Source organism: Mobula birostris, chromosome 3 (genome assembly GCF_030028105.1).
Source record: "Mobula birostris isolate sMobBir1 chromosome 3, sMobBir1.hap1, whole genome shotgun sequence".
NCBI lineage: Eukaryota > Metazoa > Chordata > Chondrichthyes > Myliobatiformes > Myliobatidae > Mobula > Mobula birostris.
Window position 1 is genome coordinate 50,965,903 of NC_092372.1, and position 288,358 is coordinate 51,254,260.

At 40.2% G+C, this 288,358-nt stretch overlaps 1 protein-coding gene across 4 annotated transcripts; it reads right to left on the minus strand.

The window, feature by feature from the left end:
* Positions 1 to 50,833: 50,833 nt before the first annotated feature.
* Positions 50,834 to 224,457, minus strand: fat1a (FAT atypical cadherin 1a). 4 transcript variants are annotated; one of them, XM_072252622.1, is made up of 29 exons: positions 224,198 to 224,457; positions 213,071 to 216,357; positions 177,187 to 177,501; positions 147,454 to 147,515; positions 120,705 to 121,034; positions 119,087 to 119,297; positions 113,897 to 114,036; positions 108,288 to 108,563; positions 106,358 to 106,568; positions 100,158 to 104,228; positions 96,347 to 96,543; positions 90,292 to 90,445; positions 89,700 to 89,933; positions 85,818 to 86,207; positions 85,446 to 85,660; positions 81,915 to 82,052; positions 81,469 to 81,612; positions 78,236 to 78,433; positions 74,553 to 75,354; positions 74,187 to 74,318; positions 73,863 to 74,020; positions 71,804 to 72,266; positions 67,642 to 67,795; positions 66,681 to 66,791; positions 65,956 to 66,584; positions 64,382 to 64,519; positions 55,317 to 55,376; positions 52,881 to 52,916; positions 50,834 to 52,362 (listed from the first exon to the last, which is right to left on the minus strand). In XM_072252622.1, the coding sequence occupies exons 1-29, from the start codon at positions 224,362 to 224,364 to the stop codon at positions 51,734 to 51,736; spliced, it is 14,052 nt and encodes a 4,683-aa protein (XP_072108723.1). In that variant the 5' UTR covers positions 224,365 to 224,457; the 3' UTR covers positions 50,834 to 51,733. The 4 variants fall into 4 exon arrangements, with proteins under 4 accessions (XP_072108723.1, XP_072108725.1, XP_072108724.1 ...); XM_072252624.1 differs by lacking the exon at positions 55,317 to 55,376; XM_072252623.1 differs by lacking the exon at positions 52,881 to 52,916.
* Positions 224,458 to 288,358: the final 63,901 nt, after the last annotated feature.

The window sequence follows — 288,358 nt, forward strand, 5'->3', positions numbered from 1 at the left end:
ACTAGCACATGGCACGGGTAGCATTCCCGAGATCACAACCCTGGAGGTCCTGCCCTTTAACTTAGCACCTAACTCCCTGAACTCACTACGCAGAACTTCATCACTTGCCCTAACCATATCATTGGTACCTACATGGACCATAACTTCTGGCTCTTCATCTTCCACTTAAGAATGCTGAGGACTTGATCTGAGATATCCCCGACCCTAGCACCCGAGAGGCAACATACCAACTGGAAATCTCGTTTCTTGCCCACAGAACCTCCTAACTAATGAATCCCCTATCACCACAGCGCGCCCTATCCCCTATTCCCTCATCCCTTCCGAGACATAGAGGCAGACTCGGTACCAGAGACCCAACCACTGTGACTTCCTTCTGTTCGGTCATCCTCCAGGACAGTATCCAAAGTGATATACCTGTTATTGAGGTGGGGTAGCCACTGGAGTAATCTGCACCGGCTCCTTAACACCTTTCCCCTTCCTGACTGTTACCCAGTTTCCTGTGTCCTGCACCCTGGGTGCAACAACTCTCTAAGTAGCCTATCTATCACCCCTCAGCCTCCTGAATGATCGGAAATTCATCCAGTTCCAGCTCCAACTCCTTAATGCAGATTGTTAGAAGCTGCAGCTGGATGCACTTCTCACAGTTGCAGTCATCAGGGACACTGGAGGTCTCCTCACCTTCCCACATCCTGCAAGAGGAGCATTTAACCATCCTGCATATCATCTCCACTGTTCTAGCTGAGCAAATGTGAAGAGAATGAAACAACTTGAGCTTTTCTTTCCTTTGCTTTCTCTCACAAAAGCACCTCTCTGCTGGTACCTCAAAGACCTAAAGCCTCATGATCACCATTCTGATCAATTCCACTCAGACGATGGCCACTGTGCTTGTCCCTGCCTTCCTTTAATTTGCTCTTGCTAATCAATCCCAAACACCGACTGGTTGCTGGTCAAAGCTCTTTTTCGCTGTACTGACTCGCTGCTGCCTTTTATCCTGGGGCAGTGGACCTGATTGAAGTCCCCGCCTCTCAAGACTTCTGATGTCCAGATTAGCCGCTGGTCAAAGCTTAGTTACTTACTTAAGCCCATCGGCCCTACTGGGGCATAAATTGCTAACAGTAGCTCCCAAAGTGCACTGGCCCAGGGTTGAGGTCTTTGGCATTTCTGTAGTACTGGGTTTTTACGAGATAGGGTTACTAGCCCCATGCCCAACCCACCTCCTTTCACAATTGGGCCTGGGACCATCCATGATGGAGTTACGTTTCATGTGCAACTCCTGAAATTGTGTAGTTAACGTGAAAAGGTGCACGTTGGACCCATAAACCATGCCTTGTAGGTGCACAGTGGCATACAGTGGGTGCATGAAAATCACACCCCACTGCTACTGGACGAAAACTCTGTGTTCCTGGTCAGGTATCCATTTTGACCAAATGGAGTTGCAAGAGCCTGTCCTATTAGTTTGCCTCAGTGCTTTTGAAGAGGAAGCCAATTTTTCTGTAGAATTGCAAAATATTTTCTTGGAATTGACAGAGACTTTGAAGAGCATAACAATAACTTACAAAAATGAAAGAAAACAAAAGAATAAAGCATTGGTTAACTGATAATATACAAATTGAACAATTTAAAGAAAATGATCAGGAAACTTATTTGTGTTAAAATATTGTCAGATCACACAGAGGACTAAGCACATAATGTCAATACCAATTCTGTGTAATACCAAAGGGAATTGCAGAAGTCCTAGCAGAAACATTTCAGAATCAGAATCAGAACCAGGTTTAATATCACCAGCATATGTCACGAAGTTTGTTAGCTTTGCGGCAGCAGTACAATGCAATATATGATAAATGTAAGAAAACTAATTACAGTAATTATATATGTATATTAAATAGTTAAGGTAAGAGAAGTAGAGCAAAAATAGAAATAAATAAAGTATTGAGGTAGTGTTCAAGGATTCAATGTTCACTGAGAAATCAGATGGCATAGGAGGAGAGGCTGTTTCTGAATTGTTGAGCACGTGCCTTCAATTTCCTGTACCTCCCTCCCAATGGCAACAGTAATAAGAGGGCATGTCCTGGAATGTGGGCATCCTTAATGATGGATGCCACCTCCCTGAGGCATCGCTTCTTGAAGAAGTCTTGGATACTACAGAGGCTAGCACCAGTGAGAGAGCAGACTAATTTTACAGCTTTCTGCAACTTACTTTGATCCTATGTAATAGCTGCAACCACACCTGCCCCCGACCCATACCAAACGGTAATGCAGCCAGTCATAATGCTCTCCACAGTACATCTGTAGAAGGTTTTCCTCATATCTCCTCAAACTCCTAATGATATATATCCGCTGTCTTGCCTTCTTTATAGCTGTGTCAATACGTTGTGACCAAGTGAGGTCCTCAGAGATATTGACACCTAGAAACTTGAAATTGCTTGTTGTCTCCACTTACAATCCCTCTTTGAGGATTGGTTTGTGATCCCTTGTCTTACTCTTTCAGAAATCCATAATCAGCTCTTGGTCTAACTAGTGTTGAGTGCAAGGTTGTTGCTACAAGACCACTCAACTAGCTACTATATCTCAGTCCTGTACACCCTCTCATCACCATCTGAGATGCTGCCAACAATGGTTGTATCATCAGCATGCTTATAGATGGCATTTGAGCCATGTGTAGCCACACATTCATAAGTATAGATTGAGTAGAGCAGTGGTCCCCAACCACCGGGCCACAAAGCATGTGCTACCGGGCCACGAGGAAACGATATGATTTGGCGATATGAAAAATCTTTCCTCATTTTGGCACCTTTCCTCATTCCCTGTCACGCCCACTGTTGAACTTGAACGTACGCGAGGTCATTACCCGCGCGTCATCCATGTCAGCACGGGAAGGAGATCAACTCCTCGAGCTTGCAAATGACGGCGGGCTGAAAAGTATGTTTGATATAACATCTCTGCCGGCATTCTGGATCAAAGTCAAGGCTGAATATCCTGAGATAGCCACGAAAGCACTGAAAACGTTGCTTCCATTTCCAACATCATACGCTGCGATGCGGAGTTTTCTGCAATGAATGCAACGAAAACTAAATTGCGGAATAGACTGGACATAAGGAACCCCCTTTGAGTATCACTGTCTCCCATCACCCCTCGATAGGACCATGTTGTTGCAGGAAAACAAGCCCAGGGCTCCCACTGATTCAGCGATATTGGTGTGTTGCAATGATTTTATATGTTCATATGGGGAAAATATGTGCTGTGTGTTTAATATCCAAACGTTACTTAAAATGTTATGATGCTACTGACTTATAAGTGACTTATATAACCATATAACAATTACAGCACAGAAACAGGCCATCTCGGCCCTTCTAGTCCGTGCCGAACGCTACTCTCACCTAATCCCTTTCCTGTCCATACACCTGTCCAATTTTTCTTTAAATGATAATATCGAACCCGATTCTGCCACTTCTACTGGAAGTTCGTTCAACACTTACTTCAAGCTCCCCTGTCCTCCCCTGATAATTGACTTATTGCTATATTCATGTGAGGAAAATATGCGTTGTGTGTTTAATATTAAATTCGTTAGATAAACCCTTTTAGAAACGAAATTGTGTATTAGCCACTTATCACCTATGTTCCGGTCATGACTAACACCCCCCCCCCCCAACAGAATTGCCAAAAACGATTTGTAGAAAAAAATTGGCACGTACACATGCGCAGGTCACGCATGCGCACTGGTGCCCGCGCAAGGCTTCATGGTCATTGTAGTCTTTCCCTGGGTAAACACATACTCTTGTCCGTTGGCAACCTCACCTCCCACCCCCCCACCCCAGGTTGGCCGGTCCGCAAGAATATTGTAAATATTAAACCGGTCCGCAGTGCAAAAAAGGTTGGGGACCCCTGGAGTAGAGCATTGGGCTAAGCACACATCTCTGTGGTGCACTGGTGTTGATTGTCAGCAGGGTGGAGATATTATTTTCAATCCTCACAGGATGTGGTCTTCTGATTAGGAAGTCGAGAATTCAGTTGCAAAGGGAGGTACAGAGGCCCAGGTCCTGTAGCTTTTTGATCAGAACTGCGGGAATGATGGTGCTAAAGGCTGAGCTATAGTCAATAAACAGCATCCTGACATGGGTGTTTGCATTGTCCAGGTAATCCAAAGCTATGTCGAGAGCCATTGAGATTGCATCTGCTGTAGACCAATTGTGGCAATAGGCAAATCGCAGTGGGTCCAGGTCCCTATTGACATAGGTGTTGATTCTCGCAAAGACCAACCTCTCATCGCAGATGTGAGTGCTACTAGACAATAGTCGTTACGGCAGCTCACCCTGCTCTTCTTGGGCACTGTTATAATTGTTGCCCTTTTGAAACAGGTTGGAACTTTTGACCATAGCATTGAGAGATATTTACATCATCCTTAGCAACAGGTGAGATACTGGAGGCTTGGAGGGTAACCAATGTTGTTCTGCTGTTTAACAAAAGGTTATAAAATAAACCAGGAAATTGTAGGCCGACGAGCCTGACTTCAGTTGTGGGAAAGTTATTGGAAAGAAGTCTAAGAGACTAGATATAGGAGTATTTGGATTGACATGGACTGAATAGGGATAGTGCATGGTAGGTCATGTCTAACCAATCTTGTAGACTTTTCTAGGAAGTTACCAGGAAAGTTGATGAAGGCAAGGCCATGGCTGTAGTGTACATGGACTTTAGCAAGGTGTTTGTCAAGGTCCTGCATGAGAGGTTGGTCAAGAAGGTTCAGTCACTTGGCATTCAACATGAGGTAGTAAATTGGATTAGACATTGGTTTTTTTGAGGTGCCAAGAGTTAGGTAGTAAATAGTTGCCTCTCTGACTGGAGGTCTGTGACTGATGGAGTGCTGCAGGGATCAGTGCTGGGTTCACTGCTGTTTGTCAACTATATCGATGATCTGGGTGATAATGGGGTTAGTTGGATCAGAAAGTTTGCAGATGACACCAAAGTGAAGGGTGTAGAGGACAGCGATGAAGACTATCAGAGCTTGTAGCGGGATCTGTACCAACTGGAAAAATGGGCTGAAAAATGGCAGATGAAGTTCAGTGCAGACAACTCAGAGGTGTTGCACATTGGGGGAAGGACCAAGCCAGGTAGGCCTTACACAGTGAATGGTAGGGCACTGAGGAATGAAGGAGAACAAAGGGGTCTGAGAATACAGGCCCATAATTCTTTGAAAGTGATGTCACAGGTAGATAGGGCCTTCTTAAATTGAAAAAATGAGTACAGGAGATGAGATGTTATGTTGAAGTTGTATAAGATGTTGGTGAAAGCTAATACGGAGAACTGTGTGCAGCTACCTACAGGAAAGATGTAAATAAGGTTGAACAAGTATAGAGAAAATTTAGGAGGATGTTGCCAGGTCTGGAGGATCTAGGTTATAAGGAACGATGGAGTGGTTTAGGACTTTATTACACAGAACATTGAAGATTGATGGGAGATTTGATAGAGGCATAAAAAAGTATGAGGGGTATAGATAACAAAAAGCAAGTAGGCTTTTTCCACTGAGGTTGGGTGGGACTACAATTAGAGGTCATAGGCTAAGGGTGAAAGGATAAAAAGAGAAAAGTTTAGGGGGTCATAAGAGTATGGAGCAGGCTGCCAGTGCAAGTGGTACATGCAGGCTCCATTTCAACGTTTAAGAAAAGTTTGGATGGGAAGATGGATGGTAGGGATGGAAGGCTATCCAGGTGCTGATGTTATCACTATTGTTGATAATAAATTAAGATTGTGAACAATAACATAACAGTTTCTGAATTTTAGAATGTTGTAGGCCTATTATCTACAATTGTACAGTGGACATACTGTAAGTCCTTTTCCTGTCCCAGAAACAGTTCAAGAAAGTTAAAGTTTGTCCTCTGGAAATCAACTCCAGTGACCTTCAGGAGACAAAAAGTGCAGGAAAAAAACGATTACAAAAATGCTGATTAAGTACATCTCACATGTCAAGGCAGGAAATGTCAAGTCAAGTCCGACTGACTGCTGGTCACATACTCGTCAAAATACCCGAACATTTTTAGACTTGCATGGTACAACTGAAGATCGTCCACCCCTACATGCTTATTGTTCCACTTCATTATAGAAATCCATGTATCAAAGTGTATGTGCATGCAGTCCACTGCCGTATTGGTTCCCTAAAGTTGTCATAGTTGTGAGAGGTACTGGGGATAAGCTCCCACTATCCATTAAAAGCTTCCACTCCTACAAAATCCTACCTTGGCGCCTCACCGTAGCGTAGGAGTGACACTAGCCGAACATCAGCGAAGTACGGCGGAGATTCGGTCTCTGGCAGGTCTAACCTAGCCGTGAAAGTGATGTTCCATCGGTATACTGCTAGACTAGATCTAGTAGTAGGATCGTGGCTAGCTAAGCCAAGGAGGTAAGCATGCCTTTGCTACTTTGTAGGTTATGCCTCTTCAGGCAAAGGCTGCACCCAACGAGGATGCCGGCAGCAGAGTGTCTGATGGTGTCTGTGGCAGATGAACACAAAAGGGTCAATGGTACAGCCACCCCGGTGGCATGCGGAGGAAGCAGAGTGCTGGTCAACAGATGGCATCACTGGACTAGTTAGTTGTCACTGTGGGGCAGTTTCCTTATCCACGAAGTCTGTTACACTCCTGTTACCACTTAGCATCAGATTTGGAAGCCCAGAGAGACTGTATAGTGGGGGCACGACACCGTCTGTCTTATTACTGTGCAAGGCGTGGATACAGAGAACATCGAAACCGATGGACAGCCGAAGAAGAAGAGAAGAAATGCTTCCAATGGCATGTGTCTTTGACAGCTAAGTTCGGCTCCTGGCCTTCACACATGGCTTCTAAGCCCGGAGGAATCATTTCTACTGACAGGAGAAGGGGCAAACATGGGTTACTGTCTGCAGACTACTGACAGCTGTTTGTTCTTGCCAATAACAGCTTGTTATTTACATGTTTTGTAAATTGATGGTGCATAGATGTTATTGGCAAAAACAAGCAGCTCTCAGTAGTCTGCAGACAAATGTACACACACACATATGCAGTCCAGCTCGCCTTTCACCGAACAAACGGTGAAAGGCAGCACTAGTGGGAGGGACCAGCCTCCAACCCCACATGGACACTGCGCTACACCGCCTCTGGAGTCTCCTCTCTTGGACAGCCGCAAAAGGCAAGCCCACAGCTTGAGGCCTAGTCCTTGCTGCAACTGAGGTGATGCAGCTCTCTGCCATTTGTTTCACCAATAAACAAGGGAAACTAACTTGCAATGTTTTACATTATCAATGTAAACAGGATCTTGGGATCACAAGAATAATATCCAAGACAATCGTTCGCTGTTAGACTTCACACCACCTTCGCGCATTGATTCCAATGCTTTTCTATGGTGGGCAGTAATACAGTCCTCATCATTTCCAGTTCCTCCAGCTCCTCCACCAGCTGATGGGGTAGAGCTGCAAACCCCAAAGTTCTTTATATCCGGCATTGTTCGGAGATCGTAAAAAGACATTTAAAAATGACAAAAACAACTTTGCTTGGTCCCAGAGAGCTGTAACTGATGGGCTGCCATCTTACCAGAAATGATGTCAGGTACCTCGTCCAGCTGTAAGGAACAGGACTAATGATGGAGTATCTGAGCATGAGATGGGTTCAAACTCTGTCGTGCATATGACTCCAGCTTCAAATGAGGCATGAAAAAATACTTCTCCTGACCGCCGCCTTAGAGATAAGCTGCAGGCATATATGTCATACTCACTGTAGTCACTGTTCTTAGTGAGGTCATGGAAATTAACGCACTCACACTGGTATATCAAGAGGTGAAGGTTTCCTTCAGTGATATGAGCAGAGACTGTATGGGTTTTCACTGAATGGTATCTGTAAAAGGAGTCTGTCTTCAGGATTCTAATTCTCCACCCCTTTGGACTTGAGCATTCTTCTAAACCATTGGTACGCAGTTACGAAGAAGGATACAGGTCAGTTGACAAAATGTCAGGTCAGCTATCTGACTAACCTTCATTTGCCTTACCTTTTCCCTGGAGGTATGCACCATGGTATTTTCAGTGAGCAGTATCCTTACTGGCAGATGGAGCAATGTATCCCTTACCAGCAGAATATCATAGCTCATGTACCTTAATTGCTAAAGGTCTCCAGTAGATTTGATCCATTTTTTTAGTCTATAAATAATAGTGCAGCAAGTAGCAAGATTTAATTTGTTTCCCTCAACAATAATTAATTTAATCAATCTTGAATGTGAGGCCTGACATTATCAGAAGTTGCCAACAAAATTGTGTCTTCTGCAGGAGGTGATACAGGTAATGGGATTGAGCTGGATTGTGCTAGAGACGCTTGGAAAGTTAGTGGAGTGGAAATATCATTGGATCCACTGCAGAGGGGAGCACGTGTTCACAAAAGGGTGGGTGTAATGACTGACCAGTGAGGACATGGCAATTGCTATAAAAGAGGTCCCGCAGTCTTTTATATCGAAACAGATCAGGAACTTGTGGGCTGTCTCACTGCTTAATACAAAATTCTGTCCAAGGACACTGCTACTCAGGTCAAGTCTTTGGGGCTGGTGATTCAATCCGAATCTGGACAGGAAGATCTCCTGGATACAACTCCATGTGCAAGACACAAGAATGCAGAATTCTTGTGCTGCAGAAGGCTATTACAAAATATCTCACCTATACATAATACATGCGCTCTCCCAATCAGATGTTGAGGAAGGAATATACTACTGGATATTCCTGCTTTATGCCGACATAAGTAGCAATAGATGGGAAACTGAAAACTTCCCAATTAAAGCAACACACACAAGGTACTGGAGGAACTCAGCTGATCAGGCAGCATCTATGGAAGGAGGAAACAGTTGATGTTTTGGGCCGAGGCCCTTCATCAGGACTGGAAGAAAGATTAAGTCAGTGCAGGAAAGTGGGGGGAGGAGAGGAAGAAGTACAAGGTAGTACATGACAGATGAAACAGCGAGAGGGGAAGGGGTGGTTAAGAGCTGGGATATTGATTGGCAAAAGAGCTAAAGGGCTGGAGAAGGGGGAATCTGATGGAGAAGGTAGAAGGACACGGAAGAAAGGGAAGGGTTGGGAGGTGATGGGCAGGTAAGGAGATAAGGCAAGAGAGGGAAATGGGAATGGGGGAATGGTGAAGGGGGGCATTTGAGAAATTGATGTTCATGCCATCAGATAGGAGGCTACTTAGATGGAATATAATGTGTTGCTCCTCCAACCTGAGTGTGGCCTCATTGCGGTGTAAAGGAGGCATAGACTGACATGTCCAAATGGGAATGGGAAGTGGAATTAAAATGGGTGGCTATAGGGAGATCCCGCTTTTTGTGGCAGATGGAGTGTGGGTGCTCGGTGAAGCAGTCTCTCAATCTATGTTGGGTCTCACCGATATACAGGAGGTCACACTTGGAGCACTAGATACAGTATATGACCCCAATAGACTCACAGGTGAAGTGTCACCTCACATGAAAGGACTCTCGGTCCTGAATGGTAGTGAGGGAGGTGGTGTAGGGGCAGGTGTGGAACTTGTTCCACTTGGAAGGATAAGAACCAGGAGGGAGATCAATGGGGTGGGACAAGTGGACAAGGGAGTCATGTAGGACGCGATCCCTGTGGAAAGCAGAAAGGGGGGAAGGGAAAGATGTGCTTTGTGGTGGGATCCAGTTGGAGGTGGTGGATGTTATAGAGAATTATGTGCTGGACACTGACGTTAGGTGTGGACAAGATGAACTTCATTCCTGGCGGAGTGGAAGGTGGACGGGGTAAGGGCAGGCATTCGCAAAATGGAAGAGATGCAGGTAAGGGCAGTACTCATGGTGAAGGAAGGAAAGCCCCTTTCTTTGAAGAAAGAGGACATCTCAGTAGTTCTGGAATGAAAAGCTTCATCCTGAAAGCAGATGTGGTGGAGACAGTGGAACTGAGAGAAGGGATGGCATTTTTACAAGTGACAGGGTGGGAAGAGGTATCGTCCAGGTAGCTACGAGAGTCAGTGGATTGAGAGGCAGTGGATAAACTGTCTCCAGGAGATAGAGACAGAGAGATTGAGAAAGGGGAAGGAGGCATCAGAAATGGACCAGGTAAATTTGAGGGCAGGGTAAAAGTTGGAGTCAAAGTTGATGAAATCGATGAAGCGGCACCGATACAGTCATTGATGTAGCATAGGAAATGTTGGAGAGTGATACTTGTGTAGGCTTGGAGTATAGACTGTTCCACATAGCCGACAGGCAGGCAGGCACAGCTGGGACCCATGTGGGTGCCCATAGCAACTCCTTTTGTTTGAAGCAAGTGGGAGAGGCCAAAGGAGAAATTATTGAGAATGAGGTTCCACCAGATGGAGGAAAGTGATGGTGGCAATGAACAGGTTGGGTCTGTTATCCAGAAAGAAATGGAGAGCTTTAAAGCCCTCCTGATGAGGAATGGAGGTGTAGAGGGACTGAACATCCGTGGTGAAAATGAGATGATTGAGGTCAGGGAACCTGAACTCATTGAAAAGACCAGGAGCATGTGAGGTGCCACAGATGTAAGTAGGAAGGGACTGAACCAGGTGGATAAAACAGAGTCAAGGTATGCAGATAAACATTCATTGGGGCAGGAACAAGCAGAAACAATGGGTCTACTTGGACAGGCATGTTCATGGATCTTGGGTAGGAGGTAGAAATGGAAAGTGTGAGGTAAGGGAATAATGAGGTTGGTGGTAGTGGATAGGAGATCCCCAGAGTTAATAAGGTTAGTGATGGTGTGGGTGACAATGGCCTGGTGCTCGTAGTGGGGTCCTGTTCGAGGGGTAAGTAAGAAGAGGTACCTGATAGTTGTCACCTGGCCTCAGCAAGGTAGAGGTCAGTCCACCAGACTACCCCCTTATCTATGTGTTTGATAGTGAGGTTAGGATTAGTGCGGAGAGAGTGGAGAGCAGTGTGTTCAGAAGGAGTGAGGGTAGAATTGGAGAGAGGAGTGGTAAAGTCCTGAGACCACAATGTCTCATCAGCAGTTAGCAATGAAAAGATCCAGGGCAGGCAGAAGACCTGAGCAGGGTGTCCAGGAAGAGGAGGAGTGTTGAAGATGAGAGAAGGACATTAGTGCAGGGTGGAGAGTCCTTGCCGAAGAAGTAGACACAGAGACAGAGGTGATAGAGGTAAAGCTCTGTGTCATGGTGGGTGCATAAACTGTGTCATGGCGGGTGCAGGGAGACAAAGATGAGGTCTGTACTGAAGACAGAACATTCTGCCTCAGAGAGAAAAGATCAGAGGGAATTGTGAAGACACGGCACGGATGCCAGCTGGGATCAGAGAGAAGGAAGAGGGTTGTTAGTGTCTGGGGGGGGGGGGGATTTTTCAGGAAAGGTTGGGTGGGAGGAAGATGGCGTCTCCAAGGACCCAAGAGCTGATGGTGGGACCAGAGAGAGACGGGATTGCAGAGTGGTGGCGGGGGAAGGGGAGACTGGAGTTCCAGCGGCAGCATGTAAATTCCTGGCCAGGAGGTGCTGTCAGTCAAGGTGCAGGCTGGAGTCAGAGTTGGAGGTTGCACAAAAGACACTTTGAAGGTGATTGGGGTCATTAGAACCTGCATTGATGATGGTGGAGTCCAGGTTCTGAATCTGTTTGGAATAGTTGGGACCATTGAGTTCGGCAGCAGGGATTGTGGTCTGGGGACGTCCATCGCTGCTAGCGTTGGAGACGGAAGGTTCTGTAGTCTGTAGACAACAGAGATTAACTTTTCCCAATTAAATCTCATTTAGTAATCTCTCTTATTTGTGTGTTATCTTGAGCCCTATGTTGAATCCATCAGGACAGTTTTCTTTTGGTAACGTGTCGAATTGATTCCTTGTGCTCTTCACCTAACAATATAGTTGAGAGGAGCCAGGATTATCACCAAGAACTGGGTAAAGCATACAGCCAGGTTGAAGCAGAAAATGGAGACACCTCTTAGGGAGAGAGAGAACCTGCGGTACGTTGAATACCGGGTGAAACGCAAAGTCTTTGGGGTAACTGCAAGCCTGTGTCTTTGCTATTGCAATGCTCACCCTTGAGTACTCGGTGGCAGTGCCAACGCTTACTTTTTTTTGCTGGTGGGGGGAAGGGGGATTATTGCTTGCTGCCGCTTACACGCGGGATGGGGGAGCTTGGTAGGGGGACTTCCGGGTGCTAACATTTAACTGTCATTCATTCTTTGTGGCACTCCTCTGTTTTTGTGGATGGTTGTGAAGAAAAAGCACTTCAGGATGTATATACATTATACATATCTCTGACATTAAATTGCACCTTTGAACCTTTGAAAATGGGATTCTGACAACTATACTCCCTCAACATTACAGAAGGAACTGATATTCAGCTCTGAGATGCCATTGGATTTGTTGGAAATGGCACAGGTATGACCTACATCCAACTCTTGTGCAGTGGCAGTCATTTTTCTTTTCCCTTTTATCTGGAGGTTGATAGTGAATAGTACTCTCAAAGATATAATGAACAAGTGACTAGAGAAAAAGAGTAAGATATAGCTAATGCAGCTCTCAAACTGAGGTTGCCTCTGTGTGTTGTTCCACCAAGCTGTGCATAGACCCTGGGTACACAAACACCAACTAACACCATGTATCTGTCCCCATTGCTGTGAAGGATGGATGATTCTGATCATGACATTGCAGATCTAGTGTAGTCAGACTGAGATGATGAGCACAGCAGATGCTGCAATGCTGAAACAAAGAAAATGCTGGAAACACCGAACAGGGAGAACACCCTGTAGAGGGAGAACCCCCCCCAAATCAGCACTAAAATTTCAACATATTCTTTTGTTCCTTTTCTCTCTAAATGCTTTCATTCATATACTCGCTAGGTGACACCAAAACCGGTCATGTAACATGGTCTCCATCCATCTCAGACATCCCCTATGTTCTCTCCACCTCTCCCCATCATTGCAGTTTTTGAAGATCTTCGCGTGCTGTCTCTTCCTGTTGTGCATAGCAGTGATTAAGCTTATTTGTCTTTGCACGGATATTGTCTAATCTGCTCAGTGTCTCTGCCACTTACTGGTTTTTGCTTCAAATTTGCAGCATCTGTTGGTTACTTCGAGGCATGAAGAGAAGCAAAGAGAAAGTCCACTGAAAATTCACTATTTGGGATTCCATCTGTATCTAAGACACTGCGAAAGGAAAGCTTGCATTACAGGTTTCTCTTGTTGGCCGTTCTCTTCTGAAGAGTTCTAATGCGGGTAATATTAGTTTTCAGCTATTTGTCAAGTTACAGAACATCATTAACACTCCTATTAAGTACCAAGTATAAACAGAGGTTATGTTTTCTGCAATAACACTCTCTACTTTAAATGTTTCATGATGTCTCGGTTGTGAATTTCAATTATATTTATATTATTCTGAATTATTTCAACACAATTACATTTTTGCTTCAAGCCCTACATGCTAAATTATTTATAAAATTCGCTCTGCAATATGATTAGTTCCTCTTCAAAGTGGACAGCTAGAGTCGTTAATAAATTACAAACGTACATCGAATCAGAAAAAGCCTGAAGTAACATTTTTAATTGGATTTCCCCCCTTGTGTTCAAAAGTGTGTGCCCTCTTCTTGGTGCCTTCTCACCACACAGAACCTTCCAATTCAGTGTTAATCTTACCCACATATCATAGCAGTCTTAAAATTGCAAATCACAGGCTTAATTGTGGACAACATTTCTCTACTATGAGATTAAAGAGCATCAACATAATTAAGATGGTCTGGGAGATTTTTTTCTTATTGGCACTAAAACACAAATAGGATTTTAAGTTTAATACACATCCTCATTAGTTTTGAAGTGTTCATTCCAAACAGAACATTGCCATTGCATTTCATTCCGTTGCAACTGTGAGTAGTGTGAAACCCAAAAAGAAGTTGTCAATATGTTACACAATTATAATATGTGCCTGAAGTTCTTTAACTGGTTGCTTAACTGGTTCTTTAACTGATTTAACTAGAAATTTCTTACTATCTCTTCTTTCAGTTAGTCCTGACGAAGGGTCTCGGCCCGAAATGTCGACTGTACCTCTTCCTATAGATGCTGCCTGGCCTGCTGCGTTCACCAGCAATTTTTATGTGTGTTGCAGTCCCATTTGCCCATGTTTAGCCAATCTCCCTAAACTCTTCCTAACCACAGAACTGCTTAAGTGTCTTTTAAATGTTATGTACGTTCCTCAAGAACTTTCTCTGGCAACCTGAGTCATTCATTCGTCTGTGAAGAGGTAGTGCCTCAGGCAACTTTTTTAAAAACACAAATTGTAAAGATTTCCGCTTCGCTGTTAACTCTGAGGGTACATAATTTTATTTGTCTCCTGTTTTGAATACGTGTTAGAGTCACGCAGTCATTCAGCATAGGAACAGACCCTGCAGCTCCTCTTGTGCATGCAGGCTGTGTTGCCCAGCATGCTAACCCCACAGCCCTCGAGTTCTCTCCTATCCATGTATTTATCTAGATGGCTTTTAAATGTTGCTCATGTGTCCCCTTCAACCACTGTTTCTGGCAGCTTATTCCAAATGCTCTCCACCCTTTGTGTGAAGAACTGCCCTGATATTCACTTTAAGTCTTTTGCCTCTGATTTTAAACACACACCCTGTTGCTTTTAACAAACTCTCTCTGGGAAAAAAAATAGAGTATGTGCTTCCACCCTATCTATCTCCTCATGATCTTCTATACCTCTGTCAGATCACCCCTCAATCCCCTGCATTCCAGGGAATAAAGTCTTTGTCTACTGAAGCGGTCCTTGTAACTCAGGCCTTGTAATTCAGGCCCGTAGGCATAGGCAACATCCAGGTAAATCTTTCCTGCACTTATTCTAGTTTAATATCATCTTTTCTATAATGGGGTGACCAAAGCTTTACACAATACTCCATGTGCAACCTAATTAACCTCATATAACTATAACATAACTTCCCAACACCTATCACAAACAAGAGAAAATCTGCAGATGCTGGAAATCCAAGCCACACACACAAAATTCTGGAGGAACTCAGTAAGCCAGGCAGCATCTATGGAAAATAGGATAGTCGACGTTTCGGGCCGAGACCCTTCATCAGCACTGGAAAAAAAGTTGGGGTCAGAGCAAGAAGGTAGGTGGAGAAGAGGAAGAAGTAGGTGATAGGTGAAACAGGAAGAGAGGAAGGGGTGAAGTAAAGAGCTGGGACATTGACTGGTGAAAGAGATAAAGGGCTGAAGAAGGGGTATCTGATGGAGAAGGTGGAAGACCATGGGAGAAAGGGAAGGGGGAGGAGCACCAGAGGGGGGTGATGGGCTGGTAAGGAGATAAGGTGAGAGGGAGAAATGGAAATGGGAGAATGGTGAAGGGGAGCAATTATTGGACATTTGAGAAATCAATGTTCATGCCATCAGATTGGAGGCTACCTAGACGGAATTGAAATGGGTGGCTACAGGGGGATCCCACCTTTTCTGGCAGAAGGAGTCTCCCAATCTACATCGGGTCTCACCGATATACAGGAGGCCCCGCCAGGAGCACCGGGTACAGTAGATGACCCCAACAGACTCACAGGTGAAGAGTCGCCTCAGCTGGAAGGACTGTCTGGGGCCCTGAATGGTAGTGAGGGAGGAGGTGTAGGGCAGGTGTAGCACTTGTTCCACTAGCCAGGATAAGGGCAAGAAGGGAGATCAGTGGGGAGGAACGAATGGACAAGAGAGTCGCGTAGGGAGCGATCCCTAAGGAAAGCTGAAAGTTGGGTGATGGAAAGATCTGCTTGGAGGTGGGATCCCATTGGAGATAGCGGAAGTTACAGAAAATTATGTGCTGGACACAGATGCTGGTAGGGTGGTAGGTGAGGAAAAAAGGAACCCTATCCCTGGTAGGGTGGCTGAGGACCACCAGCTCCTATGGTCAGTGTTCTGATGAAGTTCAGCATGTCAAACACCTTCTCCCTTGTCTGAGATGCTTCTTTCACTGAACTATGCACCTACACTCCTCCATCCCTCTGATTCATAGCACTCGCCAGGCTCCTACCATTCACTGTATAAATCCTACCCTGGTTTGATCTTCTATGATGTAGTTCCTGTCTGGATTGAAAGTCCGTTGCCAATCCTCAGCACAATTTTCATAACCTTCTACATGATCTACAACACCCAACTACATTATCATCCATAAATGCCTTGTCCATTCACATCCAAGTAGCTTATAAACAACAAAGATCCCAGCACCAACCCCTGTGGCACCCTGCTAGACAAAAGCCTTAGTCTGAGAAATAATCATTGATCCTCAATCACTCCTTCCTCATAATGGGCCAATTATGAATCCAATCCGCAACCTCCCCCTGCATCCCATGTAATCTAACCTTCCAGACTACTCTGGCCTGAGATACCTTGTCATCTACCTTGATGAAGTCCATGCAAAGCACAAGCTTTAGTTAATATTCTAAACATTATGCAGAGGGCTCAATAAAGATAATGGAACCCAGTTAAAATACTGCTCACTTGTTTTAGAAAATAGATCGATTTTGTTAAAATGTTTCACATGTTTAAATATACATAAGAGGTACTTACTCTTCACGATGATAAAATTAATTTCTGAAGGTTAAGTGATGAGGATTTCTCTTCCACCATTCTTTTCTCTGAATGCCAGATAAGAGAGAAAACAGTTCTTTAGGGATTTCTTTGGCGCCGTGATTTTTGTTCTGAATAAACTTATTTAAGTTCACTGATAAGAGATTAGTACATTTCAGTCACTGTGTAAGTAAATTAAGTAATGAATGATTGAAAACATTTTGGGCATTTTTCGCATTTTATCACCATTTTTCCCTGCCCACAATTTTAAAGGAAGGTTGGCACACACGTGACAACTTCTTAACACAGAGAACAAAGATATTTTCTAAAGATGGATCGTGGTGTCGTCTGATGGAATTATAGAAGCCACAATATTTTTACTTATTTTATTAACAAATAATGAAATCTGTTCTCCCTTCAGCCAGTTTATCAGTACTAGTATATCATCACTGTATGTTTCTAACTGTCAGAGTGAGATGTGCTTGAATTATTTTTGGCATCCACTACTGATTTTGTGCCTTTTCAAGGTATGAAGTCTCCACAAAGATTTTAATCACCACTTCTCTCCAATGTTCCATCAAAATACAATACTGCTCAGATTTGGGAAGGAAGTGACTGTGGTCTGTGGAAAATTCAGTGGCCACCTACCAACCTGCTGTAGAAATGAAGTAGGAAGCTACTGTCTGAGTTACAGGAAACACGTTATTTGTTATGGGGGATTACTGAGGAATGCCTTATTGTTAAAGGACAACACACTCAAATAAAGTGAGGCCCTGTTTATTATTCTAACCTTCCAAAGGTTAAAGCACCTTTTGCACCATCTCCAGAAAACAACAACACATTTGAAAGTTCAGTTTTTAGAAAGATTTGGCATGCTCCTTGGGACCAGCCTGCATTCACAATGCAAACTGTGACAACCAATGTTTAGGTCAATGCCATTTCAAAAACAATGTGAATGAAACTGTCCATTTGAAATGAAAAATAAGAGAGGAGTGAATAGTTCCAGCGAGCCAGCTTGTGGGAAATTAATCTACATAACAGAGGTTGAATGTGGTTTCATTCAAATCAGAAACTGATCATTTCAGGACGTTAAGGGATATGGTGACATTACTGGAAAATGGAAGATATAGAGGATCTTAATGATTGATAGATGGCTTACTCCTGTCTACTCTCCTACCTTCTCTCTATAGTCATATAGCTGGACCACCGAGATAGATCTCACTCAGCTTCTTTTCATGGTGTTTACGAGGACACCTCTTCTTAAGATAGGATTTTAGAGGCTAAATTACTGAAATCGAATTTTGCTTAAGTACATAGGAAGTGATGGAGAGGGATGGGCATTTTCATTCAGTCTAGAAATTAGTGTCATTTTGAAAAATTTCTGTTTGTCTGGAATTACTTCTATTTAGGCAGTATGGAGAAACAAGAACAAGGTCTGTACTGTGTTCATTTCAACTTATTCACTGAAGTATATGAGTAATGGGCCATAAACCTACATCTGCAAGGCCCTCGATCAACCTGTCCCTGCTTTGCAATGAATTCAGAAATCAGAGTTGCAAAGGGACTTGGAAGCCCTAGTGCAGGATTCCCTAAAGGTTAACTTGCAGGTTGGTTCCCTGGTAAGGGGAACAAATACAATGTTACCATTAATTTTTAAAGGGCTAAAATATAAAATAAGGCATGTAATGGTGAGGTTTTATAGGGCACTGGTCAGACTGCATTTGGAGTACTGTGAGCAGTTTTTGGGGCTCACTTCTAAGAAAGGGTGTGCTGGCATTGGAGAGGGTCCAGAGAAGGTTCATGAGAACGATGCTGAGAATGAAAGGGTAAACGTAGGAGGATCGTTTGATGGCTCTGGACCTGCACTCACTAAAGATTAGAGGAATAAGAAGGGATATCATTGAAACCTACCAAATATTGAAAAGTTTATATAGAGCAAACTTGAAGAGGATGTTTTAAATAGTGTGAAAATATGGGACCACAGGGCACAGCCTCAGAATAGAAGGGTGTCTCCTTAGAACAGAGCTGAGAACAAATTTCTTTAGCCTGAGAGTGATGAATCTGGGGAATTTATTGCCACTAATGGCTGAGGAGACCAGGTTATTGGGTATATTTAAAGCAGAGGTTGATAGGTTCTTGATTAGTAAGGGAATCAAAGGTTACAGGGAGAAGGTTAGAGAATGCAGACCCTAGTTCAAAACAGAGAGAGTGCGTTGGGACAGGGCTGACTTTGAGTCCATGCATGAGGAACACACTGAAGCTCTGCATATGTATGTGTAGGAAGGAACGTGTCACATCCCAAGCTATTAATTCACCTTCTCTGTTGCATATTTCCTTTAACATGGGTAATGTAAATAGTTACGTAAATATTGAATTCTTCACATAACACTTAGCAGAAAATCAGATTGTCTTATGGGTAAGCACATCAATAAAGCAGGTGCTAACGTTGACCTCCCTAGCAAATTCATAACCAGAGTAGAGACAAATCGATGACACCAAGGGACTGACATTGTACTTTGGTATCTGGTAAATGTTGGTTTAAAATATTGCCAGGATGGTAGTGTCAGTGTTGGTGAACTGGGATGAAGAAGAAACTTTCCTTGGAGTGTGAATCAAAAGCCTAGAGGCAAATTATCTTGTTTCACTCTCACGATGTGTTGGAAACAAGGTAAGAGAAAATGCCTTCATTGACTTTGATCCCAGAAATAGTTCAGGAGCAAAGTAACACCCATCATCAGAACTGTCAAGCGACATTTCTCAATATCCCATTCACTGACGTGCTGATAAGGGAGGGTTATTTGCTCCAGACGTGATCAGAGACTTCGTCTAAATTTGGAATAAAAAGCTGAATTTGAGAGTTGAGGTGTAAGTGACTGTCCCTGACATCAGGGTGTACTTGTCTGAGTGTGGCCTCAAGGAGCTCTGCTAGATTGAAGTCAATAGGCATTAAATAGAAAAGGGTTAAATGGATAGAGTTGTACCTTGTACAAAAGAAGATAGTCGTGGATCAATCAATCAATTCCAAGGCAACACTGCAGGAGTTTTTAGGGCAAAGTTCCAGACTCAGCCATCTTCAGCTGCTTCATCTGTGTCTGGCAATAAAGATACTTGCTGACGATTGCACAGTGCTATTCTTTTCAAAACTCATTAGTAAATGAAGCAACCAATTGCTACCTGTTGTAAGACTTAGAAAACATTTAGACATGGGCTGATACATGTGTAACATGCTGTAAGGTTTCACCGCTAAGGCTAATGGAATGGTTTCTATGTAATGTTTCACTGCTAATGGAATGGTTTCTCTGTAGCAGCAGTGTGCCTGTTATGGCTAGAGGACTCTGGAATGTATGTTATCCAATGGGAGAAATGTTGTTCTTTCTTCTGTGTCTGGGAGCTGGGTTTTTCGCGATCTTTTGTCGGGGAGTGATGGAGAGAGAGGACATGAATGGAGAGAGTCGGAAAACCACCAGACGGAGTGGACTGAGGATCGAGGGTCTGAGGGCTGGCTACACTTGGAGATCAACGGGAACAAATGAACGAACAGTGAGCTCCAACGATGCGCAATTGACTTTTTTCCTTAAAATTGGGCCTTTTTCTTTTTATTTTCTTTACTAACCCTAGAGTCAAATTAAGAATTATAAAGATCAATTGTTTAATCAGATATTGTGTCCTGTTTGATATTTTGCGGTTCGGATTTGTAACAGGGCAACACATCACGCAGCATCCACATAAACGAGATTTCTCAGTTTGGTGGGGCCAGGAGTTGTTTTCCCCTAGATGAACACGTGCTGGCCGAGCCTGAGACTTACACATGGAAAAAAAAACATTCATGTTTAGTTCCAAGCAATAACTACATCCAACAAGAGAGAATTAAATCACTTACCCTTAACATCCCTAAGCTCTTTCATCACTGTTCCCTCATCATCAATATCCTAAGGGTTACTATTGGCCAGACACTCATCTGGACCAACTAATAAATTTTAATTGTTATAAGAGCAATTCAGAAGCTGAGCAGCAGGTGTTTTCCCCTTTTGATATCCCCAAGACTTTCCACTATCTGTGAGGTACAGATAGTGAATATTACGGAATATGTTCCATTGCCAGGATTGGTGCATTTCCCATGAGGTCCAGGATACCTCATACCAACCAAAGTAAAGGAGCTCCTTTGACTAGCATATAATCAACTATTCCAAACATTGTTCTCTTCAGCAACAGTTCACAATGGTCACAATAGTTACCACCTACAAAATGCACAGCAGGTTCTCAGAATCAGAATCGGGTTTATTATCACCGGCATGTGACATGAAATTTGTTAACTTAGCAGCAGCAGTTCAATGTAATACATAATATAGAAGAAAAAAATAAAATAACAACAATAATAATGAATAAATAAATCATATTCAGTATACTTTATACAGTGCACATATATTGGATAGATTAAAAATCGTGCAAAAGACAGTAATACTATACATTGAAAAAACAGAGGTAGTGTCCAAGGGTTCAATGTCCATTTAGGAATCGGATGGCAGAGGGGAAAAAGCTGTTCCTGAATCGCTGAGTATGTGTCACTCAAGCTTCTTGAAAAGTACCATCCAAACTTATGACTTCTGCTTCGGGTTGCTCTCCCAAGTTGCAAACCACCCTGAATTAGAAATATATATTCAGTGGCCACTTTATTAGATACACCTGTATGTTACTAGCTATCTGCTGTTGTAGCCTTCAACATGTTGTACATTCAGAGATGTTTTTCTGCATACCACTGTTGTACCACATGGTTACTTGAGTTACTGCTGCCTTCCGTTCAAGTGAGCCAGTCTGGCTATCCTCTCCTGACCCCTGTCATTTACAAAGCGTTTGGGCCCACAGAACTGCCACTCACTGGATGTTTTTAGTTTTTGCACCATTCAGTTAAGCTCTAGAGACTGCTGTGTGTGGAATTCCCAGGGGATCAGCAGTTTCTGAGATACTCAACCACCCCATCTGGTACCAACAATCATTCCATGGTCAAAGTCACATTTCTTCCTGATTCTGATGTTTGGTCTGGACAACAACTGAACTGCTTGACAATGTTTCCATGTTTTTGTGCATTGAATTGCAGCCACATGATTGACTGATTGAATATTTGCATTAAAAGCAGATGTACAGGTATAGCTAATAAAGTGACTGAATAAAATGACAGGTTGTTTGTTATCACTGGCTCTAAATCCTGAAACTCCCTCTCCAAAAGCACCAGGGGAGCACTTTTACCTGAAAGACTAGAACATTTCAAGAATGCAGCCAATCATCACTTTTTAATGTGAAGTATGGATGGACAAGAAATGTTGGCCTTCAAAATGGTATATAGATATCCCCCAAAAGAATTTAAAAAGCATTGAAATAACCTCAAAAAGCTTTAAGGAGTCATTATTTTGACTCAAGGTTTCCGTGCCTTCCTTTCCAGCCCTGCTGAAAGGTCTTAGTTGTTTATTTTTTCTCCATAACCACTGCCTGACCTGCTGAGTTCCTCCAGCATTTTGTGTCTATTAAACAAAATTTGATTCAATATATTTATTCTTATAATGATGCAATGCTGACATCTCGTGGCAAGTTTTTGCAGGTGAACACAGTTCTGTGTAATTCAAGGGATAACTATAGCTGCACTGTATTACAATCTAGTGCGGTTCTCAAACTCTCCCAGACGCAATCATTTGTCCTTTTGAATGCTGAACCAACCTGATAATATTTTGCCATAGACAAGGAAGCTGACGAGAGAGCCACTGAAGTAACTGAAGCAGAATTGACCATTTAGCCTATTGAATCCATGCCAGCTCTCAGAGAAGTCTACTCAGTCCTAGACCCGTTTTCTCTCTATTTATCCATTTTATTCCTTTGTAGAAGCTCTGATCATCTTTGTCTTTGCCAGATTCCCAGCCAGTGGATTCTCAATCATAGCAATACTCCATAAATAAGCTTTCCCTCACAGCCCATCATCTTAAATCTGTATTGCCAGCCATTGAACCATCAGGAGGAATAGCTTCTCTCTGTTTACCCTATCTTACCTCATAATAAGCTTGTGCTTCTCCATTGAATCTCCTCTCAAAATCTCATCAGGAAAACCTCCTACAACTCCTGTCCAGCAATGGGTTGAAGAGGGAATTAGGGTAATATCTTTGATATCTTGTGGGGTGTATAGAGCCAAACCATCTTCACGAAAGTACAGCTTTCAAGACAAATGGAATAAATAAATTTCATTGCAATAACAAACAATTGAGGATGATATTAACTTTAATTTACAGAGAAACTAATGAGCTTCCAGCAAGGTGTTAAGCTTGTAATGTCCATTCACAGTAGAAGCTGGCTTTTTGTAGGCAGCCCCTTGGGATGGAGAATGAGTTAATCAGTGTATTCAGAGGTGGCTACTAAGGGCACTGTGAAGCTAAACAGACTCTTTCACAAATGGGGCAGGAGATGTGTCTGAGATAACAAACAATCGCACTGAGGAGCTCAGTGAGTCAAGCAGCACCTGGGGAAGTGGGGTGGTCGGGAGGGGAAAAGACTGTCGACATTTTGAGTTGAAACCCTGCATCAAGATTAAGAATGAAGAGGAGTAATGGCCAGTATAAGGAGTGGAGGGGGAGAGTTGAGACAGGATTCTGAGGTGAGTGACAGACTGAGGAGGCGGTGACAGATGTCAGACCAGTTGAGTCAGGTCAGAGGAGGAGCAGGGCTGAGGCATGGTAAGCAAAAGAGAAGCCACTACTTCCTGAAAAATTACTTTTCAGAAGACCTCGAATGGAAGAACTCATCCTGAAAGCACAAAGATGGAAAAAATGGGAGAAAGGGACAGCATCATTACAAGAGACAGGGTACAAATTTGAATTGGATGCTCTCCTGCATTTGTGCTGAGCTTTCACATGCTTGACAGAATCATACTGTTGTATGGCACAGAAAAAGACCCACCATGGCACCTGTTTACCTAATCCTCTTCACTGCTGTTCGGTCTGCGGCTTTCTCTGGCTTGAAGGAAGGACCCATGATTCTGAATTCTGGTTTAATTGCTTTCCCATATTTTGAGTTGACAAAAGCCTGGGTTTTCCTGAGTCAGAAGGGACATTAGATTTGAAAAAATAGGCTTTAGGAGCATTCTTGAATTATTTCCTCTCTCTCCTTTATATTATCTTTCTGTGAGGGAGCTTGTAGTGGAATGCTTGGGAAGTCTGACGGCACACACAATGAGCAGTGGTCAGCTTAATTGTGCCAACCAGATGTGATTCAGGCCTCAGTGCTGGGAATGGGGGCCTGGGAGTGAGAGGATGCTTTTGTTGGTTCACTTATCCAGCTAATGAATTCAGAGGATTCAGTGGCTGTCGTGGCAACTTGAACAAACCAATGACACTGCTGGCAACTTCGCACTGGGAGTTATCCTTGATCAAACCAATAATAATGTTTGAAAAAGATGAAGAAATGTTTCCAATCCTTTACTAGCAACTAGTAAAACATACAATCTTGAAGCGATGAAACTTACTAAATGAAAACTAGCAATATTAAACATACTTAAGCAAACTTAAGGGATGTTAAGTGTATTTAAGCAAAGTTAAGCAGCCAACAAAAGATGGTTCCCAGTTCTAAAAATGTCCAGAACAAAGCATGAATATGTAACTAAACCCTTTGCCTTTACTACACTCCATCCACATGCCTAGCTACTAAAATAACCATGCAACACAGAATACAATGCTGATAGAAAACATGCATAGCTCTGAATTGGCTATTCTCCAGAGCATTGGGGTGTCTGCTGTATGTTCACTAAAGGACAAAGATCACTTCCACCCAGTAGACTATGAACATTGTGCCATGTTTGAGGTCTTGACTGTCTGATGGTCAAACACTGGGTTAATGCACTGAAAGTGACGATGAGTTTGTAAGGGTTTCTTCTTTCATGTTACTTGCTAAGGCTAATAATGAAATAGCTTCTCTGTAATGTATAATGAAATGGCTTCTCTGTAATGTTAACTGATGAGGTAATGTTCTCTGTAGCAGTATGTTTGGGTTCTAATTAGTGATAACGGGACTTGTATTCATTTGCTAACCAATTGGGATAGATGTTATTCTTTCTGTCTGTGTGAAAGCTGTTAGTTCGCGCGGGCTTGAGGGAGAGGGGTGAAGAGGATGAAGAGAGGAGACATGGCTTGAGGAGACGGTTGCCAGACCCGCTGGGCCTGGGCTTGGGGTGGGAGCCTAGGGGTCGGCAACAAGCGAAAGAGGATCAGCAAAAGGGAATCCGTGAGCTCCAACATTGTGCACTGGACATGTTGATGAGATTATTGGCGCCTTTCATTTGTTTTCCTTTTTGTTTGTTTCTCTATTAACTTCTTACTTAAATATAAAATCTTAATCGTTTAACCACACATTGTGGACTGAATGTTATTTCAGGGTACTGATGTTACACAGGGGACACAACACGCAGCGTCTACCCAAACAAGAGTGCTAAAGTTTGGTCAGGGAGGGGGTGCCACTCCCTGAGATCATGCCACTAGGCAAAGCGAGTCTTACGAGTTTTATTATTGATGACTAACTTACTTGAAAGGTGCCTCTTGGGATATGGAAGACCAATCATACTTTGCAGAGCCCCATTATCAGAGGGCAGTATTGTTTCAGCGGTGGAAGTGGGATAGAGGATTTAGCAGATATTAACTCATTCTCTTTGTTTCAGTGAATGTATGGATAAACATTTATAATTGCCTCTGAATGTGAAAATACACCAGCATATCTGCATTCGGCAGGTCGAATAGTTTCCCATTTGTCCGGTGTTTAGCTACACTTAAGCAGCAAGCTTGCTAGATGTGAGGTACAGCATCGAGAAGAGTGTCATGGTGGGGTTGTGATCTGGATTGACGCTGGTCCGCATTGAGATTGGCTTAGTTGTGGCCCCACTGGCTTCCACCTGGTCATGTAACAGATGTAGTGGTGTGGCAAGGTAATCTAGCAGTTAGCATAATGCTATTACTACACCAGCGACCCCGGTTCAATTCCATCTGTTAGGAGTTTGTCTGTTCTCCCCATGACTGTGTGGGCTTCCGCCGGATGCTCCAGTTTCCTCCCACATTCGAAAGACATATGGGTTAGTAGGTTAACTGGTCACACGGGGGGGGGGGGTAAACTGGGCAATATCTGTGGGCAGCCAATCTTGAGAAGGATGTTGAAACTCATCTTAGCAGGAGTCAAACTTATTTGTGAGGACCATAAACATCATATATAGCAGTCGCTGCTGCCCCTGCATTTCTCCTGGAGTAATCACATGGTGAAAATTATACCCACTGTGCCTGTCCCAATGTACATTACAAGTCAATGAGCAGCTCCATGCTGACAAGAATGAGGTAATTGGCAATGAGTTCCTCTGAAACATGGAGACCATTCTCTCCAAGCTTGAAACTGGTGACAATTATCTCTAAGTCTCCACAACATGTCTTCCTCTTCCTGATGCACAGGACAAGATTGTGGATTGTGACTGAACAACTGCTCTTCCAGTTTTTAGAATTTCTGCAGGAGTGTTCCAGAGTCTTGTTGTTTACCAGATGCCATTCGGCTTTTAGGACTTCTTGTAAGTCAGTTGGAAACAAGAGTCAGACGGGACATTAGATTAGAAGAAATAGGTTTTGAGAGCATTCTTGAATCGTTTCTTCTCTCTCTCGTGCAATGTCTCTCTGTGAGAGAATATGTAGTAGAATGCTTTGGGAGTCTGATGTCAACCACAATGAGCAGTGGTCAGCTTAGTTGTGCCTACGAGATGTGATTCAGGCCTCAGTGCTGGGAATGTGGGTCTGGGAGAGAGAGGATGCTGTTGTTGGTTCACTTATCCAGCTAATGAATCCAGAGGATTCAGTGGCTATTCTCTAGATCTTTGAGGTGCCTGCTGTATGTAGTCTGTGTCTCTAAAGTACACTGAGGACCAGGGAGGTTGGAGTTCAATTCTGGCACCATCTGTAAGGAGTTTGTTCATCCTCCCCATGAATATGTGGGTTTCTTCTGGGTGCTCCAGTCTCTGCCCGTATTGCAAAGATACATCAGTTAGCAGATTAATTAATCATTGTAAATAGGCTCGAGTTAAGTAGGTGGGTTGCTAGGTGGTGTGGTTTGTTGGGCCAGAAGAGACCGTTCCATGCTGTATCACTAAATGAAAAAAATAAGGTGATAAGACACAGGAACAGAGTTAGGCTACTCGGCCCATCGAATATGTTCTGCCATTCAATCACGGCTGAAGAAATTTCCCACTGAACCCCGTTGTCCTGCATTCTTCCTGTAACCTTTGGTGTCCTTACTAATCAAGTACCTATCAAACTCCACTTTAATATACCCAGTGACTTGACTTCCACTGCTGTGGCAATGAATTCCACAGGTTCACCGCCTTCTGGCTAAAGGAATTCCTAATCTCTGTTCTAAAGAAACAGCCTTGTACTCTGAGGCTGCATTCGCTGGTCCTAGAATCTCATCCTCTCCATCTCCACTGTATCTACGCCTTTCATCATTCAGTAGATTTCAATGAGATCCTCCTTCATTCTTTTTATCTCCAGCAAGTACAGACCCAGAGTTATCAAACATTAACCCTTTCATTGCAGTATATTTCTCATAAACCTACTCTGGACCCTCTCCAGGTGGCACAATTGGACTAGACAATTTCCTGTGGGATGGAGTCAAGGGCGTTGATGGCAAGGATGGAGTTGGGAATGAGGAGGTCATCAATATTTTCCTTCCAATCTGTGCCACCTGTCTTTCTGACCTTTCTAAGTTCACCTCTGTACTTAACTTTTGTTTAAGGCATGTTGGATCTTCCAGTTCAAGAGCACCTTGGGCTTCTGGTTAATTAGCTCTTCGACATCCTGCAGGATGGGTCCTCTAATGTTCACACTATGGATGGCCTTAACAGAGGTGAGGAATCTGAACATGTCCTCCAGATTATTTTCATCCATACCTTACCTTTAAGCTATAGGTTATTTGATGGACCTCAGCCATAAGGTACCAGAGTGCTCTCCCCCCCCCCCCCCGATGCATAGCAGAGTTTCTAATCAAAAAAACACATTAGATTGAGGTTAATTAGTTCCTAGACCTCCTGGGCAATTATTATCAAAGCAGTTTTTGTGTTTTCTGCTAGAGATGCCAGGGTTTTTATGAGGCACTATTTTCTCTGTGTGGTTTCTGTCGGCTGAACATTGTCAGATAAAGCTTCCACAGTTGTGAAGCCAGGCGGATGGAGGTAAAACAATGAATACTCTAAGTATTGGTCAGTCCAGCTGTCCCCGATATTGGTCCTAGGGTAGGCGATGCAGACATGCTTGGTTGGATTCCAGTATGTGCAATGGGGGGAGGGGAGACACTAACATGGGGCTATGTGTTTGGCTCTCTCATGGTTGCACCCGTGCATTTGACAAAGAGGAGAATTCTGCTGCAGTTGGCTTTCCCTACTCCCACCTTTCTAATTATTCCTTACTGGAAGATAGGAATTTTTATGACCCTAGTGTAGATGTCACTGAGGAGGATGAATTTTCCAACTTGGGTAATGCAGGCAGCGGCATTTTTTAAGTGTAAGAAATCTTCCTCGGCCTCAGCTGTAGGTTCCAGCATTAAAATGTATGTGCCAATGTCTATAGCCTGTTGCTGGTTCCCTGTTGGAATGGCTGGAAGATCTTAAGGTGTTCATTCCATAGGGAGGTAGACTGAGGTACCAGACTCAAACATTCCTGATAGCCCATTAAGTCAGTATTGTAATTTGCCACTCCACAGGAGGATGTATCTGCTCTGAGCCAGCCACCTCCGACCCACCATGCGTTACTGAGGGCTCCTATACAATGTCAGCAGATCTGCTGCTATTGTGATGTCCATGAGAGCCCAGATGTTTCAGATCCTGAACCTCATACAGAGGTGAACAGAGGAGTGGAAGCTATTTGGGTGTGACTTATTTTCCTTTGGAATAACTGTTGCATATTGGGCACTGCAGGGCGTTAACAGAGCAAAGCCTTGGTCCAGTGACAAAGAGGTACAACATGGTCTCTGCTGCATACACTGTAATACATGCACACGTGTGGATGCATGAGTAGATGCCTTTCCACAGGTATGCACTCACACCCTCTCTGACTCACTCATGTGCACCCACACACAACATGCACGAGCAGGCTCGGGCGGAGATGCACCTCGTTATTGCTCCACTCCCATCCTTAAATATTCTCTTCTCCTTGATCCTCTGTCACTGAATCTCTTCTCCTTTGGCATCCTTCTCAACTCCCAATTCTCCTGTCCCTTATCACTTTCTCTCTCAGTTGCAACCAACTGCCTGGCCTCAGTCCAGCCTGGCTCACAGTCTTCACCTCCACTTTCTTGTTTCTCTCCTACTCTCTGTGCCCTGCATCTTCTCTCCTTCTACCTCACCATCCCACTCCCACGTCCTCTGCGCAGTGCCCCCATCGCCACTAAAAACCAATGCACTGGCAGTGAACGGCATTTCCCCAGCAGTAGATTTAGTGGTCACAAGAGCTCAATGGCTCTTTTGCCAGAGGGGTCTGCTACTGTGCTGTAGCTCTGAATAAATAAATACATACTCTCTCTCTTTGCATTAATGAAGTGCTGTGGTTCTATTGGGTCCTGGAGCTGACACTTGCTGAAGTGTCAATCAATTGCTAATGGAAACTCCAGCTCCCCTTAGGTTATTATGAATATCATGTTTCAGAAAATGTTGAATTTTATTTCAAATTCCAGATACTTGAAATGTTTTACTGTCTGTTCAGATTGGGATGTGATCTATTATCCACTGTCATATCTTCTTTTTCTTAATGTCATTTAACTTGCTGATGCCAAGTCTCATTTCAGTCAGAGATAATATTTTTTGATTAGAATATGTTTGTTTGTCAGTGCTGTGTTGTCCTTTCCTTCTCAAATTAAAATGTCCTTATATCCTTGCCAAGCTGAAGCTGAACCTGCAACCTTTCTTCTTCCTATCTCATCACAGTTTTGCCTAGAATCAGGTAATTACCTGCCTGACAAAATCTCATTCTGAATCCATCAGTCTTCAGAGGTATGTACCATACCAAATCAGAACTCCATTATCCAATCGATTCCCTCTGTCATTATTGTTATCAAAAAACAGTGATCTCAATTATGGGATAATATCACAGACTGAAAGGGTTGGAAAGAAATAAGGAAATCAAACCACAAATTTCTTCTTTGCAAACATTGTAATTTTGTATTGCTCATTACTACGAAACCTTGCGCGGTGAGGAATATAATAGAATCTCCAGGAAAATATTCATTATTGCAAAATAAGATGATGAATGTCAATAAATTGAAAAGGATGAATACAGAACGGAAGGTGTTATATTTGAACGTGTGCGATATACAGACAAGATGAACTTGTAACACAGTTACAGATTTGCAGGTATGATGTTGTAGGCATCACTGAATCATAGCTGAAAGAAGATTATAGCTGGGAGCTTAATCTCCAAGGATACACATTGTATCTAAAGAACAGCCAGGAAAGCAGAGTGGGTGGTGTTGCTCTGCTGGTAAAAATGAAATCAAATCATTAGAGAGAGGTGACATAGGGTTGGAAGGTGTTGAATCATTGTGGGTAGAGCTAAGGAACTGCAATGGTAAAAAGCCCCTGATGGGAGTTGTATACGACCCCAAACAGTAGGAAGGATGTGGTCTTCAAATTACAATGGGAGATAGAAAATGCATGCCAAAAGGACAATGTTATAACAGTCGTGGGGGATTTCAGTATGCAATGCGATTGGGAAAATCACATTGGTGCTGAATTCCAAGGGCGGGGAGTTTCTGGATGTGATTTATAAGATGATTTAAGAGATGACTTTTTGGAGCAGCTCACTAGGGGAACAGCTATTCTGGATTGGGTGTTGTTCAATGAACCGGAATTGATAACAGAGGTTAAGGTAAAAGAACTCTTATGGGAGAGAAACCATAATACTGTATAATCAAATTCACCCCAAGTTTTGAGAGGGGGAAGCTAAAGTCAGATGTATCAGTATGACAGTGGAGTAAAGGGAATTACCTAGGCATGAGCGAGGAGTTGGCCAGAATAGATTGGAAAAGAACACCGGCAGCAATGACGGCAAAGCAGCAATGGCTGGAATTTCTGGAAGCCTCTCAGAAAGCACAGGATATATACATCCCAAAGAGGAAGAAGTACTCTGAAGGAAAGATGACACAACCACGGCTAACAAGAATCAAAGCCAACATAAAAGCCAAAGAGAGGACATTTTAAAGCAAAAATTAGGAAGCTTTTCAAGATCAACAGAAGTTAACTAAACAAGTCATTAAGAAGGTAAGGATGGAATATGAAAGTAAGTTAGCTAATAATATTAAGGAGGATACCAAAAGTTTCTTCCGGTACATAAAGTGTAAAAGAGAGATGATAGTGGATATTGGACCACTGGAAAATAATGCTGGAGAGGTAGTAATGGGGGACAAAGAAATGTCAGATAAACTGAATAAGTATTTTGCATCAGTCATCAATGTGGAAGAGACGAACAGTATGGTGGAAGTTCCAGGTGTCAGGGGTTGTGAAGTATGTGAAGTTACCATCTAGAGAGAAGGTACTTGGGAAACTGAAAGTCCTGAAGGTAGATAAGTCACCTGGACCAGATGGCTCTGAAAGAGGTGGCTGATGTGATTGTGGAGGCATTAGTAATGAACTTACAAGAATCACTAGATTCTGAAATGGTTCCGGAAGACTGGAAAATTGCAAATGTCACTCCACTCTTCAAGCAGGGAGAGAGGCAGAAGAAAGTTAATCTGACTTCAGTGGTTAGAAAAATGTTGGAGTCGATTCTCAAGGATGCAGTCTCAGGGTACTTGGAGGCACGTGATAAAATAGGCCATAGTCAGTTGTGACCCATTCTAACAGTCTTTTTTCTTATACCAAGGTACCTTCTGCCTGATGGTAGGGGACTGTGGGACAGATGAAAGGGGCCTTTGGCAATGCTGAAGGCTCTGTGAATGCAGCATTTCCGGTGTATGTCCTGGGTGGGTGGGGGGCAAGGGGAGAAGAGAGACCCAGATGATTCTTTCAACAGTTCTCGCAATTCCTTGCAGGGTCTTGCAGACAGATTCCATCAGTGAAATTCCATCCATCATTGTTCTGTCTAATATCAGACTTTTAAGATTTAATTATATTCCATAATAGCAGGAATAAACATTTCAACAATTTAACAAGCAGTAGTAGGTGATGAAATAGTTTCAAACCAGTTAAAGTTCATATTAGAGATACTACTTGCAAATACCTTCTCTGATGAAGAATGCTCTTGTTAGGGAATAAACTTGTAAATATAGGAAAAGGAATATTCTAAAGTCATTTGAGAAACAATTAAATTCTGAACTAGGATGGTGGACATAAGGTAATCTCTTTACATTGATAAACCATGAGTGATATGACCTGTTGCCTTTATGTTGCGAATTAAGTTTTGCTATCAAAAACTTTGCAAATTCTACCACTTAAAACACCAGATGGAGCTCTTGCACAGAAGATTATCTTGTTTCTTTCGTTGTAATTATCCCTCCTCCTCCTCTTACAGCTCACAGAATGCTATTTCTTGCATCCCTGTTTAACAATATTGTTCTGATTTCTTCCTATTGACTAGAAGCAATCAATTTTATCACAAAATTCAAGTGCTAAAATGCAAATTTAAGCTTAGAAGTAAATAAAATTATGCCTTAATAGAGATCTTTGGTGATGATAAGTGATATTGCATAGTTTAGTTTAGGATATTTGGAGATAGGATTGATTTGCTATTCAAAGACTAATATGAGGCAGATGGCTAAGAGTTGAAAATACTTCAAAGATGCTGCCCGGCAGTCTCAATGTCCTAGAACAGTGATACATTCTTCAATAATCCCTTACCCAATCTAAAGAAAACAAGGAACATATTAGAAATGTCGGGGGGGGGGGGGGAAGCACTCTAAAAACTTTAGGCAGGATATGGAATTGGAGACTGCTAACCTATTGTACAGTTCCTGTGAACTTCTCTTCCATTGATATCTTAAATAGATCGGCATTCCTCCATCGCCCATTTTGCACCAACAAATATCACCCCATAAACTCCCGTTTTCCTTTCCAATCTATTCTCCCCACTGACCTAATTGTTTTACATAACAAATCACTACCTGAAAGTTAATACCATAAGTTAATTTGCATTAGAATAAGTTTTTGATGCTGCTCCTCAAAGTTTTTTTAATGATTTTGAACTATTTCCCAGTCCTCTATTAATGCTATTTCTGCGAATATGAAATTCTGATGGTTGTAGGCATGTGCCCAATAAAATCTCTGGTCTCCATTTGAGCTCCCATTCACACTTCCACAGGATCACATTATAGCATTGTAACCCAGGAAACCTGAACCATTTATCTTTTCAACAGGTTAGGGATGCCAGCACTGCATTAGTCGCCCAGCGAAACTGGTTTAACACATAACCTGGGGGATAATCTTGTGAACAGCAGCAATCAATAGATGAGAACGTATCTCCACAAGTAACCTTGCACCTGTCACAAATGTAGCCAGTAAAAAAAAATCAGTATAAGATGTTCCTTACTTGTTTGCAGATCAATAAATATATTCCTTTTTAAGATGTTAATGGAAGAAAAAGTCACAGAACTGTACAATAGGTTAGGGACTCATCTTAGCCTGTAATCCTCTTCCAGTCATTGACAACCTGTTGCGTTGGAATTAGAGGCTATAAAATTGCCTCTTTGGTCATGCCTCAATTAACATTAAATTTGTAAATTGCCATCATAGTCATAGTCATACTTTATTGATCCCAGGGGAAATTGGTTTTCATTACAGTTGCACCATAAATAATTAAATAGTAATAAAACCATAAATAGTTAAATAGTAATATGTAAATTATGCCAGGAAATAAGTCCAGGACCAGCCTGTTGGCTCAGGGTGCCTGACCCTCCAAGGGAGGAGTTGTAAAGTTTGATGGCCACAGGCAGGAATGAGTCTCTGGCTGAATGTACTCCTGTGCCCAACCAGTACATTACGTAGTGGATGGGAGGCATTGACCAAGATGGCATGCAACTTGGACAGCATCCTCTTTTCAGACACCACCATCAGAGAGTTCAGTTCCATCCCCACAACATCACTGGCCTTATGAATGAGTTTGTTGATTCTGTTGGTGTCTGCTACCCTCAGCCTGCTGCCCCAGCACACAACAGCAAACATTATAGCACTGGCCACCCCAGACTCGTAGAACATCCTCAGCATTGTCCGGCAGATGTTAAAGGACGTCAGTGTCCTCAGGAAATAGAGACGGCTCTGACCCTTCTTGTAGACAGCCTCAGTGTTCCTTGACCAGTCCAGTTTATTGTCAATTCGTATCCCCAGGTATTTGTAATCCTCCACCATGTCCACACTGACCCCCTGGATGGAAACAGGGGTCACCAGTACCTTAGCTCTCCTCAGGTCTACCACCAGCTCCTTAGTCTTTTTCACATTAAGCTGCAGATAATTCTGCTCATACCATGTCACAAAGTTTCCTACCGTAGCCCTGTACTCAGCCTCATCTCCCTTGCTGACGCATCCAACTATGGCAGAGTCATCCGAAAACTTCTGAAGATGACAAGACTCTGTGCAGTAGTTGAAGTCCAAGGTGTAAATGGTGAAGAGAAAGGGAGACAAGACAGTCCCTTGTGGAGCCCCAGTGCTGCTGATCACTCTGTCGGACACACAGTGTTACAAGCACACGTACTGTGGTCTGCCAGTCAGGTAATCAAGAATCCATGACACCAGGGAAGCATCCACCTGCATCACTGTCAGCTTCTCCCCCAGCAGAGCAGGGCAGATGGTGTTGAACGCACTGGAGAAGTGAAAAAAACATGACCCTCACAGTGCTCGCTGGCTTGTCCAGGTGGGCGTAGACACGGTTCAGCTGGTAGGCGAACTGGAGGGGATCTAAGTGTGGCCTGACCATAGGCGGGAGCAGCTCCAGAACAAGTCTCTCCAGGGTCTTTATGATGTGGGAGGTCAATGCCACCGGTCTGTAGTCATTGAGGCCGCTGGGGTGCGGTGTCCTTGGCACAGGGACGAGGCAGGACGTCTTCGACAGCACAGGAACCCTCCGGAGCCTCAGGCTCAGGTTGAAGACATGGTGAAGTACTCCACATAGCTGAGGGGCACAGGCTTTGAGCACCCTGGTACCGACATCGTCCGGTCCTGCAGCCTTGCTTGGGTTGAGACGTTTCAGAATGAGAATCATCTGTGGATCAAAACACGCTGGTCTGAAAAGGATGGTAATCTCTGCAGAGATAATGGTGGAATTTGCTAACATATGCAGATCAAAAATAAATTCATCATTACTTTTCAAACTTTGCCATGATACACAGACAGGGGAGGAATAAAAAGCAATGGCTTGGGAGCAGACAAGGGCTTGCTTACTGTTACATCATCACCTGATATGTCAATCTAGGTTAATAGGTCAAGATCCAATGGGATTTCTCAACCAACGAGACCCTCTGGAGCTCAGGCTCCAATTGAGCAACACCTAGTTCACAAGCATGGTTCTGGGTGGGGGGGTTGGAAGATATCAATGCTGAAATACGCTGGTCCATAAGGATTTGTATTTTTTTATTCCTGCACATCTATCACACCACAAGACAGCCACAGGAACCCATTGTTTCAGCCGTTAAAATCAAAAACCGATTCATACTGGGGAAAATGGTTTAACTACATAACACATCATAGGCCTGATTTTATTCTCACAAGTCAATGAATATGTTGTAAAAAAAAAGATCACTCCCTACTTTGTACATAGTTTTCTTCTTTTGATTGTTCTTTCTTTCTTCTCTTTCTATAGGTGTATACCTCAGATAAATATTATGTGGAGATTTATGACAAATATGACTATATGATATATATGCACAGTACAGTATCTGAAATACATCTTATGGAAAGTTTTGTTTGATGATAAACTTCAATAAAAAATAAATTACAAAAAAATAATTAAAATAAAATCAAAAACCTGCTTTGAGAGAAAAAAACTAAAAGTTCCAGGTGGTAAGACAACTGCTCCAATTACAGTCAAGGAGCCCCAGTAATTTTTATAAATTCTCTGACTTTACTGGGTGATTACCTGCAGCAGTTAGTGAGTACTTTGTATCAGCTTGTCAGGGGCTGTATTAGCTTGAAGATAGAAAACCAGCAAATGATCATTCAATTGTCCAACCTTTTATGATAGTAATTAATTACTTGAGTCTGCATTGCTATTTGACAGCGGGTTACCGAGTTTTCATTCAGCTGGGGGGGCTAGCCTTGTCTGGCTGAACATGAAATTGATGGCTCCAGAGACAAAAGGAAATCGTAGGAGAAAATTACAAATTTGAGAACTGTGAAACCACTCTTTTGAATCCCTGATAACTGGTGGGAAGCAATTAAAGCAAACAGCTCTATCAGTAAAGGTGTTCAAAAAATGGTAGCATAGCAGTTATGTGATGTTATTATAGTTTGCGGGGGGGGGGGTGGTCGGAATTCAGAGTTCAATCCCAGCATCCTCTGGAATGTGTGGGTTTTCTCTGGGTTCTCTGGTTTCCTCTTACAGTCCAAAGACACACTGGGTAGGTTAATTGGTCAATAGAAGTTGTCCCATAATTAGGTTAGGGTAAAACCGATTTGTCAGGGGTTACTGGGTGCTGTAACTTGAAGGGCCAAAAGGGCTTTTTCCGCTTTGTATCTCTAAATAAAATAAAACTAGTGTGTCAGATGGAAGTGCACGCGTTCCAGAAGAGCATGAAGAATTCTCCTCCTCCTTCATGGATGACAGAGTGGATGTTTAGGGGGATCTTTAGACCATAAGAGATAGGAGCAGAATTAGGCCATTCAGCCCATCGAGTTTGCTCTGCCATTTCTTCATAGCTGGCTTGTTATCTCTCTCAAAACCATACTCCTTTGATGCCCTTACGAACTAAGAACCAATCAACTTCCACTTTAAATATATAACCATATAACAATTACAGCATGGAAACAGGCCATCTCGGCCCTTCTAGTTCATGCCGAACTCTTACTCTCACCTAGTCCCACCGACCAGCACTCGGTCCATAACCCTCCATTCCTTTCCTGGCCATGTATCTATCCAATTTAACTTTAAACGACAACATCAAACCTGCCTCAACCACTTCTGCTGGAAGCTCATTCCACACAGCCACCACTCTCTGAGTAAAGAAGTTCCCCCTCATATTACCCCTAAACTTTTGCCCTTCAACTCTCAACTCATGTCCTCTTGTTTGAATCTCCCCCACTCTCAATGGACAAAGCCTATCCACGTCAACTCTATCTATCCCCCTCATAATTTTAAACACCTCTATCAAGTCCCCTCTCAACCTTCTACGCTCCAAAGAATAAAGACCTAACTTGCTCAATCTTTCTCTGTAACTTAGGAGATGAAACCCAGGCAACGTTTTAGTAAACCTCCCTTGTACTCTCTCAATTTTATTGACATCTTCCCTATAATTCGGTGACCAACACTGTACACAATTATATTCAATGGCTTGGCCTTCACAGCCATCTGTGGCAATAAATTCCCCAGATTCACCACCCTCTGGATGAAAAAATCCCTCCTTATTTCTTCTCCAAAGAGATGTCCTTATATTCTGAGGCTGTTCCTTCTAGTCCTAGGCTCCCCACAATCCACTATCTAGGCGTTCAATATTCAACAGGTTTCAATGAGAGCCCTACCTCCCTTCCCTGCCTCCAGTTCTTCCAAACTCCACTCAGTGGAGCAGGATGAGGTGTGCTCACCCTTCTAAATAAATCACAAGGGGAGCTTTCTAACCTAATGCCTGAAAGAAGATAGCTCAGTGATGTCTTCACAGCCTTAATGACAAAGATTTACATCCCACCTCGGAAAGATTATACAGACTGAAGAATATGGAGTGTACAGCTTCCCTTCTATTGGGTAATAGTAAGTGTATGTCTGAGCTCTCCATTTACCCTGGATGGGACACCCAGAGAGAGAAAAAAAAACAACAAATGATTCATTGAATTGTACTTGGCTGTGTGCTACTGGAATTGAATTGTCTTGTTTTGGAGCTGGGAGCATGCCACTTTTATTTGCTAACAGGAATGGGAAGCAACAGAAATTGGAAACTGACAGTCCACACCACTTGCTTAATGTGGATTATGAGATAATTTGGTCAAGTCCGCTCCAGAGCTGATGGTTCACTCAGATCAGATCTGCACTTCTGGACACGAAGTGCAGATCTGACCTTGCACAGCTTGGACACAATCCCCTATGTGTGACACAAGAAGTGGACACTTACCTAGTCAAATTAGATTTATAGTACAAGCAGTGAAGGATGTGTTCTCCAATATGGGCTTTAGGGAGGGAATCTGCAGTTGGGTACGACTACACCACTCAATCATCGGAAGCATAGAACCTCCTCAATGGTGGGAATCTGGCAGCTTTCCAATCATATTCCGGAGTTTGGAAAAGCCACTATCTCCCATATCATTTATATTGTATCAAGCCTTTTGTCAAATTCATTCCAAAAGATGCAGCCACAAGAATGGTGATTATCCTAGTCAGTGGAGACACTATGATCAAAGCCTTCATTTTCAGGTACGTTATGTAGGACTAGATGTTAATATCCCTTATTTGTACTCCTGAGACGTGCTGCCTAGACTCTGTGGGGTGGCCAAGTGAGTGCTGGCATCTTCTGGGTTATCAAGTGGGCACCCTCGTTCCTCAGTGTTTCGCTGATAGGCCCACGACACCTCCGGAGGGTTCAGCAGTGAATCCCGGCATCCCGGGCTCACCCCCTAGATGCCTTTCACTCACTTGGGGGCCCAGATAGAATCCTCTCTCTTCATCCAGAGTCACTGACTACCCTTTTCAGCAGCTCTGGAGAGGTCTTTGACTGCTTGTCGGTGTGTCTTCCCTCGCACTCCCAACTCCCAGAGTAGCCTTGATGTTGATGTGGCTACAAATCCTCTGCTGCCTGCTTCAACCGGTCGGACCCTTGCTTTCCAGCCTCGTTTTTGAGCATCGGCTGCAAGCTCAGTATACCTCAGCTTCTTGCGCTCATAGGCCTCCTCCACCGCATCCTCCCAGGGCACTGTAAGCTCGATGATGTAAACAAGATGAAGTGAGGCCGACCATAGCACGAGGTCTGGTCTGAGGTTGGTTTCTGCAATTTCAGTTGGGAAGCAGATCCTCTGGCCTAAGTCTGCCACCATCTTCTAATCATGTACCCTGTCAGACTGCCTGGTGTCTGGTCTCGATGTATTGAGTCTGGCTTGACCCTCACCTTCCCGGACAAATGCTGTTAACGGCCAGCGGGATGAAGGGCGAGGGAGAGCATTGACGCTCATCCACCAACTTTCCAGCACTTCTGCAAGACACCATAGCACCTGGTTGTGCCACCAGGTGTATCGGCCTTGAGTAAGGCTGGTCTTGCAGCCCACCAGAATGTGCTTTAGTGTTGCTGAAGTCGGGCAGAGGGGGCATGTGGGGTCCTCTCCAAACCACTGGCTGAGATTCATGGGAGACGGCAAGACATTGTAGGCTGCCCTGATGGTGAAGCTCGCTCTGAATGTCCCCATCTCCCACAGCTCTTTCCAGGAGATCTTTCTTTTCTCCACTCCCTCCCATCTCATCCATTGCCCTCGCCTTGCCTGAGCGATGGCCTTTGCGCACCTTACCGCCTCCTCCTGCCAACGTATCTCCTGCGTCACAAGCCTGCATCTCTGAGACGGAGCAGCCTTGTTCCAGGCTGGTGTACTATCCCCAAGGCCAAGACCGCTCCTCCCTTGCTGCGCTCGGCCCACGATGTCCCAGTGCTCGAGTGTTGCCTTTGCTTGCTCGGTTGCTTCTGATGGAGTTCATTTCCTCCCAGTATCCAGGATGTGGGCAGCTTGTGCTACAGATGGATCACTCGCCCCTGTTAACATCATCTCCATCTTACTCTGGTGCACTTGTACTCCTCTGAAAGACTGGAAATGGGTAACTCTAGGGCTCCATTGCCATAGAGCCCTATGCTGCTGAGGCATCTGGGAAGACCAAGCCACTCCCTTACGTATGAGCTGATCAGTCTCTCCAGCTTTTCCACCTTCGAGATTGGAACTTCATACAGGGTTAGTGGCCACATGAGGCGTGGAAGGAGCCCAAACTGCATACACCAGAGCTTCAACTTGCCAGGGAGTGTGGTTCTGTCGATGCTCTCGAGACCACTGATGGCATCCTTCCTGATTTGATCTACCTGCTCTATGTCTTTGAGGGATGTGTTATACCACCGACCTAGGCTCTTCACAGGCTTCCTGTGACAAAGTCAGCATGGATTTGTGTAAGGAAAATCATGTCTGACGAATCTCATAGAATTTTTTGAGGATGTAACTAGTAGAGTGGATAGGGGAGAACCAGTGGATGTGGTATTTTTGGATTTTCAAAAGGCTTCTGACAAGGTCCCACACAGGAGATTAGTGTGCAAACTTAAAGCACACAGTATTGGGGGTAAGGTATTGATGTGGATAGAGAATTGGTTAGCAGACAGGAAGCAAAGAGTGGGAATAAACGGGACCTTTTCAGAATGGCAGGCAGTGACTAGCGGGGTACCGCAAGGCTCAGTGCTGGGACCCCAGTTGTTTACAATATATATCAATGACTTGGATGAGGGAATTAAATGCAGCATCTCCAAGTTTGCGGATGACACGAAGCTGGGCGGCAGTGTTAGCTGTGAGGAGGATGCTAAGAGGATGCAGGGTGACTTGGATAGGTTAGGTGAGTGGGCAAATTCATGGCAGATGCAATTTAATGTGGATAAATGTGAGGTTATCCACTTTGGTGGCAAAAACAGGAAAACAGATTATTATCTGAATGGTGGCCGATTAGGAAAAGGGGGGGTGCAACGAGACCTGGGTGTCATTATACTCCAGTTATTGAAAGTGGGCATGCAGGTACAGCAGGCGGTGAAAAAGGCGAATGGTATGCTGGCATTTATAGCAAGAGGATTCGAGTACAGGAGCAGGGAGGTACTACTGCAGTTGTACAAGGCCTTGGTGAGACCACACCTGGAGTATTGTGTGCAGTTTTGGTCCCCTAATCTGAGGAAAGACATCCTTGCCATAGAGGGAGTACAAAGAAGGTTCAGCAGATTGATTCCTGGGATGGCAGGACTTTCATATGAAGAAAGACTGGATGAACTAAGCTTATACTCATTGGAATTTAGAAGATTGAGGGGGGATCTGTTTGAAACGTATAAAATCTTAAAGGGATTGGAAAGGCTAGATGCAGGAAGATTGTTCCCGATGTTGGGGAAGTCCAGAACGGGGGTCACAGTTTGAAGATAAAGGGGAAGCCTTTTAGGACCGAGATTAGGAAAAACTTCTTCACACAGTGAGTGGTGAATCTGTGGAATTCTCTGCCACGGGAAACAGTTGAGGCCAGTTCATTGGCTATATTTAAGAGGGAGTTAGATATGGCCCTTGTGGCTACGGGGATCAGGGGGTATGGAGGGAAGGCTGGTGCAGGGTTCTGAGTTGGATGATCAGCCATGATCATACTGAATGTTGGTGCAGGCTCAAAGGGCCAAATGGCCTACTCCTGCACCTATTTTCTATGTTTCTATGTTTCCCGAAGACTGTTGGAATCATCTCATCGCCCATGTAGAATCGTTGGTCTACCAGCTTCCCCTTGACGATAGAGATGCTTCTTGGCTTGCTCAGTTTGATCTTCAGTCGAACCTGCTCCATGTTCTCTTGAGGCTTTCTCAACAGGCATACAGCTCAAGCCTTGGTCGTGGTGAATGTTGTGAGATCATCCACGTATGCTCTGATAGGCGGCAGCCTCAGGCCAGGTCTTATGCGCTGTCTTCCAACCACCCATCGAGATGCTCTAATGATCATCTCCATGGCCATGGTGAAGGCTAATGGGGAGATGGTACAACCAGCCATGATTCCCTCTTCCAGATGTTGCCACACTGTGGTGTAATCCGCTGCTCTCAAACATAGCTGCATGTCCTGGAAGTAGGCCTTAATGAGGCTTGTGAGGGCCACTGGGACCCTGAAGAAGTCAAAAGGAGTCCAGAGGAGGTTATGAGGGACTGAACTGGAGACGTTGGTGAGGTCCAGGAACACCACATGAAGATCTGTTCCCTTCTTGGCAACCTAGCTCTGATGCCAGATGGTGCAAGCGTGTTCCAGACAGCCAGAGAGGCCTGAGATCCCTGCTTTCTGGCTTGGTGTATCAGATAGTTTCTTTGCAGGTATCTTGACAGCCTATGAGTCACCACACTAAAGAAGATTTTGCCCTCGATGTTTAGGAGACTAATCTGGCAGAATTGGCCAATTTCTGGTGAACCCTTTTCCTTTGGAATCAGGATTCCTCCAGCTCTCTGCCAGGATGTTGGTATCTCCTACTTACGCCATACCACCTTCATGAGCTTCCAGAGGAACTGCAGGACATCTGGTGCGTTTTTGTAGAGCCTGTATGGCGCTCCATTGAGACCTGGGGCTGATGCAGCCCTTGCTCTATGCACAATTTTCTCCACCTCACTCCATCTAGGTGGGCTGATATCTAGTTGGTGTTCTGGTGGATGGATTGGTGGCATGTCAGGTGTGAGGGTGATCTCTTGTGTCGTCGGTTGACTGCGTATAGTTTTTCCAGGTGTTTTCCAGTTCTGCCTTTGACACTGAGAGACTTCCACTCTTCTCCCCTGTGAAGAGACCCTTCAGAAACTTAAAGGGATCTTTATAGAAGCTTGTTCTTGTCTGCTCCTTCTTCCTGTGCTTCCTTACCAGGTTCTCAGCTCTTCTCAGTGTCACGAGCCTGCTCCGGATGTCTGCTTGCAACAGGTTTACGCCTTCCTTCTCCTCCTCTGTGGCCTTCCTCTATTGTTGCTTCAGCTGCCTCCTCTCTCTGACTAGACGATCTATTTCCTTCTGCCTCCTGGACTTAGTAGGGGTTGTCGATGTAGTTCTCTTCCTCTCTAGCACTCCCAAACGTTCCGCTCCATAGCTATAGATCAATACCCCCACTCTTTCCAACTTCTTCATGGTGGTGCCTCTGAGCACCTCTAAGATGTTGGAGAGGTCAGCATTGACCTCCTCCCACATTGTCTTCTCGCAGGATTTTGGCCATTTGATCAATGACTTTTGCCCCTGGATCTTCTTTTCTGTTGCAGGTCGTAATGGGCTGGGTTCGGGTTGCTCTCCTGTGCCTTGCTCTTCCTCTGCTGGGACAGGGGTATTGATGTCCTGCAGACTTTGGGCTTTGTCCTGCTGCTGAACTTCAGTCGACTGACTCAACCTGCTTCTCAAAAAGTAGCTGTCGTTGCGAGGTCCCTGTTTCCCCTTCTTCAGGCTTCCTTTCCTGCCCTGATGCATTTTCAGGCCTGTAGTGGAAGTAACCTTTGCCCAGCCGCACATGCAACTCTGGACCGTGTCTCCTACTGCAGCTGTTGCAGCCTCAGGTATGCCGATCATCCAACGCATTGTCTGTTCCGTTCCTGTATCAATTGCGGGTTGTCTACCGATGAGTCACCTTCCACCCCCGCTTTCGCTGACTCAGGGAGTGTCTTCTCCTTATAAGTTTTCGTAGCCAAGGAACCCATGCACCTTTGTATGCTGGATCCCACTGCCGCGGGTAACTAGCCCACGGAAGCCCCAGTGGGGTCCGTTCCCTCCTGCCAGCTGTCTTTCCATGCTGTCACAAGGTCTTTCCCTAGCTGTCAGCTGCTCTGTCACAGCAGTCACTGGTTCACCAGTTGATCAGGTACGTTACCAGATGTTAATATCCCTTATTTTCACTCCCGAGACATGCTGCCTAGATTCTGTGGGGTGGCCAAGTGAGTGGTGACATTGCTGGCGTCTGTGACCAGTTCTGGACTCAGAGACCAGAATGAATTGCTGTGTAAGAGAAGCGAGGTCAGGGATCCAGCCAGTTCCTTGTTTCCTTTACCATTAATTCCACTTACCCGAAAGTGCTGGAAATGCATTGAGAAGAGCCAGGTCCTGCATCTTTTATTTCATTTGGAGAATGTATCTGCAGGAACATGATGTACAAGTCTCATGAGAGGAGGGTAAAGTATAACTAATGTTAATTAGTTTTGTTTGTACTGTAGCTGCATCAAATTAAAATTAGATTCTAGGCATGCAACTTCAAGTGTATTACATGTACGGGTTGTACTGTCACTGCTGTTGTAAAGGATGTTTCTGGCCACGTTGCCAAGGAACTTTGTACTCAGTTGGATTGTAGTCCAGTTCTTGAAGGAAAGTTTGTGAAGAGCACCTTTGACCATAAGACAGTCATTCAGAGAGTGCCCCGCATGGAATGCCTATGAGGGTTTGCATGAAGAAAGGCTGGATCCTGTCAAATGGTTTCATGGGCAAACTGCCAAAGTTAATTGGCAGTAGGGAACATAATAACTTTAAAACAAGCACCAAGACTATACCTGGCTGCTGATGAGATGGGTGCTCCTAGTCAGTTCTATCATGTACAGCTGGAGTCCCAGTGTCAATGCATATACATTGAGGAGGCTGGTGAGAATGTCATGATTAATTTCCTATTGGAACACATATTTGCTGAAGAATGGTCTAGCTACTGCAAAGACTTTGCCTGGATTAAGACCTTTCCATTACTGCTCATGGAAGGGCAGGAAACTCTGTAATTACTTCTTTGATGCTGCTCATAGAATTAATGTAAAAGGAGAAGGCATGGAATAATGTCAATCTGGAAGCAAGTGGAAGGATGTACCTTGTGAATGGTGACATTTGAAAAAATCTTTGTATTAATTGCATGGGTCATGCAAGTCCACAATAGACAACAGGGTAGGGTCACAGACGGTGGCCAGTGTATAGTTTGAAGTCTTCACACAGAAGGTTAGAAGACTGGCTGAGTAGCTGGAGGCAAAAATTGGGATAAATGGACCTTTTATGGTTGGTTACTAGTGACTAGTGGTTTTCCAGATAGGTTGGTGTTGGGGCCGCTTCTTGTCACGACATATATCAATGATTTGGATAATGGAATTATAAAAGCTTTGTGGCTAAATCTGTGAATGATAGAAAGATAGGTGGAAGGGCAGGTGGTGTGGAGAAAGGAGGGAGTCTACAAGACTTAGACAGATTAGGAGAATGGGCAAAGTGGCAGATGGAATACAATGTAGAGGGGTGTATGGTTATACACTTTGGTAGAAGGAATAAAGGCATAGACTATAATTGGAGAACAAATTCAGAAATCAGAAATGCAAAAGGACTTGGGAGTCCTCGTGCATTATTACCTAAAGGTTAACTAGCAGGTTCAATCAATGTAAAGAAAGCAAAATTGATATTAGCTTTCAATTTGAGAGGACTGGTATATAAAATCAAGGATGTCATGCTGAATCTTTAAAAGGCATTGGTCAAATTGCATTTGAGAATTATGAGCAGTTGTGGGTCCTTTACCTAAGAAAGGATGTGCTGGCTTTGGAGAGTGCTTAGAGGAGGTTCATGAAGAAGATCCAGGGTTAACGTACGAGGAGTATTTGAAGGCTCTGGATCTGTACTTGCTGCTGTTTAGGAGGAGGAGTTGAGATCTCATTGAAACCTACTGAATGAGGCTTGGTGAATGAGGCAGATTTGACATGAAATCACAGAACAATACTTAAAACACCTCATGTAAAAGGAAAAATTAGCCTTGGGTAGCTGCTAATATTGGTAAAAAATTCCTAAACAACCGTTGCTCCATAATCAATCAGGCTCATTCTCCCCCAATGTCGCAAAAACAAAGGAGCTGGTTCTCCATCAATGTCGCGAAAACAACGGAGCTGGTTGTGGATTACAGGAGGAATGGAGCCAGGCTAACCCCTATTGACATCAATGGATCTGGGGTTGAGAGGGTGAACAGCTTTAAGTTCCTCAGCACTCACATCATTGAGGACCTCACGTGGTCTGTACACACCAGCTGTGTGGTGAAAAAGGCATAACAGCGCCTCTCTCACCTCAGATGATTGCGGAAGTTTGGTATGGGCCCCCAAATCCTAAGAACTTTCTACAGGGGCACAACTGAGAGCATCCTGACTGGCTGCATCACTGTCTGGTATGGGAACTGTACCTCCCCTAATCACAGGACTCTGCAGAGAGTGGTGTGGACAGCCCAGCGCATCTGTAGTTGTGAACTTCCTGTGAACATGACATTTACAAGGACAGCCGTGTAAAAATGGCCTGTAGGATCATTAGGGACCCAAGTCACCTCAACCACAATCTATTCCAGCTGCTACCATCTGGGAAGTGATACCACAGCATAAAAGCCAGGACCAACAGGCTCCAGGACAGCTTCTTCCACCAGGCTATCAGACTGATGAACTCACGCTGATTTGAGTGTACTCTATATTACACTGTTATATTTATTATTAATTATTATCAATTACATGATTGCACATTTAGATGCAGATGTAACACAAAGATTTTTACTCCTCGGATATGTGAAGGATATATGAAATAAAGTCAATTTATCAATTCCCCAATTAACCTGCTAGTCAATTGTCATATTGCAGCTGCTTGGTATGATGGAGGACCTGGTAAGGCTCTGTAAACCTGTGCCAAACAACTGGGAGATGTGTTCAAAGACATTTTCAGTCTTTCATTGCTACTGTTGGAAATTCCCACCTGCTTCAAAAGAACAACAATCATACCAGTGCCCAAGAGCAGGGTGAGCTGCCGTAACAACCATTGTCCAGTAGCACTCACATCTACGGTGACAAAGTGGTTTAGGAGGTTGGTTTTGGCTAGTATTAACTTCTGTCTCAGCAAGGACCTGGACCACTACAATTTGCCTATTGCCACAATAGGTGTATGGCAGGTGTGACCTCATTGGCTCTTCAGTAGCCTTAGATCACCTGGACAATACAAACACCTATGTCAGGATGTTATTTATTGACAACAGCTCAGCACTTAACACAATCATTCCTATACTTTTAAAAAAGCTCCAAAACCTGGCTTCTGTATCTCCCTCTGCAACTAATCCTTGACTTCCTAACCAGAAGACAACAATCTGTGTGGATTCAAAATAACATCTCCACCTCACTCCTCAGAGATTTGCTCTACTGTCTCTACACCCATGAATGTGTTGTTAGGGACAATTCCAATGTCATCCATAAACTTGCTGATGACACACCTTTCATAGGCTGACTTTCAGGTGGTGATGAGAGGGCGTACAGGAGCGAGATATATCAACTAGTTGAGTGGCTTTGCAGTAACAACCTTGCACTCAACATCAGTAAGACCAAAGAATTTATTGTGGACTTCAGAAATGGTAAGATGAAGAAACACACATCAATCCTCAGATAGAGATCAGAAGTGAAAAGTGTGAGCAATTTCAAGTTTCTGTGTGTCAGCATCTCTGTGGATTTATCATGGGCCCAAAATATTAATGCAGGTACAATGAAAGCATGACTGTGGCTATATTTCATTAGGAGTTTGAAGAGATTTGGTATGTCATCAAAGATGCTTGCAAATTGTACAGAGGTACAGTGGCGAGTATTCTTACTTGCTGCATCATTGTCTGGTATGGTGAGGTTGGGGGACTAATGCACAGAATTGAAATAAGCTGCAGAGAGCTGTAGACTTAGTCAGCTCCATCATGTAGAGTCCAGGACATCTTCAAGAAAGAATGCTTCAAAAAGGTGGCATCCATCATTAAAGGACGCCACCACCCAGCACACAGGTCATGCCCTGTTTGCACTACTACATCAGGAAGGAGGTACAAGAGCCTGAAGGCACACTCAGCAATTCAGGAACAGCTTCTCCTCCTCTGCCAACCGATCTCTGAACGGACAATGAACACATAAACACTACCTCACTACATTTTTATTTTTGCACTACTTAATTATTAAATAAATAAATAAATAAATAAATAAATAAATAAAAAAATATATATATATACACACACACACACACACATATACTGTAATTCAGATTTTTTCATCTATTATTGTGCATTACATTGTACTGCTGTCATGACATATGCCGGTGATTCTAAACCCACATCTGACTCTAATTCTATCAACATCTCTTGTTTTCATTATCCTGACTTAAGATCCTTCATAATAAATATTTGCATTTTAAAATTAATGAATGGAAAACCATTGACTGTTGTGTAATGGAGATCAGCAGCACAACCTCCTCTTTCTTACCCCTCGAACAGCACCTACCGAGGAGCACCAGGCCATTGTCTCCTACAGCATCACCAACCTTATTAACTCTGCCACCAACCTCAGTTCTCTTACCCCACACCTCCCATTTCTACCTCCTACCCAAGATCCATAAATTGGCCTGTCCAGGTAGACCCATTGTTTCTGCTTGTTCCTGACTCACCTTACTTATATAGAACATAGAAAACCTAGAGCACAATACAGGCCCTTTGGCCCACAATGCTGTGCCGAACATGTAGTCACTTCAGAAATTACCTTGGGTTACCCATAGCCCTCGATTTTTCTAAGTTCAATGTATCTATCCAGGAGCCTCTTAAAAGACCTTATTGTATCTGCCTCCACTACCATCGCCGGCAGCCCATTCCATGTACTCACCACTCTCTGTGTAAAAAACTTACCTGACATCACCTCTGCACCTATTTCCAAGCACACCTTGACTCTGTTTTGTTCCCTGGGTTCAATTCCTTCCTAGCTACATCTGTGACACTTAACACGCTTTTAATATTTTCAATGAGATCAAGTTCCTTGACCCTGATTGTCTCACTTTCATCATGGATGTCCAGTCTCTACACATGTCCATCACCATTAGGAAGGCCTAAAAGCTCCCTGCTTCTTTCTCAACACCGGACCCAACCAGTTCCCCTCCACCAACACACTCCTCTGCCTGGCGAAACTTTCACTTTCAGCTGTTTCTCCTTCAACTCCTCCCACTTCCTTCAAACCAAAGACGTAGCCATGGGCACACACATGGGTCCCAGCTATGCCTGCCTTTTTGTCAGCTACGTAGAACAGTCCATCTTCCAAGCCGACACTGGTGTCACTCCCCAACTTTTTCCACAATACATCGATGACTGTATTGGTTCTGCTTCCTGCACCCAGGCAGAGCTCATCAACCTCATCAACTTTGCTTCCAACTTGAACCCTGCCCTCAAATTTACCTGGTCCATTTCCCACACCTCCCTTCCCTTTCTCGATCTCTCTCTGTCTATCTCTGGAGAGAGCTCATCTACTGATGTCTATTATACACCCACTGTTTCTCACAGCTACGTGGACCATACCTCTTCCCAACCTGTCACTTGTAAAAATGCCATCCTGTTCCCTCACCCACCACCCAAACAGCCTCCATGTCCAGCACATAATTCTCCATAACTCCCACCATCTCCAACAGGGTCACCCCCCCCAACTTTCTGCAGGGATTGTTCCCTATGCGACTCCCTTGAACACGTCCCTCCCCACTGAGCTCCCTCATGGTACTAACCCTTGCAAGTGGAACAGGTGTTACACCTGCCCCTGCACCTTCTCCCTCACTACCGTACAGGGCTCCAAACATTCCTTCCAGGTGAGGCAACACTTCCAATGCAAGTCTGTTGGAGTCATATACTATGTTTGGTGCTCCAGGTGTGGCCTCCTATATATTGGTGAGACCCGATGTAGATTGGGAGACTGCTTCGCCGAGCACCTACGCTCTGTCCGTCAGAAAAAGCAGGATCTCCGAGTGGCCACCCATTTTAATTCCACTTCCCATATGTCTATCCATGGCCTCCTCTACTGCCACGAATAGGCCACACTCAGGTTGGAGGAGCAACACTTAATATTCTTTCTGTTATTCTCCAAACTGATGGGATGAACATCAATTTCTTGAATGTCTGGTAATTGTCCCCGCCCTTCACTATTCCCATTTTCCTCTTAAATTATCTCCTTACCCACCCATCACCTCCTTCTTTCTTCCATGGCCTTCTGTCCTCTCAGATCAAATACCTTTATCTCTAGGCCTTTATTTCTTTCACCAATCGACTTCCCAGCTCTTCACTTCACCACTACCCCCTCTCCCGGTTTCACCAATCACCTACTAACTTGTACTTTTTCCTCCCCTCCTCCCACCTTCTTACTCTGACCAATTTTCTTTCTCCAGTTCTAATGAAGAGTCTTGGCCCAAAAATGTCAACCATTCACTCTTTTCCATAGATGCTGCCTGGATTGTTGAGTTCCTTGAGCAGCTTGAAAATGTCATGTTAGGATTTCATTACTATAACTCTTCACTTAGTCAACAAACTGATCTACAGATCTACATTACAAATTTAAAATTATTTCAGGCAACAAGAGTTCGTTTATACATTTTCAAATTTTGAACTGCATGTCAATCAAATCCTTTGACCCCCAAAGGTTCATGTTTCCTTTTTTAAAATGAAAATACAAGCAAAATGAAGAGGCATCTAACTGGAGCATTCATATTTCTATAAATAAAGGAACCACAATTACCATGCTGAACAGTTCATCATGATAAACCACATAAATATAATCTAGTTGAAATAAAATGTTTGCGCCATTCACTTGCTACTTTCTTTCATCTTTCCTTTTCAGCACAAGGGTGAGAAGAGGAAACAAGAAAATCTTCTCAGAAGACAACACAGAAGCAGGCTCTTTGCCCCGTCTAGTCCACGTTGAACTATTACTCTATCTATACCCTTACATATTTTACAACAACATTATCCAGATCGTTGATAATCAACAACTGACCCAGCAACGATCCCTGAGGCACACCACTGGATACAAGGCTCCAGCCAGAGAGGCAACCACAATGAATAAGGGAAACAATTTGGAAAATTGCCCAAATGCACGTGGTTGGACCCTTCATCTGTTGCAGTACAAAAAATAACCAGCTAAGTCTGAGTTTTTTTTCCTCGAGTCAAGCTGAGACATTAAAGAATAAAAAACATTACAAGTCACAAAATAAATTTAAATCTGTAATTGTGAAATGTAATCTGAATAATTACATTTATTTGACTTTAAATATATGCATTAGAGAAAAATAATACTTTATTTGATAGCAGTTAAGTGAATCAAGCAACCCCTTAAGAAATTATACTCCAAAAAATTTTATATTAGGTTTTCTCCTTTTGACAAATGGGTTTTCCATTTCACAGTACAAATGCAGACATGAAAAAGCTTATGGAAAATCAGATGCATTTTAAAAAATATATCTAAAGAAGTCTTTAATTTCCATTGGGGTTTACTCTGATCTACCACCAAAACTATGGTGAGCCTGGGAAAAACCCTGTGGATGCTTAAGGCTGCATTACCTGAGAATTATTACTTTGGTGATACATTCCTGATTTACTTTCTGGCAAAGTTCAATTCAATTTGAATTCATAAAGACACAGCACAAGGCAATTAATTTTCCACAATTTATTACCAATGAGAAAGTAAGTGTATGCCAATGGAAGTTTCATTTAAAAAAAACCAGGACCATTGCACCACAGAGAGCTTTAGAAAGTCATTGTCATGTTATGCAAAGTTTTGGTTCTAAAAATTCAGTAGGTCCCCTTTTACTGAAAAAAAATTCACACAATTTACAATTAAAAAATGCATTCATTCACTGTTAAGACATTTTCATGTTTCAGACCCAAACATAGCAAAATAAACCCACTCATTCTTATCAACTTGGCATTTTGGTACATTTGGTAAAAATGTTTATGATGAATGTTTAAATTGACTGGAAATAATAAAGTTAAGAGTAGAACCCCAATCACTAGTTTGTACGCAACTATCAGGGTATGCCACTGTTAAAGCAAATGATGAACACACTTGAACAGCACTAAAATTCTGGAAACAATTCCACATATCTACAAAATCCTAGTTTAGACTATTTAATCAGAACTGTACATTAAATTTACAAAGAAAAACTGCAGGACAAGAAAAATTATTTTAAAAAATTAATCTCTGTATTATTAGAACTACATAAATACAGACCAATACCACAATGAAAGGATGTTGTGAAATATATTGCCAAATATCAAAATCCTTCAATACTTTGCATGTTTGTACTGATACAAAACCACATTCTGAAATGGCACAGCCAATGAAAATGTAATTTGTTAAATTCAGTTCCAGTAGTTCAGGAGAAAGAAACCAGTGATGTGTAGAAACATGCTGCATGATCCTCTGCAGCCATGCTGGAATTAGCTGACCGACAATGCTTGCAAACCAATATGCAAAATAACATAGAATACTTGTCAATATAGAAGCTGTTGCATGGTGCAGTCCCGTTAAAGCCCAGGCACTTTAGAATTGTCAGACTTCTGTGTGTTGCTGAAAGTCCAGTGGTGGAATAGTTACATCATCAAAGTGGCCTTCATCTCCACTTTCATAGTCACTCATCATGACTTCAGATTCTTCCATCTCACAGCACGCTGAGACATCAGAGCAAGAGGCGGTGGTAGATGTGTACACAGACATAGACATGTTATCCATACTGGGTGCGTCAAAGTCATCATTATACGTTAGGGAGTAGGAAGGGTAGGTACCCCGATAGCTGCTTCCCGCGGGGACTGCATTCTGCCGTTCTGAGAGGTCCGCTGAATAGTGGTGGTGGGGTAGACACTGGTTCATGTTAAAATGCTGTCTATTTTGTGACATTGAATTCAGACTTCCAGCAACGGGCATGTCCCGCGGCGACTGTATGGAATCAAATTCATTGTATTCTGGGGGCAATGGCGGCAGTTCATCATGAACTGGGAAATCATCTGGAGGTGGCGGGAAATCACTTTCAATGTCATACCCTCCAGGATAGTAGTCTGTGTCAATGGCATTAGGGTCAGAATAAAGCGGGGCTGGGTGTTCAGTTACCTCATACTGTGGATATTCCTGGATGCCAGGTAGCTGAACATTCGGCATCCAATCAGATGTGTCCCAGTGATATGCTTTTTCAAAGGAGAAGAAAGGGAAAAAATTAGAACGTTTTATTTTGAATTGCACTATTAGCATTATTAAAAGCCAAGAACACAACAAACAACAATTTGTATGCAAGAAGAAATTATTGTTAGTGTTGCTCAAGTTCACCAAGGTGTAATAGGACATGGGTGGGGTGGGCACCAGATCTCTCATATCCTTTTACCTGCATATTTTAAAAATATGCCAATTGACAGCTGCATGTAGTCATTTAACTGTACAGAGTCTTAAACCAGCGGGTAATGTTATTCTGGTTATATTACAATGCCGTGGCTAATTTGCAAGAATAGAAACAGGTGGGGTAGGATTGAAAATACAAACCTTCTATATTGTCTACCAACCACACTTATAACCGATATTGAGCACATGAACAATGGATTAACATATCATCTTGCAACTACACAGATTACCGTGCAGTGGATGTTAAAGTGAAAGATGCACAGCTTTAGTGAGTATGAGGGGGGAGAAAAGGCATGCAGACAAAAGTCACCTCTTGGATTCTTGAGGTCATGACCCGCAAGAGTTTCTTTAGATGGCAAAGAGAAGAAAGGGAGGAAGAAAACATGAAATATTAAAGCATCAGGATATTAAAGAAATCTCTATACTAACATTCCATGTGCTTGCTTGCAACAAACAATTTAAATACCCACTTACGTACACTTTAAAGAGCAGTTAAGTGCTGTTTACCAGAATAAGTGGTTTTTAAAAGGCTCTTTATAATACGGAAGAACCGCTGTCAAACAATTTACCATTGCACTAATTAGAAAATAAATTGAGGCATTAATGATTCTGGGAGGAATTGAAAGAAGAAATATGAATAAGTTGTTTACTCCATCTTGCTTGATTAAGGTGCAGAATTGTTATTTTTGTAGCATTTTCCACGCAGTGCAACTTTCTCCTACGCTGGCTTTTAATTTTTATATAATCACCTATAAAATCGTTCAGTAAATTGTCCAATAATTGTTCATTCTGTATTTTTTTTTAGAAACTTCTGTTTTCTGCAGCAGGTGTCATGCTTATTGAAACTGGCCATTTAGTAAGCTAATTGTTATCACTGGAATGGTGTTTATCCTTAGTCTAAATATGAGATGACCATAACTTCTTTTCCTGTGTCATCATTTCTTTGTTCGTCCTTTGTTCTTGTAACACCTGAAGAAATTACCATAACTACCAAGTTTTAGGCCTCATTCTGGACTTCTGAAGAAACTCCGGATCAATAACTGGATTATTTTGAACCAGATTACCCTGAGAGTTCTCCTAACATGCCATCCAGTTTTCACTGAGCCAAGTATTTATGAAGATGAAAATTTATGAACATTTTGAATTCTTTACCTCTGACACGCAGAGATCCAGTTGCCAAGTGTACTCAGGGCTGAAATTAACGGATATTTGGACTAAGGAAACCAGAGGATCTGGACATCAGGTGCCTACATCTGCTCTCTTTTGTTATTATATACATGACATTTTCCCTATTTCAATATTCTAACCTTAAAAAGGTGACCTTTATTAGAAATAAACTTTGAAATATTTCGGTAAACAAGAATTGTAACTTCCATAAGATAATTTCAAACATGAAGATACATAAATTGGGGTCTACTTATTCATGGCACAACACTGCCTAATGGTTCAAAAAGAGGCCATACAATAACCTAACACTTAAGTACTCATTCAACAATACCTCTTTAATACTAAAGTAGTGTTTTTTTTACCTGTTGGCATATCATTTTAAAGCCAGGTACTAAAATGAGATATTTCAATTTCAGTTTGAGCCCCCAGTATTGCCACCTCCTTAATGTCAAGGCTGAAATGATCCAATCAGGGTATACATTACTAAAGTTGAATAGATAACAGTTACTGTTGATGTTTGGCTTTCTACATATTTTAAGGCCCAACTTTCTGTCATTGTCACATTCAGTAACACTATACCTGCACTTTACACTGTGAGTCTCAAGATTGATGTGGCCAGAATTAGATGTACTTTGCTAATAGATTTTGGGAAGAAGAGATGGAAACTTAGAAGAACCACAACCAGACTGAAATTCTGGTTTGAGACTTTAATTTGCATTCCCTTCCTGGTTCAGGAACGTGTCCATGACATCTTCTTTTATGAGCAAGGTAAGGTTACTTAATTCTAAAAAAGTAACATTTTATTCCTAAAGTGGAAGATTGATCATTTTGAACTATGTAATTTCCAATAAAATTTAGCTTCAAGGATTTATCTTGGATTATCTTTGAGTTTACCTTTTGTAGGTGAAGAGCAGACTGGGCCAAAGTATTTGATTCGTATTTTCAGAGCTCTCAGATAGATAACATTCGAAGGCTTGTCATAGAATCTTAACTGTCACAGAATACAGTCATTTCTAATCTATTATTTCTTATCCTACTGGTACTGCTTCTATTCACTGCTCAAACACTTTGTCTTAAGTGATTATTATATTTAATACTTTCTCAAAGAATTTTGGTACTTATTTTTACAGCCACGTCTATAAATCAGATAAGAGGAAAGAGCACAAAAGAGGAACACAAAACCAATGGTACATCATAAATGTACAAATGCATTTTCAATATGTTCCTGAATATGCATAGCAAAGAAATCAAAAAAGGATGAAAATAGTTTTACTGCCTTCAAACAACTTGGAACCATATTATTTTGTCCGTTGAAAGAAAGAAGTTCCAGTCATAATCTGGAACCAGTACAGTTTGGAGCATGAATTGAAAAATCATATTTTTTAAAATATCAATGTTCAGGACATATTTTGGAAATGTGAACAAAATTGTTTTTCAGATTAGTAATATTGATGACTACTGCTAAATGGATAAACAGCACTCTCACTGCAGGTACATGACAGTGTTATAGACTTACAACATAGAACAGTTCAAGTAACCACAATACACTGATAACTGAGCTTTGTAAAAAAAGATATACCTTCTTTTTCTACCGAGTCAACAACTGCATTGACAAGGTGTATTACAGTCACTATGGAAGCTTGGAGGAGAATAGGGAAGGAGTAGATTAAAATAAATTTACAATTAGTACATAAACTTAAGACATTCATCAATATTTATCCTAGCTCTGCTGTTAATTAAAATACATCTTTAAAACACAGTATGAAGTGTCTGCAGCAGCAGGAATATTTCGTTAGCCAACAGAATGACCTCACTGTCATCAATGTGAATTACCTGAGGAATCCATTTTAGGTGATCAGTGTTTGACAACTAGTTTTCCATCTGTAGTCACCAATGCATAACCAGTCATGTCTTGCTTAACTTATTTTAAATTTGCATATATACTGGGGATGCTTTGTGGGCTTTTCAGAAACTTCAGAGAAAACGGAGGGAAAATATTATCTCAAACTCAATGTTCCTCTATCATCTCAGTAAAAGAAGAGCTAATTCGAGGAAGTTAAATTGTCTGCTTAAGTTGGAGCTCACACTTCTTAGGGTAGGGTTTTGCATGTTTTCTCTTCAGTTGGTTTCTTTTGAGTACAGTACCTCACGCAAGCTGAAACTAAAACAAAACTGCAAACATAAATCCCATCAAAATGATTGTGGAGTGTAAGTTTTTATGCTTGAATGACAAACTGCCTCAGCTCCATCTTACATACTGGTGAATTTAAATGAGAGATATTGCACCTGTAAACAATTAATATCACATGGATTCCTACACCTTTCACTTACAAAGCCCCATGCCAGCAGATTCAGAAACACAACTGGAAATCTTGATGATTGTAAATAACTACCTTCACAATCATTTTTATTTCTTCAGTCTATACAGTATTTATCAAGATAAACCAATGAATTCAAGTAGGACAAGGAAAACAACCAAATGTACTATTCATTTTCTTTAAAACATACTTCCTACAAGATTAGCATCTAAATTTGTTGGTAAAGTTACAGAACACACCCAGAAATTCTAACAGGATCCTTCATTAAACAAAGCTATCCACACAAAGCTATTCCTATGCAAATAGGAAAGTTTGTTGTCAGTAAAGAAATATATAACATGTCTTTATACTCTGATGCCAGAAAAAAGTCCCATAATCTGTATGAGACGTTTTAATTTATTCCTGAAAGCTCCCAAAAATTTATATACATAAACATCACGAGTAACAAGAAAATATTTCCTTTAATATCCTGTGGCACAGACAACTTGGAGATCATCATGAAACATGTGCAGAGGTTATTTTGCTGCCCAATAGCTTAATTGCATTTTTTTTTGGTTAACTTTAAAGTGGGTGCCTTCTGTCCAAATTTCCAAGCTCTGGTCAGAATAGCTTGTCACATTCATTCAGATTAGCAACTCCAGAATTAGATTTTAACTTTCGCTGTGATGATTATGGAACAAAAATGGATGTGGTAGATATGGACCATCCCTACAGTATTATAATTAGTTTGAAAAAGCCTTGCACTTATGAAAAACCTTTCATGGTCTCAGAATGTGCCTTAATGCTTTGTAGTTAACCAAAATGCAGTGCAGTTGCAGTTGTAATAATGTCCATGGTTTTTGCTGGATAGGCAAGAATCAGTTGGATGCCTCATTAACCTACGTGCAATGAAAATATTGATATGTACAGGACTCCAAGTCCCCCTTTAAATGTGTATCAGAAAGACAACATAGAAAATGGTAAAGTCTGTGGTAAAGGAGGCAAATGCAATGTTGGCACTTATTTCAAGGGGAATGGAACACAAAAGGAAGGAGATAATGCTGAGCCTTTATAAGATACTAATCAGGCTGCACTTGAAGTATGCTCAACAGCTTTGGGCCCCATCTCTCAGAATGGATGTGTTGTCACTGGAAAGGATCCAGAGGAGGTTCACAGGGATGATTCTGGGAATGAAAAGGTTAATGTATGAGCAGCATTTGGCAGCTTTGGGCCTGTACTCACTGTAATTTGGAAGACTGCGTGGGGATCTCATTGAAACCTTCCGAATGTTGAAAGGACAAGATAGGGTGGATGTGGAGAGGATGTTTCCTTTGGTGAGGGTATCCAGAATTAGAGGGCACTGCCTCAAAATTGAGGGGTGACATTTTAGAACGGAGGTAAGGAGGACTTTTTTTTTTAGCCAGAGAACAGTGAATCTATGGAATGCTCTGCCACAGACTGCAGTGGAGGCCAAGTCTGTGGGTACGTTTAAGGTAGAAGTTGATCGTTTTCTGATCAGACAGGGCATCAAAGGATATGGCGAAAAGGCAGGTGCATGGGGTTGAGTGGGATCTGGGATGACAGGGCAGGCTCGATGGGCTGAATGGCCTAATTCTACACCTATGTCTTATAATCTTATAAAATATATATGCATTACTTGGCTGCAATCCCTTCTACCTCCACCCCTTCAAATCTGTCTTTCTATCTCTGACCTTCGATTTATCCCATTCATTGGTCGTCACTCATTATTATCAAAGTTGCATATTGTGGATATCTCCCTTGTCTTATTTTCTCCTCCTCTACAATTTTGTTACCTTCCCACTCACTCTGAGGCAATGTCAATTACTCGACCTTGCACACTTGAACATCCTTAGAAAATTTTCTCAACAGCCTCAAAATTCTACACTTTTGCTGTAAGAGTCCTGAGTTAAAGTAAAACTTTCTGAATCGTAAACAGAGACTATGGCATCAAATTGTCTATTAATTTTAAATACAAGGAAATCTTATTTTAGATGGCAAATGCAGTAAATGTACAAAATGGCTGCCTGTTAGAGCGCAGGGACCACTTCTGAAGTGAGAGCAGACATGGCTTTGATTCCATCTTCTCAACAGGGAAATATTAACTGCTGAAACAGGTGTGTGAAATGCAAAAAAAAATTATACATTATAGAGAATGCTAAAGTGCTGATATTAGGCAGCTGGCACAACTAATCAAGAATATTTTAAACATTCCATTACATTACGATTTTCACCATGGGGAGGCAAAGGAAAGTCGAAGTAAAACAAGAATGTAGGGTCTGGGAAAGGGAGTTCATTGGAGAGGGTAGTGGAAAGGACTGAAGATTTCTTGATATACATCAAGCCTTGGAATGCAAAACTCAATTGGATCTGGCATTTGGCACTGCACTGTCATGCTGGATGCTTACCATTAGAACTCTAGAGGAATGGAAGGGTATTGGGGATCCATAAGAGATGAGCACTTTTGGAGTAAGTGTGAAATTGTTGTAAATTTTTTCAATTAATTGGTTATCTGTTGGGACTGGCAAAGCCAGTGTTTATGGCTCATCTTTAACTGCCCTTAACAAGGTGGCAATGTGTCTCAAAGGAACTTCCCCGATGTCATTGAGTAGAGAGTTCTCGAATTTAGACCCAGAACTGGTGACATATTTCCGAGTCAGGATGGTGTACAACCTAGGAGAGGAAATTGCAGGTGCTGCCCTTGTTCACTTTGGTGTTAGAGATTGTGTGCTTGTGAGGTGATGTCAGGGTAGCTTGTATAGCTACTTTATACTTTATTGTCGCCAAACAATTGGTACTAGAACGTACAATCATCACAGCGATATTTGATTCTGCGCTTCACACTCCCTGGATTACAAATATTAAATATTAAAAATTGTTAAAATTAGTAAACATTAAAAATTTAAATTATAAATCATAAATAGATAATAGAAACATGGGAAGTAAGGTAATTCAAAAAAACCGAGAGGCAGGTCCGGATATTTGGAGGGTATGGCACAGATCCGGATCAGGATCCGTTCAGCAGTCTTATCACAGTTGGAAAGAAGCTGTTCCCAAATCTGGCCGTATGAGTCCTCAAGCTCCTGGGCCTTCTCCCGGAGGGAAGAGGGATGAAGAGTGTGTTGGCTGGGTGGGTTGTGTCCTTGATTATCTTGGCAGCACTGCTCTGACAGCGTGCAGTGTAAAGTGAGTCCACGGACGGAAGATTGGTTTGTGTGATGTGCTGCGCCGTGTTCACGATCTTAAGCGGCTTCTTTCGGTCTTGGACAGGACAACTTCCATACCAGGTTGTGATGCACCCTAGAAGAATGCTTTCTACAGTGCATCTATAAAAATTAGTGAGCGTTTTAGGGGACAGGCCAAATTTCTTTAGTTTTCTCACTAAGTAAAGGTGCTGGTGGGCCTTCTTGGCAGTGAACTCTGCTTGGTTGGACCAAGTCAGGTCATTTGTGATATTGACCCCAAGGAACTTAAAGCTTTTCACCTGTTTCACTGGCGCACCACTGATGTAAATTGGGTCGTGCGGTCCGCTACTCCTTCTGAAGTCAACAACTAATTCCTTTGTCTTGCTGATGTTGAGGGATAGGTTATTGTCTTCACATCATGCCACCAGTTCTTAATTTCCTCTCTGTACTCAAACTCATCATTACCTGAGATACGGCCTACAATTGTTGTGTCATCAGCAAACTTATATACTGAGTTTGATGGAAACTTGGCTACACGATCTTGGGTGTACAGTGAGTACAGCAGGGGGCTGAGTACACAGCCTTGTGGGGCACCGGTGCTCAGAGTGATTGTAGAGGAGAGCTTGTCCCCTATTTTTACAGCCTGGGTCCTGTTTGCGTGGAAGTTGAAGATCCAGCTGCAGATGCAGATCTGAGTGATCTTGTTTGAGAATCAGCAAAGCATTTTATAGAAGATAGAGGGTACACACTCCAGCCACTGTATAATGGTAGAATAAACTGGAATAAACACTATGAATGGGTCCCACTATAGGCGGTTTAGACCTGGATAGCATCGAGCTACCACTGTACTCATCCAGGAATACCATTATCCTCCTGACTTATACCTTGCTGATAATAGAAAGGGTTATCTGACTTGCACATGTAGCCATGGTGTTTAGTTGGCCAGTCTGGCGGATTGAAAGTGAACTCCAGAATGTTGATGGTATGGGACTCAGTTTTAGCTATGTTACTGAATGACAGGTGTCAATGGGTTAAACTTTCTAATAACAGACATCCGTTAGTCTCATGAGACCATGGATTTGCGCCTCGGAAGGTTTCCAGGGTGCAGGCCTGGGCAAGGTTGTATGGAAGACCAGCAGTTGCCCATGCTGCAAGACTCCTCCCTTCACGCCACCGATGTTGTCCAAGGGTAAGAATTAGGATCCAAGCATTAGGACCCATACAGCTTGACACCGGTGCCGTCGCAGAGCAACGTGTGGTTAAGTGCCTTGCTCAAGGACACACACGTTGCCTCAGCCAAGGCTCCAACTAGCAACCTTCCAATCACTAGACGAACACCTTAACCACTTGGCCACATGCCAACACCTTCACTTGCATAGTAATTCTGCAGTGCAAATATTACTTGCCATTTACTAGCCTAAACCAGATTGTAGTCTTGTCTTGCTGCAAGAGGCATGGGCTGCTTCATTTCTAGAGAATTTGCAAATGTATATGAACACCGTACAAGCATCATCAGTGTGTTCCCCTCAATGACCTTATATACAGCAATGTACAGAACATTGCAATCTGATTACTATTTTGCATTTAGTACATTTATTTTAATGTATATTCTGCATAAGTAATTGTAACAAAATGAGTAATTTCCACCAGTTTATACAATGTAAAAAAAAAGAGCTTAAATCCATCTTCAAAACATGCCAAGTATAAAGAGACAGTGTACTGTTAATGGCAAGACCCTTAACAATATAAGGAGAGACCATAACTCCCTGAAAGGGGATGCACATGTTAATAGGGAGATAAAAGAAGGCATTAGTATGCTTGCCTTTATTCGTCGAGAAATCATGTTATAAAGCTCTACTTAGGACAACTCTGGGGCAATGCATTCATTTCTGATCTCCCCATCATAGGAAGAGGGCTGAGGCCTTGGCGAGAGTGAGGAAGTGGTTTCCCAGAATGCTGACTGGATTACAGGGCACGTGCTATAAGGAAAGGATGGACAAGCTCGGGTTGTTTTCTTTGGGACGGCAGAGACCGCGAGATCTGATAAAGGTTTAAAAGAATACTGGAGGCAGAGATATATTAGAGAGCCAGCATCTTTTTCGTAGGGTTGAACTGTCGAAAACCAGAGCACATGTATTCAGGTTAGAGGGAAAAGATCAGGGGAGATGCCTGGGCAAGTTTCTTGTTAATAGACAGGAAATGGAGAGTGCCTGGGGTGGTGGTGGTGGAGAAAACTCTGGCAGGGGTGCTCAGGGCCTCTTAGACTGGCACAAGAACATGCAGGAAATGGAATGATTTGGACACTATGTAGGCAGAAGGGATTAGTTTAATTGTAATTTAATTACTAAATTAATTAGTTCTGCACAACATAGTTTGGTCTTGCTGTCCTATTCTATGTCCCTGGACCTTGATTCCTCTCACCCATGACTTTCATTCTATGCTACTCAAGTAGGAGGCAATGAATTGATTAAATGAGCCCGAACAGTTGCTGGTGACAGGCAATCCAACCTTAGTGGATGACACGGCTGAGCCCAGCCTGAACCAGTCCTTGTTTGCTAACCACACACGTATCAACAACTTGCGTGTTTAAGGCAGCGTAGGAAAGAACGACAGTTTGAGAGAGATTGCTGCTAGTGAGCAATCTGTAACTTAGTCCCCAAATCAAAATTCGATGACCTCATTTTCATTTTAAATAAAATTACAAGTGTTAATTAGCAGCTTAACCTCAGTTCCAGGAACCCTCAGTAAAATTAGAAATCAATCACTTCGTTAAGCACTGGGAACGATTGCTCAGAATTTTTCAGGGAACGACTGCTAAATAAAAGACAAGCATCTTGAAGCAAAGAACAATACGCTGGATGGACTCAGCAGGTCACAAACCTGTGGGGCAGAAAAGAACTGTCGATCCGAAACGTCAACAATTCCTTTCCTCTCCACAGATGCTGATTGACCCATTGAAGTCCCCTAGTAGATTCCTTGCTGCTCCAGATAACAGCATCCACAGTCTCTTCTGTCTCAAGCATTTTAATATGTTTAACTAAGAAAAATCTTGCAGAGGAGCCAGCCAGAGGAGATATACACCCTGACTTCAGACACTATGGTTGTTTCCAGGCTTTCTTCCTTTGTACTCTGCCCCAATTATCTTTCATGGTCTGTGAGACAAGCAACTGGAAAATCAATATCGGTACCATGCCTGTGAAAGTTTGAGTAGCATCAATGAGCACTGCACAAAATGGCGGGCCAATCTCAGTCCTCTTGGTCGAAAAAAAGATTGGAGGAATTTCTTCAATTATTCAACTGCACCACAATAATTACTAAACATGGGGTTTGAGCAACCTCTGGACAAATGGCAAATTACTGTAGAAGGTAGCTAAACCGAACAGAAAGTTAGACTACCTTCATGATTACATACAATCCTCTTAAAATAAAATACCACCAGTTATATTCCAAGTACGTACAATACTATGCAAAAGTCAAAACATGTGTATTGCTAGGGTGCTTAAGATTTTGCATAGTACTGTAGTAATTTTATGTATTGCAAGGAATTGCTTCCAGAAAAAAAAACAAATTTCATGACGTGTGTGTGATGATAAACCTGATTATGAAATGGGTCTCTTTTGGGGACTGAGAGTGGGAAGGGGGAAGAGAGGAAAATCATGGTTGGGAGAGGGGGGAAGGGAGAGGGGGGAAGGGAGAGGGGGGAAGGGAGAGGGAAAGGAGCCGGAAGCACCAGAGAGATAATCAATAATCAGTGCTGATAATCAATAAACCAAATGGAATCAAATAATCTTGCCTGGTGTCTCAGGACTCGGTGAGTCTGCACCCGCATTACCCATTGCCCCAGCGGTCTTTCTCTGTCACCTGTCCCATCCTACAGTGCTCCACCTTCACCATTCCCAACATTCTTTGCTCCAACCAAACTCGCTCTCTGCTCCACATTGACAAATGCAGTATTGTACAAAAGTCTTAGGCTCTCTAGCTACATACATGTGCCCGAGACCTTTCCACAGTACTGTACACTTGACAGCTAATTTACTAAAATCTGTTACACATGACTGTCAAGGACTAAATTTAATGCCTTAAACCTTGGGACTTACATGGTGGTCAAATAAAAATATTACTGCTCAACTCTGTCATTTGTATATACTGTACATGATCAAGAGAATGATCTTGAAATAAATGCTCTCCTACAGATGCATCATCCGCCTGATAGTCTGGTGTGCACCACTCTACTAATTAATGAGGCCATCACTTTGATATTCCAGCACTCTCTTAATGCAAGGGAGTATTCTACCAAATGATGCAATAGTTTCTGAAATGGCATTTAAAATATCACATGGGATATTGTAGGTTAGTCTAAATTTAATTAACAGAGCTTGCAGTAGTAACTGCTGGCTTTGTTCTAAGGATCCTTTTGGGAACTCCACTTCCCTTCATCACAGAAACATTCTTGTACTATTAACTTCTATCACAGTGACACAATTAAGTCTTAATTACTGCATGGTTGACCTGGGGTAGATTGTTAGATCTCAGTGCAGACCTCTTGATTCTAATTTAATGTTTGGACAATGTTCAATACACAGCTCATCAGCACTTTATTACATTGATTTATTTGTAAGTTTTTTTAAACTAAAACTAGCAGTCAGGAACATCCTCTCCTAACAGTTCAGCAATAGCTCATCAGCTGCATCTTTTTTTCTAATAAAGAACCAGTGTTCATTAACAATCAATACCAACTGAGAAACTACCAATCAATATGAAAGAATCCCATTTTGTTCAAGAACTTCCTCTACTTACAGCGGAAATTGAACCTGTAACTGAATACTTGTTAAATCCTGTTCTCACTTATCAGCAAACTGAAACAGATGGACACTAAAACCAAAGAAAAATGAAATTTAAAAAGTAACTCGTAGAAGATTTGAAGAATAAGTAGGAGTCATTTACTTAATATAATGATTTCTTCAGTGTGCAGTATTTGGAGTTTTAGTGGATTTAGTGTTAGGAATAATGGAATACCAATGAAATGTCAGCTATTAATCAGGGAAATATGCAATTTTCTCTTCCAATAAGCATCTAATGTCCTCTAAGAGAGACAAATTAGTATTGGACATGACAATATAGGTTTTGATGGGTGAAGTTCTTACCATTGTCATCACATGATTCAGATTGGAAAGAACTGAGAGACTGGACTTCTGAAATGCTTCCCTGGGTGTTAAAAGGATGGCAAGCACTATCCTCAAGAGGCTTTTTTGATGGACAGGTTTCGAGATCCACCACCTTTGCTGTAAGTTAACAAAATTAACATGAGTTCTTCTAATCTCTGAAAGTCCGACGGCACTTGTTAAAGGAACCATTGGTCAGCATGGATACTGTGGGCTTTATTCTGTGTTGTTCTAATTTACATTAAGTGCATTTAAAACACATGAAATCAGAAGCCCAGATTTAAAACAGTATTAACAGCATTTAAAACAGTATTAAAACAGCAAGCATAAATTAGCATCAAACTGTTTCAAGGCAGCATTTTTCATGCAAGAATCACTAATGCAGAAAGGCAGAAACAACACTGCAGTCAGGTTTTGATTTCACTAATTGAAAACCAAATGCTAAATGTCTAAAATGGGTAAGTTTAGTAGCATGGGACTTTCCCATGTACGTGCAAAATCTGCTCTTCCATTTCATTCCATTCCTTTCCACTATTTAAGGGCCAAATAGTTCTCTCAGTCAAGCAGTGTTTCATTTGCACTTCTTCCAATCTAGTGCATTGCATGTATAATGTGGCCTCCTCTATACTGGAGAAACACAGATGGAGCGACTGTTTTGTGGAACATCTTCAATCAGTCCACAGGGGCAACCCTCACTTCCAATGCCTACCACTAATTCTTGATCTTCTACCCTGACCTGTCTGCCTCCATTGCTGATGAGTATGACAACAAAAGTTTAAGATCAGTGATTTGTAATAGTAATTCAGTTTTTATCCTTTCCTCATAACCTTGACTGATCTTGTGGGCATTCCCAACAATTCTCTGTTTGATTTCAGATCTCAGCAATAGTTCTGACTGACACTTTTCTATTTTTAACTGCTAAATACTTACTGGCTTCATTAATGACAGACTAAAAAGCTGCCTGTATCTCTCATTCCAATATTACTGATTGTGAAAGAAAAGCAAGGTGCAAATCTAAGTAATGTGGATTCTTCTCAGACTCTGACTCCCAGTTTATTGTCATTTTTTTTATATTATGGATTTGTTTCTGTAAGTAGCTCTTTAGTGTACTAATTGGATCAAAAAAGACTCCTTAATACCTTAGGGCATTTTCTATAACAGTTCATAAATTACACACAGCCCTTAATTATGCATTTGCTGGACACCTGGAAATGCCCATTGATGGCAATGAAAAATCTAAACACAGCAAATTCTGTAAATTGACTTTGAAGAGAGACTAAGTTCACTCCCCACTAAAATGTTTCATCTGTTACTTGCAAAATCTCCGTTGTCAGTAAAGGCAGTTTATGTTCCTACTTTGCTGCCTGAAGCAGAACTACCTTAATCAGTATACAGGTAGTGGAAATGCAAAATTAGATGCTGTAAAGGCTAAGAGGCATGGTAGCAAGCTACTGGCTTGCTAGGAAATGGAGTGTGGCTGAGTTTAGGGCGTGACTGAGAAAAAGGGAAGCAAACAGTAGACTTACAATCTGTAGTAGCGACAATAAGATACTTACCATCATAGTCATAGTCCCAGCTGGGTTTTTGTATGGAATCACAGTCGGATGGCGAGTTGGATGGAGGAGGAGGAGGTAGGTTTGGAGCAACGCTGCAAACAGCCACAGTTTTCCGGTGTCCATGCATCGAGTCCGGATTGAAAGTACTGAACTCTGGATGCTCTGGTATAGCAGACCCTTCAAAAGAATTTCGGTCCAGGTTGTTTCTGGAGTCACTTGGAATGCTTGGAGTGTAAGAGATTGGACGAACAGGCACCTGAGGTGGAATGTCTGAATAGATTGTTTTATTCATTTTAGAATCAAAATAGTTCTTCTGCAAGAAAGAAGTGGTAGCTCCAATTCGTTTTTCACTGCTCTCGTTATGCTGCTTCTTTTTACAAATCTTCTTACGGAAGAAGACAAACAACAAAACCAGAATGAATATGGTTGCAACAAAGGCTATAATTCCAATAACTTCTTCTAAAGCAATATTCCAGGGCGTGGATACATATTTGTTAACCACAGTATCGTCACAAAATTTTCCAACAAAGCCTTGACTGCAATTACAGTTGAAGGAGCCATATGTGTTTTCACACCTGCCTTTGTTAAGACAAGGGCTATCACGGCATTCGTCAATATCAGTCAAGCATCTAGGGAAGTAAACAAAATTAAAGTGATTTTCTGGGGGGCAAAGGACTAAAAAGGTATTATGTGTATTTGAAGTTTAAGTTATGGCAAATACAAACCTTTCTCCATGATAACCTGGTTCACACTCACAAACAGGGCCATCAAGGCTATCGATACATTTGCCATTATTTTTGCAAGGATTATCTTTGCAGTATGGACCCACTTGACACCTAAAATGAATGCAGATTAAATTATTATAATAGAAATTTCAAGCATCACAGAAAAAACAGAACTGTGCCACTGTGTGCAATGTTTAGAAAGCACGAATTATTTTTTAATAATGTACAGAAAAAAAAATGCCTCTTTGAATCCTAGGCATATTGTTAAAATAGGAAATGCACAACACTTCTACCACATTCATCCAAAATTACTGGAAATCATAGACAATAAGGTATAATTTCAAAGCCTATGATTAAACAAATTGACACAATTCTTGGCAGAGCCTGCCAATTTGTAGTGCAAAGCATTAGAGACAACATGAAGCAGGCTTGCTCGTCACTGCCTTGCATCATCCTGGCTTTTGTCCAAAGCCATCAATCATGACGTTTAAATAATTACGTCCACCAACATGTGGCTATCGCTGGATCAAAGGTTATTTGCAGCAATAATTAAAACATCCGTATTTCTCAACAACAAAAAGATTTAATATCAGCTTGCTGGGAAGAGAAGAAATGTTTAAAAAAAACACTCACAAGTGTTCCATCATATTACCTGGATTCAACAAGAGAATGCAGACCCATTTCAACACAGCAATGCCAAACTGTTCCTGAACCTTACCAAAAATTCTGTTATTACTGTTTTTCCAACAAATGTAAACACATGACAAATTTAGGTACAGTCTCCAAAGATATAAATAACTTGTATTTTCAAACAAAGTACTATACCTTAAACATGTATATTCAGTAAACGTTAAGAAACAATGGCAACAGCTTCTCCATTTTTGTTTGATTGGATGTCTTTTTCAAAAAAAAAAATTCAATTAAGATTCAATCCAAGATTTAATAAGATAAGGAAACTAACCTTACTCCTGTATATTGTCCTCTACACTGGCAGATGTAACCATCGTTCACTGGAAGGCACGTTCCACCATACAGACATGGGTTAGAAGCACAAGGGCTGACACCAATCTCACAATGAGTACCCATAAACAGAGAAGTACATTTACAAAAGTAACCTGTAAAGAATGGAAGTTTCCATAAAGTGAGAATTATTAGCAACTAAGAAAAAACTAAAACTACAGTTGAAAGAAACACCAAAAGATCAGAAATCAGAATACATTTTGTATCAATCATCATCTCAAATAAAAAATAATTACCATTATTACCAGCCCTGAAGTGGCCATATATCTTTGCCAGCAAAGATAGCTACTCCAGTTAGTCCCATTTACTAGCTCTTAGATTTGCAGCCTTACAGACGAGAGCACATCAAGTGCGGACGGCAATACTTTATTTTAAATATGTAATGAGGGTCACCGTCTCAAACATGGCAAGTGTATGATCTCAATCTCCTCATCATGCCACCTCTACTTAATTACTTCTTCACTATTCCTCACTTCTGAGCTTCTCAATTATATATGACTAATTGTCTATTTGCTTCTAAGGCAACAACTATGCTCAACTGTGTCTTCATAATGATAATTCTCTGGTCAGGAAAAATCCTTGTAAATCAATTCTGGATAGCCTTCTTGTAGTGAAGTGAATAGACTTGTATACAGTTTTCTATCTGTTTATACAGTTAGAGCTTCATTCCACTTGTATTCTATAACTTCATTAATAATGGGAAATATCCTATATGCCTTCATAACAACCTCATTGACCTGTCTTGTTAAATCTGAGATCTGAGAACATACATTCCAAGATCCCAATGTTCTGCATTTCTCAGTATCCTACCATTTATTGTCAGCTCCCTACTGTGGCTCATCCTACCCAAAAATGTAAACTTACATTTTCCCACACCAATCTGCATTTGCTCTGCCAGTTGGGTCAATGTCTTTCCTATAGTATGCAACTTTCAAACTTGCTATCAAACTAACAGCTTATGTACTATCTGTGACCTTATAATGCTCAATATTTAAGTCTAATTTAGCGATACATAATACATTGAATCAGCGGCAAAGTGCCTTGCAGAACTCAAGGGCCAGCAGTTTTTACCAATGCTAACCAACACTTTTTGCTTCCAGAGGCTGAGAGCTTTTTGGATGTCTCACCACTTTCACTTGGATACCACTGCCTTTCACAGTTTGATCACATGTAGAATTTGGCCCTCAAAAATTACAAGTTCTTGGCTACATTTTTCCCTGAGCAAGTTCATTGCTGACAGTCCTCAATTTAACTGTGCTCTTTAAATGATGATTTACATCGGTATACATATTTTCCCCAATAACTTATGCTCTAGTGCAAGGTGACTGGGCAGTAACACCTTAGTCTATCCCTTTCCATAGCCATTAAATGACCTCGATGGCAGCCCCTTGGTTTTTTTGATATTCTGCTTGTAACCAGAGAAGCCAGTATTACGATGGTAGAATCTTTGCTATCCTTTACTTTATTTCAGAATCGGGTTTAATAACATTGGCAGATGCCTTGAAATTTGCTAACTTAGCGACAGCAGTACAATGCAATACAGGATAATATTGAAAAGAAATCAAAGTGTATATATATATATATATATATGTATATTAAATAGTTAAATTAAAAATAGTGCAAAAAACAGAAATAATAAAAAAGTGAGGTAGCGTTCATGGGTTCAATTTCCATTTAGGAATTGGATAGCAGAGGGGAAAAAGCTGTTGCTGAATCGTTGAGTGTGTTCCTATCAGTGGATTGTGTCATGCTCAATGAAAACCATATTAATACTAACATCACATGCCATGAGTGGAACCATCATTGATGAATGAATCACTATGATTTTGGATATTACCAAGTCAAAGTTACCCCTGCTTTACAAGCAGTGGTCAAAAGGTAAGTTACTTTATTGATTTGCCAGATGGAAAGTAAATTCAGAAGTCTCAGGTATTACTATATTAAATGCTTTCACAGTTGCAATTGAATATTAACAGTAGAAGCCTCCTTATTTTATATCTTTGGATAGAATGGTATGTCTGAGAACGTTTTCCTTCACGATGTTAAAATGTAAATTACCTCCGAGAAGCCTTTAATATGCCATAATAAAATCTGAAAGGAATATGATGGCTGCTTGTATTGTGATTGTTCTGAATATATTAACATAGATTGTGTGTGTAGAATGTAAATTTGGATTATTTGTAATGAAGTGGATTTGTGTCACAATTCAAGTGTTATCAGTGGTTTAAGAATCACATATAAAGAGACTCACAACTTACTGAATAAAATACATCAGTTAAAATCTTTGTACATTCTGCAATGCATGGCTTCATATTTGAACAAAATTTTAGAGTTTATGACTGCTTGTTAGAGAGGAACTGCAATAATCAGTTGCAAACACAAACATTAAACAGCATACATCTGAGGGGAAGGCAGTCCTGCAAAATGCCAAGGATTTCTCATTCTGTATGAATTAAAAATGAGTATTCCAATGGCCCACTCCCCACAATGAATACAAAAACATAATCTTCAGCAAGACCTTCTGTAGGGTAGATGCTGCAAAGTAGCATGGTTGGATCACACCAGATCCAGGGGAATCTATCCAGATGACAGTGGGAGACAGAGAATGGTGATGGTGTGTTATTTTTCAGACCAGGGCTGTGAGCGGTGGTATGCTGCAGGGATTGGTGCTGGGTCCACTGATATTTGTCATTTATTTTAATGATTTGAATGGGAATGTGGGTGGAATGGTTACTAAGTTTGTGGATGACATTAAGATTGCTGGTGGATTGGTAGTGAAGGTGACATCACAATAGGATCTTGATCAACTGGGCCACTGAGGAATGGCAGATGGAATTTAATTCAGCTAAGTGCGTTGGGTTGCGTTTTGGTGAGACAAACCAAGGCAGGATTTGCACAGGATAGGAGTCTGGGGACTTTTATAGAACAAAGATCATGGGTACATTGATTCATGAAAGTGGCAACATAGAAGGCAGGGTGAAGGTGTTTAGTATACTTGTCTTCATTGATCAGGATAGAAATTGAGGCATATCGTTAAAAGTGTACAAGATTTGGTTGCTCTGCTATAGGAAAGATGTCATTAAGCTAGAAAGAGTACAAAAGGGCTTAAAAGCGGATGCTACCAGGATTGGACGGACTGAGTTATATCGAAAGACTGTGTACACTAGAACTTTTTTCCCTGAAGCACAGGTTCAAAGTGAGAGGGGAATATTTAAAAGGGACCTTACAGGTAACTTTTCCATCCAGAGGGTAACGTGCATATTGAACAAGCTGCCAGAGGAAATGGTATAGGTGGGTACAAGAATGACATCTGTAAGTCACTTGGACAGGAAAAAGATTTAGGACAATGTGAGCCAAATGCAGGCATATGGGACTAGTTCAGTTGGACAACATGCTTGGTTTGGACAAGTTGGACCAAAGGCCCCATTTTCCATTATGCATAGCTCTATGCATCTAATCCAGGACTGCTAGGTCTCTCAAATATTGTACACCTGGATTGAAAGTAGGGGATTAGAGGCCCCATTTAAAACCAGAAACAAACTCACTCAGAGGACTATGAATGAAGTAGACTACAAGGAGATTCAAGGGTAAGACTATCATATCCTTGACAATGGGTGCAGATTAGATTAGTCATAGCAACATAAGGCTTGGGGATATATTTGCACAAGTATTTGAAAAACTTTAATTCTATAGTTTAATGGGTGAAGTACAAGAGATGATAAAGATACACTCAGGAGAAAAACTAAGCATGGAAATAGCTAATATAGCTATTTGCTCAAAATCAAAACATTTCTGCTCTGCACAACTTTTCCTCATATGAATAAATGCTTGCAGCAGATTTTATATTAGATTGGATATTCAATAGGCTGCATGACAGCTTCATATTCTTAATATCCTTAAATTATTGAACACTTCTATGAAGCTCTGGATGAACAATTCTTGCTGAGATTTTATTTGGTTCATGGTTAATTCATTAATCAAAATGCAGCAAACAGCCATTAAATGAAAATTATTTTTGATGATCCTATATTTAATATTACTAAATATTAAATTTAACTCATTGGTCACTGAAACCATTTTCAATTATTAATTCAGCCACTCACCTCCATTGGGCAGTGAAGAACATGTGCCACTGTTGAGGCATGGACTGCTTGTACATCCTTCTGCAAGCATTAATGAACAACCAGAAGATATTTCAACAGATTCCTCCATGACTGCATAGCCTCTCTGCTTACTGTTCAAAGGGAGCTCCTGCCCATTTAGCATAATTGTTTCCAGGCACCCTCTAAAGCCACTGCTGATTTGCGGGTTTCTGCCATGTTTTGTGCGCTGCTGTCGGACATGGGCACCAAAGTACAAAAAATTGTCTAAGTTTAGTGTCCTCAGGGTGCCTGGAGCAGTACCAGCTGCTGTATGGACTTTGTCAAGAACTAGTCTTGCGTAATTTCCATCAACTTCCAGTGAAACAGAATGCCATTCACCATCATTGACTTGAATGCTCTGTACAGACACAGTTCCTGGACCACTGCCACAGTCAAATTTATACTGCAATCTTCCATTGTGAATCTGCAAAACAGCATTGAGTATCAATCAATCTACTTTTACATCTGAATACTGATGCTGCTAATACCAGAATTATATTTAATTAACGATCAAGTCTGTGATCTCACCCTACAGCATGGCAGTCATCATTAGATCAGTCCAAACAACATAATGAAAACTAACCATCAGAAGTGTTTTAGACTGACTTTTATGGGTAGGAAGTATTTTATGTGGCATACTATAAATTAATTGTATAATAAAAGGATAATGTATAAGGTAAGAGCTTAGTGAATTGGGTGAAGTGTTATTATGGATTGAAGCACACAGAAGACATTGTGACAATTAATAAATGTCTTTAAAACTAGACAGGTATAGCTAACGGAGACCCCACTAGTCCTTGGGACTGAATTATTGTTGTCTATATTGACGTGGGGACTGAGTACAAAGTAATTAAGTTTGCTGATAACATGAAAATTACTGAGAGGGCATGTTGTGTTGCAGATACTTGGACTCGTAACAGGTTAGGTAGATTGAGGGTGGGCAAAAGCTTGGCAAATAGGGTTTAATGTTGGAAAGCAAGAGGAATCAAAAGGCAGACTGTTATCAAAATAGAAAAAGATTGAAATTGATTGGAGTACAAAATGATCTAGATGTTCTCATGTGTAAAATAAAATGTTATGGTTCTACGTTAATGTCATTTTACTTCCCTACACTCTCATCAACTTTCCCTCGATACTACCTCACACACATACACTATGGAGAGATTAGGAAAGCTGAACAACTGGGGTATACCCATGGGTGAAGGTTGTGGGTACTAGATCCACTGTACATATTTTAAAAGGGAAGGTAGAATATGCTTGAAAATTTGGAGATTGATTGCTTCATGGAACTGGCACAGAAGTGGAGGTAAGACATGGTAATATTGAGTGTTGGGGCAGCTTTAAGTGGACAAGTAGTCCCTCCAAACCCCTATCTTCCCATGTACCAGAATGTGGATTTTCATCACAAAATTCAATTTGTTTGTATACCAAATGCACCAAGTATTCTGATAACAGAATCTTGCAATGTCCATAACAAAAATGAAGGTTCACTTTATGAACACAAACACGAGGAAATCTGCAGATGCTGGAAATTCAAGCAACACCCACAAAAAAAGCTGGTGAATGCAGCAGGCCAAGCAGCATCTATAGGAAGAGGTACAGTCCACGTTTTCGGGCCAAGACCCAAAACGTCGACCGTACCTCTTCCTATAGATGCTGCCTGGCCTGCTGCGTTCACCAGCATTTTTTGTGTATGTTCACTTTATGAACATGAGCCATTCAGTTTTCTTTCATGGAACAGAAATTACTTAGCATCCCTAAGTTAAGAAGGCCATGTCAAGTTCTTTAGTTTTAACTGGTTTGTCAACGACTTTAGCAGGCTTTCTTATTTTTATGAGGCTGAGTTGCTAGCTCGACACTCAACCCACCATGGATGGAACGCGTGCAAGGGAGCCGGCTGGATTCGAACTCGGGAGCCTTTGCTCCGAAGTCCGGCGCTGATGCCAGTACGCCACCAACCAGCAAAATACAAGGAATAGCACTGAGCAAATTTTTGCCCACTTCTGCGAGCTGCACTTACTTCTAGAATGCTGTAGTCTGTTCCTCTAGCATACATGACAATCGCATATGGATGGTAAGTCCGTAAGCGCAGAGAAAGTTTCATTTCCTCTTTATTTTCATTTTCCAGGAGTCGATATTTCACATAGCTATTACCATTGAATGTCAGAGAGGAGTCACCTACAAATGTAAATCAAGGATGTGAAACACAGACCCAGATCTAATAGAAATAGAGACATTAATTAAATATGCAATATGAAATGAAAGCTATCAATAGCATAATAAAACTCATGAAAAATTAAATTTTAAATAAGCCTTCAACTTAGATTATAGAGAAAATCCTTACCAGAACACTGGCCCTGATTCCCATTTTTACATAAACATGTATATCGTTTCTCTTTTGCATCAGGTACACATTCAGTATCAGCAGGACAGAGATTAGCTTCACAAAGTTTATGCACAGTGGGGCATTTGCTGTCTAGAAGCAAAATAAATTAGATAAAATATAATAAACGTTTCTTGAGAGTTTAATTGATGACACTTCAACAATTAAAAATCTACAGCTTTATGTACAATTTCATGAAGTAAATTTGTATTGTATGATGTTATTTTCTTTGTATTTAAAACTTGCAAACACAAACTATAAGATCTGTATTATATTTTTGGTGGTATTACATAGCAATGACTTAGACTGAATACAAGGCATCCTCACCTTTACAAAGACAGACAGCTTTTCTATGGTGTCTTGGTGTGACAAAGCTCAGCCTCGCTGTGCTGTGTGTTGACATGGTATTACTGTCTAAAGTGATCTTCTCATCACAAAATCTAATTGGGCAATCTAGGCCAGCGCAAAGTTTGTGAAAGACTTTTAATATTTGCACACCCATCATTTCCTCCATGTCCACCACGGAGGTATTCAACTTATAGAACAGAATTTCAGGCAGATGGAAAGAATTGCCTGCTTTATTGACTGTCAGGAGCACATCCAAATTTGAAGGTGGTTCGGAAGGTTGCAGGCTAACAACATGCACATCATGCCTTCTGACGCCCAGAATATTTCTTAGTGCCCTTTGGAAGTTACGCCAATAGTCTCCTATAAACTCTTCAGGTGTAATATTTGCAAATTGTATGGCGATAGAATGGTTGACCTGGTTTTCTGTCACTTGCTTAACGTGCACAGTTACATCAGCAGCTGTTGTGAACTGACCATCAGTGACGGTGACATTAAGAATGTATTGTCCAATGTCCAAAGACTTATGTGCAATCATTTTGCCATCAGTGCTGGAAACTTCAAATGAGTTTCCCATGTCAGAAGCAAGGCTATATCTGAGAGTATCATAAATATCCTGATCTGTTGCATGAATCTTTCCAATAACACCTCCTGCATACTCATCTCCAACAGTAGCTATGTGGATTTCGAGAGGAAGGATTGCTGGAGGATAAATACTTTCTTCAATAACTTTAAGCTTTATGAACGTTGATGAGGATAACGGAGGTCGTCCATTATCAGTTACCTGGAAAAAAAACAGCAAATGTAACTGACATTACAGACTAACCTACTTCTTATACCCTTCAATTCATATTAAAGTATTTGCCTTATTGCAGATTTTCAACTGCACTCTGTACATTAGAAAATTCAGAATACAGTTTCAAATGACTTAGGCAAAGCTGTTAGTAATAATGTCCTTCACTCTTGAACTCTTGAAAGGATTCACATTTTTATCCTAATTAACCCCCTCCTATATACAAGGGTAATTCTGCATTAAATCTTAGAGAATTATCTGTAGCTTTGCACACATCAATTTCAGCAAAGCAGATCTGCTTCCATGACAACACAAAAATTCCCATTGGCTTTGTTGTTTCAAATTATTGATGGCTACACTATATTTACAGCACATTCTCGCATACAATGCTAGTAGAACATGTTCTCAGAACAGTGTACAATTTCAATACAGGTACATCATCAATCCCATTAGTTCAATGCAGAGTGAGGTGGCTGCAAAACAGTCTGACAGATCGCATTCTTTAAAATGTAAATATACTCTACAGCTCATCATATTGAAACATCTGGAGAAACTTCTATTAAAAATTTTTAAATAAAAAGTCAATCAAAATCAAATAAATCAAAGGCTCTAGCTGGCATATCCACTCGAATTTTAGTTGCACTGAAGTATGAGTTACAATTTTCACCTTCAAGGTATAATCACTAACTGGTTCACCGGAAACCCCGAACCATTTCCAGGTGGTCCTGCCCAGTCTTCATTAACTCACGGGCAATGTATGAAATCCGGAGAATGAGAAGACACTATCTCTACCAGTAAGTTGCACCATCAGTCAGCAATAAAGAGAAAGAAACAGATAGCATGCTTTACCATGAAAGCTCGTTGTGCTCTTGGCCTCATATTTCTAGTTATGACAGTCACTGTTTGATATGAAGTGTGTGCAAAATGTGCAGCACTCATTCCATTTAAATGTACATAAAATTCCCACATAGGATTTAACAATGTTCATGTAGCCTAGGAAGACCCATAGAAGTGTCCCAATTGTTTCCATCTGAAGGCCTTCATGAAATGCAGATCAGATGTATGTCAGGTATTTAGGAATGACTACTACCTTTTCACCTGCCACACATTAGACTGGCAGTTGGCATTTGAAAGTCATTCCAGTCATTTCTTCTGTTTACCCTATTTTTAAATATTAAAAAAGGCTCTAAATTTAACTGATCTGTTTGAACTTTTATACGAACAGCCCTGCAGTTAAGACGGTTGAACTACTGATGCTGAATAATTATTCCAAATTTCAAAAGACCGTAAGACAGAGGAGCAGAATTAGGCCATTCAACCCATTGAGACTGCTCTGCCAATCGATTATGGCTGATCCATTTCTCTCTGAACCCCATTCTCCTGCCTTCTCTCTGTAACCCATCATGCCCCAACTTATCAAGAATCTATCAATCTCTGCCTTAACTACCCACAGTGACCTGACCTCCACCTGTGACAACAAATTCCACAGATTCTGGCCAAGGAAATTCCACCCCATCTCCGTTCTAAATGAATGTCCCTCTATTCTGAGATTGTTCCCTCCGGTCCTAGACTCGTCCACCATAGGAAATATCCCCTCCACATCCTTTCTATTTAGGTCTTTCAACATTCTATAGGTTTCAATGAGATTCCACCCCTCCCCCCCCACCCCACACTTCTAAGTTCCAACAAGTACAAGCTGAGTGCCATCAAAAGCTTCTCAGATGATAAGCCTTTAATTTCTCGAATCATTTTTGTGAAGCTCCTTTGAAACTTCTCCAATGTCAGCGCATCATTTCTTAGATAAGAAGCCCAAAACTGCTCACAATACTCCAAGTGAGGCCTCACCAGCTCCTTATAAAGCCACCATATTAAAATCATCCTTGTTTTTATATTCTGGTCCTCTCGAAATGAATGTTAATATTGCATTTGCCTTCCTGACTGACTCAACCTGCAAGTTAACAATTCGGGGCTAGTGCAAAATAGTACAGAGTACTGAAGTTGTGCAGTTTGGCACTTGGGGATTTAATAACATTGGATTATTGTGCAACGACATACAGCATTACATTATATAATTGCCTGAAATTGATAAAAGCCAAAGTTTAAAAAAACATTTCAAATTCTTTCTTCTGAAGAGGAAACATCTGTGGTTAAGCTTCTTTTCAAACCTCAGTTCATATGGGCCGATTCTTTGATTTGGCAAAACATCATCTTTCCTAATAGTTGTGAATCTTGGGGCAATGAAGTGCTGAACATCCACAAGTGGTGGACATCGTTGAATATCTTGTTCAAATGTGTGGCTGCTTCATGAGACCTGACAGGCTTTTAATCATTGAGAAGTGGGTGAGGGTTGCAGGGCGGAACTGAAATAACGAGGCAGGAATCATTCTAGCTAGGCTCTTAGTCACAGGCTGTGGAGAAGCTTGGTCGATTGTCCTCTCGATAGCCAACAGGGAATCTAAGAAAGCAGTCTATGTGCCTTGGCATTCGAATTGCATGATCATTCCCCAAAAAGAAATCAAAGTTAAATGTTAAATTTATTATCAAAATATGTATACCATATACAACCTTGAGAATCATCTCCTTGCAGGCGGTCACAAAACAAAGAAACAAAATATAATCCACAAAAATCTTGTCTCACAACCAAGACCATCATCCAATGTGCGAAAAAACAGATCGCGTAAATAGAAAAGTTAAGGAAATACAATAAATGGAATGTTGACTAACTCCCCCCCCACCAACAAGTTTACTAGCAACTTGTATACACCCTGAAGTAAAACAATTCAAAATAAAAGTTATTCCGAGATTCAAATCAACTCCATTCTGTTCCACCCAAGATAAAATCTTATGCAATGCACAAGACTGGATATTTTACCTGCACCTGAAGTTCATATGCATCTTTGAGCTTGTGGTCAAGTTGAGATGATGATAAGAGCAGACCTTGTGGATTTATCTGAAATTCATTCCCCTCATTTCCCCTAATAATCATAAAGATGAATGGAGGGCCATTGTGTGAGGAATCCCTGTCGATCACTTGAATCTGCAGCACACTGGATCCGATCGGCTTGTTTTCCTATAAAAAAAAGGTACAATTCATACATTAGAAGGAAGTGGATTCTCTGTATCTTGTTATATCAGTCTAGGCCATCCACACAGTGAGGATATACAGTGGATTCTGGTTAATTCTAACACATCCGGACCAGCACATTTTGGCCCAATTAGGCGGCTGCCCCAATTAGCTGAAATAGTTAAAAGGTATAAAAAAGCAAACTATCATTTAACTGAGTAACACTTATTGTATTTAAATAAAATGCAGAATTAATTAGAACACTACTTAATATTTATTGATGAAGGAATTCATCTGCTCTGTTCTTATGATTTCTTCAAGAGGACTACAACCTCTTTGTGGTTTGAAGGCTATGTGGCATGATAACCTGGAGAGTTATGTTGGCTGGAGTCAAGGCTTCATACCTTGACTCTTGGGAGTGTCACCCACGCCAAGTAGGTCAAAGGGTAGAGGCCAAACTGTGAGTGGTCCACTGGTCCTCTAGGTTCAGGGGTTCAACTCAGTGTAACAACCTTGACTGGGAAAACTAAATTCTTATGGAAACAACAATGAAGAATCCTTCTACATCTGAATGCAAGTGGGCTCCCTCATCTTAGAAAAGATGCGCTGGCGTTGGAGTGGATCCAAAGAATGAAAGGGTTATCATATGACGAATGTTTGATGGCTCTGGGTCTGTACTCGAAGGAATTCAGAAGTGGGGGGGAGGGGGGAATCTCATTGAAACCTTTCGAATGTTGAAAGGCCTAGACAGAGTAGATGTGGAAAGGATGTTTCCCATGGTGGGAGAGTCTAGGACAAGATGGCACAGCCTCAGGAAGGGTGTCCATTCAAAACAGAGATGCGGAGAAATTTCTTCAGCCAAAGGGTGGTGAATTTGTGGAATTTGTTGCCACATGCAGCTGTGGAGTTCAGGTCACTGGGTGTATTTAAGACAGAGATTGATAGGTTCTTGATTGGACATGGCATCGAAGGTCACGGGGAGAAGGCCGGGAACTGGGGTTGAAGAGGAGATAGGAAAAATGATCAGCCATGATTGAATGGCACAGCAGAGTCGATGGGCCAGGTGACCTAATTTTGCTCCTATGTCTTATGGTCTAATGATTGCCAATACCTTCAAATTCTTGAAGTAGTGAAATCATTTCACTTTCACTCCCAGCCATTTCTAAGCATCTCTAAGCGTCAATGCTTGAAGCCATGTTGAGCAAAACAGCTCCGAATTGTCTTACTGCATATTTCTTGCGAACTATCAGTGGCAAAAGTCACTGTTTTTTGAGGGTAAACAGACGCAGCTGATGCTATTTAAAAACTGATCACTCAAAGCACCGTGTAGTGACTACCAGCCCTGCAAGCACATGTGACTGATGCTAGTTAGAAACTGTTCGGCAACAGACTTCTACCTCAATTAAGTAGCATAGTGTCCCAAATGAATTTCTCAATTTAGTTTTTGTTCTTTAGAGTTGTCCCAATTGAATGGCTCCCCCGATTAACCGGAATCCATTGTATTGAATTCACAATGAAAGGCTAGATTGGATAGGTGGCCTAAACTGGACCTCCAGAAGCTGGGAAGAGAAGCTATGGGACAATTTTGGTGGAGTGACAGCAGGGTGGTGTAAATGTTACAAATAGTAACTGGAAGCCTCGCCCTATTATTGACTAAAGCAAAGAGGGATATGTGGAACATGTACAATCCAACATATTGGAGGGAATAGAGAAGATTACAAGACTGCAGTAAGACAGTTATGATGTTTATGATTCAGGATAAGGACTTTCAGGCATAATGTAATTTAAAAACCAGGCTGATGGCTAGCTGGTTTTGGTGCGGGACAGATTACATGCTGATCATTCTTTGAATGAAAATGCATAAAAAGGACAGTAAACTAAAGTGCTAAACAGACCCATCTGGGATATAAAATTCACCTGTTCAGTATAAGTTTGGTTAATGATCCAAATGCTGTTACTTAATACTTTTCAAAAAAAATCAAAAGCAAAATGCTGTGTATATGGATTTTAGTATGGCATTCATTAAGGTTTCCCTTTGGAGGTTTATTCAGAAAGTCAGGATACATGGTATCTAGGACAACGTGGGTGTATGGATATAGAATTGGCTTGCCTATAGAAGGCATAGGGTGGCAGTAGATGGAGCGTATTCTGCCTGGAAGTCGGTAACCAGTGCTGTTTTGCAGGGATCTGTTCTAGGACCCCCATTCCTTGTAATTCTTATATATGACTTAGATGAGGAAATGTAAGTTTACTGATGACAAGAAGGTTGATGGAATTATGGATAATGTGGAGGGTTGTTGTATTTTGCGATGGGGCGTTGATAAGATGCAGTGCTGGGCAGAGAAGTGGCAGACAGAATTCAACACACAAAAATTCACTTTGGAAGGTTGAATTTGAAGCTAGTACACAAAGTTAATTGCAGGATCTTAACAGGGTGGAGGAACAGAGGGATCTGGGGCCCACATCCACAGAACCCTCAAAGTTGCCACACAAGTTGATGAGATTGATAAGAAGGTGTATGTTGTGTTGGCCTTCATTAGTCATGGAATTGAGCTCAAAAGCCGCAAAGTAATACTGCAGCTCAATAAAACACTGGTTAGATCACACTTGGAATATGGTCTTCAGTCTGGTCATTTCATTACAAGAAGCATGTGGAAGCTTTAGAGAGGTTCCAGAGGAGATTTACTAGGATGCTGCCTGGACTAGTGAACATGTCTCATGAACATAGGTTGAGCAAGCTAGGAATTTTTCTCTTTGGAGTAAAGGAGGATGAGAAGTGACTTTATTGATGTGTCCAAGATGTGTAGAACACCCTGTCAAGGGTGGTGGGAGAGACAGATACATTAAGAGGAATTCAAGAAATCCTTAGATAAGCATGTGGATGATGGCGAAACGGAGCGGTATGCAGGAGGGAAGGGTGAGATTGACCTTAGAGTAGGTTAAATTTTGGCACGACATTGTGGGCCAAGGGCCTGTCTGGTGCTGTAACGTTCTATGCTTGAAATGCTACTGAGACTACCATAAAATGTTGTTGTTCTTACCTGAATGATGACACTATAGTTTGCCTGTAAGAACATGGGAGCGTTATCATTGACATCAGCTACATCAATATTGACTGTGGTTGTGCTGAACCGAGAAGGAGTGCCATTGTCTGAAGCTTGGACTGTCAGGGTATAGCCAGAAATCTATGCCAGGAGAACAAAATGATTAAAAATGCACTGGATCTATGTATGATGAACATAGTCACACAGAGTAAACATTTATCTTCCCTAATCCTTTATGTACAGAAACACACACACACAGTTTATAAGATAACATTCACATTTAAACTCAAAAGAACTTTTGCTACTAATATATTTCTATTTAAATTCTAATAATAATTCTTATCAAGAAAAATGTTTACAATTTAAAGAACTTTTTTTGTATCTTAAATAATTGTGTAGGAAAAATATTGACCATGCAAGACTGAATCTTGCAATGTACTCACTTTTTCTCTATCCAAATGTTGTGCCACTTTTATTTGCCCCTTGGTATTATCGATGCTGAATGGGCTTCCTTGATTGCCATTAATTATAGAATAGCGGACTTGGTTGTTTGATGGCCCATCTGAATCGTCTGCAATAACCTACAAGAAACGATATGCCTATTAGGATCACATTAATAAAACACTACCAATATCTTTTTCTCTCATAATCTAATTTGTTATCTCTTTTACCCAAGGCTGACAAAGGGTCACAGAGCAGAAATGTTCGCCACAAATATTGCCTATACTGCCTTTTCCAGTTTTTTTCTATTTTTATTTCTAACTTTCAGAACCAATAGTTTTTTTTTGATTTTCATATTAGCTATAATCTTTCATTATAAACTAACAAGACATACCTCTTTTTGAAGGCTTCCTGTTTCTAAAGAATAATGTGATGGGAACGTTCATATATTTAACATAATTTCTAAAAAGGATAATTGTATACAGAGAAAATTATCTTATACTTTGGTTCAAATGAAACAAAATTAAAAGTTGCACCATAAGAGTCACAGAAACACTCAACTTTATATTTTCAACTTGATTAATTGGTGCAATAAAGAATGAAATAAGTCTAAATTAATTGGCATTCTGTAACTGAGTACTTGTTCATCGTTTGTTTTGAAAGAAAGTCAACAAGAGGAAAACAAGATGTTTGCAATATTGATTAAAATACAAATAGTCTACAGCATCATATAAATAAGCTAATATATTGATTTAAAATGGCAGAGGGAAATTCTACTCACAGATTTGTAATAACGTTCAACAATTTTTTACCCCTTAATTAGGAAATAACCTGATTACTCTTGAAAATTTAAAAATGAGAAAATCTCATACGATGTCTATAGGCCTGATTTCAGATCAGAAGATAGGGAAACCACAACAGTGCCTCCTTCACCTCAGACAGTTGAGGAAGTTTGGTTTGGGCCCCCAAATCCTAAACTTTCTATAGGGGCACAGTTGAGAGCATCTTGACTGGCTGCATCACTGCCTGGCATGGGAACTCAATCGCAGGAGTCTGCAGAGAGTGGTGCGGACAGCCCAGCGCATCTGCAGATGTGAACTTCCCACTATTCAGGACATTTACAAAGACAGGTGTGTGAAAAGGGCCCAAAGGATCATTGGGGACCCGAGTCACCCCAACCACAATCTATTCCAGCTGCTACCATCCAAGAAACGGTACCGCAGCATAAAAGCCAGAACCAACAGACTCCAGGACAGCTTCATCCACCAGGCCATCAGACTGATTAATTCATGCTGATACAATTGTATTTCTATGTTATATTGACTGTGCTGTTGTACTTACTATTTATTATAAATTACTATAAATTGCACATTGCACATTTAGATGGACACGTAACATAAAGATTTTTACTCAAGTATATGAAGGATATAAGAAATAGAGTCAATTCAATTCAACCAGCTTGTAGAAAGCACCCAGCAGGACAGGCTTCCTCTATGGAGGGAAGTGAACAGTCAACATTTCTGGTTGAAATTGTTGATCAGGTCTGGAGAGAAAGAGGGGAGATAGCCAGCAAAAAGATTAGCTTGAGGAGGAGGGATAGTGTTGATCATTACGTATTGGGATGGGAGGAGCTTACTGTACCAACGCACGAGGAGGACACCTGATTAGATTAGAGGCTGCTCTGGGAATGATGACTTTGCTGAAGTCAAAGGGGCCGGGGTGGGGGGGGGGGGGGGGAGGTAATTAAGTTGACAAATGGGGTTTCCAACGCTGACCCAAAATCTGCTCAAGGAGCTCCCCTGTAATGCAAGCAGATACAGACTTCACAGGCAAGCCGGCAGTGGGGTCTGTGGCTCAGACCACTCAAATGCCGCTGAGAAGTCGCAGGAGGGAGCCAGGTTTGCATCAATGGAAACCAACGCATGTTGTAGGAAGTTCGAGCATTTCGAGTTGGAGCAAAAATTGGAAACTGTTATTCCACAATGTCCCAATATTTACAAAGAAAATGGACTACATAGCAAAACAAATAAACACATTTGTTTGAAATAGGGTGCAACTCTACTCAAAGTCTGCACTTACAGCACTTACACAAAAAAAGCATTTCTCCAGTGCTGTCTCTCATAATCAAGTGAACTATTAAAATATTTCTGGTCTTAGTATCACTGGCTATCACATGAAATAGATCATAAATAGCTGTTCAAATACAGGTAATATATTAAAATTATTTAACTACGTCATTAATACAGTTAATGATAAACATGATTAGCACTTGAAATATAATTTTCCAGCAAGATAATTGTTTCATTGTTCAAAACAAATAACCAACTTTGTTAATTAAAAATGAAAGAAATAACCAATATCCAAAAGCTCTCTATTCATCCTCAATTTCATCTTTTTCTACTCGGATCAGTTTGGCCTTTTTCCTCAATTTTCTCTGAGTAATGGACTGAGGAATAGTAAAAAAAAAATCAACTCACCTTACAGAAATATCTGAGCCTCTTAAAATCATGGGTTATACTTAGTGACATAATTGTGGTAATCATTGCACTAGGACCATGGAAATCATTGGGAAATTGGACTTAAATTTATGCAGGACCCCGTGCTGGAAATACTATGTTTCACAAAAACAGCAACCAATAATTACAGTCCCTTTATTCATTAGTATCAAAAATAGTAAAGTTAAATAATTCAAAGTGCACTGAACTTAGACAGAAATTATTTGCATTAATTAATTGAAGCTTATGTATTTTGGAATATAAATTTATCTATCAGGAACAGTTAATTAATTAAGCCTGCTCTACCCACAATTCATGATTAATTAAGTTATAATGAATTATCCTCCTCTGCCACCTGCTCCGCTGGTTGATACAAACCAATGTGAGATAGGTGATTGGAAATACTGCTACGTGTTTCTCTAACCTCAATTTATTTCCTAATCACTATCAATGCAATTTGAAAGTGCCCAGTGACAGGAAAAGCCTAATTTCCCATTGCCTGCTTCACACAGCGACTATTAGATCCAAAGTGCTTCATTGTTTAAAACAATGTCTTGCTTAAGATTTCTGAATTACTGATTGCCTCTCTGATCATGTCTCCCAATTGTTACATTTTGCAACGTATCTTCCTCAGTCTTCTCAGAAAATAAAAATTATTTCCTTTGAGTTGCTTGGTGTAAGTAACTCTGGTTACTCTCATCTGTATCCTTCCTGTTACATTAATCTTCGTATTTTCCTCAATACTTTATTACTACTGTTTATGCTGAGGAGGTAGCAGATAACAAAGAATAGTGATAAATGCAATACATATCTACAAAATTCCAGCTAACCAGAATTTCAAATACTTGAAATAAATAATGCAGCAGAGGTAGTTTGCAAAGTTAATTAGCAGAGGTTATATGGAATCAATGGTAATATGTAGTTTAGTTTGTGCTAAAATAAAAACCATCCAAGTTTGAGTTCTTGTTCTTTTTAAGCTATTAAAGTATTCTCTATGTTTAAATGAAGAAGAATTATCTGGTAAGTGTTTGAACTTACTGTAACAACCAGCTGTCCCAGAGGAGCATCTTCACTTATCACTGCCATGTATACGTCGTGACTAAATTTAGGAGTGTTGTCATTGATGTCCGTCACATTAATATTCACTGTTGCCACATCATTAAGTGAAGGTGTTCCACCATCCGTGACTTCAACTGTCAAATAATATTCATGAGACGTCTCAAAGTCCAGACTTGAGAGCACAAAAATAGCACCTAATGGAAATCAAATGGCAAATTAATAGAAAGAGGGAAAAAACACCATAACAACCTTACAGAAATTAACTTTGAAAACGCTGTGTAACTTACAATGTATTATTGCTAAGCAAATTATTCTCAATGTTCCACAATAATCATATAGGCCAAAATATACCTGTGCTTGGATCAATGCTGAATTTCCCATGTTCGTTGCCACTAATGATGGAATAGGTAATGTCTGCATTGGTCTCAGCATCTCTACTGGCTGCAAATACCTGAAGCACCTCAGTTCCCAAAGGAGTATTCTCAGGAAGTGTTGCTAGGTACTCCCTATGCTCAAATACAGGTGGGTTGTCATTGATGTCCAGCACAGAAACCAGCACAGTACATATGGATGACAGCTTTTTCAGAGCTCCCTGATCAGTGGCCTTCACGGTAAGAATGTATGAAGCTTGGAGTTCTCGATCTAATGGTTTCTCCAGACTAATAATTCCAGACAACTCATCAATGGAGAAATGATCGTTTGCAGAATCCATAAGTGAATAAAGCACCTTACGATTCAAACCTATGTATTAAAATTTAGAAAGAAAAAGGGTTTTATCAATTTCATTACCTCAACATAAAGATCATTTAAAAAACTAAAACAGAATATTTCATACTCGTAATTGTATTGTCTCAGTGAAAATAAAGTCAATACATTTAACGAACTGAAGTGACCAACTTGCATTGGCTTAGTACTTTAAAATTTATAATGTACTACTTGACTTTTATATTGTACATTATATACACAAGGCAGTACACTATGCTTAGCTTCCTTTTACTCCTAAATGTAGAAATCCACAAAAACACATGCTGTTTTAACAAACAATCAAATTAGTGGAAGTGCAATGAAATTTGCAAAGGTTTTTTTTTAATTTACCTGTGCATTTTGAGAAAATGCCCCAACAATTTTAAGACTCGTTTTGAGTAACTAAAATTTTATTTCATTTTTAAAGAAGAGTATCTTGTTTTTCAGAATGAAAACCAAAATTGGCTCTGAACAGGCTATGCATGCAGATAGCTTAAACGTAGTTTGGGCAAATCAGAATTTGGTAAATTAGGTCTAGTGACACAAATTTTGACAAAGGTTTTTACAGAATTCATTTTTCACCTTTATTTCTGTTCTATAATCTATAACACTATATATATATATATATACACACATATATATATATAGGCATCCATTAGTCTCGTGAGACTATGGATTTGCGCCTTGGAAGGCTTCCAGGGCACAGGCCTGGGCAAGGTTGTATGGAACACCGGCAGTTGCCCATGCTGCAAGGCTCCCCTCTCCACACCACCGATGTTGTCCAAGGGAAGGGCACTAGGGCCAATACAGCTTGGCACCAGTGTCGTCGCAGAGCAACGTGTGGTTAAGTGTCCTGCTGAAGGACACAACACACTGCCTCAGCTGAGGGTCAAACTAGCAACCTTCAGATCACTAGACCAATACCTTAACCACTTGGTCATGTGCCAACACCTATAACACTTTACAGTATAGATAATGCCTCTAGCTGGTATGCAAATTTCTACACCTATGGATGGTTATGGGAAGAGTTTAACAACATTTTGTGGATACGCCAGCAAACTAGACACAATTATAAATTGCTGGGATGATATCCAGTATATTGTATGTAAGTACGTATGTATATATGAGAAAGCTAGCTATAGAATTCCAATGTTCTTTTAACTTTAGATGTGCAATATCTTAATTTTAATTTTTAAGTAGAGATGCAGCATGGGATAGGCCCTTCTGGCCCAACAAACTGCACCACCCAGCAGTCCATCTATTTAACCCTAGCCTAATCAGAGCACAATTTACAATGACAAATGAACTTAATAAGTGGCAGGAAACCGGAGCACCAAGAGGAAACCCATGCATTCCGCAAGAAGGGTGTAAAAACTCTTGCAGAAGGCGTCAGATTTGAACTCAACACTCTTGACACCACGAGCTGTAATAGTGTCATGCTACTATAGTAGTTATTTTCATTTTTCTATTTTAATAAACTAATGATACTTTTTAAAAAACTTCACTGTTAAAGCTACTCCAAAATTAAGACATTTTTATTGGTGACCCTAAAACTATATTTCATTATTAATAAATTGTAAACATACCACACTTATCTTGCTTATGCTACCAAGATGCATTATTTGACTGAAATATATTGAGGGACTCTTTGACGTATAATTCATAAACCAGTATCAAAATTTTGAACAGCTTAATTTGCACATTTAAAGAATAGCTATTGCTGGAATGATTTTACATTTACTGAAAGAACTAGGAAATTAACAATATGCATAAAATCAGTGCTGAATCTGCATGATCAGCAATTTATTGGATTTATGCAAATATTGTTGAGGCTCATGGTTCCTCCAGAATGCAGTTTGTTTCATGCACAGGATTGTATCAACATCATGTAAGATAAAAATACATCAATAATTACAATCAGCAAAACTGGCTAACAATTGTCAGCAGTTAACCCAGGCAAACTTTGCAAGTGAAACTCCCAAGGTTCTGATTCCACTACATTTGGACAGTCTTTCAGTGACAAGCTCCTGTGCTGACAAGAGCTCAGAATTAATCTGAGATATCACCAGAATTATTACCATGGGTGATCGCGTTGGATGTTCCTCTTGTGATCACAAGACTGTGTTGGACATTGATAATGTAAGATGCCACAGGCCTGTTTTCCTTGTTTGGTGGAATGACAGGTGACATGGGAGCTGCCTAGCCTCAGCTGCAGTGAGGACCAGGTCTCAAGCTGCGGCCTTGCCAGCAACTGCAGTCTGGGAGAGGAGATAGTAGAGGTGGTGCAGCGTGGCATCCGTGCCTCTCCCATCGGTGCTGCTCTCCAGTGTTTGATCGGTACAATGATAAGCTGGATCGCACTTCTGGGTACTATACACATCAATTTTTGGGACATGTCACTCAGGTTCTTGGGCTATATAATGGCTTTTTTTTTGCTCATTATTTTTAATGTGCTGTGTATGTTTTGCAACTTGGGCCCAGAGGAATGTTGCTTTGTTTGGCTGTATCCGTGTATGGTTAAATGATAATTAAACTTGATTTGATTATTCATGTTTGTATTGTACCATCATATCCATTCCAGTCACAATAATTCTTTTAAAGATACAGCTAAAATGAAGTAGAAGAATAATGTATTCCCAGGCCCTATTATTTGCTTGGAGTATTATGCACTTGACTAGGATTATGACAGTATTATTCCCTTTTCCAAGCAGAGATACAACAAAAGATCAAGTATGAATGTGCCACCTATAGTCACTTCAAGGTAACTCAAATAAATTTTAACAGTGCTCTGTTCAGATCTTCAATTCATTCTACCATTCAATGACATCGTGACCCATCAGTACTACCATGTCTTTGATCCATCTTACTAGTCCTAATACAAAGGGCAAGTTAGCAAATCTACAACCAAATTATGAATATATTTACTGATGTCTCTCTTATTTGGTTTAATTCTAAGATTGTGATTTTCTGTTCTGAAATTCTCTGCAAGTTATTTCCTGGTATCAAAGTCTTTCAATTTCTCTCACATTACTTTGAATACATCAATGATAGCTCCTTGGCCCTCAAATAGAAGTCAAATATCATCCTCATTATGATGTTTCTGACCTGATACTATCTCTGTTGTTACTACCTAAGAACAGGATTTGCTTTTCTGAGGTGTGGTGTCTAAAATTGAACGAAAAATTCAAGATCATACCTAACCAAGTGAGCCACGACAAGATCAAAGGCTTACTTCCTCTCAGTTACAAAATTTTTTAATATAAATAGTATATACCATTGGCACTCCTGCAATGTGAAAACTTGCTTAATATATGTGTTACTCACAACCAACAAAAAACACTATACTAATATAATTGATATGTACACACACACACACACACACACATTTCTAGATCGTAAATTAACCTGGTAACAATGTAAAAAATGTCTTAGTCTCTAGTAACTGTGCTGTACAATACTGGTAATTCAGTAGCACTGACTTGATCTTACCTGCATCTGGATCAGTGGCTTGAACTCTTGTCAGCAATGTTTTATTGGCCGTGTTTTCAAATACAGATACAGTGTACTGATCAGATGAAAACACTGGTGCATTATCATTCACATCCTCCAGTGTAATAACGATATCAGTCTGGCAGAAACGGCCACCTCCATCAGTAGCTTTGACCAGAAGATTATAAGCTGCTTGCTGCTCACGATCAAGTGGAGCTAATGTTTTTAATTCACCTAATATTTAAGTAGAATATAAGTTAATTACAGAAATAGCTATTGGAGGAAAAATGTTCATATTTGACATCTGGCCTCTCAACTAATTTTAGCACTCAAATAATTGTTTGGTTGAATAATCTCCCATTATTTGATGATGCCATGTGATTTATTAAAAGTATTATATATCTTTACCTAAACAGATAATATTCACACCATAAATTAACAATTAAATAGATTAATGAGATTTCCAGCAAAAATGACAATACTACTGTAAAAAAAAAGGATAGTTCATAGCATATCCTCCAGGAACGTTAAGGATGCAAACTAAACAAAAGCATCCTTTTCCTCTATATCTGAACTGCACATATTTTCTCACCAGTGACAGAATCTAATCTGAATTTCTCTGCTCCCGGTCCATGGAGCGTGTAAGTGATTTCTCCATTTGAACGGATATCTGCATCTTCAGCCAAAACCACCAGGATTAATTTGGCAGAAGGAACATCCTCTGCTATGGTCTCAGCATATAATGTCTAAAAAGAAAATAAATTCCATTTATATCTAAGTGCTTGCCTCACTTGCCAAAATACCTCATGATAACAGATATAAACAAGTACTAAATATCTTGATCTTTACAGAGCCATCATTGACAGTGAATATTTTAAGAGTCTACTAAATTAAATTTATTTTATTTTTCTTTCCTTATTTTCCACAGTCAACCTTTTTTCTGTTTCACAAAATCTTTACATTTTGAGCTAACTGCCATCGATATGACGGTGTAAAGCCATATGTTACTTAAGATCTTATTGTGGTTGTCAATATATTTAAACCAAGTTACCCAATATTTTAAAACCACGTTATTGTACATGACATTGTACATTGTACGTGAAATCAGAAAGCCTGCATTAGAATTGTGTTAACTAAGAATGAAGAGTGGGGAACAACCTGATACACTTTTAATTTAATCTTTAAGAAGATTAGCGTTATTTGCCAAATATACATCGAAACACAAAGTGAAATGTACTGATATCAAATCAGCAAGGATGCGCTGGGATGGCCACAGGTGTCTCCATGCATCTGGTGCCACCGGCTTGCCCACAATTTAATAATCCTAACCCATACATGTTCGGAATGTTGCAGGAAACCAAAGCACCTGGACGAAACTCAGGCGGTCAAGGGGAGAACATACAAACTGCTTAGTGGCAGGAATCAAATCCCCATCTTACTGCTGGCAATGTCAAGTGTTGCGCTAACTGTAAAGCTACCATGACGCTTTAAGTTAAAAGTTTATTTTAAAGTTATTGACTTTAATTAACTTGTATGAATTGATAGCGGAGGCTGATTGAGAAAACTTGACGAGTCATATTTGATCCCCGGGCAGTAAATGATACTATGTTGTGCAGCTGCTGAGAAAGTAAATTATTTCTTAGAAATTTATTTAGTGCTTAAGGCATTCCAATTCAAATCTGAGTACAATAATTTATTGTGGAATATCTAGAAGTGGATGCAGCTGTAAGATTAGCACACATGCATCCATTAATTAATATAATTTGACACATGCAAATTTTCATGAAAATTTTACACAACAAGTAGCATAAATTTCTGGTCACATATTTTAAGCATATATACTAGTGAACAGACAGATCTTTAATACAAATCAATGAAAAGGTAAAATACCGATGGAACAGAAAAATTTAAATGTGTGAATTATGTTACTTGCTGACCTTGATGAAATATTGAGTCTGACTTCAACAAGGTTAAGCTCTGTACCTCACAAAATTATTTGTTCGTAAATTGAAGCATACTAATTCTATCCTGGTATGTATGTATCATTTTTGGAACATCTGGGAACCTACCCTCCAAAACACGCAATGAATTAAAATGAAATCAGACTAGAGGATGATTATTAGACAATCCTTCAGATTATAACTGATTTATTTACTTTGAAGATCTTCAAAGATCTTCTTGATCTTCAAAGTGAGAATTGCTAATAGTGAAGAATGCAACTGCACTACATGTAAGTGACATGGCATATTTTTGTATGCAGATATATAATTGAGCAGCCTTGTGAGACTAATGAGAACGTTCTGCAAGAAACTGAAAACTATATAAATTAGGGATTTAACACAGTAAGTCTTCTTAAGAAAAAATGATAATTGACACCTATTAACATAAAATAATAAGGGCAAATAACTGAAAGCTTCCCATTGTGTTTTAGAAGTACAGTAGATTCTGACTAACTGGGCCGTTGGGGCAGTCGCTATTTGGGGCTCTTAAAGAGCAAAATCTAATTGAGAAAATAGCCAGGATTCCCCCTCATTTGCTGGGAACACTATGGTGCTTAATTAGGACAGGAGACTTGCTGAACAGCTTCAGTCGTCTGCACTTGCATGGGTTTTAGAAACGACACTAAGCTTAGAGTGAACAGTATTTAAATAGCATCAGTTGAGTGTGTTTGTGTTCAAAAAGCAGTGTTTTTTTTGTCACTGATACTTGGCACGAAATAAGCAGTAACACGATTCACAACTGTTCGCTCACTGTAGTTTCAAACATTTAGGCACAAGGATGCAAGAAATGGCTGGGAGTAAAAATGAAACAATTTCACTACTTCAACAAATGAGGAAATATGAAGAATTTGATGGTATTGAATGGTATAAGGCAGTCCATTATCTGCACTCGGTGTTAATGCTGATTTTGCTTATCTACAACCAATCTAAAGAACATGATAGAGTATACTGGCTGAACTGCTCCATTGATAACGATTAGGAACTAATATAGTTATAGTTATATATTATATGATATAGTTATAGAACTGTCTTAATATTGGTAGTACCCTAATTTGTTCTGTATTTCATTGGAGAACATAGTTTGTCACTCAGTGAAATGGTAGTTTGTCTTTTTAACAATTTCCAGAAACTCCGGCTAATTAGGGCAGCCAAGGTAACTGAAAGGAAAAAGATTCTGGGAAGGAATTCAGAGATTAAAGCCTCAGTGGAAGAATTAAAATTAATGGTATATACTTCAGATTTGAAGGGTTGCAAGGTTGCAATCGGGAAGGTTGCAGCAAACGGTAAAGTTTCCAGGGGTTGGGAGGTGCAAGACCACAGAACTGAAATAAGTTGGAAGCCTGGAGTAAATGCAAACCAGCTAAGAAACAAAGAAAATGGGGGATGCCAAGATCATGGATGTTTTAATTTGGTCAGAGGGAGTATCCAGGGGAAGAAGTGCAAGCTGGGGAACAAGAGCTCATTTGTGCTTCTGCAAAATTATAGGCTCAGAATAGTTGGAGGAAATTTCTACCAAACCAGTAATTGGACAAATAATCAGACAATACAAAAATAGGATGGACATGAAGAAAAGTGAGGCTGAGTGGATGCCGACACATATCTGGAAACCGATAAATGATTTAATTAAATTTTGTCAAGGACCAGCAAACAGGTTAGATAGCAGCAGGGCCTAAGTTAGATCCTTTGGGCAGATCAGAAGTCATTTTAATAATTAATTTACACCCTTAAGGACAAATTGATGATACAGATTAAACAGTAATAGGGCTTATTTTCTAGCATGAAGCTTTTTTTAATTCTGAGACATGCAATAATATCTCCTTGAAGCATAAGTCTGATTAATAATCAGAAAATCAGAACAATGGGATAATAATAGAACACAGCATGACTTTTTTTTTTCTCTTTCAGTCAAAGAAAATCTCAATGCATGGCAGTGTGAAGTGAATTTAAAAGAGCATGAGCTTTGCTGTAATTTTGCCCGAAGCGACTGTGAACAGCTACCTGTCTCTACCTATCAGAGACTTACACGCAAATATACAACTTGGCATTTGGGGCTCCATCATTTTCAATATGCCAAATACTGGGGCAATCCTCAATGCTGAGGCCCTGTGCAACATAATGTCATTGCACTAAAGGTTCGGAACAATTTGATCCTCATGGCTGTTCTTTGAGCTTGACTTGAAGGATCAACAAGCAGATTTCCAGCTCACTACTTGACTGAAGTTCACATGATACCTTTGGACACCTTGAGGGATCCAATGCTGCAGTATCATTGGGAAACAGTGCCAACCAGCTTAGGTCTATCCTACTTGTGTAGAATTCTGAGAAGAGACAATTGGAAATGTGCCCTGGCTATTAATCTACTGCATAAACATTAAAAACTTAACACAGAAAATATCACTCTAGTACCCCAACGAAAATGATCAGCAGAGGACACTACGTAAATTTATTGTTGAGCTTGATTTAATTATCACCGATGATCTCAGGGAGCATGGTCGTGCATCACAGCAAACAGGTGGGCAAAGTAGGTCTGAGTGTGGGGGCAGGGACTTCTCAGCTCCACGCCTCATGTTAAGAGCACACTAGAATTGCTTTGTGGGCTCGAAAAGTGCCATTATTCCTTCTCCTCTAAACTCAAAACTGGAAAACTATGCACATTTTTAGGTATCTCTTAATTGGGAAAACAACAGCAGTTAGTCAGGAGTTGGAACTCAAACTGCAGAGAAGCCAAAGAGAAGAAATCATGCAACTGTCAATATGCAACAATAAGCCAGGTTGTTGAAAATGTGCTGCGGTTTAACAAGACGATTACTAAGAAAACAAAATGGTTCTTCTTGTCAAAAAAGCTATTAACCCTCTGTGAATCCTATCCAGCATAATGCTCACAGTATTATTGTTCTCAGTTGAGTAATATCATCTGCTTGATACATCTTATGTTTGTTCCTGAATCAGAATTGAAGTTTCATCTAAGGTTTAAAATGCTGAATTTTCCTTCAGTACAATTTCCAGAAAGATTAAAATCTACGAAATAACAAAGCTAACTGTTTGCTAACTCAAAGCTAAAGATTGTAAGATTTCAAAGCATACATGTTTAAAATAAAAGTTAACTGGTACTGCAAATTCAAAATCAGGAATTTTTTCTTACTGTAAGATGCACTTCATGCGTGCATAGAACTCCCTGCCAGAGGTGGTGATAGAGGCTGATTGATAAGGGACAGATGGATGATAGAAAAATAAAGAGCTATGTCATAGGGAAGGGTTAGATTGATCTTAGAGTAGGTTAAAATGTCAGCAGAATATCGAGGCCATAGAGCCTGTACTTTATTGTACCGTATTGTGCTGCAATTTTCTACATCACTACCAATGATATAGGCAAGGAAAATATAGACAAGTGCATGACGAGAAAGGAACACATGCTCTTAAATACTCAATAAACCTTCAAGAACTAAGAATTGTTATTCTGTAAAGACTTAAATATGCTTACATCAGACACAGAAATACCATGAATATTTTGAGGAACTATTCCAAAAAGCACAGTTAATTTATTAGGTTGTAAATTAATTTTAAGTGCTTTAGAAATTGTTGAGAAAACCGACTTCCAGAACTGTTCCAATATAGAACAAGACCAAAACATATGTGTCAGTGTAGCTATCTCAGTTTTACATCTATCACAATGACTATCAACATTAGGAAAGATTTTAGAAAGTCTCTCCTTTGTCAAATGATAACGATGTACAATTTTAAATTGAATCAATGAATGGCTAGCACAAATTGAAGAAGAGTTAACCAACTTCAATATCCGCATCCAATCCTCCGTCATAAAAGTCAAATTAAGTTCCTTTTCCCAATCCTGTTTAATCTTAGACAAAGGATGCTTATCCCATTGTAATAGTAAATTATAAATTCTTCCAATAGAACCCTTAATCAAAGGATTCATACTCATCATAGTATCTAACAGGTCAGCCTCCAACATGTAAGGGAAATTACTTAAATATTTTTGTAAAAAATGTCTTACTTGAAGGTATTGCAAATGTTATTGCATTTGTTACATTGACAGCTAGGAGGGCCATTTTGTTGAAGTGGAAGGATACATCAGCTCCCACTTTGTCACAATGGTTCTCTCAAGTGATGCTATGTCTTAGTTTGGAGAAAATTAGAAGTCAGACCTTTGAACCTTTGTTTGATTTTGAGAAAAGATGGGGCTCATTTGCTCGTTATTATCATTTGAGTTAATTGATATAACTTTTCCACGATCTAATTGTAAATTCTTTTAGTATATTTTCTTTTCTTGCTGGCAGTCTGATGTTTATTTTTTAGAAGCTTTTTGTATGACGCATGGCTCCGGGTTGTACACCTAATGGGTTCTCTTTTTTTTTTCTCACTTCTCTGCTCAGTAGGTTTTTTTTTGTTATCACAAAATTTTGTTTTCAATCTTTAAGATGATAAGTTTTTTTTGAGGCATTGTAAGTGTTGTTACTTCGATGTACTCATGTTATTTTTCCTATATATACAATAAAGATTTAAAAAGAAAGAAAGTATGCTTACATCAATATTTGACTTTTTTTTTGCTGTATAATTAGAATGAGAAGGGAATTTTATGCATATTACACATTTATTCAATTGCTGACACCAATAAAGGTAAATACTTACCTTTTCACAAGTTGGACTGTTATCATTTGCATCAAGGACTTTAACTTCAACAACTGCTTTGGCTACTAAAGAACCATCAGTAGCTGTAATGTTTAACAGGTAATGATCCTTCTTCTCCCTATCCAAAGGCTTCCTGACATAAACTTTCCATTCATTCTGAATGTGCTCAATGCCAAACTGCCCCAGAGGATCACCAGCTGAAAATTAATTTGAAATTGCCATTAGAGTTTACCGATGTAGTACCTTGTTTATAAACAAAGTGCACAACACCGCCACTAATTAATCATCAGCAGCTGTTAGTAATTTGATCCGATCTGATAAAAATCAAAGGAGAAATTTTGAAGCATATTGGAAACATTTGTGCAGCAGCTGCTGTTGCATAAACTTAAGTTTCAGAAATTTCAGAGCAACTGAGCCTAATAAATGAATGCTATTCTGAGAAAGTTTCAGTCGGTGAAACCACGATGAAATGGTGGAGCAGACACAATGGGCCAGGTGGTCCAATTCTGCTCCTATATCTTATGGTCTTGCGGTCATCCAGCAAGCCCAGATGCGAAATTTCAGCAAGTTATCTGACTGTGAAGAGATTCACTGGCTGCTCTAACTTCATGGCCAAACATACCATACCACAATAAACACACCCCACAATAAGGTTGTGGTGTATGAGGAAACACTGGTAGTTAGAGTCGTACTTCACCTTCTTCTATCTAATTCAAATGCAGTAAGGCAACTGTCATCTCATTTCAGGTGCCAAAGCACAGACTGGGTCACCTGGTACACACAACCAAATGGTAAATATGGTTTTAATTTTACATATTTGCACTCAGAAAAGTCCCAGGAAGAAAAAACTTGATAAAATTTCATTGCTTCACTGCACAAAATGTACTTTAGTGCACGAGTGGTGATATTAAAGCAGAGGTCCCCAACCTTATTTGCACCGTGGACCGGTTTAATATTGACAACATTCTTGCGGACCAGCCGATGGGGGGGGGGGGGGGGGGGGGTTGTGTTCAAGTAGGGCTAAACTCACCTCAACATGTCTTTTACAGTTAGGGTTGCCAACTTTCTCTCTCCCAATTAAGGGACAAAAGTAGCAGTCAAATACAGGACTCTTGTGCTTACTCCGAGAAAGACTACCATGACCATGAAGCCTTGCGTGGGCATCTGTTTGCGCATGAGTGACGTGTGCATGTGTGTACATGCTGATTTTTTTCCTAATAATCGGTTTTGGCTTTATCTTTCCGATTCTGTTAAGTGAAACTACAATGTACATAAAATATTTCTACTTTATTTAGGCTCTGTATTTATCATATCATTCCTGCTTTTACTATATGTTAATGTTATTTTAGGTTTTATGTGTTATTTAGTATGATTTGGTAGGTTATTTTATGGGTCTGGGAATGCTCAAAAATTTTTCCCATATAAATTAATGGTAATTGCTTCTTCGCTTTATGCCATTTCGGTTTATGAACGGTTTCGTATGAACGCTCTACCTTAGCGGGGGAAATACGGGACAAGGGTGGTCCCATATGGGACAAACCAATTTAGCCCAATATACGGGATGTCCTGGCTAATACGGGACAGTCGGCAACCCTATGTTCAGGTTCAACAGTGCATGACAGGGAATGAGGAAAGGTGTAGCTGACTCATATCGTTTCATATTGCCAAATCATATCGTTTCCTCGCGACCCGGTAACACATGCTTTGCGACCCAGTGGTTGGGGCCCACTGTATTAAAGCAATAAATTCTTCATAGTATCTCCACACACTTCTAATTTAACGTAGTGCAATGGTTTTTAAAGCTGGTGGAGAGCACTTTCCCAATTTTAAATTCCAACTACAATCACTACAGAGAACACAAGCAGCTAAATTTGTCCTGTAAGTTTCACCTGAGGTCAGAACAAGGTGAAGAGTTATGTAAGATTGCTTAAACCTGGGGATGCACCATGGATAAAGATACTAAATTAGATAATTTTAATTGGCCATGTGCCTTGCAGATAAGTGTGACAGTTAATAATGTAACTGCAACCATATTACTGCCTGCACAAATGAACTTTACTTCCTATTAAAAATCCTCTGTACAAATCAATTACAATTCATCAGTAACACTATATATACACTTCATATCCGTCTCAATAATGTATTCTGTTGGAAATGTTCCAATAAGCAACATTCAATAAGTAATCAGAAAAGCTTAACAGGCTGACCATCACATGATCAATCCAAATTAGCTTAACCTTCATTGGATAAATATTAAGTTCAGTAAAATGCAAATCTAGAATGTAATTACATCAAAATGAGACCAGATCAAAAATAATTTTGTAGAACAGAATCAATAGGTAAGTTACATGATACCTTTCCAAATGAGTGATGGGGTCAATGGGCCCAAAGTTAAGTACTCCCATGACTATCTGTCTATGTATGATTCTGGCAGCAATTTATGGGAATGTTTAACATATAGTGCAGGAACAAATTACTCCATATTTTCAACACAAATGTTTATTGTTAATCTAAAAACAGAGTAAAAAATTAAGCACTAAAGAAAGGTCACTGGAAAAACAAGTGCTGAAGGGGATTGGTAAGCTTAAACAGGCAACACACATCAAAGTTGCTGGTGAACACAGCAGGCCAGGCAGCATCTCTAGGAAGAGGTACAGGCACTCATTCGCTCTGAAAAATTTCAATTTTGTTTTAAACTGGTCTAAAGTTTCAAAAAAGATTATTGTAACATTTACGTTTTGTTAAAAGATTTTTTTTAACTAACAGATATGACAGACAAGGGCTTGGAATTTTCTGTAATGACACTGCTAGGATGAACATTGAAAGTATACAGATTTGTTTGCACTGATACTACCTTAGTGAAGTAATACCATAACTAACTGGCCAAGTAATTTCAACATACCAGAATAAGCTCAGTGTCAGGCACAGAACAGAAATGGCTAAAAATAACAACTCTAAGGAATTTGATGCTATTTAGACCAGGAAGTGTTTCAAATTGAAATGCATAAATTGATCTGAGAGTGACCACACCCAACCTACCACCACTGAAGATGCGCAGCACAGAAACCACAGCATTTTAGTTTCAATGCCTCTGACGATCATAATCCCAGAGCAGTTTAGGATTTATTATTTGGATATTAATAAAATGTACATGTATACTTTGTGATTACAAAACCACAATTACAAAACACTAATTTCATACAAAATAGACTGCATTTTAAGATGAGGAGTCAACAATATGCTTCAGTCTGAGATAATTAACTTCAGCTGCCTCACACTGACCAAGCCGACTAATTTTTCAAACAGACTGTTCTGGCAACACAATTATTTCTCAATTTAAGTTATTAACTACAATTCCTGTGATTGAATGATATGCCTGAACCGACTTCTATAACAAAGACAGTGAACTAAGGAAACAATTTCTTGACTGATTTTAAGTAGGGAAAAGAAACATGGGCAGTACTTCAGCTGTTACTGAGGATCACTACACACTGCTGAATTCCAGAAAATTATAGAATGCCCTAAATCTCGCATCCTGGAATTTCTGCACCATAAAATTCGTCAAATCCTTACACATTAAACTAAATGAAAATGTTTCCGAGTTTTGTGTAACGGAAGCTGTCAACTTTCATGCAATTATCCTGTTCGTTTGGGAAAAGAAATTTAAATCTATGAATTTAGATTACCCTGTCTGATTATGGCAATTTTCTTCTACAAGAAAACTACAGTTAGTTAACACATATATTCTTAAAACAAGAGTTAAGACCCCATATTGGCATAATACAATCAAATACTCTAGCATAGTTCTCACCTGTGATGTAACAGGTAACTTGTCTATTCACTTCTTCAGTATCAGCATCTGTAGTACTCAGTATAGCAATCACTCCACCAGGAGGGTCATCTTCACTCAGAGTTCCTTTGTACAGCTCCGCAGTAAAGCGTGGGGGATTGTCATTTACATCAGTGACGGTGAGGTCCACTACCGTAGTGGATGACAACTGGACCTGCTCTCCCTGATCAGATGCCACCACGATGATTCTATACTTTGTCTGCTCCTCATGGTCCAACTCTTTGAGGGTTGTTATCCAACCGGTTTCACTATTAATGGTGAAAAGATCGAGCACGTGATCCAGATCCTGAGATTGAGCTAAGCTGTAAGTCACCTGGCCATTCACTCCAGAATCCAGGTCTGAAGCTTTTACTTGAATTACTGTGGTTCCATCAGGCATATTTTCCACAACAAAAGCTTCGTAAGGATTTGAATCAAAAATGGGTTTATTGTCATTCTCATCTTTCACTTGAATGCTTACATCCACAGAAGAAATAACCTCATATCCCTCAAAAGGATATTGTGCCAGGACTGTAATCTGGTACCATTTGGTTATTTCATGATCAAGAGATTTTTCAGTCTTTAGTTTCCCGGTATCACGTTCTATAGCAAATATTTCATCCATGTTACTTTCAGGAGTATTTCCCTTCACAAGACTGTAGAACAATGGCTGATCACTTTCTGCTCTGATCAAATTAATCACAGTTCCAACATTTGTTTCCTCAGAGATGGCAAATGTGTAGAAAGGTTCTGTAAATACTGGAAGGGGAACTTCTGGGAGAAGTATTCTTACATAGACAGGAACAACAGAATCTAGCTGTGGAATTCCACCATCTTTAGCTCTGACAACAAAAGTATAAAAATTATTTTCTAATCCAACTAAGCTTTCTTTGGTGCTGATGACCCCAGTAAATGAATTAACTTGAAAGTTTTCCTCAACATTGTCAGAAGCAGCTTCAATGGCGTAGACGATATCTGCATTGCTACCTTCATCAGCGTCAGAAGCTATAATTCTAATGACTGAAGATCCCTTTGGAGCATATGAACCAATGTTTATCTTATATTTTTCAGCTCGGAATTGAGGTACATTATCATTTTCATCGGTGAGTATCACATTAACATTGCAGAAAGCCACTTTGCCTCCACCATCTTTTGCCATGACACTGATAGTGATCACCTTCTCCACTGGGTTTTCACGATCCAATTTCTCTGAGGTGAAAATCTTTCCTTTTTGGTCAACAGAAAATCTATCTCTTGCAAAGTCATTAACAATTGAATAAGTTAAGTTCCCATAGATACCAGAATCTTTATCTGTTGCCTTTACTTCAATCAAAAGTGTCCCAATTTCTGAATTTTCAGCCAATTCTACTTCATAATCACTCTGAACAAAAACTGGATTATGGAAATTAGCAGTCATAATGTTTACTAGAACTTTTGCTGAGCTTCTAAAAACACCATCAGATACACTTACAGTAAGATTATAAACTGCCTCCAAATTCTGCTTGGGAAGGTTTGCAATAGTAATAATTCCCAACTTGCTATCTATGGCAAAATTCACCTGATCGTTGCCTGACATAATTGAGTATCGAAGTTTGTCCACATCAGAAGCATCTGCATCAGTGGCTTGCACATGCGTTACAAAGTGTCCCCGTGTTATGGGCTCACTTACTGACGCTTGGTACAGCAGCTCATTGAACAATGGAGGGTTATCATTCAAATCAGTGACATGCAGAGTGACAATAACATCACTACTAAGTTGGGGCTTTCCATTATCCAAAGCTCGAACAAGGAGATCATACTTTTGAATACGTTCGTAATCCAGCATCCGTGCGGTTAAAATGAGGCCACTGGAGCTATCAATGTGGAAATATTCAAAGTTTTTGGCCTCATCTTCTACTAACTGGTAGTACAGGACTTTATTTACTCCGGAATCTGAATCCGTAGCAGTGACCTGAACCACTGGTGTGCCCACCACCGATGCCTCAGACAGAGTAGCCCTGTACTTCCTCTCTGCAAACACTGGAGGATTATCGTTAACATCTTCCACCACGATATCAACAAACACCTCAGAGTATGATCCTGTCAGTGAGTCTGTTGCTCTTATGGTTAATTTGTAAGCAGGATGTGTTTCAAAGTCTAATGCGCTGATGACATTTATAACTCCAGTGTTGAAGTTGATTGTGAACTGATTGAAAGGGTCTCCATCTGCAATACTGTAAATGACACGGGGACCTTCTGGACTATTAGCCTGTACATAGGCAACGGGAGCATGCAGCTGAATATTCTCAGGTATCTCGATACTGTAGAATGGTTTCTCAAATACAGGCATGGCTTTGTTTATAACCGTGATGGGCACTTCAACTTCTGCAGAAAGTGATACCTCCCCTCCATCTTTCACAACAACAACAATAGCATACTCCATATTTGACAGGTTGGGCTCAAAATTCTTCTTGAGGGATATTTCCCCTGATGGCCCTATCTGAAAATGCTCATGGTGTTCTTTAAGATAATAAGAAACTTCTCCATTTTTACCGCTATCCTTGTCTACAGCAGTGACCTGGCGAATAACATGGCCCACTTCAGCATCCACTTGGACAATGGCATAATAAGGCAGGTTGACAAAGATGGGAGCATTGTCATTAATGTCTTCAACAGTAACCTTCACAACCACATGAGCCACTCTTGATGGATTTTTTTCTTCACTAACTTCAACCACTACATCAAACACTTCTTGCTCTTCACGATCAAATGGGATTCCTGTAGTTGCAAGAACACCCGACGTGCGACTTATTTTAAACTTTCTATCAGGATTAAGGATATGGTAAAATAATGGCTCATTCATTTCATTACCCACTGTAGTAATAATGGCTATAGTTTTAACCTCTGTGGAATTTTCCTTTACAACAGCAGAATATGAACTTTGGGTGAATTTTAGATTGCTTTCTTTGCTTTCTTTTATATTTATTCGCACAGAAGTTGTACTGGAAAACCTGCCATCACTTGCTCTAACTGTAAGTTCATAACGGCTCCTCAAATGAGTTGTGTTCTGCACTGAAATGAGCGCTGTCTTTGCATCTATGGAGAACTTCTCACCTATGTTACCATCGATTATGGAATAAATCAGATCGGCATTTGAATTCGAATCAGCATCCGAGGCATCTACAACAGTCACCTTCACGCCTTTGTACGTTGGCACAAGAAGAGGGACATCATACATATCCCGGGCAAAGATGGGAGGGCAATCGTTTACATCAATCACGTGAATGGTGACATTTGCAGCATGCTCTGCAAACAGTTGTGGATTTCCACTGTCATGCACTTGCACGGTGAAATTAAAAATATTCATCTGCTCATAGTCTAGTTTCTGCACTGCACGAATGGCGCCCGTGCTGGAATCAATAGCGAAGTACTTCCGGACAGATGGCTCGGCAATTTGATAAAACAGGAGAGCATTGGATCCTTCATCAGCATCTGTGGCTCGAATTACCAGTGGAGTACTTTGCTTATTCAGAACAACACTGTTGACATGGGCAGATTCACTAATGATTCCGACATACTCCGACTCAATGAAAACTGGCACGTTGTCGTTTTCATCTCGCAGTTGTATTAAAGTGGTGGTGTTGGTAGATAACCCAGCCATATTTGTAGCTTGAATTGTCAGTCGGTACAAAGCCAGTCCCTCATTGTCAAGTGCCTTCTGGGTAACAATGACTCCTGAGTTAGGGTTGATGTTAAATGCGCCACCTGTATTTCCATCTTTTATTTCATAAACTATAGATGACTGGCTGGATGCAGTTATCAGGATAACAAAACTACCAATGCTGGCTCCTTCACTTATCTCTGCATAGTACTCCTGCACTGAAAACTTGGGTGCTGCATTATCAGAAATGGTCACAATGATGCGAACAGCAGTAATAGCACTCATTGGAGCAATACCCCCATCAGTTGCTTTGACTATCAGTTCATATTGCCTCCAGGTATTGCGATCCAAGCCTTTTGCAACTGTAATAGTACCCAGCACTGGATCAATGGCAAAGCTGTTGCCAACATTTCCTGTAAAAAGAAATAACAGCTTCGTTAAACATATGGGTATAGGACCTATTGTTATCATTAATTCAATAGCATAATAATTAGAGTTGGAGTATTAACGGCATATTATTCTCCAACCCTAGTACATTTGTTGTTAGAAATTTGTCCAAATCAGTAGGGTCACGATCATCGTGCAGTAGTGTCAGGACACTAACACACACCGGCTCTGCTTCCAAAATTTATTCCACAGGTTTAATTGGAACAAACTTCACAGTAGAATGCAATGCACCATTTCTACTCTGTAGCATGGTTAGTGTTACCAGCTACAGGGTGTTTTGTTTTTTTTTACTATTACAATTCCGTTTGCAGTTTGTTGTCTTTTGCAGATTGACTGTTTGCCCATCCTGCTGGGTACGGACTTTCATGGAATCGATTGGCTTTCTTGGATTTACTGTGTATGCCCACAAGGAAATGAATTGCAGGGCTGGCTATGGTGACATATATGTACTTGATTATAAATTGACTTTGAAATGTTGATGACTCGGATATTAAGCATTCAGCAACCTGGGTCCCATGCCAGTTAATGAGAGACTTGACAATCTTTCCACTCCTTCTTTGTACCCATCTGAATTATTCTAAATCCTATGGCTGCCTGAGAGGCCTGGCAGGCAGAGTAGGAGAGAATGGTTAGTGGTGTAGATATTTCTCAAAAAGCCCCACAATTACGGTAATTGATAACTATTAAAAACTATCTCCCAAGAGACATCTTGCAAATGGTTTAAGAATTACTTATATGGTGGTAAAACCCCAGGAAGAAACTCTTAGCAACAGATATACTATCCTAACTAAAAATGGAATTTTGGAGAGGGTCTGAAACATTTACATCAAGTTTACTGGCCAGTTACAGACAAGCAGTTGGATGTACATAACTAATACACAGACAGTATAATTTCTCTAGGAATAAATCGTCACACACTGCTTGCCACAATGCACTGTTAGGCAATCTTTTAATGATTGTAAATAGACAGCTCACAATCCAATTTCAAAGGCCTATGCATCTTTAGTCACTATCTAGCTACCTTTTTTTTAGTAAACTACAGTCTCTAGCTTTACAAATAAACTTCTAACACAGCATTTGAAGGTCATCAAATGTAATTTGCAGCAGACAGGCCAAACTCTTCTCAGCTTCAAAGCTCACAACCCTATAAAGCTGACAGGCTGTCATATTCTTAAGATTATTTTTCTTCTTACTCCACTGGACAGATATCAAAGTCATTCATAATTTTTCATTCTTTGTTTTAGAATATACAGTTTGAATTATGATTTAATACTTCACGATTTGGTAGAAGTTTTCATTTACTGCAAGTACTTTTGCCTTTCCCATAAAATAAAGATCATGCAGAATTCAAACCACTCTAGGCATCTCAGGAATGTGTTTACAATATGTTGAATTCAGCATTCACCATAGTTTCCCACCCCCAGTATATTGTCTCTTGTATAAAGTACAATGCTGGGAAAATAGAAAAAAAATGCCTCTATAGGTTAATAATGTGTCAATGAGGAACACTATGAAACAATCTCATTGTTTCTGTGGGTCTTGACGTCCTTTTCCTAATGGAAACAAGTGTAAATTCCCTACACAAAGTCTAGAAGTTAAAGAGAAGTAGCCATCAAGAATCACAGCCCACTAGTAAAATCTAAACGTGAAAATTCTTGTATCCTGACATTACCATGGGAAGGAGGAAGCATGTCAGGGGGCTGGTAGCTGAAATGGAGTGGAATGCCTGGCCTACTCTGGACTGAAACTGAAATCTCAGCATACTTTGTTTCCATTCCAATCTCACATACATGTTTTTGGTCATTGGTATGCTTAAGGTTTAACCTTCTTCCAATTTAAGCATTTCTTCCCTATTGACTGTATCTTTCCTAGCAGTTCTCCATTGAATTGTAAGGATTATTCACACTCACTAATTTCTTTCATTGATCGTTTACTTTCCACTCGTTTCTATAGATTTGCAAGAGTTCCTGTTTATTCTGTTAGTTTTGCACCTGAAATACTAGCCCATCTTTGTCTTCCGCTGATGCCAAATGAAACAAACAAGTCTTGCTTTATGTAAATATCAATAAAGTGACAAATTAAGGCAAATCATTACCTGACTCAATAGTGTATGTAATTTCTGCATTTTTCCCCTTATCTTTATCCAATGCTGTAACCTGAAGTACTGCTGAGTCAACTGCAGCAGACTCAAACACACGACCAGTGTAGGAAGAGCTGGTAAACCATGGTGCGTGGTCATTAGTATCTTCAATATTAACAATAACTCGCACATAATTACGTTTGACAGGAACATCTTGATCTCGAACCTTGAAGAAACAAAAACAGAAGAATTCAATAGCAAAACAATCATTTAACCACCTCTTAGCACTTACACTTAAAATCATAATATGGTAAAAAAAATTGTGATATTAATTAACAGTCCTTTTTTCCATTGATCTTATTTTCACGTCAATTGTAAAGAAAATCAGGTGAAAAATGAGATAACAATTCTCCATTTTGTGTGTTTATCAATTTCACCACAAAGCTGAACCACTGCAGCATAGACTTTTAAGTGTCAATATATATACACAACTCGGAAAAAAGCAAACAGTAATATTATTATACAAAAGCTGGATAAATGGAAACGTATGGGACATAAACCCTGCAGTGTTTTTCTGCCAGAGAAATATGCACAAAGATGCGAGGAAGGAACTTGAATTAAGAATAGTGAGGTTATGCAAACCCTGGAAGTTGCATCCTGATTAGAGGGGAAATTTTGCTGCAAATAATTCAGGGGTCTAAATAATATTCTTAATCTATTCTCCTATTTTCAAAGGCAAAAAAGGATCAAAGAAAACTGGAATGTGAAGCCCCAGATATTAATTTTGGGGATGGGATGTGGAAGTTGGAAGAAACATGTAGAAATTGGTGCTATGACAATTGCAACTAAACATATAACACATTAAATACATTAGGAACCATTTATGAACAGGTACCAACAGGTCAATGCTTATGGATTCTGCATTAGTATTCAAAATAACACATTTCTTCTTCAGCTCAGGCAGTCCCTCAAGATTGAGGAAAACTCAGTTGTAGTGTATGTTCTGCAGTGACTGATGAGATCAGGCTCTTCTGCAGATTGGACAAGAGATGCTTGACAGATTAGATTAGATTAGATTAGAGCAGGCAGTTTCTGAGTTGTGAGCTCTATCTGCCAAGTACACAGGGCTTCTGGATATTGGGATTCCCATGAGTCAGTGGAGATGTTGCAATTCCCCCAAGGAAGCCTTGATTAGATTCTTGAATCTACATGGATTTCCTTAAATATACATGTACTAACAGTACAGTAACTGAATTGACTATGCATTGGCAACTATATTACATCCTCTCCTCACAAGCCACGGTGAATCACCAGCTGTGTGCAAAATACACCATGTGAGTGCATCAGTCAGTGTTACCATTATCAATGGAGAATACTGGGGGCAACTTAATAGTCCTCGGCAACACATTAGAACACTCACTGGCCAAATGTGTTAACTGCTACCATTACAGAAACTTTTTTTTAAAATATCTGAACATTGCTAGGAAAGTAATTAATAATGCATGGATAAGTCTATCATTAAATGTATTGATGACTACCGATGTAGCTGGTTGCTATCAGCACGATGGTCTGCTGCTCAGTGTCTGTGCATACTTCACTCACATTAGAAACGCAGGCCAATCACTGCATCTGTATGTCATAAAGTGCAGTTTTAACACATTTGGCAAGCTGTTACCGGTAACCATGGAGGTGGAACTGCAGAACCATAAATAATTGGTGAAATAAAATGAGTTCCAGACTTGGAAAAATATTCCAGTCTCTGGTACATTGATCCTTCACCCGAATGAGAACCAAGTCCGTCCTTCATTCTGATGACTGCAGTCAAACATAATTGATGAAAAGATGAAAAAGGTGCAATAGATATACTGGAAAAATGTTTACAGAGCATTGGCAGGTATAAAAACTAAAATGCAGCCAAACCACATTTAAAACACATCAAACTCACCATTATAGTAAGTACATGCTGATGCTTGGTTTCATGGTCCAGTTTTTCTGCTGTGAAGAGAACACCAGTAGCAGGGTCCAGCCTGAACTTTTTCAGACTGCTTGGATCAGTGCTGCTTTGAAGAGTATAAATCAGCTTGTTCTTCTCATCCTTATCACTGGCACTAACTTGCAGAATAACCGTTTCAGGAATTGTGTCTTCTGGAATACTAACTTCATATTCAGATTTGGAAAACTCAGGTCGATGATCATTTGTATCAATAACTCTAATGTATACCTGAAAGGATGTAGAATTTGATCACTTTAAAATTACCACATTCTTTAATATCTCAAGAAAACCTCACAATCTAATACCAGTTTCATCATTCAAAGCTTTAGCACTAATCACTGCTTGTAATGCAGACTTGGCCGGCTCCCCCACTGGACTTAGTCTGGTGAGGAGGGTGTGAGAACACCCAGCAGGACTAATACAAACAAGACCTGACAAAGGGCAGATGAGCTCCTTGTGAGCCAACGGCCATCTTCCGTGGAAGAGGTTAAAGCCTCACCACGTATCTACGAATCGTATGCTATGCACCTACTTAGAAGAGACACGATGAAAATCTTGGGCGCTGCACCGTGTGCCTGGACCCGCCCAAGGCCTCCGCCTAAGGAAGGGCTGAGCTCAAAGAAGTGGCCACGGCTGCAGGCTGACACAGCCTCGGGCTCGAGTTCTGCAGGGGTGGCGGCAGGCAGTGCCAAGGTGGCCAGCACAAAGAACAAACCGGAGAGAGACTGTACTCTGTGCTGTCGCAAGATCGAAAAGGATGGAGGTGCATAGCCGCCAACCCCGGTTTCAGGATGGCACCCACTGACTGACTGAATGCAGAAAGAGTGCAGAATAATTTTATGTTAAAAATGGATAATTGGCACTTGGGTTAGGTATTAAAGGCTGAAATGAGTACTGAAATTACTAAGTTAGAACAGTGTGTTAAAGCAACACATCTGCCTCTGAAACAAAATATTAATAATTCTCAAAACTACCAGTAAGCTGTGCTGGTAATGCAGACAGTCCTTATTCTCAATGATGTTCCTCAAAAGTTGCAGTCTTGCTCATCTTTGCAATCATTCAACTGACTCCTGCTTTCAAGAGCAGTTATGGTGTTGACTGCAATTTGCTTCTTGTCCACCCACTGAAAAGTACAATGGAAATTACATCGCTCTCAAAATTGCAAAAATCTTATTTTTGTAGACCAATTCTGAATTAATTTATTAAGTGCACATGAAGTGCTTAATTTTGCTGACTAAACTGCATATTTTCTCAATCCCTTATTGATAAGATGGCAAGATAATAAAACGGGCAGAGCTTTAATAACACTTCAGCATTAGAGATTAGTGAGATCTTTAGTACCGCAGGCTGAAGACATATTGTAGTATGATGAAGGGTATAGAATAAGCAGTGGGGGTAAAGGGTCGAAAGATTTGGATTCACTGGAGTGGATCCCTATGAACTAAAGAGCAGAGAAGTTTACCAATAGCAATGTATGGACATTTGTTTTAGTGAACACTGTAGCTAAGGAGTTGGTATAGGAGGGAGGGCATAAGACTTTTGGATCATTGGGCTCTCTTCTAGGGAAGGTGGGACCTGTACAAAAGCAATCATTTGCACCTGAACTGGAGGAGGACTAATATCCTAGCGGGAAGGTTTGTCAATGTTGATGCTGCACGGTGGAGTTTAAACTAGAGTTAGAGGACTGGGAAGCAGAGCATCAGAACAGTTCACAGAGAGGATGTGGAGACTGATGTTGGTAAGACCTCTGACAACTGATGTCCTGAGCTGCATATATTTCAATGCAAGAGGTATCGTAGGAAAGATGGATGATATTGCTGAAGATGAGGTAGTTGGTTTACCTAAAGAGGCAACGTGTACTGAGGAGAGGCAGCTGAAAGGGCAAAATTGCGGTCAACAGGATGAGGTGCAATGTAAAAGGTGGACAAGAATTGGAAAGGGGTGAATATAGGACTGAAGACATTATATTTGAATGCATGCAGTATATGGAATAAGGTAGAAGAACTTGCAGCACTGTTGCAGATTGGCACGTAAGATGTTGTAGGCATCACTGAATCATGACTGAAAGAAGATTATAGCTGGGAGCTTAATGACCAAGGACACACATTATATCAAAAGGACAGGCAGGAAGGCAGAAGATGCAGCATTGCAATGTTGGTAAAAAAATTAAATCAAATCGTTATAAAGAGGTGACATGGGGTTGGAAGGTGTTGAATCATTGTGGATAGAGCTAAGGAACTGCAAGGGTTAAAAAACCCTGATTGGAGTTGTATACAGAACCCCAAACAGTAGTAGGATGCCGTCCACATATTATAACCGGTGATAGAAAATGCTCAACAAATTGGCAATGTTACTATAGTATTTCATTACACAGGTAGATTGGGAAAATCAGGTTGGTGCTGGAATCTGAGAGGGGGAATGTCTCCAGTGCCTACGAGATGGCTTTTTAGAGCAGCTCATGGTTGAACCCACTAGGGGATCAGCTATTCTGGATTAGGTGTTGTGCAATGAACCAGAATTGATTAGAGAGCTTAAAGTGAAAGAACCCTTAGCGGCAAGTGATCACAATATGTCCAAATTCACCCTGAAGCTTGAGAAAGAGAAGCCAGATGCATCAGTATTACAGTGGAGTCAAGGGAGTTACAGAGGCATGAGAGATGAGTTGGTCAGAATTGATTGGAAAAGAACACCGACAGGGATAATGGCACAGCAGCGATGACTGGAATTTCCGGAAGCAATTCGGAAGGCACAGGATACATACATCCCAAAGAGGAAGTAGTATTCTAAAGGAAAGAAGACAGCCAGTAATATTAAAGAGTTACCAAAAGTTTCTTCAGATACATAATGTGTAAAAGAGAGGTGAGAGTGGATTTCAGACCAGTGGAAACTATGCTAGAGAGGTAGTCATGGGGGACAACGAAGTGGCAGATGAATTGAATAAGTATTTTGCATCAGTCTTCACTATGGAAGAGAATAGCAATATAGTGGAAGTTCCAGGTGTCAGGGGCCGTGAAGTGTGTGAAGTTACCATTACGAAAGAGAAGGTTCTTGGGAAACTGAAAGATCTGAAGTAGGTAAGTCACTTGGACCAGATGGTGTATTGCCCAGGGTTCTGAAAGCGGTGGCTGAAGTGATTGTGGAGGCATTAGTTAAGATTTTTCAAAAGATCTTTCTGGAAAATTGCAAATATCATTTCACTCTTCAAGAAGGGAGAGGGACAGAAGAAAGGAAACTATAGGCTAATTAATCTGACCTCAGTGGTCGAGAAGATGTGGAGTCGATTATTAAGGATGAGGTCTCAGGGTACTTTGAGGCATTTGATAGAATAGGCCGAAATCAGCATTGTTCCTTCAAGGGAAAATTGTGCCTAGCAAACCCTTTGGAATTCCTTGCAGAAATAACAAGCAAGATAGAGAAAGGAAAATCAGTTGATGTTGTGTACTTTGATTTTCAGAAGGAATTTGACAAGGTGCCACACATGAGGCTGCTTAACAAGCTACCAGACCATGGTATTACACGAACGACTCTAGCATGGATAAAGCCCAGAAGGAAACTTGGATCAGCCATGATAAAATGATGGAATAGACCCAATGGGCCAAATGGCCTAATTCTGCTCCTATTTCTTCATGGTATTATATTCATTTTTTTTTTGTGAAAGGCTTACCAAAGGAGTGAGCTTTGGAGGAAACGGCTTCAGAAAACTTGATCCTTCCCCTGAGGTGGCTTTGATCAGGGGCAAGTACTCTAGAGATTCTGTTCATTTGCCTGAGCTTTCACTTCTTTTTTATCAATCTCAACACAAAAAAGATTCTGTTATTCGCTTCTGATGCAGCTTTCTGAGCAACTTTACTGAGAAATTTGACGCATATTTGCTCAAGATGCATTTTACTCTAGTATTGATTTTTCTGATCTGTTTACACTACCACCATATTACCACATCACTGGTATCCATACAGAGCGGTAACACACAATCTCCCCATAGTCTCCTTTCAGATGCGCCCAACACCTATCAATATCCTTTCTAATCTATCTTTGATTCCCTCACCATTAAAGATCTTTAATGAAAGCAAACTATTGTTGTCATGCGAATGCTATGCACAAGTCATTTAATTTAAAGTCATTTTCATTGACATCTTCCTAACTCTTTATCATAGCCTCACCTATAGATCAATCATCACTTCTCTAATTTCCCTTAATATTCTGCTGACATTGTGCAAGGAGTTTAGGGAATATCCAGAAACATTCTAACTAGCTTCATACATAGAACAACAGATCCATTTATCACTTTTAAAAGGCCCACTTGATTTACCGATCCAACGATTCATTTACATTTTGCATCTCTTTCCCATCCTCCCAAGGACCCTGCCATATTACCAGGATGCTGCCTGGCTTTGAGAGCATGTCATTGAGGATAGGTTAAGCAAGCTAGGCCTTTTCAATGGCGGATAAGTGATGAATTGAAAAAGGTGTACAAGATGATAAACAGGCGTAGATTGAGTGGATAGCCAGAGACTTTTTTCCAGGCAGAAATGGCTAATACAAGAGTGGATGATTTTAAGGTGATTTTAAAGGGGACAGGGGGTCAGAGGTATATGAGACCGCTAATGTATTAAATGACATCATCATTCGAAGTGTACAGAGTGTTCACTGTTTTCCCATTGCTTCTTTGCTGCAGGAACCCACAGGTAGCCTTTCAATATGTTATGTTCAGTGCAAGTTTTATTGACAACTTTTCATCTGACTCATACTCATTTCACAGCTATAAAATATATATTAAACTCAAATTATTCCTATTTTCCCCATTCAAAATAATTAGTCCTAATTCAGTCAAGTAGTAAAAATCCTCCAGTGACCTTTCTGGCTTTAAAGACATAAATAAATTCTCAAAAGTATGAATTATTCTACTTAGGGAAAAATAAATAATCTTCCAATCTACAGTCTGGGAATTTCAACTTGCTTACGATTTCAATGATAGATCTTAAGAGTTTCAATTTATGGTAGAACTGAAATTGGATTCTAGTGCTGTAGACTTCTCACATCGTAACTAACAATTTCTTTCCCATGTTTGAACCTGAATACCTTATTTGTCAAGTTTTTTTTATTTTTATTATATTTTTATTAAAATGTAATGCTGCAACAGAAATTAATGAATTGAGGCTTTAAAAAAAATGTACTGCCAATATGCAGCTTGCAAAACTTCCCCAGCAAAAGACAACAAAAACCTTGTGCAACTCAGCACAAAGGGACTAAACCTACACATCTAATTTTATTATAAAAAACAATTACAGCTTTGATACAATTTCAGAACATGTTAAAGAGAAAAAAATCATACTTGGGTCATTCAAAATTACAAAATCAGCAGTCTGATGACAATAGAGAAGCTATTGATAAATTCAAAATGCATGTTGCAAATAAATAGAAAAGTACTATTAATATTACACCAAAAAGTAATCTAATGATTAAAATATTATGTAACTATAAATTTAACAACCACATGTCTCAGGAGAACCAAAGCAAATATTCTTTTAAGAATCAGAATCCTTTATCAGAAATTCAATTACCTGAGTGCTGATGGACGTTGTCCCATCTGTTGCCTCCACTGTCAAATTGTAATTTGATTTCTGTTCTGCATCAAGTGGTCTAGCAACAATGATGGTTCCACTACCTTTGTCCACGTCAAATCGGCTGTCATAGTTGCCACCTGGATTTAAACATTTGAAAAGGTAGAAATATAAACCACTGATTTTGCTCAACTTTCAAATTATACATAAATAAAAAAAACTGAACTCATTTCACTCAGCAGGCAAAAGTTGAATGTCATCAAATATAACTACTGCAAAACAAAATGAAACTCATGCAAAAGGAATTCCATTTGCCATTCCTTCCCAATCATTTTGCTAATATTAATTTTGATTCCATAAGACCATGACATAGGAGCAGAATTAGGCCATCTGGCCCATTGTGTCTGCTCTGCCATTCAATCATGGTTGATTCTTTTTTACCTCCTCCTCAACCCCAGTTCCCAGCCTTCTCCACATAAACTGTGATGCCATGTCCAATCAAGAACCTATCAATCTCTGCCTTTTGTTCAATTAAATGAAAGGGTGTATATTTTGACAAGTACCCTTTAAGTGTCAGAACTACACTTACTACAAAAACAAAACAGGCTATGCAGGAAAGTTGGCATCACACTGAAAGAGGAAAACAGAATTTTTTTTTGCAGCTGGTATGGGAGAAGGGGATCACAACTAGATTTAGGGAATGACACAGATTCTTGGAGCTGGGCAACATCCACTGTACCCCATAAATATCTCTGAATATTGGAATTGGCATTCTGATTATAACCATTAATAAATTACAGACTATTTTATTCATTCATAGACTATGAAAAGGTTGGGACATCATTATAGACTTCACCATACAAAGCATTTACATATAGATTTCATTATAAATATTGATGTTAATGGCTTCAATGTTAAATTAGGAGATCAAAACCATGATTCATGAATTCAAATTTGTACACATGAAAGCCTCTTAGCAGACATAAATATAACATTTCCTTCTCATTTTCAGGTATTCAGAACCATGAATTATGCCCAAAATTGCTACTTCTCCTTTAACCATCATGATTACAAATGAGTAATAGATTTAACAATTAGTTGAGATTTCATTCTGTCTTTGTACGTGACCACAGACCACTCAATGAACCCTCAACGTAATTGACAGACTGCCACTGTTTGGCAGACTAAATCAATTCTGAAATGCCAGAAACTAAACACACAAAAATTAAGTTCATTCTTAGCTAATTGTTTCCTGCTCATTAAAACTTTAGATAAAATATTTGCAGAACACCAGTGAAATCCATGAGAAAACATATCGTCAGGATTTTTGAAGATCACTGTTCTCAAGAGTATTTTGTTAAGTTATGCATTACAAAATCATGCAACATTCCTGAGAATCGCTATGCAACATTGAATTACATGGAATAAATTGGGACTTCTGCCATTCAGTTAGATCATAGCTTACTGGTGCTTCAGCTCTCGTGACACATCTTTGCTGCATATCCCTTAGGTAGTTAAGAGCCAGGAATCCCAATATCAAAAATTTAATTGACTAAAGATCCACTATATTTTAAGTCAGTGAGCCTTTCCATGTGAAAATGTGCTTCCCGATTTCCCTACTTAAATTCCTCAGTATTCAGGCATCTTTCAGAGAAGGTAAGTTTTATTGCATATACCTCAGTAAATACTAGGAATTTCAACATTTCAATTAGATTAGTCTAGCCAACTAAACTCAAGAGAGTTCAGCATTTTCAAATATCCATATAAAAAAACACAAATTAATTTTATTAATCACAAGCAGAGATATATCAACATACATTTCTTTAAGTTACAATGCTAAATAACATCATAGCAAGGTATTTGCACATCATCTAAATATTGCACTGGTGATTTGCATAACTAGTACTTTAACTTTTTTAAGATGACCAAGAATAAAGATTGTAGATGTGAAGAACCAACTTGGAATATTTTCAGAATAATGCACACAAAATTCTGGAGGAACTCAGTAGGTCAAGCAATATCAATGGAGGGTCAACACCTCAAGCTGAAATGTCAACTATTTAATCATATCCATGACCTGATGAGGTCTTCCAGCATTTTGTGCATTACTCTTTGGATTTCCAGTATCTGCAGAGTTCCTTGTTGTTTTGAATTATTTTCATGTCACATCTGGTGATATGTTTGATGCCTTATAGGTGGGACCTCATAAATAACGTGGTATTTTAATTACTTGCTGTCAAGTACACTAGACAATTTCTCATTGCTTCAGAACAAAAGTTAATAAAACCTTTAAACCCACAAAAAGAAATTAGTAAAACTGAACAGGGAATTTCTCTGATTTGTTGATTTATGCTGAATACTTTGTTTCTAAAATCTCCAACGTTAATAGCCCACTTTTTACAATTCCAATGACTGAATCCAGTTTTTAAACATTCTAACCATTATTTTTATAAAAGGGAATTTTGTTTGAAGCATTAGCTAATTACCTTTATACAACACATAAGAATATACTTAGAGGTCTATAAATCACTAAAAATCATTAATATTAGCAATTAGTATGGAATTACATCACAGAAAAAGCAAAATCTTGGGGAAAAAAAGGAAAGGAAATTGCCTTTTAAACTCACGGGGAGCATAGGTCATCAACTTTTTGCTGTTGATGTTTCTGTAGAAGGCAATTTCTTTCCTTATGAGGTCGAGTTGCTAGTTCAACACTCAACCCAGCACAGATGGAAAGCGTGCCAGGGGAGCCGGCTGGGTTCGAACTCGGGAGCCTTCGCTCCAAGGTCTGGCGCTGATGTCACTACGCCACCAGCTGGCTTCAAACTCTTGAACACTCACTTAATTTATTATCTTCCAATCAGAAATCAAATAGCTTAAATATCTGATTGGTCTAATGTAATTTTAGATCCTAATAGAACTTGGATTTACTTGTGGTTATTAATTATTCCCTCTTGTTATTAATGCTAAACAGCAAATGTTTATAGAACTGAATGAAATAAATATTTTCTGTCATAAAGCTGTTACTTCATCCAACATTTGCAATTTTCAAATATATGCCACATCACTATGTCACAAATGGAAAGTCATGACCAATAGTAATTTTTCAGATAAAGTTTGGTTTTAATATAGGAGTAACAGAACCATAAACCATTCACAGTTTTTAAGTTACTCACGTTGCGAATATAAAATCTTCTTTAAATTTCTGCATCCATGTTTATAATAGTTTGCCTGTGTATTTATTTCAATCATGCCCTACTACCTATTCAGGTGCTCTAGCACTATAAGTAGTAGGTTTATGGAAACTCTTTATTTAAAACATTAGAAATGGTGCATGCAAGTGTAATATACAGTGACAGATATACACAAAGAATGAACAAATCTATTGAATTAGACAGTGAATCGACTGTTTATGCAATCAATTACATCATGAATTGTGCTAAAATTGCTAACTTTCAGACAAAAGTATAAATTATCTGGACATTTTTCTTAGCTTATGAACAGTGAACAGCAAATGTAAAAGTTCCAATACTAATCTAATTAATAGATTGCATAATGTAGTACCAAAGTATAATTATGAGATGGCAGAAGATACCTTCTGCTGTACAGTTCAGCTCACAAGCCATCTGAAAGATATAAAACATTTCTCTAGTTTGATTGTCACCTTGCAGAGCCAGAAATATAGGCGAAGACAGAAAAGGCAGCAAGGATAGAAAAGAAAAGAAATGAGATTAGTTAATGAGAATCTGGATAAAGAGGTACATAGCAAGAGGAAAAATCATAAAAAGTACAATAAAAGATATTTCCATAATCCTGCGCTCCTGATGGAAAACAGCATTCGTGGAGGATATGCTTCATGACTTTTTTTTTGCCTGTGAGGATTAGTAAGGTGAAACTTCAAGGCCAAGCATCTGTGACCTAGATGCACTCTCTTTTTGAGTGCTGTTCCCCATCAGGAGTGTGGGTGAAACAATCACAACTCATTTCCCAGTCTTTAAGCAAACTGCAGTTTATACATAATAGCATGCACATGCTTGCATTCAACACTATCAGCCAAAGGAATATAAAGAACCATCATGGAATAGACTTAGATCATATTTTAAATGCAAAAATTACTGATCTAATGTAATACTAGTTATAGTTGGTCTTAGATACTGCAGTTTTCATTAATTTTAACTTAAGAAAATATACAAAGATGAATAAATTTGTTGTACTATTATAATCTCAGTTTTCAAAAAGGATTTATAATTCATATGTAAACAGTAGGTATTATGTCCATTCTGAAAATTACCTCCAATTTACAGTTTGGCATATATGATTCACTTATTATCTTTCACTCATTTATTCATGCATTTCTATACATAGAATAATACATTAATAATCAAGTGTTTTAAGTAAAAAAAACAATAAATGCACCTTCATCTTAAAAAATGTGAAGATGGTCTTTATATAACGGCATGGAGGCCAAGAAGGTATTAAGATTTCCGCAGAAAACACTAGGTCACTGTTATACTCCTCTCTGCCTTTTACTGGTAGCAAAACCAGTCAGGGGTTAGGATCCTGATTGATTTCTATCAAATACTGCGGCAATTTCCAAGTAGACATAGGACTAGGCGCAATTTTCATCATGTAACTGTAAAGGAGGGATGGATATTTGACTGTCAAATTTTAGTCATTGGGAAATGGACCACTAAAGGAAATGTCATTTTTTTCACACTTCCATGGCTTGTGGGCTCAGCTGAAATTGCACAATCTAATAACACCTTAAGACACAGGAGCATAATTAGGCCTTTCAGCCCATTGAGTCTGCTCCATCATTATATCATGGCTGATTTTTTTTGATCCCTCTTAACCCCATTCTCTTGCCTTCTCCTTGTAACCTTTGACACTCTTACTAATCAAGAATCTATCAACCCCCAATTTAAGTATACCCAATGACTTGGCCTGATATGATGCAAGTTGTGACCATCTCCTAGATTCATTATCTTGGAAGCAGGTAAGCTCTTTTGCCCTATTGGAGAGTGTACCAAATTCAAAAGTAGATGGGCCAAAAAAATAGAGAAACAATATCCAAAAACAAAATCTGCATTCAAATTAACAATTAATGTAAAGTAGGCAATTTGGGAAAAACATGTTTTTTATATGGAAAAAACTGAAATCCAATTGGGTAAAGTCCATCATATTTCTTACCAGTGATATCAAACCAGAGGGTAGTGCCAACTGGTTCAACAGCAATGACTCCGACCATATGAGTAACTGGATCACTCTCCATGACACTAAAGGAAAATGAAGGTTCTTCAAAGTTCCATGGTTCAGAAGGCGGCTCAGGTTTCACGATCCACTCGACGTGCAGCCGAGCTGTAGATGATTTCTGAGGACGTCCATTATCCACAACTTTTATCTGTCAAAAGATACAAATATTAATCAAATGTGTAATATGTACCACTTAAGAGAAGATGAGGCCTATACAGAATCCTTTGTGAATTCCCCCTCAAAGGTCCGTCAGCGCTGACTGTGCAACGCATTATGGAAGTTCAAGCTGCGCTGGAGGTTTGATGCCAGTGGATCTGACCCACTTCACCACTTGACTCAGCATGAGGCATGAAGCACAAATATACAAACTGACAGCTACCCAATTCCCATCCTGTCCCTTGACTTATCACCTGGAAGTGTTGATTGAATTGGTAAGCCTGAACACCACGTTATATATATATTCTTGTTATTTTAACTTAAAAGTATTTTACTTATTCATTTCACTGCTGCCACAAAATAATAAATTTACAGGTATATGCCAGTGATAATAAACCCGATTCTGAGGCCTAGTCACTTCTTGCAGTACGGCTGCTGCATTTAGACGAGTTGGTAGCTACAGTTCAACTGGTCCCTAAGGGCTTTTAAATGTGAGCTATAGCTAAGTTGAAAATGGAGGCATGCTGGATTAAACCCAACCCAACCTTGAGATACTCAAGCAGTACAAAGGTGAAGACAATTGAACAATTGCCTCCCTCTTCTTCCTTTTATTTGTAGCTATGTATTTCAGATAAGGATATCAAAATGAAACAAATGCAAAGAAGATATGTAAATAAAGAACATGAAGTTAGTCTCCAAGGAGAGTCACTAGCACTGGATTGATTCAGCTTCTTACTAAACATATTAAATATTAAGGATTCCATAAGGGAATGAACATTGTAAACAATGAAAATAACTAGTATTTAATCCAAATCCGCGTTGCATTTAGGAAATGACTTGAAGCAAGTCTTCCAGGTGATAACTACAAAGGCACACCCTAACACAATATTGTACACAAATAAGAATATCTTTGACCAACTGTGAAACAAGTATTGACAGCAGATGTAGTACATACAAATAAGCAACTCACAGACACCCTCTAAGATACTCCGAGAGAGTCAGAGTCAGACCCAAGGGGAAAAAGAGTCTATTTTATTGCTGGTAATCAAAACATGTTAAGTGAGGAAATAAAGAAATGGATAGGCATTACTTCTTCTTAGCATCGCCACAGTAACTGCTACCCTACCCACCAATTCTATGCTCATGACTGCACCTGGGTATCCTCGTCATGAATTCTAATATCCATTATGACATGAAGAGGATCTCAAACTCACAGCCTACTTTCCTTTTTCCCCTATACGTGAATGGTTAATGCAATATTCAGGAATCAACAACTGAACTGTTCAGTCAAGGGAAGACATTGAACACCTCTGCTTGCTTATAAATAGAAACACACGAATTTCTGAGCTTGTACATATGAAGATACATACAGCAAAAAGAAAACTGAAGATAAACTCACTGTGAGAATATCATATTCGCCCGCTGCAGAAAACTTCTTGGATGAGACAACGCCAGTTTTAGGCTCAATGAAAAACTTGCCCTGTTCATCTCCCTCTTCGATGCTGTATGATAATTCGGCATTCGGGCCTTCATCTTTGTCAGCAGCAACAACTCTAAAGATGGGTTCCCGCTTAATGGATTTCTCCCGATCTGGTTTGATTCGGTCTGGAAGCTTAACTTTATAAAACTTCTGCAAGAACTGAGGCTTATTGTCATTTTCATCCAAGACTTTCACTATGACTCTGGCAACAGTAGATTTGGGTTTGCTGTCATTGTCAGTAATTGTCACCTGTTGGAAGAGCAGAAGAAACACTATTGTTTATAACAATTATTTTATATATTCTGTGATATGCCCAAATATATGCCATTTAAAATAGTAAAAAATATGCCCACTAAAGGAAATAAAATTGGTTACTCCCAGATGAAAGACAACAGTCTTACTCTGCTTTACTAAAAACAATTTGAAACCACTGCACTGTGACAATAATAAGCATTAGTACTTTGGAAACATCTTTGACAAGAGGAAAGGAAATCCACCCATTATAGTTTACAAGGCACGCAAACCTGGATTTCATTTTTTTAATGATGCTCAAAGCAACTGCAATTACTTAAATAAGCCAACAATGGCACTAAATGAGACCCTTCAATCACTTTTCCTTTGGGTTTTCAGCAGGATCCTAAACAAGCTGATGGAATCAATAATTGACTAAGTTCTAAAATAAAATGTTACAGCAGTTTCTTTGAGCTATGCTACAGGCAACCACCCTCGCCACAAAATCTAATTGATGAAACTCTCAGGAAAAAAAGACAAGGTGGCTTGTGCAAGGAGCAATGATCCCTTCTGGTGAAGTAAGGGTGCATGTGTCCAAATGTGTTTAACGTGACCTTTGTTGGGATGGAAATCTTGCTGCTGATGTGAGATAATATATTAATAAGTGGCTCATGATATCATAATAATATAAATGAAGTAAATTTAATTCACAAATATACTCTCAAACAGCAATACTTTTTACTAACAAGCGGCTAGAGGAACTCAAATAAAGCAGGTGCTGGTGAAGGATTTGCAGATATTTTGGCTTGAAACATTGCACCATCTTTCCCAAAAACAGAATTTTGGATGTGCTTAGTACCTGTTTTCCATCCTCTTTTAATTGAGTATGTCAACCGTATTTTCCTCTGACTAAAAGTGATGGTCCATTATTAGCATTTCAAGCATGTGCAGAAAGTAACATAATGGGCCCAACTACAAATGGTTTGTCTCTCTCCCTGGCGTCAAGTGTAGAGTGTTTTGTCTAGTGCCTGTCTATTGTTCACCATGTGAAAACCCTCAATTTATCAACTCCAGCTGAGAGAGGAAAATTTTGCTCTCAGTATTTTTAGTGGAAGAAAAATGATTAAATGTCACTCCATGTTACATGATTTTTCCTTTAGTGAGATTAGCAAAAGACTGAATTTCTTGTATCAAAAGGCAGCTGCATTGGGTGTCTGCCAGAAATTTTGACCAGAAAATAAGCGTACTGAATATTATTGTAAATGGATTGACATCAGTAAACTCTGTCATATAAATGACTAATAATTAAATGGCAGTGCAAACGTTTTAAGACAAACCCTTGCACTAAAAGTTATCTCTACAAATGAAACTACAGAAATAAACAGTGATTTTCTCCATCATAAAATTTTGGTCAAATCAGCCACCATTTTGAATAGGCACAAGCTGAAAACAGAAAGAATAAAGAAAGACTACCAGCATCAACACTTGATACAAAATGATCTAACAGCAGCTGAAAACATTTTGAACAGAACCTCCCTGCTGGATCAAACATCTTCACCCAAAACGTCTACTCTTTTAAGATATAGACAGTTGAGTACACTTTATTTTCATTGAAAGCAACAATAGCTTCAGATGTTGTTTTAAATTGTGCATTTCCTTGATCAGTTTAGTTGAATATTTTAAATATGCATAGCCTGGTATTGAATCTAACTACCAACAGCTTCTGTGGTGTCCACACTGTAAAATACTCCAAAGCTCCAATTGCTCTTTCATTCCCAGACACAAAGGCATCTAAATTGCACTGAAAGGGCTTTAATTGTTCCCGTACTTTAATCCTTCTGATATCCCCACAATCTACATATTCCATTTGTTTTACCAAACAAGTGAACAACAAAAAAAAAGATGCATGAGCACATCAGAAAGCAATCACAATCAAGAAAAGTACTACCCATTACTCTTTTGTCTTTTCACTATTGTACAGCTGCATGCATGCAAAGTTGCTTGGCTTTCATCCCTATCAATTGTGCTCTAGCCAATGAATCACTGGAAATTGCTTCTTTTCCTCCTCGGCCCCAAACTACTAGATCTGGATATCCTCAGTGGATCTCCCCTTGACCTATTGCTCTTCCTCAGCTATCCGTAGCAACCCTCAGCAACATCATCTAGAAAAATAGCATCAATGTCTTTCGGTGTGATGATACATGAATCTACCACACCATTGCTTCTCTGATCACCTCCACTGCTTCTAAAGTGCCCAATCGTTTGTTAAAACACCTACTGAAAGATAAAAAGCTTTCACCAAGGGAAGACCGAAACCTCTGCCGTTGACTGCCTTTGTCACCAACTCAACCCCTTCCAGCAACGAAGCCAGATTGAACCTGCCCCACCGTTTTAATATCATCCATGACATCACACAACTTTCCCATCAATTAGATAGCCCGCTTCCACCAGAGTCTGGCTGTTCCTCATGTACTCTGCTCATCCACTACTAAAACTCACTCACACTTTCGTTACCCTAAGACTATCCTTGAAGGTCATTACTTTAACAAGGAACTAGTTCATCTGAAACACACACAAAATGCTGGAGGAACCCAACAGGTTAGGCAGCATCTATCAAAGGAATAAACAGCTGATACTTTGGGCCGAGACCCTTCATCAGGGCTCATGCCTGACCTGCTGAGTTCCTCCAGCACTTTGTGAGTGTTGCTCTGAACTTCCAGCATCAGCAGTATCTTGTGATTTTGGTTCATCTGCCCCACATTCTAGTTTTAAAGGTTGGCATCATGTTTTATATGATAAGCCTCCAATGAAGCAGCTTGGAATTCTTCACTACATTAAAGGTGCTCCAAAAATGGAATTTATTCTAAGCCACTACAGTCCATAACTGTTTACTTATTAAATAAAGGCAAATGATTATATATAGTAACACACACACAAAATCCTGGAGGAACTCAGCAGTTTAGCCAGCATCTATAGAAATGAATAAACAATTAACCGTTTGGGCCAAGAACCTTCCTCAGGTCGGGAGAGGAAGGGGGAAGATGCCAGAATAAAAAAGGTAGAGGGAGGAGGAGGATTAGCTAGAAGGTGATAGATGAGGCCAAGTAAAGTAAAGAAAGGCAAAGGGCTGAAGAAAAAGGAATCTGATAGGTGAGGAGAGTGGACCATGGGAGAAAGGGAAGGAGGGGCACCAGAAGGAGGTGATAGGCAGGTGAGGAAAAGAGGTAAGAGTCCAGAGTGGGGAAGAGAAAGGAAGGGGGAGGGAAAAAAATTACTGGAAGGAGAAATCAATTTCATGCCATGAGATTGGAAGCTAACTAAAAGGAATACGAGATGTTGCTCATCCACCCCGAGAGTGCCTTCACTGTGCCAAAAGAGGAGACCACGGACAAACATGTTGGAGCAGGAATGGGGAAAGAAATTAAAGTGGTTGGCCACTGAGAAAATACGCTTTAGCAGATATAACAGAGGTGCTTGACAAATTGGTCCCCCAATTTATGTCAGGCTACACCGGTTACAATAGATGAGATTCGCAGGTGAGATGTGTCCTCACCTGGAAGGACTGTCCGGGGCTCTGGATGGAGGTAAGAGTGTAGGTGAGTGAGCAGGTGTAGCATTACTGTCACTTGCAGAAATATGTGCCAGGAGGGAGATTGGTGGAGAAGGATAAATGGACAAGGAAATCATGGAGACAGCAATCCCTGAAAAAAGCAGAGAGTTGGAGGGAGGTATAGATGTGTTTGGTGGTAGGATCCCCTTGAAGATAGTGTGTGTGTTACTCTGGATTTCCAGCATTTTCAGTATCTCTTGCGTAAATTGTTAATCCACATTTCAATATGCTTCTTACTTTATCACTCCACCTACTAATTATAAACCACCTTTCTGCTAAATGCCACCAACAAAATCCAAAATGTAACATTTCAAATACAATTCCAGTACTCTGTAACACCATTCTGTTAGTTGTCCAGTAACGCTCCTGGTGAAAGAGCTCTATCAGTTTAAAAAGTAGCAATGCACAGTGTTGTCTATATATACTGGATTTTGCTTAATTGGGACACATCGGGACCAATACATTCTGGCCCATTTAGGCAGCTGCCCAATTAGCCAAAATTTCATGAAAATAGTTTTAAAAAGGTATTTAAAAAAGACAAAACTACTGTTTAACTGAGTACCAAATGAAATACAGTATAAATTAGAACACTACCAAAATCACTAGTGTAAAACTGTGTATTAGTTTCTAATAGTTATCAACATAAGAATTGATCCAGTATATGCTGATGCGTTCTTTTGATTGACTGAATGAACAACTCAGTGCAGACACCTCGTGCAGATAGTACACTCCTTCAATCAGTGCTTTCAACGACAGTATCCTCCAAATATTCACTTTAATTGTAACATTCAAGATGATTGCCAATGCCTTCAAATTCCTTGTCATTCCTAACTTGTAGATGTAGTGACATCATTTTATTTTTTGCTCCTGGCTGCGACCGGCATCTCAAACCTGAATGCTTGAAACTGCAGTGAGCAGAACAGTTCTGAATTGTCTTACTGTTTATTATTCGCCAATTATTTGTGACAAAAATCACTGCCTTTTGAACACAAATGTTCAAGTGAAGCTTGCTCTAAACGTGGTGTAGTGTTGAAGTCACACGATGTGCGTGTAACTGACACTAGTGAGAAAATGCAAGGCAACAATCTCACTAAGATATAGCAGCAGAATTAGACCATTCACTCCATCGAATCTGCTCCATCATTCCATCACAGCTGAACCCAGATGTTACTCAACCCATGCACCTGCCTTCTCGCTATATCCTTTGATGTCCTGACCGATCGGAAAATTATAAACTTCTGCCTTAAATATACTCATGGACTTGGCCTCCATCGCAGTCTGTGGCAGAGCATTCCACAGATTCACCACTCTCTGGCTAAAAAAATTCCTCTTTTCTTCCAATCTGAAAGGTTGTCCCTCAATTTTGAGGCTGTGCCCTCTGGTTCTGGATACCTCCACCACAGGAAACATCCTCCCCACATCGACCCTAACTAGTCCTTCCAACGTTTGGTAGGTATCAATAAGATCCCCCCACCAACCCAAATTCTTCTAATTTCCAGTGAGTACAGGCCCAAAGCTGACAAACACTCCTCATGTTAACCCCTTCATTCCTAGAATCATCCTCGTCAACCTCCTCTGAACTCTCTCCAATCCTTTCTGAGAAACGGGGCCCAAAACTGTTGACAATACTCCAGGTGCGGCCTTACTACTGTCTTATAAAGCCTCAGCATTATATCATTACTTTTATATTCTATTGCCCTTGAAATAAGTGCCAACGTTGCAATAAGCAGTATATTATCTATCCCAAATAAACAAAGGGAATCCCAGCTAATTTCTCAATTTGTTTTTGCTTTTTTGAGCTGCCGTGATTACTAATGGCCCAATTAACCAGAATCCACTGTATTAGCCTATTTCCTTGTGAAATTATGTGATCAGGTAAAAGGGATTGCAGTGGGAAAGGTAGCAAAATGCAACAAAAACATTGCTCCCAATGTGGTGTCCATATGTGAATAAGAAAGCCTCAAAATACAAAGGAAACATTTCAACTTCATGCTGAATAATAGCAGATAATTAAAATACCAGCCACAATCTGCAGCCAGGTAAGAAGAAACTGAACAAAGCAACCAGTCAGGGTAGACCAAAAAGACAAATGGGTGCATTTAAAGCAACCGTAATTTGAGCCTGGTTAGTTATCTATGAAAGCAAAGAAGATTAAGAGGATGGTGGGAACAATGACACAACCTTGTCTGACCCCTGTCTGTACTGGGATTGGGTTTGTGGCTAAAATCACAGGTTGAATACTACCACACAATTACTTTACTTTATTGTTGCCAAACAATTGATACTAAAGCGTACAATCATCACAGCGATATTTGATTCTGTGCTTCGCACTCCCTGGATTACAAATCGATAGTAAATATTAAAAATTTAAATTATAAATCATAAATACAAAATAGAAAAGGGAAAGTAGGTAGTGCAAAAAAACACTGAGATGCAGGTCTGGATATTTGGAGGGTACGGCCCAGATCCGGATCAGTATCTGTTCAGCAGTCTTATCACAGTTGGAAAGAAGCTGTTCCCAAATCTGGCCGTATGAGTCTTCAAGCTCCTGAGCCTTCTCCCCAAGGGAAGAGGGACAAAAAGTGTGTTGGCTGGGTGGATCGTGTCCTTGATTATCTTGGCAGCACTGCTCCAACAGCGTGCGGTGTCAAGTGAGTCCAAGGACGAAGATTGGTTTGTGTGATGTGCTGCGCCGTGTTCACAATCTTCTGCAGTTTCTTTCGGTCTTGGACAGGACAACTTCCATACCAGGTTGTGTTGCACCCTAGAAGAATGCTTTCTACGATGCATCTATAAAAATTAGTGAGGGTGTTAGGGGACAGGCCAAATTTCTTTAGCTTTCTCAGGAAGTAAAGGCGCTGATGGGCCTTCTTGGCATTTTACAACAAAATGGTAACCAATTTTTTAACATTTGCCAGATTGCAAAAGATTTTCTACAGTGATTCTGATGTGACTCAATGGAAGGCTTAATAAGATTGAGAAAGGTAATATACAGACACTGCTGTTACTTCCTACATTTTTCTTGAAAGTGTCACTTGATGAAGATCATCATTATACTTCCTGAGAGGTGGGTTCCACTTTGTCAGTGAGTACAGCACTTCAGCCAGTGGGAAACAATAGTTCCAAAAGATTTTGACAGTAGCTTTTCCCAGGAAAATATTTCTTCTTAAAGGTGTCCCCCGTTTTTCGAACATTTGCTTTACGAAACCTCATTGTTACGAAAGACCTACATTAGTACCCTGTTTTCGCTTTCAGAAGGTGTTTTCACTGTTATGAAAAAAAATTCAGCGCGCGATAAAAGGCAGACCGCGCCCCGAGCAGCCGCTCTCCCCTGGATTGGGAACTGCTTTGCTTTAACACGTGCCTGTGAGCAGTTGTTTGCAAGATGAGTTCTATGGTATCGGAAAAGCCTGAAAGAGCTCGTAAGGGTGTTAGACTTAGCGTAAAACTAGACATAATTAAGCGTTTTGATCGTGGTGAATGAAGTAAGGACAACGTGAGTTTGGCTTGTGGAAGCTGACGAACATGATGTTGAAGAAGTTTTGGCATCCCATCACCAAGAACTGAAAGATGAAGAGCTGATGCAATTGGAAGAAAAAAGGATAACAATCGAAACTGAATGAGTAATGATAAAGTACAACTTTAATTTTGAAAGGGTACGTCGGTTTAGGAGATACTTGCAGGATGGTTTGAGTCCTTATTAAAGAACTGTGTGATAGAAAAATGCGCGAGGCTCAGCAGTCAAGCAAGCCTTCCACATCAGCCACAGCAGACGACGAACCTCGACCTTCGACATCGAGGCGGGCAGAGATAGAAGAAGATGAGCTGTCTGCTCTAATGGAAGCAGATGATGAGATGACACCTCAGTGTCCCACCACCCCAACCCCCAGGCCACGGACAGATACCCATTCGCGGAAAATGCAGAGGTAGCCAGGAGTCATACAGCACACCTTTAAGAAAAAAGACGAAATAAACATGCTAATTAATTAGGTGCCGCCCACACATAATTGTCGGCCCAGATCAGTGCCGATGCAATCAGCAATCGCATCTGATCTGCGCCGACATTCACGTGCCAGGCAGCACCTAATTAATTAGCAAACAACAGGAATTCTGCAGATGCTGGAAATTCAAGCAACACACATCAAAGTTGCTGGTGAACGCAGCAGGCCAGGCAGCATCTGTGGGAAGAGGTGCAGTCGACGTTTCAGGCCGAGACCCTTCGTCAGGACTAACTGAAGGAAGAGTGAGTAAGGGTTTTGAAAGTTGGAGGGGGAGGGGGAGATCCAAAATGATAGGAGAAGACAGGAGGGGGAGGAATGGAGCCAAGAGCTGCTGTGATAGCGAGTCTGAGTCAAAGTGTGGTCGAAAAGTTGAAGAGCCGAAGAAATTACAGATGGGGAGCAGTGAGAGATGGTTTCACTGAACTCCCGTCGAAGAGAGGATCTAAACTTCTTCGGTGTAGGCATCACCGGAAGAGGCTTCGCAGTAGTGAATTTAAATGCAAACAACAGGAATTCTGCAGATGCTGGAAATTCAAGCAACACACATCAAAGTTGCTGGTGAACGCAGCAGGCCAGGCAGCATCTCTCCCTCCTGTCTTCTCCTATCATTTTGGATCTCCCCCTCCCCCTCCAACTTTCAAATCCCTTACTCACTCTTCCTTCAGTTAGTCCTGACGAAGGGTCTCGGCCTGAAACGTCGACTGCACCTCTTCCTACAGATGCTGCCTGGCCTGCTGCGTTCACCAGCAACTCTGATGTGTGTTACCTAATTAATTAGCATGTTTATTTCGGCTTTTCTCTTAAAGATGTGCTGTGTGCCTCCCGGCTACCGCTGGACCTCTGCGTGCTTCGCGGCAATGTATTGGGTCGGCGGCCTGGAGGGTGGGGGCCACTGTACCACCCAGCCTGCGATGACTCAGTCTAACACACCATCATCAGTGTGCTCGATGTCTTCCCAATTCCGGTAAGTGATACTACACTGTACATACATTATTTCTACTTTATATAGGCTGTGTATTTTTATGTGTTATTTGGTAGATTTGGCAGCTTCATAGTTTAAAAGTTACTGGAGAGTGTGTTTACGCCAACAACGCTTGCGTGAGATTTTCTGCCGAGAGCACTTGCATGAGATTTTTGCTATGGAGATCTGTGCAGGCAATCGTTGTGGAGAAGTACTTCTACTTTATATAGGCTGTGTATTTATCATATCATTCCTGCTTTTACTATATGTTACTGTTATTTTAGGTTTTATGTGTTACTTGGCATGATTTGGTAGGTTAATTTTGGGTCTGCGAACACTCACAAAATTTTCCCATATAAATAAATGGTAATTGCTTCTTCGCTTTACGACATTTCAGCTTACGAACCATTTCATAGGAACGCTCTACATTTGGATGGCGGGGGAAACCTGTATCAAATTCAGGTTTGATTCTTCTCTTGAAAATGGCCAGGTTTGCAGTGCCTCAGATGTCCAGACATACTTTCACCCTCACAGACAAGGGCAAAAGGTTATGGATTCATGTCAGAAATACCTCCCTGCCACGCTTTAAAACTTCAGCAGGGACTATATGTCAGGTGCCCAAGTTGTTTTTTTTTAGCTGTGAAATGGCCTTTTCAATCCCTTGTCAGGCTGGCCCAGCACTGAAATTGCAGTGGATAACATGCCGTGAGAAGACTTCAAGGATACACATATTGAAGGAAAACTTTTGGTTGAGACCTCTGAAGTGCTCCTTCCAGTGGGAGCTCACTGCCTCTCAGTCTTTTACAAGCTCTTCTCTACCATCTAGCTGCTTGGAACACATTTGGTCTTGAAGAATTACAATTTATTGCTAGTTGTAACGCCTGCACAATTTCCAGCCACAATATGTTCAAGGTTCTTTAGTGAACTGTAGGATTGAACTTAAGATATCTTTCTACCTCAGTTTTTCTTTCTCCCTTGAGATTTGATGGTGCTTTCAGTTCTGCCATCTATGATTAGTTAGCTGTTGATGTTGTCCCTTTCATTCACCCAGAAACCAAACAAACATTGAACTTTGCTAATTGTAGTAGACTTTAAGACACTGTGGACTTCACAGCATGTGTGGTTTTGTTACAAGGAAAGCCCATTTTTAACTTTTAAGCTTGTTTTATAAGAAAAAGTTTACATATTCACAATATGTATTCATTCAACAAAATATCAAATAATATTGACAATGCAAATTTAAATTATAACATGACCATCCTTGTCCAGGATGCACTCCAGCACCTGTGGCACCCACCAGTCCCAAAGTGCCAGTGGACAGTGGACATGAACTCGAACTCAGTTGTACCTTCAGAAGAGGGAAAAACTGTTGGCTCGAAAGGGGTTGTCCTTGAAACTTGCACTAAATGTTTGGAATTAGGCTTCTCTGATTGGTGTCATCGATCACAACTTTCAATTCTGACACTGACGCCACCAAGGAGAACTAGTATGTCCTCTTTCTGGGATTCGGAACAGGGATTACTCCATGCTAAAACAGAACTCCTCCACGGACTCCAGGAGTTGGGCATTCATCAAGGCAATGCTATTCTACCTGAACTGGAATGTCATGAGGCCATCCCATTTATAATGGCAAAACACACCCCTTGAAAATGGTACATACCTCCCAACTTGCCCTTTCAGAAGTAGCACCTTCATACTGTCCCTAATCTGATCTTCTCCAGCCCACTAATTTTCTACAATGAATGGCAATATGTTGAAGTGGCCAAGTTTTCAGGCAATGATAATAGACTTGGTGCCCTGTTCCCAAAGGTCAGGAGAACAGAAAACATTTCTGTACAATATCTTTTCAATATGAGGCAGTTGTGTGCTCATGACTCATCAGGCAGGGCTCAGTACAGGTTTTTTGCCTTGCAGCAATGAGATCCAAGATAATGGAGCAAAATCTGTTCTCTATAGCCAGTATATACATTTCATGATTATGTAGTTTATGTCTATACAAATTCTATGCACATGAGCACAATGTTCCCTCTCCCTCTCTCATACACAAATGTTTTGAATGACTGCGTGAGCTATACATTGCAAAGTAAGGAGACTTAAAAGCAATATTCTAATCTATCACTCCCAACTCAGGAATCTGTATATTGTGCTAATGTAATAAATAACTTTAATTAATTCTCATGGATGGAAGCCTGGCCATTCAAAGCCAAAGAAAAGGTGTTCTATGTAAGTAAATTAATTCGCCTCATCATATACAAGTTTATGTTGCCCCAAGTTCACTCCCAGAGCAATGAAATAGATAAATACAAGAATACAAAGACTGAAGGTTTTCCTTTCAGTGATATAAATATTTGTCTGAAGCACCGAGGCACAAATCAAACGTGAAACCTTTAAGAATCAGATTAATTGTACAAGTACCCAAACCACTGTAATGCACTCTACTGCTCAGAAATAATAGAATTGCTTGCTGCATGAAGTGGGTGTTTAAAAAAAATGCAGCTCCCTCGACATACACCAGACAAGAAACAAAATATTTTAATATTTACAAACAAGACCAGCTTTCCCTATTACAGCACAGTGGCAACCTCTTAAAGAAAAACAAGTAGTAAAATTTCAGCTAAAGTCTTGTCACAATATGACCCCATTACCAAAATACAATGATACGGATTTTTATTCGGTGGACAAATTTCAGGCAGGCACCTGCAAGGCTGCAACAATTGATTGTTCCACTGTGTCACTGTGACAATTCATCCAGTTTGTGGGCTAGAACTCATTTTGTAAGGCTGTTGGCAGAAAACAAATTCCTACCGCCACCCTCCCCCACACACTCCCAACTTGGCCTGAGGCAGTCCACAGCTAAAGAAAATTTAAAATGTCAGATTGAGGGAGTAGTGAGCGGCAAGAGAGATGGCATACGAATACAGGTGCAGAATCCATGTGGACATTGCCAGATTACGTGTGTGCAGCCCTGACGCTGCTCCAGATCTCTAAAAGGGATATTCCCTGGTGTTCTTCTGGTGGGAATTGCTGCTTAAAGCCAACAGTCATTCGCTAAGATATAATGGCAATACAAACCCTAAATGAGTTACTGGACTCTTATCAGTAAATTTAAAAGAACATAATGCTTTACTCCAGTGGGCTGTCTAAATGGGCTCCTGATAAGATATCTTCAGCCACAGTGTCACTAGAGATATATTAAGCCGCACATCAACAAATCTGCCAACTGAAAACAGAATAAGGATAGTTAGCCATGTCCCAAAAAAATGGCACAAGGCCATTTTGACAAAAATACGTTCATTGCCCTGACTACAAATTGTACTCTATCCAGTCTAGTTCTGCAAATTCTTCACCTATTCACTAAAAGCAATGAGACAAAATTCCAGACCATTAACCTTTCCTCTTCAAAGGCCACAACGATAACTGAGAATCGATCCCAGAAACAAAAGAGGATCCTTTGCATCCTGCAGCATGTTCGATTGATCTTTGGCTCTACTTCACCCTATCGCTGTCAATACCATTGTTGACTAAATGTTTATCCACCTTTTACCGGAGTTAACTGACAAACTATCAACTTGTTCTTTCTTCATAATCAGTTTCTTACATCCATTGCTCTACTGGGCTACCTTTTTAAGCCTCAAACTTGTTTCACATTTGTTCATTTTATCCTTTTGTGTTCAGTTCTCAGCCTGATAAATAGCCTGCATATAGAAAGATGTCATTTCTCTATTCCTATATCTACCTATAATTTCACCACTGCTCCCCCACACAATGAAATAAGTTCCCTATTGTGATAATAAATAGTCTTTTGCTAATGAAGAGAGATTATAAAACAGATTCAGATATGTATGTTTTTCCATCGAAGATTCACTTTCCACTTTAGAGAGGATGGTAACACGATGAAATAAGATGGGGCACCACAGTAGAGTAGCAATAAGAACGGTGCTATGAGCGCTCAGCATCAGGGTTCAGAGTTCAATTCTAACGTCCTCTGTAGGGAGTCTGTGTGTCCTCCACATGGAATATGTGGGGTTTTCTCCAGATGCTCTGGTTTCCTCCCACAGTTCAAAGACGTAGCAGTTGGTAGGTTAATTAGCCATTGTAAATTGTCCCATGATTCGGCTAGTGTTAAAATCAGGGGCTTGACAGATGGCGTGGCTTGAAGGGCCTATTCCGGACTGTATCTCAATAAATAAAACAAACAAATAAATCTCTTTGCTTACCTCCTGTTTCCCTATCCATCCCCTAACTACAAAGATCACTGCTAATGTATTCATTCCCACCTCCATCTTCTGTTTCCTTATTTTTTATGTGCCCATCTTTGTAAGCCCAAGTTTACAGAGAATCATAGGATATATGTGTCAAACAGGAGATTTGGTACTCATGTTCTACCTGAGCCATCTCTCCATAAGATCAGAACACACAGGAGCAGAATTAGGCCATTCAGCCCATTGAGTCTGCTCCACCACTCCATTATGGCTGACTCTGGATCCCACTCAACCCCTTCTTGCCATTCCTTTCGATGCCCTGACTGATCAGGAATCCATCAACTTCTGCCTTAAGTATACCTATGCACTTGGCCTCCACCACAGTCTGTGGCAGAGCATTTAGAGATTCACTACTCTCTGGCTAAAAAAAAATCTTCTTTACCGCTGTTGTAAAAAGTCGCCACTCAGTTTTGGGGTTGTGACAGGGAATTTCTTGAATGCCTACAAGATGGCTTTTTTGAACAGCTCGTGCTTGAGCCCACTTGGGGAAAGGCTATCTTAGATCAGGTGTTGTGTAATTCTGGATGAGGTGTAGTTCTGGATATCCCCACCATCTCTCAACTTTCCTCATCACACTCTATCAGCTTAGTGGCACAACTGTAATAACTGGGATGTGCATTTGTAATCCGGATTTCTACTGTTCCTATACAGTATCTAGATTTGCAGCTGCTCTTCCCATCAAAATGTGTGACAGGTGAATCCCATTTATCCCAAATAACACAACAGATTGTATCCAGGGAGAACACACACACACATATATATATATATATATATATATATATATATATATATCTCTTAATGGCATGAAATGCATTGCATAGTGCTTGCTTACATTGTCTAAGTAAAATGATCAAGGGAATTTCTCAACTGATAGAGATTCAGCAACTAAGCACTACCTGAAATAACAGATGGTCCACTAAGGAAAATATCTTGCAGAAAAAATGAAAGGGTGATGTCCAGGTTAATAGTGCTTGTGCAGGTTTGAGATGGCAGAAGCTATCCAATACTCTCCGAACCGAATAAACACTACCCTATGAATGACATAGATGTCATTTCTTTTACCTTCAGACCATATGAAGACAAATGGGAATAGATTAAATTGGCATCAAGGTTGGCAAAAACATCGGGGACCAAAGATCCTGCCTAAACTGTTCTATGATTTTCCAATGCATTCTCTCCAGCACAGTCACATCCTTCCTATGCAGAATGCATACTGTGCAGAACTGCATATAATACACCAGTGTTTTGTAAAGATGCAAATTAACATCACAACTCTTACATTCTAGTAGGTCCTCCATTTGTTTCTGTATCACCAATATTAAACTATTAGTCAACAATTCCCAGACTATCCTACAATGAAAAGGGAAGGTGAGCAGCCAGAAGTCGTGGTACATATTAGCACCAACGACATAGGTCTTGAAAACAGAATACAGGCAGTTAGGAAGCAAGCTGGGAAGCAGAACTGCAAGGTTGGTAATCGCGGGAATGCTGCCTGTGCCACGCGACAGTGAAGACAGAAACAGAATAAGGTGGCAGCTAAATGCGTGGCTGAAGGATTGGAGCAGGGGGCAGGGATTCAGATTTCTGGATCATTGAGACCTCCTCTGGGGCAAGTGGGACCTGTACTAAAGGGACAGGTTACACTTGAATCCAAGGGGGACCAATATTCTTGTGGGCAGATTTACTACAGCTGTTGGGAGTGGTTTAAACTAAACGGCAGGGGGACGGGAACCAGGATGATAGCAGCTTTACAAGTAGATGATGGGTGTGATGTGAATGTAAGGAAGAGTTAAATTGTATCATAGAGGCAAAATTCAAATGGGCGAAGAATGCAGGACTAAAGGTGCTGTATTTAAATGCACAGAGCATTCAGAACAAGGTGGACAAACTTGTGGTGCAATTAGAGGTATGGGTGGTATGACATTGTGAGTGTCACTGAGTTGTGGCTGAAAGAAGGCCATGGTTGGGAGGATGAGCAGTGGTGTGGCTCTGCCTGTCACATCTTTAGAAAAAGGTGACACGGGGTCAAAGAAAGTAGAATCTTTGTGGGTGGAGTTAAGACACTGCAAAGATTAAAAAAAAAATGATGGGATTCATATATTGGCCTCCAAATAGTAGCTCAGATGTGGGGTTGAAATTGCAAAGGGAGCTGGAAAAGGCATGCAAGAAGGGTAATGTCACAATTGTAATGGGGGACTTCAATATGCAAGGGAATTGGGAAAATCAGACTGGTGTTGGATCACAAGACAGGGAATTTGTTGAATGCCTACAAGATGGCGTTTTAGAACAGCTCGTGCTTGAGCCCACTCGGGGAAAGGCTATCTTAGATCGGGTGTTGTGTAATAACCCAGATCTGATTAGGGAGCTTAATGTAAAGGAACCCTTAGGAGCTAGTGATCATAATATGATTGAATTCATACTACAATTTAAGGGGGAGAAGCATAACTCACATGTATCAGTATCATAATGGAATATGGGAATTTCAGAAGTATGAGAGAGGAACTTGCCCGAGTGGATTGGAGGAGGATACTGGCGGGGTTGATGGCAGAGCAGAGATGGCTGAAGTTTCTGCAAATAGTTCACAAGGCGCAGGATAGATATGCCCCACTGAAGTTGTTCTCAAATGGCAGGGGTAGGCAACTATGGCTGACAAGGGAAGTTAAGGAAAGGCATATAAGGTAGCAGAAGTGAGTGGGAAGTTCGATGATTGGGAAAGCTTTTAAAATTCAACAAAAAGCAACTAAAAATGCTATAAGGGGAAAGATTAAATATGAGGGCAAACTAGCCAATAATATAAAGTAGGATACTAAAAGATTTTTCAGTTATATAAAGAGTAAAAAGGAGATAAGAAATGATACTGGACCACTGGAAAAAGATGCGGGTGAGGTAGTAATGGGGGACAAAGAAATGGCAGATGAACTTAATGAATACTTTGCATCCATCATTACTGTGGAAGACACCAGCAGTGTGCCAGAGGTCCATGAGTGTCGTAGGGAAGGAGTGAGTGCTATTGCCGTTACGAAGGAAAAAGTGCGAGGCAAACTCAGTGATCTTCAGGTGGATAAGTCACATGGACCAGATGGACTACATCCCAGAGTCCTGAGAGAGGTTACTGAAGGGTTAACAGATGCATTGAGCAGATCATTCAAGAATTGCTTGATTCTGGCATGGTCCCAGAGGACTGGAAGTTTACAGATGTCACTACTCTCTTTCAGAAAGGAGGAAAGCAAGTTAGCCTAAACTCAGTGGTTGGGAAAGTGTTGGAATCTATTATTAAGGACGAGGTTTCAGGGTGCTTGAAGATTAATGATAAAATAAGTCAGAGTCAGCAAGGTTTCCGTGAAGGGAAATCTTGCCTGACAAATCTGTTTGAGTTCTTTGAGGAAATAACAAGCAGGGTAGACCAAGGAGAGGCAGTGGGTATCATTTACTTGGATTTTCAGAAGAGGATTGATAAGGTGCCACATGAGGCTGCTTAACAAGATGAAATTCTATGGCATTACAAGAAAGATACTGGCATGGACAGAGGAGTGGCTGACAGGCAGGAGGCTGTGAATAAGAATAAACGGGGCCTTTACTGGTTGGCTGCCAGTGACCAGTGGTCTTCGTCAGGGACTGCTACTTTTCACATGTTATCAATGATTTACATAACAGAATTGATGGCTTTGTGGCAAAGGTTGCGGATGAGAGGAAGATAGATGGAGGGGGAGGTAGCACTGAGGAAACAGTGCAGTTGTAGCAGGGTGTAGACAAATTGGAAGAATGGCCAAAAAAGTGGCAGATGGAATACAGTGTTGGGAAATGTATGATAGTGCATTTTGGTAAAAGAAACATTATCTAAATGGGAAGAAAATCAAAACATCAGAGGTCCAGAGTGTCTTAGGAGCCCTCGTACAAGACTCCCAAAAGGATAATTTACAGGTTGTGTCTGGGGTAAAGAAGGCAAATTCAATGTTGGCATTTATTCCAAGGGGAATAGAATATAAAAGCAAAGAGATAATGCTGCGCCTTTAAAAGACACTAGTCAGGCTGCACTTGGAGTATTGTTACCAGTTTTGGGCCCCATAACTAATCTCAGAACGGATGTGTTGTCATTGGAGAGAGTCCAAAGAAGGTTCATGAGGATGATTCTGTGACTGAAAGGGTTAACATATGAGAAGCATTTGGCAGTTTTTCGCCTGTACTCAATGGAATTTAGAAAAATGCAGGGAGGATCTCACTGAAGCCTACCAAATGTTGAAAGGACTCGATAATGTAGGACTAGATAATGGAGAGGGAGTATCCAAAACTAGAGGGCACAGCCTCAAAACTGAAGGGTAACCTTTTAAAACAGAGGCAAGGAGAATTTTTTTTAGTCAGAATGCAGTGCATTTGGGGAATGCTCTGCCACAGACTGCGGTAGAGGCCAAGTCCGTGGGTATATTTAAGGCAGAAGTTGATCACTTCCTGATTGGCCAAGGCATCAAAAGATATGGCAAGACGGTAGGTATATGGGGTTGAGTGGGATCCAGGATCAGCCATGGTGGAATGTTAGAGCAGGCTCGATGCACTGAATGGCCTAATTCTGCTCCCATGTCCTATGGCAGTTTTCCTTTTTTAATGATGCATGAAAAATATTATTTTATTCTCCTTGAAAATTTAGTTTCAGTTGCTTCGTGCCAACCTAGTTTTTTTTAAAACTTTTCCACTCATCCTTTCATGCATTTTTTAAAAACAGAGCAGACAACCAACTTTAATCTTATCCCTGACTAATGACCACATAAAAGTAATGTGAAGAATGAGCTAATAATTAAGCAACAAGAAAGAAAATATGATGCCTTGTTCCTAATAATCAAAGGATTAATGAACTCAAACTGTGCCCTAGCTCGGATAACTCAAGGGAAACCAGAAATATGAACTAGTGCATTCAGCAAGGTTTAGTGCAAAATTATGCAAAACTTTCAAACAATAACCTGCTGGGGCATATTGAAAAAGGGTACAATACTTATGCAAAACTGCCGAGCATGAAGTCTGAGATAGCTCTCTTTCTCGGACATCAGATTCTGAGGCCGTGAAACAGAAGCCAGGGTGGTGTGTTGCCTCCCAGCTGCTAGGTTCCAGGATATCTCAAGAGTGGCTGCAGAAGATTCACAGGAGGAAGGCTGAGCAGCCAGAGGACATGGTGCACATTTGCACCAACGACGTAGGTATGAAGGGGGCTGAGGTCCGGCGCAGCGAGTAAGGGAAGTTAGGGGAAAGGCTGAAAGCCAGGACCTCCAAGGTAGTAATCTCTGGAATACTCCCAATGCCATGTGCTATTCAGCATAGGAATAGGATGATAGTACAGATGAATGAGTGGCTGAGGAACTGGTGAAGGGGCAGAGTTTCAGATTTCAGGATCACTGGGATCCCTTCTGGGGAAGGTTTGACCTGTACAAGGAGGACAGGTTACACCGGAATCTGAGAATGAGCAGGTTTGCTAGAGTTGTTAGGAAGGTTTTTAACTAAGTTGGCAGGGGGATGGGAATGGGAGTGATAAGGCTGCGGTTGGAGTAGTTGTATACAAGTCGATGGAGTGTGTAGTGTGACTGTGAGGAAGGACAGGCAGATGATAGGCAAGACTGCAGTCACTGGGATGAGGTGAAATGTAACGTCGGGAGAAATCAAAAAGGATGATATATACCGGACTGAATAGGTTATATTTGAATGCATGAAGGTAGATATTCTTGCAGCACAGTTAAGAGATTGGCTGGTACGATGTTGTGGGCATCACGGAGATGTGGCTGAAAGAAGACCAGAATTGACAGCTTAACATCAAAGGTTACACCATGTATCAAAAGGACAGGCAGGTAAGGCAGATGTGGTGGGATGGCTCTGTCAGTAAAAAATAAAATCAAATTCTTCAAAAGAAGTGACAGAGGATCGGAAAAGTATAAATTCCCTATGGATAGAATCAAGAAAGTGCAAGAGTAAAAAGACACTGATGAGGGTTATATACAGGCCCCCCAAACAGTAGCCAAGATGTGCTATATAAATTTCAACAGGAAGTAGAAAAGTCATAGGTAATAAGGGCAATATTAAGATAACCATGGGGGGATTCGATATGCAAGCAGGTTGGGAAAACCAAATTGATGTTGGATCCCAAGAGAGGGAATATGTACAATGCCTTTAAGATGGCCTTTCAGAGCAACCTATAGCTGAGCCAACTAGGGTAAAAGAAATTGTGGAGCGGGTGTTGTGTAATGAACCAAATTTTATTAGGGAATGATACAGGAGTCCCCCGCTTTTCGAATGTTCACTTTACGAAAACTCACTGATATGAAAGACCTACATTAGTACCCTGTTTTCACTTTCAGAAGGTGTTTTCACTGTTACAAAAAAAAAGCAGCGCGCGATAAAAGGCAGCGTGCACCCCAAGCAGCCGCTCTCCCCGGATTCGGAATGGCATTCTCGCTGGCATTGCTTAAGCACATGCCTGTGAGCAGTCATTTGCAAGATGAGTTCTAAGGTGTCGGAAAAACCTAAAAGAGCTCGTAAGGGTGTTACACTTAGCATAATACTAGACATAATTAACCGTTTTGATCGTGGTGAACCAAGTAAGGACAAAGTGAGTTTGACTTGTGGAAGCTGACGAAGATGATGTTGAAGAGGATTTGGCATCCCATGACCAAGAACTGATAGATGAAGAGCTGATGCAATTGGAAGAGGAAAGGATAGCAATCGAAACCGAATGAGTAATGATAAAGTACGACTCCAATTTTGAAAGGGTACGTTGGTTTAGGGGATATTTGCAGGATGGTTTGAGTCCTTACAAAGAACTGTGTGATACAAAAATGCGCAAGGCTCAGCAGTCAAGCAAGCCTTCCACATCAGCCACAGCAGACGATGAACCTCGACCTTCGACATCGAGGCGGGCAGTCATAGGAGAAGATGAGCTGCCTGCTGTAATGGAAACAGGCGACGAGATGACACCCCAGTGTCCCACCACCCCAACCCCCAGGCCACGGACAGATACCCATTCGCGGAGAATGCAACGGTAGCCGGGAGGCACACTGCGCATCTTTAAGAAAAAAGCTGAAATAAACATGCTAATTAATTAGGTGCCGCCGATACGTAATTGTCGGCCCAGATCAGAGTCGATGCAATCGGAAATCAGCACTGATCTGGGCCAACAATTACGTGTCGGGCACCACCTAATTAATTAGCGTGCATGTTTCGGCTTTTTTCTTAAAGATGTGCTGTGTGCCTCCCGGCTACCGCTGCACCTCTACGTGCTTCACGGCAATGTATCGGTCAGCGGCCTGGAGGGTGAGGGCCACTACACCACCCCAGCTTGTGACAACTCAGTCTAACACACCATCATCAGTGTGCTCGGCGCTGTCTTCCCGATTCCGGTAAGTGATACTGTACACACATTATTTCTACTTTATATAGGCTGTGTATTTTTACGTGTTATTTGGTATGATTTGGCAGCTTCATAGCTTAAAGGTTACTGGAGAGCGCTTGCGCCATGTTTCTGCTGACAGCGCTTGCGTGAGATTTTCGCTACGGAGAACAGTGCGATAATGATTGTGGAAAAGTATTTCTACTTTATATAGGCTGTGTATTTATCATATCATTCCTGCTTTTACTATATGTTACTATTATTTTAGGTTTTATGTGTTATTTGGCATGATTTGGTAGGTTATTTTTGGGTCTGCGAATGCTCACAAAATTTTCCCATATAAATAAATGGTAATTGCTTCTTCGCTTTACGACATTTTGGCTTACGAACCGTTTCATAGGAACGCTCTACCTTCGGATGGCGGGGGAAACCTGTATTATGATCACAGCATTTTATAACTCACCTTGCAGTTTGAAAGGAAGATGATAAAGTCAGATGTATCAGTGCTATAGTGGAGTAAAGGAAATTACAGAGTTATGAGAAGGGAGCTGTCAAAGTTGATTCAAAGGGGACACTAGCAGGGATGATGGCAGAGAAGCAATGACTGGAATTTCTGGGGACAACTGGGAACATACAGGATAGATAAATCCCAAAGATGAAAAAGCATACTAAAGGGAGGATAAGGCAACCATGGCTGACAAGGGAAGTCAAGTACAGCATAAAAACAAAAGAGAGGTCATACAATATAGCAAAAACATAGTGTGAAGATGGAGGATTTGGATGCTTTTAAAAAAAAACACAACTGAAGGCAATTAGGAGAACCATAAGGACAGAAAAGATGAATATGATGGTAAGCTGGCCAAAAATATCAAAGATGATATCTAGTGTTTAGATATATTAAGTGTAAAAGAGAGGCAAGAGTGGACATTGGACCACCAGAAAATGACAGTGAAGAGATTGTAATGGGGACAAAGAAATGGTGAAATAATTTAAACATTTTGTGTCAGTCTTCACTTTAGAAGACACTAGCAGTATGCCAGTAATTTGAGTGTCAGAGAGCAGAAGGGAGTGTAATTGCTATTACTAAGAAGGTAATTGGGAAGCTGAAAGGTCTGAAGGTAGATAAGTCATCTGGACCAGATAGAATTTCCCCAGAAGGCTGTGGAGGGCAAGTCTCTAGATGCTTTCAAGAAAGAAATGGGTAGAGCTCTTAAAGATAGCGAAATCAAAGGTTACAGGGATCAGGCAGGAACTGGATACTGATTGTGGATGATCAGCCATGATCACAGTGAATGGCCGTGCTGGTTCAAGGGGCCGAATGCCCTACTCCTGCACCTATTGTCCATTGAATACAACCCAGTGTTTTGAAAGAGGCAGGTGAAGAGACTGGAGGCATTAGTAATGATCTTTCAAGAATCATTAGATTCTGGAATGGTTCTGGAGGGGTGGAGAATTGCAAATGTCACTCCACTCAGGGAAAAAGGCAGTAGAAAGGAAATTACCCTAACTTTAGTGGTTGGGAAGATGATGGACTCCATTATTATGGATGAGGTTTTGGGGTACATGGGTGCACATGATAAAATACACCAAAGTCAGCATGGTTTCCTTAAAGGGAAATCTTTCCTGACAAATCTGTTGGAATTCTTTGAGGAAATAACAGGCAGGATGTACAAAGGAGAGTCAGTGGATGTCGTTTACTTGGATTTTCAGAAGGCTTTTAACAAGGTGCCACACGAGGCCGCTTAATAAGACGCCATGGTATTTCATGAAAGATACTGGCATGGATGGAAGATTGACTGACTGGCAGGAGGCAAAGGGTCAGAATAAAGGGGCCTATTCTGGTTGGCTGCCATTGACAAATGGTGCTCTGCAGGGGCTGGTCTTGAAACCACTTTGTTTCATATTATATGTCAACAATTTTGATAATGGAATTGATAGCTTTGTGGCCAAGTTTGTGGATGAAACAGAGATAGGTGGAGGGGCAGGTAATGTTGAGGAAGCAGGGAGTCTATAGAACTTCCACCAATTGCGAGAAGGGGCATAGAAGTGGCAGTTTGAATACAGTGTAGGGAAGTGTATGATTATGTACTTTGGTAGAAGGAATAAATGTGTTGCTGAGGTTATGTAAGACATTGGTCAGTTTTGAGACCCTTATCTAGGCTAAGAAAAAATGAGCTGACATTGGAAAGGGTCCAGGAGTTTCATGAGAATGATTCTGGGAATTAAAGGTTAAATATGAGGAGTGGTTGATGGCTCTCAGCTTGTACTCGCTGGAGTTTACAAGAATAAGAGGGGATCTCATTGAAACCTACTGAATATTGAAAGGTCTAGGCAGAATGGATGATGACAGGATGTTTCATATAGTGGGTGAATCTAGGCCCAGAGATCATGGCCTCAAAGTAGAGGGACGTCCATTTAGAACAGGGATGAGGAGGAATTTCTTTAGCCAGAGCATGGTGAATCTATGGAATTCATTGCCACGGATGGCTCTTGAGGCCAAGACATTGAGTATACTTAAAGCAGAGGTTGACAGGTTCCTGGTTAGTCAGTGCATCAAAGCCTACGGAGAGAAGGAAAGAGAATGGGGCTGAGAGGGATAATAAATTATCTATGATGGAATGGCAGAGCAGCCTCGATGGGACGAGAGGCCTAATTCTGCCCCCATAGCTTATGGTCTTATACTGGGCTTAGGTTTATTGAATGAATGGAAGGCAGCAAGCAATACCCTTCAGTGCCCCAATTAACTTAGAATAATCCAGTCTATAGCTCCCAACTTTGCAATCAGCTACCTCCATTCTCGTTTGTTAGGAACCTCCTTTCTGAGCTGCATCTAAACAAAGTTTCTCCAAATTCAGCTGGCCCACACTGGCTGTATTTTTGCAGTCTGGTTTTTTGAAAGGCTCATCAAATAGGTGGACATGGCCTAATACTTAAAAAAATAATCTGTCATGGTGCGGTAGCAGGATGCCTTGTTTCCGTCTTCATCGACCTTTATGCTTAGGTGCCAACTTTCATCTGAAAAACGCCATTGAATTTAAAATCAAGAGCCATGCAGCAAAGAAATAGGCTTCACGGCCTGCCACGTCCATGCTGACCTCTTTGCCATCTACAACAGCAGTCCCCAACCACCGGGCCGCAAAGCATGTGCTACCGGGCTACGAGGAAACAATATGATTTGGCGATAATGAGTCAGCTGCACCTTTCCTCATTTCCTGTCACGCCCACTGTTGAGCTCGAATGCACGCGAGGTCATGACCCACGCGTCATTCATGTCAGCACGGGAAGGAGATCAACTCCTCGAGCTTGCAAATGATGGCGGGCTGAAAAGTATGTCTGACATAACATCTCTGCCGGCCTTCTGGATCAAAGTCAAGGCTAAATATCCTGAGATAGCCATGAAAGCACTGAAAACGTTGCTTCCATTTACAACATATCTTTGCAATGAATGCAACGAAAACTGAAATGCGAAATAGACTGAACACAAGGAACCCCCTTCGAGTATCGCTGTCTCCCATCACCCCTTGATAGGACCATTTTGCTGCAGGAAAACAAGCCCAGGGCTCCCACTGATTCAGCGATATTGGAGTGTTGCAATGATTTTATATGTTCATACAGGGAAAAGATGTGCTGTGTGTTTAATATCCAAACGTTACTTAAAATGTTATGATGCTATTGACTTATAAGTGACTTATATAACCATATAACAATTACAGCACAGAAACAGGCCATCTCTGCCCTTCTAGTCCGTGCCGAATACTACTCTCACCTAGTCCCACCGACCTGCACAGTCCATAACTCTCCATTCCTTTCCTGTCCATATACCTATCCAATTTTTCTTTAAATGATAATATCGAACCTGCCTCTACCACTTCTACTGGAAGTTCATTCAACACTTTGCTGTTTGCTGTTGTGTGCTGGGGCAGTAGGCCGAGGGTAGCAGACACCAACAGAATCAACAAACTCATTTGTAAGGCCAGTGATGTTGTGGGGTTGGAACTGGACTCTCTGACGGTGGTGTCTGAAAAGAGGATGCTGTCCAAGTTGCATGCCATGTTGGACAATGTCTCCCATCCACTACATAATGTACTGGTTGGGCACAGGAGTACATTCAGCCAGAGACTCATTCCACCGAGATGCAACACTGTTCCAACAAACATGAAGCTTCTTTCCTCAGATGCAGGCAAGGCTTTGGAAATCTCCCACCTGGAATGCCACCAATTCCCATTCAAAGCTGATATTTATAAAGGCGACATTGCTTTAACCATATGAGGAGTTCATTATTAGAAGGTGACAAAAAAACTCACTCAATTATTCTCATTAAGTAAGTACCTCAGCATGCACAAAGCCAGTAAATTACTTGCTGCTGAAGTATATGCTTCATTGAAAGAACAAACAGATCATCTAACGCCATACATGACATTATAGGATTATAGATAATTACGAAACATTCACAGAGTGTAGTACCTGAAGGACATTAAGCATCACTTCCCACCACATTCTTTGTCATCAGAGCCACTTATGACCTCCTACCCACACCCCAGAACCTGAACCAGTGGTGGGGAGAAGACCCCACTTGCTCTCTTTGTCAAGCACCTGGATCACTAAGGCACATTTTAACAGGATGCACCACGAGCCTCAGCCAGGGGCAGTACACGTGGCGGCATAACCAAGTTCTCAGACAGCTGGCATCAATCTTCGAACACAGGCGAATCACCACAATGGCTTTCCCACAAACATCGGCAGGAAATGTCCACATCACACTATTTGCACCAATAGGTCAACCTCCAGAGCACCATATGACATCAAAAGATGTAAGCATTCTGCAAGTTGCTCGGGATTGGAAAATGGACGTGGACTTGGAAAAAAAAAGCTTGTGTTTCCCCCAGACATTGCAGCTACAACACTCCGGCCAGATATGTTCCTGTGGTCCACAACAGGCTGTTGTGGAGTGACAGTACCATGGGAAGATGGTGCCGAAGAAGCTTATGAGAGGAAAAAGACCAAGTACTCTGAACTGGCAACTGAAGCTGCCCAGAATGGCTGGAAGACCAAGATTTTCCCTGTAGAAGTGGGGTGTAGGGGATTCATTGCTACATCTACGAGCAGCCTACTGAAGAAGATGGGGGTGGGGGGTCACTCCCTCCAACAAGCAATCAAGTCCTTGTCGAATGCAGCAGAAGAAAGGAGCAATTGGATTTGGATTAAAAGGAAAGACAACAACTGGGCTGCACGATGAAGACAGGAGGGTATGGAACTGAGGGGGGTGTATCTGGGATGCCAGGTAGCACTGTTGAGTCCTCTAGAGACGTCGTGGGCTTATCAACAAAACGTCAAAGAAGGTGGGTGCCCACCTGATGACGTACCTACCCTCCTTGTCACCACTCCAAGCCCACTGCCAACATCGAGAGTGCCGATTTACCATAGGGATTGAAACATCAAGCCCTAGTAGCTCTACTACTAAGAAATGAAGTAAATTATCAAGGTTGATTGAGAATATTAGTGTTTTCTCAACATTAACAAGTGAACCCTTGTAACTGTCGAATAGAAAATGAAATTCAGTTAAATAGCAATTTTAAGACGTGCACGAAAATTATGTAAAATTTCAATTACACCTTGAATATTATTAATGACATAACCATTAATGAGGCTTTTCAGCCAACCTCACATCACATGTCATTCATAACCCATAATAATTACAATTGTCAGAAAGACTCTTTACACTAAGGCAATCATCAAAGGAGTTGGAGGCCAGAGAAAAGGCAAGATGAATAAAAATATTACACAAGTTAACTTCTGCTAAAATATTTTCCTCAGATCTCCATTTAAACTATATTTCTGACATTTGCCCCACATTGAAATTTGAGATGAAATTTCCTATGAGGGCTCTTGATAAAACTTACTTTCAATACCTCTATCTGAAACAAATATCCTGCAAAAAAACTCGAGGATTTCACACCTTTATGCCAAGAAAGGGACCTACATGCATGCTCCTTTCAGAAACATGTAACTGATCCACCATCAGCACTGTCTAATTGATGCTAAACAGAGGCAAATACTGCTGACACAGAATTCTGGATCCCATATACCATATCCAATAAAAGTGTTCAACAACATAGAGCATATCTACATTAACATTAGATTTAGCCACATCAACATCCAAAGCTAATTTGTTTTACTTTTAATAAGACCGATAATAAACATTATAATTTGAAAATCATTAATGAAATAAATTCAGCTCACCTCAAGGATGTGTTCTGCTTGTTGTTCCCGGTCTAGTTTTCGTGATGTTGTTGTAATCAGTCCTGCAAATCCAAACAGACCCATTACAGAATTTCCGCAAAGTTGTTCAGGAAATGTTATTGTAAGAATAACAAATTATTTCAGATGAATTTAATTTTAATGTTAGAACTTCCTATTAAAAATGAATTCAACAGTAGAGCTATATTGGGCAATAGAGCTATTATTAAGACATAAACATCAATATTCAGCAGGAAAAAACTCTCAATGGCAAAATGCTTCAGTAGCCTTTTATACAGCATGATGGTGTCTGTCACCCTCAGTTGTGTGCTGGGGCAGCAGGCTGAGGGTGGCAGACACCAACAGAATCAACAAACTCATTCGTAAGGCCAGTGATGTTGTGGGGATAGAACTGGACTCTCTCACAGTGGTGTCTGAAAAGAGGATGCTGTCTACGTTGCATGCCATCTTGGTCAATGTCTCCCATCCACTACATAATGTACTGGGTGGGCACAGGAGTACATTCAGCCAGAGACTCATTCCACCGAGATGCAACGCTGAGCGTCATAGGAAGTCATTCCTGCCTGTGGCCATCAAACTTTACAACTTCTCCCTTGGAAGGTCAGACATCCTGAGACAATAGGCTGTTCCTGGACTTATTTCATAATTTACTGGCATAATTTACATATTACTATTTAACTATTTATGGTTCTATTACTATTTATTATTTACGGAGCAACTGTAATGAAAACCAATTTCCCCTGGGATTAATAAAGTATGACTATGACTACTACTACTATGATGTACTCCATTTATACAACCATTCAGTTCATACAGCAGTTTGTTATAAACACCTCTAGAACATTGTCTAGTTTCATGCCAGCGTGAAATAATAAGCAATGCACTCATTGCATTTTTGGAGGTCAAGGACACCTCCCAGGAACATTATGCTGAGAGCGTTGTTGAAATTAATATTTTTAGCATTAATGAACCTACCTAATATTGAAATAGAACACAACACTGGTGAAGTTACTGCAACAGCACCAAGTGGCCTGGACTACTGATATGGAGCCACAAGGATTTAAATTTAAGTAACGAAATGAAACCTTAAATTCCATAATGGCGCCCACAAAATTGCTGCATTGTACTTGAAACCCAATATCCTAAAACCAATCGTTCTCCAAGCAAGTTTGTCATCTGTACATTATCTGGCCAATATGTGCTTTAGAGCTATAGCAATGTGGTTAACTCAAGTGCCCTCTGACCTAGTGTAATGATCTCTTCAGTTCGAACCATTTAAAATGGACACTAAATACTGCCTTTGCTTCATCCACCATATTCTGTGAATATATACTGATTAACAAAATGCAATTAAAAAATAATACTTCCAAACTGAGATGGGCTACATTTATCCAGAAGTGTTTTGAAGAGCACGTTATCACTCTTATGACCAGTTTCTTTTGTGATATATTAAATGCTAATTTTAAGCAATCTACCTGCATGTTAGTCTTCACAATTCCAACAGTTTGCATAGAACAGCAAACTGGTCATGTGAACTAACAAGTACTCTTTGTTCTTCAAGTATATATGGTCTGTACTGTACAGTAAGCTGTACAAGCAACTCTGAAATGGGAAGTGTGTAGAATGGTATAACTTTTGTGTTTTTGTTTGATCAGATCTGACTGAGAATAACTAACAAATTTGGAGCCCAAGTTCTCTTCACCAGCATCATACTTGGTGTGTCGTTATTTTACTATGAGATTATACATTCAGAAATCCATCAAGTCTATGGAGCAGCTGATTGCTGTATCACTGCATAACCTGGCTTAATAAGACTTTAATATCAATAGCAAACAAAAATTAACTTCTAAAAGTTGTTTAAAGCTATAAATACAAGACCATTAAACTACATGTCTAGCTCCATTACTGTGAATTCATGAACATTGTAATAATACTGCATGAAAGACACTGGCTCTTGTTAGCAACTATAAATCTATGGTTTCACATTCCACTGATGCAAATCAAAATACTTGTAAATCGAAGTAGATTACGAGCCTACTTTGGGGACCTTAAGCAATAAAAATTTGTTTACAGAAGAAAATTCTTGGTACAACTCCAAAACAAATTTTTAAAGTATACAGAAACATGCACCTTTTAATGATGTTTCCAAAGTTATGACTGCTCTGAAGACTACTGAAAATAATAGCAATTTCTGAAAATTAATTGAATGTTGGTTGAAATAAGCACATATGAAAAATAATTCTTCCCCACTTGTTAGGCTTCAAGGATAAAATTAATATTTGTTTTTCCTCGATTTCATCATAATGATATGCAGCAAATTTGTATTTATTTAGGCTAAGAGTTTAGAACTGTTTTATATATTTATATTGCTCCAAAATCAGCTGGGGTATTTCACATATTTCAGAAAATAAATGATTTTTAAGTTTCCCCAATAAGCAATATTTAATTAAATAAACCAGCTAAGAAAGCATAAGTGGTGAAACACAAGTATTATGCAAAGGTCTATTGTTATTATGCAAAGATCTGCAGCTGAACAGTTGAGAAAACAGTTGAAACGTCTCCACCCAAGCAAGGCTACGGGCCCAGATGGTGTCAGCACCAGGGTGCTCAAAGCCTGTGCCCCCCAGCTATGTGGAGTACTTCACCATGTCTTCAACCTGACCCTGGTCTCTAGAGGGTTCCTGTGCTGTGGAAGATGTCCTGCCTCATCCCTGTGCCGAAGACGCCGCGCCAGAGTGGCTTCAATGACTACAGACTGGCGGCATTGACCTCGAACAGCATGAAGACTCTGGAGAGACTTGTTCTGGAGCTGCTCCAGCCTATGGTTAGGCCACACTTAGACCCCCTCCAGTTCGCCTACCAGCCCCGACTAGGAGTTGAGGATGCCATCATCTACCTGCTGAACTGTGTCTACGCCCACCTGGACAAGCCAGCGAGCACTGTGAGGGTCATGTTTTTTGACTTCTCCAGTGCGTTCAACACCATCCACCCTACTCTGCTGGGGGAGAAGCTGACAGCGATGCAGGTGGATGCTTTCCTGGTGTCATGGATTATTGATTACCTGACTGGCAGTGTGGTCAGCAGCACTGGGGCTCCACAGGGGACTGTCTTGTCTCCCTTTCTCTTCACCATCTACACCTTGGACTTCAACTATCGCACAGAGTCTTGTCATCTTCAGAAGTTTTCTGATGACTCTGCCATAGTTGGATGCATCAGCAAGGGAGATGAGGCTGAGTACAGGGCTACGGTAGGAAACTTTGTCACATGGTGTGAGCAGAATTATCTGCAGCTTAATGTGAAAAAGACTAAGGAGCTGGTGGTGGACCTGAGGAGGGCTAAGGCACCGGTGACCCCTGTTTCCATCCAGGGGGTCAGTGTGGACATGGTGAAGGATTACAAATACCTGGGGATACCAATTGACAATAAACTGGACTGGTCAAAGAACACTGAGGCTGTCTACGAGAAGGGTCAGAGCCGTCTCTATTTCCTGAGGACACTGAGATCCTTTATCATCTGTCAGACGATGCTGAGGATGTTCTACGAGTCTGTGGTGGCCAGTGCTACCATGTTTGCTGTTGTGTGCTGGGGCAGCAGGCTGAGGGTAACAGACTCCAACAGAATCAACGAACTCATTTGTAAGGCCAGTGATGTTGTGGGGATGGAACTGGACTCTCTCACGGTGGTGTCTGAAAAGAGGATGCTGTCCAAGTTGCATGCCATCTTGGACAATGTCTCCCATCCACGACATAATGTACTGGTTGGGCACAGGAGTACATTCAGCCAGAGACTCATTCCACCGAGATGCAGCACAGAGCATCATAGGAAGTCATTCCTGCCTGTGGCCATCAAACTTAACAACTCCTCCTTTGGAGGGTCAGACACCCTGAGCCAATAGGCTGGTCCTGGACTTATTTCCATCTGGCATAATTTACATATTATTATTTAATTATTTATGGTTTTATATTGCTATATTTATACTCTATTCTTGGTTGGTGCAACTGTAACGAAACCCAATTTCCCTTGGGATCATTAAGGTATGTCTGTCTATCTATCTATCTATCTATGGTGTCAAGTATACAATAGACTGCAGAAAAGGTCTCCACCTCCTGAAATGCACGAGTATCAGAGGATTGGCAAGATCAGGGTACACAATGGTAGACTGCCATTCTCAAGTGTACCTATTCACAATTGGCCCTGTGGGTGACAATTCCAGAAATCAGTGAAAACTGTGGTAATCACAGAGGATGTATGCATACAGTGGAAAATTAAGTTTTACGCAGCAGATGCCGTTAACAGATTTTGGAACGTTTTAATCAAGATATGAAATTGGAAAGACAAAAAGGAAATTAATACAATATACTTTACATTTGTCAATATTAAGTTCAAACAAAACAAGAATAGCATGGTGAAAAAGCTCTAAGTGAAATTAGACGAACTACTTTCATTGCCAAGTTGATACTGGGAAATAGTTGTAAAAAAGTTGAGTTGACTGCCAGAAAACTGAAGTATTAACTTCACAAATGTAATACTGAGGAATTATACAACACTGGCAGACTAGTCTTAAAGGATTGCAGGTCAATTTCAGTCACTGCACTTCAAAAGGTATCAAAAATTATGTATAGGAAAGCAAAAAGAGTGAAGCAAAGGAATGAGCTCTAAGGGATATTGAGAGAAGATACTAATGATTGTGTGGGTGTCCAGAACTAGCCAAAAAGCCAGCCAATGTCTCTTAAACAGGTGGGGCAAGCTTGACAGAAGAAGCCAAGATTAGTATGGTGTTTCCCATTCAAATGTTCCTTGTCCCTTAATAAAATATTAATTATGTGGTTTAGATCTATTTTCTCCAATACCAGCTGGGACAACTGGGAGCACTTTCATTTCCATTATCCCTCCAAATTACAAGCAGTGTCAATACAAATCTTAAGATGCTAAATTAAGAAAAACTGAAAATTGTTAATGTAATTATACTGCTAACAGTCTGTCACTTTCTCCTTAATATTTTCCCATCTGATAATCAAAGGCATCTTGAAAGATAGCAGTGACTTCAGAACTCAAACCTCCCTTGTCTGGCTGTTACTGCTTCAGTTAGTCCATGTTAAATCAGCACTGCTAGGGAGAATATTACAAGTAACTGTCAGAAGTATTATTAGGTGATGTAAATAAGCCAAATTCAAAATATGACTTCCTGGTAAGCTATGCTACTTGTATCAGGAGGGGAAAGTTACACTGTTGGTATTTGCTTCATACTTAATGTCCTAAATTATATTCATCTGGGTCAAAGGAATAATCCAATATGTAAAATATCAAAAATATCAGATAATATTTAAAATAGAAGTTGGATTTAAATCTGGCAAGATAGGATTCCTATGGCAGAACTCTCCAAGCAACACACACAAGTTGCTGGAGGAACTCAGCAGGGCAGGCAGCATGTACGGAAAAAAGTAAACTGTCGACATTTCGGGCCAAAACCCTTCAGCAGGACTCTCGGCCGAGAAGTCGACTGTACTCTTTTCCACAGATGCTGCCTGGCCTGCTGAGTTCATCCAGCATTTTGTGTGTGATGTTTGGATTTCCAACTTCTGCAGATTTTCTTTTGCTTGTGATTGGAAAACCCTCCATATTTTGTTCATCTTATGGACCGTGGAATAGAGCCAAGACTGAGACCTTACGCTGGTTGGGATCAACCACGAATGCTTATCTATGTTTCAAGCCAGGGCAGTACAATAGGGGACAGCAGCTATTGCCCATGTAGCAGGCTCCCTTCTCCATGCAGCTCATGAATGCAGAGGAATGGCAGAGACCAATACAGCTTGGCATAAGTGATGTTGCAGTCAGTGTTGAACTCACTGTAGGACTGCCTTAAGGATTCCAACTCCATATTTTCCTTGAGACTTACTCCCAAAGCATCATCGTGACTGGGTTTAGTCACAAGGTAGCGAAGGTTTGAGATCAGAGCATTCCTTCTCCTAGATGAGCTGTCAACCACAGCTGACGAGCGCCATTTGCCCAGAGTGACTGGCTTTAAGGTGACAGTAACCCACCTTTGCCCCTTCTTCTGTCAGTAGAAACAGTTCCGCTGGGCTTAGTAGCTAAGCCACACATGAAGACCCGGAACTGGACTTGGTTGTCAAAGGTTATTTGAGATGCAAGCCACTGGGATAATTTATTAGGTAGTGGGAACTTATGATATATTTATCAGCTAATTGGAAGAATATCCATAACATCAGGTGAAATAATGGTCAGCTAAGAGGTAGAAGTCTCTGCTGTGGACAGTCCCAAGCCTAGCTCCAGAAGGAGCAGGATTTAGCATGGAACTAGCAAACCCATCCCTTAAAAAGCCCAGAGCTACAAAAACTCAAAACCTCATCCCTGGGACAGGCAGGATCCACTGTTGGCGGCCTTTGCTCAGTAGGAGCGATGGGTTTAAGTAAGAGGTAGAACCAGCAGTAGTTAATGGTTTTGTTAGTATACTGAACAAAGAGAAAAAAAGAACAAATACAAAAACAACTCTTTTAAATTCAGATTAAAGGATTTGATCAAAAAAAATCAATAGTTAAAAGAGCATGTTTGTTCATAGGATGTCTGGAGCAGTTACAGCTTAAAAAGAATACAGACCTTTTCAGGAAAGGTGATCTATAGTTTACACGTATCCAAAACAAAGTGACATACACTCAATCCCAATTTCTCGCTGAAACAAATAGAAAGAAAAAATAAAAAAGAGAGATGCTGAAAGTCTGAAATAATACAGATCACACTCAGCAAGTCAAGCAACATTAGTGGGAGAGATAAAGAGCCAATATTTCAGGTTCCTAAGAGTTTTCCTGTCCAATAGTACTGCCTGACCTGCCGAATGCTGAACGCTTCCATTATTTCCAGATTGGTCACCAGCTTATGGTTATGCAAAACTGGAAATGTTTTGCATCTATGTCAATGTAAGCAGCAACATTATAAAAGTAGGCACTGAATCCAACAAACTGCTACGTCTACAGCTGTCTGCAATTAGTATTGTAGCTAATCAATCAGCCATTTATTTTCATAAAGCTTCAATGCTATCACTGAGAGGTAGAAATAATGATGTTTTATTATGGCCATCTGTTAGACCAGGTTTACCCATCAACATAACAACATACATAACCCAGAAGCTCTGTCTAAGTAAATTACTCAATAAAGCAGCAGCAGAAAAAAAGGTTAGATTAGCAAAGCAATACTGAAGCAAAAACCAAAATCAACCATCTGGAATTGCTCTATCTCAACAATATTGGCATTTTGTACTAGCAATGAAGAGACAATTCCTTAACAATGCAATCAAATTTACACAAATGCAAATGTACTATTTACTGGCAAATATATCATCCTAACACACCTTCGCTGAAACTCAAAGTATTCTCTCTAACTAAAACCGCTGTAGTCTCCCTGGTTAAATTTGATCTTGGCTAATTAAAAATTTTCATTGCTGTCTGCCTTTAAAATGTTACTTATAGTTGCATCTTTTAAAAACATTATATCTCTTTACAAATTCCAAAATATTGTGGCTGAAGAACCTATGCAAAGGTAGCTGTACTCTAATCTACCACATTCAACCAGGAATTTCAAGTAACACATATCAAAGTTGCTGGTGAACGCAGCAGGCTAGGGAGCATCTCTAGGAAGAGGTACAGTCAGGCTGGGACCCTTCGTCAGGACTAACTGAAAGAAGAGATAGTAAGAGATTAGCTCTTCTTTCAGTTAGTCCTGATGAAGGGTCTCGGCCCTAAATGTCGACTGTACCTCTTCCTAGAGATGCTGTCTGGCCTGCTGCGTTCACCAGCAACATTGATGTCTGTTGCTTGAATTTCCAGCATCTGCAGATTTCCTCGTGTTTGAAGAATTTCAAGTGGCTGTTTCATCCAGGCTTTCTACTGAGACCCCCATAATTACAAAGGCCAGTGTACAGCTAATTTGAATCACTCCACATATTATGAAGAATGGCAAATAACACTGGCTGTGCACTCTTGACTATAGTTCTGAAGACCTACGTGCTAGAACCAGCTGAATTTCGAGCCAAGCTGTTGCAGTACATTTTCAATACTGGTATCCACCCAACAAAATGGAAAATTATCCTGTTCACAAAAATGAAGACAAATCTAATTCAACTAACAACCAACCTATTAGTCTGCTCTCAATCATCCATAGTAATGCAAACTGTCACTGTGACATTTACACAATGTTCATTTTGAATTTCACAAGAGTACTCAGCTCTAAACTTCATCATACTTTTGGTCCAAACGTGAATCAAAGAATTGAACACATGTTGAGAGGAACTGTCTGTGATATGAATATAACTTTTCACAAGTGTAGCAGCATGCATTCCTTGCAAACCTGCAGACATGGACATTCAGAGGGAAACACAAATATGGCTGCCATTTATCCTTGTAGAAGCTGGTTGCAGCTGTTGAAGGTCAATGATCCCTACAGTAACACAACTCTGTATCCTCCTCAGGCCAAACCATTTCCCACTGTTTCATCAATGGCCTTCCTTCCATAAAATAGGGTGTTATTTGCACCACACACACAACTTCCTGAAGGATTTCAAGATACTCAAACCCTCCAGCATCAGCAGAATCGTTTATGGTTCTGCTAATTGCACAATGTGAAATTTAAAAATCCTCAAGAAATGAAGCAGTACATGAAGTAATACATAAGGCAGGTTGCATTCATGACCAAGAACCGTATAATGACCATAATATCTCACCCTACATAGGTTGACATAGCAGAGGAAATGCCTTCACCTACATTTAATTGTGTTCACTCCAGACTTCTGGTGCATCAGAATAATGTAACTAGGCATTCATACAAAAAAAAATGTGCTTGGCTCTACTACACATTGCTGGTTTAATGTACCTTCTTGCTACGTGAAAATTGAAAAGCTAAACACTCATTTGCAACAATGCTGTTTGTAGAACTGAATTAAACGTTTTACAGCAAATCAATAAGCAATTATAATCATTTTAAACTCTGTGCACCCCATAAGGAAGTAAATTACTAGTTAAGGCACTATTTTATCCATCAGGAAAGAAAGAAGTCGTACCCCAATCATTTTTGACTTAATTATTTTAGTCAACCTTGATCTATTCCTTCTCCAGGATTTTATGAATGAAGTCAATCATCTTTATAACGCTTTATCCCAGACATAACATAGGTTTCATCCTCACTTTCAGTTCAAGCTAGGAAAACATTGCCAAAACAAAAAGTATTTTGTGGATTCTGCAAACCGGAGTAGTATTCTGATTTGCATAGATGGAAGTTTTTTTGTTGGAAAGGATTTAAAGTTTAATGTCTCTAGCTTAATGCTTTAGCAGATCATTAAAAATATAACTGCCCTGTGGAAGGAATCTTGTTTACTTTATGACCTCTGGAAAAAGAAAACATGCGTTTCTTTATACTATAGCATTCCATAAGCCTGTAATGTTATTATGGTGCAGCCAGTAGCCACAGCAACTAAATGCTGGCACAACTTTCAAAAGGTACCAGGCACTGGCTTTCAAGAGAGAACGTGTTTTCATGTTAAAATATTTTTCTCCTAACATCTGTTCTGCATTTACAGAAGTAACTTAGCTGCCTCTGATTTGCCACAATATTGACAGCAACAGCAGATACTAGGACAGCCAAATATGCAGATTTTTTATCATCTGTTTCCCTGAAGCACAATATTTTTCAGGGGCATTCAAACAATTCAGTTTAAAGCAGTAACAATATACTAGGGTTTAATATTTCATTTTGTAAGCAGCTAAAACAGATACACAAAATAGTCATTAAAAGGCAGAAATGAGCAACAAACAAAAATATAATTGAAACTATTATTTATTTATTATCTTGTGTGCTTAGATTGCTTTGATTAAATAATTTTGTAGGCATATGGCGAAGCCAAGGAAGTGTTAGATGAAGATAACCAAAAGTAGCATATTAATAGATTGTCCACCTTGATGTACTGAAAGGAGCAGCATGTTTCAAAAATGAACCAACCACTTACTTGACAGTCTTTAAGTACCAAAGCAGCCCCACACAGATATTTATTTCAAAATTTATCAATAAACACTACAAGCTCAGCCTAGCTTTAAATGTTAAGATGGAACCTCTCGTGTCACGTTAATTCCTGAAAGAAAATGTACAGTAAATGCTGCAGGAATGACTAACCCAGAAATAAATTAGTACGAAACCAGTAAAAGTGTTTGTGAACTAAACAGCTTTTTGATTTGAATAATATTTGCATATTCTAACATAAGACAAAACTAAAACAAGTGTACAGAAAGTGCTGTCATCGCTGCCTTACATCTTCTGTCTGTCATCTGCCCATCTGTACTCACTTCCTGTTCTCAGCTACACAAGTCAATCTGTTGGAGATGCAGAGAGAACTGGGCGCTCTACATCTCTCCGTGTCTTCAAAGTCTAGTTTATTGTCATAAGCACAGGTGCAATGAAAGACTTGCAGCAGCATCATAGGCTCACAGCATCCTATACAAAGCACTCATAAGCAAAACATAAATTAGCATAAATTATGCACAATTTTTACAAGAAAAACAATGACACACAAGGCTAACACTGTAAGGACATTTATGATACTCTTCAATAGGCACATGGATGAAAGAAAAATGGAGGGTTATGGGCGATGTAGGAGGGAAAGGCAAGACTGATTAGGTTAAAAGGTCGGCACAACATTGTGCGCTGAAGGGTCCGTTCTGTGCTGTTCTCTCCCCAAGACTCCAATTCTCCTTCCACTTTGTGTTTCTGACTCTGCCTTTAATCATCCCTTTTAACTCTACCCATTTTCCACACCCTTTCTTCTTTGTGAAGTATCTCAGAACGTTATTGTCAGTAATATTACATATTCCTGCTGCATGTTTTGTATAAGGAATGTTACTACACTTGGATATTGTAGGTCACATAAGAAGTTCAGAAAGATCCCCTACGTTGAATGTTGGACATATGAAGCATCTTCTCAGAATGGGCTCCTGTTGCCTACAGATATACTTTACAACACTGTGATGAATTAATCACTGCAATCTCCATGGGCTCCTTATGACAAGGATTGCGTCCATTAGTGGTACTGGAGGGGACCATAATATAAATACCAATTAGCATATATTATAATAATGGCACATTTCCATATTCTGGAATGTTCTGAAGAAGCTGAACTTTAACATGCAAGCTTGTACTGTCATCATCTTCACCATTATTCTCTTTTCTTCAGATCTCTTCCATGAGTGAAAGAAATTACATAAAAAATTGCTTGCGAAACAGGACTTGCAATATTTTCTAATCAATGCATTGTCCTGTATTAGTACAAGGGGGAATATAACATATACAATAAATGCCTCCTCTGCTTCTTTTACTAAAGGAATATAAATTTTCCTAAAACTCGAGGAATATATTGCTTATGTGACATTTAATTCTAGAAACTCCAAAATGTACTCACTCTGCCTGAAAAACTTAAAGGTGGTTTTTAAGTTCGGCCTAAATTATTATTGTTATCACTTGCTAGACTTTATACTCATACTGTGCTGTTACTTTATGAGTTTGTATTGTAGGCCATAGTGCCTTATTTACCAAGAGCATGTACTGGGAAATCAGGCATGGATGTCAGTGAGCCCTAATAGGATTTTCCATGCATTTACTTTAGTTCATGAAAACGCCTGCAGAGCTAGCTACTGAGACAGAAAATCCTGCAGTGCTGACTGACCTCGATGCTCACAATATCTATTCATGGCAACTAAGCTCCATGCCAGGAGTCCAATTTCATAAAATATACTGAACTGGGTAGTAACATGCTCCAGAACTGCTAGTCATCATCAAACCATATAGTCAGATGTGAATGGGTTAACCAAAAAAGAACAAATTCAGCCAAACCAAGATAAATATTACTGCAGCTGTGCAGCTACGTTTTTCTATGTAATAATAATATACTGCAGTTTATCACCTAACCAATCAACCTGATACTATTATGTTGGTCTCAACCTCAGTTTCCTTATTGCCTGCATTTCCTTCTACTACAGGAAGCCAGGGAAGTTGTTGGGGAGTTGAAACCATTTCCTGAACAATTTACTGAACAATCTGCAGATTTGAAATCATTGTTGTAAACAAAAAGAGCACAGAAGAAAGCTGAGCAGGGAATGTGAAGTGTCTGACCAACCGTTGTAGCCTATAGCCACATTAATCATGGTTCTCCAAGGAATCATCGAAAGCAATACAAGTGTTAGCAAAGTGACAATAAAACCATGGACCATATGTACAGAACTGAAAGTAAAAACTGAAGTAATTTTGATTTTTTAACATATTAACATGGGTGGGGGGGAAGGTCACTGCCTTACTGCTGCTTGTGCACAGGAAGGGGGAGCTGGGGGTGGGGGAGGCTTGGGGTACTAATGTTTAACAGTCATTCATTCTTTGGGGTGCCCCTCTGTTTTCATGGATGTTTGCAAAGAAACAGAATTTCAGTATACATTTCTCTGACATTAAGTGTACCAATTGAACCTACTGAATGATTCCACCGAGCATCATTTTTGTAAATTTTCTCATAAAATGCTCCTTCAAAATAAATTTTACATATTTTATTACCAATGCAAGATTTCCTTCTCGCATCTCCTATAATTGATTTAGATACAAGATCTGATTTGGACACATTAATCCCGATGAAGATAAGGTAGCCAAGGACGAGCCCAAGAAACAGGGATCGATGTCTTGTGAAACTCAATGGCAAGACAATGCTTTTTCCAACAAAGCTTTCTTCATTTTTTTTTGTCTGGTAGCTGAACATCCTATTGGACAGGGCTAGAGCAAAGTCTCAGACACAGCTGGTTTTTCCCTTTTGCTACCCTATTCCTTGTCACAATCATTATCCAGTACCACTTACACTCACAGTGATGAAGTGCTTTGAGAGGTTGGTGATAAAACAACAAATGCTGCCTGATCCAATTCAATTTGCCTCAGGTCAAAACAGGTCAAAGCAGATGACAGTTCCTTGGCTCTTCACTAAAACCTGGAACATCTGGACAATGAAAATGCTTACATCAGCATGTTCCTCATTGACTACAAACTACCCAGCGCCAGCACAATCAGTTATTCCCTCATCTGAGGAAGGGCCAGTTCGGAACTCCTAAACAGAGTGAGAGCACATCATCTGCAATCCAGAGGGACTTTCTACTGTAAGAGGACTGTCCTTACTTCTCACAATTACACCAAGGAGCACTATGACCTACGGCACAGGTCACAGCTCAATATCATTTAATGACAAAAAGGCTGGCAGGGAAGAAAGACGTTCTTTGTATTGAAGTCCTTAACCACTCAAACCTAAGCTGGGACTGTCATTAGTGTGACACTGTGGGGGATTGTTAATATCAAGATCACTGCCTCTTTTACATGATGTGTGACAGTTCTCTTTTTAGAAGATAAATTCCATTTTCCCACAAAGTACATCAAAGAAACTGAATACCCATGGACAAGAAATTATCTTGGCCCTTAGACTTCCAATTAGGCCCAACACCAAAGCTTGCACTCATTAATCCTTAATACTGAAACGTGGGCAAGCGAAGTAAACATAAGATCAAAAGAAGCCCCCACAGGTTCAAAAGTTCCAACATCAACTTTTATCAAACTGGATTCAAATACTGTCAGAGCAACTTGAGGATCAAGTATTTAAATCCTTTGGTAGTTTTTCATGAATCGGGACATGAGAGGGTGTTTGACCCTAATGATCTTTTCCAAAGGCATACTACATGAATAACAAAATGAACATTAAAGAAGTTGAAAATGTTTGAAGCCTGAATAAAAAAAAAACCCACTGGAAATACCCAATAAGTCAGGTGGCAGCTCAGGAAAGAGAACAAGAAGTAAGTACTGTATATTGGGTCATGGTCTCTGATAGAACTGAGAGAGAAAGAAAACAAGTAAGTTTTCAGCAGCAGAGAAAGTGGAGGAGGAATGGATTGAATGAAGAAATGCTTCTTGTAGGTTGAGACCAGATTATTTAACATTTTTGATGAAAGCTTATCATGCTTCTTTATCAGGATAATGTACAATTATTCACGAGACTGTGGGACATGCCGAGCAGGGCCGACTATTCTAATGGAAACAGCAGAAGTGAGCCAGAATGATGACTGACACATAATACAGAGAAAAGAGCAAAATGGGCTTCTAACTGTTGCAATGACATGTTTTGTCTCAGATATTCCCTTCTTTGCTACTGAAACTAATTTGCTTTGCTCATTTTCTCCAGTACTGGTAAAAAGGTCCAGGTCCTGAAACATTTATTCTTTCCCTTTCCATAGATGCTTCCTGATTTGCTGAGTGATTCTAGTGATTTTATTTTTACAACTTGAACAGTACCTTCCTATCCAGCTGATAACCAGGGCCACTGCACTAGTGCTGTACAGAACTGTAAAGTATCTTTGGAAACAGTTACCAGGCCATGTAATATTGAGGTCCCCCTTACACAGATGTTCAATGTAAAGGGGAGGGGGTCCTACTGTATCAGATGTTATTATGTTTTTCCCAATCAAAAGGGACAAGTATAGAATCTAGAAATTACATGGATGCCCTGAATTCAAAAGTGAAAGGGGACCATGGATCGGCGAAAGGATTAGAAAGGAAAATGGAGGGCTACGTAGCTGGGAAGCATTAGACTGATCTTAAGAGTAGGTTAAAGGATCAGCAGAACATGATGGGCTGAAGGGCCTGCACTGTACTGTAATGTTTTATGGCCTATGGTATTTCTCCATACCATGAAAAATGAACCAAGATTTCTGTGGTCTCTTTCCAATGGGAAAAAATATACTACATCAAGCTTGTCTTAAATATGTAGCCAGCTTTCGAAGTGGAACAAACCTGGATCAATGTTATGAGACCAGTGGCTCCACAGCACTACCCACAAACAATAAAACCAGATGCTGTCATCAATATTTACTGAACCAAAACCAGTCCAAATCAGAATTATCAAAGAAGTCTTTACCAACAAGGAAAAATTACATTAAACTTGAAGGGAGTTAATAAAACTTCAGAAGGAATTTCACTCCACAATAATCCTTTCCTTCTGGCAGGGCGATCCCCAGTGGTTTTAATATATTGGGTCCCAAATCTACCGTTTCCTCCACGCTCAGGCAGAGAATGAGGAGTGGTTATCCAACAGGCCTGATTACCACCAACAATATATGTTGTGCATTTTTATTTCCTTGCTAGCTAGAATCTTCCTCCAATACTATAAAAGAATATATGGGACAGCCCAAGCCTTTTCCTTCCCTCTCCTCCATGTTTTATAGGGATTAACCTCATAGAGGTCCATTTCCTCATCCTTGAAAATATTTCTAACATAAGGATTTTAGTGAAATATCCCACAAATAGAATCACAGCAATCCAGTACAATGATTTCCAGGTATTGCAGAAAATAATTTCCATTTCATTCAATGTCAAGAAAATCTGTCAAGATTAATTCAGGCCTGCAGTTTTTCTAACATCTCCAGTTCATAATGTAATTTCACCCATGGTTATTTAAAAATATACTAAGTTATCCATCAAGTAGTAATCACACTTAAAAGCTTGATTTCTACAAACAAATGAGAAAAAGTGAAGAAGCCTCTTTGCTACTTAGACATTCAAGAAAACATACCGTACACTTCATTTGTAATGAACGTAAAAGTGAAATATGATTGGTTATATTCTGGATGGCTTCGCCTTCTTCCAGTTTGCTCCTGTACTAATACTTCCTGTCCAAGAAAAGCAGAGAATTAGAACTGTCTTCTTGTTGTCACTAGACGTACTGTCAACGGGTACCTGACAATCTCTGCAGCACAATTTGTAGAGCATTTGTAACGAGTAGATCTGCAGGGAGCAGCTTCCAACAAGTCGCCCATCTCTGGCACCATTTTGGTCTGAGCTTCTGCACTAACTTCAGCTACAAGTCTGCAGATGATAATGGGCTACGTCTCAAGTAATGACAAGTCACAGTAAGGAAGGCAAACGAGTGCTTCATAATGTCACATCATGTCATGACAACATCCTTTCTCTCAATCTCACAAAAGGAACTGGTCATTAACTTCAGAAGGGGGGGGGGTATACCTGCTTCTGTCTACATCAATGATGTGAGGTTCAGAGCTTCAAGTCCCTAGGTGTGAACATCACCAATAGCCTACACTGATCCAACACATTGGTATCATGGCCAAAAAACCTCTCCAATGCCATACCTCCTCAGGAGAAGAAAGAAATCTGACATATCCCTGTTGATTCTTACAAATTTTTATCAATGCACCATTGAAAGCATTCTGTCTCAACGCTTGGTATGGCAACTGCATTGCATCTGACTACACAAAACTGTCGAGAGCTGTGGACACATCCTAGCACATCACAGAAACCAGCTTCCTCTCTATAAACTGTCTATACTTCTCGCTGCTTTGGTAAATCAGGCAACATAATTAAAGACCCCACCTATCCTAGACGTTACCTTTTATCTCTTTTCCTATTGGGCAAAAGATTTTAAAAAGTGTGGAAGTATGTACCAGCAGGGTCAAGAACAGCTCCCATCCCAGTTATTGTTCTTGAATAGACTTCCTATCTGACAAATTGGATTCTTGACCTCACAATCTACTTTGTTATGATTTGCACTTTACTTAACTGCACTGCAGATCGTTGGTAACTTTGACACTTCATTCTGCATTGTTATTGATTTACAGTACTTTATACTAGATCAATGCACTGTGTAATGATTTGATCTGAATAAATGGTATGCAAGACAAGCTTTACGCTGTATCTTGCTACGTGTGACAATAATAAACCAATGCCAATTTATGGATTTGAAAGTCACATGACTGATTCTAATAAACTAAGGTGATCAAGATGTTCTAATTCAAAAATAATCAAGACCCATCCAAGTTTGCATAGTAGAATGAATCCTCTCAGCTTTTCAGCAGCCTCTCCGGGTAATGTCACACGACTCTGCTGGAGAAGGATTGTAGGAGATCCTAGGTTTTATATAGCCACCTGTCAACACTCATGCCAAAATGTTTGGAACATAATACATGTGAAATTAAGCACAGTGCAAGGAAGTGGGATACCAATACTTACTACACTCACCCTAAGGAGGATAAATACCACACCCACTGTCCCTGCTTTTGACACTGAATTTGGAAAATCTAGGAATTTACTGCTTCTTTACATGTTGCTTTTACATACTGCTTCTTTACTTCTTCTGACTAGCAAAAAAAATTACTAGTCTGCAAGGGTCATGAGAAAATCCCAGAGAATGCAGCAACCCAGTTTAAACAAGTCCAGATATCATTTGCAGCCTTCTTTTCATTTACTAACAGGTCATGAAATTCATGCCAGGATGAATACTGATCCCTGTTGTTTGAAGTAGCCGCTCTGTAAACATAAAACAGCAAGCAAACATAAAAATATAGCAAATACTGATCAATCTGAGCCATAAATAATTACTGGTGAGGAGAAACGATATTGAGAGGCTGATGATACTACTGAGCGATCTCACGTACTGTAGTTAGCAGCATAGAATTATTTTACAAAACTTAGTTCCCTATTTATAATCAAAGAATAATGAAACCAGGCAGACCAAATTCTAAGTCAGACTATCTGTTAGTATTGACTGAGTTCATCACAATCCAAAAGGTTCAGTAGTGTCCAGAGTAAGGACTGAAACACTGAAAAGGACCATTCCCTGTTCAGCATCAAGAAACCTCTGCAAAAACATGCAAAGATAGCAAGAAATTATAACTTTCTCATGCTCAGCTTATCCCAAAGAGCTCTGTCAAGTACTTCACTATAAGGAGGTCCAGTCACAATTGTTACAAGGCAGTTATTTTCTATTCAGAGTTGTCCCATGAACAGTAATGTCATGAATGAAAACTTAGTTGAGAGTTAAACTCTCATGGAAAATTGTCCAGCTTTATCTGCACTGAGCTATTTGTCATCATCTGAAGGGCAGGTGCAGCAGCAGCTTAACACTTCCTCTTTCTAGCACCCCCAACCTTCTATCTGCCTTTGCAAGCCCTGCGATGGAAATCAGAGCTTCCTGACTCAATGAGGGCTAGTGTATCACTGGACAATAATGACATTATTGTATTAGATTAAAACAGTACATAACCTCCTTCCAATAGTCTCTACTTATGGAAAATCTGCTATGAGTTGTCAGTGAGGTGAGCTATTTGACATCAATGTAATTGGAAAACTCATTTCCAAAGGAAAAGGGAAGTGTTGTTGCAAGATCTGCAGGATCAGATAAAAGACAACTATTCGGCCTGGAGATTAAGAATGGTTGATAAAATATTGTGTAAACTTATATGACGGTAAACAGAATTAAACCAATGATCTTTTATTGGAGTGATAAGGTTTCATTCAATTTAGCAGAAAACGGCAGATAAATGTGGCCAGGCAGCATCTTTGGAGGCAACAGGGTCTCAAAACTATGATACATAGTTTTATTTTGCTCCAGATTACAATACCTGCAATCTCATGAATCCAATATGTGCCCAAATCATTTATAAAAAACAAAATTACTAAGTTAAAAAATTGATCCAAACAAAATTAATATATTAGATACAAGTTAAAGCAAACACTTATCATTCAACATCGATGAAAAACAAAAGGTGCAACTTAGAAAAAGAGGAACATTATGAAAGCATATTTTCTCAAAAACTTCAACAAAACAAAGCAGCAAATCCATCTTTTTTCATCACATCCCTATCAGCCAAGCTGCATAATTATTCTGATGTCCATGCTTGCACTAAGAGTTTTTAAAACGTATCACTACACAGCTGGTGAAATGACGGGCAGAGAGATCATTTCATACAACTGAAATATGAAAGGTCTTCCTGGGTGCCTCTGGGCGACCCCAGATTGCCCAGCCAAATCTATATCTGTGGAACAACAGCTGGACAAATCGAGACTTCTCCCCACTGAACCTATCATTCAATTTTAGCTCTACCCTCATTCCAACTATTTCAGTCCATCTGTCACTGAAATGTTCAGCTATGCCTTTGTTACGCTTAGCGTAACTGTTCTAATCCTCTCCCAGCAAGCTCCTGTCCTCCAACAATTAATCTATTATTAATCTGCCCTTTCCTGTGCTAAACAGTTCCAGTGGCCAATCTTCGCCATCTCACTGACCTGCAATTGCTCCTGGTCCCTCCAATACAGATCTAGAGTACTATCATTTCTTCCATCTCTACTACCCTTCGTCAAACTTAACTGCTCTTGCAAATATCCCACTCGTCAACTCTCTTCAATGGATCATCTAGCCATTGACACAACACTATTAGTCATGAACTATCACTCACTTAACAATTCCACAGAAATGGTTGATGTGTTAAGGAAAAGGTTTCATAATGAAGTAGTAGTAGTAGTAGCAGTTTTCAAAGGTTCAGTCAAATCAAACTGTACAGACAGCATCATTGTGCATCTAATGTGCATCATACAACTGGAGTCTTCTTTACTTTCAGAATGATTAACATTCTGCTACATTTCAAGATAACATACTGATTTCATTAAGTATAAAGAATAAATCACCATTCCAACCCACAAATACACAAAAACAGTATTGCATTTTTTTCATTTGTAGTTTCACCCACTTTTGCAGAAAAAGAGGAAATTGCACAACTTTCAGAAACACAGTCGAATACTTCACTGACAAACTGATAATGAATGATTGGGGACTACACCAAATCGGGGGTTGTGCACAGTGAAGTTAACTATATGAGCAGCAAATTAAGCAGAATTCATGTGAGCCAAAAGCTAAATGAGTCATGGAACAATCCAGATAAAGGGCTCCAAGTATTCTACATTAGAAAGGCCAAATCCTGTAACTTGATAAAATCTGAAAGCCAATTACTTCACTTGATCCCACGATACCCTAACACCATAGCTGAGAACTTCACCATGAACACTACAAATGGCTTGACCTCAAGCACAGTTTAAAATTATCTGGCACTGGAGAGGGGCAGAAATTTCATACACACTTTTCATTTCGTTTAAAATAAGGCTGCAGCAATTCTATGAAGTGGATACTTCCAAAAGATGAAAAAGAATGCCCAGCAACTTAATTACAGCTCTGCAGCTCTTCTTTAATCCTCAAGGATTCAAACCCTGTACATAATACTTTCTTTTATGAAACAACAGCTGCTACTCACATTACTGAAATACGAGGCTGTACTTCAGGCTAATTAAGGCCTAAAATTTTCTTTGGTTTATTCAGTCTTCTAATTGCACTACTTTTCTATCATCCTACAACCACAAAGTACAGTTTTTGGAAAAAGATGATAAATCAGAGCCATCTATAGAACAGTGAAACATTGGACCTGACTATGCTTGATCCAGCCTTGTGCTCACTAACCCCCTTGATGATCTCCATGGCAACATTAACCTTTTCACAACCCCTGGTTCAATTGATCCAAAACCCTCACTGCTAAAGCTGCCCTGTGAAGTATAATGGTCTATATGTGCCAACTAGGCCTCAGGGGGTGAACCACAAGCTCCCCACCCATGATTGCCCTGAATGCCTTTTAACTTTACCGCCAAAGGTCTTTTTCAACTGCTTTTACATGATGTTGAAAGTACATTGAAGCTGAAAGACAGATAATTAAATATAAAAACATAATCAGTATTAATTAAAACAATAATATTAATTAAAGTAAAAGAAAGCATTGAACCACTTAGCTTCTTCATTCAGATGAACAATTCAATTTAAACATATGGGGGTGGGGGTGGGGTGGAAAGAGAAGTCACTCTACCAAAACATTACTGATCCTTACCAATGGATTTAATGTCAAGACCAACAATGAGTGAAATCTAAGAGAGTGTGTGTGTGTTTCTGCTTGCTTTGGGGGGGGGGGGGGAGGGGAGGCGGAGAGGGGGAGCTGGTGGTGACCAGAAGGTTGGATCAAACACAACAGACTACTGTAGATCTGTGGAATCTGCTGACCCATGCAATACTTTTAATTGCCAGTTAAGAAGCACAATCGAGCTATTAAGTTATTAAACATTAAATATATGATCATTCACTGATGTCAGGATATGCCCAGGACATGCCCTCTTCTCATTGCTACCATCAAGGAGGAGGTACAAAAACTTGAAGACACGCACTTAACATTTTAGGAACAGCTTATTGTCTTCCCACTAACAGATTTCTGAATGGACAATGATTCCAAAGTTTTGCTTCATGGATGACTGGATGATTAAATTAAAATGCTGGTCATTATTATAAATGAATAACCTTGCAATTCTTTCCAAACGTTTTTGTGAATGCTATAGCACAAAAAGTAGAAATAATTTCTCAAAGAATTTTTATTGCATTACTACAGTTTGTTCACAACAGTAGCCTTATTTCATCTTAACCTGCTTCAGCCAACAGCACTATTAAGTTACTGACAGTGAAAAACCATTAAGTGAACTAAATATTCTTATATTCACGTTTTATTTAGTTTCAAAGCTTCTTTTGTACAACTTGTCAAAGATCTGAAGTTTAAATCTGAAGAATATTTACAGAGATTAGCAGTGAGTTCAATTCTCAAGAACGCAAACTACCCAATTAAGAAAGAATTGCTAAAAACATCTGCTTTGATGTTCCCAATATATGGTAACAGCACCTAATGGGAAATGAGACACCACATCTGATGACGGTCTTTAACATCTACATATGAAAATTCATGAACTAGAAGTTAATTTTCCAATTTAAATTCCCAGCATCTGGAACACCAAGAGGCAATCTACTGTCTCAGCAAAGGCATTGTTGTGTGCTGTTTGGCCATTTGAGTACAAACTTTCTAGGTTAAATCCTCAGTTAGTTTTGAGTTAACTGAGCTTGGCAGAAGGATGCTGCGAAGTATAAACCTGACACTAATCCTCTGTTCAGTTTAGTGATTCCAATTGGATTGAATGGGTGGATGATGGGTGACATCATTGACATCAAGTCAGAGTGACAGGCCCTAGAAAGTTCAATATTGCATTAATCATGGGGCTTTTATTGCACCTAGGGATATTTATATATCAGCAAATATCAGATCTGTTCAAGAAGAAAGAAAAAAAGACCAAAAATGAACAGAAGATTTTGTCTGGAGTGTTTTGAAATAGCTATCTGCAATTGATGCTATTGTTCCTCTAATTTCCAGGATCTTGGCTTCCCAAAAAAAACAGACATAAATTTACTGGAGGCCTCAAAGAAACCACAAAGAAAAGACTGAATTTGCAAATTTTTTTTTTAATTGAAAGGAAAGGAAAGCCAGTAATGTTTTGGAGACCACCCACATTCTGTTTTCTCCATAGATTTATAAACAGTTAAGTTCTGGTTTCAATAAGTTCTCAATAAAGTCAGACCAGTCAAGTCCACATGGCTGAGAAATTAAGGTATCTATATATAAAATAAAAACAGTGCTTAAAAAGCTGGAATGCATATGATGAGTCCTGAAGTGGTTTTATGATCTTAATTATCAATATAACCAGTGAAATTGAAAAATACCAAGTAACTTCATGCTTTTAGGCAACCAATATTTCCATAAATATTTTCAATAATCCATTTATCTAATCAAATATTTGAATATATATTTAATGAAGACAAAATGAAAGCTTGCTCTTTACATCTATAAAACATACTTATTATATACATGTTTATTTTTATTTCACAGATACAGTGCAGAATAGGTCTTTCCAACCGAATGAGCCACACCACCCAGCAACCCAAGTATTTTAACACTAGCCTAATCAAGGGACAATTTCATTGGCCAATTAGCCTACCAACTGGTACATCTTTGGACTGTGGGAGGAAACCCTAGCAGCTGGGGGAAACACACGCAGTCACGGAGAGAACGTACAAACTCCTTACAGACAGTGCCAAAATTGAACTCCACACTCCAGAGCACTCTGTGATGTAATGGTATCATGCTAACCCCTACACTACCATGGCATCCTTATAATGTGCGGCTCTGTTGAGGAGAGGGGATGGAATTATGGGTGTCTGTGTAATTAGTAGATAGTAACAGCATGCAAACGAAATTGCTTTAGAGACAGAAAGCAGGTGACGTTAACAAACATTTGTGGCTCCTGAGTGCCTATAGGAAAATTATAAAATTATAAAATGTCACTGTTTGTACTAGAATCATATTGATGAAATCAAGCTTGGGGATTTCCTCCAAGTGCTCTGAATCCTTCCTAAGAAGTGGGATTTAGAAGACGAAGTGGCCGCTGTTAAAATTGCCTTGTGTGTTAGTGAGTGGTAGAGGCTGGGAATGTGGGGTGAGCAAAATTGGATTAGTGTAGGATTACTGTAAGTTCATAAATATGATGTGCCACAGTTCTAGGCTGTGTGGCTCTATGATCTAAAAAAAAGTCATCCCTTTTCCTAACCGGGGGGGGGGGGGTTACGAGCCTATACATCAATGAGAAAGAAACTTTACGAAAAAGAATCAGAAGAATTTTCACAACAGTTCAGAAGAGGTTATGGCATTGAGATAATTGGTTAACTCAAAAAGATGAAAAAGCATTTCTTGACTAGTTAGTGCAGGTTTCTAATACTTATCCAACTTTGTTAATTTCATAAACATTAAAATGTTACTTAAAGTTCCACTGCCTATAATATCAGGCCAGCCAAAACAATAATTATAATTAATATGCTTCATTCCAAACACATGTATCTACAAACAGCAAACTTAAAATAGTTTTGATCTATTGCAGAATCTAGTTAAAATTTCAAAGTGTTAATTTCATTTTGAAATGCCAAAATCAATTTCAAACATAACACACGTCTTAGACATGCATATTGAGTAAGGTTACCAGACAAAGCAAAGCATATCAATTGTAGAGGAAAACAGAATTGGTAGAATACCTTACGGAAGCAAGCAATCTCATACTTCGAAATTAATTCAGACTTGCAGGCATCACTGGCTAGCATTTACTGCCAAAAACTGAACTGCACTTTAAAAGTCATTCTTAAACTGCGCTTCTTATAGTAAATGTTTATTTGCAGGACATGCTTGGCTAGGACCTCTATGATTTGTGATATATGTGTGGAGTGTGCGACATGGGTGGGGGGAATGTTTGGAACAGAGGTGTTTTCAAGTGCTTGCTTGCTTTGCCGTGGTAAAAATTATGGTTTGAGCAGATACTTTAGAACAGCCCTTGGAAAGTTGCTTGAGTCACAGTAAACAATGCCTCTAAAAAGTATTCACTACCTTGAACGGTTTCATGTTTTACTGATTTATAACATTGAATCACAGCGGATTTTATTTGACAGAGTTGATGACAACTTTCATTACCTTACTGCAAACTGTCGAGATACTGATCAGCTTGATAGGATTTGAATTCCTTTTTGTGAACAGGATGGTTCTACACAAGGCTGGACAGATGCCAGTGATATAAATGTATCGGAACCGTTAATCAAGCTTGCTGTGGACCACAGCTTAGTCTGCTCCAACTCACTGTGGAGTGATTTAAATAGGCTGCAGAGATGTCCTCTGTGATGCCAGGGATCTAAGAAATCTACTCTGCACTCCTATCTGAAGACAATTCCAAATGTTTGACCATTGTGTTTGTTCTCAATTGCCGAACGTCATCTCTATTAAAAAAATGTCTTCCTCTGTTCAATGGTCCACCAACACTTGTTTGGACACAGTAGGATTGTGGACCTTTGATCAGATTCATGAGTTAATAGCTCCTTTAAAGCGTAACCACAGCTTACCATTCCCACAGGATGCTACCCAGATATAGTCAGATTTACAAATCTACACCAGTTTTAAGCACATCCTGCACTACTCCAGACAGGTATCATTGCATTCATTGTTAAATCAGGGTCGGACTCTTGCTGATGTTATGGCTTGCTTGGACATGGTGTAGAGACTGCACCGCTACCGATTTTCCAAACTGATGATGATCCAATTCTTCCTGCTGGATACATGCTCCCGTTCTATCCATCAGAGCACAACGGTAGTTCTACCTTGCAAAGTTATCTTCCCTGACCACTGGGGACTGTATGTACTATTGTTATTATATGTGCTGAGTGTGACTGTATGTACTATGTTTTGTACCTTGGCTCCGGAGAAATGTTGTTTCATTTAGCTGTATGCACATAGTTGGTTGAATGACAATTAAACTTAAACTTGGACTTCAACTTGAAACTACCTGTGCAAATGACCACTTCAAGACATTTTGTAACAATCTACAATCTAAGTGCTTATTCCACACATGACATTAAAAATGAAGTAGCCGCAATACATCAGCTAAGAGAGGCTCTTAGGAAGTTAATCAGCTTTTTACTTGCTCATGTACCTCTTGATGGCATCACACTTCTACACTTCAAGGATGTCTGGCACCAATGTTGAGGCCACACCTTCTCAACTGTGTTCTAAAATCTTATCACTCAAATGCATGTATATGTATCCTGCAGGTGAGAGATAGACCCAGGAACAGTAATGCAGGAATCTAGGATACCTGCTTAAAGGTAAACTGAGGGCATAATCAATGTCAGTCAGTTCCTTGCAAGACTTCCACAACAATTCTCACATTATCAGAACATACACAGACGTTAACAAAAACGACTCTGCTAAATTGACATAACTGAGTGCATCTTAGCAAATCTGGTGATTAAGTTGAAAGTAGCTTTATACTCATTTAAATTGTAGAACTACTTCAACTAAGTGGCAATTAAGATGCAGTCACATTACTATGGACAGTTCAAGTTTAGACTCGAGTTGGCAAGAACAGTCCTTTTCTAATGGACTTCAGTGAAGCAGCTCTACGTTCATAACCTATATTTTTAAATATCATCACCACTCATGTCATCCATTTTTAAATTTTCTTATTAAATTAACTCCTAGTGTCTTAAATTACTAGTCTAACAATGTGACCATTATACCCTAATACCCCAAGAGCAGTATTGAAGAGTTGCTGGTAAGCTAGTTAGGGAGATAGTTACTCCATAACAGGACATGGTAGCAAGAATCCAGATCCCAAAACAGAAATAATCAGTTTCATATTAATAAGCAATCCAAAAAAAATCTCCCATGGAAAGGATCGTATAAACTATGTGCCGTATCTCTCCCTCTCTCATACACGAAACAAATTTACCACACAAGTGTTGATAGTTTTTGCTGAAGCTGGAAAACTGAAGAAATAGTTTTGTCTTTTATTTATATCAGCAAGGAGGTACAGGAGCATTAAGAATCACAATCAGTATTTCAGGAACAGCTGCTTCCCCTCTGCCATCTGATTCCTGAACAGTTCAAGAACCCATGACCACCAGCACACTACTTTGCTCCCTTTGTGAACTATTTCTTTTTATATATTCTTATTGTAATTTATAGTAAATATTATGTATTACACTGCACTGTTGCTGCACGTCAACTAATTTCACAACATATGTCAGTGATAACAAATCGGATTCAGATTCTATACTGAATTTATTTACATATTGCAAAATGGATTTTCTTAAGACTTTTCCTTTGACTTATTCATTCATAGGATGCTCACTTGCTGTCAAAGCTGGTGCTCGCTGTCCTTGTCTAATTGCTTCTGAACTGATGAAGTTTCAAGAGTCAGTCATGGTATTGGGTCTGGAATCAGATACGTGCCACACCAGTTGAGGCTGGTAGACTTCTCACTCTGAAGGATACAAGTAATCCAGATGGCTACAGACAATCCAGTAGGCTCTTGGTCACTTTTACCTAGATACAGTGGTGCTAGAAAATTTGTGAACGCTGTAGAAATTTCTCTATTTCTGCATAAATATGTCCTAAAATGTGATCAAATCTTCACACAAGTCCTAAAACTAAATAAAGAGAACCCCCAATTAACTAAATAACACAAAAAAAAACATTAAACTTGTTCATTTATTTATTGAGAAAAATCATCCAATATTACATGTATTTGTTGGGAAAAGTATGTGAAACTCTGGGGTAATGCCTTCTACAAAAGCTATTTGGAGTTAGGTGCTCCAATCAATAAGATGAGATTGGAGGTGTGGGTTGTAGAGGTGCCCTGCCCTATAAAAATGACACACAAAGACAGGTAAGTCACAGAGCCTGCTCTTCTCAAGAAAGATCTGTTGATGTGCACTATGCCGTGATCATAAGCATCACCTAGGATCTCGCATGGTCCTGTACGTATGTGGCTGTGTGGTGAAAAAAGTACAACAGTGCCTCTTTCACCTCAGACGGTTGAGGAAGTTTGGTATGGCCCTTCAAATGCTAAGAACTTTCTATAGGGGCACGATTGAGAGCATCCTGACTGGCTGCATCAATATCTGGTATGGGAACTGTACTTCCCTCAATCGCAGGACTCTGCAGAGAGTGGTATGGACAGCTAACACATCTGTTGATGTGAACTTCCCATTATTCAGGACATTTACAGAGACAGGTGTGTAAAAAAGGCCCAAAGGATCATTGGGGACCCGAGTCATCCCAACCACAAACTGTTCCAGCTGCTACCATCCAGGAAATGGTACCGCAGCATAAAAGCCAGGACCAACAGGCTCCGGGACATCTTCTTCCACCAGACCAATAGACTGCTTAACTCATGCTGACACAACTGTATTTCTATGTTTTTTGACTAACCTGTTGTACATACTATTTGTTATAAATTACTATCAATTGCACATTTAGACAGAGACATAACGTAAAGATTTTTACTCCTTATGTATGTGAAGGATGTAAGTAATAAAGTCAACTTAATTCAAAACAACTTTCAGAGTAACTCGGAAGAAGAATTGTAGATACATGAAGCTGGAAAAGGCTACAAAAGTATTTCTAAAGACATGAGTGTTCGTCAGTCCACAGAAAGAAAAATTGTGTACAAATGGAGGAAACTCAGTACTGTTGCTACTCTCCCTAGGAGTGGGCATATTGCAAAGATCACACCAACAGCACAACGTGCAATGCTGAAGGAGGTAAAAAAGAACCCAACCAAAGACCTGCAGAAATCCCTAGAACTTGCTAAGGTCTTTGTTTATATGTCAACCATAAGAAAAACACTGAACAAGAAAGGTGTTCATGGAAGGACAGCATGGAGGAAACCACTGCTCCCAAAAAAAACATTGCTGCACACCTCAAGTTTGCAGAAGACCACCTAAATGTTCTACGATGCTTCTGGGACAATGTTCTATGGAAAGATGAAACAAAAGTTGGAACATCTTGGCAGAAATGCACATTGCTATGTTTTGGAGAAAGGACACCAAAACCTCATCCCAACTGCAAAGCATGGTGGAAGAAGTATCATGGTTTGCAGCTGCTTTACTGCCTCAGGGCGTGGACAGCTTGCAATCGTTGAGGGAACAACAAATTCAAAATTGTACCAAGACATTTTACAGGAGAATGTCAGTGTAGTAGTCTGTCACCTGAAGCTTAATTGAAGATGGATAACGCAACAAAACAATGATCCAAAAGACAAGAGTAAATCAATAACAGAATGGCTTAAAAAGAAGAAAATTCATGATTTAGAATGGCAGAGTCAAAGTCCTGACCTTAATTCTATAGAAATGGTGAGGAAGGACCTGAAACAAGCAGTTCATGCAAGGAATCCCACCAACATGCCAGAGTTGAAGCAGGTTTTGCAAGGAGGAATGGCCTAAAATTCCTCCAAGCTGATGTGTAGGTCTGATCAACAGTTACTGGAAATGTTTGGTTGAAGTTATTGGTGTACAATGAGATCACACCAGTTATTGAAAGCAAAGGTTCACATATGATTTCCAACAAATACATGTAATTTAATATCATTTTTTTCAATAAATAATGAACAACTATACATTTTTTACGGTATTTCTTTAATTGGGTTCTCTTTATCTAGTTTTAGGACTTGTGTGAAGATCTGATCACATTTGAGGTCATATTTATGCAGAAATAGAGAAAATTCTACAGGGTTCACAAACTTTCTAGCACTACTATAAACTTGAATTGCAGACTTACTTTGATACCTGTATTTAAATTCCCCAGATGCTATGGTAAAATCTGAACATGCTCCTGAACCAGGGCCAGGGTTAATCTTCTAATTTACTAATTTAACCCGTAGTGCTACTATTCCTACACTCCTCCTTAATTTCAGATACCACACTTGAAGGACCACTAACATCCTCAGGTTTAAAAAGCAAAAGGCAGAGGGAAAGGAAAACTAAAGTTTCAACCCAAATGACTTACATTAATGCCTATGGCAAATTGGAATGAGGCTGGTTGGTCACAATATGTTCCATTTAACTGATCCAGTGGAAACTGGTAAGTACTGAATGAAGTATGTTGCCATGGAAGAGAATGATCATTTAAACTGGTGGCCTTTATGCAGTGGGAAGTATATATATGCAGTGGGAAAAATATATATATTTTTGTTTGTATCATGGAAATAATCTGCAAAGCCCTCTTTTTGATCATCTAGATGGGCGAGGAGCTCTGCAATTATGCGGAATATGAAAGGATAGCTTAATTTTGCATAATGCCATGGAATTGAAACCACAATCGAATGGAAAACGTTTTATATGTGCTGAATAAAGAGCACTAATTAACTGTATGAACCAGGAAGCTTAAACACTTCAGAAGAAGAAAAATAATTCATGAAACAGACTGTAATTTGTTATTCACAAAAAAACTTACCAGTTCTCCTTAAGTACATTGCTTCTACTGTTTCTTCACTTTCCCATCTATTTCTAACATGTTCACCAGATCTCACTTGCTATCTCAGTCATCTAGCATGACAGCTCTATCCAATATTAACACTTACCTGTCTCCTGATTAATGTTGAAAAAACCTTGCGGATTGCCACTGGTAATCTTATAGCTCAGCCTGTCACTTGATCTGGAATCTGGGTCAGCTGCTTCAATCTGTACAACGGACATATCTTTGGGAGAGTTCTCCATGACTTCAGGGTAATAAACTGGCTGAGATGTCTGTGGAGCATTATCATTAACATCCTCAATTTCAATATACACTTCGATGAAGGAGAAGAGAGGCACAACTCCAAGATCGGTGGCATACACTGTGAGCCAGTAATGCGAAGCAGTTTCGTGGTCCAGAAGATCTGCTGTCCTAATTGTACCTGCACAAGGAACAGAAAAAGTAATGATGCATTTAATGTACTGAGGAACACTAGGCTGATAACAATGCTTCTAAAGAATATAGTGAAGCTTTTATCAGTTTAATTACACAACTTTTATACACAGATTTTGCTAAAGTTTGACAATTCCTTCTATGTTAAACATTCAAAAGGTAATTTTACCATGAAATAAATATTTGTACATTCCCTGGTTTAGAATCCACATTATCAAGAAATCAGTAAAAATCTGTATTTAATAGTTGTTCAGCCTTTTTGGCCTCACATACAAGAATAATTTAAATATTTTTCACATATCTTTCCCCTGAAATAGATCCAAGTTAATTAAAGTGAGATTTTCTGAGATCAAAGGAAAATTGAAGGTCATTGCTGCTCAAATAACAAACAAGCCAAAGTGCAGCCGAGAAAGATAAGCATATTGCACCTGAAAACAAGATTGATGGATGGCAGGGAAGTATCAGGTGATAGAGGGGTGAAGATGAGAAAGTGTTGGGAAGAGGGTCACAAGGAAAGATCTGAACCCAGACAATATTCCACATTCAAAGTGTTAGGAAAGGCAAATGATAAATTTAATATGAAAGGAGATATTCTCCAAATAAATCACCCAATACACAGTTGGTTTCTCCAAATCAGAAGAGATCACAATAAGAGCACCAAATAAAACATATTAAATTAGCTTTCCAAAACAAACTGTTGTTCACGCTATAAGATACAGGACTATATGCTGAGGAGTGGACAGAAGCTCCATACAATCACAGTAGGTTGCATGAAGCAGGATTGGACTTAAGGCCGAAACATAAGAAATTCTACAGACACGGGAAATCCAAAGCAACACACACAAAAAGCTGAAGGAACTCAGCGTCTCAGGCAGCATCTATGGTAATGACCTTTTGAGTTTCCAATTGCCATCAAGTTAATTGCCTATTCCAGTCCCATTCCAACAATCTCCAAAGCAAGCTCAAGGAAGAGCCAGTGATATTAGATTAGATTATGAGGACACTCAGTCCTCATTTATTGTCATTTAGAAATGCATGCATTAAGAAATAATACAATGTTCCTCCAGAGTGGTATCACAAAAATAACAGGACAAACCAAAAACTGGATATAACTGGATTCGAACAAGCTTGTTGTGGACCACAGCTCAGTCACCTCCAATCCACTGTGGATTGATCTAAACTGGCTACAGGGATGTCTTCTGTGAGGCCAGGGATCTATGAAATCTACTGTACATTCCCTTCTGAAGACAGTTCCAAATGTTTCACTCTTGTGTTTTGCTCTCAATTGCCAGATTTCATCCCCATTGAAAAATCTCTTCCTCTGTTAATGGTCCACCAAAATCCTTGTTTGGATAAAGCAGCTTTGTGGACCTTTGGTCAGATTCATGAGTTAACAGCTCACGTAGTTTACCACTCCCACAGAATGCTACCCAGATTAAGTCATAGTTACAAATCTACACCAATTTTAAGCACATCCTGCACTACACCATTCAGGTATTGTTACATTCACCAAAGTGGAGTCCTCTGAACTCTATTATTTTCTGGTTGTATATTTCCGCTTTAATTTTCTTTCTTACTATGCAGTTCACTGCTATGCTTTAAGTCAATCTTTACCTTGTTCGCTTTGATCCAACTTGGCCAAGGATGATCCAAGGAAGAGGGCTGGGCACAGTTCTAGCAAGCCCATCCCATAAAAACCCAGTGGTACAGAAAGGCCAACAGAAGCTCTGGAGACCTCATCCCTGGGAGAGGAGGGATCTTCAAGCAGGGGCTATTCCTAGGGACATTTGAGGGACTGGCCCAGCAGCAAGGACTCTGGCAAACGGCTGTCGGTGGCCTTTGCCTCAACAGTGGAAATGGACTTGCGTAAATAAGTTGCTTTACTCTGCAACCTATCAGAGACACTTACTATGTTCTCTTCACCCTTCCCTTTGCTGCAAATTGAAGCACACTGGTTTTCTCACTTTCCTAGTTGTGAAGGGTTCTTGATCTGGTTCTTCCCCCCCCGCCCCGACACACACAGAACTGTTAATTTTTTTTCTGATCTGCAGTATCTACAGCTTTACTGCTCTAACTATGAGGATGGTATGAAAATGCATGTCACAGTTTCATTACTCACACTATTAAAAAGTTAATCTGCATCACTTTTAACAAAAAAAAATCCTGTAATGCAAAACCAAGATTTTGCATTAGGATCTCAGCAGGCAGCAAAATTAGACATTTCATTTAGCAGTTATCATGCAGCTATTTTGAATATTTTTCAGGGAAAGGCAAGAAAAATTACCTTAATACCTTAGTTATAATTCAGTGTATTGTCAGCTTATATAATTATTTAGGTGTCTTGCAATTATTGTGTTTTATCTGCAGAAGTTGATGTGTATTCTCATGCAGATTGAAACTGGCCCAAACTAATTATTTTGGGAAACATTTTTATTCAGCACCAATAGCCACAGCTACTGTTCTAATGTAAATAATCAAGAATTACATTACAACTTCAGCATTTGAATGTAGGAGGGTTTTTATTTCATTCGTGTGGTATACAGAACACTTTCAAGAAAGTATTTTGCTCTCCAGAGAGAATGAGGGTTCAGCTGTTGAGCTGCACTGGAATTAAACATCGTCCACACTAGGCAGACATCAGACCAGTCCTCTTGAGAACATTAAGAAACTAGTTAGATTTTATCATTATCTTCATGTTCATTTCAGACAGATGATCAATCATGATCTTCTTGCATGGTAGAGCAGTTTTGAAGGGCTGAATTACTTAATTACTTACAAGAATTTGCAAAAACCAGCTGTTGTTTTGGGGGGGGGCAAGTTAAACCATAAAGAACATTCTTCATATTAAAAATAATCATGGCATTAAATTGAGCCTGTGAAGTGCTCTACTTCAGTCACTATAGCTAATTTCCCTGAATATACAGTATATCCTATGGTAAGGTGGAGTTAATTGCTACAATCCAGGAATGTGATTAGCTTGGTTTGCAGTCCAAAACAGAAACAGGCAAGTCTGCAGTCTGAGCAACAAGTCCCAGAAATAGCTTGAGGCCCTGAGAGTGGATACGGCAACTTAGCTGCTGTAGCAGATATCCAATAATGCAGAATCCACAACGTGCCCATATAAATGTGGCCTTAGCTTTGAAGGAATTTAAAGAAATATTGTCCAGATTACTTATCATTTGGTTTCATAATATTTCTATGATTTAAAATGTTATGACATAACTGTCTCTTTTCCTTTACTGTACAATTTAAACATAGTTCATTGGATGTTTAAAGTAATTAATTAGAATGAAAACAGAAATAAATATTAATTTACACATATTTAAATGTAATGAAAAAGTAGATGCTAACCTATTACTATGATAGATGCTATAGCTAGGGCTGATTCACTCCTTTTTATTACCCAACATGCAATGGTGTAAATGAATCCCTCATCATCCATACTTTGATATATAACGCTCAGTACTGGCTCCAATTAATAGTAGTTCCCCAGCTCCACCTAGTTATGCATATTTCTCCCTGGCTTGACTAATCACTTCCGGTGTTATTGGTCCCTTCAAATTAATCTAATTGCCTTTGTGACCACTGGAGCCAAATGATGTTTGGAATCCACTTTCAGCAGCAACAGTAGTCTAAAATATATAAATATCATGGCCAAGATATAAGAGTACATGCTTGTGCCAAAACTACTGAACCACCCCTCTACTCTGGTTAACAGTAAAATGTAAAGGTTGACATAGAACTCCAAAACATCTTCACTTGGTTAAAAATCCTAGTTCCTAAATAATTATAAGCCAAAGGCAAACTGTCAAATAAATATAACCTGAAGCTTCACAAAGTCATTATACCAAATTGTCAGTCTCAATATGCAGACCTTGTTCCAATTTTAGGCACAACCAGGCTCAAGGATAGCTTCTACCCCACTGTTAAAAAACTATTGAATGGTTCCCTAGTATGATAAAATGGACACTTGGTCTCACAATCTACCTTGTTATAATCTTACATCACATTGTTTACCTGCATTGCATGTTTTCCATAGCTATTACATTTTACTTTGCATTCAATAATTGTTTTACCCTGCACTACCTGAATGCACTGTGTTATAATTTGATCTACATGAATAGTACGCAAGACCAACTTTTCACTATACCTCAGCCTATAGTGACATTAATAAACTAATTCCATTCCCAGGTGCTTAAATTCTATCTATGATCCAATTTTAGGGTAATAAATGGAATCTTGAAAATGCAATATTAAGCAATTTATTAGATAGTCTCTGATGTAAAATATAAATGAATGGCCATTTTTTATATATTATGTGAAAAGAACCAGAGATCAAAATTAACAGTTACATAATAACACTCACAGCACGCTGGAGGAATTCAGCCACTGATCTTTTCCACGGATGCTGCCCGACCTGCTGAGTTCCTCCAGCGTGTTGTGAGTGTTACTTTGACCCCGGCATCTGCAGATTATCTTGTGTTTACAGTTACATAATACTAGCTTATGTTGAAGGTTAATTCACTCTTTCCACAGCTCTGTGACCCCCCCCCCCAATCCCACCCACTGAACTGCTAATGTTGAGGTGTACTCAGGCAGACTAAATCACCGTTTCCATGATATGGTGGTCCTTTTGGGACAACTGGATAAGTATATTAATTTTAAAAAAGTAAACAATCTGAATTTGTACAAGTGCACTGTTCATGAAACTATATTTTTTTAGTCATCTTAATTAATTCACAGGACAAGAAAAACAATTTTGAGCTGATCAGGATACAGTAGCCTGAGTCTGTTGTATTTATTTTATTTTTAATTATCAAAGACTTCAGATATATGTCAGCGAAAAATTGTGACTTTTATGATTTAAAATAGAATGAGAAATCAAACTTCCATTGGATCAATTATGCTTGATTCAGTTATTAACAAGAATTGTCTTGACTTTTTCCAAAGCTCACTTTATCTTGTGAAAAGCCAAGCATTTTAACCTTCATGGTTACAGGTTCAATGTTCAATGAAAAAGTGCATTATAAATCAGGCAGGAGCTGTATAGGTTTTGGATGAGAGCAGCCATTTTCTGACGATGTGTTACAAGCATGTTGCTCAGTCTTCTACTTATGATATGTTTTGCTGGATAGTAATCTTTCAGATATTTCTGCTTTAATTTTAGCTGGCAAATTATAGTGTTCTTTGAACTTCATGAGCCTCTATTTTTGGAACAAAGTGGAAAATGTATGAAGTGAAAGATTCTTTTGTCGTCACGTGACACGCGCTGCACAACAAATCTGAGTAAAACTTCAATCCACTTCTCAAACATTAACAAAAGAAATTAAGTTACAACTGATACACAAAAGCTTGATTGCAGATTATGTATGGAAAATACAACTTTTCAGTTATTCTAAAACCAAATAAATTTCCATCACTATATACACGGCTTTTACAGCGAAAAAATTATGCTGTTGAAAGATACAGCTATCTTCCTCTCTGACAAGCTTTCTTTTCTGTGTAACAAAGACTAAAAATATTGTTTTGCCCTGCTGTATTCATTAAGGAGTAATCACAATCAGACTTCACAGTCCCGTATTGGTTTTACGTCAAGTCCTTCACTATCAACTCTCTATGTTCTGCATTTCAAACACTAATCAAATTTAAAGGTTCAAAATTCAAAGTAGAATTATTATCAAAGAACATATGTCACCATAAACAACCCCAAGATTCAATTTCTTGCGGGCTTACCAATCCAATAACCATAATAGAATCAATGAAAGACCACACCAATAGGGCAGACAACCAGTGTGCAAAAGATAAACTGCACATACAAAAGAAAAAGAAACCATAATTAATAATAAGCAATAAAATTTGAGAACATGAGATGAAGAGTCCTTGAAAGTGAGTCCATAGATTGTGGGAACAGTTCAATGATAGGGCAAATGAATTTATCCACTCTGGTTCAGGAGACTAATGGATGAGGGGTAATAACTACAGGTGTCCCCTGCTTTTCGAACGTTCGCTTTATGAAACCTCGCTGTTACGAAAGACCTACATTAGTTACCTGTTTTCGCTAACGGAAGGTGTTTTCACTGTTACGAAAAAAGGCAGCGCGTGAAAAAAGCAGCCAAGCTCTTCCCCCGGAATTGCATTCTAGCTGGCATTGCTTAAACACATGCCAGTGAGCATCTGTGCTTTATCTCCATTTACTTTGAGCACCCGTTAGCAAGATGAGTTCTAAGCTATCGGAAAGGCGTAAAAGAGCTTGTAAGGGTGTTACACTTAGCGTAAAACTAGACATAATTAAGTGTTTCGATTGCGATGAACGAAGTAAGGACAAAGTGAGTTTAGCTTTTGGAAGTTGATGAAGATGACATTGAAGAGGTTTTGGCATCCCATGAGCAAGAACTGATAGATGAAGAGCTGATGCAATTGGAAGAGGAAAGAATAACAACTGAAACTGAATGCAGTAGCGAACAGACCGAAAGTGAAGTCGTCCAGGAACTGAACATAAAGCAACTGTGTGAGATTTTCGCTACAATGATTGCAGAAAAATTTAATTTTGAAAGGGTATACAGGTTTAGGGCATATTTGCAGGATGGTTTGAGTACTTACAAAGAACTGTATGATAGAAAAATGTGCAAGGCTAAGCAGTCAAGCATACTGTCGTTTTTTCCCAAGCCTTCCACATCAACCACAGCAGACGACGAACCTTGATCTTCGACATTGAGGCAGGCAGACATAAAAGAAGATGACCTGCCTGCCCTGATGGAAACAGACGACGATGAGATGACACTCCAGTGTCCCATCACCCCAAGCTCCGGGCCGCAGACCGATACCAGTCCGTGAAGGACACAGCGGTAGCCGGGACGCACCCAGCACATCTTTAAGAAAAAAGCCGAAATAAACAAGCTAATTAATTAGGTGCCGCCCGGCACGTAAATGTCAGCCCAGATCAGAGGTAACGCAGATCGCCTGACAAGGTATTAATGGCCATCATATATGGTTTCATTTGTTGACTATCAATGCAATGGTGTATCAAGGAAGGCAAGTAGTCCATGCTTTTACACTGGGGCTGTAAAGAATGGGTGCATCCCTCACAGCATGCTTTCTTGGTGCTCTTGTAACTGATACTCAGACAGCCAACAGAAGAGCATGTTACTCCAAATTTGCCCTTTCTTCACATCTATAGAGCATGCTTTCATGCTCATTCCATCGGGCCTACCTGACGAAAGAGTTAGTTTTGTGAAAAAAAAGTTACTCGTGCCACTCATTTGAATCACTGCACACAAAGTTTAGAACACACACATATGCACGTTCACTGTGGCTAACCACCAGGCACTCAATGTGGATCCAAGCCAAAACTGGGAAACCTGCTCATCCGTCAGCAATGTCTCACAGCTAATAGTCAACGGCAGTCCATTGTTCCTCCTTGGTTTTCAGTACAGTGTTGACAGTTAGTGCCTAAAGCTAGAATACAGAGCTACAGAATACAGAACAAAAGAAGATTTTACTTCTCCTTTGGGAATTAAATAAATGTTAACTCCCTCCTCCAAAGAGATATGTCTGCTAACCAACAGTGGGTAAATGAAGCCAACTAAAAAGGTTTGCATTTAAATTAGCCAAATTAAAACATTAGGTGACATGGAGAGGAATGTGTTTATCTACTATAAAGGATAAATTTCAACTAATGTATTCAAATACACAGAAAATTAAAATGGGTTCAGTCTTGCACAACTGTCAGGTTTCAATAAACTACCTTAGATAAATTGAAGCAAATCATTTGATAATAATTATGTCTGCCTGCAAGAGTTACAGAAAGCCAACTACAAAGTTGCAGTTCTCAGCAGAATACAAACTTTAACTACCTACAAGTTGCAAGCTATCAGTATCAATAAGGTTTTGATATTAAAATTTCAAATTACATAATGACTTCCCCCTCCCCAAAAAATGTAGATTTTTGGCTCTAATTAACTTTAATTTCTAGCTAGAAGCACTGGTTAAGTGTTTGGGAATACAAACTGGTTTTCCATCAAACACCCCTAAATATATGTTCTTTGGTCAATTCAATCTAAAACAAATATTAGTGCCAATTTGCTTTTTTATCTTTGCATGAGAACTACATGTCGATATTGATCACTGTTTTAAACCAATAGCATCTTAAAAAATGATGTAGAAAATAGTTGAGTAGTTTACAAGAAACTCTTTGAAAAAAACTACAAAGAACACTTGTGCCGAGTGTTAGATTGGCATTGACAGTTGAGAAATTAAGTTCAAGAACTATGTCTGTCAGTAATAAAAACTAATGACCATATTTCTGTCTTCTACAACTATCATAAAGACTATCCCCTACAGGAGGCTGAAGAGACTGCTTGTATTATTTTGTCCATCAGTAACACAATTCCATTCAGAATGAAAGCTACACAATGACCTGATCTGATGAAGTTTACTCCTCTGAGGTTTCAAATCCAAAGTCCATGTTATTTCCCCTTTCAAGAAAAATAAACTTCACCTTTGTTGTAAGCACTTGCATTATCTGGCTTCTGTTGCCTGAACCAGATGTTGCACATCATGCCTCTAATTAGTCAGATTCTGTAGCAACATTTTAGGTAATAGGTTAAAGCTGTGGGAACCATGAAACACAGCAGTATCCATTTGATTTCACATCACGTTGCTAGGCAATGTTTCTTAGTTTTATGACTTTGTAACAGGTTGTTTGGTTTTGAGCAGGGGAAGTAAAGGTTTTCAATGCAAGATAAATTCAGCATACAAGTATTCTGTTGTGACAGCCTGGTCACAAGTGCCTTAAACTGTATGATACTACTTTAATTAAAGGCTGAGAAACATAGCTCCTTTAATACTTTTGATCAGCTATCCCAAACATGCTTCAGTGGTTCAGACAAACCAAAGCCACGACAGAACTGGAAAAGGACACATGGTATGATGCTTTTCTTAGACCAAATTTCCTCACTTGTATATAGCCAATTAAGTCCACTGAAAATACCAATTCCATTAATTCCAGCAAGTTTGTATCAATTACAACAAGCTATCTTGCCAATTCTATAACATTACAATATACTATTTACATTTTTGCAATTTATCTGTAATCCATGCTCTTAATTTGATTCTTTAATATTGGGATTAAAACCCCATTTCCTCTGAAGCAATGAATAAACTGGAAGTTCCATACAGGTTTAAAACAATGTTGCAGAGTGCAAAGAAGTGAGTGAATGAGGTAAGGAAGAAGTTTGGATAAGTACATGGATGGGATGGCCAAGGGGGGTGGGGGGGCTATGGTCCAGGTGGGAGTAAGCAGAATAATAGTTCAGCATGGACTAGATGGGTTGAATGAGCCATCTCTGTGCTGTAGTACTCTGTGACTATAAATCCAATAATGAAAATGAGCCAGATATATATGTGAGAAAAATATTTGAAGACATTAGTGAAATCTACTGAAGAAAATTCAAGAGGCCAATAAAGAAACCTTCACCTGTTTCCAATTGTGTGATTCCAGAACCTAAGATCTACTCAGAGATGTCCCACTTGATCAATGACAGGACTAAAATAGAACATTAGATACAACCAAGCTCAGAAGTGGAGGGGGGAAATCTCAAATTTACTTAGATCTCATCATTCAAAAGCTCAATGCCCTTCAGTGTACTCACAGTAATCTGAAAACAAACCATTTGAGATAAAGAAAATGTGACAATGGATAAGACAAAGAAAAGTTTAAAAACAAGAGAAAATCAAAGGGCAGAAATCACCTGTATCTCTTGCATCTCAGATGATTAATCTTCCTTTGCTAGCACTAATGTTAAACAGCAGGGAAATACTATACTTTTACTGTTTCCACATAGTTAAAATAGAAAAACTCAGACAGAGCAAAACCCAACATCTTAGCCCTTGTTGCTCAAGTGCACCCAATTTGGGCAGTAGTTCATTCAATAGCACAAAGTAACCCACTGTCTACATTAGCAAACTCCACATTGTGGCAAAAAAAAATTCTAACTCTAAGGCTGCAAGGCATAACTTAATACTCAAAACTGGTTTTGTAATATGTATGATCTGAAGTTCAATTTCTATGCAAGCAGAAATGAGGAAACACAAGGCAAAATATTGTTAATACTGGAAATGAGAAATTTGTTTCTTTCTCCACAAATGCCAAGTAGTTTTAATCCTTTTTCTTCATGGAAGAACGTAAAATACAGCTGAACAAATAAGAGTCTGTAATTGCAACCAAAATAGAGCCATGAAAATGAAATAAAACAAGTTAGAAAATGAGGGGCACAAAATAACATTATTAGTCAAATACTAACCTTGTTTGTTTCAATAAGGATATCAAATGATGACATTAAAAGATAACTAAATGCAAAAGGAGGCAGTTTTTTAAGCAGGTAGTGTTGTACACTCAGATTTGAATATTGTTCAAATTGGCAGGCGATTACTCTAGTAAAAACTACTAGAGTAATCAGTGCTATCCTTAGCACTGCATTTCTAGATCTTGTTGTTCCATCAACACACATCTCAAAATATTTCAGTGCTGAGCAGGCTATTCTCTGTGCTGGATACTTGCCGTTGCTTATAAATGATTCTGATTACGTTACAACTTTTAAAAAGAAGAAAAAATAGAATGCATAGAACTGTTCTTTATACTCTTGTGTTAATGCCACAAAAATACAAGAATGTTTTATTAATACAAGAATTAGATTAACTAATGCAGAAAATAAAAATGAGTAAGTGAGCACATAAACTATTGAAAATACTCAAATTCTGCTAAATGGACAGCGGCTCCTATGAAGAGTTTGTAAGCAAGCCACAGGCCCCATGGCAGGTACAGAAAACAATTGTTGGATTTAACATCATAGAAGTCCGACACATTGAATAAAAAAATAATGTAATCAAAAATAAACAACAGGATTGTTACTGAATTCCACCAATTACTTCCAGACCAGCAGTTCTTTTGAAACGCGGCCAGACTGAGCCTATTGTTGCCCATTTTGAAGTTATTATTGCAGCTCCAGCCTGCCCCTGGCCACAGCACATCTCTAGCAAAAAAATAACAAGCTGCACATTGTTTGTTCAGTCTAGCTAAATAAGTTATACTTTTTCATTCTGAATGGAATTTGTGAATTAAAATCAGTATTTACCATTTTGAATTAAATGAATGTCATAAACAAAAAACACATTTTCCACATGTCCAATTGGACTAAGAACAAGGACTCTGGTCTCCATTCAAATTCACAACAACACTGAACTTCTCTGGAAGTTTCACAATGATCAAATACCCACGGACATGACTAAATTGAGAATGGCACTTATCACTTCCAGCATCACAATGCTTAGATACAGTCTGCCCTTCTTAAACTAAAGGAAAAGAGGCAATGCAATAACTCCAGTTTAAAGGTAAGCTTCATATGCAAACTGAACAAAGAGCAAACATGCCTAAATTATTAAGAGACAAGACAAAGACTTGGGACCTCATGGAACCACATTTATCAACATGGTCAGATGCTCCACCCTGCTGTTACACTATGAACATCTGATATTCCTGAGTCTGTAAAGACTTAAGACTTCTTTGCAAATCTGGAAAGCACCTCCCTCACCTAACATACTAAAATGACCAGGCAAAGAAGGTGAGTAGTAGATAAATCACTGATGTGGAACTTCCATTTTGCTTGGTTTCTATTGTCCAATGTTATAGGTGTCTATAAAGTTCAAAGTAAAGATATTATATCAAAGTGCTATGTTACCCTGAGATTTATTTTCTTATGGGCATACTCAAAAAATCTATAAAATAATAATCATAACAAAATTAATGAAAGACCACCCAACTTGGGTGCTCAAGTAGAGTGCAGAAGGCAACAAACTGTGCAAATACAAAAAGAAAGAAATAATAATAATAATAATAAATAAGTCAACAATAATTATTGAGAATGTGAGGTAAAGAGTCCTTGAAAGTGATTCAATTGGTTTTACGACAATTAATGGTTTCAATGATGGGTCAAGTGAAAATGAGTTAAGTGAGCAAACCGTCTGGTTCAAGAGCCTGATGGTTGAAGGGTAATAACTGTTCCTGAATTTGGTAGTATGAGTTGTGATGCTCCTATACCTTCTTCCTGATGGCAGGAGAGAGAAGACAGCATGTCCTGGATAATGGGGGTCCCTGATGATGGTTACTGCTTTCCTGCAACAATGCTTTGTGTGGATGTTATGGCACCACTCAGCCAGGATTTACAATCTCCCTCCTAATTGCTGGTTCATCACCACCATAGATTCAGCCTACAGTAGTGATGTCATCAACAAACTGGGATATGGCATTGGAACTGCGCTTAGCCACAGATTCACTGGTGTAAAGCACGTAGAGCACGGGGCTAAGCACACAGCCTTGTGGTACACCTATGCTAATGGAGATTGTGGAGGAGATGCTGTTGCCAATCTGGACTGACTTGGGTCTGCAAGTGAGGAAATCGAGAATCCAATTGTATAAGGAGTTACTGATTATTTTTGATGGGATGGATGATTGTATTGGATGCTAAATATCAATACTATGGAGATATTTCCTCCCACTGTTATTTCTCTTTACCGTAAAGCTCAGCTCTTCAACCTCCCCCAACCCATACTTGTGATGGATGACACTTTTCTGCACCTATCCTTCTCCTTCCTGATGCTGCTCTCTATTAATGTCCAGAAAATGCGGAGAAACAAGGAGCCAAGCTCCTTCCTGCAGCAGTGATAATTACAGCTCTCTTCACTGTATATGGATGAGGCAAATATTACTTGCAAAAAATGCAATGATTTCAGTGGTTTTAAAATTTAATATGATGTGACTATTTCATCATACTTTCTGCAACAATCTGTAATGATAGCAAATTGAAGAGCATAGAGCTTCATACCCATTTTCCAGTTCTGCAACTATGGCAAGATGCCAAACTTACCAACAAATAAATGTTTGAAAATCACGGACACACTACCTAGTTACCAATGAGTTGGCAGCAGACAAGGTATTATAATTTGTCTCAGTTATTGATCTGGTAAATTTATTTGGTTTCAATAACCAACGTACTAATACAGATCAAGCATATTTGTGGTCTAAATACACTCCAATGAGAACACAATTAGCATCTTGGCCAATCTAACACTTCAAAACTAATTGTATGAACTGGCACTGTTGTGGAGAAGCATTATCTACTGATGGTGTTTTTCAGAGTTTCTGGTACATTAGATGATTTTGTAATCACTGAAATAGTCCGCAGAAATTTAGACACGGCCTATGACCAAATTTCTGCTGAATAACATTTCAAACCGTGAATGCATGGTTGAAAATTATCAGTTCTCCAGATGATTCCCTATTTTGTCCCCCAAAAACTATCTGATTTTGAAATTAAGACTCTAGTTCTTGTAACTTTAAGAACAATTGGATTTGTTAATAATATTCTCATCTATAAAGCTGAAATCCCCATTATAGAACTTCTGTCAATAAGTATTCAGTACCTGCCTATTCTGATGGATTTAAAAAATGCGAAGTAAAAAGGTAGTTCCTCCTTCAATATCTGGGCCACCATCCTTTGCTGTCATAATTAGTGGGAGCTTCACACTAAGTACAGCAAAGAAGTAGCTTTTACACAGCTTGCACAGCAGCTGCATAAACATTCAAAGTTCAAAAGGGGAAAAATGCTATTGATCAATCTGAATATCAAGGTCAACTTTATTCACCACATACATTCATATGTATTGGGAATGTGCTGTGGAGTGTTGGCACAACATGCAACAAAAATCAGGACTCAACAATTATAAACAATAAAGATTTACACAAAAATAAAGTTAGAGGCTAAAGCATGCTTATGGAATAAATAGTACATAAATACCAACATGTATTCACAATGTAAACAGTGTTCTAAAAAGTAGTTTAAAAGTATTAGAGTTCAGTGTTGTTACAGGAATATTAGATAAACGAAGGTGGGGAGGTAACTAGAATAGTTGATCAGATTGACGGCCTATGGGAAGGAACTTTTAAGTTTGTGTTTTAATAGCACTTTTGGAAAAGGCAGTTTGCTAGTCAGCTACTCCAACAATGGGTACAAACTGTACGGCCACAACTCTCTCAAACTTTGAAAGTACTTTCATCCTCAGACCAGCTCACTGACGCACAAACATTGTTGCCTCTTATACTTCCTATTCAAGTCAAGTTTATTGTCATTTAACTATTTACATGTACATAATGTATATAGAAACATAGAAACATAGAAAATAGGTGCAGGAGTAGGCCATTCAGCCCTTCAAACCTGCACCGCCATTTATTATGATCATGGCTGATCATCCAACTCAGAACACCGCCCCAGCCTTCCCTCCATACCCCCTGACCCCCGTAGCCACAAGGGCCATATCTAACTCCCTCTTAAATATAGCCAATGAACTGGCCTCAACTGTTTCCTGTGGCAGAGAATTCCACAGATTCACCACTCTCTGTGTGAAGAAGTTTTTCCTAATCTCGGTCCTAAAAGGCTTCCCCTCTATCCTCAAACTGTGACCCCTCGTTCTGGACAACCTCAACATCGGGAACAATCTTCCTGCATCTAGCCTGTCCAATCCCTTTAGGATCTTATACGTTTCAATCAGATCCCCCCTCAATCTTCTAAATTCCAACGAGTACAAGCCCAGTTCATCCATTCTTTCTTCATATGAAAGTCCTGCCATCCCAGGAATCAATCTGGTGAACCTTCTCTGTACTCCCTCTATGGCAAGGATGTCTTTCCTCAGATTAGGGGACCAAAACTGCACACAATACTCCAGGTGCGGTCTCACCAAGGCCTTGTACAACTGCAGTAGTACCTCCCTGCTCCTGTACTCAAATCCTCTCGCTATAACTGCCAGCATACCATTCGCCTTTTTCACCGCCTGCTGTACCTGCATGCCCACTTTCAATGACTGGTGTATAATGACACCCAGGTCACGTTGCACCTCCCCTTTTCCTAATCGGCCACCATTCAGATAATAATCTGTTTTCCTATTTTTGCCACCAAAGTGGATAACTTCACATTTATCCACATTAAATTGCATCTGCCATGAATTTGCCCACTCACCCAACCTATCCAAGTCACCCTGCATCCTCTTAGCATCCTCCTCACAGCTAACACTGCCACCCAGCTTCGTGTCATCCGCAAACTTGGAGATGCTGCATTTAATTCCCTCATCCAAGTCATTAATATATATTGTAAACAACTGGGGTCCCAGCACTGAGCCTTGCGGTACCCCACTAGTCACCCCCTGCCATTCTGAAAAGGTCCCGTTTATTCCCGCTCTTTGCTTCCTGTCTGCCAACCAACTCTCCACCCACACCAATACCTTACCCCCAATACCGTGTGCTTTAAGTTTGCACACTAATCTCCTGTGTGGGTCCTTGTCAAAAGCCTTCTGAAAATCCAAATATACCACATCCACTGGTTCTCCCCTATCCACTCTACTAGTTACATCCTCAAAAAATTCTATGAGATTCGTCAGACATGATTTTCCTTTCACAAATCCATGCTGACTTTGTCCGATCATTTCACCACTTTCCAAATGTGCTGTTATCACATCTTTGATAACTGACTCCAGCAGTTTCCCCACCACCGACGTTAGGCTAACCGGTCTATAATTCCCCGGTTTCTCTCTCCCTCCTTTTTTAAAAAGTGGAGTTACATTAGCCACCCTCCAATCCTCAGGAACTAGTCCAGAATCTAACGAGTTTTGAAAAATTATCACTAATGCATCCACTATTTCTTAGGCTACTTCCTTAAGCACCCTGGGATGCAGACCATCTGGCCCTGGGGATTTATCTGCCTTCAATCCCTTCAATTTACCTAACACCACTTCCCTACTACCATGTATTTCGCTCAGTTCCTCCATCTCACTGGACCCTCTGTCCCCTACTATTTCTGGAAGATTATTTATGTCCTCCTTAGTGAAGACAGAACCAAAGTAATTATTCAATTGGTCTGCCATGTCCTTGCTCCCCATAATCAATTCACCTGTTTCTGCCTGCAGGGGACCTACATTTGTCTTTACCAGTCTTTTCCTTTTTACATATCTATAAAAGCTTTTACAGTCAGTTTTTATGTTCCCTGCCAGTTTTCTCTCATAATCTTTTTTCCCCTTCCTAATTAAGCCCTTTGTCCTCTGCTGAACTCTGAATTTCTCCCAGTCCTCAGGTGAGCCACTTTTTCTGGCTAATTTGTATGCTTCTTCTTTGGAATTGATACTATCCCTAATTTCTCTTGTCAGCCACGGGTGCACTACTTCCTTGATTTATTCTTTTGCCAAACTGGGATGAACAATTGTTGTAGATCATCCATGCAACCTTTAAATGCTTGCCATTGCATATCCACCGTCAATCCTTTAAGTATCATTTGCCAGTCTATCTTAGCTAATTCACCTCTCATACCTTCAAAGTTACCCCTCTTTAAGTTCAGAACCTTTGTTTCTGAATTAACTATGTCACTCTCCATCTTAATGAAGAATGAAGCTCCCTATATTCTCCTTTCAGGACCTCATCCCTTTTCCTACCTATGTCATTGGTACCTATATGTACCACGACCTCTGGCTCCTCACCCTCCCACTTCAGGATATCTTGGACACAATCAGAAATATCCCGGACCCTGGCACCAGGGAGGCAAACTACCATCCGGGTCTCTGGACTGCGTCCACAGAATCGCCTATCTGACCCCCTTACTATCGAGTCCCCTATCACAACTGCCCTCCTCTTCCTTGCCCTACCCTTCTGAGCTACAGGGCCGGACTCTGTGCCGGAGGCACGGCCGCTGTCGCTTCTCCCGGGTAAGCTGTCCCCCCCAACAGTACTCAAACAGGAGTACCTGTTGTTAAGGGGCACAGCCACCGGGGTACTCCCTATTACCTGACCTTTCCCCTTCCCCCTCCTAACCGTGACCCACTTGTCTGCCTCCCGTGGCCCCGGCGTGACCACCTGCCTGCAACTCCTCTCTATCACCTCCTCACTCTCCCTGACCAGACGAAGGTCATCGAGCTGCAGCTCCAGTTCCGTAACGCTGTCCTTAAGGAGCTGCATCTCGATGCACTTGGCGCAGATGTAGACGTCCGGGAGGCTTGTAGACTCCAGGGCCTCCCACATCCGACACCGAGAACAGCAAACTGCCCTCACACTCATACTGCCCCTCTCCTCAAATAACAACAGAAAATGAATGCCAAACCTCCCTCGCCTCGCCTGTTTCCGCCTAAGCCCGTTGAGCCGAAGCACTTAAGTCTTCACTCTGCTCCCGGTTCACTCCGCAGCCCGCAAACTCCGCTGCCCGCTCTATGAGGCTCTGTTCCTTTTAAATCTGCTGCGCTGCACAGCCCGACGTCACACGCCTGCGCAGTCCCGCCTCTCAGAACGCCGTTGGAGAAAAAAAATAACGAAAATTTCAAAAATGTCTTTCTCGGCACTCCCACTCAGACTCTCAGACTCCTTCTTCGAATCAAACCCGAAGCAGGATGTCTGCCCTTTTAAATCTGCTGCGCTGCACTGCCCGAAGTCACACGCCTGCGCAGTCCCGCCTCTCAGAACGCCGTTGGAGAAAAAAAATAACGAAAATTTCAAAAATGTCTTTCTCGGCACTCCCACTCAGACTCTCAGACTCCTTCTTCGAATCATATAACCATATAACGTATATAGAAATGAGCCATTTCTTTGAACCAGGGAGTAAAGCACAGTAGTACACACAACACATGATAACTTTTGAAGGTAAAGATGAAATCAACAGATGAATCACTCAAAAGTAACAAACTAAAGTGCATTAATATTAAATATTGTAAGGTACAGAACAGATTAACCAGTGACACTTTGAATACGATGTGACCGGGAGTTCAGAAGCCTAATGACCTAGGGGAAGAAACTGTTTCTCATCCTGACCATTCTTGGTTTTATGCATCATAGGCTCCTGTCTGATTGCAGAAAACCAAGAAGGATGCTGGATGGATGGGTGGGATCCATAATAATAACAAGGCCCTACGTATACAATGCTCCTGAAAAATGTCCCCGATGGATAGTAGGGAGACCCTTATGATCCTCTCAGCTGTTCGTTCTCACTGTCCTTTGTAGGGATTTGTGGTCCGATGCTCGACTGCTCCCATACCAGATGGAGGTGCAACTTGTCAGGAAGCTCTCAATGGTGCTTCTGAAAAATGCATTTAAGATTGGAAGGAGGAGGGAAAATCTCTCACCAACCTCAAAAGCATTTTATCTTTCAAACATTCTCTAAACCAAACCAAGGAACTACTTAACTGACCACACCGTGAGACTACCGCTCAGACACAGACTGCCATAGCTAAAGGCAGCTGCATGCTGCATTCTCATTGGAAATTCCAAATGGATGTCAAATGTTGCTCTTGGCAGAATACTTAATTGTACAGGAGAGTTTTTTAAAAAACACTTCACAACTAGAGTCCTGTTGAAGCTCCAAGCAAATGCTTCCACCAAAATAAAAAGCTTTTCACAAGGAGTCCACCTCCACAAGTATTATTGATTTCAGCCCTTATTCCATTAAAGAAGTCAACTGTCTCAACTTCAGCAGAGGCACACAAGAAAGGAAAGAGTAAAACTGAACATTATGTTTAATATACTGCTTATACGCTAATATATTTTACATGTTCTTGTCAAAATTGGAATTTGCATCCAAATACTCCAGTGCTTCCTTGAACAACCTCCAATCCATCATCTGCACATTCTGAACCCTGCTTACCTTCTCATCATCCCTACCTTCCTGGCAGTTCGGCCCCACTCGGCCTCCCCTTATAATTCAGAAATCTCAATGTCTCAGCATCTGGCTCCCAGGAAATGATTCCCACTCTCCCCTGAAATGCACTGGGGCACCCCTTCCTGCGTGTCCTTTAAGCTTACAGCCTTTAATGGAAAATTTTTTGTAGTATTATAAATTTATCATAAAATTATTTATGATAATACATATTCTATCTATATATCATCTAGAAGTCCAGAAAATTTGCCATGTGTGCCATATTTTACCATACATTCAACTTAAAACGCAAATTGCTGCCTTGAAATCTCAATAATACCAGTGAGCCACCAGTGTTCCCTTCCTTAGACCACATGGACATGTGTATCATCTGCGTACACCCCAAAACTTTTCATCTTACATACAATTCCCACTCTTATCCCTATCTCCTTCTCTATTTCAGTACCTCTGCCTCCCCAGGGCCACTTCTGATTCAGATATTACTTTTCCTCACACTATTATGACCAAGGTTATTAGACCCTATTATTGGAACTGTACAAATATCACTGTACCCATCAAAAATTATTTTGCAGAGCAGTAAAATGAAACTTTAATTAAGACTCACCAGAGATATTTAAAATTCAAAACTACCAAAAATAAACAGCAAAAGTAATATTATCATGAACCCCTCAGATTCTTTCTTTTACCAAAGTTTTACTTCAAAAATGCAAAATAATGATGAAGAACAAGATCAGAAGGATCAGAAAGAGGACATTTCCTCTCAGACTCAGATAAAATATTTGACATAAATGTTGAAATTGCAACATTAACAAATTCACGAGTCACATGTGACACCACTCAAGACAAGGATAAATTGGCCTGAAATTTAAAAAAAAATTCCTAAGTGGAAACACAGGAAAGACTGCAGGCGTTGGAACTAAACAACACACAAAATAGAAAGGAAGATCTCAAGCGGGTCAGGTAGCTTCTATAGAGGGAAATGAAAAGTCAACGTTTTGGGCTAAAATCTTTCATCCAGACTGAAAAGAAAGAGGGCAGAAGCCAGAATAAAGAGGAGGGGGGTGAAGCACAAGCTGTCAGGTAAGTTATATTGATGGGGGCGGGTGGGGGGGGTTGAAATGGGCAGTGTTGTGCCTGTGCACAACTACCTATCAATTAAATAAAAGCATGCACAACGGAGGCGGCTTTAACTGGTGTATACACACGTGGGAGTGAGAGAACAATGCGCATGCGTAGACAACAGCCATGTGCAGGCAACATATCAATACATACTGCGGGGGGGGGGTGGAGGTCATTGTTCTAAAAGAAATAGATCCATACATTACAGGTAGGTGGGGGCATATGAAATGGGAATAATATAAGAAGCTAAGAGGTGATAGGTAAAAGGGGCAAGGAACTGAACAAGATGAAATTTGATAAAACCAGGATGATGAATAAAACCAGGATCTCATTTACTGGATTCCATTATGTTGACTACCTCACAGCAGTTGGTTATCAGTGTTTGATATACACTTAGACACTGCATGCTGCCGATTCATTACAACATGGTTATTCAATTCTTTATTGAAATTTTTAAAACTGACAAAATTTCATTCTAAGCAACACTTGAAACTTCTCAAGAGGGGCGGCCACCATTACAGTAAGCATTCAATCAGCCAATAAGAGTGCTTTACATTGGCTCTGAGCCACGCACAGCCAATCATGTATCAGTTTATGCTCTGCCTCCCCCGTGTGTGTAAACATTCTTACTCCCTTGCCAACTTATTCCATTTTTTTTCACCCATATCTGGAAAATGGCCTGCAACTTCCAATAAGGGTAGTACATCTAAGGTGTCTGGGAAAAGCACTAGCATGGATGTGAAACTGCAAGTGATATGGCGTGAGGATGCTAATGATGGTAATGTTGAAGAGTTACTGCATTCTAATGGTGAGAGCCTCAATAACGAACAGCTTCAAGAATTGGCAGAGCAATGCATCCTGGGTGAATCTGAGGACACGGATGGAGAAGAGGAAACACCAGCAAGTGACCACAAAATTCCTCAGCACTAGCATTACTACGATCACACAAATCATGGACTAGTTCATCGATAAGAACCCTGAATGGGAGGGAAGCAGTAAGGCAGAGGGAGGTGTTCCTGACAGGAATTCCTGCTACCGAGAGCTGCTTCACGAGAGGAAATTTAAGAAAAGGCAGTCAAATCTTGACGCCTACTTTAGAGGAGAGCTAAAGTTAAAGTCAGACCCACAGCCTGGTCCCTCCTCTAAGACGCAACCACCTCCCGCCCCCCTCCGCTGCTGCTCCACTGATAGGTTAGGCCTATTTGTGTGTTTGTTACTCCACGAATTACTGTGTATACACAAAATAAAATTTCATATATCTGGGATTTGATTTTTTTTTAAATCAGACACACATGTGCATTTACATAATGTAATACTGACCCCGCATAGTACTGACTTATATAGCACTCCACCTCCAAAAGAACGCATCCTCAGCATTAAGCGGAGTCTGAGTGTACTTCTATTTTCTAGCAACAGTCCTTAATGCAAAGCTTGTTCCACAAGGGTAAATGTTCATTGGGTTTACATTTCTTCAAAGCATTTCTGTTTAGAGGAGAGTAATCTTGCAGTCACATGTGGTAGTTCACACCCAGCTCTTCCAAATCCCCTTCAATGACTTGGCCCCCAGGCACCTCTGTAGTCATCAAATGAGACTATGACCCCATGAACCTAGTTGAGCAAAACACTATTTTTGCATTGAAAAGATGAAGTGATTGGTGGGGGGGGGGGGGGGAGGGAAATGGGAAAGGAGGAATCGCTGCTACATATTGGCTATGGGGTTACTTAGTGTACTAAAACATCCAGCATATCTTACATACTGTAACATTCAAAAAAAGTTAATTGCATATTTTTCCATATATGAAGAAAACCCAGCTCGTTTTCTTCGTTCCCAATAATTAAAACAACCCCAAAGTTCACTTTAAGTTTTCTATCCCTTACTAACAATCTGCATGCTTACAGTTAGGCACAAGTCCAACCTTAAAGAAAAAAATGCCTTTCAATTCATTCCGTAATAGTTTTCTATATCCAGCCTCAACAACAGAGGCAGAAGACTCTCTCAGCTTGATTTAGTGGGGTAAGCAAATCTTTACCTAATTGCTGCCAGAAGCCCAAATAAAAATGTAGAAGGGAAGGGATGAGCTAACTCAATTACCTCTCACCTCCTTACAGTAATAACACAGTGACATCCAATGCAAGATTCACACAAATAGCAGACAGTATCCCAAGGGCAACTAAACCTAGTGAAAACTTTTGAAATAAAAATGCAAATCACTTTAAAAGAAAAACACTGATCTTTGACTAGGATCATCCAACACCAAAATTCAGGTCTACAAATCTAAGAATTATCCCTCTTACTAGTTTCAACAGATATTGGCAGCAATTAAAACGATGCTGTCATTATGGAATACAGGTTTCCCCTGCTATCCGAAGGTAGAGCGTTCCTATGAACGGTTCGTAAGCCGGAATGTCGTAAAGTGAATAAGCAATTACCATTTATTAATATGGGAAAATTTTTGAGCCTTTCCAGACCCAAAAAATAACCTACAAAATCATGCCAAATAACACATAAAACCTAAAATAACAGTAACATACAGTAAAAGCAGGAATGATATGATAAATACACAGCCTATATAAAGTAGAAATGATGTATGTACAGTGTAGTTTCACTTACCGGAATCGGGAAGACACCAATAAACTGCAGTTTCGTCACAGTTAAACACTTGCTTATATGAATAACCACCGGCAATCGCCTCTGATCTGAGCCGACATTTACGTGCCGGGCGGCAGCTAATTAATCAGCTGGTTTATTTCGGCTTTTTTCTTAAAGATGTGCTGGGTGCGTTCTGACTACCACTGCACCACTATATTCTTCGCAGTCACATATCAGTCCGCGGCCCGGAGGGTGGGGACCACTGCTTAAACTATGAAGCTGCCCTCGCCTCAGAAAACGATCAAACCACCCATGGCTACCTTTACATTCCACTTTCGTAACACTTTCATCAGCATCGTCCGGTGTTTTCTGTTTCAGCTTATTAAAAAGACTGACTGATTTCTCCGTAAGTATAAGAAAACTTAGTGGAACACCACGCTTTGTACACCCATCAATCCACTCAAGCAACAGACTTTCCATTTTATCCATTATTGGATGCCGATTAAGAGAGACCACTTTGCTACGAGCAGAACCAACAGTAACATCGGCAGCTTTCAAAATTCTTTCTCTCTGTGTATAAATAGCGCGAATGGTGGACGCAGACAATTTCAACGTGCGGACAATGTCCTTACTTCATTCACCGCGATTGAAACGCTTAATTATGTCTAGTTTTACGTTAAGTGTAACACCCTTACGAGCTCTTTTAGGCTTTTCCGATACTCTAGAACTCATCTTGCTAACAGACGCACAAAATAAATCGAGATAAAGCACGTGTTTAAGCAATGGCAGCTAGAATGCAGTTCCGGGGGAGGAGCTTGGCTGTTCGGGAGCGCGCTGCCTTTTATCGTAACAGTGAAAACACCTTCTGTTAGCGAAAACAGGTAACTCATGTAGGCCTTTCGTAAAAGCGAGGTGTCCTAAAGCGAACGTTCGGAAAACAGGGGCCACCTGTAACTTCAAAATTCATGCAAGTTCTACTCCCAAAAAGAAAAAGGGATTTGAAATATTCACTTCTCAATCGCAAGATCTGTATTAAAATACAAAACACTCCGGTAATATTCAAATGTGTCAAATACTTTTGTCTCAACGAAGAAACGGTCTTCCAACCATGAGGTTGAAAATTCAAAATCTATTTGCTTTAGCAGATCTAAGTTGAGGTGTGAGGCCAAACTGTACATTGGTAATAATAATTAGTATTTTCTGCCTGCATTTACGTGATGCCACAATTCCCAAATAAAGCAATTAACTTAGAATAAATAATAAAAGACACCTTAACATTTTAAATAAAGTCAAAGTGTTTTACTGACCTAAACTATGACCTTCAACATTCTATTCCGAATGATGAAAGAGTCACTACAATTGATTTGTTACTCATAAAACAGCTGGTACATTCAAAGTAGACTGGGAGATGAAAAATAAACAGATGGCTTAGACTGTGAGAAGATCTGAGCATGCTCGTCTTACCATAAGGGACTAATTAGAAAGCAGAATGTCACCTCAAGAACAACTTTTCAGACATATGTTTATTTTTATCTGTGATTATGTCTTAATTACATAGTTAAGACATCTTCTTTTATTTATACAATGCTGATTACAGTCACAATAATGTGACTGAATTCTAACTGGTTCTTTGATATAAAAAAGTAAAGAGTAACTCCTGCTGGCTGGATTAGCTCCAAAGCATGCCCATTAACAATTCACTGAGAGAGAACCTACTTGGTGTGAAATTTATTGACTGAGGCACAGGCTTGCTTAAAAACAATGGGAAGATCCTCGCCTTCAGGAAATTTCTGACAACAGAAGGAATGCTGCCCATCCATCTGGATTCATGCCAAGGAGGGAGGATCTCCACTCTACATGCACGGCAGGTTCCAGGCAGCACTAGACAAGGGCCAAAAATCTGAATGATGCTTCTACAGGTGCGGAATTGCACCAGTGTGACAAGGACCTTCGTGGCAATTAAATAAAATTACCTAGCTGTCAGCAATGATCCTTCTGAAAACCTCAGCTACAGTACATACTTACAGGGCCGAAACCTTTGCCCATAAAGGGGCCGGGTCTTCCACAAAGCTGTAACTCGGTCTATCATATGGGAGCACCCAGAAGTGGTACTGCGTTGTGTGCACATCATCTCACAGGTTTGTCAGCACATTTACTTGAGGCAGAATTGCAAAGAACTCGCTCAGTAATACTCCAGAATAATTGATTTCTTACTGTCAGGACATTCTAGTGCCTCACAGTCAAAAAATGTCTTCTGAAATACAAGGTTTAGAAAGCTCCAACAAACTCATGGTTAAAGTGGCAATGGGTCAGAATGTATTTAGAACACAGAATGTAGTGGGGCAAACCAACGCTATCTTAACTAACTTCACACACCACCTCCTGTTGGTTATAAACAGCAGGCAAGTTCCAAAGCCACTTTTACACTGTTTCTCCAGAACGTTGAACAAACTGTACAGGCCTGCTCCGCAGTCTGTGGTATCACAGTTTCAAGTCGCTGATTATGTGACTTCCTTCAGGCTAGACAACAAACTAGTCACGATAAACCTGCTACCAGAAAGTAGCTAAAATTTTCAAATTTGACTCAGGAAATTTTAATAACACCACATCAAGTTATGTTTGTGGTAACATACAATACCAGTATTTATTATTCTAAAGAATTCAAAGTACTCAATTCCCCAGTGTCACTAAAGCCAGCAACTGTAATCCCTTTCTCAAGCAATAAACCTATGGACCTGCAGTCTATGCTCTGGCCACTAGGTGGCTCTGAATCAATTTGGATGCTGAAAAACCATGGACTGAAGGCAAGAAGCAGGTACATTTATTTATTAACAAAAGAAAATCTGCAGATGCTGGAAATCCAAGCAACACACCACAAAATGCTGGAGGAACTCAGCAGACCAGGAAGCATCTATGGAAAAGAGTTTTATGCTGCCTGGTCTGCTGAGATCCTCCAGCATTTTGTGTATATTTATTTATTTAGAGATAAGCACAGAAAAGCTCCTTCTGTCCCTCCCAGCCACACCACCCCAGCAACCCCTGATTCAACCCTAGCCTAATCACACAACAATTTACCACGGCCAATTAATCTACTAACCGGTCCGCCTTTGGACTATGGAAGAAAAGCAGAGCACCCAGTGAAAATCCATGCATTCCACAGACTCCTTTCAGAATTGAACTCTGAACTCTGGCATCCCAAGCCACAATGGTGTTGGGTTAGCTACTACAACACCTCGCTGCTCCATATTCACACACACATCTTTGCCCTCTTCATCCTTCCTCCTTCTCTGAAAACCAAAATATCCTTCACTGTGGGGGCAAAAGGTCAAAGACCGAAAACAACATCTCTCCACAAATGCTGGCTGACCTGTGGACTAAAGAGAGAGAGAAACAGCACAGTAACAGGCACTTCCACTCACTGAGTCTGCACCAAACATCAATCATCCATTACACCAATCCAACATTTGAATCTCTGCAACCCATCCCATCATTCTCAAACGCCATTCATCTATAGACACTTGGGATAATTTGGAGTGGCCAGCTAACCTACCAACCTGCTCGTCTTTACAATGCAGGAGGAAACTGCACCAGCCAGAGAAAATTCCTGCCATCACAGTCAATACAAAATCTACATGAATGAGGCCCTGAGGCCCCAGATCTCTAGCACTGTGAAGCAGGGGTTCTACTAGATATGCCACTGCGTTGCCTTAATTCTAACATTTTGTGTTAACTTTGTTTTCAACACATGAAACATAGTTAAAAATATTTATACTATGGACACATGACAATATTGCAGACATTCATTCACTGATTAGAAACTCAGATTACCTCGTCCAGAATCCCCCAGCCTTATTCAATCTGAAACCTGCATTTTGTCTGGACTCCCAATGTGCAACAACTCTGGATGAGAGATGGATCTTTTTAAAAATGTATTTAAATTGGGCATTCACCACTATTATAAGCCCACAGAACTATTCCCAAGTGGAAATTTTACTCTTAGTCCAGAGTACAGGTCTGTGCATATGCATACCCCTGCAGATCCAGGTGTGTAAAAGCAATGGGGAACCAGCACAGTACAGTGATTTTGAAGCAGATGATGGTGTCATACTGCATTCTAAGGGATTACAGCATATCCATTCTTCCTACAATTTTAAACACATCCACTACAAGCAAATTGCTGCTCAGAATTTCACAATCATTCACCAATATTTTATCGTCTAACAATGAGTTTAAACAATGTGACCTGCTAACTTCCCACATTAGTAAAAGAAACATCAATTGTATTCCTGGTATCAAGATGTTTCCAGGTGAAACTATGCAGAAAGATAATTAAAGTATTCAATATAAGAATTTCCCTAATCTTTAACATTTTAAGTAAGCAATTTTACTTTGAAAAAATATTTGCTAACAAATTCCTAAATGCATTTAAAGACTATGTTTGGGTTATAAAGACCTAATCTCTGGAAGCCTTAAAAATAATCTCATAAATTATTAAACTCAGAAGTCTGAAGTATGCACGTATGTTCATTGCTATTAATAGCAGAACTCTCTCCCTCTCTCCACTTCTAGTAAATGTTCTTTCTTATCAGTCTTATGGTTTTGATCCCATTCATTACAATACTGTGGACAGGTGGTTATCAAACTGAGCAATGTCTGTGCATTGTACAACTTAAGGACAAAACTGATTAATAGACATCTGTAAAAAACCTAACCTGTTTATTACCTGGGGATGGCTGTGCATTCAATGGTTCAATGTTACTGTATAGATTGCTGTACTCACTTTTATCTGAATATTGATATCCTACAGAAACGATTTATTCTTGATTCAGACATACCCCAAGGATGAAGGATGGGTTGTGAGATGACTGACAAAGCCATCCACTGATTCTTTTGCAAATGGAGCAGTCAGTGTCAAATGAGATGGGCAGGTGGCTAGTTTGTCCAATCCTTCTGCCATTTACACTGGCTTTATCTTTGTTCCCAGTACATGGATTAGAGATCCTCAATGCCATCTGATTACAATTTCTCCACCGTTTGCAGTCACAGATCAGGGATCCCCATTAATTTGCAAAATGTTACATTTAAAAAAGGGAAGTTTTAAGAGCACTCTTAAATGTTTGTTTTTCATTCACTTGTAACCTCTTCCTATGCTAGAACTCAAATAAAGTGCTTATAATTTTTCACCATTTCATTCAAACGCATGCACATTACAGTTCCTTGTCAATTTACAGAGATGGTCTGATTAACAGCTTCCACACCACATGATTTCTTCGAGAGGTCACGCTTTTACTGCAAACCCTTGGATCTGCCTCACAGTTCATATTTCACTGCAGTTATCATCTTAGATTACTTATTAAGCTTCCAGAAGACAACACTTGTTGAAAAGAATCACAGAGACAAAGGCTGCATTTTTCTACAAACAGTAACAGAAATGAGGCGTGCATTTTTAAATACCAGCTGGATACTTACAGACACTACAGCAGAAATAATGAAGAGACCGCAAATCTTCAGCGGTAGTTCAATTAGTTTTTAACAAGCATTTACTGTCATTTGTATGCGAAAAGAAATCACTCAGTATTTCTGATTAACCTACAAGGTGCATTTTAACATTCACTATCATGTAAACATGATTCATGTCACTTCAATGAACCATATTACCATAAACCTTGACAGTCCATTCAGTCCACTGTGTCTGAGCTGATTATTTGCAAGTTGATGAAGTGTGTGTGTGTGGCCTCCGTCGGCCGTGGTCGACCATGGGTACTGCGCATCTGGTAGTCACTGGTTTGTCGAGCAGCGTCGTCTGTGGCTATTGAAGCCGATCCTGGAATGGCAGGCTCTGCCACAGTTGCTGCATGTGTAGGGTGTCGTGGAATTGTTGTCCGCCGTCCGCTGTGCTCTCTGCTCCTCAAACTGACTCAGGGTCACTCTTTCGCCTTGCTCTAGGTGTTGCTGAAGAGTACCTCGCCATTTGTTGCTGGTCATCTGCTGTATCCTCCCAGCACTCTGTGTTGAGTTTTAAGGCAGAGGTTGCGCTTGCAGAGGTCCTTGAAGCGAAGCTGGGGTCTACCACCGTTCCTCTTGCTAGTTCTCCATAATGGATGTCCTTTGGCAGTCTACTATCCTTCTTACGACTGTCGTGGCCCAGCCAGCGCAGTTTGCGTTGTCTTAAAAGCGTGAATATTGTGGGAAGTCCAACGTGGGAGAGGACCTCAGAGTTTGGGACTTTGTTTCTCCAGGTGATGCCGAGGATGCAGCGAAAGCTGCGCAGGTGAAAACTATTGAGTTTCCTCTCCTGTTTGGAGCAGATGGTCCAAGTCTCTTAGAACATAGAACATAGAATAGTACAGCACATTACAGGCCCTTCGGCCCACAATGTTATGCCGACCCTCAAACCCTGCCTCCCATATAACCCCCCCCCACCTTAAATTCCTCCATATACCTGTCTAGTAGTCTCTTAAACTTCACGAGTGTATCTGCCTCCACCACTGACTCAGGCAGTGCATTCCACACACCAACCACTCTCTGAGTAAAAAACCACCTCTAATATCCCCCTTGAACTTCCCACCCCTTACCTTAAAGTCATGTCCTCTTGTATTGAGCAGTGGTGCCCTGGGGAAGAGGCGCTGGCTATCCACTCTATCTATTCCTCTTAATATCTTGTACACCTCTATCATGTCTCCTCTCATCCTCCTTCTCTCCAAAGAGTAAAGCCCTAGCTCCCTTAATCTCTGATCATAATCCATACTCTCTAACCCAGGCAGTATCCTGGTAAATCTCCCCTGTACCCTTTCCAATGCTTCCACATCCTTCCTATAGTGAGGCAACCAGAAATGGACACAGAACTTCAAGTGTGGCCTAACCAGAGTTTTATAGAGCTGCATCATTACATCGCGACTCTTAAACTCTATCCCTCGACTTATGAAAGCTAACACCCCGTAAGTTTTCTTAACTACCCTATCTACCTGTGAGGCAACTTTCAGTGATCTGTGGACATGTATCCCCAGATCCCTCTCCTCCACACCACCAAGTATCCTGCCATTTACTTTGTACTCTGCCTTGGAGTCTGTCCTTCCAAAGTGTACTACCTCACACTTCTCCAGGTTGAACTCAATCTGCCACTTCTCAGCCCACTTCTGCATCCTATCAATGTCTCTCTGCAGTCTTCGACTACACTATCTACAACACCACCAATCTTTATGTTGTCTGCAAACTTTCCAACCTACCCTTCTACCCCCTCGCTACCATACGGGGGCTGCTGATAAGGCATGCATTGTACACGGCAGTCCTGGTCTTTGTAGTGAGTTTCAGATTCTCCCAGACCTGCGAGGAGAGTTGAGCAAGGATCAATGTTGCTTTGCCGGTACGCCTATTGATTTCAGCATCGAGGGAGAGAGTGTTGCTAATGGTTGACCCCAAGTATGTGAACTCGTGGACCACTTCTAGATCGTAATTGTCGATGGTAATGACTGGTGTCTCCACTATGTTCTGGGCAAGGACACTTGTTTTCTTTAAGCTGTTGGCAAGCCCGAAGTCCTTGCATGCCTTAGAGAAGTGGTCCATGAGAGTTTGTAGTTGCTGTTTCGTGTGCGAGGTTATAGCAGTGTCATCAGCAAACAGCATGTCACGTATTAAGATCTTTTGCAGCTTTTTTCTTGCTATCAGGCATGCAGGGTTGAACAGCCACCCATCAGACCTGATGTGCATGTAGATGCCTTCTGTCAACGTCCCAAACGCGTGCTTCAATAGCAGAGAGAAGAAGGTGCTGAATAATGTTGAAGCCAACATGCATAACAGTAGCCCTCATGTCGACATGAAATGACTTGATGATGCTTTGGAGCTTCGGGGGACAGCCGATCTTGAGGAGAATCTGAAAGAGCCCATCCCTACTGACAAGGTCGAATACCTAGGTCAAGTCGATGAAAGGGACATAGAGGGGTTTCTGTTGTTCCCTGCACTTCTCCTGGTGTTGACGGAGTGAGAAAATCATGTCGATAGTTGACCTCCTTGCGCGAAAACCACATTGGGACTCAGGGTAGACCCATTCTGCCAGTTTGTAGGCATGCCAGAGTTACATGAGCAAGGACTTTGCCCACAATACTCAGGAGGGAGATACCCCCGTAGATGTTGCAGTTGCTCCTATCACCCTTGTTCTTGTATAAAGTGACAATTTTGGGGTCTTGCATATCCTGTGGTACGGCTCCTTCCTTCCAGCACTGACAGAGGACCTCGTGTAAAGGTTGGAGGAGTGAGCTCTTGCACTGTTTGATCAGATCAGGAGGAATCGCATCATTGCCAGGAGCTTTCCCCGGGGCCAAACTGTCAATTGCCTTGCTGATGTCCTCAATGGTTGGTTCAGAGTCGAGTTCATCCATGTCTGCTAGACAATCGATGGCATCAATGGCTGAGCTAACAACATTTTCCCTCGAGTAGAGCTCAGAGTAGTGTTCTACCCAGCTTTCATTTATCGGTGATTATTTCACCACTGGATGGCTTCAGGGGTGCTGTCTTGCTCTGCGATGGGCCAAGGGCCTTCTTGATACCATCATACATCGATCTGATGTTGCCTGTTACAGCTGCTGTCTGAACGTCCTCACTGAGCTGGAGCCAGTACTCATTTGTGCACTGCTTTGCAGTCTGTTCCATCTTGCTTCTAGCAGCTCAAAGTGCCTGGAGTGATTGGTCGGATAGTGAGCACTTGTACTCTATGAGAGCTGCACGCTTGGCTTTGATGACACGAGTCATGATGCTGGACTTTGCCTCAAATTAGTCACTGTTCTTTGTGGTCTTTCTTCCAAAGATAGAGAGTGCTGATTCACGGATGGCGTCGTGAAGGTGTGACCATTGTTCTGTTGCAGTATCTCCTTGTGATGAAAAGTTGATGAAAAGGTAATGCTATTTTTCTGTCCCATCTTCATTTACCTGTATTTGCCTCTGGTTTGCTTTGATTCAATGGACTACATTTTCCAGTCAGCGACAAAATGCTTTGAAGTGACAGACACATATAAATGTGAAGGATTTCCATTTTCCTGGTGGTCAACAGCAAGAACCTAGTATGCTGGAAGTGATGTCATCAAAATGGCTGGACAGCTAATCAAATGCAGGAACAGAAAGCAAACCAGAAAGAAAAAGGCAGAACTTTAAGGTAATATTAAATAAAAATGTGCATGGCTTTCAGCATACAGCTACATATAATAGAAAGTAACATAGCCAATATCAAGAAATAAATAACATTTCAGAACCACTGAATTTTTAAAAACATTTATTGGACTAAACTAGAAGTTTACACTATATTTGCCAGATTTTGCAAAAATCAGTATGCCATTCAAAATTCACTTTCTCCAAATGGAATAAAACGTATCATTTTTAGAGTGCTTCACGATGATAATCATTCTAAACTATCTGAGCATTTACAATACATCAAGTTATCCAGGTTATAATGAAGATTGAAAAACAAGGGAATCCAATGAGGGGAGAAATTGCACAAACATCTAGGCCTAACATCAAACTCTGCAGATTGTGGAATCACAAAGGTGCTGTATATTTCAAGGCATATATTACTAAATGCTCATGCTTTGACCAATCATTACAACTGCAAAACATGGGCTAATGATCTGTATCTGCGTTCCCTGCAAAATATTTGATATTCCAGCTTCTGCAAAGGTAAACGTCTCCGAACCCCCCATGCAAGTCTCAGCTTGATCATGTTCTTTCCCCTACAAAGCAGAACTCCATTTCCTACTGGCTATTCATCCAGCATATTTCACAATATCAACAATTAAACTGCCTCTTAACCTCCTAATCTTCAGTGAAAAATCACCCCGTGATCTCAATAAACTAGTTTTTCGAGCTTTGTACATCGTGACAAATATACAACTTCCAAAGTTACAGTAGCTTTCCTCCAATGGAATGTTCAAACTTACACTAATTATGACTAATCACATCATACATTTAAAATGACCACGTTCTTATACTCTATTTATAATATCTTTTATAACATCTAAATTATCATTCAATTATGTGTTCATAAAAAAATCTTTTAGCTGGGTCAGAAACCTGACAGTAGTCATCAGACCCAATGGTGCAGAAGGCCCAATTTCCCTATCCACCAAATTTCCTTTGTGGTTCTTCTTATGCTACACCCAATTTTATTTTGTATGAACACTCTATTAAGTGCCTTCTGAAAACCAATGCGCACTTCCTTAATTATGTTATTTTATCTCCAAAATGTGTCATCAAATGTTGATACAAGGTTTTTGTGACCATTTCATGACTATTCAGAAATCAGTTGCTCAGCAGCTCAAGCCACACACAACCCCAATAGCGACCTCCAAGACCACTTGTTGCTGGTGTTTTCTCTGGCCCCTACACAGCCTACCCACTGGTTAGCTGTTCACACGATACACAAGGTTTCTCCTTTCATCAGTAAGGCCTCCACACGTTCATAAGCAACATATTATCTGGTTAGTGCCATACCTAACCCATCCTTGTAGGCAAATGACAGATTTTCTATTGGTAAGTTCCTACAAAGATACAAACATCCACACAGCCGAAAAAGGCTCAGGTTATAGTTACTAACCTATACAAGCATATTAAAAGATTGAAATCAACTCTTTTCTCAGTAAGGCAATCAAAATTTTGAGTAATAAATGCTGTCTATGTTGGGTCTTACTTTGCCTGTATACTATCATTCACCCATCTATTCCACCCCACCCCCAAACCAGGAGTTACTGATAGACATCACAAACGTGAAGCCAGCCAGCTTTCCCTAGTCCAGATAAACTGAGATTAATTATATTGCGCTATATTTACCAAACATCAGCTAGGTCACTTTGCCTGTTTGATGTATGAAGAAAAATTCCAACATACGCAACATTCGCAGGAATATCATTGCCAACCCTCACCGACTGGAGTAGCCTGTATGGTTAAAATTGCATTCCTACACTCAGAAGGAGTGTACGAACTGAAGTCCATATCAGTACAGGATAGAAATCTGGCAACAACATCCACATTTACTGCAGCCCCAAGCAGCACTACCACCACCAACCTGATTTCCAGAAGAACAGTTTTCCCCTTGGGGGTAGAAAACTGTGCATTTATTGCTACAGTCATCCATTAAATATAATAAAGAGACCATTTCCTGAAGAAGCTAATTATGACAATCCACAGTATTAGTTAATAAAAAATTCAGCATGATAAATTAAGCAAACTCCTTAAAGCTTTCAAAATCAATAGAGTACCAACTGGTCGATAACTTTTAGTTCCATAAAACAGAAACTATACCTTGTACCAAACGAAATATTTAAATATTGGCCATTTAGCATTGTTGCAAATAAAGTTGTTACTTACATTGTTACTTCAAAAATGCTTAAAAGTCCTAACATTCTAACAATCTTTGGGATATAATCAATTTGAAATTTTATTCTTCTATCCAGCTATCAATCTTAAAGACTGAAATCCTTGAAAATGCAAAATTAAACCTATTGATGCTGTAGATCAGACATAAAGGCATAAAATGCAGATACACTTTGGATTGTCCGCATCTGGAAACTCTGAGCAGCTTTGATAAATCCTCTCTACCAAAAACATTGCCTTCTATTTTTTCCTAATTTAAATAACTGTACAGCACAGGAGAAGCTTCTTCACAAAGGCTTGTGAGGTTATAGAATGTATGACCAAATTTAGTGACACTAGCTCAACATTTTAATATGAGGTTAGTTAGACTGTATGAAGGAATATACAAATAGTTAAAACTACTCATTTGGATTGAAATTGCAATACTTGTTGCTTTGGCTAGTTTGTGATAATACTTTAATGCCAATTTAATTCCTTACAAATGGGGGCCAAGCCGTCAACATTCAACCATGCCAATTCCTATTGGACTTAAGCTTCTCACAATCTTCCAATTCCACTTTAAGTACTTTTCATACTTTAAAGAGTGGCTATGCACTGTCCACTACAATTTTATCAAATCCATTTTCAGATATTATTCATAACACTAATTGCAATTTTGTTTTTGTTCCCTAATCTAAAGAGAATTGTCAGTACTTTTCTAATTCGCAAATCCAACAGCAAGTTTGATGGGAACTGACAGATGGACCGATATACTGGAATCCAAACCAGGGTTCCAGTTCCGCACATCCTTTATTCCACTGCCATATTCAAACCACCATATAATTTCTTAACCATCTTGCACAGGTCTGGACTTTACTTCAATGCAGTGATGTGTGCAGTTAAATAGATTAAAGAAATATTTGCGAAGAAAAATACAGACACCAATGCCTTTTTAATTTAACAATCCTAAAATTTAAAGGAGGAATGAGATTTCTATCATGTCTATCACAACCTAGTGATATCCCAAGGCATTGTGTAACCACTGAACTAATTTTTATTGCTGTTACTGATGACCTGTCGAAAGCATTCAGGTGATTAGCATATTCTCAGAAAAAGGAATATGCTAATAACAAGGTAATTAGTTTGACAAATGTTGGTTGATAAATATTGGCCAGAACACCAGGGATACCTCTGTTGCATAGTTTGGAAATAGTACCAGAGGATTTTGTAAATAAAAGATTTCACAATTGGTATAATCACTAGAGCAGACAAAAGATGACACCCCTGGCAGTCCAAACTAAAAGCAATGAAATCACAGCGAGATTTTTGAACCCCAGTCTCTCGAAGTGACTTGAACTCTCAACCTTTTGTATCAGAAGTGCTAACAATTGAGCTATGGTTGACTGCCACCAACTGAACTGAGACTAATGCAAGCAAGCCATCTTTTTACATTTATCAACATAGTCTTGTCTAAACTATCACATCACACAAAAAAATTAAAATACTTAATAGAGAATCAATTTCATCATAGACATAATATCTATGCTTCATGTTAGAAAGTCAAAACCAAAACCTTGCTTCATATTACTCTCTCTCTCTCGCAAACCTACTTATTCTTTTCACTAAAATCTAACCATTCATGTCAAATTGAGTTCTTTCCATTTAAAACATCAGTATATTTTTCAAATTCGAGACAGTGGAAAGAAGTGAAATGGGTAAAATACTGGGATTAGACAAAAAAAAGCACAAAAATCTAATTTTTCCAAGATTTAGTATGGTCTTACCTTTTTCTTCATCAATTGTGAAGACTCCAAGTCCAGAACCATCCCTTATGGAGTATCTAACTTCTCCATCTCTGCCATTATCATTATCATTAGCTGTTACAGTCATTACTGATGTACCGATCGGAGCATCTTCACTGACAGACCCATTAGCCACAAAGAAAGGAAACACAGGAGCATATAAATTCTCATTTACATCCACCACTTCTACTTCAATGTAGCAGGTTGAAGATAAAGAAACTGGTCGTCCTTTATCCTTCGCACGAGCAGTCAAATTATAGAACTGCTTCTTCTCAAAATCTACTTTGCGCATAATGCGAAGAGCTCCACTTAATTTATCCACATCAAAATACCCTTCTCCATTGTCTATCAGACTGTAACGTACTTGACTGCTTTGTCCAACATCAGGATCATAGGCTTCCAACCACATAGCAACAGTTCCTTCCGGTAAGTCCTCTCGAATTTTAATATGATAGTTTCGCGGAATAAACTCTGGCGCATTATCATTGACATCTTCCAAAGTCACTTTTAGCAGAACCGTTGAAAATAGCTGGGGATCCTCCTTAGCTTGATCCCTAGCTTCGACCTTCAGTAAATAAACAGGTTCTTTTTCTCTGTCTAGTAATCCTATAACCTTCACAATTCCAGTTACACTGTCAATTGCAAATGCATCTGTGTCTGTCAGAATGGAATATCTGACTTCTCCATTGGCGCCCAGATCTCGATCTGTTGCTTCAAGCTGAATAATCATGCTTCCCACTTCTTTGTTTTCACTCACTACTTCAGAATACACATCATATAGAAATGCTGGCCTGTTATCATTTGCATCTAGTATGTTTACATCTAGCAGGCGCCAAGCAGACTTCTGAGGTATCCCAAGATCATACACAGTTAGATTAAGTGTGTAATGATCATTTTTTTCCCTGTCGAGAGGAGCAACTACTTTTAACCAGCCTGTTTCCATATCAATAATGAACTTGCTGTCGCTATCACCTCCAGAAATTACATAAACCAATTTCCCATTGAAGCCATTATCAAAATCTGTAGCATTTATCAACAATAGTTTTGTTCCAACTGGATTGTCCTCTTTAACCTGAATTACACTTGGAAAAGAGCTGTCAAACTGGGGTGCATGGCGATTAATTGAATGATTATCAGAAAACAAGTCCTCAGAATCTCCATGATTGTGGATCTTATTTGCCTGGAGAAGCTTTTCCGCTAAGAATTTAGCCACTCCAGTTTCCGTGCAGTGCAAATTAACTTGTTTCCAACTGGTTGCAACAGTGATGTTGATGTACATTGAAGTAGCAAAGTTCTCTCCATCTGTAGCAGTAATCTGCAGACAATGAAAAGAGCCTGTGACTCCAGGTCCATCAGTGAGAGGCCGCTTCAACACAAGGACACCAGAGTTAGGGTTCAAGTCAAATAAATCTAATTCATTCCCTGTTACTATCTGATACTTTACCAGCTGCATCTCATCTGCATCAATAGCAGACACAGTAGTGATCTGTTCACCAATATTTAGATCCCTTGGGATTGTACCTACACAATTCACTTTCTCAAACAATGGCTTATTGTCATTTACGTTGCTTAAGAAAATAGTCACAAGTGCTTCAACTTCACGACGATAAGGTGAGCCCCAGTCAGATGCGCGAACTCGCAAGTTATAGATTCTTGGCATCAATTCATAATCCAACTCTTCTGAAGTCCTGATGACACCACTGAAGTAGTCTATTTCAAAAGGTGGGGGGTTCAAGTTGGCAATACTGTATGTCACGTATCCATTCTCACCAGCATCAACATCTGTGGCACTTACAGTCAAGACGCTAGTGCCAACCGGCACATTTTCACTGACAGTAGACCTATACGATGACTGCTTGAATTCAGGAGCATTGTCATTCATATCTATCACATGCACAATTACTTTTGTTGATGCCTGTCTGTCAACAATTATAACTTCAAGTTGATAGGAGGAAGCTTCTTGTGCTTTAATAAAACCATTAGTAGTGATGAGACCAGTGTCCGGGTTAATACGAAACTTATCCACATGATATCTGAAAGCAAACTTAATCTGTGGATACACTGGATTCACTTTCACCATCACAACCGGAGAATTCAGGGGAGCAAACTCACTCAATCTGACTTCATATAGATTTTTCTCAAATCTACAGGGCACTGATTTTGACTGAGGAGGTGTTACATGGATAACTTTCACAGAGGAAAACTGAGGGGGTGTACCTTTGTCCTTCGCTTGAAGTGTGAGATTATATCCAGAAGACTGGCTTTCCCAATCAATTTGGTCAATAGCCTTAATATGGTATTCTTTACTACCAGGACTTGACCTCGTGACTCTGAACTGATGCAGAGGATCTCCTGCCACAATACTTAAGGAGGCTATTTCTCCACTGACTCCTGGGTCTTCATCTTCTACTGTTATAATTGCATATATTGGATCGTTATCCATGTCTGATGGGATAAGGGTGACAGCTGTGATGAGAGGTGCATTTTCATTTCCCTGTTCCACATGAATAGTAAGCTTTGCCAAACTGCTTGTTCCACTACTGCCATATAATTTCTTGCCACGATCAGCAGCAAGGATTTCCAAATCATACCGTCTCTTCTCAGAGTAGTCCAGCCTCCCAGTTAGGGTGACCACACCATTGGTGGGATGAATGGCAAATGCATCTGTCCAATCCTTGAAACTGTAATAAAACTCTCCATTAGTGCCGATGTCGGCATCAGTGGCTCTGACTCTGGCCACACTGGTTCTCAGAGGAGTGCTTTCTGCCAAAGACACACTGTACGATGTTGGTGAAAACAGGGGCCGCAAGTCATTTGTGTCTAAAACATGAACTTTAACCTTTGTCTGTGCTTCAGCATTCGTTTTTTTCTCAACTGCCTTAACAGTCAGTAAATAATGGTCTTTCACCTCCCGATTTAAGACTGCAGAATTCCCTCCCTTAGTCCTAATACGCAAGAAACAGAAATCCCCAAGGCTGTAGTCTTCAGCTTTAAACAAGTTTTCGTGATCACCAGAAATAATTTTATATCGAAACTCTGATGATGGATGTGTGATGTATATGCCCATTTTTGGATGAGTTTCCAAATAGGTCTTGGCAGCAGAATTCTCATAAATATAAGCATTATAAAGGTGTTGTGTGAACTGAATTGATGACGTGGCTTCATTCTTCCTATTTCCTTCACAGCTACTGAAAAGCTGAAAAAGCAGCAAAGAAGCCAGTAGTGCAGTTGATCTCATCGTGATGGTACTTGAGCAATCACCAAGCGACCTGAAAGAAAATAAAGACAGTGTTAATATTTCCAAAGCAGCGTGCTTAAACAGCACAAATAAGTTCCTACCTTGTAATAACCAAGCAATCACATCCACAAACCAAAAAATACTACAGAAAATCCATAAACATGTCCTATAAAATACGATGCAATAACTGAAGTACGTATTGGCTTAATTTTCTATTTTTTTTATCCCCTCTGCTCATAAAAAAGTAATTTTACAGTACATGACTGCTGTTAACAAAGAATGTCAACCAACATCCAATCAGATAACTGAACGCATACGATATGAACTACAACATTAGAAGTCAGGCAAACCTGGGCAATGCACACCTAACTGATGAAATAAACACTCCTTCCACAATCCCACTTATCACTTGCACTTTTAAACATGCGGAGTTTTCCTACTGAGGCTGCTTGACCCCAAGGGAAACCCCTCAATCCTGATTCAAAATTATTTAATGTCATTTCCTGTATACAAGTGTAAGGAGCATGAAATAATTATTATTTCATATCTGATGCAGCACAAAAAAGATAAAGGACATACTAATAATAAAGACATAATAAATATAAATATTTAAGACAGTTTATATACATAGATTGATCGTATGTCCATAAATTTACACTAGGCTGTACAAAAGGTGACTGACTTGAAACAATAAAGTAGACAAGATGGAGTTAGTGACTGGAGGTGTTGACCAGCCTTACTGCTTGGGGAAACTAACAGCTTTTAAGTCTGGTGGTCCTGGCATAGTTGCCACATAGCCTCCTCCCTGAAGGGAGTGGGGCAAATGGTCCATCAGCTGGGTGAGTGGAATCCTTCATATTACTGGCCCTTTTCTGTTTATATGATCAAGCAAATATAAAACCATATTAATGAATCTAAGTAGTTTTATAACTGGTTTGCACCACACTTATTTTGAGAGACAACAGGTGGTATTGGCACAACACAAAGCCATTTTTCTTCATAATTGGAAGCCTGTTTTCCATTTCTTCCGCCATATGGTCCATAACCCAAAGACATTTCAGGCATGATGGGAATTCAGTCAAAAACCAGAAATCTAGTTAGAACATAGAATATAGAAATCTACAGCACATTACAGGCCCTTCTGCCCACAATTTTGTGCCGAAGATGTAACCTACTCAAGAATCTGCCTAGAATATCCCAACCACATAGCCCTCTATTTTTCTAAGCTCCATGCACCTATCTAAGAGGCTCTTAAAAGACCATATTGTATCTGCTTCCACCACTGCCACTGGCAGTGCATTCCACACACCCACTACTCGCTGTGTGAAAAACTTACCCATGACATCCCCTCGGTACCCATTTCCAAGCACCTTAAAACTATGACCCCTCTTGTTAGCTATTTCAACCCTGGGGAAAAGCCTCTTGCTATCCACACAATCAATGCCCCTCATCATCTTATACACTTCCTTCCAATTTTCTCTCCAACTTACATGAAAGCAATATATTCTTGCTGGAATGTGTTCTGCAGACATTAGCAGGGCTCTTGAACATCATTCACAAGGAGTCATTATAGAGAAGCTTTGCAGTAACTGCTGATCGACTACTTAATCATGGGAAATCTTCCAGAATCAACAGAATTTCTGAAGAACTGAATACCCATAGAAAAGCCCTCTCACAAAGGCATGTGAAAACACTTCTATTCTCCCTTACTGAATGCTCTAGAATACTTTGGTATGGACTAAATGGGTCACTGATATAAGTTTATCAATCGTTTGTTTTAATACAAAATTCAGCAAAATATTGGTACAATTATGTCGACAAGCTCAAAAACTTTGTAATATTATTTAATTTTTAATCTTGTTTAGCTGCAACCCATACAAGAACTAAATCATATAATAAGCAGAGATCATTTAAAATGTTTTTTTCATGAAGCATAAGATATGTGGTGCAGTCTATCCTTTCCTTCTTGAGGGCTTACAACACTAGATATAATGTAAAAACAAAATCTGCCACAAAGCTGAAAACTTTCTAAACTTATAAAACATGAATTAAAAGATCACTGGTAGACATCACAACATTAAATCGCCATGACAATGGATTATCCTGCTGTACAATCTAATTGAGTTTCATTCTTAAAATATTACAGTCTGGTTTACTTAATCTTATGGCTGTGTTGCTGCCTTGAAAAAGCCACACAGTATAGTTGAAACCACAATGCATCTATTATAAGCACTAGTTTTGCCTGTGTTTGCTGTAAATTCCATTGGATAGTAATACCAATTCACTATTTTCTTGCATGTTAGCTGGCTGCCCAGAAGCTAATTTACTCCAGGAAGACTTTTTACCATATTTTAGGACTCAACAGATGGTTCCAAAATGGGTGGTTTTCATGTAAAGACAAGGAATCAATTTCTATTTTAGCACATTCTTAAAATAACTTACCCTGAATTTATTAACTGGAAAGGCTTACAATAAAATATGCATGTTACTTCTTCAAAAATAACATCAGATGCTTATTATATCACTACCAACCCTACACTTTGTCCAGCTAGGTCAACAGTCCCTTTTTCCTTACTTAGAAAGCAAAATCAAAAGGTCTCTAGTGCATAATAAAGCCTGTCAAATAATGCAAAGAGTTTCACTTTTAAGATCATAGGAAACAGTTAGTCATATGGAGTAAATTATGCAATGAGTCTCACTCCAACTGGGTTGAAATATAAAAAGAAGAAAGGGTGTCTAGGACAGTCTTTTATTGAAGCATTCAACATGAAAAATTGGAACTACTACTCAGAAGCTGTACGAACAAAAACTGCCACTGAAAGGAGCAAAATGCAATAAGGATAGAAGACTCATAGCAAATTGTAAGATTTTACATATATTCTGTCCAAATTTGAATAAAGTTCTTCAAAAGCTACATAGCTATGAAACGGTATAAATCTTGAACATAATTATTCATTATCAGCATGGGAAAGAAATAAGAAAATTGAACTATTTGAAGGTGATAACACAGAAGTTCCATCAATTCCAAGACAGCTTTAAAGGGACTAGGATAATGGACGGAGGACTAGAGGTAACCTATTACTGCATAAAGGTGGTGAAGAACACTATGTACGACAATTTTATTAATTTGGTAAATCAGGGCAACACATTAGCCATTTGAGGAGAAAGTAGATTTTTAGGTCATATACCATCTCAAATCTGTTAAGAATTTGGTGTTGGCACCACAGGATAACAAAGTTTTTTTTTATTTTGTCTAACTCATTACAAAATCAGGAGAATTGTAATCACAGCAAATGAGAATGAATATGGAAATGTAAATGAGAGTGTGGGGGGGGGGGAGATGGGGAGAAAAAATAAACCAATAAATAGTTTACGTAAGACAAAGAATGAAAAATGCCATTAATAGAAAGAAATGAGAGGCAGAAAAGCTGGAATCTGGAGACCCAATGAACAAATGGTAAAAATAAGAAGGTGAACCACAGTAGGAAGACTAAGCTGAGGAAATTAATAAAAAGTTGTTATTAAAATAAAAACTTTACCTCATACTTTCGTAGATATAGGTAACTATATTTTAAATAACTACTTATAACCACAATTACATTAATTGTTTTTTTAAGATATTCTATATAAGACTGAACATAGTCAATTTCTACTTTTAGATCAGCTGATAATACTCCCACCATCCAATCAAGTAACACTATTGATTAGCAGAATGGAATCAGGTACTTTGGTTATTAAAAATTATTAGATGAATTTATAATTATTGGTTACTTTTCAACTAAATTGCTAAATACGATAGTAATATCTGCAAAGCTATACTCTACCGTACATGTTTTCACTAATTTTTTTGACACTACAACCAAACCCTCTTCAAGTTAACCTGCAGAATCTAATGTACAATTAAGTCGTCACTTTATTAGGTACAGTGGCTCATTAATGCAAATATCTTCATCAGACAATTATGGCTGCAAGTCAATGTAAACATGGTCAAGAGGTTCAGTTGTTGTTCAGACCAAACATCAGAAAGGGAAAGAAATGTTACCTATGTGACTTTGACTGTGGAATGATTGTTGGTGCCATGCGGGGTGATTTGAGTATTTTAGAAATTGCTGATATCCTGAAATTTTCACATTTAACAGTCTATAGAGTTTATAGAAAATGGTGCAAATAACAAAAGATATCTAAACATCCACAGTTCTAAAACACCTTTTAATGAGAGAGGTGAGAGAAGACAGACTGACTCGAACTGACAGAAAAGTGACAGCAACTAAAATAACCATGTGTTACAACAGTGGTGTTCCCAACAACATCTATGAACACAAATCATGTCGAACCTCGAAGTGGATAGGCTACAGCAGCAGAAATCCAAGAGGTACCTAATAATGTGGCCACTGCGTGTACAGTACTGTGTAAAAGTCTTAGGCACTTATATATAGCTAGTTTGCCCAAGACTTTTGCACTGCACTGTAGTAATTTTATATATTGCACTGTACAGTTGCTGCAAAAAACAAATTTCATGACAAATGTGAGTGATGATAAACCTGATTCTGATATGGGTCTCTATTGTGGACTGAGAGTGGGAAGGGGGCAGGGAGAGGGAAATCATGGTTGAGAAAAGGGGAAGAGAGTGGAGGGAGCAGGAAGCTGTAATGATCAATAAACCGATTGCTTGTAATCAAATGACCCTTCCTGGTGTCTCAGGGCTGAGCATGTCTGCACTCTGCACTCACCATCCATCCCCCTCCCCTGGCACTCCTCCTGTGACACCCTTCCTGCAGCACTTGCCATTCCCAAAATCCTTTACTCCCACCAGATTTACAAATTCACTCTCCGCTCCACATTGACAAATACAGCGCTGTGCAAAAGTCATAGGCACCCCTGATAGATAGATACATATATATATCTCTCTAAGACTTCTGCACGGCCCTGTATTTATTCCATTATAGAACTAGAAACAAATATTATTGAGAATTAGTCTATGCACAATACACAATACCGATGTCTGGTAAATAGAATTCTTAAAGTGATATATATGCTTGGAATAATAAAATATATTGCCAACAGAATGTCAACAACTTAAAACTAAAGCAAGTTCTCTGAATAGATCCACATGGGTATTTTTATAGTTATAATTTTAACCAAATAATTGATAGGATACATATTATAAAGTACAGTCTAGCAGAGTTCCTCTTAGTGTGAATCAGAGAACCAAGCATATCTAATTTTCAAATGATCTAATGGAATCCTGAAAAAAAATCACCATGAACCTTAACCACCAGCTCTTCATCTAACTTTGACTTCTAAATGAAGCTTCATACCAAATTTGGCTTCATAAAATGTAAAGTTCTCAGCAAGTCTGAAGCACTAACAATTAGAAAAGGGAGCAGCAATGTTATCCATACATGTCCAAACATGCCCAGAAGTCTTCAAACTGTTATCCACCATCAATAACTTGATAACGCCAACATTTTTTAGGTCTAATTTTGACATAAAGTGACACGAACACATGTAGTCTGGCTAAAAGCAATGGGCACCAAGTTACTTGTTTCAATCATTTGTGATGGATAAAGGCAGATTCTATTACTGAGTAGCCAAAGTTTGCTGGGATTCTAGAGACACACAAGATTGCAAATGCTACAATCCAAAGCAAAGAGGAACAAGCTTATGATGCCAAGTAACTCTAGAAGTGGTTCCTCCAGTAGTTTTAGAGTTGACTATTGATTTATCAGTACCAACAGTAAACCAAACTACTCTCCACATTCAATTTCAACACTGATAAACTGACATGGGTTATTTTCTTTCTGGGAGACCTACTTGTACTATTACACAGTTACTATTACTACCCAGGTTCACCATCAACTGTACTGCCTGAAAACTTCAAAGACACTTTTTATTTGTAGAAACTAAAACTCATGATGGTTTTACCCAAACACCTTCAGTGTGTGAATTAACCGATATGATCACTCGTCATTTTTAATTCACAAAAGAATGATCATCTTGCCCTTAAAGATGACCATTTCTTAAATTAATATTTCGATGTTGTTTTAAATGTTCTTTACAATCAATGTTTTTAAATCGCAGATTTAACTATTTGGTGGTATACATTTACGGTACCTCACCAAGAACACCCCCCCCCACACCACCAGCAAATAAAACTCCTATGTAGCTCATTGCATCACCGCCTTCCACGCTATCTCTCCCCCAAACTATCACACATATACACACCTCATGAGTCAGTCTACTTGACCTGAATAGTCAAAGAACAAAACTGCTGATTCCCAAACGCCCTCGACAATAAAAGCACCTTGTCCAGAAACAAAACTGTGGCAATCCAGAGAGCTAAAATTAATTGTTAAGACATCAAATCCATAGTCCAAAAGATTATTGTGAAATACAACAAACCCTTGAAAACAAATAAAAACACGGTAAGAGTTTGCAATCGGGAATCCAATGGTCACATGCCCTGTCACCCCAAAATAAATTTGGGAGTTTAGAGAGAACACCAAAAGAAAATCACAGCTTTATCAGCAACTGGGTAAGTCATAATGGAAACTGTCCATTAGAGAGAAAAAATGATCGACTGGAGGGTTCTTAGACTCGTGTATTCCCGCTCCCAACTATATTTCCAGAGCAAATACAAAGTTAGAAACAAAGGTTCAACAAAGAGCACTATATCTCTTCTACACATAAACTATCCACTTCAGTGCTGCCTTTAGTTCTTCATTCCCTCCACGCACACTGTTCCAACAAAAGATGTTTTTTTTTCATGTCATCCAAAGTAACACCAATGAAAAAAATACAAACGGCGCAAATCCAGGCTACCATGACGAGATGCAGAGTAATGGGTTACCCGCCGTACCTGAGCAGCACCAAACTCTACGCGATGGAGCTTCTAAGGTGGCAAAGCGACCCATTACCAATCACTGAAACTAGTCCCCGCAGCAACCGTCATTTGTAATGACACGAGTTGAAATCAACTCACCGAATACCACTACCGAGAGAGCGCTTGAGCCAACCCTGGACAAGCCTTCACTATCCCGTTGAAAACGCTCCAGTTTTCTTTTGATTCGGTCATTAAACAGGAACAGGAGTCATTCCTACCACGTGTGCCTGCATGCCCTAGAGCAATGTAAAACCGCTTCCCAGAGGGATCGGGGCTAACTGGTATGCTGGTATGAATAAACTGCCAAGTTGGTTACAATACGCGTCGTTTAAATTTAAAGATACAGGTTCCGATCGGTCAGAAAGCACCAAGCTTCACCGGAATCGCTCTCGAACCTCGTTATTGACTACAATATAACATATCTGACTTCCCACATCCATAAATACATATAACATCGCTCTGCTCGGATCAGTGCTGACTGCTGCTTGGAGATTGATCAGAAGCCACATTGTAAAAGGCTCCAATTCCTTCCACCCGGTGAGATGGAACAGCATCAAAGAGCCTGAACAGCTTTATGCTGTCTTGGAAACTGCACGATCCTGTCGCGACTTTCGTAAAGTTTTGCTTTCCAGTGAGATCTCGGCGAGGAGTAGCAGCGAAAAACAAAATAGTAAATCAAATCTGCATCAAAGAATCAAAGTTTTATCGGTAAAACCCGGCGGCAAATTAGCGGCCACATTGCTGGACCTACCTGCGCATAGCCCGGCTCGAACCCCCCCCCCCAACCCACTCCCTCACCGACTCGCCTCCCACCACACCACCCCCGCCCCTCTTCCCGGAGTCCCGAGACTGTGTGGGCAGCAACGTCCGGTCCAAACTCTGCAGCAAACTTTCTAAAGGAGCTTTGCACTCGGGCAAGATATCTATACTCAGAAATGCCCCAATGTGTAAAACCAACGTAGGAAAGTCGGAGCGAAAGAGAACTCACTGTGTCTGGCGCTCCACGGTCCGGTGCCGAGCTGCCGCCCAATGTGTGCCCCTGCCACAAAGCCCCCACCCGGGCTCCGGGCCCCCGCACTCACTCCAACAACAGCCCGCAAACTTTCCCGGCGTGGTACTGTCCTCTCTCCCTCCAGCCCAACCTGCCGGAGGCATTAACTCGAGCAGGGAGCAGCTAGTGGCTTTGTCCAGGCTAAACGCTGCATGATCGAAGTAGCTCACTAACTCAGTCTCCCTCTCCCATCGCCGGTCCGGCCGCAGCAGGCGGCGAGCATGCGCTGTGCCCGGCACTACCTTCCCTTGGCATGCAGCAGCTCCGGCTACCTTCTGCTTCTCCAGACACACTCCGACCTTCCCCCACCCCCTCACTTTCTCTCCACTAACTCCTGAATTCGTTCCGCCAATACCCCTCCTTGCAGTTATTCCCCCTTTCACTAAACAGTGTGCGCCTTTTGATCAACATTAAACCAACCGCAGAACTGTTACATTTTAACTTCATGCAAACTACTTTTAATTGGATCAAGCTAAAATTCAGTATAAAGGCGTCCGACGCTCTCAAGTTTCTCAACTTTAATTTACACATTCTACTCCTAACCCGTTCCCATACATCCCTGTTCCGTCACGATACAGTACTGTAGGGCAGAGAAAGGTATACATTCCAAAAACTGTACATTTTGTTTTGTCTAGAAGTATCTTCCGATGAAACTCAGTTTCTATGAAACATCTTACAGTATTTCAAAGAGCCTAACATGATACAAAAGGCTGTGCAAACGAACAAAGGTCTAACCAGTCGTAACATATCCCTCCCCATCCAAAAGCCGCTGTAACCGCGAGAGTCCTGAGAGCTAACTACAGTATACTCTAACAAGCAAGGGATGTGCTACGCAGACGAGTTTCGCTCACTGCTGGCGTGGATTATCCAGCAATCGCAAAATTAGCAGCAACATTCAAATAGAGTAGAACTGAATTGAAATGCTATATATAATGTAGAGTGCGGATGGCTCCGTGCACGAACTTGAAATGAAAGTATAGCAACCATTTCATTTCCATAGCAAGCAGGACTATTCTAAACCTATAACTATTATTAACTGGAAAGTCAGAAAAACAAGTTAGCCTCTATTTTGAGATTTTTTTATTGAATTTACAAAATGCTTCATCTAAAGGACGGCAAATTAAAAGAGCATCGCCCCTCCCCCCACCACCAAAAGAAGCAATGAGTCGCATTCAAAAATTGCATAGCACAGCATTACTTGCTAATCGCCAAATCTTCCAAGATCCAAAAGGTAAAATTAATGTGCCCTGGGGAAAGTTCTCGCATTATCTAATCTTGCGAGCGAGACAATAGATTGATTTACACTGACTGCTGCCAGCATGCACCTCGAGGATGAAGTACAGTTGTTACCAACTTCCTGTTCAAGTAATCTGGTCATGAATTTCATACTTTGAAATGAAGGACTCCACGACTGAGCAATGAAGGGTAAAATGAAATTTGCTCAAAAGAATTATTCAAGTACAGACATTGTAGGCAAATATATATGTAAAACATAATAGTTTAGTTGCAGTGCTTTCTAATCTCGCGCACTAGTCAAACTTTATTGAAACTACTTACTATCTAAAAAGGCTTTCATACAAAGGTCGGGATGTTGAAAGCCCGGGGCCGAAATCAAATAGAACCGGGCGAAAGTCTCACCCGAACTTTGAAAAGAACTGCAGTTAGAACAATTATCATACGCAGAACAATAAAACGTATTAATCATGGCAATAGCGATTTCCATCCCGGTTCCGGGTAAAAAGGTCATATTGATCAATCATTGTTATGGAGTTTAAAGAGAATTATTGCCTGTACCAGGCAAACTGACTTGACGTGAAAAATCTAAACATTGCACGTTTTATTGGATCGCTTCTGCAAAATCACTTTTTCGGTATTTGCATCTTTCAGGTATTCAGACGACAATTCCATTGTTTCCGAAGAAAGGCAACCCCAGACTTGCAAAAGGAATACTGTGAAAATATTAAGTTAAACAACTGAGCCTTTTCTGAACCGTGCCCTAATTGTGTATTCATCGGAATGGAAACGGACGGGGTCGGCTGTTTGAACTTTGTTCGGTGCCTTCTGTGCCGTAAACGCACAGAGGCGCTCTTTTACAATATTGCCGCATAAGATTATTTAGATCGTGTGATGACGATCGTCGTTGCAGCAGAAGTCAAGGCTGCAAACTTAAGTAATACAATTTCAGTGAAAAAAATCACTAAATGTATCCTTTAAACAGACTTTTGTGGTGCTCTTTCTTCATTATTGCAGCCACAAAATTGTTTTCGAAACAACTTGATGTGTTTTGAAAATAGTGCCGTTTATTCTAACAAATCGAGTTTCCATAGCTTTCTTTTATGCTTACTTAGAGAAACTGCACATCACAGAATTAAAATTATTATATCGAGGTCAGGTGCATTGTCTCCGATATCATTTTTTTCAATGTCAGTGCCAAATTAAACGAAATTACAAGGCCTCACTTGAAATAGCATCATTCTGAAATCACCATTGCAAAGACTTACCACACCAGATGGATTCGACAGTTCCGAGCAGATAAAATTCCGGGGATTACCAGGCAAAAAGAGAACGCTATTCCTACTTTTTAATTCACTCCACCAGAGAGCGGGATCGAAGGTAATATTCTTCGGAATCATCACATTTCCAGCGATTCGAAACAAGTTTGTAATGATGTGAGTAAAGTGAAAGAGTCATGTAAAAGCGTTTCCAAACTCAGCTACCAACACAATTCCTGGTGGGATGTCTATAGATTACAGGCAATGACGTCAGTGATTCTCTCCTCCCCTCCCCTCTCCTCCTTCGCTATCTCCCGTGCCTGGGAATGCACTAAAAGTTTCCCAAGTTTAAAACAAATTCCGAAGTATTTCACAAGATAAAAATAACTATTGAATTCACTTGCTTATTCTGTATATTTTCTTGTGAGTAGAAAATACAACATTCCATATTGCGTTGTTTATTTCTAATTCCCATAGAATTATTTTTTGGTTAACCAGCCTAAAGTATAATTTGGTAGTTATTTAATTCTAATCACCTCAAAATTCAAACATGGGCATTATTATCAATATATCGGTGTAATTAATTTCCATTTTTATAAATATAATTAATAATTTCAATAATTCGACAATCCTAATTCTGAAGTGGAAATGACTGAATTGCCTTAAACATTGTCGATAATTAAAAAAGATAGATCTTTCAGAATATTTGGCACCTGATTTATGGCTGCTTTAGTGATGTTTCCATTGACAACAATGACATCGCGACTTCTTTTATGAATTGCCAAAGTCATGTAGCTTGGTTTGGAAGGTTAAAGAAAATCCTATTTTATAATTATATTTGTAAGTTCAATGTATCAATTACCCGATAAGGAATCAATTAAACAACTGCAGAATCTATTGGTTTAACGCTCGGATAATTTCACGAAGCTTTGTTACTGAATCTTTGCCGCCGAACTGAATTCGACCATAGAAAGGAATGGGCAGATGTGCCCGGCAAATTCTGATATCAGAAAGAAACATCAGCACAGGCAGTGGCCACTGGATGAATCTTTAGACCGTGGATTGTGGGGTACCATATTATGTCTTATGGTCTTATGGTTTTATACTATTTGTCGGTATATGATTCCATCATGATTATGAGCTTAACGCCATGAAATCGTACTACTTATTTAATTCTGCCCAATCTCCCGCATAACATTGACTAAACGTGGCATTCCGCCCATAGACATGAACGGAAGGGAGTGCAAAAGGAGACAAACTGTGCAAATATGAATAATAATAAATAAGTAAACAAATAATGCAAAATACAAAGTATAAAATGAATTTATTATCAAAGTACATATATGTCACCGTATACTATACTGTACAAAATTCTTAGGCACGTATATATATCTAGATGCCTAAGACCTTGCACAGTATTGTATTTATCAATGTAGAGTGGAGAAAGCGTTTGTAATTCTGGCGGTAGCGAAGAATATTGAGAATGGCAGGGGTGGAGCGCCATGGGAAGGATATGGGACAGGTGCAGACACACCCAGCCCTGAGAGAACAGGCAAGGATATTTGATTCCAAACAATTAGTTTATTGTTCATTACAGAATGTCTTTCTGGTGCTTTCTGCTCCCTCCCCTCTCCCTTCCCCTTTTCCCAATCATGATTCACCTCTCCCTGTCACCTTCCCACTCCTAAGTCCACTACAGAGACCCATATCAGAATCAGGTTTATCATCCCTCACATATGTCAAGAAATGTGTTTGTTTTTGTGGCAGCAGCATAGTGCAAAATACATTAAATTACTGCAATACTGTAGTACTGTATGTACAACCCTGAAATTTGAATATACTCTTCTCAGGCTTTCATCTGGGTACAAGTATCGATTATAACCGATGTTTTGATGACAAACTCTGCCAACTTTATCAGGGATGATGCCTGGGCATGTTTAGCTTAGTGGTATTTATACTGCCGTAGTTAGTCCCTCCTGATTGGTTAGTCCTCATCCAACCAGATATCCACTCTCCCGTCTCAGTTACAATCAAATTCCAATTTTTACTTAGAGCAAGACCTTCATCTTTGTTAAAATTCTTTTCCTCTAGTTTCATTTCAATGGTTTCCTTCACCAGGTGGACCAAAAGCCATTGGTGCACCATAGTAGTTTTGCGCTGTCAAAATCAATCCTGTGGCCATTGTGAATGCACTGTTCTGCTACCGTCAACTTCTCCGGGTAACCTAAAGGAATACACCTCCTTTTTCCTCCTTTGGCCAACGGGACTTGGGGTGGAAACCCGCATCAGGGAACACAGGAGATGTATCCACTTGGGTTACTGGGAGTAATCAGTGGAGGCAGAACATGTCATTCGCAATGGCCATAGGATTGACTTCGATGGGACAAAACTACTATTCCAGGCCAATGGCTTTAGGGACAGACTGATGAAGGTAGCCATTGAAATAAAACTGGAAGAAAAGAATTTTAACAAAGACAAAGGTTTTGCTCTAAATAAGAACTGGAATTAGATTGTAAACAAGGTGGGAGAGCAGAAACCTGATTGGATGAAGACTAACCAATCAGGAGGAATGGAAAATAGGGGTATAAATACCACTGGACTAGACATGCCCAGGCATCATCCCTGATGAAGATGGCAGAATTTGTCACTGAAATATCAGTTATAATTGATACCTGTACCCAGCTGGAAGCCCAAGAACAGTTTATTCAGCATTTATGCCGGGAAAGCACTAGATACTTTTTCAACCCTGAAATCTGTTCCCTTACAGGAATACACAGTAAATCCAAGAAACACCATAGAATCGATGAAATACCACACTCCGTAGGATGGACTAATGTGCAAAAGACAACAAAAATGTGCAAACACAAAGAAAAAAAATAATGAACAAATAAGAAATAAATATCAAGAAACATGAGATGAAGAATCCTTGAAATTGAGTCCGTAGTTTGTGGGAACAGTTCAGTAATGAGGCAAGTGAAATTAAGCAAAGTTATCCCTTCTGGTTCAAGAGCCCTGATGGTTGAGGGGTAAAACGATTCCTGAACTGGGTGGTGCAGGTCCTGCTGTTCCTGTACCTTCTTCCTGATGGCAGCATGGAGAAGAGATCATGCTGGGGGTCGTTAATGATGGATTCTGCTTTCCTGCAACAGTACTCCATGTAGATATGCACAATGGTGAGGAGGATGTTATCGGTGATTGACAGGCCATATGCACTACTTTTTGTAGGACCTTACACCCTAGGGCATTGGTGTTTCTGTACCAGGCCGTGATACAACCAGTCAATATACTCTGCACCACACATCTATAGCAGTTTGTAAAAGTATTCGATGCCATGCTGAAACTTCACAATGTTCTAAGGAAGTAGAGGCGCTGCTGTGCTTTCTTTGTAATGACACTTAAATGCTGGGCCCAGGTCAGGTCCTCTGAAATGATAACATCATGGAATCTAAAGTTGCTGGCCCTCTCCACCTCTGATCCCTGGAGAGGAGTGAGTCACAGACCTCCAGTTTCCTCCTCCTGAAGTTAATACTCAGCTCCTTGGTTTTGTTGACATTGAATGAGAGGTTGCTGTGGCACCACTCAGCCAGATTTTCAATCTCCCTCCTACATGTTGCTTCATCACCATCTTTAATTCAGCTAACAACAGTGCTGTTGTCAGCAAACCTGAATATGGCATTGGAGCTGTGCTTTGCCTCACAGTGAGTAGAGCAGGTGGCTAAGCATATAACCTTGAGGTGTACTTGTGCTGATGGAGATTGTGGAGTAGATGTTTTTGCCAATCTGAACTGACCGTGAGGAGATTGAGGATCCGGTTGCATGAGGAGGTATTGAGGCCAAGGTTATGAAGCTGATTGATTTGATTAGAAGGGATAATAGTATTGAATGCCGAGTTGTAGCCAATCCTGATGTATGCATCTTTGCTGTCCAGATGTTCCAGGGTTGAGTGAACACCCAGTGAAATGGCATCTGCTGTGAACCAGTAGGCAAATTGGAATGGATAACTAAGTCACTTCTCAGGCAGAATTTCATATGTTTCATCACCAACCTTTCAAAATACTTCATCACGGCTGATGTCAAAGTAAATGTATTATCAAAGTACACCGAGTGTACTGTATGTCACTATAAACAATCCTGAGACTTATTTTCTTGCAGTCATACTCAATGAATCTAAAACCATTATCGAATCAATGAGAGACCACAACAAAAATGTGGACAGCCAGTGTGCAAAAGACAACAAACTGTGCACATACAGAATAAAGAATGAATAAATAAAAATAAAAACAAACAAACAAATAATAGCGCAAACATGAGGAATTCTGCAGATGCTGGAAATTCAAGCAACACACATCAAAGTTGCTGGTGAATGCAGCAGGCCAGGCAGCATCTCTAGGAAGAGGTACAGTCGATGTTTCAGGCTAAGACCCTTCGTCAGGACTAACTGAAGAAAGAGCTAGTAAGAGATTTGAAAGTTGGAGGGGGAGGAGGAGATCCAGAATGATAGGAGAAGACAGGAGGGGGAGGGATGGAGCCAAGAGCTGGACAGGTGATTGGCAAAAGGGATATGAGAGGATCATGGGACAGGAGGCCCAGGGAGAAGGAAAAGGGGGAGGGGGAGGGAACCCAGAGGATGGGCAAGCGGTATAGTCAGAGGGACAGAGGGAGAAAAAGGAGAGTGAGAGAAAGAATGTGTGTATATAAATAATGGATGGGGTACGAGAGGGAGGTGGGGCGTTAGCGGAAGTTGGAGAAGTCAATGTTCATGCCATCAGGTTGGAGGCTACCCAGCCGGAATATAAGGTGTTGTTCCTCCAAACTGAGTGTGGCTTCATCTTTACAGTAGAGGAGGCCGTGGATAGACATATCAGAATGGGAATGGAATGTGGAATTAAAATGTGTGGCCACTGGAAGGTCCTGCTTTCTCTGGCGGACAGAGCGTAAGTGTTCAGCAGAATGATCTCCCAGTCTGCGTCGGATCTCACCAATATATAGAAGGCCACATCAGGAGCACCGGATGCAGTATATCACCCCAGCCAACTCACAGGTGAAGTGTCGCCTCACCTGGAAGGACTGTCTGGGGCCCTGAATGGTGGTAAGGGAGGAAGTGTAAGGGCATGCGTAGCACTTGTTCCGCTTACAAGGATAAGTGCCAGGAGGGAGATCAGTGGGGAGGAATGGGGGGACGAATGGACAAGGGAGTCGTGTAGGGAGTGATCCTTGCAGAAAGCAAAGAGATGGGAGGGGAAGATGAGGCTTTTCATTCCAGGACGAGGGAGATGTCCTCCTTTTTTAAAGAAAGGGGCTTCCCTTCCTCCACCATCAACTCCGCTCTCAAATGCATCTCCCCCATTTCACGCACATCTGCTCTCACTCCATCCTCCCGCCACCCCACTAGGAATAGGGTTCCCCTGGTTCTCACCTACCACCCCACCAGCCTCCGGGTCCAACATATTATTCTCTGTAACTTCCGCCAGCTCCAACGGGATCCCACTACTAAGCACATCTTCCCCTCCCCCCCCGCTTTCCGCAAGGATTGCCCCCTACACGACTCCCTTGTCCATTCGTCTCCCCCATCCCTCCCCACTGATCTCCCTCTTAGCACTTATCCTTGTAAGCGGAACAAGTGCTACACATGCCCTTACACTTCCTCCCCTACCACCCTTCAGGGCTCCAGACAGTCCTTCCAGGTGAGGCGACACTTCACCTGTGAGTCGGCTGGGATGATATACTGTGTCCGGTGCTCCCAATGTGGCCTTCTATATATTGGCGAGACCTGACGCAGACTGGCAGATCGTTTTGCTGAACACCTACGCTCTGTCTGCCAGAGAAAGCAAGATCTTCCAGTGGCCACACATTTTAATTCCACATTCCATTCCCATTCTGACATGTCTATCCACGGCCTCCTCTACTGTAAAGATGAAACCACACTCAGGTTGGAGGAACAACACCTTATATTCCGTCTGGGTGGCCTCCAACCTGATGGCATGAACATTGACTTCTCTAACTTGTGCTAATGTCCCACCTCCCCCTCGTACCCCATCCGTTATTTATAGACACACATTCTTTCTCTCACTCTCCTTTTTCTCCCTCTGTCCCTCTGACTATACCGCTTGCCCATCCTCTGGGTTCCCCCCCCCCTTCCTCCTTTTCCTTCTCCCTGGGCCTCCTGTCCCATGATCCTCTCATATCCCTTTTGCCAATCACCTGTCCAGCTCTTGGCTCCATCCCTCCCCCTCCTGTCTTCTCCTATCATTTTGGATCTCCCCCTCCCCTTCCCACTTTCATATCTCTTACTAGCTCTTTCTTCAGTTAGTCCTGACGAAGGGTCTTAGCCTGAAACGTTGACTGTACCTCTTCCTAGAGATGCTGCCTGGCCTGCTGCGTTCACCAGCAACTCTGATGTGTGTTGCTTAAACAAATAACAGACTATTTGAAATTATACACTCCTTCGTCAGTAAAACAAAAGCAATTAAATCAAATGGAACTATTTTCAAAAGCTATAAACATGATCTTTGGACTAGAAAATGCAGAACATTAAACATAAAGAAAGGTGCAATAGAACTAGCAGAATGCAAAACAGAGGCAGTAGGATACAATACAACCGATGGATGAATATGAAACAGACAAGTATCTGGGATTTCAACAAGCAAAGGAAATAGATTATAGTGCAATAAAGGAAAAACTTTTGACAGAGTTTCCTTCAAGACTTAAGAAAATGTGCCAAACAGAGCTCAACAGTAAAAATATAACAAAGGCAATAAGCACTTTCACTACACCTATATTGATGTATTTTTGGCATAATGTCTTGGTCTGAAACTGATCTTAAAAATTTAGAAAGAAAAATAAGAACCAAAATGACAAATTTCAGAAAACACTCTAACGCACTTAGATTAACACTATGTAGGACAGAAGGAAGAAGTGGAATAACATACATTAAAAACTTACATAGCAGTCAGATTTAACTTCTAAGAACATATTTTGGTCAGCGAAAACAGATTCAGCACTACTCTTCAGCACATGCAAATCCTATAAGAAGTATACACCACTAAATTTAAATGAAAGTATAACCCAGAAAAATGAAAAGATTATCACTATTGAAGAAAAAGTTAACCAATGGAAGATTATGACCCTCCATGGAAGACAACCCCATGATCTGAGCAGACTAGATATTGACAAGCAAGCATCAAATGCCTGGCTCAGATTTGGAGACCTCTTCCCAGAAACAGGGGTTCCTTATGGAAACAGAAGACCAGGTGGTTAACTCTAAAAATGATCAAAGATACTTAATAAAAAACCAACAAATTCAAGATGATAAATGCAGAAAATGCTGAGAAGAAAAACAGGAACAATCCAACACATTACAGGATCCTGCAGCAGTTTAACTCAATCTGATTACTTACACAAGAAGAATCAAGTGGCAAACATCATTCATCAAAATCTTGCTTTAAAATACAAACTCATAAAAGAAACCATACCTTACTATAAATACAATCCTGATCCAGTTGTAGAGTCAGAGTCCCACAAGTTATACTATGACCGATCTGTTATTACAGATAGGACAATCCATAATAACCATGAGGATGTAACAATACAGGATAATCAACTTACTTACTAGGTACAGCCATTCCAAACACACATAACCTACAGAAATCATTAAGTGAAAAACACCGGAAAAATGCTGAATTAAAAGAGGGAATTGAAAGACTATAGAACATGAACGGGGTATACATTGTCCCAATAATGGTATCTACAGCTGGTATCATCTCAAAGCCACTACACAATAGCATTAACAATTAAGGCTATGCAATAATATCCATGTAAATCAGAAAGCCACATCACTGGAATAATCCGAAAGTTCCTAGCAATTGACAAATGAGTGTGCCTGGCTATCCCTGTACCTCTGGTTTTACCAGTTTGAGCTGAGAAAAAAATAATAAATAAATAAGCAATAAGTATTGAGAACATGAGAGTCCTTGAAAGTGAATCTGTAGGTTGTAGTCAGTGATCAGTTCAGTTGAGGGGAGAGAAGCTATCCACTCTGGTTCGGGAGCCTAATGTTTGAAGGGTAATAACCATTTCTGAACCTGGTTCTGTACCTCCTTCACGATGGCAGCAACAATAAGGAGAGCATGGCCTGGATGGTGGGGGTCCTTGATAATGGATGCTGCTTTCTTGTGGCAGTACTACTGGTAGATATGCTCAGCGTTGGGAGGGCTTTATCCTCTGATGGACTGAGCAGTTACCTGTCATTTAAACTCTCTATCCCACTTCCCAGTCTGACCAATCTGTCCACCTTCCTGCACTGTTCTAATGAAGCTCAATGTGAACTTGAGCCTGGCCACACTGCAGCCTTAGGGACTAAATATCAAATTCAACAATTTCAGATAACTTGCTTTCTCTGTAGCAAAGCTGGGCAATTCTGTTGAAGGTTATCCATCTGTGATATTAACTCAGTTTTTTTTTTCTCCTTCAGTTGAGACTGCCCAACAGGCTGGATAGTTCCTGCAGTTGTGCCCTGCGGTTCATTGTTTTTACATAGTTCTTTAGTTTATCTCTGGCCTGCTGCCCATATCAATTGGTCAGATAGCTTCATTAACAATTTATCACAATGCCAGTCCTTATCAGTGTTATTCCCTTTCTCCAATTCATCCTTCCATGGATATGACTGCATAGCCCTAATTGTTAATGCTATTGTGCAGTGCCTTTGAGATGATACCAGCTGTAGATACCATTATCAGGACAATATATACCCCATTCATGTTCTAAAGTCTTTCAATTCCCTCTGTAGATCTTTAAAAAAATATTTGCTCTCTTTATAGTTTTGATGAAGGTTTTTTGTACTGAAGCATTAACTTTGATTCTTCTTCCACAGATGCTGCCTTATCTGCAGAGTTTATTCAGATTTCTCTATTTTTAATAGTATAGTATTATCATAGGTTGAATGAATAGTTTTAAAATTAATTATATTTTAGTTAAAAAAGGAGAAATGGCTGGGAAAACTCAGCAGGGTGAGCAGCATCTGTGGGAAGCAAAGAATGCTCGAGATTTCAGATTAAAGCCCTGCATCAGAGCTTTCTTTGGTAGAATTAAGATTTGCATTGTTTTGAAGCACAAACTACAAATCATAGTTCAAAGTAAATTTATTATCAAAGTACATATATATCATCATATATTCCTTTTTGTAGACTTTTCTATTCAAGGGCATTGATATTTCCATACAGGCCGTGATGCAACTAGTCAGTATACTCTCCATCATGCATCTGTAGAAGTTTGTCAAAGTTTAGATGACGTGCCGAATGTTCGCAAGTGTCTAAGAAAGTAAAGGTGCTACTGTGCCTTCTTTGTAATGGCTCTTTTGTGAGGGACCCAGGACAGATTCTTTGAAATGATACTGCCAAGGAATTTAATGTTGCTGACCCTCTCCACCTCCGACCCCCTGATGAGGGCTGGCTCATGGACTTCCAGTTTCCTCCTCAGTAATCAGTTCTTCGGTTTTGCTGACATTGAATGAAAGGCTATTGTGAATTTTCAATCTCCCACCCATATGCTGATAATACTGATCTTATTCCTTTCTACTGATTATATACAAACGGGAAAGATCATCATTACCGTCACTCATGTATTGGGAATACAATTACCAGCTTTTATCTGATTTCTGACCTGTTGTTACCATGACAGATTGTATAATGTTGTGAAGATATATCACAGGCTACTTAGAAGTAAAAGCGGTAACACATTTTGCTATTGACAAATTTACAATGGATTTTGCTATAAATGCAGCCTAAGACATGAGTTTTCAATGGATTTCAAAGTAGATTATAGGAGCCCATGAAGCATCTTCATATATATAGCAGAGAGCAATCACACAGAATCAAAACCGAAATGTAAAATTGATGAGCGTGGTGAAAGTACATCAAGCAGTTATATACTACACATATCTGAAGTAAACTAACTGATGTCTAAACGGAGCCAAATACTCATCACTAATACACTTCTGTATTTGCTTTGCCCAGTGAAGGAAAGAATGAATTGAAATTATATAGCAACCTTCAATCGCAAAACTTCACACAAAGCATTTTAAAATAAACGAGATATGTTTGAAATTAAGTTACTATTGAAATGTAGGAATGTTTTAATACACATTTATGTAGTTTATAATGAGCTTTTCCTTTCATGATGCAAACAGCATATTTACAGGACATACTGTCTTTATTGTGGCAAAACATTCTTATCTGCTTGGTGGAATGTTATTTTAAAAAAAAACACCCAGATCCATTTGTAGATGTTAAGGAACTGATCAAAAACTTGGTCATCTAGATAGAATTTAGGCATTTTAAAACAGTTAAGCAAACTAATAAGACAGAGAGATTTATAAATGGATCATAAGAAATTTTGCAGATACTGGAAATCTTGAGAAATACATACAAAGTGCTAGAGGAACTTAACATGTCAAGCAGCATCTATGAAGGGAAATGAACAGTTAATTTTTCAGGCTGGGAACCTTCTTGTGGACTGGTAAGGAAGGGGACAGACACCAGAACAAAAAGGTTGGAGGAAGGGTTGGTCACAAGATGGTAGAAAATGCTGGGTGAGTGAAAAAGTAGGTAAGTGGGGGAAAGAGGATGAAAGAAAACAATGTGAAAAGCTAGTAGGTGGAAGAGATAAATGGCTGAAGAAGGAGGAATCTGATAGGAGAAGGCAGTGGATCATGCAATAAAGGGAAAGAGGTGGGGAACCAGAGGGAGGTGTGGGCAGGTCATGGGGACAGGGGAGAAGATGAGGAGTGTGAGGACTGCTGGAATAAGTGAAAGCAAAAGGGAGGTGGGAGAATAAGCATGGAAAATGGAGGGGAGTGGTTATCACAAATTTAAAAAAAATTAATGTTGATACTGTCAGGCTGGAGACTACTAAAATGGAATATGAGGAGAATAAATACAGTATATTTAATTTAAACACAAAAAATTCTGCAGATGCTGGAAATCCAAAGCAACATACACAAAATGCTGGAGGAATGCAGCAGGTCAGGCAGCATCTATGGAATTGAATAAACAGTCAATGTTTTGGACCAAGACCCTTCTTCAGTACAGATTTCATCTGAACCTAGTTTCTGGCTAAAAAATTCTAGTGAAAGTGGGACACAAGTACTAAATGGTAAAAAGCAAGCACATTATGGTTGAAACCAAAACTCTTGAATATAAGACTATAAGTGAGAGGAGTAGAATAGACCATTTGGCCCATCGAGTCTACTCTGCCATTTGATCATGGCTGATTTATTTTCCTTTTCAACCCATTCTCCTGCCTTCTCCCCATAAACTTTGATACACTTTGATACCCTTACTAATGAAAACCTATCACACTGCACTTTAAGTCTAACCAATAACTTGTCCTCCATAGCCGTCTGTGGCACTGAATTCCAAATATCCACCACACACTGGCTGAAGAAATTCCTCCTCATCTCTGTCCTAAATGAATATACCTCTATTATGAGGCTGTACCACCTGGTCCTAGATTCTTCCACAATAGGAAACATCCTCCGCACTTCCACTCTTATCTTGAGCTTTCAATATTCAATAGATTTCAATGAGATCCCTCCCTCATTTTTCTAAACTCCTGTGAGTACAGATTCAGAGCCATGAAAGTCCCCTCATACGTTAACCCCTTTATTCCTGAGATCCTTTTCATAAACCTCCTCTGGATTCTCTCAAATGCCAGCACCCATCTCTCATAGATATGGGGCCTCAAACCATTCAGAATATGGGCTTCAGCATTACATCATTTTCATATTCCAGTCCTCTCAAAATGAATGCTAACATTGCATTTGCTTTCCTCACTACCGTCTCAACCTGCATGTTAACCTTTGGGGAATCCTGCACCAGGACTCATGAACCCCTTCGAACCTCTGAATTCTGATCTCATTCCCTGTTTAGAAAATAGTCTACACCTTTATTCCTTCCACCAAAGTGCATGACCATCATTTCCTTACACCATATTCCATCTGCCACTTTGTTGCCCAGTCTCCTCATCTGTACAATTCTTCCTGCAGACACCCTGCTTCCTCAACACTATCTGCCCCTCCACCTATCCTTGTGTCATTCACAAACTTGGCCACAGATGGTTAGTAATGGACCTAACACCCAACCTGTGGAACACCACTAATCACTGCCTCCAAACAGAAAAGGCCCCCTTTATTCCCACTGATAGCCTTATGCCAGACAGTCAATCACAGCCAACCTTTAGTCCATCCTTGTATCTCTCCTATAGTATCATGTGCTCTTATTTCGTTTAGCGGCCTCCTGTGTGTTACCTTGTCAAAAGCTTTCTGAAAATCGAAGTAAACAACATCCACGGACTCTTCTTTGTTTATCCTGTTATTTCCTCCAAGAATTCCAACAAATTTGTTAGGCAAGATTTCCCCTTAAGAAAACCATGCTGACTTTGACAACTTTATCATGTGCCTCCAAGTACCCTGAAACCTCATCTTTATATTGTGAACAGTCAATATTTAGGATCACTCTCTGCTTAGCACAGGTCAAAATTACCCTAGAATCCAAGAAGTGGGCAGATTGGTACAGGCCATAGATTCTATCAACTTTATTTCTATTGGTGATTTGATCCTGATTCATAGCAAATATAATTTTTTCATGCATTCCTCACTCTTTTCAGGAGCTTCCATCTTCCATCAAGTGTCAACTTCAACTTCTCTTACTTCATATTGTCCAATTTGATCCTTCCTCTATTACCAGTGTCAGTTCTGTGGCTCATGTGGTCTGGGATTTGACAGGATATTTGTGAAATACTGTCCGAGAAGAGCTGCCATTGCGAGGTTCTTGAGAAATTCAAAAATTATTTTCTAATGATAGTGTATCTACCAGTTTGGATCCACAATGATGGTGATATTGAGCACATTAACCAGTAGTCAAACCAGATGTTAACAGTGTCTGTCGTGACACAGGTAATATGAACATTTTTGTCATATTACCTAAAATGATGATATAATTGGACAGGTGCCAGTGCTTATAGAGACGGAGTTCCCATGTTATCTTGTACTTGTCCCTCTGATGAAATTATGACGGGTATCCTCTTCAAAGATTTATATCTGTGATTCATAGACTTTGTCAAGATAAGGAAGCTGTTGAAGCTAAACGTTCTTGCTGATTATGCCTTGCCAGAAGGTTATGTCCTGCCCACCCTGGCGTTAAAGTCATCCAGCTGTATCAGTTTGTCAAACAAGGTCTATTTCAAAGTTGGAGCAGAAGTACATCTTGTTGTTATCTAAAGCTTCTGGGATTGGGTGGTAAGAGTTGATGACCATTGCATGTTGATTCCAGGTTAGAGTAAGCATAAGGGTCATAGGCATTTGCTAATTCCACAGGAGGCCTTCTTGGTGGCAAAGCTCACTCCATAAAGAGAGTGTCCCTTTCCAGAAGAAGGTGAACCCATGGCTTTGCCCTTTTAACCAGCCATCACCTCCTTACTTTGATTTGAATCTTGTCACACTGAATGAGGCATATCCCACAGAAGATGGTTGTTTGTAAGAACTATCTAATTAGTCAGGCTTCCTTCTTCTGTTTGAGTCACCTGTTTTAAGAAGGGAAAATTGGATGCAAAATGAACGGTAATTTTTATTCTTCGTCATGTTTTTATCAACAATAATTTTCCACAAGCCAAATCTTTGCTTCTGTTAAAGACGCAAGAAACAAAGTACGATGAAGCAAGTTTATTCTTTAACTAATGTCAGAATTACTAATTTCTCATAATCTCTGCAAATTCATCAGTGACGAACATATTGGAGCAGTAGCCTTTCTACATTGATCACAATTAAGGAATTATATTCAAAATGCGCTTGGAATGACACTAGATAAGGTACAGTTGAAGCTTCTGCAAAAGTGGTATTGGACATAATTCACCTGTGTTTACAGTTCCCAAATCTTTTTCACCAGCTTGATAGATTCTGCTAAATCCGGTCACAGAACTAATACAAACTTTAACTCATATTCTCAAAATGCACTTAAGCATATGATGTTAAACATATGCTCTTTCTTGTGTAATATAAACTACTTTCTGGTAAATTGTTCAACAAAATTAAAATGTAATATTTATTATAAACATTCTAATTATTAGATGTAAAGAATTTTAAGGAGTGTAAAGGAGACATACACTATTCATAATACCTTTCACTATCAACATCTGCTTTACTCATGCACAATATATTTCACAATCTTTCACCAGGAAATGAACAGACTATAATATGGTTTCCTATTGTCTATCTTCAGTGAAGATAATCTGTGCAGATGCTGGGAATCCAGTGTAAACTTGAGGACCTTAGCAGCTCTGGCAGCATCTATGGAGAGGAGTAAAGAGTCGATGTTTCAGGCCGAGGTTCTTCATCAGGACTGAGTTCTTTCAGCACTTCCGTGAAGGTGTGTAGATTAGAAATTAGTAAGATTCCAAACAATTATTATTGAAATGTGACAAAGTCAAATGTCTATTAAGATTTATTTAGAGAAAATAGGTAAACATTTAATTGTTATACATTAGTTTCCAGAACATATCTCTAGTATAATTGATGGTTTATTTTTTTATGAAAATTGACATGCCATGCAGTTACCCTATTATTCATTCCCCTAATGTCAAAGTGGGGAGGTGATGACTTGGTGAACAACTGCAATTCTTTCCAGTGATGTTCCATTTCTGCAGTTGGCAACAATTTCAGAATCATCGTCTGTGGACCAATTATTGAATTTAACCTCTGAGTCCTTGCCAATCATTAAGTCAGATTTAAAGGTTGAAAGCAGATATAGAGGTATACTTATTAAATCTGTTTTTTAATTAATTTTTCTTGAAACCAGGAAAAATAATTTTGGATACATAGACATTTATTGATTGTATGGCATCTAAAGATATCTTAAGATTCAACCTAATATGTTTCTTTATGAATTCAGTAATTATTATTTTATTTAAATCAATAGAAATAAAAATATGCCCCGGCCCATGAAAACAGTTAGCTGACTCCTTTCCTTTATTTTCCCGGTGTAAACTTGAGTTCCCAGCAGCAATGCAGAGAGGTGAAAGGGGACAACGTGAACCAGTGCAATGCAATCGCAGTCATTAGCGAGTGGTGTAGGTCAGGGTCATTTCAGAGCTGTTCAGGGGAATCTCATTTGCACTAGTTTTTAGGATTTTCCTAAAGGGGAAGATGACTGAAATTAGAGTAAATGTCCTAAAATTAGTGTCTCATGTGGCTCCTCACTTCCTGTGTCAAAGCCTGCACCTGTTTTTTTTTGTTTTTGGCTCCTCTGTAAACATTATTCCATAAAATATTTAAAATATCAAATACTACAGCATAGGAACAGATCCATTGGCCCACAATGTCTGTGCCAAACACATGCCAAGTTAAACTAATTTGATTCCGTCTGTACAATACATATCTTGCATATTCATGGTTCTGTTTAAAAGCCATTGCCATATCTGCTTCCACCACTAACCCTGGCATTCTTTTCCAGGCATCTATCAACCTTTGTATGAAAATCTTGCCCTACACATGCCCCATAAAATTTTCCTCTATCATCTTGAATGCATGCCTTCAAGCATTTGATATTTCTACCTTGGGAAAAGGCTTTCTCAGGTTCTACAGGAGTCTACACTGCGACTCCCCAGTTCTATGTTCACATTTCCCTGCTCTGTGAGCTGGCCTACAAAAGCTGCTCGCAGGCTCAGAATCAGAATCAGGTTTAATATCTCTGGCCTACGTTGTCAAGTTTATTGTTTTTATGGCAGTAGTACATTGCAATACGTAAATAAAAATTATAATTACAATAAGGAATATTGTCACAGTATATACTATTCCTATCAAAATGAACGTTAACATGTTTTCCTTATCATCTACCCAATCTGCAAGTTACCTTTAGGAAATCCTGCACAAGGACTACCAAGTCCCCTTCAGCCTATGATATCTGAATTTTCCCCCTATTTAGAAAATTGCCTACACTCCTGAAGCACCTTCAATTACTCCAAAAGACTGAGGTTTGATAAAATACTGAAAGGCACTTATTTGCTGTACAATACGACCTCCACAGTGAGTGTCTGCCCCCGGACTGAGGGGGAGGGGCAAGGCAAACACCTTTATACAGGACTCTGTGGGAGGAGCCACAGGGGCAGTCAGAGGAGCCACAGGGGCAGTCAGCAGAGGGGTGTGTCCAGACAGGTAACCGAGTTACAACATATATACATGGTTTTCCACATTCACCCCTCCTTTTTTTAAAAAGAGTCCCGCGGGGTGAAGTGACTGACAATATTTACAAGAAGTATATTTACAGGTTAAATCTATCAGGCGGTCGAGTCCGTCGCTGTGATCTACATAGCACCGGCGATGGCAGTTGTGCTGGCTCCGGCCTGACTTCAGGTGCCAGCACGTTAGGCGTCAGTAATCCCTCGTGCGTGTGTGTCGCGCCCGGTACGGGAGTGTCGTGTGGTGTCTGTATAGGGTTTGGGGTGCACGGTGTCTCGTAGGTACATACATTGGTGGGTACGGGGTCAATAGTCACCACGGAGTGTTCAGGGTAGGGGCCCGGAGCTCCTGCGGGCGCCAGGTCGCGGATGGAGACTGTGTCCTCCCGCCCATCAGGTAAAACCACGTAGGCATACTGAGAGTTCGCATGAAGTAAGTGAACCCTCTCGACCATTGGGGAGTATTTATTGCTCCTCGCATGTTTCCGAAGCAGCACTGGCCCCAGGGACGTCAGCCAAGTTGGTAGGGTGGTTCCAGTGGTCGAATTTCTGGGAAAAGAAAAGAGCTGCTCATGAGGGGTGGCATTGGTGGCTGTGCATAACAGGGAGCGGATGGGGTGGAGTACCTCGGGAAGGACCTCCTGCCAGCGGGAGACCGGCAGTCCCTTTGACCTGAGGGCTAAGAGTGTGGCTTTCCACACTGTGCCATTCTCCTTCTCTACCTGTCCATTCCCCCGGGGATTATAGCTCGTGGTCCTACTGGTTGCAATTCCCCTAGCCAGTAGATATTGGCGCAGCTCGTCACTCATAAACAAGGACCCTCTGTCACTGTGGATATAGCATAGGTATCCGAACAGAGTGAAGAGCTTGCGCAGGGCTTTTATAACTGACGTGGTAGTGGTGTCGGGGCAGGGGATGGCGAAGGGGAACCGCGAGTACTCGTCAATTACATTAAGAAAGTACACATTGCGGTCGGTGGAGGGAAGGGGGCCCTTAAAGTCAACACTCAGTCGCCCAAAGGGGCGGGTGGCCTTGATGAGTGGTGCCTTTTCGGGTCGGTAGAAGTGCGGTTTGCACTCTGCGCAGACTTGGCAGTCCCTGGTCATCATCCTGATCTCCTCAAGGGAGTAAGGCAGGTTCCGGGCTTTCACGAAGTGGAAAAGCCGGGTGACTCCCAAGTGGCAAAGGTCTACATGTAGGGCATATAGCCGGTCGATCTGCGCGCTGGCACATGTTCCCCGGGATAGGGCATTGGAGGGCTCGTTGAGCTTCCCAGGCCTGTACATGATGTCATAGTCGTAGGTGGAGAGTTCGATTCTCCACCTCAGAATTTTATCATTTTTGATTTTGCTCCGCTGCTGATTATTAAACAGGAACGCGACTGAGCGCTGGTCAGTTAGCAGGGTGAACCTTTTGCCGGCAAGATAGTGCCTCCAGTGCCTTATAGCTTCCACTATGGCCTGGGCCTCTTTCTCTACCGCAGAGTGCCGAATTTCAGGGCCTTGAAGGGTACGGGAGAAGAACGCCACTGGTCTTCCTGCCTGGTTGAGGGTAGCAGCCAGCGCAAAGTCGGAGGCGTCACTCTCTACTTGGAAGGGAATGGCCTCATCCACCGCATGCATTGCTGCTTTGGCAATGTCCCCTTTTATGCGGTTGAAGGCCATGTGGGCCTTGGCAGAGAGGAGAATGTGGTGGACTTGACCAGGGGGCGGGCCTTGTCTGCATAGTTAGAGACCCATTGGGCGTAATATGAAAAGAAGCCCAGGCACCTTTTGAGGGCTCTGAGGGTGTTGGGAAGAGGGAGTTCTAACAGGGGGCGCATACGGTCGGGGTCAGGGCCAATGACTCCATTCTCCACGGCACACCCAAGGATAGCAAGTCGGGTGGTCCCAAATACACACTTGTCCTTGTTATAGGTGAGGTTGAAAGATTTGGCCTCTTGGAGAAATTTTTGGAGGTTGTTGTTGTGATCCTGCTGGTCGTGACCGCAGATGGTGATGTTATCCAGATATGGGAACGTGGCTTTCAGTTGGCACTGGTCCATCATCTGGTCCATTGCCCTCTGGAAGACAGATACACCATTCGTGATACCAAAGGGGACGCGCAGGAATTGATAAAGCCTGCCGTCCGCCTTGAAGGCAGTGTAAGGGCGGTCCTCCCGGCGGATGGGGAGCTGATGGTAAGCGGATTTTAGGTCTATGGTTGAGTACACCTTGTACTGTGCTATCTGATTGACCATATCCGTGATGCAGGGTAGAGGGTACGCATCGAGCTGCGTGAACCTATTGTTGGTCTGGCTATAGTCCACGACTATCCTATTCTTCTCCCCGTTCCGAACAACCACCACCTGCGCCCTCCAAGGACTTGTGCTTGCCTCAATGACCCCCTCCCTGAGCAGCCGCTGCACCTCCGACTTAATGAAAGCTCTGTCCCCCGCGCTGTACCTCCTGCTTTTAGTTGCCACGGGTTTACAGTCGGGGGTCAGGTTGGCGAACAGCAGTGGGGGAGGGATCCTGAGGGTGGAGAGGCCGCAAGTGGTGTCGGTAGTGTGGCAGTTGGCATGATGTTGGGTGGGATGCGCGGGTCAGTGTGTGTGTGTGTGTGTGTGTGTGTGTGTGGTCAGTAGCGGGATACGTGACATATCTCTACAAAACAGGGGATTTATGACAGTAATTGGCGGGAGGGGCCCATCATACTTCATTGTCACGCTTTTCAGGTGGCTCTGGAAGTCCAACACCAACAGCACAGGAGCACACAGTTGAGGCAAGACCAGTAACTTAAAGTCCCCATATTCTGTGCCCTGCACCACTAGCGTCGCTACACAACCCCCCCCGGATGTCTGTTGTATGCGACCCGGAGGCCATGGTGACCCTCTGAATTACCGGCCGTATCATGAGTCCACAATGCTGCACCGTGGCCGGGTGGATAAAACTCTCCGTGCTGCCTGTGTCAAACAGGCAGCTTGTCCTGTGCCCCTCCACCAGGATGTCCATCATTGACTTTGCGAGCTGGTGGGGAGCGCTTTGGTCAAGGGTGGGGTCGCTGTCTTGGTCCGACGTGGTGGGGTGGCCCGTGAGCACCCGTTGGTCGTAGGCGGTGGGAGGTGGCGCCGACCAAGATGGCCGCCCCCATGTCTCGCACGTGGTGGCAGCGTGCAGGGAAGATGGCGGCCCCCATGTCTCGCACGTGGTGGCAGTGTGCAGGGAAGATGGCGACCCCCACGTCTCGCACGTGGCGCTGCTCGATCCCGCTCGCGATTTTGACTTACAGACCTTGGCGAAGTGGCCCTTCTTTCCGCAGCTGAAACAGGTAGCTTTCCGAGGGTGCTTCTCCAATCCGCAGAAGTAGCACTTCGTGGACTCATGACTGGCTGCAGCCGAGGTCAATTCGCCGGCGGGTTGCAGGGTCTGCGGCGCCCACGAGGCCATCGGGGGATCGCGTGCCTGGAGAGCCTCGGAGTTATGCAGAGCGGCCTCCAACGTATCAGCCAGCTTGATCGCCGAACTTAGGGTAAGATCGGCTTTTTCCAGCAGCCGCTGGCGCACGTACACTGACCTGGTCCCCGTGACGAAGGCGTCTCTCACTAGGAGTTCTGCATGCTGCGCCGCCGTCAGCTCCTGGCAATTGCAGGTTCGCACGAGCGTCCGTAGGGCCTGGACGAACTCAGCACTCGATTCCCCGGACCGTTGTTGCCGTGCCGCTAAGCGATGCCGAGCATAGACGCTGTTTATCGGCCGCAGGTATTGTCTTTTGAGTGCGTTCATCGCACCGTCGTAGTTCGGCTGGTCTCTGATCAGCAAATAAACCCCTGGACTGACCCTGGAGAGTAGGACTCTGCGCTTCGCTACGGGGTCGGTCGCTTTAATCTCCTCTAGATACGCTTCGAAGCAGGCCAGCCAGAGTTCGAAAGTGTTTCTAGCGTCAGGCATTTGCAGATCGAGGTCTAATTTGTCTGGTCTCGGAGCCTGTTCCATGTTTTAAAATGTACAGCGAATAAAATTGAAGCACCTTCAATTACTCTAAAAGACTGAGGTTTGGTAAAATACTGAAAGGCTTTTATTCGCTGTACAATACGACCTCCACAGTGAGTGTCTGCCCCCGGACTGAGGGGGAGGGGCAAGGCGAACACCTTTATACAGGATTCTGTGGGAGGAGCCACAGGGGCAGTCAGCAGAGGTGTGTGTCCAGACAGGTAACCGAGTTACAACATATATACATGGTTTACCACAACCCCATATTCCTTCTACCAAAGTGCATGACCATACATTTCCCCTAGACTATATTCCAGCTGTCAATTCTTTGCCCATTCTCCCCGTTTCTTTAAGTTTTTCTTCAGATTCCCTGCTTTCTCAACACTCCTTGCCCCTCCACCTATCTTTGTTTGCAACCTTGGCCACAAAACCATCAATTCCATCATCCAAGTCATTGATATGTTAAGCAAAAGGAAGCAGTCCCGCTACTTACTGGCAGACTATCGGAATAGGTCCCCTTTATTCCCATTGTTAGCTTCCTGCCAGTCACCCAATCTTATAACCATGCTGGTATCTTTCCTATAATACCTATGGGATCTTATTTTGCTAAGTAGCCTCATGTGTGGCACCTTATTAAAGGCCTTCTGAAAATCCAAGTAAACAACATCCACTGATTCTCCTTTGTCTATCCTGTTTGTTATTTCTTCAAAGAATTCCAACAGATTTGTCAACCAGGATTTACCATGAAGGAAACCATGCTGACTTTAGTTTATTTAATCATGTGACTCCAAGTACGCAAAACCTCTTCCTTAATAATGGATTCCAACATTGTTCCAGGCACTGAAGTCAGGTTCACTGGCCTATAATTTCCTTTCTTTTGCCTCCTTCCCTTCTCAATATTTGGAGTGACATTTGCAATTTTCAAGTTCTCTGGAATCATTCCAGAACCTAGTGATTCTTGAAAGATCATTACTAATACCTTCACAATCTCTTCAGCTATCTCTTTCCGAACCTTGGTCCAGCTGGTCCAGCTGACTTACCTACCTACGGACCTTTCATCTTCCCAAGCACCATCTCCTTAGTAATGGCAACTACGCTCACTTCTGCCCCCGACACTCAAATTTCTGGCATACTGTTGGTGTCTTCCACAGTGATGACTGATGCAAAATAATTATTAAGTTTGTTCACAATTTCTTTGTCCCCCTATTACCACCTCGCCAGCATCATTTCCCAGCAGTCCAATATCCACTCTTGCCTCTCTTTTACTCTTCATGTATCTGAAAAAAAATTTTTGGTATCCTCTTTTATATTATTGGTTAGCTTATCTTCATATTTCATCTTTTCTCTCCTTGTGGTTCATTTAGGCTGAATGTTGAAAATAACCCAGTCTACTGACTCAAAGCAGTTGCATGGGAGCTCATCTGTTTCCTCAGACCAGCACTGTACAACCTTCTGTACTGAATCCTCAATTGTTAGCTTCTGTTTGTATCCAGGGAGAAGGACCACTGACTTGCCAAAGTGTGGGAGAGAAGGGTGGTTGGTGGTGGTGATGATAGTTGGTTGAAAGGTTTGGTCAAAGTAATGGTCAAGTGTGTTTGGGTCCCTGGTGGGACAAAGAATTGTGTATGGTGTTGTGATTCTTATCTGAAACAAATATGCTTTCCATAGAGGCCGTGCAGAGAAGATTAATTGGGCTGGTTTGCTGATGACAAATGACTGAGCAGACTTGATGTGTTTTCTACGGAGTTTAGATGAGTAAGAGGAGATATCATAAGTGTGTGAGTCCAAAGATAGAGGGAAAGATCAGATAGGCCAGTAACTGACCTTCCAACATAATTGGTACTTCTTTCTGCAATATTATTAACTCGCTGGTCTGGAGCAAGGCATAGCCAGTGGCAGGTATGATTCAGCTGATTATTCTTCATTTTATTATGCCTTTCGATTGTGCACATTATACTCTCAGCACATTGGTGGCAAACTCTTTAACTGCCTCAATCCTGCTGTCTGGAATTCTGTTTCCAAAGAAAACCTACACAAATATCCCTGATTATTGCTTTAGATGCTGCCTGATTTGCTGAGTTCCTCCAGCACTTTGTGCGTGTTGCTTCCTGTTTATTTCACCTCTTTGACCAAACCTTTATTTCCCTTTCCTCACAAAAGCACAACACCTCTTCCTTTCTTTTACTGTGAATTACAAAGCATTTATACACTTAAAGCTGCATTTAGATGCAAATGATTTTCCTTGGTATTGAATGGGTTTCCAAATTGGCTGTTTTGAACATAAGAATGCTCAACCTTGCATAGTTCTCAGGAAGAAAGGTGTGATTTTTTTTTGCATATGCAATGACATCACCACAGGTGGACAGTCTCAATGAATCCAGCAGCTCATGAATATCAAACATGTGTAATTTTCAATAAGACTGTTGGCCTTGGACATGTGGCAAGTAAATGAATGTTTTGATCCTACTGAAGTTATGATTTATTCTCAATAATGATATGCTTAATATTTAAGTGATCAAGAATTAATGAAGTGCAGCTTTCATAAATGAAGTGCAGAAGAATGACTTAACAGAGGAAGGTTTTCCAGTCCTCAGGAAGGGTCTCGGCCTGAAAAATTGGCTATTATTTCTCTCAATATATGCTGCCTTCTTTTTAAACCGTTCTTTTGTTGATTTGCTCTTGTCTTTTGGATCATTGTCTTGTTGCATTATTTAACTTCTATTAAGCTTCAGGTGACAGACTGCTACCCTGACATTCTCCTGTAAAATGTCTTGATACAATTTTGAATTCATTGTTCCATCAATAATTGAAAGTTGTCCAGGCCCTGAGGCAGCAAAGCAGCCCCAAACCATGATGCTCTTTCCATCAAGCTTCACAGCTGGGATGAGGTTTTGGTGTTGGTGTGCAGTGTCCTTTTCTCTCCAAACATAACAATGTAAATTTCTGCGAAAAAGTTCAACTTTTGTCTCATCTGTCATAGGAACATTGTCTCAGAAGTGTTGTGGAACATCCAGGTGGTCTTTTGCAAACTTGAGATGTGCAGCAATGTTTTTTTTTTGGAGAGCAGTTCTTTCCTCTGTGGTGTGCTTCCATGAATACCGTTCTTGTTCAGTGTTTTTCTTATAGTGAACACATGACAGAGACTTTAGCAAGTGCTAGAGATTTATGCAGGTCTTTTGCTGTTACCCTTGGGTTCTCTTTCAACCCCTTCAGTATTGCACATTGTGCTCTTGGTGTGAACTTTGCTGGATGCCCACTCCTAGGGAGAGTAGTAACAGTACTGAGTTTCCTCCATTTGTAAACAATTCCTCTTAACTGTGGACTGATAAACCCTCTGGTCTTTTGAAATGCTTTTGTAGCCTTTTCCAGCTTCATGCGCCTCTACAATTCTTCTTGTAAGGTACTCTGAAGGTTGTTTTGATCGAGGTACGGTGCACATAAACAGATCTTTCTTGAGAAGAGCAAGGTCTGTCGGTGTCTTTTTTAAAGGGCAGGGCACCTCTACAACCGACACGTCCAACCTCATCTCACTGATTGGAACACCTGACTCCAAATAGCTTTTGTAGCATGTATTACCCCAAAGGGTTATACTTTTTCCAACAAATACATGTGGTATTGGATCACTTTTCTCAATAAATGAATAAGTATAATGATTTTTGTGTGATTTATTTTATTGGGTCCTCTTTATTTAATTTTAGGACTTACGTGAAGATCTGATCACATCTTAGGTTATATTTACACAGTGTTAGAGAAAATTCTACAGGATTCACAAACCTTCTAGCACCACAGTATGTGTACAAATTTTTACACTCCTCTGCCATAGCTGCTCTGAGCCTTAATTCCATCCACCCAATTAGATTACCTTCCCTTGTCTAATAAAGATAGATTTGGATTTAGGTATATATCTTGCTGAAGAAAGCTTTATAAATTGGAATGTCATTACTACCAACAGACCCAGTTAGCTGCTGCAGTGCAGATTTCACCTGAAAGCTTAATTATGTAGCTTTGGAGAGGGCCCAGAGGAGATTTATGAGAATGATCCTGGGAATGAAGGGGTTAATGTATGACGAGTGTTTACCAACTCTGGACCTGTATTCACTGGAGTTTAGATGAAAGAGCGGGTATCTCATTGAAACCTGTCGTATTGAAAGGCCTAGATGGAGTGGATTTGAAAAGGATCTTTCCTATAGTGTGTCAGTCTCAGACCAGAGGACAAAGGCTCAGAATAGAGAAGGACTTTAGAACAGAGATGAGGAGGAATTTCTTTAGGCAGAGGGGTAGAAAATCTGTGGAATTCATTGCCACAGGTAGCTATGGGAACTAGGTCATTTAGGTATATTTAAAGTGGAGCTTTATTAGTCAGGATAGCAAAGGTTACGGGGAGAAGGCAGGAGAATAGGGTTGAGAGGGATAATAAATCAGCCATGATGGAATGATAGAGGAAACTCAGTGGGCTGAATGACCTAATTCTGCTTCTATGTCTTATGGTCTTATGGAGGTTATAGGGATCATCAGTGCAGACAGTGGGGAGTTGGGCTGCAATGTTCAGGCAGGTGACTAGTGAGGTGACACAGGTTTGTCAGGGGAGATGAGCTGAGAATCGAGCCATCAAATGGTGGAAATACTGTAACCATCAAAGGTGGAAAGATAAAGAAAGCATTTAACTGGCCACCTTTGATTCTCTGCAATGGCCCAGGTAGGTTAGAGCGCTAAACTGACATAATAACAGACCCTAACTCGCAGCTCTCGATCTGTTTAAATGTGCTTTTTGGGCTCATATACATGGCAGAATTGTTCTCCACATTTGATGCCAATGGCCAGAATTCTGCTACATACATTTGGCATGGCAAATGTGCAGTCACAAGCCCAATGATGCTGTATAAAAATGTTTCTTGTGAACAGAAGTACTAGCACCAGTTTCAGCCTCTGGGTTTCTGCTTTGACATGAAAATAGCCCTCTACGTACAAGAATTTGATAACCTAAACATAGATAGTTCTCTATGTTCCTGTTATTATTAGCCCCACAGTGCAGGCACAGCTCGTTTTAAGCAAAAAAAGATAAAACAACAATAGTTCCAGTTAATTATCTCATACTGATTACAAGCACACAACAATTTGGCTAATTACAACTGGCACTGTTGAGAACTTCATAATAACAGCATAAATGGGAAATAATGTGAAATTATCCAGCAGTAGCATCTCTATACAATCTAATTCAGTCAAAAAGTTCATCACCCCTCCCTCTCACTTCTATTTACAGACTATCTTCCCTGTACCCAGGACAACACTGTGCTGTAGCATTTAGCTCAGTGCTTTACAGTGTTAGCTCGAAATTTGGCATTTGATTCCAGCCACTGTCTGTAAGAAGATTGTACCTTCCCCCCATGATGCTGTTGGTTTCATCTAGGTGCTCTGGTTTCCTCCCACATTCCAAAGGTACATAGTTAGGGTTACTCAGTTGTGGGTGTACTATTTTGGCACCAGAAATGTGGCAAAACTTGTGGGCTGCCCAGCACAATACTCACTGATTTGATTTGATGTAAATGGTGCATTTCCCTGGATGTTTCAATGTGTGTTGGTTGTCCATTATTGACGATGATGACGTAAACTTGTGCGGGAGGAGTTTTATAATGAGAAAACCGTTATCCACTGGGGCAATTTCACCCTCTCAGCCTCAAAAATCTTGGTTCAATGGTTTTAAAAAATCATCAGGACTGGAGACTTCCTCAGCTGCGGTGGATAGCAATGACACCCTTCACTCTCCACGGAGCTTTGCACCACCGCCTGCTTGGCCGCTGGATCTTGTAGTTTGATCCCCTGATCCCCTCTGTCCAGTCCGCCACAATGGGGTAGGGGATGGAGGTTCCTGGCTACCCTCACCTGGTTTAACCTCTCTCTTGAAGCAGTGTACCAGGGCTAGGCCACTGTCGCATGCAAACAGCTATTTGGAGCCAGCCGCAGGTGAGAGCTGGGTGTCAGGTGGGAACTAAACGTGGACTAGCTGCATATGGCCAGAGCACGACAAGCCCACCAGCAGAGTTGCTACCCCTCCCTGGGCACTCCATGCACCCCATGTTTCAATATCCATGTGATAAATAAAGGTCGAGCAGCAACAGTGGAAGCAAATGGATGATCGAACGTACGGTTGCATCAAGACGGAAAAATTAGCTTTTTTAAATTGATCACACGTTTCAATGTACATGTGATTAATAAAGCTAATCCTCTGTCTTGATGCAGAGTCTCTACTGTAAGATCAACCATCCATTTGCCTCCACAATTGCTGCTTGGCCTGTTGAATTTCTCCCAGTAATGTCAATTTTGCTCACACCCCTAGAATGCTTCCTTGTCATTACAACACTCTCAATTTATCAAAGAATGCTTCTCTTTCAACCATGTTTTGTCTAAAGCTGTAGTGAGACCAAGAGATGAGTAGTGCTGGTCAAATGCATTAAAGACCTAAGTTATTAATGAGAGAGATGAACCTAATAGCATTGTCAATGATATTCTAGCACTCATCTAGTAGTCAAGAGTAGGTCAATACTTTAATGATTTGCTGGATTGTTTCCTGCTTTTTCTGGAAAGGACTAATTTGGGTACTTTGTACTTTGATGGATAGATGCCAGTGCTATAGTTGGATTAGAACAGTCTATTAAAAGCTACAGATAGTTCTGGATCAAACCTGAATGATTTCGAATCTCACAGTAAGAATTCAGTATTATGCAGTAAATTAAATAAGCCATGTCAGACATCAAGCAATGAAAACTTCATCAGTATTCTAGCTAACTGCTCTCCACCTCCTAAAACTCAAAAAAACTCCAACTGAAACCAGTTTTCTTCCTGGAATGACTGCTATGGGTTCTATAATTAAAAAGACAAGCCACGTTTCTGACGTAGGTACCATCTTTTTGGCATATCAACAATTTGATAAAATATTAAATTTCATAAAATATTAATTGTCACTTGAAGCTTACATTTAAGTAAAATGTAAAACTGTTGTCAGAAGAAGACACTGAAGACAAAATAAGACATCTTTAATATTCCGTTAACGTTAAAATATATTCAACAGATGCATGGATGGGAATGATTTAGAAAGTCATGAGCCAAACATAGGCTAGCAGAAGCTGCTTGGATGGTCATGTTGGCTGGCAGACCAACTGGGCCAAAGGGTTCACTTTCATGCCCTATGGGTCTTTATAAGTAAAGGACTGCCCCTCCCTCGACCCATTTTGTCATAGAATACCTCATGAATGAGAAGGCTGACATCTCTTCTAATATCAATCATCAACAACAATATGTCGATTCTCAAGAATGCATTAGATTTGATTGGATGCTCCACCTTTGAACTGCACAGCTCAATTCCCTTGGCATCATTCCTGGGGGCACATTTGACAGTTCTTATGCTGCGGGTAATCATAATCAAATCAATTTCCATTCCCCCCCCCCCCCCCACCACTTTCCAGGCTGCCATCTCAGATGTGTTTTTATATATAGTTCTTTTTTCTGATTAGAATAGGACGAATACGTCTCATTTAATAAGTCATGAGCCATTTGCTGTATCCTGGCAAAATGAATCAAATAGTCCCTGTAATTAATTCGTTGTCATGTTAAAAGAATAAACTTGCTTTAGACAAGCATTTTTCTTGACCAAGGAAGCTCTAATTGACTTAGAAACCACTGAAATATTTAGACATGAGACTGCTGAAAATGAGACAAACATAGGTTTATAACGTAGATTACTATCAGTTTGTGTGTAGCATATTCTTAAACATGGTAATGAGATAAGTGATCAGCTCATTTGTTTTTAAGGTGTTAATTTAGGAATAATTTCTGTCTAGAATTCCAAGAGAAATCCCCTCATATTACTGAATCAGTACCAGGACAGCTTGAGCATGGGATCGGAGTGCTGTGTGAAATGCTTCCCTGGGGAAATGCAACACGTCTGATGGTGCAGCACTCAGTACTATGCTGAAACCCTGCTTTTATTACAAAGTTTTCAAATAGTTCACCGTTTGCAATGTTATACAGCATAAATGGGATTGTCATAGTCAATGAGAATGTGAATGACTAAGGAAGTTATGAATTTTCTTTCATATTTTGGAAGGAGGAAGAAGATTCAGACCTGGTTTCAGAAATCCGGAAATGATTTGTATGAATAAAATAGATCAATGGTAATGAAGGAGCCCATTGCTTTAATAACTTAGTAACCTATTGGAAACAGGCCTAGCACATTATTATCACTTTTTCACTTTAATACAGTTAGGTAGATTATTCACTTCAAGGTCAATTTATATTTTGACCTCTATTTAAGAGAAGTTAAGCGAGGAAAATAATTTTGATAACCCCTTGGAAAAAATAGGTGCTCTTTGGATAATAAAAATTATTGCAATTAATCTTAATCTAATTAACATTCGTTTTATAATCTAAAAACAAACTGTTTTGGAAATTAGTCAATAAAATATTATTAATTTTTAGCTTTCTGATTTAGGTAGTAAATACATCAAGGGTGGAAATGAATGGGACAATGCTGGTCTTTTCTTGTAATGTTTAATTAATCATGGAGAGTTTAATTATAAATATCTTAAAGTGAAAAAAGGTGAGGAGAGGTAGAAAAGCTGTAATGGTTTATCTTTAAACCAATGGAGGTTAGGGTAAGATTTATTTGAGTTGTTCAAATACATGACAAATTCTAAGAAATATGGAACAATCGTTTTCTGTTGGGTAGCAGTAAGGAAGCAGAAGGTATCAATCAAGATAATCGACAGGAGAATCCAGAAGGGAGATGGGAACTTTATTTTCATGTAGTAGGCACCTGAAATCGGATTATGGAAACTGATTCAAAAGTAAACTTCGAAAGGAATTGAGGCAATTCTTTTAAGGGTCCTAGAGAAAGTTAATCTATCGTCTTCTCATTAGGATTCATGCTACTTCGGTCTAAACTGATTTGCTTTCAGGAATTGCCACCTACAGTTCCTGTCTGCCTGGGGTGGATATGAAGGGCTAAACAAGCTGACCCTCAACAGCTAAGAGACACCCCAGGAGGCATGAGCAGAACAGATGGAAACACAAAGGGTGTTTGCCAATATGGCAAAGAAAATGAAGTTTGTGTCGAAGAATCAGAATCAGGTTTAATATCACTGGCAAATGTGAAATTTTATGACAGCAGTACATTACAATACATAGTCATAAAAATATACAATGATACATATATATATATATAATAAGTAGTGCAAAAAAGGAGGGACAAATATTAAGGAAAAGTTCATGGGGTCATTATCCATTCAGAAATCTGATAGAACATAGAACATAGAAACATAGAAAATCTACAGCACATTACGTTGCGCCGACCATGTAACCTACTCTAGAGCTGCCTAGAATTTCCCTAGCGCATACCCTCTAATTTTCTGAGCTCATGTACCTATCTAAGAGGCTCTTAAAAGCCCCTATTGAATCCGCTTCCACCACCGCCGCCAGCATTGCACCCACACCTCTCTGTGTGAAAAACTTACCCCTAACATCCCTTCGGTACCTATTGTATCTATCTCCAAGCACCTTAAACCTATGACCCCTCGTGTTAGCCATTTCAGCCCTGGGAAAAAGTCTCTGGCTATCCACATGATCAAGGCCCCTCATCGTCTTATACACTGGTGGAGGGGAAGAAGCTGTTCCTGAAATGTTGAGTGTGGGTCTTCAGGCTCCTGTTCCTCCTCCTTGATGGCAACAATGAGGAGTGAGGTAAGAAATAACCAAGGTCATGCCAAAGTGCAATTATTTTTATTACAGATTTTGATTACATTGTGCTTTCTTGAGACAAAAAAGTTGATGAACCTTTAGACCAATCTCTTTTTTCAGACATTCAAACTAGCTAATTTAGTCAAGCATTTAATAAAAACTGAAAGAATACCCAAAAAATGATAAAGCATTCATGTCCTGATTCAAAAAACTGTAGCGAAGAAATTGTAACAGAAATTCATGAACATTTCTTTTCAGCTGTGTCAGTTTATCTGGTGCTCCTGGTGAGCCTTTCCTAGTTTTCCATGTAGCAAATACATTTCACTGCCTTCAGCTTCTCAGCCATACGGGCTGATTCTTGGAACATCGTACAATGCACAGTTACGCTGTACATCCAGGACAATGTCAGAGGTTCGCTTCAGTATTTTGTTCTCCCACCTATCTGGATTCTGTCTACTCCCATAGCTTCCAAATGCAGATGTACAGTATGTGACGTCCTCCTTTGTTTGGGTCAGCTTTGGATATTGTGTCCTAGCCGTCTTCATGATATGCAGGCTGGGTCAGTACAATATTGAGAGCAAGATGTTGCCCAAGCAGCTGACTCCCCCTCTTTATGCAGCTGATGAATCCAAGGGAATAACACTTTAGTTCCAGAGGTGTTGCAGGTCCTACCACTCAACGTAGCACTGCTTTAGGGACTTCAGCTCCATACTCTTCCTTGGGGTTCACTCCCAAATCTCTCCCCATGAGTGGGTATAGCTGCAAGGTAGCAGAGGTTTGAGATCAGAGTTTTCCTTCTCATTGCTGAGCTGCCAACCACTGCTGATGAGGCCCATCTGCCCAAAGTGACTGGTTTTAAGGCGCCAGTAACCTGCCTTTGCCCCTTCGCCTGTCAATAGAAATGGTTCCGCCGGGCTTAGTACCCACGTGTGAAGGCCAGGAGCTGGACTTGGTTGTCAGAGTATTTTTGAGACACATGCCTTTGGGAACATTTAATAGGTAGTGAGAGCTTGTCCCCACTACCTGCTGCACCTATGACGTCCTTAAGGAACCAATATATACAAATATACTGGCAGTCATTCAAATTCTGTAAATATAATAAAAACTATTTTGTTTAATTTTTGTACAGTCCCCTGAAAAGGTGAGTGTGTTACAGAGCAATGACATTATTGCCATGTCTCATATCACTGTGTTCCTGGATTAAGCTCTGAGGTATGCCCAGCATGTATTATAAAGCAGAACAGTTTTCCAAAGGCACTGAGGTAGCAGTTTAATTGTATCCTTCAGGTATCGAATTATGAAAATGGCAGTAATTACATACATTCAAACCCATTCAAGTATTTACAAAATGCATAACTGTTGCACATTTTGTGAAACAAGCTCAACAGTGCTGGGAAAGAGAATTTATGTACTATCTGTAATATGACAAATCATTTTGCTACAAAAAGTAAAAGTCTACAGAATTTAATGAAGTCTACATAGGGAGAAACAATATAAATTGAAATTACTTTTTCATAGGGACTTGTTAAATTAACTAGCATTGAACCACTGACCAAATACTTTCACAAAATGAATCAAAAAATTATTTGAGTGAAGCAGGAGGGATTATAGTGTCACCACCAAAACTGCCATGATAATATGCACATTGCCTGTTCAATTGCCTTGTATATTACACTGAATATGTCTCTTCTGGATAATATGCTGCATCATATTGCACTCTTATTTTAATAGCCATATATAATAAAGTGAAATAAAATATTATTCTGTATGCAGCATTCAAAATGGAACATAACAGAATGATTTTAAAGCATTTATCTAGTAATGATTCCTACAATACCACATTCGGGAAGCACAAAATATATAAGCTCAGAAGACAGTGATAGATGGAGTTTATCTCCATCTTATTCACTCTTTTGAATCACTGACTAACGTGTGCTTTTGTCTGCATTGCTCTGTTTCGGGTATTCGGTGATCAGATTGAAAAGTTGCAAGGGGCACATTCTCACAGACACATGGTTACCTACTGTATAACTATTCCTATTGCATAGAAAATCTTGTGAATATTGATAAATAAGTCAAGAAAGAGCAGATAAATGCTGTATTCTGTTTGATCAGCTTCACACAGGCTGTCACTAAGCTGAAAATTCCTGCTCTACAGTTTCTGAAGCAGTGTTGGGAGGCCGATGGTAAGTCAGTATTTACAGATGAGTAGTTTAGTAAACATGAGGTAACAAAAGTAACAAGTCTGAGTTCACTTCAAAGAAACTTGTGCTATTTTGGAAGTAACACACATAAAAGTTGCTGGTGAACGCAGCAGGCCAGGCAGCATCTCTAGGAAGAGGTACAGTCGTGTTTCGGGCCCGAGACTCTGACGATGGGTCTTGGCCTGAAACGTCGACTGTACCTCTTCCTAGAGATGCTGCTTGACCTGCTGCGTTCACCAGCAACTTTTATGTGTGTTGCTTGAAATTCCAGCATCTGCAGATTTCCTCATGTTTGCTATTTTGGAAGTTATGGCTTTGTTATCAACAATTGTGGTAAGACTTGAAAGTCTGATCCAATAATAGAGGAGGGTACAACTAGACTGTACTTTTAAATAAACAATGGTTTTGTGGCAAATGACCTCAATCTTGACAACGAAGGTAATGCTCTCTGATCATAGTAACAAAAAGAGAAAAAAGTTAACAAAGAAGATGGCTGGATCATCTAATGCCCCCAGTCAACAATTTACACTTCCTTTTCCTGGATGTGAGTAGTTGGACAAGATAATCTCATGCACTCAAAAGTGGTCTGGCAAGAGGAGAGAACCCCAACAGTTAGCTTGGTGGATAGCTAATATCCTGAGGACCTGCCCCAAGAATACTCCATTAGTCTATTAACATTGCTGACAGAAATATTTAGAATCTGTAAAAATTAAATTAAATTATTAAAAGTAAACAAATAAAATTTAAATAAAATTAAGATGCATTAAGAAAAGCACAGGAAACCCAAACAAATATTGAAAACCATTACAGTAAATAAAAGGAAGTCCATTTCCTCCCTACTTCTCTATCCACAGAATCTCTCAGACCTATTGCATGCTTCCCATATTTTTTGATGTCATTTCAGGTTTTCAATGTCTGCAGTTTCTTTTTGATTTCCATTAAGCAAAGCACTTAGCCCTTCTCATTCACTGGGAAGTAGTACCTTGTTAACTAATCACACTGGAATAAGCATAAGTAGAATGTGAGAAGAGAAATTACACATGAAGTCATCTCCTGCCACTTCAGCTCCATTGGTAGTATGACTGCTCCAGTAATGGCCAGCATTGTCTCTCCATGCGGGTTTCTTCTCAGCATACACTGGCATAGGATCAAAGTACAGAAACAGGCCCTTTCAACCCACCCAGTGCATGATGGTTACTATTCCTATATACACTAATCTATTTGGCCTCATTAGCCCCACATAACTCTAGACTATTCCTATCCAAGTACTTGTTCAAATGACTTTGAAAATTTGTAATTGTACCTGCCTCCATCATCTGCTTTGGCGGTTTGTTCCAGATATTCACCACCTTCTGCATGAAAACTAATCCCTTAGATCCCCTTTAAGGTTCTCCCCTCTCTTCTTTAACGTATTCCCACTAGTTATTGGCTCCCCTCCTCTGGGAAAATGTTGATACTTATGGCGCTTCTAATTTTATAAACCTCTGTAAGGTTGTACTTCAGTCTGTTATGATCTAGAGAGAAAAAACCTCACCTATCCAATTTCTCTTTATAACTAAAGCTCCTAATTTCAGACAATATCCTGGTGATTCTCTTTTGCCCTCTCGCTATTGCTTTACAATCTTTCTGAAGCAAATTCAAATCCAAATTTGCAAGCTTTGCAGAGAAAAAATTCCTTTTCACTTCAACTTTAATTCGGTGTGCCAGCCCAAAGAAAGATGACTGGCCAAAGGATTGTTATGGCAGGGCAATGTGGATATGATAGAAGGTACAGACAAAATTACTGAATATTTCTTATTATTACATATGAATTAAAGAATCAGATTAAAAATAGATTGAATCAGATGTTGTTGGCATGGGTCAGTACCGGGAGTCACTATCACCGCACACCAGAAAACACTTGGTCCAGATTTGGTAAGCCTCACTTGCAATTCTGAAATATCCCAAACTACTGAAGAATGGTCTAGTGATGACAGTTAATGGTCTGTTAATGCATGGAAAATGCCTGTGCTTAAATGTTTTTGACCTTCAAAAGTTTTTTTAAATCATTAAAAGTTTATATAATAGAAGCATTGAACTGTGGAAGGGATACAATTTGTTAAAGAGTTATTTGTTGAGGGGTCATGAATGATCGGCAATAGGCAGGAAAAATGAAGCAAAACCTAAGATCAGATCACTCTTGATCCTGTCGAATGGTGGAACAGGCCCGAGAGGCTGAATTGTCTACTGCTCCTCCTATTCTTTAGCTTCTGAGCTTGACAAAGCAAGGGTGTAACAGCTTTCATTTAAATGGATGAATACTGTTAGTTTTACTATGAATCACACAAATTTATCAGAAAATGCCTGGCCATTATTTTTCATGACAGAGTATTGCTGCTTTCTGATATTGCAATTATTAACCCACAGAGTAGATCAGTTATTTTGTAATCTGCTGTATTCTCCTCAGAAACTTCCAAATAGACATGAAAAGAACATACAAACCATATGACAACACATTGGTCTACTGTAATTTAACTATCTTAAAATCCCTGAATACTACATTGCAGCATAAAGTTAATGGCACATAATAATTCATATGATTTACTTGCCTGGATGACGATTAAAATATGGATCATGCTGCCAGAGTGTGATAGAGGAAGGGACCCTTAGAACTTTTAAAAGCATCTGAGTGAGTACCTGGATCACAAAGACATAGTAGGGTGAGGACTAATTAATGGGAAACAGGATTAAAATGGAGAAGTTTTTATGGCCAACACGGATCTGGCATTTCACCTCCCCCTATTTGGTTTGGGTCAGGCATTTGCTGGATCTCCAATGTGGCAGATGTTTATCTTTCAATCCAGAGCAGCAACTCTTTATCCAGACTCTGCTGCAAAATAAAAACTTTATTTTTGGTGAGTATTTTGGGATTCTGTGATTGGATATGTAGGGATAGGGAATTCTTAGCCAGCAAGGTAACCAACCTTCAGTGGTGATTTGATTTCATGGGTCATGTTATCAATATACTTTCAGAAGTTCTTTTTAATCTATATTAATGTGTACAGAATCCCTGTGAAACAAAATCTAAATTACTTCTGTTATAAGAACAGAATATATGGATATTAGCTTCATCTTCATGCTGCGCATTTGGTTGCACTCTTACTCAGCTCACAGAATGACAGTTTAACGTGGTATGATGCTGTCATTAATCTGGTAAACTCTGCTGTCAATGCTAGATTTTATCCTGTATTTCTCTCCTCTTTTATTGGGACTTGGAATGAAAGTTAAAAAAAATAATAATATATGCCATCACAATCTCGACCAAATCAATCACTAACCATTAGCATCCAACCTGATGTTAGTGGTGAATAACAGGGGATTCTATGTGAAAATTCACTGGGCAGACTCAAATAGCATGGATGACTGGGGGAAGTATTAACAGCTAGGCCAATTCCTTCTCTAGCTTTGCAGATGAGGATGAGTGTAGAAATATATATTTTTTCAAAAAAATACCTTTGTGCAGCAATAATGTAATGTATTTGACTACTTAACCTCATAACCATAAATGTTGCTGGACCTGTTGAGTTCCTCCAGCATTTTGCGTGTTTTGCTTTGGATTTCCATCATCTGCAGATTTTCTCGTGTTTATAGCTTCATAATCTACATGTTATATTCTTGTACCTGCACAACACTTGGTCCGTACCTGTTGTACTCTATTCTATTATAATTTTACCTTTTACTACCTCAAAGTAATGTGTTATGATCTGATCTGTATCTTCAGTGCAATTCCAATATTGAACCAATTTCAATTCCACCTCTATATTTTGGAAGTTCCCAAAATGTGCCGGAGAGAACGATTGTTGTAATACATGACATTTTTGTTCTTTAGCCAGTAATGAAGGATGTGGTTACGATGAGTTCTTAAGCATCAAATCCCTCCATGTTTTCAAAAGTCTGTGTCCTTTGTGGTGCAGAATTGAATTGAATTGAATTGACTTTATTTCTTACGCATACATGAGGAGTAAAAATCTTTATGTTACGTCTCTGTCTAAATGTGTCATGTGCAATTTAGAGCAATTTGTAATAGTAGTATGTACAACAGGAGAGTCAGTATATCATACAAGTACAATTGTAGCAGCGTGAATTAATCAGTCTGATGGCTTGGTGGAAGAAGCTGTCCTGGAGCCTGTTGGTCCTGACTTTAATGCTGCGGTACCATTTCACAGATGGTAGCAGCTGGAAAAATTTGTGGCTGGGGTGACCTGAGTCCCCAATGATCCTTTGGACCCTTTTTACGCACTTATCTGTATAAATGTCCTAAATGGTGGGAAGTTCACATCTACAGATGCCCTGGGCTGTCCGCACCACTCTCTGCAGAGTCCTGCGATTGAGGAAATTACAGTTCCCATACTAGGTAGTGATGCAGCCAGTCAATTGTACCCTTGTAGAAAGTCCTTAGGATTTGGGGACTCATGCCAAACTTCTTCAACCGTCTGAGGTGAAAAAGGCACTGTTGTGCCTTTTTCAACAAACAGCCAGTGTGTACAGACCACATGAGTTCCTCGGTGATGTGTATGCCAAGGAACTTAAAACTGTTCACCCTCTCAACCTCAGATCCATTGATGTCAATAGACAGGTTAGCCTGTCTCCATTCCTCCTGTAGTCAACAACCAGCTCCTTTGTTTTTGCAACATTGAGGGAGAGGTTGTTTTCTTGACACCACAGTGTCAGGGTGATGACTTCCTCTCTGTAGGCTGCCTCATTACTATTTGAGATTAGGCCAATCAATGTAGTATCGTCAGCAAGTTTAATTAGCAGATTGGAGCTGTGGGTGGTGACACAGTCATGGGTATACAGAGAGAAAAGGAGGGGGCTTAGTACACAGCCTTGAGGGGCACTTGTGTTGAGGGTCAGAGGGTGGAGATGAGGGAGCCCACTTTTACAACCTGCCAGTGATCTGACAGGAAGTCCAGGATCCAGCTGCACAAGGCAGGGTCAAGGCCGAGGTCTTTGAGCTTCTTGTCAAGCCTGGAGGGAATTATGGTGTTGAATGCTGAACTGTAGTCCAAGAACAGCATTCTACCGTAAGCATCCTTCTCTTCTGGATGTGTAAGGATGGTGTGTAGACGTGTGGCTATTGCATCATCTGTGGATTGGTTGTGTCAGTAGGCGAATTTTAGGATGTCCAGTGTGGGTGGTAGCAAACTGCAGATGTAGTCCTTGACCAGCCTCTCAAAGCATTTGCTTATTATTGAGGTGAGTGTGACATGACACCAATTGCTCTGACATGTTACCTTGGTCTTTTTAGTTACAGGGACAATGGTGGATATTGTGAAACAGGAGGGCACTCTACACTGGGAGAGGGAGAGAATAAAAATGTCTGTAAACACACCTGCCAGCTGTGCTGTGCACATCCCGAGTACCCACCCTGGGATGCCGTCTGGTCCCGCAGCTGTGCGACTGTCCACTCATGGGAAACACCTACGTATTTCGACGGCTCTCTTTGGGGGCTCGGTGTTGGTGATATTGAACCAAGTGTAAAAAAGATTTAGCTCAACTGGGAGACAGGTAGCACCACTATGCTTAGATTTGAAGTCTGCAGTAGTGTGCAGACCTTGCCATAAGCTGCATGTGTTGTTGGTGGAGACGATACACGCAAAGGACATTCAAACCATTGAGAACTGAGAAAGATTTTGTACACCAGGGTTACATAAAGGTTATGGGTTCAGACAGTAAAAAGTAGTTGAGGCCAGAGTCTCAGTCAACTGCAATCTTACTGAATGACGAAGCAGGTGCATATGGCCTGTTCCTGCCATTACCTTTCAAATTCCTATTGCCTTAGATTGCTAGTACACTTATCCCAGAGCTCATCAATCAGTTGGTGAGCTGAGCTGCTGCGGGTAATAAGATCAACTGTATGATTGGAAATGAGAAAATACAGTGGTCCTCATGATGACATTGTCTCTGCACGCTTATGACCCATTGAGGCCTAATGGAGCCAATAGCAGGTAGAAACAATGCCACATTGAGCACCATTATCACAGCCACAGTGTGGAACTGGAGTCACATGCAAACCACCGAGGTACTGGTGGAAAACTGGCTTAAAGGACAATGGTTTATTTCAAGGCATTCCTGGAGACCTCTGTCATTTTTGTAATCCTCACAGAGTGCAACATGTAATAATAATAACGTATAGGAAAAAAAAACAAAATACAGTGGATGTTGAGAAGAAAAGAAAACTTAAATGATGGAAACACACAGCAGGTAGGTGATAGAGGGAGATACAGTTATTGTTTCAGGTCACTGACTTTTCATCAGAAGTAGCTATCAGATTCTTTCCAGTTCTAACATAAAACTATTAAATGGAAACATGAAGTCAAATAGAATTTCCTTTGCAGAAACTCTTACCTGTACCTCTATGCTACACTATGCTATTTTTCCAGGAAGTAAATGAATAGGTGATTGAAAGACTGAAATGGGAAGAGAAAAGTTTACAGAAGTTATCCACAAGTTCTGCTGTTTCATGAGGGTCTGTATTCCCATAATAGTGGAAACCAACAAATCTGACCAAACATTTGACACATAGATTTTTGACCTGTACCCAAGCAAGTGTACGTTTCAGAAGCAAATTGCAGATAGAAGTGTTTTTGGGTGTGCTCTACCCATCCATCGTCCAACTGGAAATTGAAGTGGAAGAGGAGGTAAACAGACTTTTATAATGCATATGAAAATTATTTCAAGGTATTTTCCCATATATAACTTTGCTGAATAATGAAAAATTATTCCCAAAATGCCTTCAGATCTTCTGTTACTCCCTGTCATTATTTCACCAGGAATACGTAGAAGCTTTGAGTCATGATGACTGTGTCGAAACAATGAGTGCTATTGTCAATGAGAAGATCAATGTGCAAGTATGGATATTTATAGATTTGGTTGTGTTCAGTAACTCCAGAGAGAGCTAACAAATTTTGTATACAACACCTCAATTTCACACCAAGAAGGTTTCACTCATACTCTTCTGTTATCGCTAACAAATTATTTAATTTTCACCAAAAATTGTAATAAGTTAAGACAGGAATGTCACAGCATATGTATCTATTTAACAGCATGAATATTGTTAATAGAATGACAATCAACCTCTGGTACAGAAAGAGAAAAATAAGTCTTTCCTGCAAAAGTGAATTGTTTAGAATGACAAATTTTAATTTTTTCTAACTTACAGCACGATTTTTTCTCTCGCAAATTTTCCTTTCACTCTTTTGATTTCTCTTTCTAAAGCAGATTAGTGAAAGGTTGACTTGAAGCAAGGCAGTCATTTTCCTTTATCTGTAGTTATGCAGCTCATTGATCCATGTTTGGTCATAGGCTGTGATGTGCTCTGAAACCCAGAGGTGTTGATGAAGCCTAAAATGGGTTTTAATGGCGACGAGGTGTTGCTAACTTTGTGATATCATATGGAATGTCTCAAATTGGCGGTTGACTGACTTCTGTGTTGCTGTGAACCTCAGAAAGAGTTGAGATGGAACATATGTCTAATACTTCTGGATGAGTAGAGTTGCAAATGCTTCAGTATTGTCTTTGGCACTTGCGTGCCTGACCTGCCGTTGTTGAGCTCCTCTCCTTATTCATTAATTATCCACAATTGTTCATGATTAGATAGGGGAGGACTACAGAGCTTTGATCTGAGCTATTGATTGTAAAATTGCTTAGACCTATCTGTTACATGCTGTTGTTTACTGCTTAGAAACATAGAAACATAGAAAATAGGTGCAGGAATAGGCCATTCGGCCCTTCAAGCCTGCACCGCCATTCAGTATGATCATGGCTGATCATCCAACTCAGAACCCTGCACCTGCCTTCTCTCCATACCCGCTGATCCCTTTAGCCACAAGGGCCATATCTAACTCCCTCTTAAATATAGCCAATGAACTGGCCTCAACTGTTTCCTGTGGCAGAGAATTCCACAGATTCACCACTCTGTGTGTGAAGAAATTTTTCCTGATCTCGGTCCTAAAAGGCTTCCCCTTTATCCTCAAACTGTGACCCCTCGTTCTGGACCTTCCCAACATCGGGAACAATCTTCCAACATCTAGCCTGTCCAATCCCTTTAGAATTTTATACGTTTCAATAAGATCCCCCCTCAATCTTCTAAATTCCAGAGAGTATAAGCCTAGTCGATTCAGTCTTTCATCATATGAAAGTCCTGCTATCCCAGGAATCAATCTGGTGAACCTTCTCTGTACTCCCTCTATGGCAAGAATGTCTTTCCTCAGATTAGGGGACCAAAACTGCACACAATACTCCAGGTGTGGTCTCACCAAGGCCTTGTACAACTGCAGTAGTACCTTCCTGCCCCTGTACTTGAATCCTCTTGCTATGAATGCCAGCATACCATTAGCATGCACGTCGTCCGGTATTGCATCTTTACCAGGTTGGCACTTGATTTTTGTTGTACCTATGCTGTCCTAATATGGCCCTCTATACTCCTTTATTAAACCAAGGTTGATTGTATGGCTTTAAAGTAAACTGAATGATAGGCTAGCCCATGATTGTGGGCTATGTATCTTTGCTGCTTCTGATACTCAGCAGCATCACATGGATGCCTAATGTGGAGCTTCCAATATGTTCCAGTACTCTATCCTATTTAGCAGCTTATGGTGCCACACAATGCGATATAGATGGCCCACAGTGTAAAACCTGTTGTTGCTTGTCAATCTCACTTATCACAGTAAGATGAATACTTTGTAACAACTGAAAAATATCAATATATTAATGCATTATCAGTGCTGCCTCCTCTAAGAGGCTTTCAAACATCTGGGTAATGGTCCATTCACCAATGCACCATGAAATTCACTCCATCTGAACCTTTCCGACAAAAATTTGATGACAAGAGGAAGAGTCCGGTGTGGGAAACAATGAGCCAAAGAAACGCATTGCAAATCTCTGACTTGAAAGTTGCAATTTGAGGGACTGAAGCAAATACCTAGCTGGGAGTTATCAAAAGGTTATCAAATCCTAGCATTGCATTATAAGATGCACTTTTTCTACTGTTGCTTGCCATAATCATGCTACAATGAAGAATAAATATAGTAACCCACCATATGGCAGATGGGAAATTATACAGGGTTTTATATAGCCAACATATATTAGGTTTATCTGTTTTGTTTAACGCATTGTTGCCCGGAAGTTAAACAATTCTTTGACACTTGAGTTAACAAAGTTTCCAATATCAATGATCTAGTTGTAATATGGTAATAAATAGAATCTAGTTAGTGCTTGACTGGGCCTGGCATCCGGAATCACAACCTGCTATCTCCACGTACCACACTCACTGGCTGGATATGGAGGACCAACCTTGCTGCCTCTCCGCACCCTTGCCAATGTGCAGCAAGTCCCAGATGGCAAATAGCCCTAGGGAGACAGAAGGCAGAGCTGGGAACAGAGCTTTGTCTTTTAACAAAACTATTGTTGAAATTAAGGCCTTTTTTTTAGCGACTGACAGTCAGAGGCAGTTAAGAACAATTAAAATTAAAAAATGTAATTAAAAGTATAAAAATTGCAAACTTTTTCAAACATAGTCAGAATTGAGAATATAAAAGAACTCAGAAATAATTAGAAAACTAAATGAAATAATATCATTAAGAAAATATTAATGAACTTTGCCTTTGTCCTCCAATCCACATTTACAGAATATCAGAATTCATTTCCAGGTTCATAGAGACAGCTCTACTGTACAAAGGTACAATCCTTGGTTCCTGCACTGATTCCCACCAATGGAGTCCATGGAGAGACAAATGCACGGCAGACAATCTCTTGAATCTGTAAACAGGGCTTCACTCACAGTGCAGAACTTATTAAGTTTGAATGGCTGAATGTTGGCAGCTCCCCTCAGGGCCACAGCTTAATAGATGAAAACATAAGAGAACCGGGTAAATGTTCTGCTGTAGCCATTGTCTGAGTCAGACTGCCCTTATTCCTTACAGACCCATTTATGCTTTTAGCACTTACTTCAATCCATGTGATAAATGTATTAGGGCATATCACAATGACTCCCTTAATTATGTAACATCTAGAAATGAAATGGACAATTCATGTAGACTCCCTGTGCAAAATTGCTGGCACCATTCCCTGTAACTGCACGTACAACTATTGCCATGAACAACACCTGAGGTGTGTGATTGTAGACAGATACCAAGCTTGTTTGCTACTATTCATACAAGATGATATTTCTTAGTTTCTTTGAAGGATAGATAATCATTTCAGCTCTATTTAATTATTCCACTAAATCAATATTTTCCTTCCTGTGCAAAGATTTCATAGAAAATATATTCACCCCGCCCCTGGCTATACCTGATCTATTTGCTCGAAGCCGTTTCCATTGCACATTTAACCAATTTGATAAATTAATTGATGTTTGAAAATAAATTATACATTTTGGAGCAAGTTTCCCATAAAGAACATGGGAAGGCAATTCGTAGGAATAGGGATCCTTGAAATCTTCAAGTTCAATCAGATTGCATTTCGCATAAAAGGAACATCAACTCCATATTTACTTCTACCACTCATGATGATATTTTGAGATAAGTACTTTTATATATCATTGCAAACTTTTTCTCAATTGGAAAGGGCAAAGCCAAATACAATTGGGTACTGAAGAAATAAAATTCATTTTTTCCTGAAATCAGATGAGAAATGGTGATAGAGTCACAGAAAAATGCATCTTATGTAAGTGAGAACTACCTGTATATACTCAATGGCCACTTTATTAGGTGCCTCCTTTACCTAATAAAGTGACCAATGAGTGTATGTTAATAGTCTTCTGCTGCTGTAGCCCATCCACTTCAAGGTTCAATGCGCTGTGCATTCAGAGACGCTCTTTTGCAAAACACTGTTATAATACATGGTGATATGAGTTACTGTCACCTTCCTGTCAGCTTGAATCAGCCTGGTCATTCTCCTCCGATCTCTCTCATTAGCAAGGCATTTTCACTCACAGAACTGTTGCCCACTGGATGTTTTTTTTTGGGTTTTTTTCACTCCATTCTCTATAAAGTCTAGAGACTGTTATACGTGATAATCTCAGGAGATCAGCAGTTTCTGAGATACTCAGACCACCCAATCTGGTGCCAACAATCATTCCATGGTCAAAGTCACTTAGATCACTTTTTCTCCTCTATTCAGATATTTGATCTGAACAACAACTGAATCTTATGACCATGTCTGCATACTTTTATGCATTGGGTTGCTGCTACATGATTGGCTGATAAGAAATTTGCACTGATGAGCAGGTGTACAGGTGTATCTAACTGAATGTAGACTCAGTGGATGCTCCTTCCATTATGTCTCCTTTGAGAACTGCTGTGATTTTGTCCCTGACTGATAGTGCAACTCGCCATCCCCCCATTTTACCTCTTTCTCAATCTTTTTTAAAACACCTGCCACGTGCTAGTCAAGATGTGAATAGAAAGACAGAACAGAGAAATTGGGGCAGGGGGCAGTGTTGCAGGATTTTAGATCATTGAAACCTCTTCTGGGTCAGGGGTAATCTGCAGAAGAGGAAGGGGTTACACCTTAACTGGGGAAGAATAAAATCCTGCCTGGGAACTCTGCTAGTGCTACTCGGGAGGGTTTAAACTAGTTTGGCAGAGGGATTGGAATCAGAGCTAATATCCTGAGTTCTTTAAATGAACAATCTGTGGATAAATATCAGATTTAGTTAAGGCCAATTTCACACTTGAAAACAACTGTAATCCAGCATAGAAATCCACTTGCAATCATCCGATTTAGAAATTGTATTCAATGTTCTCAATGTGCTATCGTCCATACTGGAGAATCCAAATGCACATTAAGTGACTACTTTGTAGTGAACCTGCATGCAGAATTTCTTGTGGCCTGTCACTTTAATATTCCAGCTCATGTCCCCCCTAACCAATCGCTCTGTGGCCTCCTACACTGTTACAAATGAAGCCCAACATAAGGAACAGCACCTCATCTTTAGTCTTGGCATATTGCAAGCTCCTGAACTCAATATCTAATTCCACAGCTTCAGGCAATTCACTTTCTCAGTCTGCATCAGAATTAGCCATGTCTGCTGTAAGTAATCCAGTGGTGATGTTGGCTCAGGTGTTCTCTCACTACTAGCACAGTCTGAACTGCTGGCCAAATTCTACATTTGTGAACATGTGTCCTTCGTTCATAGCTTTTGTTCAGAGCTTTTCTTTGTAATTGCCTTTATTAATCCATCAGTCAAACAACCTCAACAATCAATCTTCACACAACCTCACCTTATGACAAATACTCAGTTTATCTGTATTCCCTGTTTTATCTGTCCCTCCCCACCTTCTCTATAAATTAAACCAACCCGTGCTCTATCTTTCCCAGTTTTGTAAAGAAAGCCTTGATCTGAAACATTAACTTATTTTCTCTTTCCACTGATGTTGCCTCACCTCCTGAGTATTTCTAACTTTTTTTTAGTAATCCTGGACAGTTGCATGGTTATACCACTGTATGTGGTAGATGAGGTTTTACACCGGAATCTCTGGAAGTGAATCTACTGCTCATTCTAGAAGAATATTGTTTGTGGAAACAATCATTACTCATATTAAGTATGGAATCAAAGAGCAATACAGCATGGATACAGGCCTTTGGCCCAATGAGTCCATGCTGGCCACGGTTCTCATCCATCGAGTCCCAATCTCCTGCGTTTAGCCCCTATCCCTCCAGGCCCCCCCCCATGTACCTATCCAATTGTTTCCTAAATGGTTCTATAGACCCTGTCACAACCACTTCCTCTGACAGCTCTTTACATACTGTATACTCACCACCCTCTGCATGAAAAAGTTGTTTCTCAGGTCCACTTTAAATCTTCTGCTCTCACTCTAAATTTATGTCCCCTCATTTTGGACTCCCCCTACCCTAGAGAAAAGACTGTTACCATCCACAGTATCTATTCCCCTCATGATCTGGTAAACCTCCAGAATGTCACGCCTCATTCTTCTATGTTCCTATGAACAAAGACCTAGACTGGCGACCTCACTGAAGTCCTTGCTAAATCAAGACAGACAGCATCCACTGTCCTCCCCTCAACTACCTTTCTAGTTAACCCTTCAAACTCAAACACAGTTGAGTTGATTGCCAATGGCTGCAATCTTCTTTTTGCTCTATTATCAACTGAATATAAGTTTAACTTGCTTAATCCTGCTTGTCAAATGTAAACACATGATAACAACTTTCATTTCTTATTTCTATTATAATAGAGTGGACAACAGAAGTACCCAAAGTAAAACTTTTCCATTACATTCTTTGGAAACTACTGAGATATAACCTTGAGTACTACCCTGCCACAGAACAATGGACACATGAACTCCAAATACATGTCGTAAGTATAAGTAGCCCAAGTTCAAACAAAATGTTTCAAGGCCACAGAACATAGCATTGGGTTTCATCAGAAAAGCTGATCCCATGTGACAGATACTTTGAGCTGCTTACCATATTGTTCAAGTATACACTTGAATGCCTTATCAACTGTGTGTACACAGAATGATTCATTAAGCTTTTGATCTCTGGCCTGGACATAGTGACATGAATATTTACTCCAATAATTTATGAAAATGTATCACAGAGTATTTAAAAAAAGACAAGAATTATCTATGTAATTCATTTGGAAAAAACTAACGTCAAATTTTATTTTTGGTACCAGTGTTCTACATTATGACTATGACCATTTTGACCATGGTGTGGTCTCCTTAAGTAATGTCAGTTCAGTGGTAGGAGCTCAAAGGTTTCTTGGTCTAATACCTGGAAAGAGTGGGTTGTCTTATGAAGAAACATTGTTCAGGCTGGGCATTCATCTACTAGAGCTTATAAGATTGTGAGAGGATTTGTTTACAAGTATAGAATCCCGCGGATTCTTAACAACACTCTCTTGGTGAAAGAATCTAGAACTAAGGGGCCACTGTTTAAGAATGAATAGTCAACCATTAAGACTGGAATAAGGAGAATTTTCCTTCCTCTCTTCTCCTCAAAGCATGGTGAAAACAGAGACCTTTAATATTTTTAAGGCAGAAGAAGCTAGGTTCTCTGCTGCAGCCAGAGGAAAGTGCAAAGATAAGGAAACAGTCAGGTCAGTTGTCATCTAGTTAAATGGAGCAGCAGCTTTCAGGATAATGTAACCCACTCTTTCCTAATTTGCATGTTTGTATATTTGATTGAGTTTCTTTCTCTGTCTCATTAGGTGGACATAACGGGTACTATGGTACTAAAAAAACCAAATCCCTCATGGTTGATTTTGTCTAACCCAGAGTGGGTTCAGTTGTCAGATACTTGAGGAGAAATTCTGAGGAGATGCAGCATTCATGTGAAGGGAAGTTCAATGTTTACAATGGAATTAGTGGACAAGTAACGAAGAAGAGCAGGCCAATATAGGACTTTCCTAATGTTGCTGGAACCTTGAGCGCCTACACTTTCCTGCAAATTCTGATCATACGTGAACAAGTTGGCAGCTGTGCCTGAACAATCACAAAAGTCACCGCACTTGTAAAACTAGTTAATTTATTGTAAAATATGTATTAAGGTTGTCAGCATTGTGAGAGGAACATAAGGGCAAGTCTTTAACCAAGTGGATGATTTTAATTTGGGCCAATGACTCCTCACTACTGGTCATTGCAGAAGTGTGGAAGGAGGGGACCAGGGTTGAGTTTTAAAGCAGGACTTGGTATGCTTCCAATCTTCATGCTCTACTTCCTTCTTTACCCACCAATACTTTGCTGCCAGAGATCTCCATTGAATAGAAATTATCCACTTATCCATACAAAACTAATTACCATTGTTTTCCTGAAAGATCTGTGTTCAGTAAATGGACTCAAATATCAAATGAGCAGGGATAAACACAATTTATAAGAGCAGCACTTCATATTCCAACAGGGAGGTCTACAGCTCAATGCATGAACATTGAAAATTCCAGTTTCAGGTAACCTGTTTTCCCCTCTATTCTTTTCTCGCTTTTTCTGATCTACCCGTCTCTTTCCAAATACCCATCTCTCCAAAACCCTCAGCCCCAGACCTGTATCACCTAGTTTCTTTCCCATCTCGCGCCTACTTCATCTGCCCTGCATGCACACACTCCTCCCACTGGGTTCACTATTCCCACCCCCATCCCAACTCTTCCCATTACCCATAATCTGTCTCTTATTGGGTTCAACTTTTCATTTCCTTTCTTATCAGATTCCATAATCTGCAGCACCTTATTATTTCCACTTATCTCCTCCCAGTCTCTATCACTATCTCTATCCTTCCCTCCAGATTTGGTATGAAATCTGGATTTGTTCCTCTCTCCATTATGATGACACAATCAATGCAGGACTGCAGGACTTTTGGAAGGAAACTCATCAGCCACTCTTTCAAAGTATCTGATCAAAGGGAATAAAGGCCACCTCACCAGCACCGGCCCATCATGTAGTGTTTCACATGCAGACCATAGCAACAATTTTATTGGAAGAGTTATACTGCCAGACCTGCACTTGTCATCCAATTCCAACAAGTTCAGAAACATTCCTCTGTGAAAAATACATACTTACAGTCAATAAGTGAGGAGCAGATCACATGATGTCTGCCCACTTGGAAAGAAGTTTGAGGTTTTATGATTAAATTGTGCTGTTGTCAAAAAAGGCTTTTGAAAGTATCCTGGCACTAACCTATCAGAGACTCGAATATATGTTAATAGAAGAGGGGATAACTTTCACCTTGTCATTGAGAAGGCAGATGACTAGACAAGCAAAAGTCATGTCCTGATTTTAATGGGATTTTTCCTGGAAGGACTGTATTTGAGAGTGATTCTCGGATCACTTCAGCTGTATTTAGAAACCATACCTTCCTGCAGTACTTTTTCTTATGTCTCCTTGTAGCACCATGTGGTGTTAATGTCCAGGACTGGAACTGCTAGTGAGGACATTGCCGTCATTACTTCTGCACATTCATTGCTCTTCAGTCGCAGCCATGTTTCAAAAGACTCCATTTTAAGATTGCTTAGAGATACAGCACAGTAACAGGTCCTTGTGGCCCCAATGAGCTCATGTTGCCCAATTATACCTATGTGACTAATTAACCTTAGACCGTATGTCTTCGCTGGCTGGTGGTGTAGTGGCATCAGCACTGAACCTCAGTGCGAATGGTTCTGTGTTCGAATCTGGCTAGCCCCTTGCATGCTTTTCACTTGTGCTTGGTTGAGCATCGAGCTAGCAACTTGGCCTCATAAAAAAAATAGACAAGTGCTCAGGAAACTAATGTGCCACAAGGCACAAAAAGAAACAACAACAAAAAATGTTTGTCTTTGGAATATGGGAGGAAACTGGAGGAAAGACACGTACTCCTAGGGAAGAATGTGTAAACTCCTTACAGTGATGGAATTGAACCTGGATCACAAGTGCTGTAACGATGTTATGCTAGCTGTTTTGCTACATTGCTGCCCCCTTTATGAAAGCTGGTTGAACTTATTTTTTTTTGCCATGAGATGTAGTGAATAAACAATCTCAGGAATATATAACAGGTCAATTAGTATTTGCAAAGCAAGGTGAAAGTTTACAGAAAAGTAATTCCCAGGAATATAGTGATGGTAAAATCTGAGATTTCTTTCCATTTCCTATCTCCACAGAAAAACATGTTAGTAGCTTAACTTGAAAGGTAGTTTATCTGATTTTGGTAATGAAATCAAGGATTCAGATGAAGCAACAATGAGAGTTTAACTTAAGGAAAGCAAGGAGAACTTGCAGTAATTACCTTTCCATAATTTGGATGGGGATGGTATAAATATGGTAGTGGCAAATTCACCCTGTAAATAATTCTCTAGCTGCAAAAGTGCAAGAGGCAGCTATTGTATTCAGTAAGAAGTGCAGCAATAACATCAACTATACTGTTCTAGATGGAGTGTTTTCTTGATTTGAACCTTGTAGGTGGCAGCGAAATTTTGAAGGATCAGGAATAAGACGTGCATTTTAGATCACGTCTAAAACCCTGCCTTGTTGTTGTGCTCTTGTACTATTAATTAGCTGTTAAACATAGACCTCCACCTTCACTTGATTAGGACTTAACGTGTGAAGAACTGGCCAAGTGAGATGGCGTTGTTGATGATAATGAAATAAGAGGCTTTCGGCTTTTTGTGTTGCCACCATCATCAGTCAGCGTTGATGTACTACTAATATTATCTATCACTTGTCATTCTAAAGCTGGATGCTACACCATATCTTAAATTACCTACTCCAGGCTTAGATTTGTGTGGAGCTGGGCACTGAAATTGGATAGGAAACAGTTCCATTTCTGAGGAAGGGAAGATTATTGATGAGGTAGCAGAGGGCAGTTGACTGAGGTGGCTGCCCTAAGAAATTTAGATCATGCTGTTTGTAGAGTCATGATTTAAACCTTAAAAACATTCCATGAATTTATTGTTTCTCAGCAATACTTCTTTTAAATGTGAACTATGATGGCACTAAATCTGGAGGACTCCTCCTAAGCAATATCATAAATTGCCCTATAGTAGGAGCTTTCCTGCTCCTTCATGTGTGGCTTTAACATCCCTTAGATCTCTCTGTTCAAAGTCTAAATTATCCTCAGTTCTGATGTAAGATCTTTAAACTGAAATGTTAATTGCATCTTTCTCCTTAGATCCTGTCTTGCCAGCTTAGAGATTACCAGCATTTCCTGTTTTAATTCCAAATTTTGAATGTCATGTAAGTACATCTGCAAATGTCCACTATAGATTGAATCACCGAAGCAACTCTTGTGCAAGAAGACAAAGAGTTTTATTTACTTTGAGCGATTCCCCTTCTATACCAGGTCACCTATGCAATACAGAATTAAATGATAATTCAGCAGAATGGCCCTGAGGTTTGAAGTTCTCAGAATATATATTTTTTCAGAGCAACCATTATGATTTCTTTTATGACGTCTTGTACTTCTTACTGATATGATGTTATAAACTTAGCACACTTTCTTGAAGAACTTGAGATTAAACATAATAGATCTATGAGAAAGAACCAGAGAAGATTCCAGAATAATTTACATCAAAGATAAATGATACACTGGTCTTCACAAAAATAAAGAGATTAATTAGCCCATCAAAAGAAAATATACATAATAATGAGTAAATTCTAAAATAAAAGTAAAAGGCATATGAACCAACTTTTGTTTTGTAACTATGCGTTCTAAATGTAAATTTTATAAAGCTATTACAATGATAAAGCTGTATCCAATACCACATTTGTTATATTACTGTAATGGGAGATAATTATTTAGTCACACAGTTTTGGTATTGAGTTGTGTGAAAGTGGTTGTTTGGGATAATTAGGATTGGATAATGCCACAGAAACACGAAAGAAAGGCTTTATGCAGTATAACTATATACACTGATTAGTTATTACCACATTTTTTCTGTATGGTAATTAAATCCATTGTTCTTGCTTTATTTACACTCATTAAAAGCTCAGCATGTACTACATCACTGTTTGTTACTGCAAGAGAATAAACAGGTTTTTGTTTTCAGCAGATCTTGTCATAGTTAAATCACCCAGAGTTACATCTCTTTATTCAAAAATACCATGTCTTGCACCTATAAGCATAACTTCCCATTTCTTATCCAAAGACAATTTAACTTAATAAAGAGTTTAATAAAGATTTGTTAGCTTTTTATTAGAGATTGTAAATTCCTGAATTCATTATAAATCACTGAACTGAGCATCACTATTTAAATATCTCTGATAATTGATAACTGGATTTTATTTTCACAGGTCTGTGCTGTTATCAATGGTACTCTTTAGATTTTCATTATCATCATCCTGTTAACTTGCACATTTGAATGAAGGAAAATATAATGTTAGTTAGTTTTTTCAATACTGTTGTTTTGTTTCATTTATGTCCATTAATAATCTGAACTGCTTCACAATTTGGCAGTATGGTGCAAATAAAAAGGTGCGTTTGGGCACATGAAAGCAGATTCATTAGTGGAATACTAAATTGTCATTTGCTTCAATGTTTCGATAATTTCAAAGGCATTTAAAAGGTCATTCTTGCTTTTAGAGCGTCAAGTGGAGTAATATTAGTCTTCGGGCTTTTTCGCAGACTAAGAGATAGCAATACAGCAGCTGGCATCTGAACACTAGCTGTGCCACAGAATGTCAGTCATGCAGCATCTGAATTCAGAATAACTTAGATATCTTTGAACTTTTTACAAATTAACATGTTATTTTGATTGGAAGGAATAATACATATTTCTTCATTTCAAGGCTCATTATTGCAAAATAAGCTTCAAATCCATGTAACTTACAGGCTGAGTGGAGAAAAAGTCAAAACAAAGCAGAATCAGAAAGTAGGTATGGCACTTACTAGCTTCTATTCACCCTCTTACTTTATCCATCCAGAGCTCCGAGGGTTTGGTTAAATCATGAAAAGTAACAAGGAGTGCAGTGAATTACTTACAGAAGACTTAGATGTTTCAGGTCATTAATCATTATTTGAGATGCATTTCAAGAGGCTCATTCAAGGCACAAGATATTCAGTTATATCATAGACACTAAGTAAAAATGACACACGAGTGTAAGTTCTGATTACTGTGATAACAAAAATGTCAATGCCGTGCATGCAGACACTAAGAATGTACATTATCCTGCTTGCATTAATGGTGCCACCCAAAATCTACTAGTGGTGAAATACTTCCTGACAAGAAATAGCGGATGGCTTTATTGTTTAGCACACTAAGCAGCACTTAACTGAGATGGTTATCACCTAGCCTGTGATCCCCCAATTGCATGTTACAGATCAGCTTAAAATATTTGAGTTATTAGAGAATAAAAGACTACTTATTCCCTCACAGGTTAGAAAGTACCTGGTAAGGGAGAGTTCCAGTTGAGTTCATTATGTATGGAAAATTCACCTGTTGCCATTCCCACATGAATTCCTCTTTCTCCCATAGATGAATCTGTCTCAGAGGGATAGTTGTCATGAAATTTGAAAACAAGTATGATCAGGGACAGTGCAACAATTGATTGGGCATCTCATGTCAAAGAAATACTGAGTAGATCTTTGCTAGACTAATCCTGAAGAATTATCACAAGCAGCTAACACAATGTGACTTAATGCGGGAACAACCACAGTAAACAGGACCTTCTCCATACACCAGGCCCAAGGAAAGTGAAATGAATTGCTCAACCTTTGACACTGTTCACTCTCATTTGTACCATTTGTGACAACATACAAGGCATCAGTCACTTTGACAGCTTCACAGCTGATATTTTTGAGCTGAAAGAATGAGATGAAACTAGTCTGTGTTTTGACCATTACACTGCTTGGCATCTTGTCTGTGCACCTGAATTACACTTTCCCTGTGGTCATGAATGATTCAGATGGAAAGTGAAGACAAAAGTACAGCAATCCCGAATGGAGAACTCTCAAACTGTCAGCGCTGCACTCGTTGCCTGGATAGAAGATCAAATTCAATAGGTCATGGGTCAACTTTCCCACACCTGCCTCACAATAAGTGTCAAGAGAAACATACCTGTGGGCAAGACATTTTGACTCCACCTAAGTCACACTCAATAACACTCTGCTGACCCGTTCTATCACTCTAGTCAATGCAGCAGTTTTTGAAAGCAATAAAATAGAAATGCTGAAAATATTCAGGTGGCCAGGCAGCACCTGAGCGAAGAGAAACAAGAGATAATGTTTCAGTTCTAAGGCATTTCTTCAGTTCTGAAAGGCTGAATACATTGGATACCACAACAAGTGTGGAATTCAAATTCAGTTAATAATCAGGAATTCAGAATGTATCTATCACTAGTGACAATCACCATACAAAAATTTCCAGATTTTTTTTAAAAGCTGATTTCAGTCACTAATGTTCTTCAGGAAAGAAAATCTGTCAACGTTTACTGATCTAAATAAAAATGATGAATTCTTTGATTGTGGAATTATGTTTCGACTGTCTGGAAAATCAAGAGCTAGAGATTACAGTCTCAAAATACAGGAGAAATCATGAAAAGTCTCTTCACTCTGAACTCTCCACTCCAAGGCATTGGAGACCAATGGGACATAGGAGAGAACAGCTGAGCACTGGGACAGGCCCTTCAGTCCCCTGTGTCCATGTTGACCATAATTCCATTTGAATTAGATCAAACAAGAATATGACCTTGAGGTAGGAGATCAGTCATGGTCGGAAACATACTAACACATCGGAAACATGGCTAATGGTTTCTCTGGCAAGAGAAATGGATCCAGCTGAACCCCATCACCATCAAAAAAACCTTTGTTCCCTGTAAAATGTGAAGCCCACTGAGGATCATTTCCTGCAGAATATTTTCATGATCTTGTTGTGGGGATGTATTCTTGGCTGCTTCACACAAAGAGGCAAGCACCTGAAACATGGCGAATGGTTTCCCAGGTCACAGCAAGTGGTGAAGTTGTCTCTCTGCTCCAATGGTTCAGGTTTGATAGGAATTATTTTGGAAGCACAGTGGGTTGATACTGGATGATATGATTTGTATTTTGGTGCTAATCAAAGTGGAGATAAATTTGATTAATTTGCATGTCAATTTTTAAACCATTTGGATGGAAGCTGAATTTAAACGCAAATAACAGGAATTCTGCAGATGCTGGAAATTCAAGCAACACACATCAAAGTTGCTGGTGAACGCAGCAGGCCAGGCAGCATCTGTAGGAAGAGGTGCAGTCGACGTTTCAGGCCGAGACCCTTCGTCAGGACTAACTGATGGATGGAAGCTGGTGCATTTGTCAGCCAATGTCACCAACCAAGTTTGAAGTGGGTAGTTATTACCTCTGAGAAGTCATCATAGATGTCCTTGCCACAATGCAGCAGCCTGGCCAAATCAAACCAGATGCCAGGCAGTGGGCCATTGTTGTATGAGTTATCAGTGTGATCTTATATAAGCTGAACACAGATGAAGCTAAACCCCGAGCGGTTGATAAAAGCTCTTAAATGGTCATAAGGTGGCTTGGTGCTGTTGCTTCTGTGATTCTGAGTGTCTTGCTTCAGCAATTGTATTACTGCTTTGTGCTTCTGATACCAGTTCAATCAACTGAAGGTACTTCATCATTCCAGTGCTCTTACAATACTGTTCGATTCACTCAACAACAACTCTAATTTCAACTGTGTCACAGGCTGAAGGATCCCACATCTTTCCTTTCTGTCGGTGGCTTCTAATCTTATCTGGTTTGGTCGCTTGTTTATTTAAGCAGCAACATATTCTGTGCATTTAGATCGGAGCCCAGGAGTTTGTCACTGCATTAGGGGATTTTAATCTGCACACTCAGGGTCAGGTTAAGATTCAGGGACATCATATAAGTGAAGTTGTAGTCATTTTAAAGGTATATTACACTGGATCTGGCATTTCCTGATGCTGGCGCTTGGCGGTTCAAATTTCAATAAGTTCCACTTCTGATTACAGGTTTCCCCCACCATTCGAAGGTAGAGCGTTCCTATGAAACGGTTTGTAAGCCGAAATGTCATAAAACGAAGAAGCAGTTACCATTTACTTATGTGGGAAAATTTTGTGGACGTTTCCAGACCCAAAAATAACCTACCAAATCTTGCCAAATAACACATAAAACCTAAAATAACAGTAACATATAGTAAAAGCAGGAATGATATGATAAATACACAGCCTATATAAAGTAGAAATACTTCTCCACAATCATTATCGCACTGTTCTCCGTAGCGAAAATCTCACGCAAGCGCTGTTGGCAGAAAATCTCACGCAAGCACTGTTGGCAAAAACACGGAGCAAGCGCTCTCCAGTAACCTTTAAGCTATGAAGCTGCCAAATCATACCAAATAACACGTAAAAATACACAGCCTACATAAAGTAGAATTAATGTTGTACAGAGTAGTATCAATTACCGGAATTGGTTCAGCACCGAGCACACTGATGATGGTGTGTTAGGCTGAGTTGTCGGAGTTTGGATGGTGCAGTGGCCCCCACCCTCCATGCCGCTGACCGAAACCGAACCACAAAGAATGCAGGGGTGCACTGGTAGCCGGGAGGCACACAGCACATCTTTAAGAAAAAAGTCGAAATAAACATGCTAATTAATTAGGTGCCGCCCGGCACGTAATTGTTGGCCCAGATCAGTGCCGATTTCCCATTGCGTTGTCTCTGATCTGGGCTGACAATTACATGTTGGGCGGCACCTAATTAATTAGCATGTTTATTTCGGCTTTTTTCTTAAAGATGTGCGGCGTGCCTCCCGGCTACCGTTGCATTCTCGGCGAATCGGTATCTGTCCACGGCCTGGGGGTTGGGGTGGTGGGACACTGGGGTGTCATCTCGTTGTCTGTTTCCATTAGAGCAGGCAGCTCATCTTCTCCTATGACAGCTCGCCTCGATATCGAAGGTCGAGGTTCGTCGTCTGCTGTGGCTGATGTGGAAGGCTTGCTTGACTGCTGAGCCTCGGACATTTTTCTATCATACAGTTCTTTGTAAGGACTCAAACCATCCTGCAAATATCCCCTAAACCTACGTACCCTTTCAAAATTAAAGTCGTACTCTATCATTACCCAGTTGGTTTCGATTGTTATCCTTTCCTCTTCCAATTGCATCAGCTCTTCATCTATCAGTTCTCGGTCATGGGATGCCAAATCCTCTTCAACATCATCTTCGTCAGCTTCCACAAGTCAAACTCACTTTGTCCTTACTTGGTTCACCACGATCAAAACAGTTAATTATGTCTAGTTGTTTGCTAAGTGTAACACCCTTATGAGCTCTTCTAGGCTTTTCCGACACCTTAGAACTCATCTTGCAAATGGCTGCTCACAGGCATGTGTTAAAGCAATGCCGGCGAGAATGCAGTTCCGAATCTGGGGGAGAGCGGCTGCTCAGGGTGCGTGCTGGCCTTTTATCGCGCGCTGATTTTTTTTCGCGCGCTGCCTTTCTTCGTAACAGTGAAAACACCTTCTATTAGCGAAAACAGGGTACTAATGTAGGTCTTTTGTAACAGTGAGGTTTCGTAAAGCGAATGTTCGAAAAGCGGGGGAAACCCGTATTAGCATCTCTGAACTAAGAAAGCATATAACCAAGCTAAAGGTGCTCTTGTTCTTCAGATTATCATGTGGCAGTGACTTGGCCATGGTCCTTCGACTTGGATGGGCCAGAGAACCTATTTCTGCGTTCTGTGACTCTATGACTCATTGGAGCTCTGCCAGAACTGATAGGTGAGCAACCAGGATGTCCTGCAGGCACCTCAGCCCTACCTAAATAGGCACTTTCTCACTGGGCCAATCGAATCATGAGTTTTGTTTTCACAACAGAAAATGGCTGCGGTGTATTTAATATTTTAATAGTATTTCAGTAACTGTGCCTATATTTTGATTCATTAAACATTCTTGTTTGTTTAAATAGTTCATTATGCTTTATATTTATAAATATGTGAATTGTATATGTCATCATGCTACCACTTATTACATGCCTGCCTTGATTAAAGTAAACTCGAAGTTTGACCCACATTCCCGGACTCCCATGTCTTCCTTTGAATTCGTTTAATGTTTCAAAGTTACAAAACATAACATTGGCAACGAGATATTTTGAAAATAAATCCGAGATTGTTATTGAATTGCAGCAAAGCGTCTGCACTAAGAAACCCAGTGCAGAGATGGTTGAGTTAAATTAAAGCAGTTCAGCACATGCTCTTCAGAAGGGAAGACATGATTGAATTTAGAAAGATGTCAGGAAACTGAAGAAGTCAGAAATTCATAGAGTACTGGGTGATAATAATCATTAAAAAAAAACAAAAATGGTTGGCTACAAGATTGACATGTTTGATGACACAGCTGATAACTGGAGTTTATATACTGAGCAAATTGAGTGGTATTTTGAAGCAAATGAAACTACAAATGAGAAACAAGTACCAATTTTGCTGAGTGCATTGAGTTTAAAGGTATACAGTTTGCCTCAAAGTTTAACTGCTCCAACCAAACCAGCAAAAATGAGCTTTGCTGATATTGTCAAAATAATGCAAGATCCTTTAGAACCAAAGGCATTGTTGGTTGCAGAACGTTTTAGGTTTCATAGGTGGAATCAAAATGAAGGGGAGTCCATATCAGTGTACATGGCTGAATTGAAGAAGTTGTCTGAGCATTGTCAGTTTGATAATGGTCTTAATAATGCACTGAGAGATTGTTTAGATTGTGGAATCTTATTAGAAAGCTTTCAAAAATAACTCCTAAATGAAGCAAAACTCACACTTAAAAGAGCAGATGTTTCAATGGAAACTGTAGAAAGAGACAAAATTCAGTTGCAGTCAGGAATGAAAGTGAGTGTGAACAAAATTGCAGCATCTAAACAGAAACCGGGCTGGCCAAACAAAATGTTACCATTGATGCAGGGGCTCACACACACCAGACCAATGCAGGTTTAAAGGCAAAACATTCAGGAAGTGCAACAAAGTAGAACACATACAAAGAGCAGACAGAAATAAGTGGACTGCACCGAGAAGAGAAAAAGATAAAAGTCAAGTTGTTATTTCAAAAAGAGCACTAATCTGAATGCTTTTGATTAAAAATCTGATAATAATGAGAGTGACTGAAGACTGTGTAGCCTTAAGATTTACAGTGTGCAAATTAATAATGGACAAGCAATATGGCTTACACCAAAAATGAATGGCAAATTAATTAAAAAGAATTATACATTGTCTCAGTTATTCCATAAAATGAGTTCAAACAGTATTTCAATTATACTAAACTGAAGCCTGAAGATATCCAGCTAAGAGTCAATGCTGGAGAAAAGATAACTCCTGTGGAAATGACATCTGTAACAGTGAAATACAACAACCAACAAGCTACTTATAGCTTCTATGTGGTAAAACAAAATGGGAGGAGCAGCATTGTGGGTGCATGAGTGGCTGCGATAATAAACTTGATTGGAGATCCACCATTTGCATGCCACTGCAATGAAGCCAGCTAGAGGCCTATCAAGAAATGTACTGGATGATGCCACAACTGTCTCCATGCTGAACATCATGCACCATTGCTCAGTAGAAGAGAATCAGGGGTTGGTGCAAACCTTGGTGCCTCTGTTTGGAAAGCATATTGGACCAAGGAAGGGCCATACTGCTCCGAGGAAGCATGAAAGAAATAAAAACAGTGGTCCAAAACAGTTTTTGTAGGCAACATATCTGAGAAAGCTTCTGATATGTTAATCTGGCAGTTACTTGCAAAATGCAGCTTGGTTTCAAGTTGGAAAAGAACTCAAGTAGCTTCAGGAAAGTTGCAAGCTTTCAGCTTTTGTGAATATAAAGAACTAGAATCTACTATGCATGCACTAAAGCTATTGCATGAACTTGAAGTGGGAGAGAAAAAGCTGCTTGTAAAAGTAGATGCAAAGACCAAAGCCCAGCTGGATGAATAGAAGGCCAAAAAGAAAAGAGTCAATGAAGATATGAAAACAGAGGATTTGCCAGATGATGTTGTGAATGAGGAAACCAAGACGAGAGATCAGATTGTAAAAGGAAAAGTAGAGGGCTTAATAAGAGAATACTCAAGTGAACTAAATGGACAGTCCCAAGATCAAAATGCATAAACTAGAAGAAGAAAAAGGAAGAAGAAATGTATCCAGAGCTATCAGAACCACTTCCTGCAGTCCCAGAATCAACCCCTACAACCACCACGAAGGAGGCCACAGAACCTGAGATTGTTTCACAGCCACAAATCTCACCTTACAAGCAATGTGATCCCTCTTGCCAGGAAAGATGTTATCCCACAAGAGTAAGCAATCCTCCACAGTGATTAAACCTTTAGGCCTGAATGGGACAATTTAAGAATTTATTATGCTGTGGATGTCTGTATATGATGGTTGCATTGCATAGTGTACTGTGTATTGAGATCCATTCTACATTGAGTTGGAAGTTATAGCTAAGCAGGGAGCAGTGTTGTACATTTAACATTTCAATAATATTTGAATAATCTTGTATATATATGTTGATTGATTAAGCATTCTTGTTCATTTAAATAATTCTTTATAAATACATGAAATGCAATGTCATCACGCTACCACATGATACGTGTATGCCTCGCTTGCATTAGACATGAAGATAGACCCGCATTCCCGAGTCCCGTTCTTTCTTTGAATTAGTTTGATGCTTTGATGTTACAAAACATAACACCGATCACATAATGCGCAGGCAACAGCCATTCATCCACCACCGGTGGGGGCGCTAGGTGTTCACAACTTCATTGGTGTCTAAAAATATTGCAGCCCATCAGAGTAATGAGCGTTTTAGCTGTGAGCCCACCACTTGGAAGGTGAATGATACCAGAGGTCCAAGCACTGTTCCGTCTAAGCTGCGCAGGTGCGTGGCTGCACACAAATAGAAATGCTTCTGCAACATAGCCTTTGTTGCTACGCAGCTGGTATTTTCTTTCTATACAGTAATGTTAATATAATTTCAAAATCATATGAATATAAATTTGAAATCTGTTAATCGTGAAATAACTTGTAATTAGTTATGTGTTAAATGAATATAATCCATAAATTTTCTAAATAATAAACGTCCCACAACTTTTACTTTGAAACATTTTAGAGCTTCAACATCAGTGTCAGTGTTTCAGTGTAACAATTTGTACCAATAAACACAGGTTGGAAGTCAGTAGCTCATTGTTAATAAACTGCTGGCCCGCTAAACACTGATGCCAACTAGTCGAAACATTTTACTTTTGCCATTATATCCTTCAATTAATCAATGAAATCAAAAGTATGCGATTTTTCAATTGTCAATCTAAATATTCATAGTATGTATGTCACAAAAAGTGTTGCATAATTTTCAGGCCATGTACAAATTTCCTGCTCAGAGCAATGGTTTTTCTGTGCAACTTTCAGGCCATGTACAAATTTCCTGCTCAGAGCAATGGTTTTTCTGTGCAACTCTGAAAGAACATTAGAGGGAAACAAAGACCCAAGGCATCGAGTATTAGTGAGACAGCTTTAGATAAGCTAAGGTCATTCTGTTATGTACCATACTGATGTGTAAAGGATATTGGGTAAGCCTTGGACTCAAGCTGGGCCCTGAGCAACATAGGCTGGCGAGGACTTTGGCTGAGGAAGAATATCATGAAATTGAAGTCAAGCGGATGGTTGGCTGCTGGCAATCTGTGCCACTGATAATCTACCGCAGGAGTGTTTCATGCAACCTAACTTACAGGCAAGTGTCCTTTGCATACATACATATGAGTCTGATAATTTGTAATTCCTGACTTTGTTTATTCAGGTTTATTTTATTACATCAAAACAATTCCATAAATGGTCTTCATTTCCTGAAAAGGTTCAGGTAACTTCAGGTCAGTTTCTAATAAACTCTTGCCAGGTTTCAGATAACTTCCACACTGTCCTGAAGCAGTAAATAGTAAATAATAAAGAGAACAAGCTTTGATTCAATAAATCAGCTCAATCTCAAACTTCCTTCCTAGTTTTGATACAAAACAAAGTATGGCATATTGGCAGAGAAGAAAATAATAATTATTGAGCACTTGGCAAGATAAATATAGGTTATCACAATTGATTTTCAATTTAATTGGACCTATCAATCATTGACTTATATTGGGCAAACTTATATGATTCATGCATTTAAAAAATGACATAAGTAAACAAATTAGAATCTAAGACATTATTCATTATAGTGAGCTAGTCAAAGTCTCGGAAGGTAATTGCATGAAATTTTTAATGTAATAATTTAGTGGTAAAAAGATTCTTTTTTAGCTATATATCTGTGTAAACTATCAGAATGTCACAACTCTATTTAGCTTTATTGAAATGCCCATTTCATTACTCAGACTAATATAGTAGGAGCTCATTTGTCAGAAGTCTGAAAGACAGCTAACTTTAATAACGAGCCACGAGTAACAATGATGAATGTGTGGAACTTTTAGTACTGTGGATATGTTTTATGTTCTCCTTATGTACCCATGAAGTTCAATTAATGGTTGATATTGGGTTAAAAAAAGATTTGATTGCAAGATTGATGTTTACAATAAATTCCTTAACAACCATAACTCAGGGTGGAGTACTGCCATAAAGTTCAATGCTGGTTTATACAAACATGTGTAAACAAAATGGTTTCTAACATGATTATTTTTGCCTATATCAATTACAGCTGCTCTTGGAAAGATAAAGGTCAGTATTTTGTCATTCCTGAAAATATTGTGATATGTTTTCTTTCGCAATGGGATTACTATTCTTTGACTTTTTTATGTTTCTGTGGAAACAGCTTGAAAAAAAAACAAAAGCAAAATACAAAAAAATCAAAGTAAATTTCATACTGAAAATAATTTATTTCTCATTATTTCAAATTCTCTGCCTGGAATTTGTGGAAATCATTCATAACAGAATCACTGAGAAGTTGAATAATGCACATATCAATGATGTGAGATGGAGAGATCAAGAAACCCCATAGAAATTCAGTGTCCATTCCTAAAACCAAGCCAATGTATTAACAAGTTGCATTCATGTGATGTCC

Bases quoted from the DNA above. Each gene is read 5' to 3' on its own strand.
- fat1a (XM_072252622.1), bottom strand. From the start codon at position 224,364: ATGCCTCCGGCAGGTTGGGCTGGAGGGAGAGAGGACAGTACCACGCCG. The intron at 78,434-81,468 runs GTAAGAACAACA...TTTTTTTTATAG, and splicing joins ACTATAGTGTCATCATTCAG to GAAAACAAGCCGATCGGATC. The intron at 74,021-74,186 runs GTAAGGATTTTC...TTACATTTGTAG, and splicing joins GAATCAGGGCCAGTGTTCTG to GTGACTCCTCTCTGACATTC.